This window comes from Calidris pugnax, unplaced genomic scaffold (assembly GCF_001431845.1).
Source record: "Calidris pugnax isolate Ruff unplaced genomic scaffold, ASM143184v1 scaffold51, whole genome shotgun sequence".
Taxonomy (NCBI): Eukaryota; Metazoa; Chordata; class Aves; order Charadriiformes; family Scolopacidae; genus Calidris; species Calidris pugnax.
In genome coordinates, this window is record NW_015090797.1 from 5,163,037 (window position 1) to 5,451,394 (window position 288,358).

The 288,358-nt window shown below is 41.1% G+C and overlaps 4 protein-coding genes and 5 non-coding genes across 12 annotated transcripts; 5 read left to right on the plus strand and 4 right to left on the minus strand.

Moving 5' to 3' along the window:
* Window positions 1–7,429: 7,429 nt before the first annotated feature.
* On the minus strand, window positions 7,430–92,878 carry PRKDC (protein kinase, DNA-activated, catalytic polypeptide). Its single transcript, XM_014936999.1, has 85 exons — window positions 92,848–92,878; window positions 92,646–92,738; window positions 91,665–91,739; window positions 90,563–90,671; window positions 90,032–90,144; window positions 89,274–89,373; window positions 88,143–88,198; window positions 88,021–88,051; window positions 86,843–87,000; window positions 86,403–86,549; window positions 85,069–85,233; window positions 84,046–84,214; window positions 82,920–82,969; window positions 82,178–82,315; window positions 81,743–81,892; window positions 81,194–81,309; window positions 80,366–80,525; window positions 79,117–79,206; window positions 78,636–78,755; window positions 78,111–78,270; window positions 77,529–77,635; window positions 76,393–76,483; window positions 74,811–74,974; window positions 73,552–73,704; window positions 72,913–73,020; window positions 71,245–71,471; window positions 70,727–70,821; window positions 69,804–69,903; window positions 68,147–68,280; window positions 67,017–67,271; window positions 65,793–66,019; window positions 64,722–64,930; window positions 64,453–64,585; window positions 63,237–63,395; window positions 62,648–62,851; window positions 61,204–61,389; window positions 60,798–60,902; window positions 59,680–59,847; window positions 59,268–59,395; window positions 58,035–58,242; window positions 56,746–56,924; window positions 55,498–55,666; window positions 54,916–54,981; window positions 54,427–54,499; window positions 54,059–54,204; window positions 52,150–52,287; window positions 51,779–51,898; window positions 50,699–50,842; window positions 50,233–50,384; window positions 49,494–49,625; window positions 48,944–49,055; window positions 47,468–47,592; window positions 47,225–47,374; window positions 46,673–46,846; window positions 45,669–45,767; window positions 44,812–45,022; window positions 44,047–44,236; window positions 43,454–43,669; window positions 42,068–42,180; window positions 39,883–40,014; window positions 37,901–38,080; window positions 35,158–35,366; window positions 34,566–34,704; window positions 33,785–33,973; window positions 33,108–33,332; window positions 32,359–32,467; window positions 31,537–31,648; window positions 29,772–29,961; window positions 28,092–28,266; window positions 27,811–28,001; window positions 26,004–26,184; window positions 25,326–25,486; window positions 23,169–23,380; window positions 21,947–22,034; window positions 21,122–21,265; window positions 17,126–17,330; window positions 16,298–16,365; window positions 15,815–16,035; window positions 15,417–15,509; window positions 13,422–13,511; window positions 12,175–12,246; window positions 11,887–12,088; window positions 10,688–10,876; window positions 9,963–10,102; window positions 7,430–8,954 (listed from the first exon to the last, which is right to left on the minus strand). Exons 2-85 carry the CDS (start codon window positions 92,691–92,693, stop codon window positions 8,750–8,752), a joined length of 12,147 nt encoding a protein of 4,048 aa, XP_014792485.1. The 5' UTR covers window positions 92,694–92,738; window positions 92,848–92,878; the 3' UTR covers window positions 7,430–8,749.
* A 2,253-nt stretch (window positions 92,879–95,131) lies between these two features.
* On the plus strand, window positions 95,132–109,145 carry MCM4 (minichromosome maintenance complex component 4). The gene is made up of 17 exons (XM_014936881.1): window positions 95,132–95,184; window positions 95,356–95,456; window positions 95,623–95,781; window positions 97,918–98,081; window positions 98,172–98,270; window positions 98,427–98,522; window positions 98,609–98,704; window positions 99,159–99,297; window positions 99,744–99,964; window positions 100,427–100,547; window positions 102,588–102,847; window positions 104,649–105,014; window positions 105,634–105,761; window positions 106,998–107,205; window positions 107,759–107,987; window positions 108,103–108,236; window positions 108,583–109,145. Exons 2-17 carry the CDS (start codon window positions 95,387–95,389, stop codon window positions 108,673–108,675), a joined length of 2,583 nt encoding a protein of 860 aa, XP_014792367.1. The 5' UTR covers window positions 95,132–95,184; window positions 95,356–95,386; the 3' UTR covers window positions 108,676–109,145.
* Window positions 109,146–116,003: 6,858 nt separating this feature from the next.
* Window positions 116,004–116,076, minus strand: TRNAA-AGC. The gene has a single exon. It is a non-coding gene; the product is annotated as a tRNA-Ala (tRNA).
* A 511-nt stretch (window positions 116,077–116,587) lies between these two features.
* On the minus strand, window positions 116,588–116,660 carry TRNAA-AGC. The gene has a single exon. It is a non-coding gene; the product is annotated as a tRNA-Ala (tRNA).
* Window positions 116,661–118,027: 1,367 nt separating this feature from the next.
* TRNAA-AGC lies at window positions 118,028–118,100 on the plus strand. The gene has a single exon. It is a non-coding gene; the product is annotated as a tRNA-Ala (tRNA).
* A 926-nt stretch (window positions 118,101–119,026) lies between these two features.
* Window positions 119,027–119,099, minus strand: TRNAA-AGC. Its single transcript has one exon. It is a non-coding gene; the product is annotated as a tRNA-Ala (tRNA).
* A 7,536-nt stretch (window positions 119,100–126,635) lies between these two features.
* On the plus strand, window positions 126,636–126,708 carry TRNAA-AGC. Its single transcript has one exon. It is a non-coding gene; the product is annotated as a tRNA-Ala (tRNA).
* A 432-nt stretch (window positions 126,709–127,140) lies between these two features.
* UBE2V2 (ubiquitin conjugating enzyme E2 variant 2) lies at window positions 127,141–157,397 on the plus strand. Of its 4 annotated transcripts, none has more exons than XM_014936968.1 (4): window positions 127,240–127,315; window positions 146,168–146,313; window positions 149,614–149,739; window positions 156,513–157,397. In XM_014936968.1, the coding sequence occupies exons 1-4, from the start codon at window positions 127,255–127,257 to the stop codon at window positions 156,657–156,659; spliced, it is 480 nt and encodes a 159-aa protein (XP_014792454.1). In that variant the 5' UTR covers window positions 127,240–127,254; the 3' UTR covers window positions 156,660–157,397. The 4 variants fall into 4 exon arrangements, with proteins under 4 accessions (XP_014792456.1, XP_014792454.1, XP_014792455.1 ...); XM_014936969.1 differs by lacking the exon at window positions 127,240–127,315 and adding an exon at window positions 129,870–129,984 and having other exon boundaries at window positions 156,513–157,381; XM_014936970.1 differs by lacking the exon at window positions 149,614–149,739 and having other exon boundaries at window positions 127,141–127,315.
* Window positions 157,398–167,827: 10,430 nt separating this feature from the next.
* On the plus strand, window positions 167,828–248,696 carry LOC106885075 (chloride channel protein C-like). The gene is made up of 16 exons (XM_014936905.1): window positions 167,828–168,078; window positions 168,997–169,126; window positions 173,363–173,443; window positions 174,434–174,609; window positions 177,035–177,127; window positions 179,691–179,934; window positions 182,819–183,013; window positions 188,730–188,827; window positions 192,459–192,559; window positions 193,051–193,222; window positions 194,821–194,992; window positions 212,121–212,287; window positions 230,122–230,301; window positions 243,743–243,839; window positions 244,859–244,954; window positions 247,355–248,696. The coding sequence occupies exons 1-16, from the start codon at window positions 167,828–167,830 to the stop codon at window positions 247,604–247,606; spliced, it is 2,505 nt and encodes an 834-aa protein (XP_014792391.1). The 3' UTR covers window positions 247,607–248,696.
* Window positions 248,697–288,358: the final 39,662 nt, after the last annotated feature.

Here is a 288,358-nt window from a genome sequence, read left to right on the forward strand (position 1 = left end):
CCTGGCAGGGGAGGTTTTGCTGCTGCCGAGGGGAGGGTTGAGGTTTTGCGTGGAGGGGCTTGGCTTCGGTGCTGAACTCCAGCACTGTGGTTCACACCCCCCGAGATGTGGTGTTTAAATGAACTTGGTTTGATTTGCTCATCAGAGGCTCGATCACGCAACCTTTATCCACAGGAGCCTGTAGCACTGAACTTGACAATGACTCAAGAAGTGGTTGCCTTTGTGGGTTTTTGTTTTAGTGCAAACAGTTTTCCTTTTACACATTGCCCAAAAATTATATCCCCGACATAAAATCCCCCTTATTATACCATGCCAGTTCTGCGTCGTTACTCTCTGCCCTCCATCCCTGGGGTACACTCATGTCGTGTCACTCTGGGCCACCTGCCCTTGACCTGGGTCTCTGGCGGGGAACTACAACCATCCTGTGGTCCTCCTGGACCTTTTCTCTCCGCAGGAAGCGTGGGGAGGTGGGTGCACGGGGCATGGGAAGGTGGTTCAGACACACGAGGCAGTGCCACCTGCTCTCTCTCCCCCTCCTCCGCCACAGGGTCTGCTGATTGCTGGAAGGCGGTAACATCTCACCTGTTGTAGCCATAAAATTATAATTTGTCTTGGAAAGCATCTCATTTAGCTGTTTGTACATGGAACTATGTTCTGCTTTCAGCTCTCTGAAGTCCTCAGCCCCAGAGGGTGGCTGCTCATCAGATGCTGCTGTGTGACTGCTCCAGCCCCAACACTCGCGTTTGATGCCCATCACGTGTTGCCCCAAAAAAGAGAGGAAATTTCCAGCCAGGTCGTTTGACCAACACTGGGCACGCTGCTGGATGGCAATCAGCTTCTCAGACCCTTCGGTAAGCAGTGACCTGCTGGGCATGGAAGCCCAATATCTGCCACCCGTGTCACACCTACGCCCCAGTGTGGAGGGTGCAACTTGGCTCATGGTGTCATCAGGACTTGGAGGCACGTTCAGAGCTCATGGTCAGACCCATCACCACCTGGCCCCCAAAACAAGCTGCAAGAGATGTCTGTCCCCTGGAAGGTGAGTTGGTTGCCGTTGCTGCTGAGCCTGAGGTATGTGATTCTGGGGGGTCCCCCCAGGTGCCAGGGAGGGTGTGAAGCCCTGGGGTGGTACCCCACCTGCCGCCAAGCAGCCGGGAGCAGGCGAGCAAGGGATACTCGTTGCTGAGCAAAGTGCTGGGGTGAAGGCAGGACTATATCCACGCCGTACTGTTTCCCAGCACCTCGGCAGCTGCATCTGTTCCCATTTGCATAAATAATTTCATGGAGGGCGAAGCAGAGACAAACCCTCGATTCCCTCACCCGCCCTGCTGAGTACCCGAGCTACCGAATCGTGGCTTCTCACTGGGCTCCAGTGGGTTTTGAACAGCTGAGAGAAATATTTGAGCACCTGAATTGCAGAATATTTTCTTGAAATGTTTTCTTGAACCTTGAGGTTCCTGCTCCAAATCAAGCAAAGAGGAGTATTTACACCTAGAGAGAGGGGACAGGAAATTTTTCTTTAAGAAACCTTTGCAGAGAAAAGACAAAACTTTAAATTATTCTGGAGTGTCAGCTGTGAATCAGAGAATGGTTTGGGGTGGAAGGGACCTTAAAGGTCACCCAGTTCCAACCCCCCTGCCATGGGCAGGGACACCTCCCACTAGAGCAGGTTGCCCAAAGCCCCATCCAGCCTGGCCTTGGACACTTCCAGGGATGGGGCATCCACAGCTTCTCTGGGCAACCTGTTCCAGTGTCTCACCACCCTCACAGCAAAGAATTTTTTCCTAAGATCTGATCAAAATCTCCCCTCTTTTCGTTTAAAATCATTACCCCTGGTCCTATCGCTACACTCCCTGATAAAGAGTCCCTTCCCACTAATCCAGAGAAGCACCAGGACCTCGAGCCCCCCAGGGACAGGAATTAAATCACACTCTATTTCTGCCTAGTTTTTTTTTCTGATAACTGAAGGCCAGGCCACCCAGGGACGGTGAGGAAATGGGGCGATGCTTCAGCCTGGCTTTAATCCTCTTCCCTGCGTGCCTGTCTCTGCCAACCCAGCCAGAAGTGCAGGGCTCTTGGGAGCAGTGGGGCTGGGAGCCCGGTGAGGCTGGGCTGGTCCTGCCCAGCCCACGGAGCCCTTCTCTGCTTTTGGGGTGCAATGGGGCCAAGGCAGCACCAGCAGGACACCAGGTCCTGGGGGAGACCTGGGCTGGGGCAAGGCAGCTGCAGAGCAGGACTGCCAGAGGGACACCTTGTCTAGGAGAAGCATCTCACAGCACCAGGTTTCAGAGGGAAAGGGAAAGGGAGACAAAGATCCAGCTGACAAGGGGGAAAAAGATGGAGGGGTGGGTTGCCTGGGTTTTCCCTTCCCCTATCAAGAAGCAGGAGTGCAGTGACTGTCACATTCAACAGCTAGAAGCCAGGAGCAGCATATGGGGGCTGATGGGGAAAACGACATACAGGTGAGGAGCTGCAGGTTGTCTGGGGAGAGTTAAATACCTGCCCAACACACTGCTAAGGAGGGGCAGAACCTCACAATCACAGAATGATACGGGGTTGGAAGGGACCTCTGGAGATCATCTAGTCCATCCCCTCCCCACCAGAGTGGGTCCACCCAGAGCAGGGGGCACAGGAATGCGTCCAGGTGAGTTTTGAATGTCTCCAGAGATGGAGACTCCACCACCTCCCTGGGCAGCCTGTTCCAGGGCTCTGCCACCCTCAAAATGAAGAAGTTCCTCCTCATGTTTAGGTGGAACTTCTTATATTCAAATTTGTGTCCATTTCCTTTTGTCCTATCCCTGGGCACCACTGCAAAAAGACCGGCCCCATCTTCTTGACACCCACCCTTTAAGTATTTGTAAGCATTGATCATTGATTGTAAGTCTGATGAGGAGAGTCTGAGGGAGCTGGGGTTGTTCAGTCTGGGGAAGAGGAGACTGAGGGGAGACCTTATTGCTCTGTACAACTCCCTGAAAGGAGGGTGTAGAGAGGCAGGGGTTGGTCTCTTCTCCCAAGTTACAGATGATAGGACAATGGGGGGAATGGGTTCAAGTTGTGCCAGGGTAGGTTTAGACTGGACATTAGGAAACAATTCTTCACAGAGAGAGTGGTCGGGCATTGGAATAGGCTGCCCAGGGAGGTGGTTGAGTCACCATCCCTGGATGTGTTTAAGAACCGTTTAGATGTGGTGTTGGGGGACATGGTGTAGGGGAGAACTTTAGAGTAGGGTGGATGGCTGGACTCGATGATCCCGAGGGTCTCTTCCAGCCTAGATAATTCTGTGATTCTGTGAGTTTGATGGACAGGCAGAGCGGGTGTTACCCTCCCCTGTCCCATCAAAAAGGAAAAAAAAAAAACCTGAAGCAAACCAAAAAGCAAACCAAAACCCCCTGTAAATAATGTGGAAACTGCAACCAAATCCTTCCCAATCCCTTATGGCCACTCCTTCCCAAAACTTTTTGCAACAAAAAACCCCAAAACCCCACCCCCCTAAACACCCTATTCTGGACGCTGTTGGTGTAAGACAAGATGTAGCTCTTTGGTCGGTTTGCTACAGGACTATTGACACCCTGTGGTGCCCCAGGTGGCTGCTGGGGAGCCACCTTTCTGTCCAGGTGCCATTTCTTACAAGCAGCACAGCTTAAAATTGACATTTTTTTTAACCCCAGGTCATTTCCAAACAAGACCCTCAGGCGCTCGGTGAAGCGGCAGCAGCAGCGGCAATGAGGAGACCTAGCTCTCGTGTTGATAGCACAAAAGTTGGAGACCAGGGTGACAAGGTCCCTCCCACTGTAAGTGAAGACAAGGTACGAGATCAACTCAGGAGCCTGAAGATATACAAGTCCATGGGACCTGATGAGATACATCCCAGAGTCCTGAAGGAACTAGCTGATGTAGTTGCCAAACCACTTCCCATGATATTTGAAAAATCATGGCAGTCAGGTGAAGTCCCTGCAGACTGGAAGAAGGGGAACATCACACCCATTTTTAAAAAGGGTAGAAAGGAGGACCCTGGGAACTACTGACCCGTCAGTCTCACCTCTGTGCCTGGGAAGATCTTGGAACAGATCCTCCTAGATGCCATGCTTGGGCACATGAAGGACAGGGAGGTAATCCAGGACACCCAACATGGCTTTACTAGGGGCAGGTCCTGCCTGACGAACCTTCTATGATAAAGTGACTAGGTCAGTAGACAAGGGACAACCTATGGATGTGATCTATCTGGATTTCTGTAAGGCCTTTGACGCGGTCCCCCACAACATCCTGCTTGCCAAATGGGAGGGGTACGGATTTGATGGGTGGACCGTTCAGTGGATAAGGAACTGGCTGGATGGTCGCATCCAGAGGGTGGTACTCAATGGCTCAAAGTCCAGATGGAGACCAGTCACAAGTGGTGTTCCTCAAGGGTCCGTGCTGGGACCGGTGCTGTTTAACATTTTTATCAACGATATAGACAGGGGGATTAAAGGCACTATCAGCAAGTCTGCGGACGATACCAAGCTGTGTAAGCGGCGGCAGCAGCAGCGGCGGCAACGAGGAGCCCCGAGGTGAGCCCGGGCAGAGGGTTGGATCCCGCTGTACAGAGGGGTCTCCGAGCTCAGGGACCCCCAGCTCACAGCCCCAGCCCCAGCGGGAACACGGAAGCCCGCAACAACCAATCAGGCGCGGAGGGGGCGTGGCCAGGAGTCACGCGGAGATTTAAACGCGGCAGGAGCAGGCCCTCAGGCGCGTGGCGAAGCGGCGGCAGCAACGGAAGCGGCGGCGGCGGCGGCAACGGCGGCAACGGCGAGACCCGAGGTGAGCCCGGGGAGAGGGTCGGATCGCGCTGTACAGGGGGGTTTCCGAGCTCAGGGACCCCCGGCGGCGGCAGCAGCAGCCTCACCAAAGCACAGTGTGCAACAGGTGAGGAGGAGTTCAGGGAGGAGGCAGTGACCGGAGAGGCCCGGCCTTCTCAATAAGGAGAGCTGAGCAGCGCGTGCAGCCTCGGGCAGCAAAGAGATCAAACCATGGTTACAACTCGGCCGAAGGCTGTTAAAAACACTGAGGGTGCCCAAACAGAGGCCCCACACAAACATGCAGGCACCCAGGCAACGGGCTGCAGTGAGTGCTGGGGCCTGGCACTTGCACTGGAAGGCTGTGGAGTCAACACCTGCGTGAGGTGTGAGCAGATCAATGATCTGCTGAGTCTAGTGGCCGAACTGAAGGAAGAGGTGGAAAGACTAAGGTCTACAAGGGAATGTGAAAGGGAGTTGGATTTGTTGTGTGAGGCTCTGCAGATCCGCTCAGGAGAGGGAGGTGACCCAATGAGCAGAGGGGAATGGACACAGGTGCCTGGTAGGAGAGGCAAGGAAAACCCCTCACAGCCCCCCTCACCCTTCCAGTTGCCCTTGCACAACAAGTATGGTGCACTGGAGGTTTGAGGGAGAGGCAAATGAGAAAGTAGAAGAAACATCATCTGGGGAGTTGCCTAAAGCAAACCAGCCCCCCCCTCATATCAGTACTTGTACCTTAAAAAAAAAAGAGGAGGGTAGTTGTTATTGGGGATTCCCTTCTGAAGGGAACAGAGGGCCCCGTATGTCAGCCAGATCCTTCCCACAGGGAAGTGTGCTGCCTCCCTGGGGCCCGGGTCAGAGATGTCACTAGAAGGCTGCCTAGTCTGGTACAGCCCTCTGATTACTATCCATTACTAGTTATGCAGGTGGGAAATGATGAGGTTGAAACCAGAAGTTTAAAAGCAATCAAAAGGGACTTCAAGGCACTGGGAAAACTAGTTGAGGGATCAGGGGCACAGACAATTTTTTCATCAATACCCTTGGTTGCAGGTTGGAATACTGAAAGGGATAGGAAGTCATGCATGATTAACAACTGGCTCAGCAGACCCTCATCCTCAGCACTCATGAGAGCAAAAAAGGGCATTTTAAAGCAGTGGTAATACATTATTTTTTTAACACCCCAAATTTTGAAAAAGGTGAAACCTGGGGGGGGAGATAACATTTAAATTGGGGGGGAAGGGGAAGGGAGATATGGACGGACACCAGGAAAAATCCTGAGCATGAGCAGGATGCAGGAACCTCTGTCAGCTGGGAAAGGAGGCTGCAGGTGCTGAGCTCTCCTCTGTGTTTAGCGCTATTATTATCCTTCATTAGAGAGAAACCATGATGTGGAGGGTGATGACTAGTTTGAGCGTGAATTTTATGCTATATGCTAAGAAAAACCTATTGAGGTTGTATGCTAGTGGTTGACACTGCTTTTGAGATACAACTAGTGAATTTCCAGAGGTAGTGCACATCTGGGCATTGCACCTGAGAAGGCAATGTTCTGTGGTACCTGTGGGCAGACACTGAGGTTTGTTTTGCATCGTGAGACCTGCAGCAGCCTCTGACTGAGCCGCTCGCTGTCTGACTTCTCTAGAAGCCGAACAATCCTACCCCGTGAAGCACCCAGCCCAGGGACTTGAGGTTTTCATTGCATCAGGGCCTCCCTCGCGGCCTCTCAGGCCAGCTCCAGCCCTTCCAATTAACAGCTTCCAATTAGCTCATCGGGATCGGGGAGAGCAGCCACCATTCACATGTTGGGGGTTATTTTCAGGCTCATTCAGCTGCTCAGGGAACGTGCCGTTTGGGCAACTCCACTTGACCAATACATCACCGGTAGGACTGGTGTAGCTGGGGCTTCTGATTATAGCACTTATTTTAGGGCTAAAACTGAGCTTTTAGCTATTTTCAGTGTCATGGACGTGTTCTAAGCTCTTTTGCACCGTCAGGGCTACTTTCTCCTGTCTCAAAGGCTTTCACCCCTGGCCTGGGGGGCTTTGGCTATGGACTAAAGGGAGAGGAGGGCACGGGTTGGGGTCCACCACAGTCCTCTTCCCCTGGAAGAGCCAGGCTCCACTCCTGCTCCAGCCCCTTCTGAAAGGCGCAGGAAGCCTGGGCTGTCCCTGGAGGAGGCCTGGGGCACACTAACGGCTATTGTTGCTGAAGGTATCAAAAGTCCTACGAGAAGAGCCTTGTTAAACTATAAACCTAAACTTTGTCCTCCACAGCGCAGGTCAAAGTACCCAGTAAATATCTGAGATATGTGCCAAAAGTGCAATTAAACACCTCGTACGACTGGGCCACTTGATTTCCAGATGTCCCCTCACCTTTTCATGTAGCTTTTTATGGTGCTTTAACTTTCTTATATTTGTGGAGTGACGAGGCGAAAGCTGAGTGTCTCCTCTCACCCAGCGTTAGTCATAGTGCCGGCCTCTTTATTGACACCAGAGACTGAAAGAACAAAATACACCCAGACACGGCCTGTATATAAATAGAATGTATCACCCACTCCTATGAAAAAAAAAAAATGTTGCCAATAGTTATCCTCTGTAAAAATGGGCAAATGGGGATGTTTTCTGTGAGTGAAGCGCCCTAAATTAACTTTTGAAATGAAGTAGACATCCAAAAGTTTATTTTTATTTTTAAATAGATGCTTCCTCTACAAAAATACAGCCAAACAATATTTTTAATCATTAAAATCTGATGCAAAGATTCTCAGTGGCTCAATTCATAACATAAAGAATTGAACACATTTATAAAGAAGGTAACAAACAATAATTGTTGCTGGGAAGTATTTGAGATAAAAAAAGCTCCTTCCCTATTCGCAGGGGAATAGAGAAGCAAACACTCTTCCCCATCCCAAGTTTTCCATGGAGTTGTATCCAGGAGGCAGGTTCCTCAGCTCTCCAGCTGAAAGACTCAGTTGAGGCTGGTGCCAGGGGCAGCGGTGGCCCTCAGTGAGCCCAGGGCTGCCCCGTGGCCAGGGAGGCAGCAGGGGAAGCTTGCAGGCAGCCAAAGGGCAAAGACTCATTTTTATTGCTCCCTTTATGATAATTATTAAAAGCCTCAATGGAAATTATCTCCTATAACGAATTGTGGGTAATAAACACCCATAATATCTTCGAGAGGTTTCTTTCCCCCCCTGCCACTTTGTGCTGCGCTGAACTTGCCACCAAGGCCACCGAAGCAGGGGATTCCCCGCCAGGCAGGAGCCTCCTGGGGCTCAGCAGCAGCTTCTGGCTTTGGCCAAAGAGATGGATAAAACGTGAGGAGCGGAGACTTCTAAAGGACAGAGACAACAGAGTAAAAATTCCCATTGTTAAAAAACCCATCAGCTGGAACAAACTGGCAGGGTCTCATCGCTGCTGTTCATTATCCAGTAATGAAATAACCACCCAGGTAGTTTAGGTGGTACCCAGAGCTAAAAGCTGTTTCCTGTTTAATTTTACCATGGGCTTCACTGTTTCAATTGACAGGAAAATCTTCTAGTCTTAATTGCAAATAAGGAATGTCAGCAGAATGGCTTCAGTTGATCGTCATCAAGGTGTCTGTAGGGGACAGAAGCACAGACTCACACTGGAAGGATGCCTGCAGGTTCACAGAGTGTGAATTTGTGCTTTCCTCTGAGTGATCTCTGTGCCTTTCAAATGAGTCCTGAACCCCCCCAGCCTCTCCACTTCTTTCTACATTGATTTTAACACAAAGACAGTAAGGCTGCTTTGCTGCAGAATCACATAAAAAAAAGATAAAACCGCTGCCTTAATACAGCTTTTGACACAAAAAAATTATTTTCCATTTTAGTGAAGTTAACTGATGGCGATAAAAGTGGTTAAGAGCTTTTTTTTTTTCATTTTTGGCCTTAAAATTCCGCTCTGGTTGCAGGTGTGCGTTGGGGGACGCTCCCCCTGGCAGACTGGGCTTTAGAGAGAGGTCCCTCACATCCAGGGTTCCCAGCCTTCCCAGACCCTGCCCAGAACGTTGGGGTCTGTGGCCTGATCGATGAGGCATCGCACTTGGGTCTCCTCCGAGAGTCCCTCCTCCGGCTCCCTGGCTCTGACGTTGTGGTCGGGGTTGCCACGAGCCACAGCTGCAAAATCATTATAAGGCGGCGACTTCTCGTGGCCCAGGCGTAGCTCGTCACTAGGATTGGGAACACAAAACAATAAGCTCTTAGTAAAAGAGACAAGTGAAAAACCTGAGATGGATTTTAGAACACGAAACAGGACTTGAACCCGGTGCACCCAGCTTTGTTTTTCAAGATGTGGAGACTGCTCAATAGCTGCAGAAAGCTTGGCCAGTGAAGGCTGGTGATTTCAGATGTCCTTAACTGGTGGAAATATTCATGGTAAATATTCATCTTGTCAAAGGTCTCTAGCGGAGGGAAGGATGCAGCAGTTCACATCCAAGCTGTTTTATCTCCTTACCTGCCCTGCTCCTTTGTGTCTGCAAGGGGTGTTTTGCTGCCTGTTCCAGTTCAGCCTCGGCTGCAAAAGGGACTCCTCCCAAGTCCTGCACTTTTCAGTATTTGTATGGTTTTAAAACAGACTTGCTTTCTTTGCATTTTTTTTTTTTCTTGATTAATCCAAAATGTCTTTTTAGAAGAGGATGGAAGGGATTAATTGTACTTTAACTGAACTTCAAAGACAGTCTGGCTTGAGCCAGACTTGACTGGACTGACATAAATAACCTGAGAATGCCATCAGATTTGAATTGGATGGTTTTGGGAAGCAGCTTACCTCCATGCCTCCCATCCAGCTGCTGAAGCAACAGCAGAAGCATATAGACTTAAACACTACCCCTAACCTAAACGCTGCAGGGATGAACATAAAGAACATCAGTCTGAGGGGCGAGAAGTTAAGCAGGGTCGGGGTGGGGATGCGTGTGCTGCCAGGAGCAGTAAAAGAGCTCAGGAGGCCTGGGCTGGAGCAAGAGCACTGGCAGGGAGCTATCTATGTCTGGGCTGGCAGGGTGACACAGAGAGCTCGTACAGGGACCAGAAGGATTCTGACAGGAGGTTTGCTGAAACGTTGCCCTGCCTGCTTCTGCTCTCTCCCTCGCTGCCTCTCTATCTAAAGGAAGCAAACTCCGAGGAGGAGACTGCCAAAGCTCTGAGTCCAAGCAGTTTAAAGCAAAAGGAGAGCATCTCACCAAGTGATTCTTGCCGGATTGGCACCCGTGAGCTTTCTTTTGACGTAGCTGACTTTTTGCAAAGGGTACCAGTTCACTTCAGATGTGTTTATTTCCTTAATCCACGTGCCTCCTTTTTTCAGCTGTCTTTGTTCAAAGTTCTAAAGAGAAAGAAAATTTGCCCTCTTTATCATAAATCACATACTTAAAAAGACCTTTAAGCCGCCACATCACAGCAAGTCAAGCCAGTAACTCTTAACTGCAGACGCAAGGGAGGACAAAGCAGGGAGATGAAATCTAGCCTGCGACTTCAAATTTAATTTACAACTGGAGTTACTGACGTGCAATTAGTTTCAGATTTTTTCCTCTGTAACTTTTAGTTTGATATATATACAGTGTTGCTATGTCAACTTAAGAAGGTCAATGCAAAAAGTTGAAAATATTTATGCTGCTGCCATAAGTGACATAATGTGATCAAGAGATACCCACATTTTTAGGATTATCATGCAGATAAAGAACAGTACACTGATAACTCAGACATGTGCTGCTAGTCTTTGTCCATCAATACAGAATTCTGTCATTTTAAATCCTTTAAGTTCATTTCTCTGAAAACTCAATAAAAAAAGAAAGATAAAAAGAGCACTGGGAGTGAGCATCAAGAAATACATTCTTTTTGATCAGATTTGTATCCTCGTTACAGTGTAAGAATTTTCAGATGAAGAAAAAGGAAAGAGGAAAAATCCCACCTTCCAGTCCAAAGAAGGCTCTTTTACAAAGACATCCATGGTGCTGATGAGGAGATCTGGATCTGCACGATAAGCCCTCAGGGCATGAACCATCACGCTGTAAATGAGACCCCACTCTTTCACCGGCATCATCAGATTAACGAACTGGCGAGTCAGGCGAAAGGGCATCAGCTCTGGCACACCCAAAAACTAGCCAAGGGGAAGGAGAGTCAAAAGAAAACAAGAATTAAGAAACCTTGAAACAGAAGGGTTAGAAATAAATATTTCGTTCTTTTTAAGCTTTGAAACTCTCTTTGTCACTTCACTGAAAATCATAGAATGGTTTTTGTTGGAAGAGACCTTAAAGATCATCAAGTTCGTTTTTTGTTGGAAGGGACCTTAAAGATCATCGAGTTCCAACCCTCCTGCCCTGGGCACCTCCCACCAGACCAGGTTGCTCAAAGCCCCATCCAGCCTGGCCTTGAACACCTCCAGGGATGGGGCAGCCACAGCTTCTCTGGGCAACCTGTTCCAGGGTCTCACCACCTCACAGTAAAGAATTTCTTCCAAATATCTAATCTAAATCTCCCCTCTTTCAGTTTAAAACCGTTACCCCTTGTCCTGTCACTACACCCCCTGATAAAGAGTCCCTCCCCATCTCTCCTGTAGCCCCCTTTAGGTACTGGAAGGCCGCTATAAGGTTTCTTTCAGATACTGGAAGGCTGCTATAAGGTCTCCCCGGAGCCTTCTCCTCTCCAGGCTGAACAACCCCAACTCTGTCAGCCTATCTTCACAGGAGAGGTGCTCCAGCCCTCTCATAATTTCTGTGGCCCTCCGCTGGATCCATTCCAACAGGTAGAAAAATCCTGTGGCACACTGTAAAACAGGAGCAAGTTATGACACCAAGGCTCTAGTCATTAATATTTAGTGATAGTGGCTGAAAGCACGGCTGAATGACACAGAACACCATCATGTAGACTCTGTGAAACTCTGTAGCTCCCTGCTTGTCTGAGAGTATCTGGAAGTATAGCTCCCTGCTTGTCTGAGAGTATCTGGAAACAGAGATTTTATTCGATTAACTAGAAATAACTCATAGAGGTTTATTTTGCATGAGAACAACGGCAAATTAGAAGCATCACATTTAGTACTGAAAATACACGTGTCATTACATGTATATAGCACATGCAAAAGCTGTAACAAATTAATTAGAAAACAAATACCTGTGTAGCCGAGCCAAACGCGTATCCGAAGTCTATCCCCACCATGCCACCCGTCTCCTTGTTAATCATGAAGTTGGAGAGGTGTCTGTCGCCGATACCCAGTACCCAGTGGCTGATGCACATCAGCGCGTGGGAGCTGGCAAAGTGGGAGCGCAGAGCCAGGAAGGCTTCAGGAGACGTGCTCATCCTCATGAAGGCTCTCCTAAACAGAACAGAGCTCACTGCTGGCACAAAGATAACGACGCCAGCCCTCATTTCACACTGTGCAGTCGTTAACGGCGCCCTTACCGCAGCAGGTCCTCTGGAACGCTGCTTTCCCTGCTTCTGAAAGACATCACCACCTCCGTACGGCTGGCGTTCCTGCAAATTCATGGAGGAGTAACATTAGCTCCCGAAATAACAGCCCACTGGAGGTTAAAAGTCAAGATGTGTACACGACATCATTAGCACATTCTGCTTACCCCAGCAAACAGCAGAGCAAGCCGCAGAGTTTGCCCAAAATTTTTTACCCGATACTAAAAATCCTGTCTTTTTTCTCCCAACAGTTATTTCCAAGACAGACATTTCTTAACACAAAAGGGTACATAGTTTTGCCAGTTTCCCCCAAATTCATTAGGTGGGTTAAGTTTTAATACAGAAACACAGTTGTGTTCCTTCTTCCAAGCAGAGAAACCAAGGCCCAAACTGGGTCTCTCAGCAGCGGGCAGGGGCTGTACTGGCACCAGGAAGAAGTGCAGCACCAGAGGAGGTGTCCCAGCTAGGTAGCTGGTGCTGAGGACATCCATGCTGGACACATTTGGGGAGGGAGGGGGACTACTCTGGCCTCGGCCATGGCTGCTCCTGGGAACTGAATGCTCTAGAGAAGGTGGGATGTGCTGGGTGCTCTCCCTTCCAGCCTCTTTTCATCTGAAAGGAGCCAAGCTGTGTCCTAGGGGATAGCTCTGAGATGCAAGCCAACCTGGGGGAGACTGGGATCCCTTCAGAAGCACATTCTGGATCTGAACACAAGTATTGATGCAGATGCACTCGGTTAAACGAGTCAAAATTTTCCTTTAAAAAGCAAGATGCTTCCTTAAGTGGGTTATGACCTCATCAGAGCCCCACTGGAAACCCCACTTTCCCCCCACTACAGTTCCAGATCTAGGCAGGTGTGAAAATTCCTCTGAGAGGATGCTCAAGTCGGGACCCAAACGACCAAATATTCTGAAATTCTCAGTGAATTTCTCTGTCCACCTTCAGCAGGTGCCCTGGCTCTGAGGCAGCCCACCTCATAGCATCATCAAGACACCTAGAAAATAAAGCTGAAGAGGAACATCTGCTTCTAGATGTTTTCTTAAGGAAGTGAGCAAGCTTCTGGAAGAACTCTTCTGCTCTGCTGGGATTTTGGCAGTACTAAACTCCTCCTGCAGAGCACCTCCAGTAAGAAAAAAGCAGCAAAACGGGCAAAAATCTGATCTAGCCAGTATATTATAACACAGATCATATTTTTTCCTGGAATTTCTACAACTCTGTGTGTTTTTACTTTTAAAACTTACCTGTACATAACATGGTATCGAGAGATGCCTTGCGCTTTGCCCCCCACCTTGGACAGCCACTCAGAATAGGTGGCACGAGGTCCTCTTTTGCTAGAGACAAAAGAAAAAAGAAAAAGAGCTGATTTCCCTTCAACTTGACCACCCTGTACTCGAGTACCTGCAGGCTGTGTGCTGCCATGACCTGCACAGGAGTCAGAAAGCCACAGCCTACAGTAACTTTAGCCTTGCTATGGAAATGAAGTTTATGGCGTCGGTGCGTATGCTGAGCCATCCATCTCCTTCCCCCCAGCCTTGAATGCACTTCAGTCATATCTGACAGAAGATTAAGACATCTCAAAGGTGTTAATCTGTGAATAGATACCGTGAAAATTAGATGCTGCCTTGAGAAGAAAGACCCAAAATAAATTCTCCAGGGAGGGAAAGATATTTTTATCACAGTCTCGCATCCAGTTGAGAAGTGTTATGCAGCTTCCCACAGTACATGCTGCCACGTGTCCAGCCAAACCCATAGGGGATACAGAAAGGCAGCCCCTTATCTCCTCAGTGTGTCCAGGAGGGGAGGAATAGGGGTTTGGACTTAAGGTGTTAATCCAGAAGAAGCAGTCTTCATTAGTTGCACTGCTTATAGAATAATTTGGTATTTTTCTCCCATCTTAACTAAATAAACTAGACCTTAAAACTTCTAATCCAGAGAGGCAGTGAGTTAGCAGAGCACCTGCCTTCTCTCTTCATTCCAAAGCACGTTCTCAGATACAGAGATCCTTTCCATTTAAGAGGTATTTAGCATTTACAGACTGCGTAGCCCATCACTTTGAGATAAAGAAAATAATTTCAAAACTTCAGAAAGCTATTCCCCCCCCGCAACCAGAATATTACCAGCAAGGATTTCATCAGAATTTTCCTTTGCTAGTGCTGTTATTCAACCATAGCTCAATGTAAGGTGTCTTAATTGACTTGATTGAAGAACATATGAGAAAATATTTAAAGTCTATATACAATGATAAAATAAAGTTTTGGGTTTTTTTTTTTGATAAATCATTAATTGTTTTCAGAAAACACTAATATTCTACATTTAGGACATCAGAAATCATCTCCTCTCATGAGGCTGTTCCATGTGAGTCCTCCTTCACTTTCCCAGTCAATGAATTGAGACCAACATAATACCATTGCTGCTCACAGAAGTGAACCAGACAGCAGTAGTGCAGGAGCTGTAGCAGTTCCTAAACGGCTCACAAACCAAATAGCTACTGTAGAAATAAAGACTCTTTGGAGTCCAGCTTCCACGCTGGAGACTCCTCCAACCTACCCCACAAACAAGGGAACTAGTGAAAATAAATGGTGATGACACCACTTCGACAAACCCAAGCAGAGATTATGCACGAAGAACAATGTCAGTAAATAAAACCACATTTCTAAGTTCTAGGATAGAAACAGGCCGAGATGCTAGAATTAAACCAATTTTACAAATACTCCTCCCCCAATTACAATCAAGGGGAAGCAAGACCGTTTATTCAAACCCAGCATTTGCACCAAGTCAGAGACGGTTGCTCTTTTGCTGCCTGTTTCCCCCATCACTGACTCACTGGGGAACCCAGGTTCCAAACAGCTCTCCCCCTGCTCTGCCCCCCTCCCCTCTGCTCCCCCCTCTCCCTGACCTACGTCCACTTCCTGCCTGATCAAATCCAGAGATCAAAATCCTTTGCTTGTAAAATCAATTTTCCGATAAGGAAATGGTGATGATAATGACGTCACACATGATTATAAGCCTCTTGTTTAAACAAGCTGGGTGGAGGATATTCCAGGTACAATGGTACTCATTAAACAAACAGTTGCCAATTACTAATTTGGGTCGGGAAGTACAAACTGCCACCTTGCTTAGAGGTGCTTTTATTTCTTTGCTTTAAGAAAAGAAAATGCTGCCACCAGATTGTCAGTGCGTTGAGAAACCCATTAGTAGAGGCCTCTGTTGGAGCAGACAGCCAACCCGAGCATCACCTGTTATAGTTGATGTCTTCCTCTTCAGACATGCTATTCTTAAGGAATTCTTTTAAGGTACAAGTATTTTCCAGCCACTTGATGAGTCCCAGTCTGGAACAAAAGAAATGTGAACAAGTAGCTCAGAGCCGAACTTCACAGGAACACCACAAATAGGAAGCAATGTTCTAGGGCCTGCTAAAAGAAGGTTGAAAGCCACCAATTTAAATACACTCTGAAAAACAGCTTCCAGACAAAGCAATTTCAACATTGTCTAAAAGAAAAAGAAAAAAAAAAAGAAAGAAATAAACCAAGACCCAAAGCACTCGGAGCCAGAATCTGGCACGCAGAAATTTCACTTTCCAACATCTCAACAGTAATAGATGTTAACATTCTGCCCCTTCAAGATAAATGCCCACCTTGTTGTCATGGGGATGACCTGGTAAGTTTTTAACTGCATATTCCTTTGGCTACACGCAGCATCTTGGGAAAGGATGATGTTCATTACATCAAACAGCTGCTCAATACGTTGGTCTTGTCGCAGGTCTTCACCACCTTTGACAAGAAAAGGATACTCCTGCTCATCACTGCCTCGGATCGTTATACGTTTTGGTTTCCTCAAGGACTCCATCACACTTATCTTGGAAAAAGACAGGAAAAAGCAAAATAGTTGTGAAAGAAGACTTGGCCCTACAGAATCATCACTGAAATTAACATTATCTGGCATTCCTAGATGGCATAATCAAATTGCTCAGTTACTACTAGAAGAACAAATGCTTATCTCCTTTATGTGCTGCAAGATGCATACACAAGCAACAACTTTGCTGTTGTCAAATTCTTCAAATGGAATATGGACTCAAGTTTATACCAAACACGACTCTGACTCAAGCTTATAAACATACCCGTTCATCAAATCCAGAGATTTTTGCATGGTACTCTGGCAGTGGTTTCCCTTTTCCATCATACTGCCCTGAAGTGGTAATGGAAAAAAATAAAAGAAGAAAAATGTTATGTAGACTGATTTTATTTTTTTTATAAGTGTGTTTAAGAACAGAACACACTTACTAATATTTTGTCAAACTGGCAGAATGATAACTATGAAGAAAATATTTAAAAATGCATGAAAATCACAGAATCACAGAATGGTATAGGGTTGGAAGGGACCTCTGGAGATCATCTAGTCCACCCCCCTGACAGTGCAGGTCCACCTAGAGCAGGTTGCACAGGAACTCATCCAGGTGGACTTTGAATGTCTCCAGAGAAGGAGACTCCGCCACCTCCCTGGGCAGCCTGTTCCAGGGCTCTGCCACCCTCAAAGTAAAGAAGTTCCTCCTCATGTTTAGGTGGAACTTCATATGTTCAAGTTTTTGCCCGATCATACACATCAATTTTATCTGGGAATTACTAATATTCTTTCCTTCTTAAGCTGTTAGAATTGCAGCTCTTAGTGGTTTAGGAGGACGCATCCTTTTAGAACTAGATTTAAATATATATTATCTTTATATACCAGATTTCCTGGATTCAGGTCTTTTAAATTTTAGATACAATTTTAAAAATCAGGAGTACAGCTTAAGAACAGATTTAAGAGATGATGAACGATTGGCATTATTTCAGATGAAATCTACCTCTGCCAGAGGGAAGGGCCATATAGCCAACATAAGAAGTAGAGCTCAAGAGTAGCAGCTTTCTTCTTAGGGACAGGTCACCATCAACACTGAGGGGGAACTTACCAGGAACCTCTAGTTCGCTCCTCAAGAACTCAGCTTTGAATTCACTCATCCACGGTGAACATTCTTTCAGGTTTCCAGGTTCTTTATAGGTTTTGACCATTTTTGAGTGGAGAGAAGCTGCAATTGCATCGAAGTCGCTCGCCTTCATATCCAACAGTTCTGAACCACCTCTTCCAAAATGATGGTCAAAGTCCTTCCCAAAAGCCTAAGGTTCATTTATAGAAAGGAATCCTGTTAACACAGTGCTAGGAACTCCCCAAGAACACCAAAACGGTACCGTCCCATCCAGAAACACAGCTTCACCTGAGCTCCCAAAATATATCATCTTCCACTCCAGTTGTTTTTTTCTCTGTTATTTCTAGTCTGTGAGAACTTCCTCACTGCCTGTTTGTTAGACCCACCAGCTGTCATCAACAGAAATATCTACACTTCAACAATCCAGTGATATCAAAGATCTGTAGAATTAGATCATCATAAACCTTTTTGCCATATCAAAATCAGAAGCTTTTCCCTCCTTACTTCCTCCAGTTGCAATTCGTTTCTAAGTGAGCGTATCAATAATGCTGCTCATTAAACTGAGTACATGTACTTCATCTGCTTACAAAAATTTAAGAACAGCTAGTAAAATATGAATATTAAATAAAATTATTTAAATTTTTACCTATTAAACAAATGCAAATTCTATTATGAAGGTAAATACAGGATTATTATCAGAACATTTAATTGATGCCCTAGTCTTTAGATGTTATCACACTTTCAAACTGCTGCAACAAAACCCAAAAACCCCTCAACTGTTCAATTTGCAAATGGTAAAAAAATCCCCAACAGATGGATAAATTAGTTAACTTTTTTTTCCCCTTAGAACTTGAATGCTTTGTGCTTTATGGGAGGTCTGGGCTTTTTTTTGGTTTTCCTTTTTGGCTGTTGTTTTGTTGGTTTCTTTTATTTTTTTTTAAACTAGCAGCAACCCTACTACATAGCAGGCAAATACAGACTAGCTAATTTTATATATACCTTTTTTGCTAACCAAAACCTGTACTACATGTATGTGTAATGCATGCCACATAGCTTCATGTATTAAGAGAATTTTTTGCATCATGTTAGCAAATGTCAATTTCAATATTTTATTCACTATTGCATTTATTATTCATGACTTGCTTTGAGATAGTTTGGATGTAAAATATATAAAACAATATTTTAAAAGTATTTTAAATATCCTGATAAAGGAAAACTGCAAAGACATTTCAGACTGATCCATTTAATAAACAAAGTAAGTATTATCTGCAAGCAGTTAACTGCGCTGACTTCTTGTCTTCATAATTCAAGGTTCTAGAAAAAACAGATGTCCCCTCTTGGACCTCACTGGTATTAACAGCTTGGAAAGATACGTAAGCTCACTTGTTTTTTCAATGCCTGATCATTTTTCTCCCAAGCTAAGAAGGACGCAGCTATTTCTCTAAAGTAAATGAAAATACAGAAAATATTATCCTTCTGAAGAAGAGACTGCTACAGTCAACATTTTTATCACTTTAAATCTGTTTCCAGATGATCGTCCAATTGCTTTTTCTGCTCTGTTCTTTGACTCACTTTGAAATTCAAGGCAGAGAATATTTAATAGCCTTAATACTGTATTTTAATTAACACAATCCATCAACGGTGTTTAATTTATGCATTGCTGGAATTTCACGATAAAAATAAAAGCAAGATTGTTATTGTTTAAATTGCAATCGAAACTGTATATACATAATAAATATGAAGATTACGAGCCTGAAGCACTCTGCATATTACAGCAATTTTACGTGTCAGTCAAAAGACATAACTTTTTTTATTTCCCCCCCCAGCAAGGCCACTAGAACCTATAGTTATGCTGACAGCAGACTGGTTTTGTTTCTCCATTAACTAAAGACTGCAGGAAGAAGGCACAGAATTCAGACTTTGTGCACCCTCCTGCCCCCGACCCCCTTCTCCTGCAGCCGCTGGTGTGTGGAAGGAAAACTGCTCTCCCTCCTCCTGCAACAGAGGGGAACGAACCCCACACCCCTCTTCCAGCATCTCCTCCTCTGACTAAAAATCCACCAGCACTACTCGCAGCATCATCTCCTGCTGCCCGTGTTTCAGCTTTTTAGACAGCCATGGATTTTTTTTTACGTGGGGCAAAAGTGGACACAAACTATCCCAGAAACCAAACGCTGATTGCCTCTGTCCTTGTGCCTGCCAGGCCCCTTGCCTGCCTGTACTCAACCTAGAGCTTCTCCTCTCCCTCTACCCCCACCCCTGAAAATTCCTGTCCCTGTACTCTTAAGTTTAAAGTCATTATAACCAGGGACCCAGCTTATCTTGCAGCAACACATTCAAAGGGCGAGTGTGCCCCTAAACTCCCAGTTGCCCTTTCTGCTGCTGTATCATCTCACCTCCTCCCAAACTCACACCTTAGAATCATAGAATGGTTTGGGTTGGAAGGGACCTCAAAGATCATGGAGTTCCAACCCCCCTGCCATGGGCAGGGACACCTCCCACTAGAGCAGGCTGCTCAAGGCCCCATCCAGCCTGGCCTTGAACACTTCCAGGGATGGGGAAGTGTCATCCTCCCCCTTCCCTGCTCATGGGGAAGGAACCTCCCAAAAGACACTCTATGTTCATCTCATACTGATGTGACATACGAATGATCATCCTCCACCTTCCCTGCTCACCGGGAAGGAACCTCCCAAAAGACACTCTACGTTCATCTCATACTGATGTGACATACGAATGGCCACACGGGAGAGACCTGGATCCACCCAGCCCTGGCCAGTGGGCTCCATGCCTAGGGTACAAGCATACAGCTGTGCTTCTACAGGAGCACCTCTGCTGGCCTCCAGCCATTTGCAGCTCAGGGATTTCTGGACTCAGAAGTGTGCATTTGTATGTCAAAGCTCTCCAAGCATTTTCCCCCTCCCCACACTGTTGTCTACTTGCCATTTGAACCGATGAAAGCATCTACAATGCCCTGCAGGAGGGGTTCAGCACTTAAGTGTGTACTGAATGAAGAAACCCTTCTCTCCCTGTTTGCTTTGAACCTGTCATTTCCACCGAATATTTACTCCACGCTTGACACTCCTGATTTTGAGAGCCTTATTGTACCTGCCCTCATTGTGTCTTTTCCAACTGGAGGAATGCTGAAGTTGTTCCTCGTACAGAGATTGCTTTGTAACTCTGGTTGTTCCTGCTGCTCTGAACCTTCTCAGCTTTCATTATGCCTATGTTGAGAACTGCAGACGAGGACTACAGCCCTCAAGATGCAAGAGTCAGAGAAAGCTGCTATGTCAATGTATAAACCCATGTCTCGTTCTCTGTTCTCAATGCTGACTAACAGTCGCCTTGCTTTCCTGACTGCTCTGGAGTATTCACAGCTGATGTTTTCATAGAACTATCACAAATCAAGGTTTTGTTCTTGAATTGCAGCTCAAACACAAAGAATTTATATATGAAACTAGGGCTTTATTTTTGCCATGTGCACCACTTCATTTTTCTACGCTGACTTTCACTATTTTAGATCTCAGCCAGTTTTGTAAAGTCCTTTCTGTAATTCTTCATAGTTGTAGCTCTTCTGAAAAACTTACCCTAAATAACTTTGTATCAGCAGCAAATTTGAATAGCATAATGTAGCAAAACACCCTAAAGTGCTCATACATCCTTGGCAGCAGGGAAAAAAAAACCAAGGCCAGATTCCTGTGCAAGTTCACGGATGGTCAGGGAGGCCCAGGCCCTGAGAACCTGCCAGCGTGCAGGAAAGAGGGGGCAGAAGCTGAGTAAGAGGGAACATTTAGTTCTGCGGGGCAGTCAGAAGCACAAATTGAACTGTAATAAGTCCATGGCTGTTCTGTACTCCTGGCTCAATCCCTCGTCCCATCAAGTCCTGCAGCACCTGTAAAAGCTGCGATCTGGTCCCCTTTTTTGACTTTCTGGTGCCTTCTAGAACAGCACACGCTGCCAGCACTACTCAGTAATCACACATACCTGAATAAACCTTTTCCTCGCCAATCCAAGGCCAGGAGACTCCAAGTTTCCCAGATTCTTGTACATTCCTCCATACATTTCTTTAAGCTTATTTTTATTCCTCTGAGCTTTTACCAACTCATTTTTGACATCCTCAACCCAATCCTGCAAACAGAAATAACCAGATCAGTACTGAGAAGAAGATTACTGACCCTCTGCTCAGATTGCATTTGGGTTACTGTTATTTACTAACAGTGAACTAATGGGTTTTTTGATAACCAAAAGAGCAAACAAGAGGCTGTGGAAATATTTCCCTTTCATTCTGTTGATAAAATGTTTCTACTTTATAGAAAGGTGATTATGGTTACTACAATAGTGTCTTGTGCAAACTAAGAAAGGCTCTATGGGGCCAGGAGTGGTACCAAAGACAAGACATGAATCCTTTGGACAGCAGGATCAGGATGTAGCCAGGGGCGCCCAGCAGAGAGCGGGGAAAGGGCATAAGAACACAAGTAGTTAGAAATTATAGAGATGGCCACAAATAAGAATTCTCTAACACTTTCAGACCAATTAAGGAAGACTGACTGACCACGGGTCAGGACAGACTCTGAAGGAGAAAGCTGAAAAGGGCTAGTGCACAGCAGCCAGCTGGCACAAGGGAGGGAGACCATCACCAGTGAAAGCTGCTGACAGCACCCCAACATCACCAGTTGACTCTGGGTAGAACCGCATCCTGTGGCTGTGGTGTCAGCTGAGCACCACCCTGCACTCTCTTTCCTAAACAGAGAGTGAGGAATGAAAGGACAGTGAAGGGGGGAATAAAAAAAAAGACCCCACACACTTTACCTTGAAAAGCATTATGGGATTAGAGAGCTGTTCCAGGGAGCGAACAAAATCTTGAACTACTCCTCCTCTGTCCAACTTATTCTTGATCCTTTAAAAGGAAAAAAAGTACATCACAACGCAACAGGAACTACCATCGCCACCGAGCCTGCAGATAAGCAGTGATCCAAATTCTGTGCTATATTTAAAAAAATTTGGCAAAACAATCTGGGGGTAGGTAGGACTTCCCTCTCAGAACTCTCTCACAGGCTGCAGGACCGTCCTTGCCACACAGCTCCCAATTTTTTAATTAAGTGTCCCACTATGAAAGTAGGAGCTTGGTGTGGGAGTGGAAAGTGTACTTGCAACAGAAACAGGCATTAGACTATCCTGTCACAGCAGTTAGTCAAGGGTGACAGTTTACGAAGCACAAGACTTCACCTTTTTGTTTTAAGTGAAGAAATCTTTCAAATCTCTGATACGTTTGCTGAAAGGCAAAAGGACACCTAAAATTGTATTAGTGGCTCTACAGCACTGTGTGATACAAGCTGAGTTTTGCCTGGGGATTAACTCAGGTTTGATAGCACGGCAAAACAGCAAGGGACACCTTGCAGAGGAAGGTGCATAATGCACTCTGAATAAGGAGAGAAGAAGACAACTAAGAACTGTCATTCCCCAAAAGATAATGTGCATCCATTTCACTGGCCCTCCCTGAAGTCTGGTAGGAGTATCTACTCTATTTAAATATCTCTGCTTCTGCTTGGTATTGTAATGACTCTAAATGTCCAAGCTAGCTTCATCTTCATCTTTGATGGGCACTGACTCTCACTGCTGTGAGGTCTACTATGGTAAGAGTCTAATCAGGCACCGGATTTCCCTTCACCCTCAGCAGAGTAGGAAAAGGAAAAAGAAACTTTGACTACTGCAGAATTACCAGTAGAAAGGGCTTGCCTCTCTGTGGTCTTCTTGTTTTTCTTCGAAAAAAATTCAAACTTCCCACAGCTTGGGGACTACATGTACCCAACGCTTCAGCAAGTATTCAGGCCACCAACTTGAGTGTGTCTAATACTAAGAAAAGCTCAAGTATCGGGTTTCCCTGTGCCTTTAAATGAGAACACAGTGTGCATGGGACTACCCCTAATGTTTCTCATGAAGAAACCAGTTTCATCAGAAAAAAAAACCCCAATAAGTCTCTCCGCTCCTGAATAATCATCATGCAAAAGAGTTACTCTGATTGCAAATTCACCTTTCTACAAACTCCTTGTTCTTACAACCGGTTGCGGTGTCTTTGAAACAGTAACTTTCACTGCTGATCATGAAGGGGTAGATGATTGCCTGGGGATAGGTATTTGCAATCTCTTCAACAGTGTGTTGCACGGCCACCGCTTCATCCTTGTCAAGTAGTGCCATCATCTGGCTGATCCAACTGATGAACTGCCAGCAGGGAACCGAAGAAAGCTGCAAAAACACAGATCCTGCTTTCAACTTCGGTCCTCCTCAAAATCATCACACACTAACAGAAGTGCTCTGTGGCCCAGCATGACACACAGGAAAAGGAAAAAGAGAACGTCAACTAGGTTGCAAAAAATATCCCCTAATAAAGCAGATTTTATTATTATTACTACTACTACCACCACCACCACTAACTACTGCCACTTAATAGGTTTCCTTTACAAAGATTTGCAGTTTGTTGATTAAGAGGAAGATTTATACTCAAAACTTGTGCTTTTCTGTCTGAGTGCAATATAATAATTTTTGATCACCACACACAAACAATGCAAAAATTTGAAGTGATAGGTCAAACACCATTGGGCTGAAGTCTTTATTTGAGTAAAAAAAGCCAGGAAGTAGAACACTGGAACACCTACCACAGTTTTGTTTCTTCCTTCAACTTTAAAGAGGTTTGGCCGTACTGACAGACACTGATTTCAGGAGAGCATCCCCTGTCAATATACTTCATGCTCACCTCACTCCAAAAGCTGTTACTTTTGAAAGGAATGCTACAATATATGTTCTTGTGATAGCAAGAGACCAGACTCTGACTCCTTTCCTCCCGTCTCACATCTTCCTACCTTTCTAATGGAGCTTAAGATCAGATCATAGAATCATAGAATCATTGAGGTTGGAAGAGACCCTTGGGATCTTCGAGTCCAACCATCTACCCTACTCTACAAAGTCCTCCCCTACACCATATCCCTCAGTACCGCACCTAAACGTCCCTTAAACACATCCAGGGATGGTGACTCCACCACCTCCCTGGGCAGCCTGTTCCAATGCCCGACCACTCTCTCTGTGAAGAATTCCTTCCTAATGTTCAATCTAAACCTACCCTGTTGGAGCTTGAAGCTGTTCCCTCTTGTTCTATTGTTAATTACCTGTGAGAAGAGACCAGCCCCAACCTCTCTACAGTGTCCTTTCAAGTAGTTGTAGAGAGTGATGAGGTCTCCCCTCAGCCTCCTCTTCCTCATACTGAACAGCCCCAGCTCCTTCAGCCACTCTTCATATGATTTGTCTTCTAGGCCCTTCACTAGTTTCGTTGATTGTCAGTGTTTATCTCGCAGAAGGAGAGAGGACAAAGAAATGCCTGGTGAAATTCTTTTCTGGGCGAGGTGTGTTAACTGGACCAGGTGTCAGGTTCTGTTTGAACCATCAGAGCTCCAACTGTGGCCACACCTTGTGCACCTCGGCTGTTTTTGCTAAGTTATCCCAAGAAACTGAGAACAAAGCTGTGTTTTCAGTCTCTCTTGAGTTCTTCCTCTGACAGGGCCTGGCGCCCCGTGAGCACCAGCACAATGGGCTGGAGAACATGGGGCAGGCCAAGGCAGGAACAGGCGTGAGTCACAGAGGAGCTCTCAGCTCATCTGTCCCGGGACAGCAGGGAAGGCAGCCTGGCTCAGAGTATCCTGCTGTGGCACAGCCACGGAGGGACAGGTCGTGGAAGGGAGGAAGAAGCTGTAGTGACCTCTGAAGTAAAGCAGGACAGGGAGAGGTGGGAGAAGTGGAAAATGAACCTGGAAAAGCTGTTGGCTTCCTGCATATAGCAAACTCAGCTCACAGAAATAAGATACATTCCTCACCCTAATCCTACGCACCTCTATCAGCCCACTTAAATTGTTCAGAAGGAAGAAAAACGCCAACGTGCTTTTTTCCAGCAGCTCTCAAACTAACATTTTGAACCACAATAATGATACAAATTTAAACTTTTGAGAACAGAGTTTCTGTCCATACAAATTAGACACAGCGAGTTAGAGAAAAGACAAGGAGCAATGACGGGATAAAATTTATCTGATTTACCTGAAGCAAAACTTACCAGTCTAACCTCTCTGTCCATCCAACCTCCACCCCCACCTTTTAAATTCAATTTATAGCAGCATTTGTTGCCAGGAAAATGGAAGCAACTAACCTCTCGTGTCACTAGACCCAATGTCTCTGCTGGATATCGTTCAATTATTTGCAGCAGTCTAGGAAATCTCAGCCTGGCTTCTCTGGAGTTCAGTTTTAAAGCTTTTATCATTTTCTCCACCACAATAGCTGGGAATAACTGTAGATCTGCAGTGTTAATTTCTGCCAAGAGACATTAAAACAAGAATTATCAGAAACACCATCACTTGTTCCACGTCTTTGATCATCTGTAACATTCATCTTTACAATTCAGAATTTTTTTTTTCCCTGGTATATTTTGTATTTTTACTTTGTTCTCCTTCCCATCTGTTCCAACCGCACACATCAGCAACACATGTACTTGGGGACTGTAAGGATTAGCTTTATCAGGAAGCTGCATCACTGCTGGTATCTCCCCTGCTTTAAACACAGGGCTGCTGTGGTCTGGGAAGGAACAAGGGAAGCATCTGCTGGATGTGACAGATACCTCACGAGCCAGAGGGAGACTAGGAGTGATTCACTAGTACCAGAGCTAGCAGTTAGAGGGTGGGGAAAAAAGGGAATATAAATACTGTTGAACTGGAGGACAAACTGTTTCATTTTCATTCCAGCTGTGCTGCTCAGGGAGACCTGGGTATCACAAAAGCTCACGTATCACAGGTAAATCCACTTCACATGCTTAGGAGGACTCCTGACTAACCAAGCAGGCCTTCTTCTTCCCTTCGCAGATGCTGGTCACAGAAACTGACCAAAGTCATGTAGGCATCGACAACTCCCATCACATCCACGTGTTCCACGGAGTGGGACTGCACCTCCTCTTCAGCCTTCCTCGCAGCGCTGCTGAAATATTGAAAAGCCCTCCTGTTCAGACCTGCCAAGACCTGGAATTCAACCAGAAGAGAAAAAAAAAAAGACCCGTTAGCAAGCAGCATTCAACAATCCTTTCTGAAACTGGAGCTTGGTTGCAAGTCTTGAGTAGATAAAACTTTAAGTGTATTAGATGTTTTGAGCAGCTGATACAAAGGAAAAAAAATTGGGATGTTATTTCTACAGTTGTGGAAAATACTGCTAATTTCCACAATTTTCAATGGAAAAATATAAAACACACTTTTAACTTAAATTAGTCTCTGGAGATGTTACATGGATTTTTTTATAACTGCAAAAAAAAGTTAATGTTACTAGAGTTTTTGCAAACAGTTAACAGACAACACAATTAAAAAAATGTTATTTTTCATATTAAATTATCTGCAACATCTGCATTACAGCTATACTTAAAATTTATTGCCAACAAGCTTACCAACCTGAGACACTGTACCTATTGTAGTTACTAAACAGAATAAAAAATTGTTGTAGAACAAGTTGGAACAACTAAAAAATGCTGTGAATGAAACTAAATAGTTTGAATTTCAGGTAGGTAGAGGGAAACTACCGGGGTCATAGTACTAAATAAGTAATACTAATACTTAATAAGTATTAGTACTACTAAACTAAAATAAAGCTAAGGTCCTTAATTTTATAGAAATGTCTGGTATAGCAATCTGACTCATCTGACACAGAGCTTTTATACTCTTTTATGCTCATCTTTTAGATTTCCCTAAGAAGAACACTCTTAATAATTAGCTAATAAATGAAGCTTAAGCTTTTGCTCAAGTTCCTACAGACCTTAAAATTTAACTTCTTTTTTTTTTCAGGAATCTCTTCTTTATCTGCTTTTCTTTAACAACCATAAAACCACAAATTAAGGACCACTTTGTTGCTGTTTTATACTGATATGGTTCATATCTAGGAGTCTTTATAGTGGCTTCACAAATTAACAGAAATAAGTCAGAAATATGAACTTCACATTCTTAATCAATTTGATAGACAAGAAGTCATTGTCGCAGCATCTGGGACAACTGACAACATAAATGATTTCAGATGCAGCACCATCCATCACTGTATTCTTCAAATGTGCACCTCCCCAAAAAAGGCAAATATCACCTCTGTGTGGCCGTGGTCTGCCTTAGAGCCCCTCCCCTCTCTATCACTAAAATTATTTAGATAAAATAAGCGCATTAGTATCATCATCAGTATTATAAAGATCTCTTGATGAAATAGCATAGTCTGACAGCATGAAGCAGCTCGGAAATGGCCAGCTGAAATAAAGGCATTCTTTGAGGATCACGTTCCCAAGCTTTGTCTTGCCATCAGGGATGCAGGTGCTATGACTGCCTTTCCCCTCCCCACAAAATGCAGGAACATGGAAACACAAGAACAAGAATACTCTCCCAATTAAAAAAGGCTACAGCGGTGCAGAACTCCAGGAGCACAAAAAAACAGACAAAATAGCAACCACATCAGGTTTTGCTTGATGATTTTTTTCTTCCCCCTAGCTGGTTTTCCTGGACAAATCACTGCTAATAGCAGATGGGTTTCGCATTCTCTGTATCTATCCATATCCATCACTACCTGTTGAAATAGTGACTCCAATACTGAAATGCCTAAATGCTTTTCCCCCTCTCATTTACCTTTTCTGGACTCTCAAGGCTTTCTCCTGATAGTGCTGATATTTTTCCAGCTTTTTCTTCCTCGATTTGCTCAAGGCACCTTGGATCCTGACTAAGAGCATTGGCCATGATGTTGTACGTAGTACCCAGAAGGAGGTTCTGGTTTCGGAAGGCCGTTATGTTCTTGCTAAGATAGTCAGATTTGGGGTCTTCTGTTGGAATGCAAAAACAAAGTTGGTAATTTGACAACAAAGCCGCTTCGTATAATAAAAAAAAAAATGAAGCAGAGAGAAGGCTGTTACCAAGCAGGGAGATGGTTTTCAACACTGTGAGCACACGGTCAGGACAACTCTGGTTGCGGCTGCAGCTGTGCGTGAAGCGGCAATAGGCGTAACTCCACCTCACCAGCCAGTCTTCCCTGGCTTTGGCATCTTTGCGCAGGTCTTTCAGAAGCTTCTTGGCAACTGAGAAACTGTTCTATATTCAGATTAAGACAGAATTTTCAGATAATGTATCCAAAGAGGAAATAAAACCCCTTTCTCCAACCAAATTATCAGGTAACACAAGTAAAGCTTTAATAAAACGAAGAGAGGTCCTCTGCTTGTTGGGTCTCATATTCAAAACCAGATTTATGTTAATGGGGAAATTTGAAAAGAAAAAGAGAAGAACAGAGGTTTGACAAACTGAGGAAATGAAAATAATACTATCTGCATGATTAAACAGGCATTGACTGTTCTGCAATACAAATACATATGGGCACTGTAACTTGGGTTATAACACCATTAAGCAAATGACTTGTGTTTGTGTTCTGATGAAAAGTTTTATGTAAGTAACATTCAAGTAAATTTTATTTTTTATTTACCTCTTTAAGACTGTATAGTCTACACAGCACTACTGTTATATTTGGTTATTACAGTGCTTAAGAGAAACTTTGTCACCGATTGCAAATTTCTGCAGCATCTCAGAAGACGAGGGAGACTTCAACTTAAATATTATTTGTCTTGTCTCAAGCTTTAAACACTAAAGGCCCATTATGAAAGATGGCTATGTTTCAGTCATTTCTTATCACATCCAAACCAAAAATTCTATCACTTAGCTTTAGTTCGTTACAGAAGTGTTAACCTAACAGCATTAATGAAAACTGTAAAAAAATTTAAAGAAATCATAAAATGTTCCATCATTGCTGATTCAATCTGAATTTGATTTGCTTTCATGTACAGAAGAGATTATTTGTAAATGAGCAAGCGTAATGTTTCGTTGCAAGCATCCCTTCCACTAAAGGCTGAAGCATTTCAGATACTTTATTTATTTGCCCTTTAAAGTGTCAGAAACCATCTGTGGATCAAAGGGACCTTCAGGCACATTTCCAGTAATGGCAAATTATCGTCAAATTTCTAATTAACATTTATCCATTTGTTTTCTTTCTCTGTATAAGTGACTTTCTTGAGCTTTCTAAATGTCCTGGACAGCAAGGTCCAAGACAGACAAGGTCTACCCTGGCAAAAAGATGCCCAAGACTACCTATGAGGCTTTTCCAGCTGTAGTTTATATATAATTTTCTCACAAAACTGGAAGCTCTCTGTCAGTACTGACTGAATTTCACTGAATTTTTAGAGTTGGAAGGGACCATAGAGATCATCTAGTCCAACTCCCCTGCTGAAGCAGGATTGCCCAGAGCTTGTCAGAGCATGTTACTCAGGACTGCATCCAGGTGGGGCTTGAAAATCTCCAAAGAAGGGGACTCCACACCCTCCCTGGGCAGCCTGTTCCAGGGCTCCGTCACCCTCACCGTGAAAAAGTTCTTCCTCATATTCAAGTGGAACCCTTTATGTTCCAACTTATGCCTGTTACCCCTCGTTCTCTCACTGGCAACCGCTGAAAAGAGTCTGGCTCCCTCCTCCTTCAAACCACCCTTTAGGTACTTATAGGCATTGATAAGGTCTCCCCTCAGCCTTCTCTTCTCCAGACTAAAGTTCAGTCACCTGTTTTCTGGCACTTTCTATCATCTTCATTTTCATGTTAAATTTGCAGCTTTTAATCATTGAGTAAATGTCTTCATCCTGTTGATCCACTTCCATTTGGTCACCAGCACCATATTCTTCATCCACCTCCATACTATCATTGGACTGATCACAAATAAGTTTCTCCTGCAGTTTGTCAAGAAAAAAGCACCTGCACAATGACAAGAGAAATACAAATCACTCCGGTACGCGTGCAAGGGAATGGACATTCCAAAGTGTTGATCTATCCAACAGTAAACAAAGCTAATTAAAATGTCAATCTATAGCAATCAGGCATAGCAAGGGCTAAACGTAGTCCTCCCAGTCTGGAAAGTCCCAATAGGGACATGTTGACCACAAAAGCATTCTAGAATCTTGAATCAATGAGATTAATTATTAAAAAAAATGTCCACAATAGAGTAGGATTTTTTCTTAGTTTGTTCTTTTTACAATCGTAACTACAACCTCAAAGTTCACCGAGCTATAATTTGTAGTCCAACTTGACACAAGTGCAAACAAACAGGAGTCTTGTTTAAATAGTGCATGTGGCTGTATTTTATGTCAACCTGCAATTCAAATATATATGACACCAACATATGCAAACATTGAAATTTGTGTCGTAAAAAAAGAGCGGTGACCATAATCAACTTTTGAAAGGGAATTGCCATGAATCAATGCTAATCCTTTCTGTTCTACAACTAGTCCTATCTAATTTAATAGCATCTCTCATTACATAGACTCTTATTCAATGCAGGGGAAAGAACTGCAGTCTGGAACAGGGGTAGGTGCTAAATAAAGTCCTTTGTCACTGATTTAAGATGAGATAAACATTTTCTACAAGCACATAAAAGTGTTTGAGACACTGAAAATCTTTCAAGTCATAAATTTTTTTGAGATTTTGTAAAGAAGTAAGCCACAGAAAGCATTCTGCCTAATATTTAATTGCAATAAGCTCTTCTGTAGCCATACTTTCCTGACACCCAGAGATACTAAAATAAATTACAGAGCTCAGTGGGTATCAGCAGAGCTGCTGAAGCAGCTGTCCCCCAGAAAAGGAGGACAAATCTAGAGATGCACTGGAAGAAAGGATTGGGATGGAGATAGATATCACAGGGAGAACAGGTAACTTCCAAATTCAAAAAAACATTTCAGCTTCTTCACAGCTAATCCAAAGTAGTCTCCGGAGAGCCTTTGTTCTTTCTAGCAACAATCACACAGCAGAAGTCTCTAATTACAGCACCAGCCATTAACTTTCCTATAAACATGTGAAGCACTGATAGTGACAGGACTGGGCTTATTTTCTATGCTCCCTATCTTTGGAACAGGTAAGTATTTTCATTCATAACAGACCGGCCTTTTGGGTGTTGTTTTGTTGAGCTAAATGGAGCCAATTTACTCCATTACAAGTGGATGAGTTTAAGGGCTGCTGAAATGGGCCAGCTTGTACAACCCATGTAGTCACCCATGCTAGAAAACGCCTAAACTAACATTTCAGTTTCCATATAAAAATGTCATTTATTCCTTGTCCACTTCACAACCTCCTTTTGCTTGTCATTCGAAGTTAGTCATACAAAAACCAGTTATACTGGTAAAGCTACTACAACGGTTAAAAAAAAAAAAAGAAAAAAAAAAAGTAATTTACTGGATCAACAACCTCCTCATATGAAAACAAGCAGTATTAGAAAAAGCATCTCTCAGAACTCAAGAAGCAGACAGAACCAAAGCTAACTCAGGAATGTAATTTTACCGATTTGTAATGATATCATCCCAGATGTTCATAGGATCCATTTTAGCATCTGGATATCTGCTTGTCCAAATTCTGAGAAGTCTCTTAAGGGAAGCCTGTGATGCTAAGTTACCTAGAAATCAATTAAGAGTACTTTAAATGCATCTAAATCCAAACAGCACGAAAAAACTCTAAACCAAACATAGTCTAACATTTAAACCATAACACTGCAATGAAACAACCCACTTGCATTTCTGGGTTTGCATTAAATACACTATTTGGTGATCATATTGCTTCTGTTTATTGCTGAAGCACAGGAGGTTTAATCAGGACATCCATATGAACTGTCACTGGGAATCACCACTGGGGAGGTACTTTTCCATACAGGAATATGCTGGAATATAGTGGAACTATTAACCAAATTTAACACATAGTTCAGTTTACGCACATAAATTTGTATTTCATGCCTACCTCAGTAGCTATAAAATTATATACCATATCCATCTTTTATCTCTGCTTACCACTATTTGCTACCAAAAGTGAATCCAACAAAAATCTTTCTTTCAAACTATTACTTACACTTTTAAAAGAGATACTCAATTCCTATCACAATAGCTACAGGCTAATAAAACTTTGCCATAGAACACAGAATTACTTTCAAGCCTATCTTGTACAACTGCAATAGTTCTTACTGTCAAGAAGACAGTCAGAAGTAATTCCAGACATATGCTCCTTCAAACAGGATGTCAGTCTTTTAAGTGTGGAAACAGAAATGCGAAGTTCAGGGAATCATGGTTATTCAACACAGTGAATGCAAAATCACTTAAAAAAATATATCTTTACTTCTCTTGGTCATAAAATTGATGAAATCCTGTATTTCTGTCAAAGCTTGTACAGACTGCAGTTTGGTCATTCGACTTTGATATAACAATGTATCAATACTGGAATAGCTCTGAAAAGAAAAGAAGAGAATGGAATATTTCATATACAGAATTTACAACATGATTCTATTCAGTGCTCTACATACTATTTATCTGATGCTGCCATATACTAGGCTCTAAAATGGAACCTTTTACAAGTAGTTTAGTAACCTGTAATCTTAGAGCAACTCTGTTTTGGACAAGCACAGAGGCATATTTTAGCTGCAATTCCTACCCTAGGTTTTAGGATAGTCCTACGTGCTAATTAAAACTTGGTAACGGATGGAACTTGTAGCCTCTCAATGTAATATTCTCTTTTAAAGTTCGTTCTGGGGACAGGAGGCTTCTGAAAAGATGAATGAAATAAAACTGCTATTAATCTGCACAAAGAATTACTCTGAAACAGTAACTCTGAAAAATTTCCAATAAATGAAATCAGCAAAATAAAACGAAAACGGAAGGAAGCACTCCACTGGCTGGCTCAACTCTCATCATTGCGAGCAGTGAATTCAAAGGAAGCTTTGTCATATGATTGGGAAGCACCTAGATTTCATTGTATTTGGTCAAGTGTTCCTCTCAAGAGTATAATCTAGCATTCGTAACAGGAAAAACAGTTTAATCATTCTGAGTTTATACAGAAAAAATCGTACTAGAGATAGCAGAGATTGTTACCTGCATGAAGATCTGCATGCCATTGCTAATGTAATACTTGGCTCTGTCAAAATCATCTTGCAGGATGTAAAGGAGACTTAGCTCTTGGCTGTAATGCATTTCTATAATGGCTTTCTTCTGTTCTGTCTTCATTGCCTCGTCGATAAAAGTCAGCAAAGTCTGATCATTTTCCCCACTGAGCAGTAACTTCAACTTACTGCGTATTATATAGGGCAAATATGTCTCCTACAAGGTGAAAATATAGTCTTTATTTCTAGGCATGGAATATTAGATGATCAACTTTTTGTTATCGGAGAAAATCAAATATGTAAAAATTTTTTGAATTATTTTCTTAAATGTTTTCCCTTTAGCCAGATTCCAATTTGCAAATAAATCACAGCAGCCTTTTCTCATAGGCTCAAAAAATTGTCAGGAAATTCCACCAAACAACAAAAACACTGCAAGAAGAAGAGGATAAAGCTGGTGCTGTACCATCAGTCATAGATCCAAGGTACAAATTAAACAGCCTACAAAACCAGCAGAAGTAATTGCTTCAATTATATATCAGACTCTCTGCTAATTCCCAAAATAAAAGTAACCCAAATAATGCAGTTTCTTTCCACCCACAATCACATTACTGTAGGACATCCCTGCAGAGACAAAAATTGCACAGTATTAACAAATTGATTTCTAAAAACCTGAAAAAATGGATCATTCCACGTTTTGCTTAGGTCTGGGGGTTTTCCACTATCGATATTAATGGTAGCACAGTACTCCAGTGGCTTCCACTCAGTGAGGTGGTCATAGCATTCCAGAGATGCAAGTTCCCAGAAGTCCTTCTCCGCTTCTGTTGGCTCCCCATCCTGCCAGTCTTCTTTAGAGAGTGCCTAGGGAACGAATTTAGAGGGGAGGAAGGTTTTCAGCTGGAATCCACCACTAGATTCAATTCCAAGTCACCAGGAACTTAAGAATAATTCATTGTCTCATAAAAATATCTATCCATTTACCAAAATGTGAAAGCAACACTACATGCAGAAAACTGAAGCTTGTCAGTATCTACATATACATTCATTTCAGCTAGCCATCTTCAGTAACCTGCATTTTTAAACAGCCAAGACTTTAAAAGAAGGTTAAAAAGAGATTCTTCTTCATTTTAACCCACTGTAACACTAATTTCCTTTGCCATGAACACATGCAGTTTGGGGCAGTACTGTGCCCATGGTGTTTTTCACTTCTCTGCTCAGGTGATGGCACGTGTGAAGCTTTGCTGCAAGCCCTAAGATGTATCACACTTACTGCTGTGTTGTGACTGCTCATCTGTTCCCAAGTCTTTACAGACTGAGCCATCAACCAAACGAGGCACAAGGACATTTTTAAACAATATCCTGTTTCTCAAAATGTTTAATTTTAGTTTATTAGTTTTAAGCCATGAGAGATTTATGAAACGTAAAAAAAATAATAATCTTGTTGTCAGTTTACCTCATCATAATATTTAGCTGCTTCAGCATAATCACTCCTTGCTTCTGCCAACAACGCCTTCTGTGTAATTTCCTTAGTCCCAATCTTGCCACTGAAAATGCCACGAAGGACATCATAGTCCCCAAGAGAGCGGTACAGCCTAGTAAAATTGAAAGGGGAAACCTTTTAATTAGTTGAACAGAAGGATATCAACACAAAAATAAGCTATTTAAAAAATAGTAATTCAATAAGCAGTAATATTCGGGCTTGTAATAGTAAGGAAAAAAAAAAAGGTATTTCTTATATAAGATCATAAATGTATATTTAACTACAAAAACTTCATCTTGTAAGGTAATACCTGAGCTGTGGAAACTCCTGCAGTTGAAAAGCTATGGAAAAGGTGTTTTTCAGCAGTCTGACAGCATCATCAGGGTGCACAGCTGTTAAGTCTAACTGCTCTAACTGCAAAATAGTAATTAACTGACAAGAAATTAAAAGCATATCTAGTTCTAAAAGAGGGAAAGACTGAAAAAGAAATCCCCTAAGCCATAAAGGCGGAGTTCTTCACAAGAGAAACCTGAAGGGGAGTAAATTGTGTCAAACAAGCATTTACTTAGCAAGTTCAATCCATCTGATGACGTCTGGGGGAAGCTCTGTCCTTCCGCGCATCCGCTTGGACGGGGGCTGTTCCGGGGGGGACAGGGCCACCAGGGCACGCTCCAGAAGGAGGATGCCCACGGGCTGCTGTAAACTTGCAAGGCAGCTCGTGCTCACGTTCGCCGAGTCCAGTTCCAGTAGCTCTCTGTGCTGGTAACTCATTTCCTATAAAATAAACCAACAGCTGTCTACTTGGTCTAAAACTACACTGCTAATTGCCTTTTACAGATGACCTAGGTGATATCTCTTTCCTTTGGAAAACAAGCTTTGGAAACAAGCCGTGAATCTCCAGAATTTCCCAACTCTAGGAAAACTGGAATGCTGCGTTTCACTTCACCTGCTGAGCGGTGCACTCCTGCCAGAAGCCAAAGGCACCATTAACCTCCATGTCTTCTCTGAGCTGGAGGCTTTCTAGCCACACACTTACCCAGTTTCAGCACACCACAGCTTCCTGTCAGACTCCTTTAGCACTGCACTCATCTAGACCTGACTTGAAGACGTGACAATATTTTAAGCAGATCTTTATCCTGTTTAACATCAGTCCAACTACAGAACAACCTCTTTTTCGAGGATCAACATTTGCTGAGGTAAGACCAAAAGCCCTTTCCCAAGGATACCAGGAAAAAGTGCAAGAACTGTGCAAATATAATGGTACATTCAGAGAACGAGTACCCTCCCAAACTCAACATTTACAGACATCGTCCCACATCAAAGGAGATACCTTCCTATTTAGTGCATTTTGGTGTCTACTTGATAACTTATCTTCTGAAAGCAGAGGGAGTGTTCCTTGCTTTGCACGCAATGCGTTCTCTGCCTTTACTTGTACCACACGTTCAAAGATCAGGACAAATGGCATCCAAGCTGGCCTGGCAGCTATAATATTTATAGACAATTTCATGTTCTTCAGAGGTCAGGTATCTCTACATAAACTTTTGTTGTGGGGTTAACTTCTTTCTTAGTATTTCTGCTGATTTTTTTAATCTGTCCTGAAAGCCAATTCCAGAGCCTCATGGTCAATTTTAAGATTATACCTGCATATGAAGCCAGCTCCTTTTATTACCAAGTTACTTTCCTGATGACACTTGAACCTGTAGAAGACTAAAAAGTCAAACAACCTGAAGGAAATGGCAGGGAAGTAGGAAGGCATTCTGAAACAAGCCAGTATTTATTATATTGTTGGTATATAGGAAGCAGAAGTTGTATTTCCAAATGGCCAAGCCATTAGGACAGCCTTTGTGAGCCAAATGACAGCCTCAGCACTGTGTGCTGTCCCTCTCCCAACTCTCTCTCCTGATCAATATGAATTCTGTTCCCTGCTGGGGAAAAGATTTCCTTTCGCTGTTACGCAGGATGCTCCAACACACAGGCTGAGGCTTGCCTTCGTGCTGCTCTTCTTTTGCTATTGAATGGGGATAGCAATGAGATGCTCTTACAAACTCCCTATTTTTGACTAATTATAACTTGTCTGTTTTTCAAGTCATTTTATGTCTATTCAGAAAAAAAAAAAAAAAAAAAAAAATAGCCTAACAGAACCGTGATATTAATAGGGTCTAACAGACAGCATAATTCAACACAAATAATAATATCAGGACAGAAAACCAAATGCAATGTCAAGAGGGAATATTAACAGATAGCTATTGTAAAATGCTGGCTCAAAAAATACCAAGGCAGCCCAGAAAAATCCCCATAGCATTTGACCTTTTATGCAGCTGCACAGAAAAAAGTAAACAAGAAATTACATTTTTTCAGATGTGTAAAATACAAGTACTATGAAGCAAAACTCATCACTGTTTAAAAAGCTAGTCCAAACTAGACATTTCTCCTGTGTTACTAATGACACCTACTGTCACAGAGTATTTAAATTTCCGTAACAGAAAGAAAGTACCATTCAAAATAGATTATTTTGAGAGCTACAAATCAGACACAACATTAAAATCAACAAGTAACATTAAATACAGTGACAATGAGTACGTAACAGGTCCTTGGACAAGTGGTTTTTTTTTTTTTTATTTCCCTGGAAACTGAGCTAAAAGATGAAGTTCACAATCTGTTCCAGGTCAGTATATCCTCATAGCAGAAAGGCTTGTGTTTCCTTTCCAGTGAAACGGCTGTGGTGCACCCACTCACCCTGAGGTGGGAAAGGGTCCTTCCCTCATTCCTGAAAATGCCCTGACAACTACTTCAGGGGGCTAATTTGAAAAAGTAACCAAGAGATGTTAACAACAAACAGTCTGACAGCTACTGATATCCTCAAGACATCAAAGTATTCCTCAGTAAGCACTTCCCAGAAACAGGAAGATAAGCACATGACACCCACATAACCCTTTCAATTGTTCTTGTGGCTTTCCTTTAAAATCATGTCTCTTCTTGTTACTGAGTCTTTATTAAGACTTTAAAAGGTGACTCAAAACTCTACAGATCAGAAATTGTAGAAACCTTTCTATTAAGACTTTAAAAGGTGACTCAAACTCTACAGATCAGAAATTGTAGAAACCTTGAAAAATCAGTTCAGAGGCATGAACAATTATCTTGTCCACCTTAACAAGAGTAATTTGAAATATCCATTTGGTTAATAATTCTCTTTCCATCTCTATCTAAATTTCAGTAACAGTGTATAACCTTCACTACCACTGGGTTTATCACACATCCAGACAAAGACATTATATTCAGTTACTTTCATGCTATACAGCAGGATTTACCTGGATGCACGCAATGAATGGTGGGAAGTAAGACAGGCTCGTACTCAGGAAATTATTGAAGTCGTTCAGCAGTTTCTGGATAATGGCTTTTTTCTCAGAAGGACTTTTAGATTTTTCTACCTCATGAAAAATTCCATCAAACAAACTGCTGAAAAGCTGCTTGGCAAACGTTGGATCTTTCTGTAAATGACAACAAAAGCAATAAAACTTCTGAATTTTGCTATGACACAATAAACTAATAAAAAAAATTAAGAGATTCGACCCACCCTGTACTTAATCCCTATGTGGACACTCTTTGGGAGTGGAATAATTAGTCTGGCATGCATCAGTAATTACTGTACTACCCATTCAAACCCCATCTTAATCCTTCTACATAAAGAAACTCCAAGATAATATAGGTTTCAGGCCAGAGTGTTGGCTGAGAGGATGGAATTTACAACTTTTACATATTTGCAATTCCCACTACAGAAACCAGACACCCAATATCATCTTATGGACACCACTGCCCGTAGGTTTCAGGCCAGTGTTGGCTGAGGGGATGGAATTTACAACTTTTACATATTCACAATTCCCACTACAGAAACCAGATACCCAATATCATCTTATGGACACCACTGCCAGTGAAGAGGGCTTCAGGAAAAGGCAGAAGACATCAATGTGTGAGGAGACCCGGATCTAACACTGAAGGAGGAACAGGCTGCCTTCACAGACAAACAGTTCCATCTGAGATATATAGGCATTTTTTAAGCCAGAAATACATTTATATGAGTAACATAATCCTCTGTATCCTGGTCTATCATGGGACTGGATTTTGGTCTCTAGTGAAGAGGGCTTCAGGAAAAGGCAGAAGACATCAATGTGTGAGGAGACCCGGATCTAACACTGAAGGAGGAACAGGCTGCCTTCACAGACAAACAGTTCCATCTGAGATATATAGGCATTTTTTAAGCCAGAAATACATTTATATGAGTAACATAATCCTCTGTATCCTGGTCTATCATGGGACTGGATTTTGGTCTCTTGATCTAATGTTATTCAGATAACTTACGATTTTGCTATTTCCTCCCTTTACAAAGAGATAAGAGACCACCAAAAGAAATCAAATACAAAGGTAGTCAGGAAGGCTGTGACTTCCCAAACACTGTAAAACAGGTTAAGTTCAGCCTACAGTTTCTACTGCTCTCAGAGAGGAAAAGGAATATTGGATCAGCTTTACTGAGTAGTCTGAGTTCAGTCTTAGACACAGTAATCTCATTTGTATTTTCACAACTCCACTATAGTCATATAAAAGAATAAAAACAAATGTTTTGTTGCTGTATAGCGAAATGCCCTTTGCACTAACATCTGTAAAGACCACGAAACTCTTGATCTAATGTTATTCAGATAACTTACGATTTTGCTATTTCCTCCCTTTACAAAGAGATAAGAGACCACCAAAAGAAATCAAATACAAAGGTAGTCAGGAAGGCTGTGACTTCCCAAACACTGTAAAACAGGTTAAGTTCAGCCTACAGTTTCTACTGCTCTCAGAGAGGAAAAGGAATATTGGATCAGCTTTACTGAGTAGTCTGAGTTCAGTCTTAGACACAGTAATCTCATTTGTATTTTCACAACTCCACTATAGTCATATAAAAGAATAAAAACAAATGTTTTGTTGCTGTATAGCGAAATGCCCTTTGCACTAACATCTGTAAAGACCACGATCTTTTTCTCAAGCAGAGGAACCCAGAGGCAATGGACAACAGCTGACCTTAGTGTTCAACTCAACTGCTCAGGCAAAGCAAGGTACAAGGCATCCTTGCTCATGACTGCACCAGCCCAGGGGCAGGGGAAATATTCCCTCAAAACAAACACTTTAAATGCGTATCACAGTGGTTGACTACTAAACAACAAATCCATTTTGAAAGCAGCTGCCCAACTACACGTTATTTTCCCCACAAGAACAGAAAACTTCACAAACGACCTTTGAAAAGCAGACAGACCTGGGCAAGGCCCTGCAGAGGGGCGATGAGACTGCAGTATTCAATCTGGATGTCTGGAAGGTCTCCCACTCGGTAACTTCTGTACAAAGTAACCTGGGCATCATACTTCATCTTCAGCTCAGATTTCATCTCCTGAAAAGCATTGCTCATGTTAAAAAAAATAATAATAAAAATCATATTACTTTGAAAGAGCTGTACCTAGAAAAGAAAATAAAATCATATTACTTTGAAAGAGCTGTACCTAGAAAAGACAAAATAAGTAAGAGCATTCCTGAAGCGTTTTATAAACTTAACAAAATAAGAGCATTCCTGAAGCGTTTTATAAACTTTTGCCATGCTTATTAAGCAAATACACTTTCTATAAAGCTGCAATATTGTTAAACCCAAAATTATCTTAGTCAATTAAAAACTCTGAAGTCTTGTTCGTAAACTTACTTCGGCCATTAACTGTTAACATTAATGCCTTGTGGTTCCTACTGCCACAGAGGTAGTATTTAAGTCACTTTTAAGACAAGGATTATGACTGACAGGTAGTGAGCTGCTCTGGTTTAATAAGTCACTGCCTGGCAGCTGAGCCACAGGAGCCCATAATACAATGCCTGGCCCAGGTGCCAAGTAAAATGAGGTTACTACAGCCAGTGTGTTTTATTTCACACAGCAGGACAGCAAGAGGAAGGAAGAAGGATGAACCTGCTGGAATTGATTCCTAGTAAAACTTAAACTAAACTGTAATAAAACTGTTGTAAACTGCAGTTGTTAAATAGCTGCCCTGCCTTTTGCTGAGGCTTAAAGGAATGCATTTAAAGTGAACAAGAGCTACTACCACAAATAGGCAACACCTATCTCTTCCTCTGCCTTTCTTCCTTTTCATAGCACTGATAGACTATAAGGAAATCAGCAGTAAGTTTAGAGGCTGGGATTTTATTTTGAACTACTGACATAACCAGTTAAACCAGCAGACGATGAGTAGATATATACACATTGGTAGAATGGAAACAGGAAATAGAAGAAAGCTTGAAGATTTTTTTTTTCTCTTCTGTAAACCCTTCATAATTTTTCCTCTAGGCAACTTCAAAGGAATTATTTAAAAAAAAAAAAAAATTCTGGAGAAATATGCTGGGAGAATTAGGACTTTGCTGAAGCTATTTCCAAATCATTCCTTGCTCAGGACCTAGCACAATTCTAGCTGTTTTTCCCCATCAGGTATGGTATTAAAGCAAGACACCAAGTTCAATGTTTACTTATGTGTAACAAATCTCTTGAAAAGTTTAAGGGGTCCTGACAGAACTCATAGTCTCCTCTGGTCTTTTATTGGGGAATGTCACAGGGTGATTTGGTGGTTGCATTTTGGACTGTTACACAGAACACGTTACAGGTTCTGTTTTTCAGGGTGGGAGGAAATGGTAGTTTTAGCCTGCAAATAAATATAGATGGCTAAAATAGACGTTTGTGTGGTTCTTCCAGACATAAGTTCTGTTTACACAGTTGTCTGCAGCTACAAAGAATTATAGAAGTGTCTCCAAATGGTAGCTCTCCTGCTAGCTGGGGTCCTTTGCTCTTGGTCTAAACTGCTATCATTTTTGGATGATAATGTATGTTATTTTAGTAAGGTGAACCTCTGAAAAACTATTACAGAGCTTAAAAATACTTAAACTAATTGTAAGGATGTAGCATAACCAGGAAACCCACATAGTACTAAGTTTCTAGCCTTGATAAACAGTCAGCAAATTATCATCATAAACATCCCTTCAGGCTAAAATACGCAACAGTTCTGGTTAGTCCATCAGCTGTATCACATTTCTGAGTTCACCTTCAGACACTGGATAACGTTCTCCAACTATTTCTGTAGAGTTCTGCTGCTTTAAGCCTCCTAGTTTCCAGGAAGGCAACCGTAAAGAGCTTCCCTTAGCTATTGAGGACTCCATCACATAAAATCCCTTCATACACACAAAGTGACAGACTGAAAGTGTTATCATCCAGCTCTTTTCTCACTCACGACAAGTAACATCATTTAGCTTTAAGCACAAAAATAGCATGATTTGCAGATTAAACCTTCTAAAACTCTTAAAGCAGCAACCGGTATCTTCCACCTACCCTTCCTTCACAAAGTTACTTCTAGAGATGAAGTACAAGACTGCAAATGGCATTGGCACTTAAGGCTTTGAATTTATTTGGATTGACAAACCTTTTCTCTTCTCTGTTCAGCCACACCTTTTCTAGCATAAATCAAACTGAGTTTATCTTGGTCCTTCAAGAAACGTCTCCGCAGTCTCAGAATTTCTGCTCGTTCTTCTATACCTGGGGAACACACAATCATGTCCACAGCTTTTCCTTTCTCAAGCAAACTTCAGATTTAAGGCAAGAACATCATATAATAACAAACATAATCTTTGTATTTACCAGCTTAACAGCTAGTCTCCTAAGTTTTGTATCCAACAACCCAATGCAAGGCCTTTCAACAAGACAGCAAATTACAACGAATTAAGTTGTTCTCAGGACAAGAGGTAATAAGCATTTGTATAAAAACTTTAAGAGCATGGATGAGGTATAAGGGTCAAACTATTGTACTGGGAAAGGCACTACAAAATTGCCCCGTATGATAAATATATTTTAAGCTCTCAAAGGCAAATATGGTGTTTGCACCATATTCCATAAAGTATATAAAAGAGGTGCTAAATATATCCAAGATTGGGCAATAATAACACAGTGTTGTATTTTTTAACTTAGTATTACAGAACTGTCACTGGATCAACTCCTGCTCAAGACAGTCATGGAGAAAGGCAACTTTACAGACTGCTCAGTCTGTTGTCTAGGAAAGAACAGTGAGCAAACTAAAACATAGCTGGCATTTTCCTGGTAGAAGACCAGGGACTGGCTGGAAGATACTCTGACCTCTCTCTTTCTGCAGTTCAGCAAGGTCCATTCAGAACTGCCCTAAAACACCTCCCTGGTATTGAAAAGGTCAATCTCTGCCTGAACCTGAATCTCTTGTCCTTCCAGTCAAAACTTTAACAACAAGATAGGCAAAGGTGAAATGGGGAGGAAATGGGGAAAAGGAGCCTAAGCCATTCCAGAACAGTAATGGTGTTTTTCAGTTATTGACTGGGCAGCTGAAGGAGCATTCTCAGAAAACAGCAGGTAATTCTAATGCCAGATTGCAATATGTTGTAGATCGTGTCAGCACAGCCGAAATGATCTGGAAAAAAATGCATTTGAAGAGATTTCTTCTTTAAAGAGATAAGCAGTTAAATTTAAAACAGAAGGGATGGAACTATCTGACAGTCATGCTACAATTCTCTGAGGGACAGGTAGGAAAGCATAGATGATACCAACTGGTTTCTATCCAGTCAGTTCTTTTGTCTAGCAACATATAGTTTTGCAATTCCTAGCACAATTCTAGCTTTTTTGCCACACATTAGGTATCACCACACATTCCTGGAAACACACATCACTCAAGTTGAACCACCATTAGAATGTCTTAAAGATAACGGACTGCCAGCCAAATAACTGACAATGATGGTCTATAAAAATGTAATATTTCTATATAAATTGCATCATAAGGCTCACGGACCTTTAGTTTTGCTGTCCACCTCATCTCCAGGCAAACCCAACCTTTTTTTCCCAAAATCTGGCCCCACTGGTTTAAAGGTTCCTTGTTTAAGTTTTTCACTCGGTTTATTCACCAACAGCATGGAGGAAGACAAGGATTCAGAGAATGAAGGAACTGTATACTCTGCCAATGTGTCAATGCTACTTCCAGTTAGCCAATTAAATGAGCTTCTACCACCTGTAAAAAAAAAAAAATAATAATTGTAAAAAGCTGTAATATATCCACATATAAATCAAGTGAAAACATCTAGGAAGCATGTCATTTTCCTGCCCCCCCAAAAATAATTCCCACTGTTTATGGGCAGAAGAGATTTCAAGCTGTTAGGTAAGAAATAAACTTTTATGTAAGGCAGAACATTAAACATATATGAGACTACTAAGATGTGACTGGATGATGTTTTTTCTCGTAATGAAAAAAAAAAAGTGCCCTTAAAACCAAAACATTAAATGCATTTACACGTTCACATTAAAAATTCATATTCAACAGGAATGAAGAGAATGAAATCACTCCTATAGCAGACAAGATAAATTCAGAAGACACTGATCTGTACTTACTGCCATGCTGTGTGGGTGTAAATTCATATTGCCGTTGGGTAGCCCTCACTCGACCACCGACTGACCCAGAAGCAGAAAGGGATCTTTCTTGTGATGAATTCCTGTGGACACTCTGAGAAGCTTGAGTCTCCACAAACATAGGTGTGAGCACGGTACTTCGATAACGCCAGCTGGAATCAATTACAAAGTCCTACAAACACAAAAAGATTTTAGTAAGAAAAATAAGAATGAGGCATTTTGCCTGCCTTCCTTGAGACAGGATAGCAGAAATTAATGTACAGAATAAAACATTATCCCAGGAGTAAGGGCAGAACTTGATTATAAAAAAACCCCACCAAACACAGAAGTTCTCCGTAGCTGAGCAGAAAAAGCTCACTAGTTTGGACTGGTCAGTTGAGGACTGATTCACAATTTCTTGTACCAGGATTCCTGTTTCTTCACAATTTTTCTCCAGCTTATGGTGCTTCTCTCCACCACCCTCCTTTTTAGGTATTTCAGTACTCTACACACCAGCAATACTTGGTATATAATATTATTTTAATTAAACTTTTTTTTTTAAAAAAGAAAGCAAAATTATCGCCCCCACAAAATCATCAGACTTCTGCTACTATGCATAACCCATGAGTGTTGCAGCTGTTAACTATGGAGAACAAAACACACTTTCAAAAAATCTCCTTCACTATGCTATTCTTGCCCAAGTGGTAACTACATTAAGGAACAGCATTTGTCACATGGTTGCACACAGGATAACACATGACAATTCACCTGAAATTTGCATTCAGACAGTGGATGCTCAAATATTTTTCTGGAATAATCCGGACTCTTGCTAGTCATTTCAAGCAGAAAATTTGTGATTAGACTCAAGTACTGCGTTTCAATCTTGGTGGAATATAAAGAATTTAACAACGCCAGCATGCGATCAAGAATATTTGCAGGTAACCTTGTCTCATCGCTCCAAAAATTCCTAACAATTAATCTGTAAAGGCAAGGAATAAAGTTATTCTTGGTTATCTGCAAACAAAAAACAGAACACTCACAAAAAAACTCAAGAAAAGAAAACACAGTAAGATGATAAAGCCTTCAACTAAGTCTTGCATGCCATGGATCTTCCACTGAATTACACCAAATTCCTCATTTATTTATCATGCTCTATGCCATTCGACTGATACTAAAGGTTTACTCTGAAAAAAAGTATTTCTATTGAGATGTTTTCCTCTTGAGAAGTGCTAGGGGTGGATAAGCACAGAGATCTCATATTCTATCCTTTGCTTCACTGAAAAATTAAAAAAAATCCAACATCCGCCAACATTTAATCTATTTTTGTGTGTTTGTGTATAGTCAGGGCCTTCTTGTTCTTCAAAAACTCTGGAACATTAATGCAGAATTAGGTCTAATGTGCTGAAACAACTTCTCCATTGCTTAGAAGTTTGTTCAAAAACTCTGTGCTTCACTTAAATTTAGTGTAACACTTTTGGAAGATAAGGAAACAGTGTTACTTCACTGTTATTATTTTATATTAAAATACTTCAAAAACCTCTATGGATCAACTCTTCCATTATACACAGAAAGAGTAATTCAGGGATTTGTTACTTCAAACAGCCACCACAACACTGTTTACTCACTGCAGTTCAGCATTCTCATCAATTAGTCCTTGAAGCAGGATTTCTTTTGCCAGTTTGAGTACTTCCTGAGAATCACCATCTGCTTGACTTTCTGGATCACTGATGGTAGGAGAAAAATGTCTCTCAATGACTCATCTCAAACAGTCCATAGTAAAATAAGAGGGTGGGGACGGTAGGAGAAAAGGAAGAACATGCCCTTCTCATAAAATTCTCAACTTGGCATGACAATATAGCATGTTTTTCACAACGTGAAGTCTTCATTGCCAAACATGTCTTGACTATCTACTACTTAGAAAAGAAAAAAATCAGGAAGCTAACTAATACATGTTAGGTATTTATTATAACGGCCAAACAGAAATAACTGGGAGTTTGCAAGGTTAAAACCAAGAAAAAGGCAGAGAATTAGCTTTTCCCAAGTAATGCTGGAGTAAAAATTACCTGTACTTTTTCTTCACAACAACTATCCATCCAAATAGTCATCTTGAGAAAAAGCATATAATAGAACCCAACTAAGTTCATTGATTCAATAGCAACCCACCTGTCAAACCGAGTACGTGCTTCTTCTCTACTTTAAAGGGGTCAGACAGAAAGAACATCTTTAGACAAACAGATTAAAGGACTCCAGATCATTCATGCCAAAGTACCTTAATACACCTTCAACCTATAAGCAAATTTCTGTAGTGTAGAATTCTTTCTAGTTACCAATTTCAGCAACAAGACAAAAAGTGGGAGAGTCACAGCTAAGACCTCTTATGCCATCGTGCCGTGGCAATGCAACATCCCAGTTCTGGGCTAAAGTTCAGGTCTATGTCTTTGTCCCTTAGTGGAAATTCTACCTCTGGCCACCAAAGGCCAGAGCTACTGAGACAAACCACAGGCTTTATTCTTCTGAGACCTGGAAAAATTCTGCACCAAGGGACATGAAGCTGGAAGACAACGTTACAAGCACTTTCACTCTGCCCGTGACAAACCACTGAAAGACAACATCTGCAGTGAATACACACCTGTAATTATCATAAATCCACATCAGAATATCATACATGCGCTGTCGACATATTACCGAAGGGTGAGAAATGAACCCTGTCACTCCAGGAAGAAGTTCTTTAAGTTCTAGTGGCTTTAATTTAGGCAGCATCTTGTACACTATATCCAAACAAACCCTTTGCCTTTCATCATCCCTAAAAGGAGAGGGGAGAAAAAGAATAGTCACATTGCTTTTCTTTTCACTGCTACACACAGAACCAGAAGATCAGTTTAGATTTCTGCAGTAATATTTATTTTTGCATAAAGGGCTTAAAGAGTAAGAATACAACTAACCCTAATGCATACTACAGAAATTCACATCCCAGTGGTGTTTCACCTTAATGCTATTTAGGGTTTTTTTGTTTGTTTTTCAGTATGAGTTAACCATCTTAACTCCCAGATTCCATTAGCTCATACTAGGAGAGCAGTGACCAGAAGGTGAACATGAATTCTAAATGCTTCTGAAGGTAAAAGTGAAGGTTATCAAGAAATTTCGACTATGCATTCGTGTTTGTAATCACATGACCACTCACCTGTGACTCATGATCTGGATAAAGTCTTTACTCTTTAATTGCAAGTGGAGATCAGGTATTTCTTCTGCCCGGCACATTATTACTTCCAGACAGTACGTTTTCATCACACCATGAAGTTTGGGTATCAGAAAGAACACAGCATTCACAAACCTTAACATAACCAGAAGCACAGAGAGAAAAACACAGTATTTTCTATTATTCCTCTAGATCTACAATGAACATACCATGTAAATTATGACATACCTGTCAGCAAGAGGCGGAAAATTCTTAACGACTTTATTCAAGCATTGAATAAACTTATCCTGTTGGGTGTTCTGATGATGTTTTAATTGCCTTATGACACAATCATAAACTGGATCTTCAAGTACCTGAAAACGGGAAAGACAGTGAGACAAGCATAGCCATGAAACTCATAACCATTTTAATGACACACAGTTGTGCTGCTGCACTGTGGTCCTAGCGCACTTCGCTATGGAAGATCCATCCACCTCATCTTGACATTTATGGTGCTTCATGGCTGCTGTACAGCTATGCCTGGCTGAAACGCGATTGCCTGCTTAAACAATACATCTCTGAGCTTGGTTTGATTGATTTGGAACCAACGCCTTGATTTTGAAATTTAAGTTGCTTAGTATACTTACATAAATAATGAGTAGCTTCTCATTCAGCATGGCAGATTTCCAATTAACGAATGTAAAAAACCAGACATTTTTACTTAAAAGGTGAAAAGTAATCAGCAACCTTCACTTAACGTCAAAGAAATAAGCTTTGTATAGGATAAAATATTTGCAACATCTTTGCTTATTTATTCAAAATACTGCTTATAATGGTACTTGGAAGACTGTGAAAGAGAAGACTGTAGGAATTAAATTTAGGAAATATGTTCTACAAACTGTAAAAGAACAGCCAGAATGCAATTAAACAGAGAAAAAAGTAAGAATAATCTACAAGATCAGTCTAATAATCCACCTAGCCAATATCTTGGTGTTTTTGTCTCCAACAGCAGCTGCAGAATGATATTTAGGGGGAGCACATGAGACTGACTGCATTTTGTCCTCCTTTTCTCTTCTACAACACAACACGCATTTGTCATTAGATCAGGGAACTCAGAGTGTACATTGTTGTCTATTGTTTTTAGAACCCGTTAATGGATTTTTTTTGTCCATGACTTTGCCTAATTTCTCTTTGAACCTGATGATGCTCTTTACCCCTTGTATCTCTTCTGGCAATAAATTCAAGAAGTTCCCTAACTGATGTGTAAAGAAGTACTTCTAGCATCTGTCTCAAACTGATTTCTGTGATCATCAAGCACTGTCACCTAGTTCCAGTACAATACCTTTGAATTTTACATCAAAACTTACAAGGTATTAAACATCCTCAGATAGTTATTCAAAAGGTAGCGCCAAATCTCCCAACTTGCTTTTTTTTTTTTTTTTTTTAAAAATAAAATCAACTTTAAATCTACCATGTCAGCATTGCTGGCTGGTAAAAGCTGAACAAAGCCTTAGAAAGAGATCATTCATTGTCAGCTCCAAAATAGCAGGGCAAAAACTCTGCAGTTACTCTGCTCTCAAACTCTTTCCCTCTTGAATTTAAGCCTTTAACTCGATCTGTTGGATAAAGACTGTTGAGTTTTTTGCAGCGGAATTGAGTAGTCATACAGAAGATGTATATAGAATTAGGACAGGAATGGTCAAACACACAATGCAGTTCACTTACATTTTCACTCTTAGCAATGTATTGAAGAGCAAGTCCCAACACTTCTGCTGCAGCTGCATAAACTTCTTTATACTTTAAGAAGCCCATGTTGCTGGTCAAAGCTTGGAAATACCTAATACAAAAGGTAGACCTGCTGTAAGCCACTACTCCAGCACCCAATTTTTAACTCAAAAGAACTCACCCGAGCTGCTTAGAGCAACAGTGACTGCTTTTAGAAGAGTTGAATACAGCACAACATGGAGTTCTACCTGCAGTGTCACAAATTCCCTGACTTGGCAATTCCCAATTCTGTTAATTCCCGTGAAACTGCAACCCTGGGGCCCACTGTAAAAAAGCTTACAACCTTCTAGATATTTTCCAAAATAAACATGGTCTGCAGTTTGCAGCTAGCAAAGCATTTCATCTGACAGACAATAGCAGAGGGATGATGGGACAAACAATTCCAATAAATGAACAATCCAGCTCCCATACTTCATGTTGACAAGTCAGACTTGCTCTCTTTGTCTTAAGCTTTTATCAAGCTCATTCTCCAAAAAGCTGCATTTCTCACCTGGCACGATCTATTTCACACTTCGGGTCAAAGGGAGGTAAATTGTTAGCAAGAACAATTCCCAGCAGCTGAATTCCCACTGAGTTGTCCTTTGTATCAGAGTCTCCACTAGAAAACTTTTCAAATATTAAACTGTTGGATAAAAACATAAAAGTAATGATTGACATGAAAAATCCAAAATATACACACCATAAATCACTCTCTCAGTGTATATACAGATATAGACACACACACGACCCCACCAAAACCAGCAGAAAGTACCTATATGTGCATATACACTCCTATCAAAACCAGTAAAAAGCATATATTCAGAAAGAAGTAAGTATTTAGCTTCAATGAAGAAGTCTTTGCCAAAAAAAACCAAACACAAAACCTAAGAAGAGATTGCAAGTCCACAGAAATTCTCTGCAACAAGTTCAGGAGCACAGCAGATCACAGAAGTCTTAGTAACAGTGCACCAATAGTCAATGCTAATATCCAAAATTTCAAATAAAATGTAAATCTTTGCAGAGATTACTCCTGCTTTTATTGTTGCTTTGTTGCAATCCTCTATATGTTTTCCCTGTCTCCTTCTTGTTTTGCAAATTAAGTAACAACCTTTGGAGAGTTTAGTTCTGAAGTTCTACTGTCAACACTAGGGCAAAAAGTTTACTGTTTCAGCTGAATTTCATCTCCTTTGGTAATGTTCACTTACAGTCTTGAAATATTGATAAATGAAAGCAATTGTCTAAACGCTTACCTGTAAGGTATGGAGAGACAGTTCTTCCAACACTCTATAACTGTCTTTATGATTTCCAGATTGTGTCTGAACACAGCTCTTTTTTGGTGAAAGGCATTCTTCATTAAGAATTCAAGCAATCTGTTAGCTAAAATCTCATCCTTAATATTCCCCTAAAATGAACAGGAGCAAAAATAAACATAGTGACTCCAACATGAAGACATCTATTGTTTTATGAAAGCAAGCAAGCAAATAAGCTATTTTTGAAGTTAATACATAAAAGAAAAAGTGGACTGATGTAGGAAATTATTAAAAGTGCATAATAATAAACTCACTCATTCCTTACCAAATAGTTATTTTTGAAGTTAATATATAAAAGAAACAGTGGACTGATGTAGAAAATTATTAAAAGCACATAATAACAAACTCACTCATTCCTTACCAAATAGTTACAATAACCATAAAAATGAATTTAACATTTCCTTACTTTGGGAGTGCTCACACTTGTCCAGGAAAGGATAGTAACTACTATTTCCACTACCATGTAATGAATCCCTTCACCTCCGTTATTCCCAGAAACAACAAGCTGCAGCAATGGACCAAGCCATTGCTTTGCATAAGGTCGGAAAACCTAAGGAAAGCAGGAGAATCAGTGATCAAGTACAAACTATCCAACTGTTCAATAACCTGTTGTTAAATAATCATTAGAGGTAAGATAGCTAAATCAACCTCTTATCACTTCGCTTAACCTCTGAAGCAATAACCACAAAAATTTTAGAATAAAAAGGATCCATAACTACATTCCTCACTTCGTAGAAACCTTTAACCAAGAATTCCCATAAAGTTAATTATTTCACTGGAGCCCACATTAATACTGCTCTCACTCAAAAAACCTGTCTCTAAATGATTTGAAAGAGCATGCCATTCATCTAGTCTCCCATTTCAGACAGCTTTACTAAGAAGGTATCATTAAGCAAGTGTTACAGCTTTCTGAATTAGTTCTGAAATTCAGACTTCTTGTATTTTCTATTTGTAATATTTCAGGCAAAACCACTATGATTTAAAATCACTATATGAAATAGGATGAGAATATTTTACCCAAGAATGAGCGTTAGAAAACATTTCTTCTCAGGCAAAGACATGTTATGCTATCTTAATATCTTTCTGCAACCAGAAGATCATTTAGCTCTAAGGTTTTCCATAAGATTCATCTGTGACCATTAAACATTATATCTGCTCCTGCAAAGATGGCAAATGTAATCAGCCGTTTCTCTTACTCAGTATCAACGAATCAATTACTTATACTTTACAGAAGACACATATCGTGGACACCGTCTACGTACAGAAGTAGAGTTTGGGAGAAAAAGTACTTATATTACATTCAAAATACTGGCACTATCTGGAATTTTGGGCAATGAATGCACTCCTTTTTATCACAGCAAACTGCTCAATTTGAATGCCCCAAAACTCTCAGCTGATGTGATTTTACCCCACAAGAGCTACAGAGTTGGTATTATAATACAAGCTCTTACATTAACAGAAAAAATATGACCAAAAAATTACTCACATCCTCAGTATTAACAATAAGTTTTGCTATGAAGAGGCGAATATTTAGCGGTACTGATGGATTTCCTAATTTGCCATGCAGAAATTTCATCCAAAGAGGGAGATCTACTGGAATTGTCCCCTGAAATTTAGAAGAGAGGAGCAAAAATCAACTCACTTCTTGGACCAAACAGGCTTATCTAGCCCAAAAGCCCCCAGCTCAAGCCACACAGATCTCATTAAAACATAGCCAAGAAAATTAACAAATGAAGGGATTTAATCATGACTCCCTTTTCCTGGCATAATTAGTGAAAAAAATACCAAATTTTTGCATGACTCCCTTTTCTTGCCATAATTAGTGAAAAAAATACCAAATTTTTGGTCAATACTGGCCTCCTCCACTTTGGGTGTGATCTGGTTCCTCTGCATATGTTTAATGAGAGTGGTCATAGAAGCCATACACTCATGTTGGTTGAGTTCATCCATTTCCAGTTCCATCTCATCATTTAGAACCTTGTATTCTGTGGGCTCCTGAAAAAAAAATTGTTACTAGGATTAATAACACCACTGTATTTTCTTTTAAATCATGACAATGCCATGAGTCATTCTGATCCTACCTGTGTTTACAGATTTGACTATACACTCAGGGTGTGCAAGAGGGAATACATCAAATGTGCTGTTCAGACACTTCCCAAATACATGTATGAGCTGTGGACATCTTTTACATTCTGTGCCAACAGATGTCAGGGGGCCTGGAGCATCTCTCTAACGAGGAGAGGCTGAGGGACTTAGGTCTTTTCATAAAGAGAAGGCTGAGAGGGGATCTGATCAATGCTCATAAAGAGAAGGCTGAGAGGGGCTCTGATCAATGTTCATAAATACTTAAAGGATGGGTGTCAAGAAGATGGGGCCAGGCTTTTTTCAGTGGTGCCCAGTGACAAGACAAGAGGAAATGGGCACAAACTTCAGTATAAGAAGTTCCACCTAAACATGAGGAGAAACTTCTTTACTTTGAGGGTGGCAGAGCCCTGGAACAGGCTGCCCAGGGAGATGGTGGAGTCTCCTTCTCTGGAGACATTCAAAACCTGCCTGGACAAGTTCCTGTGCAACCTGCTCTAGGTGGACCTGCTCTGGCAGGGGGGTTGGACTAGATGATCTCCAGAGGTCCCTTCCAACCCCATGTGATTCTGTGATTCTGTGTCAGCTTCGTGTTACTCTGACTTTACTACCTGCTAGGATAGGTGTGGCAGCTGCTGGAAGCAGGAGTTAGCTGAACCTCACAGAAATGATTTCATTTCACAGAAGTTATTTCACTTCACAGCTGAAAGAATGTGTTAACACTTTCCACAGGTGGGAAAGCCCTATTTTTATGGATTTGTTGTTTCACACTGACTAGCAACCACAGCAGCTCTCTCTTGCTACACAGAGTAAATCACAAAGGACAATTGTTTGTAGTTAGAAACTGCACCATAACTACACAAAGCAGATTGAAAGTATATTTCTGCTTAACCTCATTGCAGCTAAAACACCTCCTTCCTCCAAAACATAAAAACAGTTCATCTTTTCCAATGTTAACAGTTACTTTGACAGATTATATCTTCAATGTCGATGACACTTTTACAAGCTTTCTTTCTGTTTTATAGCAAATATCTACCCTATCATCATTATTGTTGATGAGACATCTTTTGACTGCAGAAGGAACCCAACTTAAAGTCATAAAAGATATCAAATGCTGTTCTTCCAAGAGCCACAGTTAAATACAAGGCACCAAAACAGCAACACAAAAATAAGTAGAAGATCAAATGCTGTTCTTCCCAGAGCCACAGTTAAACACAAGGCACCAAAACAGCAACACAAAAATAATAAAGTGTTTGATCACTTATTCCATACATATGATACGTTCAGCTTGGTCAAGTGCCTTCAAACACCTAAAGAGGAGGGAACTGAAGAAACTGGGTGCCTAACAGAAATACAGCCACCACAGGATAATCCTGAGAGTGCTCAAAGTCAAAAGCCACATTTTTACAATTCAGGCTGGACTTCACCCACATTACTCAACTTTAGAAATCCAAGGTAGAGTATTGCTTTTCTGCCACCTGTAGACAGTGGAGAGAGCGAAGAAGAAAAATGACCAACAGAACACAGCTCAAGTTCCCTTCCTTCATTTTCCAGAGAAACCCATTCTCAGGTAAGTAGAACAAATCTGGAGACTGGAAATTTCTCTCTCAACTCCAATAAATGTATGCAATTGCTAGAAAGTATAAAACTTTTCTTCCTCGTAGCACATAAGTCAGTAGATTACCTTTCTCCTGAAACGAGCACTGCTAGCTGTATCTTGGGAGCTGTAAGAAAAACCTTGGACTCCAGTAGAAAAATCAAACTGACTCATTTCCTCACTCAAACTGCTATCCATCATGTATGATGCAGAAGCTAAATACTTGGGTTCATCTAAATAGGAAAAAGAATAAACCATTAATGAAGGAAATGACAAGAAACAAACTTTTATTGGCCACTAAAACTTGAGGGTGGGTGGGAATTGCTTGTTAGATTAAGTACATTGAATCCTTTTATTTGTTCCTGATACTGTAGAAGCCAGTTAGCAACACATCAATGAACACTGTCTGAAAAGTAAGAAGGCATTTTTTTCATAGTCATAAATGACTTTCATACCCTGATCACTACTCCCTGCATCCCTGGCCTCCTTTCTAATAGCAATGTACCGCTTCTTCCTTTCCAGAGGCACCTAAACAGCAAGAAATAAAGTTTGAAAATTAATTTTTTTCTAAATTTACAGTTTATTTACAATTATTTATTTACAGAACTGCCAAAAAAAATCAAAGCCATTTAACATTAATGGAAATCCCATGTTATAAATTATCATAATTAATGCTACAGAACAACATCTAAATTACTTATTCCTACAGCTGTTCATTATTAGAGTCAATGTGTTAAAAAGTGTATTACAGTTACATGCACTGCAAGTGTGTGCTAAATCTCAAGTGTGTATTTCCCTCAGAAAAATGTATTTTAAAACATTAAAGGAGTACTCTACTTTTTATTCACCACAGAATTTTCTTTCTCTGTATGTGAATTGAACAGTGACACTGTTAAAGCAATGATTTTTACTTAGGAACACTAAAGCCCAGAAACTCCACTCACCTCAATTTCTACAGGAAACGTATATTCACGCTTCAGGTCTATCAAATTTTCAAAAATCAGCAAGTTCTGCAAACCGAAGCATGTTTGGAAATACCAAAATTATAATTCTGCACACGATAACAATTGCTTTGAACGTATTTCTTCTTAAAAAAAACCCAGATCAATGTACAATATAGAAAATATGGTGTGTTTACTCTTCCAGACCAATACTTTTAAGGAAATCTTGCTATTCCACTACTCAAGAATTCACAGCACAGGCAATGTGCTCTGTAAAGCTGAATATACTTAATCAAATATACTGGAAAACTTAAACAATAGGGTCTTTTCTCGTATTTTAGAAAATTGATTGAGAGTGGAGGGAAAACTGGATAAATGTATCACTACTTTATTCATTCCCAAACAGATGGTAAAACTTTCATCAACAATTGATATTGCATGAAGGATGCAAGAAAGTCATCTATGACTCCTTCTAAGTGCCTCACTGGGTGGTTTGTTAATATAATTGCACATCATGCAGGTTTGATTCTTGGATTTATTGTAATCAAGTAAAATCGCTTTGTGGTTCATGCTCATGCTTCTCACCTTTTCTGTTTTTTCTGTGAAAAGAAAACCTTGATAAAATTTACTTTCAGTGAAGACACAACTGATAACAGCAATAGCACAATTATATGCTGCACAGTGATACTGTCTCCTCTTCTCCAACAGCTGACTCTCTCCTGCCATGTTCTCTGTAAAGGCATCGTAGCATGACCTTAAAATAGAAACAGGCAAGAAAACACCATCAGAAGTCTATTTTTTTTTTAAAAGCAGCACAGGAAAGGCCCCAATCAGAGACCAGTAAAGAGAATTTCAAGTAATCTTTATTATTGTAGCAGTATCAGCATTAAGCCACGTCAGACTTGCTCAAGTTCTCTGCAGGCATATTGTGCTGAAATAGAACCATTCAGCAATGACAAAGTCAACTTCCCCAATTATTTACACAGCAGTCCTCAATGTCAGGAATACAATGACAGGCCACTTTCAGATAAGATGGAGATATGTTCCAATACACACATTAATCTCTCTTGGTTCTTTCCTAAGAAATTATGAATAGACAGGCACGCCAAGCTATGCTATAGGTTAGCCAGAGAAAACCAGTTTAGATGCAATTTTTATAGGTCTTTTCCCCATAACCATTTATAGATCTTCTGCAAAACATAGCCAAGAAATTCTTTTAAAGTCCTCATAGAAAATGGCATTGTAAAATAAAATAAAAACAAAAAAAGCCCCCGAAAACCAGCAATTCAGACATCTGATTTTTTTCCCCAGAATATTAAACTAGCTAAATAATATTCATTAGTATATATATTCAGTATTAATCTCTTGTAACCCTCTGCAGTGTTGATTAAAATTACACCTACTGGGTGTGCTGCTATATTATGAAATGTAAATGAAAATCCATCCCATTTTCTCTATCAATCATATAAACACCAATCTTACAACACAGAACCATACTCTACGTGAAAGTGTTAAGTATACTGAAACTGAAATTGTGAAAACACAAAGGCCAAGAACCATATTGAAAAGCAAAAATAAAGGCACAAGCTTAACCAAGAGAAATGGCAAAAAGAGAAGGCAAAAGTTATCCTGATAAGATTGTAGTCTACATTAAAGATCATTCTATCAATCTAAATTCAATATTCTGTATTTCATGCACAATTGAAAGCTACATCACAGATAACATTTACTCTTGAGCAAATCAATCTTCTCCTTTACATGGCATACTTTAAAAGTGTATCTGCCCAAAACCTAATTAGAAATTAGGAGGAATAAAAGAAACAGTAGTCTTACTTTATTAGTGTTTTGGTAAGTTCATTTCCTTCTACGCTCACAGAGCCACGATAAGCTTGATTAATTTTAGAGTCCTTGGAGTAAACATCCTCTTTTGAAAGACGCACATACATCACTTCCAGCAGCTTGTAATACCCCATTTTCTTGGTGACTTGTGTATCAAAAGTATATTCATTGGACTGGAAACAAATAAGAAAGAACTCAGAAAGAGATTTCCTAGACCCTGCCCTTCCTTAGTAGAAATCAGAGTAACCGCACAGCCTTCAGCTCACCTCTACCTTCTAAAACAGAGAAAAGAGCTGCTGATAATAAAAGACTGACAGATTCCAAGTTCCTGTCTAATACAGTTACTAAAACTATTTTGACCTGCTCTTTATCAGGTGAGTTATCTTAACTACAGTTGGCTTAAATTATTATAATGATATTGAGTGAAATAAGCAGAATACGGCTCAGACTCATGACAACTGTAGGCAAAACATACCTGTCACCATCCTGGGTATCATTCATGAGTTTCTGTAAGCACCTCACTTTGGTGCCATCATCTACAGCAACAGAAACGTGCTGGGGGCGACTCTACATAAGTCTTGGTTTTAGCATTTTGTTTTTAATAACTGTTAGTAAATTTGGATAATTTCAGCATCTTGTTTGCCCTGCTGCCTTTAAACAGCTGCATCAGCAAAACCACGGGAGTGAAGAACTACAGCAAGAGCAGACGCCTCCACTGACAACAAAATTATTGCCTGTAACTATACTTTAAGATAGAGGATAGGCTGTAAATAGAGAAAGGATCATCTGTGCTCCTAATCCCTTGCTGAAGGATCTTTGCAGTGATTAGATGTATTTCTTTCTCTAGAAGTAAGGCACCTAATTTAAGAGCTTTCATTACGGAGGTTGAATACTTCTCTTACAACCTAGCACCAGGCTAAAATTTTATCCAGCTTTTATATTTCAAAGTTAGAACGGGGTTTGCTTTTGACAGAACTTCAGACCCCTTTAGATATCTATATAGATAACATTAAAACTTCAATTTTTATACACAGCAGATATGCAAACATACATTAACTTCAAAGCAACAGTGGGTTGGGGAATAAAGAAATGTTTCTCACTAATAACCAAACTATGTAATTGGCACAAACATCTTCTCCAAGACATAGGAAACTGAAAGCAAATGGCTTTGATTAGTGCCTCACTCCAAGTTAAGCAAAATGTACATACCAACACCAGCATATTATTAGACCTTCCCCCATCTTAAAAAAAAAAAAAAAAAAAAAGAAAGAAGTAATTCATACCTTTGTAAACCTGGAATTAAGTGTATCCATAGCCTGTACTATAATCTTGCCAAAGAATTCTCTCAGTGCATCCAAGCTGCAGTGCCACAAGAGAGTAAGGAGGGAGCGATCCATAAACGCTTGACGGGTAGTATTTGAAATAAGGTCTTCCCTCTGGAACATTTTGTGAACAGTGTCCAAGAGTATCACTTGTTTGTCAGTGGTGCTCCTAAACAAGATGGAAATATCAAGATGAAAACTCTTTTACCAGACTCCATTTACGTTTCAAAACCCCCCAACATGTAAAATCTTTACTGTCTGCGTTCATACCCTCTTGGTTTATCATCCTGTAAGACATGCAAGATCAGGCTGAATCGCCCACTTACTGTGGAGCTCTCTAAAGAAAATCTCAGCTTCTTACTCTGCAACAGATGGTAAACTGGTTTGTGTATTTTTCTTAGTTTAATTCAAAATCAATCATTAGCTTTTTCAGTCCCTTTTTTGGTGAACAATTAAAAAAAATATTGATTTGGTACAGGTAAAGGTTGGTGGCAAACAAGAAGGTAGAAAAGGAGGAGACTACACTGTTATCAGGTCTTTTTGTGGCCTATCAAGTGTTCCACTACTAGATGAATTACTTTTCTCAATAATTTTATAAAAAGTAAAACTCAATAATGGGATTTGTGCCTAAGGTAAATGACTTTGTCCAGGAAAATACATGCTCCAATAGTCACTACTTAATAGCTTATCATGAATTGGAATATTTGGGTTTGGAAGAGATTGAAGACCTCTTCTGTGGACAAAGAATGTTTATGTCTACCATTTATCGCCCGCGAAACTTTCAATTAAATAAATGTGCTGTTCTATTTTCAAAGGAGTTGAACAAAGCAATTCACTGTCGGTTTAAGTGCTATCTGCTTAAGTGACTGTGTGGTTACGCAGGGACAGTAAATACAGGAATCACACACAAATTACTATCTTTAACTGAATTCTTCCAGAACAAGCTAATTTACAGAAGGCTGTACAAAATTTGCCCAGGCATTGGAAGGGTCCTATGGAGGTTGGTGTCACTTGTTCTGGCTTCAGAAATATTTTGGAGATGTGAAAACAAAAGCAAAATCTGAAATAAAACCATTCTGTAAAACTTTATGGTATAAATCATCACTATTAGAAGGACAACGTAGTAGAGAAAACAAACTTGCTTCAGCAAAAATTCAGTGAGAACAAGAGCAAAATCCAGTAGACTAAACTCACCTTCTGGAAATTCTTTTGAAGCTGGCTTGAAATAAGTCCTCCATGAAATGCCTGTGGTCCCTACAGAGGACTTCTGTCATAAGCTGCAACAGCATTGGACTCTGGGACAATTCTAACGCATCTAATAACTGAAAAAGAAGTAATACATAAGGAGCCACACTAGATCACATCAATTCCATCCAATTACGTAATTATTTTTCAGTACTGATCAGAAGCAGATGCACAGAAGGACATGCTTATTTAATGTGTATCTGTACATTAAACTTCTGGATAAAGATATAACTCAGAAACAGAAAAACTGAATTCCTTATGTGAACTGAGAGTCTCTCTTTTAATTCCAGATCTTGTGAAACATTGTCTTTAGAGACAGTTCACTTAGGCTTCCAACCACATATTTGTTAAAAATACTGACCTTCTTAGTGCAGTCCACATAGTTATTGTGCCTCAACGTTCCTTTGGGAAACTCATCTGACCTCATGGGAAAATTGAAAGCAACAAATTGATCAAGAGCATTCTTAAGGTCATCAAGTTTTTCTCCAGTCAAATTAGTGAAGAACGGAAGAATTATCACAGCTTGGCCCTGAAGAAAAGAAATGCAGTTTCACACTTAAAAAATGATCCTCTATGAAGCATTTTGAATAGGACCACAAAATAGCCAGCAGTGGCTGTGCTTACTGACTCAACGGCTCAGTGTGCCGACAAAGGCATGTTATGCAGCTGCTCTTCTTTAAGGTGCTAGTTCAAAAAACAGCTTTGGTCACTGCTGATGGGAGTTAAAAGCTAATTAATATCTCATGGCTGACATGGCTATCAATAAGACTTAATGGATGCTTGCTTAAAAGAACAATAATCACACAAGTCCCTCATTTAACACACCCCCTGGCAGACGAAGGAAGATCCCAAACTTTATTTATTTTGAATCCACAGGGAAGTACAAAACTCTGTCTGGCTAACGGCAGACTGACTGAGCAGCAACCACGCAAAGCTGTTTTGTAAGTACAAAATTTTTAGTCTTCTAGTCCAAAGCCTGCAATCCAGCACCCTTTAGGACTTCCACTTCCAGTATGCAGTACTTTATCGCCCCCTCCTGACCAACCCACATAAAACAATTAAGTCATTATTACATTAAAATCATGGCAGATATTTGTGATTTGACATGTAGGAAATGCCACTTCTTTTTAATGCCTGATTATCTGTCATTTCTCAACTGAACACTTCAGAGTTCTAAACTACTTGCAACGTACAGCAAGGTTTTCTCTAAAAATTACATGGCTTTCATTAGGGCAAGAAAAAAAAAAAAACCAGGAGCACTTAAAACCAAAGCAGATCTGTGATACTGCCCACTGTCCATAGAACAAAAAGGATCCTGTACAATTTTTAGGATGTTGAACAGGAGAATAAAAAAATGGAAATGACGTCCATGTTACTGTGCAAACTAAGGTAAAATTTAAGCCAAATAACATGGAATTTCATGAACCACTAACATTTTTATCTGGGGAGAGTGGGTATGCCATGAATTGAGCAATTTACCTTAAGATTTAAGCCTAAGTTCTGATCAGTAAGTATGCTGGTGTAAGTATTAAAAACGGCTGCAAATGCTTCATGATTGGTATTGAAAGAAACTGAAGAGTCTATCTGGAACAACAGAAGAAATAAAAAGAATAAGGATTTTTTTTTTTTAAACTAGACAAAGAGATCATTGCATTAATAAACAATAAAAACATGAGCTATAGAATTGTTAATTTCCAAAAATACACCAAATTAACAGAAAGCATATACAGAGTGGTTTTGTTTTTAAAAGAACTATCAAAAAGAATTCTAAAAGCTACACAGTACAAACAAACATAATGTTGGGTATTTTCAGTTCAAAAAAATACTAAGATACAATTCCTACACAATTAGAGAAGTTACCTGGATTTCATAAAGCAGTGCATACCTGGAGAACTTTTGCCAGCAGGGTCAAGACTGCCATTTTGCTCTCGGGAGCTGAACCTTTGGCCCACCAGCTGTCCAGTTTCTTCCAGTTCCTTAGTACAGCTGTGACCAATTTCACTCCTTGCTGCTTGCGTATGGTACGCTCCCTAAAACTCTGATCCAACATCCCATTCAAAATGCTGCCAACCTGGAAGGAAAACCAACAGGCAGATTCCTGAATTCTAAACAAAATGATGACAGCATCTCTTCACTGCTATGGGCAACCACAGAAAAAACATCACAGACTCAGGAGAACCCAACACCTGACTGAAAGGTTGATGTTAAAGGAAAAAGAAGAAAATCCCTTTAATTTGTCTGACATACTCTCTGTCCTAAAAGCACCTAAATTAGAAGCACCTTTCTCCTCTTTGACTGTGTCAGAAAGCTAATATAAGGATCTAAAATTAGAAGATCTTAATTCTATCCCACATCCTTAAACGTAACTGTATTTAATGGAAAGTAAATGCCTAATTAAGGAACTATGAAAATCCTGCCCTGACATATCAGCAGACTGAAGTTTAATTTATTAAATCACATAGTAATGCTTGACTTAAATCTCAGATACAAGGGAAGTTTCTCTGAAGAAATTGAAAAGCACACACTTCTCAAAAAAGACTTCTATCCAATTTACTCCTGTTTCATTCAGAGTACAAAGCAGCAATTCCTTCCCATACTTTTTATGTCAATATGGAGAAATAAATGATAATCCAGAATGACACAGAAGATCAACAAAAGATCAATACTTAAAAATTTAATTGGTGTGAGATGAAAAATAGGAGAAATAGCCCATGTGGACCAGCAGGAGAAAAATCTGTTCAGCAAAACAAGTGGTGCGGAGACTGAATACATGACTCTACCTTGTATTTATTTCAGGTCACAGGGAGTTGTTTGTGTATGTGTTTGCTTCTCTTTTTACTACTTTGATCTAGCTCTACGGACTACATGCCCATTACTAGTTGGAGTTCACTTTCCAGTTTAGTTCTATCCAAACCAAATCCAGTCCACACGCCCTGGGACCACTCTATAATGAAAATTAAAGTACAGTAAATGGGAACAATCAGACTTGCTTTGAAAGGACATTCTCCATCTGAAGTACTGTGCAAAACAGTCCTGAAATCAATAGATTTCAGGATAGGTAATAGGTAAGCACTTTCCACTCAGTTTGCTGTGATATGTCAGACAGCCTAAGTTATGTCAGGTTGCCAGCAATCATGAAGGTAGCACCAGTAGGCAATGACAAAAAAATAATAAAAAAAAACACCTATCAGTGCAATGCTATCCAAAGTGCAACCAACTGCACTTTTTCCCCACTACACACTCAGTTTACATCCACCTATAACTACAAAAAATGTGTTACTTCTTCTTTTAAAGGACAAAGTCAAATGCGAATGTTAAAAGTAGGGTACCATTTGGGGATTGCTGACAGCTGATTCCATAAGCTGGACTACGATCACATCCAGGTTTTTCAGCAGCTGTTGATTAATGGTTTCTGAGAACAGGCTGTAGAAATACTGTCCATGAGAGAAATTGATCAGGTTCTTCTGGGATGCTCCTGATAATGGCACAGATAACACCACTGTGTTCAACAGCAGACTTACTAGCTCCTCACACTGTGAAAATTAAGGTATAGAGACAGAGTTATCTCAAGCCCATGTTTATGTGCTCCACTCATTTCTTATAAAAGCCCACGAGTTTTTTAAAGCTTCCATTCCAAACTCTTGCTCCACTCATTTCTTATAAAAGCCCATGAGTTTTTTAAAGCTTCCATTCCAAACTCTTTTATGTTACCAGAAAGCACAAAAATAAAGCACAAACAGAATACCGAAATGCTTGCTGTCTACAATCATCACTCAATTAAGCCAACAAATCCTTACAGTTCCTACGCAGGATTATGAATATAACACCAACCTCCTCTACTCAAAATATGGATAGAAGAGTACTGATGATGAGTATTAAATGATGATTCAGTATAAAGATTGGAGAACTGTATCCTACCTGGTCATCAAGAGCAAAGGCCAACTGCAGGAGTCTATCAGCTAATCGCTTGCTGCTGATGTCTAATGATGGAAGAGACATCCTTTCACCCCCAGGTGCAATACCTTTATAAACAACTGAAAGAAGCTTAGAGCCAACTGAGAAATGAGGCCTTTCATCCTATGGGAATAAAAAAAACAGGTGACAATTAATATAAGATGAAAAAAATAACAAAGGCCTTCCAATCCACCTGAATAGCAAATAAAAACTCTTGAACTCCAGGTCGTTTTCATATAAAGCGATGCAAACACACCATGAGGAGACACCTTTCTAACTGAGGAACATGATTTTTAACCAGACAACCCTGTTGCGTGCAAAGTTCAGAATAAACTAATAGTCATTTGAAAATCTTCAAAAGGTTCTGATCCTCCTCCAGATTGTTTTCAGATAACACTACTACAGAAATAAAATGAACAGCTTAGTCAGAATGGGTGGGCCACAAAAGGTAAACCATGCAGGTCCTTGAATATCACCATCCTACAATCATAGCTCTAGCTTTTGTTTAGACTTAGAGGATAAATGGCAAACACCCCACAGAAATTAAGTATTTTATTACTTGCTAAATATAGCCTGGATCGCTAGTAGACAAATTCTCTCACTGCTTGGGGTTGTTGCATGGCCTGTTTTCCTTCAATTGCCCAAAGTAAAATAATTAACTAATCGGAAATTTAGCAGAAAGAATTCTTGAGTAAGATAGCCTTGCCCCCCACCCCCCAACTGCTCTCCATCCCGTTTTCCTGCAGCTCAGACCCACTATATTGCTCCTGATCAACCAGAATGTATTCCTTTTTCAAATTCCCCCATCACTTGGAATGTTCTCTGCTTAAAATTTTTGAAAAATGCTTCCTTTATAGGATAGTGATTTTTTCCTGATTTGTTGAGTTTTCAGTATTGTGAAGCTCACTAAGAGAAGTTTTAGGTAGATTCTAGTTGCCTCCTGGCCCTGGAAATTGGAGAAAAACAGACATAATTATGAAGATCATTCAAACCTCAGTATTGTGCTACTCAAATTTGTAGAGTAAACACAAAACATTTATTTCTGACCCTATTCAACACCAGCTCTTCACTGAGATCTAATTTTACACAATTTCTTCATCTGATCTGTTCTCTGTTTTACACAGAAAAAGCTCTTTATGGTATAAAAATATTCACCATTATTTTCTGGGTAAACAGTTACCTGATCATGAAGAACAGAATGAAGCAGGCCAGATTTCTGGAGTTGCTTGCAGGCAGAAAGGACAGCACTAAACCTAACTTGATCAAAACGTGCCTCTGAATTAAACAGATCGACAGAACAAAGGTCCTCAAGGCTAATGAGAAAAGAGAAGCAATAACATTACATTGGTGGGAAGCTTCATGTACAACCTTACACATTATCTGCTTTCTGTTTCTCACATTGAGTGGCATTTGCTCTGGATTCATGCTCACCAGAAAGCCCCTACTTACCTCTGCAGCGTGATTTTTTTCTTTATGCACAGTTTCAAAGACTCCTTATAGGGAGATTTCATCAATGCTTTCATGAGTCTTACTGAGATATCTGGGAGATTTTTCACAACTTGCACATCAGCAGTGTTAAAGCCTACGTGTGATGGATCGCACACTGTCATCACCAGAAGCTCTATAAGGCTTGCATTAAGCAATTCCTTCTCAAGTAGCTAGAAAGAATAAAACATTAAATAAAAGCTTGATTTAAAAATCCATTTAGATTTTCTTATTTTATTCTTCATAACTTACCATTAGTCCTTGTATTTAAAATGAAACAAAACATGGAATGGTAACTATTCTGACTAAGTGACACTCCCTTTCTCTACAAAATGTGTGACTTTCAACCAATTGTGCTAATATGCAGAAATTATCTATAAAAATATACATAGGATATATGCTATCTCATCAAACTGCTCATAAGATCTTTTATGTCCACCTAGGCCTGTTTCAGTCCTGATTACACACCTGTAAGCACCTTGATTTCCAGATATACTCCTCTATTACAGATTAGTTTAAAACAAGAGACAGTCAGTCTCAGAACTAAACCTGGCAGTGTAGATTTCCTAAGAGATTCAAAAGTACTATACTGCATATAGTAAAATATAGTTCATATTGCACCAAAGCAATTCAAGGAAGAATTGCCATAATCTCCCTTTCTGCCTTTTAAGCAGCTATCACCTCCACACATTTAAGGCCATCAGAAGTCATGCAAAACATATTCATTGCAAGTATTCCGTATAGAATGACAATCTACCATAGTCAATATACAACTGGAATAGAGACAAAATATTAATTTCTCTTATCAAAACTACATGAATCACAAAAATCTAATTGGGCAATATAATTTTCTTTGATACATGTGAAGATCATAACAGTTTGTGACACTTAGTCATCAGTTTCAATTAAAGCACCCACTAAAGATGACGTTCGCCAGCAAACTAACCTCACAATGGAAACACAAATCTTTAACTACATATAAAATTTGTATCTTTTATCCACCACAGACAGGATACAGGATACAAACAGGCCTACCTTCCAGAAATCCTGCTGGCAGGTTTCCAGGATCATGGTGACAAACTCCATGATTCGGACTATGATTGTACACTTGCTGTAATTATACACATCTCTCTCTTGTGGACTGAACATGGTGCCTTTTGAACTGCAACCGAAGCACCGCTCTGCTGCGTGGATATCGTGCAGAGCAATGGTCTCAAGGAAGAACTGCACAGCTTCCAAGAACGAGGATCTTGCATTTACTCCTAAGAAGAATCATAGTAAATTGAAACGATACAGTACCTCTCAACCTCTAAATACATTGTTTTGTGTTTGGAAGAAAACAGTCAAACTGAGATAACACACAGAAATCCAGCACATCTCGCACTAGTATTTTCGAAAAGTCCTATGCCAGTTCCAAATATTAAAATTCTGGGCAGTGAAGGGTAGCTTCCTAGTTACTGATCATTACAAGCACATATTAATGATGATGACTTAGGCATGTGTAATAAAAAGGATAAAAATTTAAAATTCCTAGTTTTGAATAATTTAGCCCTATGCTAACTGCGTCCAATGATCTTACAGTACTGTCTTAAACCAAGACAGAGATGACACTGACAGATGGACTACCTAGAACTTGTACAAGATTTCATATATGAAGTAACTATGCAACACTATTATCAGTGATAAAAAGCATTTTGTTTAGTCCTGCACAAACAGTTTAATTTAAGAGACCCAATGGCTACACAGGGTATTATTATGCACTCGATCAAAATTCAAATACGAGGCTTTTGGACCTGATGCAGTTGAAGCATCAGGAACTCAAGAAAGGTAACATGTACAGGCCTCAAACTGAACAGGGGACTGCTTTCATTGCTTTCTGATAGTTGCCTCCAGACATTAACAAAGAGCAGGTAAACAGCTTTGGAAGGATTTAAAAAAAAATAAATCACAAATCAAACAAAAAATTAAAAATCTATCTCTTAGTAAAAGAAGTTGCTGGTGACTTGATGATAGAGATAGAAATTTAAAGGTATATTTCTAGGACTGAAAGGAAACATTTTAAGATACACTATTAACAATGTACTACTTCAAAAAACATCCAGTACAACAACTGTCATTTAAACCTTTGGGAGAGTTTGTAAAATTCATCAACTCCACATTTAAGAAAAAAGCTTGAAGTCCCTAAAGTTAGGAATTTTTCTGGGATGGGCTTTCTGTAAAACACATGAATGAACATTAATGCAACAGTTAATCACTCACCCAGTATTTCATGAGGTTTGATCATTCGCAGCTCAAAGAATGTATTGTAGCAGTCCAGGGCTGCTAAGAACATATCCATCCACCGCATGACAGCCTGTAAACTGAAGGGCTCCTGCATACCACGGAGAGTGGGCTGAGAAAGGATCCCAGATGGACTATTGCCATCGCTGCCACCTCCTTCAAATTTGTTAATGAGGAAAGAAACATCTCTGTTTTTTAGAACATCAGCCAGCCAAGAAGATGGAGACATGTTTCCTGATAGAAATGAAAACAGAAATATAAATTATCTACGAAAAAAACCCCATTTCCTCTAAGGAATTAGATGCAAATGGACTGGTATGCCCAAACTTTGTGTTTTAAACTGGATCTTCTAGCAGAGAAGGTATTGGTTCTGGTCTAGCTTTGGTCATACTACTTAAATTACCCACAAGGAAGAAGTCAATTTGTGAGATGCTCCCACTGATTTCTAGTCAGCAAATACTGCCTTCATAGTTGGATACAGCAGCAGTTCTGGACCTGTAAGCTCTCCTTCCTGAGCAGAATAGAAGTCCACAATAAAGCCCTCTTCTATATCCACAAACTCCAAGGTTCTCACAGTATTTGATTTCCAATATGAGCAACTACTCAGTTTCTGTTTAGCAGCACTGAGTGAGCAGATATTTACCTCAAAAATAATTTTTCTTGCAATTAATCGTTTGCTCAGCAAACAGAGGGAAGGCATGCACAGTATTTAGAAAGCAAAGAAGTTTGCTCAGCACACAGAGGGAAGGAAGGCATGCACAGTATTTAGAAAGCAAAGCTAATAGTGCATTCTGACTTACAATACCTGGTAATAAAGGAACAAATTCATAGAAAAGCTCCATGGCTTTATGTCGGCACTCTGCCTGAGGTCGTCCACACTGCACTAAGAGCCACATGACAACGTCCAGAAGACACACTGACTTAGTAGGTGGAAATCCTCTGCAACAAAAATAATAGGGATTAACAGTCCTCATGAAATCTACCAAGACAACACAGTCTTCCAGTTGAAAAAAAAATCAAAATGTTTCATGAGCATTATAAATCTATTATTTATCTATCTAGCCACAAACCACTGGCACTAGCTAATAGTGCATTCTGACTTACAATACCTGGTAATAAAGGAACAAATTCATAGAAAAGCTCCATGGCTTTATGTCGGCACTCTGCCTGAGGTCGTCCACACTGCACTAAGAGCCACATGACAACGTCCAGAAGACACACTGACTTAGTAGGTGGAAATCCTCTGCAACAAAAATAATAGGGATTAACAGTCCTCATGAAATCTACCAAGACAACACAGTCTTCCAGTTGAAAAAAAAATCAAAATGTTTCATGAGCATTATAAATCTATTATTTATCTATCTAGCCACAAACCACTGGCACTACAAGGAAGAGCTCTTCTACAAGCACATCCTGCACTGCTTTCCTTCTCCCTACTCTACTATGGATCCCCAGAGCATGGTCTTTGCTGTAAAATTTTAAAAAGCAGAATCAGGTCTCTTTCTTTCTAACACTCAGAGACAAAAACGGAGATTAAAGTTTAAATAAGCCCCCATAGTTTTCCCCTGTCCCTAATTATCCAATTTCCTAACTTACCACATGCCACAGCAGCAAGCTAACTCCCAGGCTCCACTTGCCTGTTTCTTTAGGATGACAGGACAATTCAGGTCAGAAGTAAGCTCATGTCTCTAGTCCAACCTCCTGCTCAAAGCAGGGTCCTTTTATCTATCTAGCCACAAACCACTGGCACTACAAGGAAGAGCTCTTCTACAAGCACATCCTGCACTGCTTTCCTTCTCCCTACTCTACTATGGATCCCCAGAGCATGGTCTTTGCTGTAAAATTTTAAAAAGCAGAATCAGGTCTCTTTCTTTCTAACACTCAGAGACAAAAACGGAGATTAAAGTTTAAATAAGCCCCCATAGTTTTCCCCTGTCCCTAATTATCCAATTTCCTAACTTACCACATGCCACAGCAGCAAGCTAACTCCCAGGCTCCACTTGCCTGTTTCTTTAGGATGACAGGACAATTCAGGTCAGAAGTAAGCTCATGTCTCTAGTCCAACCTCCTGCTCAAAGCAGGGTCAGCTATGCCATCAGGCGACTCAGAGCTTCATCCATAATCACAGAATGGTGGGGTTGGAAGGGACCTCTAGAGATCACCTAGTCCAACCCCTCTGCTAAAGCAGGTTCACTTAGAGCAGGATGCACAGGACTGTGTCCAGGCAGATTTTGATTAACTCCAGAGAAGGAGACTGAATACCGAATCCATTCTTCCATATCCAGCCTGACACTGAATCCATCCTTTTTCCACCTTTTTCACCACCCCTCTTTAATCACTGATCATCCTACTGCAGCTTGTCCTAACAGTACAGCAATAATTAAAAATACCACCACCACCACCCCGTTCCCCCCCAAAAAAAACAAACTTGGGAGGAGTTTCCTCCAAATGCTTTGTAACACCAGTGCCAATGTTTTTATAAACACTGCTGTGAGGGGCACATGCTTTTATTTCCCTTCTGTCCTTGCCAAACTAGAGCAAGCTCTCTGTTCTCAGCTCACCAGGCTGGAATAAAGAATGACCATCATGACCCTTTTTTATCATATCCAGCACTTCTCACCAGTGGTTCAACAAACTTATCAGGAGATCTCTGTCAGCAACAGTGACAGGATGAACTCCCCATTCAGTCTTATGTATTAATGGAACTACATACATTGTTAACCAAAATGTGATGTTAAAAAAGCAAAAGAATGGCAAATTGCTGACTGTGGTACTCGCCGCTTTCCTTCCTTGTTCAGAGAAGGTGCTTTATGCTTGATTATGCGCTTCAGGTGATTAATAGCATCACAACATTGTTGGGTGGTACCTGTTAGAAAGAGAGAAATGGCATGTATAATTAAATGCTAATAACTTGGTTAAACGAATCAAGGTATTATCACTATAGAAATGGTGCAAGAGACTTACACACTGGATAATGTCTATTAACTCCACTACTCTCTGCTTCTACAGTAAATTTTTCAAGTAAACTTTTTCAATAAAATAGCAGACAGGTCAACATGGCCAGAGCCAACTGTGAGGCCTCTGCTGTAAAACTGTGTATTCTATTTTCCATGCTCATGCTTAGAGAAACTAAATTCTTTCCATGAAATATTTCCTCTGGGGCCACTTCTATCATATCCCGAACTGTTTCTCTGAAAGAAATATCAGTTTGTAATATCAGTTTTTGCTTTTATGTTCTAATACTATTAATTGATGGAAGTCAGAGCATGGAAAAAAAAGAGAAAAGCAAGTTTACTAAAGAATCATTAGTATTGTGGAAGAGGTCACAGAAACTTCACACAGCTACATACTATTGTAGAGAAGAATGAAAACGCAAACAGGAAAGGATATTACAAAATTATGGAAATCTTCCACTAAATATAAAGAAATACCAATTTTCCAAGCAAAGGTTCTTTCTCTTGAGCACAAAATCTTCCACCTTTATATGCTGCAAGGAGTTGATTCAAAGAGTTCCTAACTAGATATCAAAACTAGATGCCTCTATCAGTAATGAAAAATAAATCTTCCTTTGTTGCAAAAGTAAGCACATTTACTTTTCCTCCGGTTATAGATTCAAGGTTTGGTTTATTTATTTTTTTTTTAAATTCATTGCTGCTTCTTCATTCCATAGTTAATTAATTATAGCTCACCTAATGATTTTTCATCTGTATGGGTTAAGGTTAGACTTTCCAGAAACACAACCAATGCTTCAAACACAAACTGCTCCACCAGAGAATTTTCTTCCCTTTAAAATTCAGGAATAAATATGATAAGAAACATAGTAGAAGAAGGACTCAGCGTGAAAATGTAATTAAAAAAAACCAAATTGAAACACTGTAAACATAAACTGCACACGATTTTTATATAAAAATAAATACATCTAAACCACTCTAAAAGAATACCAATGAAGATTCACTGACCACCTTTAAAAGGCATAAGTAACTTACCATAAAATTGTGACAGAAATTTAAACTTCTAGTCTCCACATGCAGAAAGTCTGAACTACCAAATTATAATTAAAATTTCATAATTGGACTCAATTTTACAGCTATTACATTCATTAATAGAATGAGTGCCAATGGATGAGTATTTGAGTTCTACATGCAATTTTTTATATCCTCGAACCTCTAGTCCAAGTTAGCTACTGTTGAGAGCTCCGTTTGCTCACCTGAATTCTCTGTAGATGTTGTTAAAAGCAAGTGCTGCACCCAGTCTCTTGAAAGCACTGGGATGAAGAGCAAGACTATACAACCGTTTAAAAAGAGACTTGGTGTTTGCTGGGCTTTTCTCCTGCTGTCTCGGTGTTGTCTGCTTGATAGACCACTTCAAAAATTCACGTACACATTGACCACAGAAATCTCTCAAAGTGCTGTCAACTGGATCCACTATGCCACTCTGAAATTACACAACATTGTTTATTGCAAGACTGAAAAAAACCCCAATGCATTGTCTCAGTGTAGTTATTAGAGCAATTTATTCACACAGTTGTTGCTTCTAAGTTAAAAAAATGTAATTGCACTTTCCCAGAAATAATAAAGCCTCAAAATTATTACTGTCCAAGGGAAGGGGCAGCATTTCTAACCCTCATAGCACTGGATTAGGCCTCAAAGATCTGGATTTCTATTCCCATCTCAGCTACTGAACAGTTTAGAAGCTTTGTGTAACTCACTTCATTTTCTGATGACCCAGTTTCCTCTGCTTTAGAGGTGGTAGGGCAACACTGATTTTAATTTACAAGAAGTACTGCAAAACCTCCTGATCTATCTTGCCTCCAGCCACTTTAGGTCAGTGCAAAACCCAATTTTAAATGTAAAGCTTTTGTGCCTGGTGAAAGGGAAGAAGCTTAGAGGAAAACTACGCACACATCAAAAGCAACTTTCCTTCAGAGTAGGAGTAAAAATATTATGCATTTTGGTAGTTCCTTGTTGTCCTGGGTTGAGCAACATAGGACTAATTTTTCTTCTAATGCTGGGGAAAACTGCACTTTTAGAAGGCTCTAGTGCCTGGATTAATGAAAATATTTACTTTATTGCTAGCCAGGCTCTGTGGGATTCAAGGTCTTAGTGTTTTCAAGCATTGCCAGGTGCAGGGATGAGGAGCAGCAAGGCCTGGCTGTTTGACCCAGGCTGGCCAACAGGATTGTATCATACCATGAACATCACATTCAATACAAATCAGAAAAGTTTGCTGCACAGTGCTCTCTCCCTTGACGGCAGGGGTCCAGACAACTCCTTGCCCGGGTGCTGGACCCCTGAGGCCTTTCCTCCCAGAGCTGTTATGCTCGCAGTGTCCAACATTTGCTGTCCACTGCTGGGAGTGCACAGCTTTCTACTGATATAATTGCCTAATTCTTGTATACCTTATATCAGTATCAGGATTAATACAGGTTCTTTAGTATTACTGTTAATTATTTAGTCTTATTCTATTAAATCTATTTATATTTCAACCCTTGTGTCTCTTTGTGTTCCCTGATTTCTCTTTCTGGGTGGGGAGGGGTCATCGGGTGATAGAATAATTGTCTAAACAACAATAAATTGTTACTGGTTTTCTCAAATGGTAACACTTGTATACATTGATGACAAAAATAGTGTTTCATTAATCTTACAAACACCCTAAAGACCTGCATTTTCGGAATGTCAGAGAGAAATCCATCATCAAAACCTCAGTTAAGAGACATTAAAAGATCACAAAATTGATAACCTGCTTTCTTTTTTTCAGATAAATAAGGAGGCATTGTATCTGTTTACGTGCTCCCGGTTCTTTCAGTAGTAAAAGGATGCTAGTTAAAAATAAAGTCATATGGCATAGAAAAAAGAAGAGAAGAATTATGACCTACCAAGATAGCTTCCAGGAGCACCACTGTATCTTGACTCTCAAATTTTCTGTTGTTCGTAAACCAGTGGATGAGTTGCATGACTAAAGGCTCATACAACTGCCTTGTTACCTGAAGAAAATAAAAGCCAACTACGTTTCTAGGATTAATATATTTCTATGCTATTTTGCTATTCAAAATATGTAATAACAACAACAAAAAAATATTCTTCGAAAAAGGGTCTACAAAATGAAAAATCAGTTTCGTATTACATTCCCATATTGAGGATTAAAAAAAATAAATGTATATATATGAAAAATCTGGTTAGCTGCTTTCTATTCAACTGGTCTGAAAAGATCTCCAAGCTAACTTTCAGTAAGATCCTCTGAGACAGACAAAAAGCATTGCATGCCACAGACTTGAATCATGAAATCCTCACGTATTTGTACACTCCTCTGAATAACGTGCCACTCAAAAGGCTTACATCCCCCCTTACCCCCAAAATCCTGAAAAACTATCCCCAAAATACAATTTCAGCTTACAAAAAAGTCACCATGTCAGGGTAACTTCTAACAGAATAACTTTCACATAAAATTATAAATTCATTCCCAAATTTAAGGGTATTTTAAACAAGCTAAACCGCTTATAAATGAATCTGTTTACCTGGTCCACATCACAAGCCAGACGAAGCAGCACTGGAAATACTCGTTTATGTAACTGATACATGGGTGGGGGACCCTGACGTCCTTCTGGCATCTGAGATGCTTTCCCCAACATATAGGTGACTATGCTATGTAGCAGCTCACATGCTGCAACCTGGAATTTAAAAGTCCCTTTGGTTATGCATCTATTACTTTAACAGAGAAGACAAAATTGTGGGCAGAACAGAATGAGTCAGAAGATGTACTTGAGAAATCATTCCCAATCTAGGCTAAAGCACTTCTCCAGGAACAGATTACGTCCACGGAAATAATTTACACACATTCCAACTGGCCTTTTTCCTTATGTTTTAGTCTCTACCTTGGGCAGTCACTTTTCAGCTGGAGAAAACTCATCACTGCGTAAGTTAGGGCAACTAAGATGATTAAGGGATTGGAGCACCTCCCTTACGAGGAAAGGCTCAAAGAGCTGGGGCTCTTTAGCCTGGGGAAGAGGAGGCTGAGGGGAGACCTTATCTATGTTTACAAGTTCCTAAAGGGTTGAAGGATGATGGAGCTGGACTCTTTTCAGTGGCTTCCAGCAATAGGACGAGGGGCAACGGGCAGAAGCTGGAACATAGGAAGTTCCAGTCAAATATGAGGAAAAACTACTTTATGGTGAGAGTGACAGAGCCCTGGAACAGGCTGCCCAGGGAGGTTGTGGAGTCCCCTTCTCTGGAGATCTTCAAGACCCGCCTGGATGCAGTCCTGAGTGATGTGCTCTGGGCAACCCTGCTTTAGCAGGGGAGTTGGACCAGATGATCTCTAGAGGTCCCTTCTAACTCTGACAATTCCGTGATTCCATGACAAGCCACCCATTATCGTGTGTTCAAGGATACCTCCCTTCTGGACTGTCTTTGGATAACAACATCCCAACACAGCAAAGTAGCAAAATATTTCCTTAAGTGCTCTGCTGGACTGGGCCCACAGGCTGATAGGCTAGGCATGAGAAGGAGCTCAAACAACACTGAAGATCAACTAGCTTAAAATTTTCATTTTTACATTAAGTGTAACTCTAAAAGCAGAATGGTGTCTGATAGAGCTTATAGCAACTTCTGCTCTTCAGTATTTAACACTCAGAATAAAGTCATGAAAGAGCACCAAAAAAGCACATTGCTACCTATGAATTAATTAAAACACATCTTTCTTAACAAAGAAGACATTATTTTATGCAGTATTTATCAGTTAGCATAAAAAAAAAAGATGCAGAAAAGACTTCAATACTTTTGTTTGTCTGTCACTTGCAGAAAGAGCCAGTTCAGTCACACGAGGCAAGAATAAATCCAAGTAGATGACAGGCTTCATATCTGCGAATGGTACAGCAAAGCTCAGACGCTTCTCAGTGTCCCAGGATACACATTTCTTCATCATCTCTTCTGCAGAGGTAGCTAATGCATTCAGAAAAGATCAAAACAAAACACAAGCTTTCTATAATAAACATAGAGGGAGTATTTCCATAGCTCAGCCAAAAAATCTGTAACCTTCCAACAGCAGTTACATTGCCATAAAATTTTAATGCTTTATAAATCACTGGATGTTACAAATACCAGAAGTATGTTAGAAGGCTGGCTTTATTTGCACATCCAAACAGTTGTTTAGCCACCACATGGGAGAAAATAATTGGAGCCAACATTTCAGGAGACAGTTGCAGCAGCCTCCAGTTTCAATACAGGTAAGTTTGGAGACAGTTGTAAACCCAGAAGACATTGAATCACACTTGATTTAAAATACTTCTTTAAGATGTCCAATAAGATAACCAATAAGACAACATTTGTCTTCTACTGTTATAAACAGTTCTTGAAGATGAGATCAGACAAGAAGATCCAACACACAGACTCCTGCAGTTGCACAGGAAATGACTACATTTATGGCCATGTCCTCCAAGGAAAACTCCCTTCTCTCCCTGTATTCCCATATTTGTTAATTTAGTGAACAAAGTCTGACAACACTGTGTGTTCAGTTTCCAGAGAACAATGCTACCTTCCCACACTATTTCTGAATAAGCAACAGAGAAGTACTTGGCAGAAAGAAAATTGATTGTAAAGGTGGAAAAAACAAATGTAAGCACTAAAAGAAAGTAACAAAACTTCTAAACAACTGGACTAGTTTTCAGACTGACTAAATTTTGTGCTGAATTTATCCCTTAAATCTCATGGCCAGGTACTTACACTATACTTTTCCATTTTTTTTTTATTAGATTATATTTAATAATTAAATTATAAAGCTTATTCACAGACTGAAGAAAACTATTTTTTTTAGAAGGAGGAGGAGGCACTCAAATAGAGCTGTACTACCTGGACATACTAACGGCATGGTGCACCTTCAACCCTAAACGCACAAATGAAGAAGTAACCTTACTGTGGCTTGCACAATTCACAGGCTGCAGTTCTGCAAAACTGGATTAAGTGAGAATTGTAGTAAAAGGTGGAAAATTGTAGTAAAAAGCCTGAAACAAGCACTCAAGAGTTACAAACTGGGGCAAAGTTTTAAAATGGCTTTGTGGCCAGAGGGCGAAGGAGGCAGGAATAAATAAAACCATATACACAGATGCATATAATTTTTTGCCTTAAACAGAAGTTTTCTACACATTTCTTGCATTCCATAATGTTAGTGAACACTTTGCTCTCCTTAACTCCAGAAATGAGTAAAAGCAATTTTCATTGAAACAAGAGCAACAAAAAAATAGCTTTCCTTTAAAAGCTCATGCATTCTCATAAAGTGACATTGAGACCTCACTGTAAATCAACTTTCAAGAGGGACAGCAGAGGCATGTAAATATTTCTATTTACACTGACAGGACACTCACCTGTAATTAAGCTGTGGTTGATCTGCCCTCCCAAAGATCCCAGAAGGCGTGCCACTCTGGTCCTTACTGCTTCCAAGGAAGGACTGTCATCCTAAATAATTCGACAGATTTCTATTAGTGAAGGAAGAGTTACTTCTATATAGAAGTAACTTGGTTTACATAGTAAATGAAGGCTTTATGGCTCTTATTAACATGTGAATGAAGAAGGTAAAACGAAGAAACTGTGTGGAAGAACCGCATCAAACAAGAGAACAGTTTTGGTTCGATGTACAAAAGAGGGGAAGACTTGAAAGCATTTTCATCACATTTTAAGGACTTTCAATAGCCGTTTCTCAAGTAAAGGTCAAAATTTTATCACTGCAGGTAACACATACCTATAGAATAACATAATAGTCTGAAAACTTGAGAGAAATCTGAAGTAAAAATTACTCTTTTCATTTGCTTTGATCCCAGAACTTAAAGTCTAGATCCTGTATCTATATGTAAGCAGCCAACCAATTTTCATAAGCAGTCTGAATGGGATGTAAAATTTACTCATTTTGTTCAAAGACCACTAGGTTGGAAAGAGTTTTATACATACATAGATACAGATATATATGAGTAACCATTAGTTTCACACCTGAAAAAGATTTATTCCAAGTCATTTTGCACACTGGAATATACAAATAAAACTGCACTTATTTTGAGCTACTTGAGAAACCACTAGGCCAAAATAATCAGTATGTTTGACTTCTAGGACTATGAACTTAACCACAAGATAATTTAAAAAAACCCCAAAAAGTTACACTTTCACAAAATGGTATTTGCACACTGCACCACTGCTAAGCCGGGACCTGATTTTAGGTGTAGGAGTTAAATTTTTGTTTCCATAAAGTATCAGTCTAGCAGTGATGCTGACTTGCAGGATTTCTTCAGTTCCTTTTCCCTGCTTCTCACCCTATTCTCACCCTAGAATATGAGATCTTTCCAGCTGTGCTGATTTAACACCTTCTTGAGCCACGTTGCAGAATGGGATTAATTGAAATACTCTCAAGTAGAAATAACTCTCAGGAAAAAAGTATGTACACAAGAAAGGAAGAGAAACAGTGAGAAGTGATTAACTCACATTTAACTCTAAAAAGAAACAGTGTTCTTACCAATGAAAAAGTCTTTGCTTTTCTTAAACGCTGTATGACAACTTTATTATATCCCTTCTGGGCTGCTCGAGAAAGCTTCCTTACTTCCCAATTATTCTGGGATTCAGCTGATGAACAAAAAAAAAAATTGCATATTAATATTAGTACATGCACTTCATGAACCACTCATACTTTCCTTAAAAGGAAAGTTTTTGCCCGTTTTTATTTTTAAGATGTGACAAAACCCACCCTGGTTTTGCCCGTTTTTATTTTTAAGATGTGACAATTATTCTTTCACTTAAAAATCGTAATTAAGGAAACTAAGTCTCTATTAGTGAAAACTAAGCTGATTTACGGATACAAAGGACTAATCACAGAGAAGTGGCACATGAAATGGCTACAACTACTGATTGTTCAGCAGCACCCAACAAATCAAAGTTTAAGAAAAAGGTAAATTTTGGGGTGTAAGAGAAGTTATAGTGTTCCAACCACAGGAAGCACACAATATAGACAAAAAGTATGTTACATTCATATCTCTAGATGTAACTATATAAAACTTATTTTCCTCTCCCTCAAGACTAACAATTTTTTGCCTGTATGTACCTGTAGATGTAGAGCTTTTCAAATAACCATCAAGAAGAGGCAGAACATCCTTGTAGTAAGGTTGCATTATATGTCTGGGGATGTGAGCTGACCAGTCTTCCAAAGCATCCAGTCCCATATCAGCCATTGGGGTACAGCTAAGGCCCAGCTTAAATGCATTCTACGTGTCAAATATAAAACTATCAGTCTTTCATTTTTATTGACTACTGTTATTTAAAGGTAAAAAAAAACCCCATATTTGAAAGCTTTCAACATACAATATATCTTCATTCTTAATAGCTTGTCTGCTTAACATCTCACTCAAGATCAGCACAGAAGATATGTATTACATTACAACACAGGCACTAACAGAGTCAGCTTAGTACAAAAGCAAATTCTAACAATTTATTCGTTTATCCAAAATGCCAAATCATTTGCATTTTATCTCACTGAAGGCTTGCTCAACAGTGTGCTAACTTTGCTCAGAATTCTTGTATGTGTTTTAAAAAACAAGAGAAGCGTTAGCTGTACATCACTTTGACCCACCTGCAATGCAGGAATATAAGCTTTGATATCAAGCATGATGATGTCATGTGGTAAAGAGAGCAAAAAATTCAGACAGGATGCCAACAACTCATCCTTATACTGCTTCATTTTTGCTGCAACCTGAAATTCAGATAAATGGGTCAAGAACAATAAACCTTTTAAGATCTTGATAGCTATATCAATATCCATGTAAAATAAACAACTCAAAACTGGAATCTCAATCATCTGCAGACAGTTACCAGAAATTATTTAATGCGCAATTAAATAGTTATTTCTCAATAGTACATGAATAGGTGACCAATATACCTCTTCTGACATTAAGTAAAAAACAGACAGTAAAAGATCTTAAACCCCCACTATGTTGCAAAATAAAAAGAGCTGGAATGCTTCTATCATATATGGGAGATTTCTCAGAAGATGAAACTTTGAGTCATGTATATTTATATTCAAATTAGGAAAGACAGCCAGCAAAATCACTTACCTCTTTTCCAAACTTTACAAACAGGGCAAAACAAGACCTCTTTTCTGGGTCTTCAGGACATTTTCTAAGACTACTCATTGGACTGACACCCTACCAAACAGAAAACACAAGTCAACAGCATTAAAAAACATAACACACAGTATGAACATGAAGCAGAAGGTTAACTCAGAATATATACAACACTGCTTCCCATCAGCAGGTTGGTGTTGAGCCGTCCCCAGGAAAGCAGGGCTCCACCACGTGTAATAGTTACTTGGGAAGACAAGCACCGTAACTCCGAATGTTCCCTCTTTCCTCCTTCTTACCCCCAGCTTTACATACTGAGCATGACGTCATATGGCATGGAAAAGCCCTTTGGTCAGTTGGGGTCAGCTGTAGCAGTTTTGTCCCCTCCCAGCTTCTTGCTCCCTCCCAGCCTGCTCACTGGCAGGGCGGTATAAGAAGCAGAAAAGACCTTGATTTCTTAGCAACAACCCCAAACATCAGTGTTTTACCAACACTATTTTCATTCCAAATCCAAAACGTAGCACTCTCTCAGCTGCTAGTAAGAAAGTCAACTTCATCTCAGCTGAAACCACACCTCCCATCTAGCAAACTATGAAAGAAAAATAAAGTCCCTAACAGTGGATATCTATGTGGCAAGAATGCTGGTGGAGTAACAAAAGGGCAATTCACAACAGCATCTACAGTGCAAGCATCTACACCAATGAGTTCCCAAATTTTCTTCATTTGGTGCCATCAACAGCAGTGGCGGGGACCGTTCTGGGCTCTGTGGTGGGCTATACACACGATGGGATGAAGCACCACCACTTTACAACAGCTTTCATACTGCAGATGGTGCATCCACCAACACAGCATCCTACTTCCTGTGGAAATCAGGGACTAGAATACAATATACCCCAGAAGTTGAGTAATTAACCCATATATGTCTCTGCTGTTCTGGCTAGACTGTTTCTGATACCCAGGCTACCTTCTGTACCCTCTGCACTGCAAAGATTCCCATCCCTCTGTTGGGATCTCGGAAAGAGCATTACACATGGACAGTGCCTCTTCAGAAACTCGGCTTCTAGTCTAAAAGTTGACTTTTCTATGTGCTTGTAACTACAGAGGCATAGGATGCTACAAACATTTGAAACAACTTGGTAACAGTTTCAATGATCTATTTTCCACAGTGCATAAAATACTATATATAAAGAACTGCATCATTAATGCAATATGTTACCCCTCCATTGGAAAAAAGAGATCTCACCTCAAAGTATTTTATTTTCTTGGCAATTTTCATTGTAACAGAAAGCAGCTTGTAGAATCCACTAATAAGAGGCAGTCTCGTTGAATGTATAACAAGCTCATAACCAAAGGAATATACCCAAGGGCTAAAGTATTCAACGTGCTTCTCTGGAAGTATCTCTCTAAAACATAAAGGGGGGTGGGAATTAAAAAAAAGAAAAAAAGAAACGGAATAATTTTTTTTTTCCTTCAAATTTTCACGTCAGTACAAGAAAAAGTATTCCTGTAACAGAGCAGCTCCACAGAAAATGAGGGAATAATTACATGATGCCTTCTGAGACAAGCATGGGAAGATTCTGATTTTGCTTTACAGTGCAAAGCCATTTCTCTTCCTCACTACATACCATTATTAAATTTATCCAAACACACATACTCACTTAATTACTGAGACTGCAGTGCTGCTAGAGAAAATCAGCTGGAGCTCCACAGGCAAACAGTGCTGTACCTTTCACTTAATGCCCCATGGTACTTTATGAAGACTGTATTTCTGGTCTCTGAGGTATTTTGTACATATGGCCAGTATAATACTAAAAGTTACAACATATACCAAAAGACAATTACACCCAAATTGCTTGCTTTCTGTGAACTTTAAAAAGAACTGAGCTGATGGGCTAAGATGCTTTTGCCTATAACCCAGATGTCTGAGACACTGTCTCCGTGCCAATTACCTTGTGCATTTTGAAATATGGTATATCATCATAAGTCAGAAACAGGCACCTTAAGTAAATCTCACTTTAAATTTCTTCTAACCGTCTTGTAACTTCCAAACTATGTAAAAATATATTCATACCTGCAGAATTCCACTAGATTTATAAAGGCAATAAAGTCTGTTGGCTTTGTTGGCTGAAGGTTTGAAGCAGGGTCAGAAGTAGGACCAACCAAAACACTGTCAGTTTCATTCTCATCCTGAAAATAAATATTGAAGCAAGAACACCGGGTCTGTGACAACACAGAAAGCATTTAGACCTTCTTTCCAGATAAACAGAGCCACCTCCTCTTTTTCTAGCTGCTATTAGCTAGTCTGACACAGACAAATGACTCATTGACACATCAGTACTTCAAAGAAATAATACGGGATGCTTGGTCATAAGGGAAAAGCAACTAGAAAAATGAAAATCACTAGATACCAGAGTCTATGAACTACTTCTGTTTCTGATGTTCCCATCTCCTAACACTGCAATGCAATATTCAGAAATATGCAGTAAAACATTTTGACTAGTATGGAGGTTACTTCAAGAATACCACAAGGAGGTATATTAGCATAATGAAAGCAAAACATGGAACGCTGTTTTGTTCCCCTACAACAGCAGAAACTAATGGACAAGTCATCAGGTCTCACCTGTTCATTAACATCCAGTTTCTGAACAGTCAGGTCCAACTTCTCAATAATCTTCAAAATAGATTTTATAAATTCATCGTACAGCAAGCGATTCAGGGACTGCAGTGGTGAATTTGCAGTAAGAAAGTTTTCATCTTCAAAGCCACATTCCTTTGTAGGAGGAAAAAGTTCACATTTCAAAATTTCAATGATAATTATTTCTTGAATTTACAAACCAAATTAGAATGATTCAGAGAATTCAGTTTTAGATGTTACTGAGATATGGAAGCCTAAATTCACCCATGTTTAATTAATTTATTAGCCACAAATTCCAACTAAATCCAGGAAACAGTTGTTCTACAGCATGACTTTTTGAAAAAGTCTAGGATTACAGAAGCAGCGATAAGACTCAGAAATACTATTCCTTCTGTATTTCCATATTAACTATACTTTTACCTTCATTGTGTCACAGTTCAGTAGAGTTCTAAAGAGATACAGGTAGTCCTTATATGTTGGTACTTTCCATCTCCCTGCCCCAACCTCTTCAGCTTCACGTGAGTCTTCCGATCCAGAGGCTTCTTTTCCAAAAAAATCCTGAAAGGACACAATATTTTTCAGAAACACTGCATATGTACCACCTGGCTCAAGACAAAACACAATATAAAATTTCTTCTCCAGATAGCTAAATATTTCCGGTGTCTTTCTCATTTAACCAATCCAAAAAGGGCATGAAACAAACAGGTCCTTTCAAAAATCTCTAAAGTTCTTCTCCTTCCAGCGGTCAGTTATTTGAGAAACTCTATAGTTATCCTGCTGCACAGGATTAAAAGGCTTTAAAATCCTCCCTTAACACAAACATTCAGGAAAATTTTTAAAGTGTCCAAAATTTGTTAACCTGTAAGAAAGCTAGCTAACCTTAAGTACAACCTACTTTGTTACAGACAACTTGAGCAAAGAACTGCAGAGAACAAAATTCTATTTCCTGTTATTTTTTTCATTCAGTAAAAGAGGCATGTCCTCATTATGTTGAGCAGATGCAGGGATCAGAGACTAATCACAACTGAGCCACGATTCAAAATGGATGGCACTGGTTTTGCTTCTTTGGGTCTTCCTCTGTTTACTGGGCTAGATCTTCAAGAACTGGAATGTACACTCTAGGAATCTAAATGAAATAAATACACTTAAACAGTTATTTTACCTTTGAAAATGTGATTGGCTTGGAGAAGACTCTGATTAATCCCTGATGCACTGAAATGAAAAAAAAAATAAATAAATTATTGAACAGACTTAAAAAGGCACAGCATCCATATCACCTTAGCAATTAATTAAATGAGTCTTCTATTTTCTACATTCTGTCATGATGAGGGAGAGGCAAAAGGACACTTGTTCCTTAAGGACACGTATAGCCAAAACCAGAGCCATAACTAGGATGTTTCACAGGGAACCAATTTTGAACTTGCTTCTTAATCCTGTTTTTCAGTACTGCTTTGATTTTTTCCTGAGTCTGAATGCAGTGATGACCAAGGCATGGCCCATATTGAAAAAAGCAACAACTCCCAGTGACTCTCACAGACAGGGAGTTAGGCTCTCCATTCCAGCATGGTGCTTGGCTGCACCACATCCCAAATCAAGAACGTGGAAAACAATGAAAATGCCACAGCAACGGAGAAAAGTCACTGCAAATCATGAAAATAAATTAAAAATTATTATCATTATAATAATTTTTTACAATAGTAATAAAAATTATTATAATTATAATAATTATAATGAAATTACAGCATGCTGGAAGCTACTACATTCGTCAGCTACCAATGCTGACATATTCATTATTACACTCGCGGGACTGTATCTGACTAACCACATAGTAAAAATGAAAATTCCAAATATGCACAAGTTCCAGAGCATAAAAGACTGCCTTTCTGATAGAGATGACACTCACCTTACTTTCTGTGAATATTTCGTAGGGGTAGCTGAACAGATTTTTATACAGTTTTCCATAAAACTCCATTCTCCCCACAATCCTTCAGAGCATGAATACAAGTCTTATGTTTAAACAGATTATCACAAAATATATTCTCCTGCCCTTGATCATAGCCACTTTGTCATCCAAAACATTTGTTAAATGTTTTCCTTAAGTGTTTTAACAGTGGATATTGAAAAATCACACAGTGAGATCCTAAACCTTCATTATTAGAGGATAGAAAATGCTTCATTTTTTATCCCAAATGGCTACCCCACAAATCTCTCTTAGAGCCAGTTAATAAATCTAAGAAAAAAAAAATCCAAACCAAAAAACCACAACAAAGTTAGTATCACAGACTCACCCACAGTGCTAATAAAACTCCATAGAACTGGACCTTTTCCTGAGAGGGCTAGAAATATCTTTACTATAGATTTGCAACAGACTAACTGCATTTTTTCACTGTATTGTGGAAAGCTATTGATCTGCAACACAACTAGACGTTCAAGAACCGGAGTGTAAACTTCAGGAATCTAGAAGAAATAAAAACAACACACCCATTATGCAAGGACAATGATTACAACTCAGCATCAATGTGAAGAATTATGCTAAATTATTTCAGCAAGTACTTTGCTGGTACATCATGACCTGCTCTGAAAACAATAAAAGACTTAACAAGTAAATTCATCATAGATGTCAAAAAAAAAAAACCAAACCCAAAAAAACCCAAACCAAATCAAACAAACAGAATAAGAAAGCTTCCTGGAACGCATTATGGAAAGCAGCTCCTGAATAGATTGGTGCTTCAGTGGAACCTCTCTTAAGCTTACTAGTAAAGTACCAATTTAATTAAACAATAATAATACAGCAGTATAATTTGTTCATCCTCAAAAATCTGAACACAGAACATAAGTGAAAGTCCCTTCTCTGCCCCAAACTTACTTCTTAGCTCCAGTTAGGATCCAGAATGCCCTCATTACAGATAGCATAGAGGAAAATCAAAGCATCAGCCTGAGAGAATATACTAAGTCTCAGTATCGAAAGAAAAAACAGCAATAGAGTGGTATAAATCACATAAAGGGAAGGGTAAAGCTAGATCCAAATAGCTTCACCTAAAATAATTTTTATTCACATTTGGCTATCATGATTTTCATTACAATGCACTGAAGTATTTTATTTAGTACATTCTGTACATTTTCTTTATTCAAATCAAATCCAATAAAGTATTCTCCTGGTATTCTTCCCATTCCCTAGGAGATAAATGTCACCATATTTCAAATAAAGAAACACCTTCTTTCATAGGTAAGTTCAGAGCTACTACCTCCTTATGTATCTATAGCTGCATTAAAAAAAAGGACAAGACTGGTACTTTAAGTACTCCACTTACTGTATCTATATGGAATATCACGCTTGCGATGGACTGGAGGAAACTTGGTAGCTGGTACAGATGGTCATCTATTGTTTCTGCTTCTGTGAGGTACATTTGCTTACAACGCTGAAGGAGCTCAACATACATGTCGTCAACATCCTTAGAATGTATAGCTTTACAGGGCTTACAGAGAAAAAGAAACAATACTGATTTAGCAACTCTGTACAGTCAAGCAAACGCGTGCTGTAGCACTAAAACCCAGCAAAGTCTTCACTGAATCACAATAAGAATAATATTTTACAATCTTTTAAATCTCGACAGGAGCTCAATACATCTTAATAAACTGACTAAACTAAGAATTCTATTTGCTACGTATATGAGAAACATAGTACCTGCAATGAACTAAAATAATAGTAGTGTACTGGTGCAGTATAATTTACTGTAAGAATACCTGAACTTTCAGTAACACGATTTCAAATCCAGTCTGAAAAGCATGGAGTTTGGCTATAAATATCTTAAATATGTCATTGTGGTTGCTAATATTCACTTATGTTTTGACCTAGCTGCATTAAGGTAGTAAGTGGCTTACTTAATGTGGTTTATCTAATTACCATTCACAGGCTACTGCTATTTAATATTTAACCCAGCAGCCCAAATTCTGAACTTTTTTTGTGCTGGGATCTGTAGAAACATACATAAGCATGGTTTTGTTGCGTTTGTTGGTTTGTTTTTTTTTAAATTTGCACTTCTTTCACAATTTACCTCCAAGTGTCCTGCCGTGAGCAGTGCATTTTGGCTGTTCTGCTTGAGATTCCTGCTCTGTAGGAAACACACCTGAACTGCTTCCAGAGCAGAGGTGGCCTGGATTCTACCATCTAAATTCAGACAGAGCTAATGACGTATTGCTTGCACCTAAGCAATTAAGCACAACCTTAAGCTTTGTGACAGCTGTACATGAAGCCCCTGGTTTTCCACTTCAGAACTAGTGCACAAGCAGAAGTAACCAAACCCCTCAATTCTGCAAGCGCTCCCACACAAATCCAGAAACAGGAGCATTCCCTACATAACAAGCTATGTAAATTCATAAAGTGAATGGTATACAAATCCTTAGCTGTAAATCCATTCAGCATACAATTCTGCAAGTGCTCCCACTACATTCGTTACGTGTTTTAATAATTTTCAACCACAACATATTTTACTCTGTAGCTAATTAAGTTCAACACACAAATCCAGAAACAGGAGCATTCCCTACATAACAAGCTATGTAAATTCATAAAGTGAATGGTATACAAATCCTTAGCTGTAAATCCATTCAGCATGCTGTTTTATCAGAATAAGTTTCCTGCACGTACTGCTGCAAAAAGCCCATATCCCCGAATGGCAATGGACAACTCTTTGCTGCTCGAATCCATTCTTCTGATGATTCCATAGAATTGCTCCATGAAGAACTGCAACTTGCTCTTGTGCAGCTCTGCATCTTTAGCTACCATTAAAGAAATCTGTGAAGAAGATACAGAAATTTCAGTGTTTCCAGAAACATGAAAAAAGCCACAAAAAATTGCAGTAAGTCTTAAAATGGTAATATGGTAATATGGTAATATGAAGCACTTCAGACAAAGTAATTATTTCTGCAGTAAGTCTTAAAAAATACCTAGCTGGTGATATGAAGCACTTCAGACAAAGTAATTATTTATTAAACAAATTTACTGAACTTCTAAGCACCAAATATTCCCACTATTTCAAGAAATTTGACTTTGCTTTAGTCTCAGATATCCCAGGGAAGTCACAATACCTGCTTAAGGAATGAATCCAGTGCAGAATGACTGGCCTTCTTCAGCTCCTGATTTGCGTGGCCACACCATTTACACATTGCTTCAAAAAGGGAGACATAGTTGTCCAGGAGCAAGGAACCAAACTGAGCAGCGTGCCAGCTGAACAACTGTAAGCCAGCTACAATTTAAAACCAATTCTCATTAAAAACCAGACTCTCATTCCACTTTCCAAAAACAGACCAGGCTATAAAAGCACACATTAGGACTTTAGGTAAGTCTACATACCATGACTGGAGGGTATAAAATGTTTTCTTCTAGCCATTACAGTATCAGTTTAGAAATATTAAGAACTTCAGCATAAAAACAACCCTCCAAAATTACCTTTTTAAATGTACACCATCATGGAAAACAAAGCTGTGTTCTGAAGTAATTTATATTAACAGTGAAAATGAAAGGGACACTACTGGTTACTAACAGTAATACTCAATCACACAGTTCACCAGAATTTGTTTTCTGTGGTCAGGTCATATGCCCAAATCCCCTCCTCTGCCCAACTGCAATGCAGACAAATTAAAAATACAGACCATAGGTAATTTCACAAACCAAAATATAAGCATAAATGAGAGTAAAGAGTGAGTCAAGATCCATAATGACTATTTTTTTTTGGCAGACTATCTTTAAAGAGGGTTTTACCCTTCACAGTTGCCACGGGCCTAGTACCCAAACCTTGAGCATTTTTGCAATCTGTGCATAAGCCACTCATGTTTCACAGGCCAATTTCTCATTCTCTTCATGAGCTTAATTAGTTCAAAATTTTCTCCTCCTCCTTCCAGTGAAATTCCCCTTCTCTATTTTTTTCCTTTAACCCAATCCACCATCTTCTCTTTTTTCCTAATTTGCTACATTCCTCTTATTTCAACTCCTACCACAATTCCCTACTGATACCAGGGTTTTGTACTACTGCAGAGGAGCAAATGGCATGAAGTGTAATGCTGCTGTTCATAACCTGATTAGACCTTGGCGATTTTAACCAAATACATGCTTAATTCTTTAGATTCCAACTTAAAGTACACCAGTTTTGCCCAATCAGCTTAGAAGACAGAAGACAGCCAGTAGAGAATAAACAACTACAGACAGAAGACACCATTGTATGTATGGTATCCACCTCAGCAAAAATTGAAATAATTTACAATCTTACCTAGATGTACTGCATATCGCTTCTGATCAACCTGTAACATCAGAAAAGGTTTGTCATATGTGATTTATTCTTCATCAGGGCTAATTCATTTATGTGGAACAATTAACATGTGGCAGATTTACCTGTGGGTTGATTGCCTTCATTGCAAAATCAAAAATCTCCTTTGCAGTCTGAGGATCTGTGAAACAATCCAATAATGAGTATTTCACTATTGACACACAAGGGATAGAGTGAAGACAAAGATACTTTTTATCCAAAGCTTGCTATGAAGAAGCAATATAGGAAAGCCTTATAGGTCTCATTTTAAGAGATGCTTTTTCCTGAAATACTTTTAAATTTGAAAAAAAAAATATGTACATTCATTGATTTTTCTTAACACTCATGTTTTAACAGATATGTCTCTTATACGGGAAACACATCTCTGTATAGACCATATTCCAGCTTCATTGTGGCTTCAGAGCTGCCCAATCTCTGGTTTGAAAACAGCACTTCAAACATTTACATACAGAAACACACTGATGAAGCCACTCCACACAAGGACAGACTGTGAGGACCATGTAATTGGACAGGCCTTGCTTTTGCATAAACCATCTACCAGTGGGGAAATTTTCATTCTAAGTTCACAGCAAGGAATGGTGCTGCTTGCTGGCTGTGTAATGATTAAAATATAGAATCACAGAATTGTCTAGGTTGGAAGGAACCTTTAAGATCATCTACTCCAACCATCAACCTAACTCATTAAAAAAAGACCCACTAGACCATGTCACTAATCACTATGTCAACCCATCTTCTGAACACCTCCAGGGATGGTGCCGCAACCACTTCCCTGGGCAGCCCATTCTAATGCTTAATAACCCTTTCAGTGTAAAAATTTTTCCTAATATCCAACCTGAACCTCCCCTGGTGCAACTTGAGGCCATTTCCTCTAGTCCTATCGCCCATGACTTGGGAGAAGAGACCGACCCCCACCTCTCTACAACCTTCTTTCAGGTAGTTGCAGAGAACGGTAAGATCTCCTTTCAGCCTCCTTTTCTCCAGATGAACCCCCCCAGCTCCCTCAGCCGCTCCTCATTAGACCTACTCTCCAGACCCCTCACCAGCTTCGCTGCCCTTCTCTGGACCCACTCCAGCACCTCAATGTCTTTTTTGTGGTAAAGGGCCCAAAACTGGACACAGTACTCAAGGTGGGGCCTCACCAGTGCCGAGTTTATATCAAACTGTGTAACTGCCTTTCACGTAGGAAAGGAACATACCTTCCTCCACAGACTTGGTGAAGTTGTACATGAGAGCAGTCAGTCCCCTCAGACATCCTGCTACAATCGGCAGCTTGGGTACCCTTGTAGCAGATGTCATCTAAAAAAGTTGGAATTGAAAAAAATATTAGGCTCAAGCTAAGATAAATTCACAGCGAGGCTTCCCAGTTCCTAGAAGTGTAGATAAAAATCACATATTCCAACTTAATACAATTATGTCAGCACCCACCTCTGTGAACACAAGTCCACAGAAACATCTACTACTCAGAAGTTACATATCACTTGGGAGGGATTTTAACTACAGAAACGTACAAAATCCTTTGAAAATCATGAAATACATTCCACCAAGACCAACCATAGCAAAATTTATATAGCACACACTGTCTTAAAAGTGCAGAATACAGGAAAGCAAAGTTCAGCAGAACTGTTATCTGAAGTGGAAGGATCTTGCAGCTAGTAGAGACCAAAACAGAAACTCCCAGTGCACTGCAATGATCATAACGTGCCATCTTTTTTCACAGTAGATTGGTTAATTTGCTGTTACTGATGGCCTTGGATTTTTACTTTGAAAGCTTCTCAGAACCAGAGAACACAAACTTTACCAGTCCTTAAGGAAGCATTTATGATTGTCCAGTTAGATCCCTACAAATTGCACTAGTTAAAACAGTATTCCAACATACAGTGCTACACACAAAGGAAAAAAAAAAAAAGAAAACAACAAAGCAATCAAAGAGTCAGAAAAGAAATTCCAATCATACCTGTGTTTTAAGCTCTCCCAAATAAGCTCGGAAGAGTTTTTCAGAGTTGTTAATCATGTCACTAGGCTGGACCTCTCCCAAAACTCCCAAAAGCTCATAAATCTTCTCCAGTACTAGAAAGCAATTTAATATTATTATTATTATTAGTTACTGAAATAATTACTTTGACATTTCCATTGCAATTCCTATGTAACTTGCAACCATGAGAACCCATCCCTGATGGTTTAATTTTAATTGGTGATTAACATGTGGGAAAGACAGCCCTTTATGATGTACATAGAGATGGAGAGGGAGGTGTTGACCTCTTCTCCCTGGGATCCAGGGACAGGATCGTAGAATCCTAGAAAGGTTAGAGTTGGAAGGGACCTTAAAGATCATTGAGTTCCAACCCCCTGCCATGGGCAGGGACACCTCCCACTAGAGCAGGTTGCTCAAAGCCCCATCCAGCCCGGCCTTGAATGCTTCCATAATCTAATAAAAACTGAGTGTAAATAAAACAAAGAACATTGACAGAAAAAAAATAAAGCCTACCTGTATCGGAAATTTTACTTTTTGTGGCAAGCTCCCCATAAAATTTATTAAATATCTCCCCAACTTTCATTTCTTCCATCAGACAGGAACGTCGTAAACTTTGGAGCAACTAAGACAGATTTAAAAAAATTAAAACTTAGGAAAATCATTAATATCACCACTACAAACATGTTTGGTCTAAATAAAAACCATAGTTCATATATGTAATTTCAGCTGAAGTATACTATTCAATTAAAGAGATTTAAGGTGACTGGTCCAGGAAAGAGTAGTGGCATGAAATCTACTTTAACAACAAACTACCTTCCTATATATGTCATATTTGTTATTTTAAATTTATGTATTAATATTAAACATAAAATATTAGACATTATATATAGATCATCTACATGAAAATTATATGTAGTACAGTTTATATATATATATATATATATACACACACACGTACGTAAAAACACCACAAGAGCACAGGCTTAGCAAGTCTGCAGTAGTCTTTATCATGTTGTATTTCTCTCCCTGCTGTAATAAAGTCTATCCAATTCACAGATGAACAGACTCAGAATAACTCAGAAGGGAGTTTTGCTTCTCGTAAGCAAAATTAAGTAGGCGTAAAAGCATATGCAAAACAAGGGTCTAATGCATTCTAAGGAAGCATCTTATGAAATTACTGCCTCATACAGTAACACAACTTCTGAAAAAAAGCCCTTCTCTACACCTTTAACCTACTGCGTCTAATATACAATATTATAATATTATTACTAGTACATGATATTTTTAAGGTAGAATAAGTTCTACAATAGAACTGCAAAAATTCTTCTTAAAGAACCATAATAAACTGGGAGAGAGAAGATCTGCAACTACCCCCAAAACATCTGCTCTAGCAGATGAAGGAATGACATGCCCACATCTAAGCAACCTACTGGAGAAATATCAAAGACAATCTATTGTTAAGACATACCTTTTACTAACACCTAAATAATACACAATTATTATTCTCTTGCTACTGCAGACTACAGATTTTCTGCATGATGTAGCACAACTATAGTAATACAACAGTTTTTCTACTTTTTCTAGAAACAAGAGAGATTTATAAAATGCATTTTACCTTAATCAGAAGTTCCAGAGCTGGGATTTTACATTTTGCTGCTCTCTCTTTTGTATAAACAACAATACAAGTTTGCTAGATAGGAAAGCAAATGGAGATAATAATACTCATAAGCAGAGCAGGGAATTCAAAGCTAACATTGATTTACCTCTTTAAAGTATCTGTTCCTAACAAGTTTCAGGTTTTTAATAAGAATAGAAATATTCAGTTATGCAAGTGATTTCACTGACAACACCGCAGCACTATCTACATAACAAATCCCAGCTCAAGCAAATAAAGTGCAGTTTCTGGGGAAAAAAAGGCACACTGTAAATTTTCCACTTGTGTACTATCATCCCTTAAAATTCGTTGCTACTAATTTGAGATCAGAAAGTGCAGTGGTGCAGTCAAGCATTTCTATGCAAAGCAGCATTATTCAGCCATCTAGACTCAAGAAACCTCATGTTTAGAGGTAGTTTTCACCAATTTCTGTGTACACTGCAAAACTCACAACTTTGCAGGAAAAAAAAATTAAAAATCTGTATTTAAAATTAACCATCACCTATAGAAACATTTAAAGTATTACACTTAAACTATGAATTTAGTCTGTATAAATTTAAAGTTATAACTATTATTTCAATATATTCCATATATTTCAATATATTATTTTGGGGGGCTGGAATAGATTATCTCCAACCGCACATCATATCATTCTGTAAAATCAATAACTAATTTTCAATAAAAATCAATACCTATTTCATTCTATAAAGAGAAGTTAATAAAATTAAGTCTATAGTTGAAAAACAATTCCACTCTTCTCTGTTGTATTATTTATACTTTATATCAATCAAGTTATTTCAGCTCTAACAGGAACACAAGACACAGGTAAGGCAGAGCTGGCGGGTGTGAAGGATAGTTATGAACCTGTTCCGGTATGAGACCCACCAGAATTGTTTCAACCATTCAGCAAAGACCTTTAGGAAATAATTTTCCTTTACCCACCTTAATATTACAGGCATAAGGATGAACTTTGTCACCAACTTTTTCCATAAAGACACAAAGAAACTTGAGTGCTTCTTCCCTGCAATCTCGAAACTAAGGTTAAAAAAAAAGTAAAAAATTAGTTTCAGTGAATATAACATAAGATGCTGTTCATACAGCACTATCCCAACAATTCTTTAAAAATTAAAGTTTACCAACTCACCTCCTCGATGCCGAGGGATTTGTGGATAAAGACGAGTAAGCCATGGTTTTGGGAGAACACCAGGGACAGGTGCAGTGCTGCGGGGAAGGGAATATACCATCAGGGGGTTGGTTTCCTTTCTCGAGCAGGCAGGGCTGGGCAGTATTCCGCCCGACACCTTGTGCAAAGAATTCTTGACACCTTGGACAGGATGGACCCTCCCCACCAGAAAAACCCACACCTCCATGTGGGTGCTTCTGACCTCCCCGTGGACTTGGGCTCTGCGCCTCTGACATTGTGCAGGGACCTGCCCCTGCTCGGGACTCAGGGAAAGACAACCTGGGGGCAGTCTGGCAAGAAGGGGCACACACTGAAGAATTTTTGTTGAGGGAAATGGTTATTCAGGGCAACAGGCCATCTCTCCCCCAACATCAGCTTCTGTCACGCCAGCAGCCCTCAGCTGTTGTGTTCAGAACCAAGGGCGGGCAGAGCTGTCCCGCTGGACCAGAGATTTGGTGTGTGCCCCCCCCACCTTAACAAGCCCTCCCCAAGCTGAGCAGGTCATAAAATAGTTTGGGTTGGAAGGGACCTTTAAAGGTCATCCAGATGAGCAGGGACATCTTCAGCTAGGTCAGGCTGCTCACAGCCCCATCCAACCTGACCTTGAAGGCTTCCAGGGATGGGGCATCTACTACTTCTCTGAGCAACCTGTGACAGTGTTTCACCACCCTCACAGGAAAGAATTTCTTCCTAAGATCTAATATAAAACTCCCCTCTTACAGTTTAAAACCATTAGCACTTGTCCTACCGCTACACTCCCTGATAAAGAGTCCCTCCCCATCTCTCCCATAGGTCCCCTTCAGGTACTGGAAGGCTGCTATAAGGTCTCCCTGGAGTCTTCTCCAGGCTGAACAACCCCAATTCTCTCAGCCTGTCTTCATAGGAGAGGTGCTCCGGCCCTCTGATCATAGAATCATAGAATGGTTTGGGTTGGAAGGGACCTTAAGGATCACCCAGTTCCAACCCCCCTGCCATGGGCAGGGACACCTCCCACCACACTAGGTTGCTCAAAGCCCCATCCAGCCTGGCCTTGAACACTTCCAGGGATGGGGCATCCACAGCTTCTCTGGGCAACCTGTTCCAGTGTCTCACCACCCTCACTGGAAAGAATTTCTTCCTGAGATCTAATCTAAATCTCTCCTCTTCTAATTTAAAACCGTTACCCCTTGTCCTGTCACTACACTTCCTGACAAAGAGTCCCTCCCCATCTCTCCTGTAGCTCCCTTCAGGTACTGGAAAGGGCTATAATGTCTCCCTGGAGCCTTCTCTTCTCCAGGCTGAACAGCCCCAGCTCCCTCAGCCTGTCCCCACAACAGAGGTGCCCCATCCCTCTCATCATCTTCGTGACCCTCTCTACAACACGTTTGGAGCAGTTTTAAAGACACCAGCGCTGCAACGCCCGCCCCAGGCCTCGTTCGGAGCCCCTGAGGCGCCCCCCCCCATCGTCCCTGTCACCCCCCGTCCCCGCGGCCGGGCCCGAGGGCGCACCCTGCGCTCCGCCCGCCGGGCTGGTGAGGCAGGTCTCCCCCAGGCCGCGGAGGAGGCTGTAGCCGTGCAGGGCGGCGCCGGCGGCATCGCCGGACTGGAGGCAGCGGTGCAGCTGCAGCAGGCACTCCTGGACGCCGGCCATGGTGCGGCGGACCGGCACGGCAGCCGGCGGCACCCTGAGGGGAGGCGGAAGCGGGCGGGAAGGGTCCTCCCCGGGCCGCATCCAACACGGGCAGCCGGGGGAGGGGGGACACGGTGTGGGACCGCTGCGAGAAACAGGAGTACACCTCGGCCAGAGCGTTCCGAGCGCAGCGGAGCGGCACTGCGGTCCCGGTGGCGGTGGGAGGGAAGGGGGTTCGGGGGCGTTTGTGTGTCTCCCGCCGCCGGACGGGCTCAGGACGGGCAGGGAGTTTCTCCCCCCTCGGTGGGGAATGGGCTGCTCCGCCTCCCCACGCCTCCCTGCCCCACCGCGGGACTAGTTTTGCCGCGAAATTCGGTCGGGTGCGGGCTGTTCCACTCTGGGCTGGGGGGGAGGAACGTGCCATTGACGGGGGCAGCCTCCGTCCCGCGGCACAGGGAGCGCCCGCGCTGTACCGCTGTTCGTGTTCCGACAGCTCCAGCAGCCCACGACCCTCACCTCGGGGGACCGAGGGGGTTTATCCTCCTTCCTTTCTCCGTTCCCTCACCCTCCCCTCCCTTCCTACATGACTTGGGCGCTGCCGTTGCGATCCCCTCTTCCCATTGGCCAGAAAGCCCGCGAGAGCGCGCGCACGCCGCTCGCTTGGCGCGGAGTGTCCCGGGGTGGCAGAGGTGCGGGGTCTGGGGGGGGACACACGGGGGGCTGGGGCCGGCTCCCGCCGCTCCTCTGCCCCGGCGGGGTGTGCGGGGAGAGGGAGGGGGAGCCGCCGCTTGGGGCTTGGAGCTTGGGCGATGGCGGAGCTGCCCGCAGCCCCCGTTCTTATTGCCGCCTCCCCGCCATAGGTAGGACCGCCGCGGGAACCGGAGCAGCGCCATGTCGTCGCCCGCCTCCACCCCCAGCCGCCGCCGTGGGAAGCGCGGCCGGAGCAGCAACCCCCCGACCCGTAAGTGCTTTGGGGACGAGGGGAGAGGCGGCCTGCTGCTCCCCGGCCGCGCCGAGGTGGGGGCCGGGGGGCGCTCTGCCCGTCCCTGCGCCCCGGGGGGGAATGTCCCGTCCCCCCGGCCGATCCGCGACGGTTTCCAGCGCCGCCTCCGCTTTGTGTCTCGCAGCGCAAGATGCTCGGTCTCCTCCGTCGCAGAAGCGCAGGGCGGACGACTCCACCTCCACCGGCGAGCTGCAGCCCATGCCCACCTCCCCGCCCGTCGGCACGCAGAGCCCCGCCGCCCCTGACGCCCTCTTCTCCAGCCCCCCGCAGTTCCGCCACTCCGGTACGGGAAGGGGAAGGGGGGTGGGTTCGGTGGCCGGGGCCGGCCTTGTCCTCGGCTCCGGTCCGCGGCGGTGACCCCCGGGTGGGGGGTGTGGGTGGAGCGGCCGGGAGAATGGATCCGACTGGAAATTAGGGGGGAAAAAACTGGGTTTTGCCTCCAGTTTCTGGTTTGAGTTTGGTGCAGGAGCGTAGTGGGTGTGGGGGGTGCGGATCTGCTGCTGCAGCTTCAAACTGCCGTAGGAGCACCTATCGGGGGTATACCGTGCTCTTGTATGGGTTTCTAGAAAGAATAAAATCAGTAACATTATTAACGAGGAAATAATTTGTTTTGAACTGCCGTAGGAGCACCTATTGGGGTCATACCGTGCTCTTGTATGGGTTTCGAGAAAATAATGTTACTGACTTTATTCTAACGCGGAAAGAATTTGTTTTATTGCCATAAAGAGCCTTTCTTGCTTTTATAAGGAGACTTGTTTTTAATTGTGGTAGCTGGTAATTGTCCCGTCACTTGTACTGCCCCCCAAATATACTGGAAAGTGTTTAGTTTGAGGAAGAGGAGGCTGAGGGGAGACCTCATCACTCTCTACAACTACTTGAAAGGACACTGTAGAGAGGTTGGTGCTGGTCTCTTCTCACAGGTAATTAACAATAGAACGAGAGGGAACGGCTTCAAGCTCCAACAGGGCAGGTTTAGACTGAACATTAGGAAGGAATTTTTCACAGAAAGAGTGATAGGGCATTGGAACAGGCTGCCCAGGGAGGTGGCGGTAGCTGGTAATTGTCACGTCACTTGTACTGCCCCCTAAATATACTGGAAAGCGTGTCATCTGAAATGCCACATTCTGATGTTTAATAAACTGCCGTAGGAGCACCTATCGGGGGTATACCGTGCTCTTGTATGGGTTTCTAGAAAGAATAAAATCAGTAACATTATTAACGAGGAAATAATTTGTTTTATTGCCATAAAGAGCCTTTCTTGCTTTTATAAGGAGACTTGTTTTTAATTGTGGTAGCTGGTAATTGTCCCGTCACTTGTACTGCCCCCCAAATATACTGGAAAGTGTTTAGTTTGAGGAAGAGGAGGCTGAGGGGAGACCTCATCACTCTCTACAACTACTTGAAAGGACACTGTAGAGAGGTTGGTGCTGGTCTCTTCTCACAGGTAATGCGTAGTGGGTGTGGGGGGTGCGGATCTGCTGCTGCAGCTTCAAACTGCCGTAGGAGCACCTATCGGGGGTATACCGTGCTCTTGTATGGGTTTCTAGAAAGAATAAAATCAGTAACATTATTAACGAGGAAATAATTTGTTTTATTGCCATAAAGAGCCTTTCTTGCTTTTATAAGGAGACTTGTTTTTAATTGCGGTAGCTGGTAATTGTCACGTCACTTGTACTGCCCCCTAAATATACTGGAAAGCGTGTCATCTGAAATGCCACATTCTGATGTTTAATGCTTGAACACCGACGTGGTTTTTAAACGCAGCACCGCTTTAAAGTTTTCTAGCAAAGCTTTGCTGGAGCTTGGCATCTCTCAGACTTGCTTTTATAAGGAGACTTGTTTTTAATTGCGGTAGCTGGTAATTGTCACGTCACTTGTACTGCCCCCTAAATATACTGGAAAGCGTGTCATCTGAAATGCCACATTCTGATGTTTAATGCTTGAACACCGACGTGGTTTTTAAACGCAGCACCGCTTTAAAGTTTTCTAGCAAAGCTTTGCTGGAGCTTGGCATCTCAGAAGGGATGCTAATGCAGAGAGAAGCTCTAGGTAAACTTGCAACGTCTTTATTGGTTTTGTTTTAACGAAACACCGGAACTGACTGGTGCTACTCGTTTTATGACAGTAGAGTTAAAAGAATGATGATACAAACGCAGAAGCTGAATTTTAGTCTGCTCTAAAATTAAGATGTCTTCATAATCATATTTTATTTTATTTTTTATAGCTATTCCTCTTGACTTCGACATCAGCTCCCCGCTGACGTACGGCACGCCCAGCTCCAGGGTAGAGGGGACTCCGCGCAGCGGCGTGCGGGGGACGCCCGTCAGGCAGAGGCCGGCGAGACAAACGCAGAGGCTGAGTTTTAGTCTGCTCTAAAATTAAGATGTCTTTATAATTCTATTTATTTATTTTTTAATAGCTATTCCTCTTGACTTCGATATCAGCTCCCCCCTGACGTACGGCACGCCCAGCTCCAGGGTAGAGGGGACTCCACGCAGCGGCGTGCGGGGGACGCCCGTCAGGCAGAGGCCGGATCTCGGCTCCGTCCGTAAAGCCAGACAAGTCGATCTGCACTCGGATGGGGTAGGCAGACCTCTCACCATTCTGTATCTGACAACTCCTTTTTAAACAATTCAAGGCATATTTGCCTACGCTTCATTTGTTTCCCCGCAGCCGGCTGAGGATGCAGTAGCAACCGAGCAATCTCTTGGACAAAAGCTTGTTATTTGGGGAACGGATGTTAATGTAGCCTCGTGCAAAGAAAAATTCCAGGTAAAAAAACCAAACTTACCTGTTTTTTTCCTTTTTTAAATGAAAAGCTAGTTTGAGCTAAACAAATACTAGCTTAATCTAAGACAAACAAGGTGTTTGTACTACTGAATTCTGCTCCTCTTTGCCTTTTGTCTCCCTGGTACCTCTGACACGCAGAGATTTCTTCAGCGCTTCATTGATCCGCTGTCAAAAGAGGATGAGGACATTGGCTTGGACCTTAACGAGCCACGCTACATGCAACGGCTTGAAGAGGTACTTGCAACGCGGAGAAATCCAACTTTCCTTTTTTGAACCTTGCGTGCCATTGAGCTAAAGATTTCTTTTCAAATATCCTGCAGATTAATATGGTGGGGGAGCCATTCCTGAATGTAAATTGTGACCATCTAAGATCCTTTGATGAAAATCTTTACAGGCAACTGATCTGCTACCCTCAGGTGAAGTAGTGCACTTGTTTTCTGGCTTTCATATTTCTAGCTTTTAAGATGTTTGTTTAAAATGCAACGTGTACTTTGTTGTACATTCAGTGTAATCTCTGCCTTATTTTACTTAATACAAAAAGTCTTGTTTGTTTCATAGTAGTTGGTTGTAGGTATTACCTTGGGTACCTCATGCGTGCAAAATGAGCTGGTAAACTGCAAATTCTGGAGTCTTGTACTTTTTTTAATCCTCCCCCCCATTCCCTTTGCAATTCTCAAATGAATAAATCTGATCTAAACAGCAAGTTTCCTGTTCTGTAGTAAAATGCTCAGCTGGCGTAACTTTTAGTCATTCCTGGCTGATCAGCAGCATGTAATATGCTTTACACTTGAAAAACAAATCACAGAATGAAATATTTTTAACTTCTAAGCTTAACTGCTTCTAACAATTTAATCTAACAATTCTATACAGGAAGTTATCCCAACATTTGACATGGCTGCCAATGAGATCTTTTTTGATCGTTACCCTGATTCAATATTAGAACATCAAATTCAAGTAAGGCCATATAATGCACTGAAGACTAGGAATATGAGAAGTCTAAACCCTGAAGGTAAACTTTTTATTATCCTGTTAGAAAAGAATCTTAAGGATTTATATAAACTTACTGAATGTTAACATGGAATGACAAGAAGACTCTAAAACTGTACTTGTGGTCTATGCAGACCAATGTCTTTTGTTTATGTAACTCATTTCAGAAGTAAATGCTTGGGAGCCCAAATGCAAAATAATCTATCCATGAAGAAAATCTTTCCTGGCATCAGCTACTCATGTTCTTAGTTTTGCAAGTGCAAAGGATTCTTTCTTTTGAATAAATAGTTCTGTAAATTAGAATATTTGTACTACAGATTTATGATTCTTTTTGTGTTGTCTCAGACAAAATACTAGTATCTAACCAAACATCTACCTTCTGCCTAAATACTAACATTACATGAAATTTTAAGGTTATTTTAAAATTTAAGAGTATGCAGTGATGACACAAGTCTCTATATTTTGTAGATATTGATCAGCTTATCACCATCAGTGGTATGGTCATCAGAAGCTCCCAGTTAATTCCCGAGATGCAGGAAGCATTCTTTAAATGCCAGGTTTGCTCTTTCACCACCAGAGTAGAGATCGATCGTGGCAGGATTGCTGAACCATCAGTGTGCAAGAACTGTAACACCACGCACAGTATGGCACTGATCCACAATCGATCCATGTTCTCCGACAAGCAGATGGTACGTTGCCCTTAAGTAGTGGCTAAAATGAAACAGTTTCTATAGAGTTTTTTTGCCATCCCACCCTTCCTAATATCACCAGTAGCATCAATGCCTCTATCTTGAGGCTGAAGGGTTTGAAAAGAGGAATGCCTGTTGGAACGTGAAAAATGGGTGAAACAACTTAGCAAAAGGGTAAGACTGCTTTGGAGAAGAAATGCATTATGAGGAGGAAATGAAGTATGTATGCATCTTAATGTGTCCATATGGAAGCCCCTGTAAGAGCATTTTAGCCATACCAGCAGAATTCTCATCGTATGTTTTTACTAGCAACCAACGTTGCTGTTTGGGTGGGGGTTATTTTCCTCTTGAGCAAGGTTACCAATTCAAAATGCTGCTGAAGACTGCCAATACAAGAGTCTGTTGATGCTCTGTGGAAAAGCTTTGCTTTTCTGAAACTAAAACTTGAGTGTTTTTTGCCAGATCAAACTGCAGGAGTCTCCTGAAGACATGCCAGCTGGACAGACCCCGCATACAGTTGTGCTGTTTGCTCACAATGACCTTGTTGATAAAGTTCAGCCGGGTGATAGAGTTAACGTCACAGGTAAAATTTGGTTTGAGTTATTTGCATCCTCCTTTCTCACTGATCTTAACTGTCTATAAAGGGACCTGCAGGTGCTGAGGGAGCTGGCCACTGTCTTTGCCAGGCTACTCAGTTATCTTTGAAAAGTCAGGCTGACTGGCAAAGATACTGGAAGAAAGCCAGTGTCACTCCTAGGGCAAGGGACCTGGGGAACTACAGGCCAGTCAACTTCATCTTGACCTCTGGGAAGAAGGTGATACAGCAAATAAGCCTGAAAACTATTTCTAACCATATGAAGGACAAGAAGGTGATTGGGTGTAGTCAGCATGGATTTACAGTGGGTGATGACCTTCTACAATGAGATGACTGGAGCAGTAGATGGTTTTTCTTGACCTTAGCAAGTCTTTCATCACTGTCTCCTCTAACATCCTCATAGGCAAACTGATGGTGTATGGGTTAGGTAAGTGGACAGTGAGATGGATTTAAAACTGAGCAGAACTGCTGGGCTCAAAGTGTTATGATCAGTGCTACAAAGCCCAGCTGGAGGTTGGTCACAAATGGTGGTATCTTCCCCTGGATGATGGGACAGAGTGCACCCTCGGCAAACTTGCAGACAAACAAAACTGGAAGGAAGCAGTGCTTGAGAGACTAGATGACTGTGGTACAAACAGCCTCCTGGGCTGAGCTGGGAGGAGTGTTGCCTGCAGGTGGAGGGAGGTGGTCCTTCCCCTCAATTCAGCACTGGTGAGGCCATGCCTGGACTACTGTGTCAAATTTTGGGCCTTCTAGTACAAGGGAGGCATAAATATACTGGAGTGAATTCAGCAAAGGGCTGTGATGATAACTGGAGCCTCTGTCACATAGGGAAAGACTGAGAATGCTGGGACTGCTCAGCCTGGAGAAGGCTTAGGGGAATCTTACCAGTGTGTTTATTAATGCCTGATTTTTTCTGTGTGTGTGTGGGGTGGTGGTGTCAAGAAGACAGATCCAGGCTCTTCTCGGGGTGCTCAGTGGCAGGCAGAGGGTACAAGCTGAAATATAGGAAATTGTGGTTAAACATAAGAATTGGGCAGTCAAGCCCTCGCAAAAGTTGTCTGGAGAGGCAGCGTGGAGTCTCCATCCTTAGAGATACTCAAAACATGACTGTACATGGCCTTTAGCAACCTGTTCTAGTTGACTCCAGTAAGAGCCCATGATTGGACTGGCCAATCTCCAGAGGTCCCTTCTGAACTTGACGATTCAGTCATTCTGAGAATTTAGGTGAGGAAAAGGCAGTATCTTAAATAGCGTCAGGTTGGTGGTAACATAGAGTAAGTCTTGTGATACTGCAACCATTTTATTTTATAAACTGCTTTGCTTTAAAACAACTGCTGTACTGCTAGCTGTTAGAGATGCATTAGAAATCTGTTATGAAATTTTGCACTTTAAAAAAGGAGGAAATGCTGACTTTAGACAACAGGACTTTCAAAAGCACCAAGATTTAATTTTTTTTCAAAAATGCTTCAGCATTTACCTTGTTGAGGACACTTGTGATAGACATGCTAAACATGTATGTCCCTGCAAAACCAGGATGTAGATACTATTAAATTTTGCACTTTAAAAAAGGAAATGCTGACCTTAGACAACAGGACTTTCAAAAGCACCAAGCTTTAAGTTGTTTTTTTTTTTTTTTTAGCTGTTAGAGATGCATTAGAAATCTGTTATGAAATTTTGCACTTTAAAAAAGGAGGAAATGCTGACTTTAGACAACAGGACTTTCAAAAGCACCAAGCTTTAAGTTGTTTTTTTTTTTTTTTTTCAAAAATGCTTCAGCATTTACCCATTTAATTTTTTTTCAAAAATGCTTCAGCATTTACCTTGTTGAGGACACTTGTGATAGACATGCTAAACATGTATGTCCCTGCAAAACCAGGATGTAGATGACTTAAATATGTTCTACTGAGTTCTACATGACTTATTGGTACTGGGAAATAAACTGGTTAAAGTATTTAGGCTGTTTTGAAAAGCTTTTCAAGGGAAAATGTAAACTTCTCAAGTTTTGAAATTCTCATGTTTCTTCAGGTATCTACAGGGCAGTCCCAATTCGAGTTAATCCAAGGGTCAGCAACGTAAAATCTGTCTATAAGACCCACATTGATGTCATACACTATCGCAAGACAGACGCAAAACGCCTGCATGGTGTTGATGAGGAAACGGAGCAAAAAATATTTGCAGAGGAACGTGTGGAAATTCTAAAAGAGCTTTCTAAAAAAGCAGACATATACGAGAGACTTTCTTCAGCACTGGCCCCAAGTATCTATGAGCATGAAGATATCAAAAAGGTGAATCAAATTCTGTATTTCTCTTGAAAGAAATGTATTTATATGCAAGTAATTTGTTAGTGTTTGCTATAAAAATGACTTGATGCTTCAAAATTAAAAAAAAATAGCTCGAGCAATCTTAAAACTCTATGGTCTTGTCTGGATGGAGTTGGTTCTAAGTGTATCATAGCAGTTTTCCTGGTATTGAGGGGTGTTAATTAGAGGGAAGATATTAAAAAGGCAAGGAAGCAGCAGAACTGGGAAAACTTAATTGCAGGATGCATCTTGGACACTTCTTGAATGTTCAGATTACTGGTGATCAAAGAAAAGTAAGTAGCTATAATGTAGTGATTGCTGAAAAGAGGCATCCACAGTAACTTTGAAATGACATGTGGTTGACCCTGACCCATGGGATGTTAAAACAATTAACTTCAATGTATCCAAGAACAGACTGTTCCAATAAATGTTCAACTAAGGTACTACAACTTCATCAACTGCAAAAACTACAGTCAGTAGTGGGTCCTGAGGTAATGTCAGACACCAAATAATCCTCTTCAAGTATATTCCTTTGTTGTTTTGTTTTTTTAAAATAGATTTATACATTATCATAGATCACAAGTTTCTGAAATGGCTAGAAGCTGAGTTCAAAACCATATCATGATTTCCTGCTGACATGGAAATACAATAGTGACATTACCTCCTCACCACACTAATAAGGCGCATCAGGTGTAGTGGGTGGAGTTGAGGAAACCTGGGACCCTTCAACAAGGGAGATCTTCAGATTCTGACCTAAATTTATTCACAACAACATACAAAATTGAAAGTGCTTGAAACCCACATGTATTGGAACACCAATACTCGGGGACCTCAAACAGGTTTTACTGACCTCCGCACGTTTTTCTACATGACTGAGAACAGAACCAATACAAATAGCTCATTCCATGCCTTTGCAAGGTTTCTGTGCTGTAAGAAATTGTGCCAAGGCTTTATGTGAAGTAGCATACAGTCTTCCTCACTCTTTTCCTTGCTGTTTCCAGCTGTCATTGTCACTGACTATTATTTTTTTTTAATTGACTATCTAGCATATATATGCTGCTAGAGGGGGAAAAATACTGGAAAATGGTGAATTTTTAAAGTAGTAAATTTGAAAACAACCTTCCTGATAATTCTAGCTAGCTGATAAAATAAAAAGCAAAAAAAATTTATAATTTATTTATAATTCCAGTACTTTCAAAATACTGGAAGTTAGCTACTTTTATTTCTTTACTAATAGGCAAGCATATGTTTTTTTTGGTTGTTTGTTGTTTTTTTTTTTATAGAAAGTATAAAGCGTTGGTAAATTCCAATGAAATAAAGACCTTAAACACCTTTAAACTTTATGGGCAAGTAAAGAGCTTTTATTGAAGTTATAAATATTAAAACACAGTAATTTTCCTGAAAAGGATACTTGATTAGTCTTGACTAAAAAGCTGATAAAAATGGCACTTTCTAATGATACGAAAGAGGCAATACTACTTTGGTCCTAGATTAAATATTGCCTTAGGGAAAACAATAGTCTATTCTGGCTTTCCTGTTCTCAGCAGAATTTGCATCAAGATTTTGATAACATGAGTTTTGGAATAGTTTAATTATGTGTTTGTAATTAACTGGAATTGAGGATATCCCTAAAGAATGAACCCTTTTAAAGACTTCTAAAACCAGTTTAAAGTGGTCTGAGTTAATTTAACAATGTTTCGGTTGATGTTTCAGTTCAGCAATTGGATTTGCTCTGTTAGCTACACAAGAGGTGATGCTTTGATTCTTAAAGAGAGTATTTTTGTAGGGTATCCTGCTTCAGCTCTTTGGGGGATCAAGAAAGGATTTTACTCACACGGGAAGAGGCAATTTTCGCGCCGAGATCAACATTCTTCTCTGTGGTGATCCTGGTACTAGTAAATCCCAGTTGCTCCAGTATGTGTACAACCTGGTTCCTCGAGGCCAGTATACATCTGGCAAAGGCTCAAGCGCAGTTGGTCTCACTGCCTATGTGATGAAGGATCCAGAAACACGGCAACTGGTTCTTCAGACAGGTGCTCTAGTACTTAGTGACAACGGCATTTGCTGCATCGACGAGTTCGATAAAATGAATGAAAGCACAAGGTCAGTGCTACATGAAGTCATGGAACAGCAGACTCTCTCCATCGCAAAGGTAAGGCTCTGTTTAATTCCAGGTTCTCTGCACTAAGCACGGTATTGACTATGCAGCTGAAACCAAAAAGTTACCAGAACAACAAAGGATTACACTTTTCCATTGTTTTTATAATTAGTCCATAATCTAGGATTAGTCCTAGATTACGTAAAAACTCATTTACAAAAGAATCCAGCTTTTACAGGAACCTGTAGTATTTCCTTATATTTTTGTTCTTGCTTTGCTCCAACAGGTTTTTGCAATGCAGTTTTTTACTGCAGACCCCTTTTAATTCAGGCTGGATATTAAGAAAAATTTTTTCACTGAAAGGGTTATCAGGCATTGGAATGGGCTGCCCAGGGATGTGGTTGAGGCACCATCCCTGGAGGTGTTCAAAAGACGGGTTGATGTAGTGCTGGGAGGTATGGTTTAGTGATGATGCTCCTTGTTTGTTGTGTGGGTGTCTATTTTTGTCAGTTAGGTTGACGGTTGGACAAGATGATCTTTAAGGTCCCTTCCAACCTAGAAGATTCTGTGATTTTGTAATAACACTGGTGGTCTCATGAAGTTGGGGTGTGGGGGGAGAGCTTTGGTGGCACGTAGTTGCAGCTGGTTTCATAAATGTTTTTCATTTTGACAGGCGGGAATTATTTGCCAACTGAATGCTCGTGCATCTATCCTCGCAGCAGCTAACCCTATAGAATCACAGTGGAATCCCAAAAAGACCACTATTGAAAATATCCAGCTTCCTCATACACTGTTGTCAAGGTACTCACTCCCACTTGCATGTCTCGTTTTGATAAGATGTTATACTTCCTCTTGTGAAAATTATTAAATAGAGTAGAAAGAACAATTGTGTTCTTTGTAGCATAGTGGAAAACTTGTGTGGCATTTATTTTAAATGCTGTTCTTAAAACTTCTACGTGAGCAGAGAACTGCCTTTTCACATAGTGACCCTGAACAAAAGATCTATTTTTTTTTCCTGTTGTTTCATGATCATCTCCTAGAAGAGTTATACTGAAACTTAAAACATTGATAATTTCAACAAAAACTCAGGATGTTTTTCTTAATTCCATAAAAGTTGGAAAGTGAAACTGATGATTAAAGGAACTCGCAGTAGAGGTGGTAGAATCTGCAGATCCATGCCTGCCTGCTTCATGGTGTTTTGTAAAATTCAGTTGCGGGGCGTGGCAGTGCCAGCCTTTTGGGTGATAGCTGTAAGAGCAACATTTAGCATCTGGGGATCTGAAATGGAACTATTTATGTGCTGCAGTTGCATCTTTGGAAGAACTCCCACAGTAGCTTGAGATTTGAAGTGCACTGGATATTCTGAGGGCACCTACAGCTTAGATTCCAATAAATACCTGCTTAATTTTGCCATTTAGTGACAAGTGGTACCTTAGTATCTTGAGCAGCATCTCAGTTCCATCACTTACTGGATTTAAGCTTAGAAAAATACACGCTGGGATGGCTAAAATGTCTGCCTATAGTTAAGCATAGCTGAATATATTGTTTGTAAAACTATAAATAATTTTCTTTTCAGGATTAAACTGCAAGTGCTTTTTTATTTATACATATATTTAATTGGGGTTCCTAAATGCATAAAATAACTATATGGGTATGTGCTGTTGCCTTTCAGGGCAGTTTCTTTAGCGGCAAGTTTGTTCCTACGTATTTGGTATACGTGTGGAGATTTTTTTGTTTGTGTGGTGGGGTTTTTTGTTTTAGAAAACAGAAACTGTCAGCCTTGAGTATGGGATCTGAGTTTTGCAGAATGAATCTCGCTTTCAAAGTTTTAAGTCCATAGGATAAAAGCAAATCCACTGTGTTGTCTGTACTTTCAGAATTCTAGAAGAAATATCTTTCCAGTTTAATAGAGCAAATTCTACTTAGAGTAGGACATAACAGTCAAATAACTCTTCTACTTGTTAAGTCAAAACCCCTCAAACTACTTTAAATGGCGGAGAAGTATATGTACTAATACTGGATTCTTATTCTGGTCAGATTTGACTTGATCTTCTTAATGTTGGATCCACGTGATGAAGCTTATGACAGACGTCTTGCTCGCCATTTGGTTTCACTGTACTACAAAAGTGAAGAAAAGATGGAGGAGGAATACATGGACATGGCAGTATTGAGGGACTACATTGCATATGCTCGTAGTTACATAAATCCTAGGCTAGGTGAAGAAGCAAGCCAAGCCCTTATTGAGGTAAGGGAGTTGCTGGTAATAATGTTCTGAGTCCATACTAACTTGTCAAAAATGGCAAAATCCTCTCATATGTATGCTTCCTATTTATATATAACTCTATAAGACTCTTCAAACATCTCTAAAAATCACCAATATTTATAAAGGAAAGAGGGATCAGTATAAAAGTCATTCTGTGCTCTGCCTGTCAGCTTTCAGATGTGTTGGGTTTGGTTCTCTTATATTAATAAAAGCACAAAATTCTATTGAAATGGAATGTGTCAGTACAGACACAAGTACTATTATGTAAGACTAGTCCTAAGGTTTTTTGTAAGTGATTTAAAAACTTGACTCGTTATCATGGCTTAATTGCTTTGTAAGGGAGATGTGTCTATGTGATGTGGTTATCCTTCATTGCAGAAGAATCGTGAAGGTGTATGAGCATCAATAGTGTCTGGGGCAGCTTGCCAGAATCGCTGATATTCTGAAATAAGAGGTGGGGGATGAAGGGGAACTCTGAAAAACATTAGAAATAATAGGGTTTTACTGAAATATTTAATGAGTCTCTTCTTTTCAGGCATATGTGGACATGAGGAAGATTGGTAGTGGCAGGGGAATGGTTTCAGCCTACCCTCGACAGCTCGAGTCTCTGATCCGGCTGGCAGAAGCACACGCTAAAGTTCGCTTCTCTCCAAAAGTTGAAACAATCGATGTAGAAGAAGCGAAACGCCTCCATCGGGAAGCACTGAAACAGTCTGCTACTGACCCAAGGACTGGAATTGTGGACATTTCCATTCTCACTACAGGTTTGTGCTTCCATAGTGATACAGCTGGGATGCTGTTGGGCTTTTGTAATTTTGAAACTAACTTAACCTGGCCTCCTTAGTTTATTTCTAAAAGGTGTTTTCTTTCTTTTATAAGGAATGAGCGCAACAGCTCGTAAACGGAAAGAGGAGTTGGCTCAAGCCTTAAAGAAGCTCATCCAGTCAAAGGGTAAAACACCAGCTTTGAAATACCAACAGCTTTTTGATGATCTCCGAGCACAGTCAGATACAGTAAGTTTCCTGCTTGGTTTTTACGTTTTCATTAACTTTAAAAGCATGATGTTTTTCCCAGTCAATGTTACCTTGTTCTCTAATCGCACTATGGAGAGGAAAGGGAGACACTAACTTTTTCAGCTGACATGACCAGAAAGCCAAATCTGCTGTACGTTAGTTTACTCTGGCTTCTGAAATAACAAACTCAGCTTTGGGATTCCAGGCCACATTTCAAATTGCGAGGAGGACAGACTAAAGCTTAAAAAATAAAACCAAGTAAATGCAAGTAAAGCATTTCTAGAATCTTTTAAGTATTTCCCCTCTTCACTGCCTATCTTTACTTCATTTACTTATTTTCTTTAAGGCTGTCACTAAAGAAATGTTCGAAGAAGCGCTTCGTGCCTTGGCTGATGATGACTTCTTGACTGTGACTGGAAAGACTGTTAGACTGCTGTAAGTCAGCCTTTCCTTGCAAGCCAGCTGTCATGGCTGTACTTTGCCTTACTTAAGATAACGTCAGCCTGCAAGATCTTCAAGATTTGGGACTATCATTTGCTATGACAAGCACAGCTTTTCCTTGCAAGCCAACTGTCAGGGCTTTAACTTTGCCTTACTATATTGCCAGTCTGCACAATTTTTAAGATTTGGGATCATTTGCTATGACAAGTGTAGTGGCACTTCTGTCAGCACAAGAGATTACAAAGGACCTAAAAAATCCGTAGCTGAATAATGCTATTTACATTTTAGCCAAATGTAATTACTAATGTGCTAAGTGCCACATATTTTAATGAGGTTTTGTAGAACATGCTAACAATGTTGTATGTGTTTCAAATTGAATTGTAAAAATTCATCTTAAATGACTTTTTAGTAAATGCAGTTTGACTATTAGTACTGCTATAATCTGAAATAAAGTTTTTTGATTTAAAAGGACTCTTTAGCATTCATTTCAAGTGAAAACAAACATATCCTGTGCTGGACACTTTTCAGTCTAATCTAGAATTCTGCAATTTTTAAGAAGCGCTGTGAGAGCAGAAAAGAGCCTCTTGCCTTTTTTTTATATATACTTGAGTGTACTTTGGCAGTATCCTCAATGTAAAAAAAGGCAGAATAGATTCTACTTGAAACCGAATTTTCTTACTACACATTTAAACATGACTGGATAAATTAAGTTACTCACCTTTGGTGTAATCTCATATAATCAGTTCTGAAAGAACACGGTCCTGTAGCGCCTAACTGGAGAATCTTCCCTCCTTCAAGGCAGGGTAGATGCTCTCAGCCATTGCATGTCAATAGCTGCTACTGTTGGCACACCGAGTTCCCTAATTCACTTCAGTGCAGACAGCACCAGGCTGTCTCAGCTACTCACTTAGCCCTTGTAAGCTGAAGTTAAGTACTCCTACTGTTTGTGTATAACATGGATTTCAGCTGCCTTCCACTTCAAGACACCATCTTCTAGATTTTGGGGGAGTTGTTTTTTGTTTTTTAAAGTAAAACCAACCAGGCCAAGTGCAAGGTCTTGCACGTGGGTCACAGCAATCCCAAGCACAAATACAGGCTGGGGACAGACTGGATTGAGAGCAGCCCTGAGGAGGAGGACTTGGGGGCAACGTGTGACGGCAGCCCAGAAAGCCAATCATTTCCTGGGCTGCATCAAAAGAAGTGTGGCCAGACTGGATTGAGAGCAGCCCTGAGGAGGAGGACTTGGGGGCAACGTGTGACGGCAGCCCAGAAAGCCAATCATTTCCTGGGCTGCATCAAAAGAAGTGTGGCCAGCAGGTCAAGGGAGGTGGTTTGCCCCCTCTACTCTCTTGAGATCCCAGCTGGAGTACTGCGTCTAGCTTTGGACCCCTCAGCCCAGGAAGTAGCTGGACCTGTTGAAAGGGTCCAGAGGAGGGCCACAAAGATGATGAGAGGGCTGGAGCACCTCTCCTATGAAGACAGGCTGAGAGAGTTGGGGCTGTTCAGCTTGGAGAAGAAAAGGCTCTGGGGAGACCTTATAGCAGCCTTCCAGTACCTAGAGGACCAACAAAAGAGATGGGGCGGGACCCTTTATCAGGCAGTGTAGTGATAGAACAAGGGGTAACAGTTTTAAATTGGAAGAGGGGAGATTTAGATTAGATATTAGGAAGAAGTTCTTTCCTGTGAGGGTGGTGAGACACTGGAACAGGTTGCCCAGAGAAGCTGTGGCTGCCCCATCCCTGGAAGTGTTCAAGGCCAGGCTGGATGGGGCTTTGAGCAACTTGGTCTGGGGGGCAGTGTCCCTGCCCATGGCAGGGGGGTTGGAACTTGATGATTTTTAAGTCCCCTCCAACTCTAACCATTCTATGATTCTAAAATGCTTATTAGGAATTACTGTATTTAGTGTCTACAAGGCTACTTGCAGAATAATCCCACTAGGTGGCTCTTAAAGTCTGTATGTAGTAGTTGATAGAGATGACTTGTTTTCAGTCTGTAGTGTTTTTTAGATAAGCAAGGACTGCCCATGCCACTCTAATTAGGTAGATATAGAATGGAAATGCTTCTAAACAGTCTTTTCATTTAAACAAAAAAAATTAAAATATCTTAACCATCCCTATGCTAATTTGAAATGTACATAAAGCAAAAGGAGGATGAAAGTAATTTCCTTAGACTGAGAATATATTCTTTAATCTATGCAATAATCTCAAATACCATAATTTACTGCTGTATTTACACTATGCTTTTAGTTACGATTAGGCTCATTTAAAAAACAAGTCGCTTTAAGACTGGAATATGCAACCAGGTGAAAGCACTGCTGCCAGAAACTTGATGTTTTTAATGTCAGAAATGACACAGAAGGCATTAAAGTCTATACATTCTACAAAAGGCATAAAAAAAAAGAAGTTATAGGCTTACTGGCAGAACTTATTTGTAATAAGTCACTTTAACAGACCATAGTTGAAGTAATCTGCCATCTTGTCTAACACCATAAAGAGAAGCTGTTGATGAAGTAAAATTGAATAGTACTCTTCCGTTTTCCTGCAATCATTGGTTACTTGGGGTGGGCAGGGAATCAGCACAAGATCAACCGAAAAATGTCACTTGCTGCCACTGTTACTCCTTTCAAAGCTGGTAGGTCATTTTTCTCCAAGCACAGATACAGATTTGATTAGAAAGTGACTCAACCGTAGCCATCCCCAGCTACGTTAGGTGCTTCAGTAGGTACAGATGCAAACTCCTAAGTGAGAAATATCTATCAAGATTACCCCCTGCCCACCATAACTGAGATAATGTACTCCTTAAGACTCTGTTCTTGCTGGTCTCACCAAACTTCAGCCTTATTTTTGGCAGTCATTCTGGAATCAGTTTTATCTTCCTGAAAGACCCTATGACTTCCCGGATTATCTCTGGGAAAGAAGAAAGTGCACTGAAGATCGCATGTCAAGTAGCTGACCAGGGAGGTGATTCTATCCCGCTTTTGCAGTGTATTTATCTAATTTCATAATTAGAGCTGCTATGTAACCTGCTGTCTGGATACAGCAGTACAGACTGAAGAAAGGAAGCATTTTGTATTTTCTTTTTTCTGACTTGGCAAGACCACATGTAGTCTTGTAAAAATAAATACGTAATTTACTTAAAAAACATGGGATTCATCATCTGTGAGGTAAATTCACAGTCAATATGGAGGCTGTCATCCAACTTTTAGTTTGCATGGCCCCTTTAGAACAATGTTTACAGACAGCCTGGCACCAGCTTGTATTATTTAATGCTCAAAACCAAAAAGCTAGTTAATTGTGGGTTGTAAGGTTTTGAGAGTACAGCTTGCCTATACTATAAGCACTACCTGACTCCCCTTGTGACTGGCATCTCTGGACTCCAAACTGATAAGGAAAACAAAAGCATTTTATTTGCTACTAGGAAAAAAATTTTAGAAGTCACTTCCTTCTCAAAGTGGTAGAGGAGTTAACAAAGAGAGCTTGTTCTCACCAACAAGGAGGGTCTGGTGGGGACTGTGAAGCTCAAGGGCAGTCTTGGCCACAGTGGAGTTCATGATCCCCAGCGTGGCAAGGAGGACGCACAGAAAGCTCACTATCCTGGACTTAAGGACAGCAGACTTTGGCCTCTTCAGGGATCTGCTTGGTTGAGTACTGTAGATAAAGCCCTGGAGGGAAGGGGGGCTGAAAAAAGTTGGTTAGTATTCAAGGATCACCTACTCCAAGCTCAGGAGCGATGTGTTCCAATGAAGAACAACTCAGGCAAAAATGCCAGGAGGCCTGCATGAACAAGTAGCTCCTGGAGAAACTCAAAAAGGAAGCCTACGAGTGTGGAAGCAAGGACAGGTAGCCTGCTAAGGCACATGGAAAATAAGGAGGTGATGGTTCACTAAGAGCAAATTGTGCTTGAGAAATTTGGTGGCCTTCTATGATGGCATTAGTGTTGGTGGATAAGGGAAGAGCAACTAACATCACCCAGCTGGATTCGTGCAAAGCATTTGACACTCTAACGTGACATCCTTGTCTCTACATTGGAGACACATAGATTTGATGGATAGATCACTTGGTGGATAAGGAATTGGCTGGATGGTCACACTCAAAGGGTTGCAGTCAATGGCTCAACGTCCATGTGACAAGTAGTGACAAGTGACATTCCTCAGGGGTTGGTACTGGAACCCATGCTTTTTAACATCTGTATTGGTGACATGGACAGCCATATTGAATGCACCCTAAGCAAATCTGATGATAACACCAAGCTGTGTGGTGTGGTTGACACCCTGGAGGGAAGGGATGCCATCCGGAGTGACCTGGACAGGCTTGGGAGGTAGGCCGGGGTAAACATCATGAAGTTCAACCAGGCCAAGTGCAAGGTCCTGCACCTGGGTCACAGCAATCCCAAGCACAAATACAGTAGAGTGGACAATGGATTGAGAGTAGCCCCACACAGGACCTGGAGTTGTTGGTGGGTCAGAAGCTCAACATGAGCCAGCAGCACGCATTCAAAACCCAGAAGGCCAACTGCATCCTGGGCTGCATCAAAAGAAGTGTGGCCAGCAGGTCAAGGGAGGTAAGGCCCTGGCCATAGCAGAGGGATTGGAACAAGAGGGTTCACGGTCTTTAAGGTCCCTTCCAACTCTAAGCATCCTATGATAAAAGCTGAGCAGGAGACCTACTAATTATATTTATAGAATTTCTTTGTAGATCCCTAAAGCATTCTCTCTCGTCCTACATTTTGATACATTCACTCGGTTTGTTCCGTGAATCCTGATCATGTCCCACCTCTCAAACTGGACAGGACAAAAGTAGGTTTGGATTGCTTTTGCCTAAATTTGGGCCCCTTTTTAAAAGAAGCATGGAACTTCCAATTACCCTATTTTGTGAGTGGAAATCTTACCAGGGAACGACTATTTGTTTTTAGTATCTTGATACATCTTCAGGTTAATTTTTTTCTTTTATAAATGTTATTAAAAACTTAGTATTTTTAATGTGGTTTTGTGGTTCAACTATCTCTTAACTGTTATCATATAAAACTGAGCCTAAGTATCCAGGCACATAATGTTAATCGAATGAACTGAGCTTCCAACCTTCAACAATATAGTAAGAGCATACAGGCTCTTCCTATATATCCATATAGCATATAGGCTGGCTTCCTGCATTGGTATTTATGGCCTTATCTCAGTAACAATGAGGCTTTAAGGACATTCTATAGACAGATTTTTCTTTTTCATTAATCAGGCATCTCCTTACAATATCTTTCTAGGTAAGCAGTCTTGGCAACATCTGGTTGGTTGACAGGCCCACTCATGTTCCATCACTGTATAACTGCTACATACCAAGATCACACAGTTCCTGTCACTTTCAAAAACTAACTGCCTCTGTGAGCCTTACTAGAAGAGTCCCTCATGGAATCTACATGATACATAAACACTCCAACCAAAATGAAATCAATATAAACAAATGAGTACAAAGTAAACATTATGGGCCTGATCCAACTTCTCAGCAATACCAGGTGCTAGCTGTAGAATTCCATCTAAATAATTCCTTATTGTTCTCAGCTTCCTCTCAATAATTGGAAAGAGCAGCCCCAGGCTGATCAGGAAGCTAAAGCAGGCTTAACAGTGTTTTAATTGCAAATGTGGGAATGACCCTAATAGGTAAGCTATTTCCCCTGGGATAAGCAATAATGCTCCCAAGTGTCTGGTACTGGTGATTTTTTTATAGCAACATATAATGCTATGTAGATCTCCCTGAGCTGTACAAAGCAGCACAACTGCTTTATATGGTCTATTTTATCTAAGTGCAACAAGCAGGTTAGAATCCTTGCCTAACCCGTTTGGCAAAACTTGAAGATGGATGTTACCAAGGAACATTCCAAACTGTGTACTCTGCATTCACTTCATGAAGAGTAAGAGGAAAAAAATAAAAATCAGTCTATTCAGTTATTTGAAGAGATCTTGGAATACTCAGTGGTCATCCTAAAAGACGGAAAAATAGTCTTTCTCTGAAAAGACTTCTCATTGGGTATCCCTGGGAGACAAGATGTGTTGTCTTTGTCCATGGTTCTTTCAACAGCTGATAAGAAAGCACACATCGAAGATAACGATCAGGAATCATTTTTATGGGGCAGGTTTAGTAAAGGATGTTGGTGGAACAAGAACCCAGTGTCAACACAGTGTGCACTGAGAACAACCCTGCTGAAAATAAGCGTGTGTACAGTAGGTGTAAGTATATCCCAGACTGTTGTCTGAAGGATGACTGTCCTAGGCATCTTCTGTCTACTGGTAACATTGGAAATAGTCACTAAGACTGGTAAACACTTTTTTAGGCATGCTTAAGAGTTCAAGGGGAAGGTTTCAGCCTCCAAAGTATAAGGAGACACACCAAGAAGCGGAATACCAGCGTTTTGCTAGCTCCATGCACGTTTTCTTCCTCAGCCAGGAACAGACAGAAGATGTGAGGAAATCAGTAGGCCTTTTCGCACACTGTAAGGTGCTTAGCTAACACTCAAGATACAGCAGATTTAGCAGAACTGCTAACTAAGATCTAAAAAGCTACACTTGCTGTGCAGCTGCTTCTAGAAGGGCCAGGGGGAAGTGCACCATAAAAAAACCACACAACACCTGGAGAAGGATCAGAAGAAACCAGTAAGATAATAGGGGAAGTCAGTGAATCAATTAGATGGTCAAGGTTATCTCTGAAGCTTTAACACAAGCGTGGCAGGTATTAGCTTCTTAAAAGCAGCTTTGTGAAAACAGAAGTAGGAAAGAAGGCTAAGGAGCTCAATTATAACCTGCATGCAGGCCGTAGCTAAAAGACACAGCAGCTTTCTAGGATACAGACTTGGGGGGAAAGAAATGACAACTTTCACCCTTAGACTTGAATTGGCTGATTCAGCTCACACAATGGCTTCACAAAAATCATAAATGTAAAGAAAATCCTGTATTTCTGGACAGGGACCAGTAAGGGCAGTTGGGGAAGAACAAGCATTCATAATTTTCCTATTTTCCACTGCCTGATCAAACTATATCCTAGTTGGACAAGTGAAACAAAGACATGCTGATTCAGGTCTCTAATTTCATTCATCCATTGTTTTTCATAAAGCCTGATAAAACTTGACTGAAACTGGCCAATTTCATTCAACAGTTATGACAGAGGATTGACGTATACAGTTATATAAGCCTGATTTTGGGAGGGAGGGAGGGAGGGAGGAAGGAAGGAAAGAAATGGGTTTTGCTCTGATTAAAACCAAAACTGACATTTTACCAAAACAGTAACATATTTTGGTTTGGTAGTTTCTACTTCTAGGTATAACAATTCCTGTTGAACAAAACACTGGAGAATGCGGGCATCGATCCCGCTACCTCTCGCATGCTAAGCGAGCGCTCTACCATTTGAGCTAATTCCCCCTCCTCTTTGTGCTAATGGGGATCACAAAAGTCTGATCTTCAAGGTGGATTTAAAATCTGCAGTTCCATAGATGTAATACAATTTTCTGCCTTGTACTGGTCTGTCTATTCACAAATGAAAACACATTAAACTGCAATTCCAAAACAGGTGTCAAATAATAAAATTTTATTATTTAATTTAGCATTTCCAAATGAAGTAGTAAGAAACGAGACAAACCCGAAAAGACACATATAAAATTTTAAAAAAGTGTTTGTTACTTGCAATTCCTGAGAGGAAGTACCTTGCAGCATTTGATTTTCTCCCCATAGGGGTCAGTTTCTATTTATTTTTTTTTTAAACATGAATAATTATTTTAATTTATTCTAGACAAACATATGGCAGCAGTTAAGAAGTGAACTACGTACATCTAGAAAATAAGAGCTTGTTTCACTTCAAAATTTCAGTTCAACACATGAAAACATCTGTAGCAGTTAATCGTTTTTTCTGCCACCACAAATGAAAATATGACAGTGGAGAATGCGGGCATCGATCCCGCTACCTCTCGCATGCTAAGCGAGCGCTCTACCATTTGAGCTAATTCCCCCCATGATACACTTTATTTTTCCTCTAACCATAGAGTTTAACAACCACAAAGGCAAACTGCCTTCCCTTCACTGACTGCTCCTTTACCACGGGTAATAACCCCAGGGCAGCTGTTCAGAATACTTACCAGCATTTGACCTTGAGCCCGTCTATTTTTTTTGGTCCAAGACGACAAACTCCGCAAGTAACGTGATAGTAACTCCGCAAGTAACTTGCACGACAAACTCACGGCCTCCAGCCTTTCAGTGCCACCCTACTCGTTCTAGATTTATCCTTCTTTGCAGAGGGCAGCTGCTTTTTCTGTGTCGAGGCAAGTCACATCACAGACAAGGCAGTGGAGCAACTTGAAGATAATACAAAACTCGCGTTTGCCCTGATGTCCCCTGAGAAGACCAGCTAGAAAGCAAAAATAAAACCTGATTAAATTACCTCATATGAGTTTACATTAGTGTTGCCAGAGACATGCATCAATGACCCATGTTAAATGAAAATATGTGGACAGAAAGGCTTCACAGCTGAAATACCCTAGAGAAGTGAAAAAACTGAATTAAGGAGGTCAGGTTATTTTCAGCCATGTAGGTAAGGAAGTTACCATTTTAATTGCCTTTGTTATTTAATAGTACATCAGTGCAACCACTCTCACTGTAAACTATATTTTTGTTGTTCAAATCCAGAAAACATTCCCTGATTCAATAACCTGCAAGTAGAACTTTGCCAGTGTGCTTCTTACAGCAAAGTCAGTTAGTATGACTACACTTGAATTTTTATATTTCTGAAATGTTTTTAGTAACCCCATTTAAGATGCAACAATTTTAACTGAATCAAAGTCAATACAAAAAGGTAGACGTACCTAGAAGATAACTGCAGAAGATATAAATGAATGCTTTCTCTTCACAAACTATGATAAACGTGAACTTTTAAACCATTATATTTATCATTTACATACAGGTAAGTAGAAAATAAAGTTGAAAAAGAAAATTAAAAGGACTGAAAAACATGGTGAAAAAATAATTTTATTGTCCTTCAGTGACTTCTAACAGTATACTTTAGAGATTTACAAGTCTTTTGGTATCTGCATTGTAGGAGAGGTAAAAAAAAAAAAAAGTTCTTGAATAAACACTAGAGGAGGCTTTGTTCAGGAAAGTAAGTATTGTTGTATCAAAGTAACGTAGCAGAATATGCATCAGTACTACCGCTTCTCCTATGTCAAGTGAGCATTCTGACTTTTATGCTAACAGGCTTTCCACATAAATACAGTGATGATTCAGTGTTATTAAATAAGCAGACTGACTCAACAAAATAATTATATTGAAAGCAGCCAAGCTATGATTCAGCAGAAGTAAATCCGCCTTTCTCATGATACAGCAAGGGGAATTAGCTCAAATGGTAGAGCGCTCGCTTAGCATGCGAGAGGTAGCGGGATCGATGCCCGCATTCTCCAGTGTTTTGAGCGACTGAATATCTATGGTAGTGTAAGATTTTCTTCCAGAAATTGTGCAGGTTTGTGAAAGAAAATCTATATAGCTAGTAATATTTCATACAGCAAATAAAACAAGAAAAAAATCCTCAATTAGCAGACTACACTTGTGAACTCTCTGAAAAATGATTTCTACACACAATCATCTAATGCCGATGTTGCTATTCTGCAATACAGGAAATAAAACTCCTGTCCCTCACAAGTGCACTGAATTTTAATGTGAACATTTTTTATATCTTTTTAGTTTTTAATTACATGAAAAGCTAGAGAAATTGACTATAAGAAGATGTAAAAGTATATATTTGTCTATATAATCATCAGCTCACTGTAGAATTACTGTTTTTCCATCTACCTTGCACTTCTTGTAGCTAGGATGGGCATGACAGACTCGCTCCTAACCTGAGTTTCACCTGACATTCAATCTCTCACAATTTCACTCAATTTCTTTCTCAATCCCATATAAATATGCACTATAAAAGAAAAACAACTGCTCATCTTTGATTAACACTAACAACTGAAATAATTCTATTTCTATGCACTATTGAGCATTAAAATTGATTAATTTTAATCCTTACAAAACTGCTACAGAAAAATGCATCTAAATTTTAAAAAGCCCCACAACATAAGGTAGTATATACAGACCAATAAAACTGTATCACAGCCAACAATAGAAAAAAAACAGTGGTGTCTGTCAGCGTGCTGTTGTTTCATTCTCTAAAACCCATCAACCGGAATTTCTTTTTTGTGAAGGCAGTTACCCTAATTTTAGACAAAACAGAAGTTTACAAGCCGTTTTTTTTCCAAAACAGCAAAAAAAATTACAACTGGTAACCAGATAAATGAAGTGCAGTTCACAGTGGCGAGAAAAAGTGACACGTCTAAGTAGAAAATGGAGAATGCGGGCATCGATCCCGCTACCTCTCGCATGCTAAGCGAGCGCTCTACCATTTGAGCTAATTCCCCCTGTGGCTCACCCCCTCTGCTCACTGTCCCTTCCTACTTCAGCGTTTCTCACTCACACAGTAACTCCACAAACTGTATTGAAATTCAGTCTGCTGTCTCAAGTACAAACAAAAATTTCTACCAAAAATCCAATTGTTTTTTACCCAAATATCACACAGGCAGCTGGACAGTCAAAGTCCACTGCTCAAGTTCTAATCCCCTACTGAAGTTTCTGCTAGGCAATAACAGAACACAACTTTCCAGTGAAACGCAGAAACAATTAGGTCTTTCTTAAAGTACACTGCTTTTGACAGCCTTAGTGGGAATTTTGCCTAACATGAAATCTGGACTCCTTGATGTAACAGCATGTGTTTTATTCAGCTGAGCTGCATCTGGACAACAGAAGGTCTGTGTTTCCAAGCAACTGTAGATTTATGTTTGCACCAAACAATTATGACTGTTTAGAGAAATCTGGTTATAAAGATTATGTTTTTCTAAAACAGATTTTTCCTATTTATAATCCCTCAGTGGAAGAGATTCAGCTAAATGACTTTACCCATTTCCACATTTTACAATATAATAGATGTGACTGAATAGGTAGAGTTCTTCCAGTTCTTTCTCTTGATCTGGGCTCAAGTTATAGAAAGGAGAAAAAAAAAAAAAGCACCCAGGCAAATGAAACAATGGGAAACAAAGAAACAAAGTAATAGTTCACATTATCTACCTATATCTCAGGAATTTTTAAGGTCTGTATATATCACTAGATCACAGAATGGTTTAGGTTGAAAGAGACCTTAAAGATCATGTAGTTCCAAACGCCCTGCCATGGGCTGGGACACCTTCTGCTAGACCCATAGACACACAGACTCACACATACATATAAAAATCAAGAATACATGATTAAAATGTAAAAAAAATATATCCCAGCTATAATGAAACAGAAGTGAAAATTCTGTTCTGTGCCTCAGTCTCAGCTCTGCAAGATCAGAGCCAGAAAACACAAAGAATGTAGGGTCTCCAATGTTTCCTGTTGCTTGAAGTTATGTATTAGTCTTCTTTCTTTGAAAGTGACATTTAGAGAAAAAAAAAAAAGTAACTCCTTATGATATCACACTACCTTAAAATAGAAATAAAGCCAGCAAAAGTCTTAAAAACACCTATATTGTAAATCAAACAATTGTAATTTTAATTGCATTAGGCTTGTACAAACACATCCTAGGCAGGAACAGGGTTTCATCATGCCAGCTTCTGAACAGCAAAGCACATCTACAGGGTTTAATTAAGGGAAGTCCCAAGCAGGCTTACAACTGCACACAAACCAGCAAGTAATGCTGCCTAAATTTTTTAATTTGTTACTAAACACTGGTAGTCTTAAGGCTTTAACACAGCCAATAGGGGAAAATTTACTTAAAAAACAAACAAACCCCAGAACTAACTATAAATTAAGCACCGACAAAACAACCTACAGGCAGCTACAGTATGTTTAATTCATTCTTTTAAATAGCCTAGCCTTCCAGTTGATAGATTTATCATTAAACAAATAAATAACCTCCAGTTCTGTATCCAAATCTGTATTTAAAGCATCAAAGGAAATATGTTCTGGATCTCAGAAGGAATTTTATGGAAAATCAGTATCAAAATATGGAATTAGGCAACAAAATCAACACCCTCCTTTGGGCAAAACAAAACAAAAAATGGTACTGTAAATCACACAAAAAGCCAGTCATTCAGAAACCTCCTCGCAGAACTATTTTGGTTCTTAATGGCCACAATAAGAATAAAACTTTAGTTGCTGATGTAGATTTAATTGATTGTTCACAAAATTTTCCCTCTGTTTTACCACCATTCATCATTTTGTACCCAAACCACAAGAAAAAAACATGCTAAAAAAACCCCAAACCAATTAACCAACCAAAGCCCAAGAAAACCTAACCAAACCCTAGTAAGACTTGCTACTTTTAGAAATATTTGTCACTGCTATTACCTTGTTCAAAGAAAATCAGTGCAGTCCACCTAGAAGTACAAAATCAGTACAAAATGCTGGAATATTGATCAAAGAATCAACGGTGGAAACGGCTTTGCCAGGCAACCTAGGTAACTTCAGTTAGCATTAGCAGCTACAACAGAAGCTTGCAAGGGCCCAAAATAATTCGTATTAAACATGCTGCTTTTGTAAGAAGTAGAAAAACATAACATTATTTGTTTTGACATTTAAGTTAACCTAGTGCTAAGGGGACAGCGAGCTCAGATGCTCAGATCTCAGCTCAGATGGAGATCACACCATCCTTTTATGCTACTCTTTGGGATCTCTACCTGGACCACACAAAAATCACCATCATGATTTCAATCCGTAACATCCTGAACTTGAGAGGAAAGTTGAAGTACTGAGCAAGACGTCAAGAGTTATTTTCTTTCCCTAAAAGTATCAATGGGCTTTAAATTTCTGTCCGGATAATCAAAAGGCTCCAGATTGGCAAATATTTCATTCTGTTTCCAAATGGGAAAACAGTAAGTAATGTATTAATACAATTACACATTTTGGTTTGTTTTTTTAGGAAAATGGCTACATTCAGAACTTCCTTCTCTGAATTTTTTTGGAAGACCTGATATATCTACCAACTTCATGATGGTTTCAAAAAAGTTTCAGTATCATAGGGCTCATATACAATGCCCTCCTTGAACTAATCAAGATGTCAATATAGAAAAACTGCATTATTCATTTTATATACAATCTAGCTTCAGATACCCCTTCCAAACAGTTTAATAATAAATAGTAAAAATAGTAAATAGTAAAAATAAAAATTGTTAGAAAAGCAGTGAGATCGGCTATGCCTGAATTCAAATGGGTTTGCAACCTTTGTCTTCTAAGTCACTACTGTAACAATCCCAATTTACTCCACATTCCCTGTAACTCCAGAAGAGACAGAATGTTTGCTAGTTATGCCTTAAGCTCTGCGCAGGCCACCTGGCTAACAGGCTATCAGTAAACAGCACTTTTACAGCATTTTTACTTCGGTCCATACAAAAATTTGAGAGCTTTTCTTTTTTTTTTTTTTAAATTTATACAGCACCATACTATGCAGTCATTTTAGAATTAGAACAGGGAAACCAGAACACAGGTACATCCACTGATGAAGCTACCTGCTTACAGTATACTCAAAACACAGGTATAGCACAAAAACATCACAAGCCAGCTGAATTAAAAGCACAGAAAGTTTAACTTAAGACTCACTTCAACAAGTTAATCAAGCCATGTTATCCTCCAATTTGAATCTTCCACTTCTTTCTTGGGCTCAATGATACACTCAGTGAACTCTGTCTGAAGAATATGAGAAGAGAAAACAAACGACAGCTATTAAATTTTTACTACGGCAGTGTAAGACTGGTGGTGTAGCAGGTGCTGAGAGGGATCAAAGAAGAGCTGGTGCCAGGGTCATGGCAGAGCCGCAGAAAGGCCCACAAAACCATCCCCTCTCCTGAGGGGCAGCACCACCCGCTCCACCTCCTCCTTCAGGCGAGCACCCACCCAGGCCTCAAAGCTGGATTTCGCCAGACCCACTAAAACGACCACCACGACCAGAAAAACACCGAATAAAAGGCTACAAACCAAACCTCCTCCGCCAGCTTTGCCTTCCGACGGCCTCAGCCCGGGCTCCCTCAGGTAAACATCCCCCCCGCCGCCGCGCTCCCCCGCGGCCGGCAGCTTCCCGCCTTCCCGCCCCCTCAGGGCCCGGCCTCACCTCGGCCCCGCCCCCTGCCAGAACCTTCTGCGGCGGCGCGTGCCCTGCCCCAACGGCCGGGCTCCCCTCAGGGGCAGCGGGCACTCCTCTTCCGCCTTTTCTTTTCTTCATTAAATATAGGTGGCGCGGCGAAGAGGCTATGGTGTCCTGTGAGCGGGGAAGTGCTGTAGCTCGGTCTTCACCTACTCCTTGAGGCCGTCGTTGGGTAAGTCCTCGAAAGAAAAGCCTCGCCGTGTGGTGGGCCTGCCCGGTGGCTGGCTCTGGTGTTCCCTCCCGAGCCACCCGCTGCGAAAATAATCCCTTCTTTTTGGAGGAGAAGATGGTGTTGGAAAGAGAGGATTTTTGTCCTAGATTTCCCAAATGCAGTGTCTGCAAGTTACAGGACTAACAGCTGAGTGTATGTGCCTTTAAATTAACCTAAATAGTTTTTTTACTATGTAAATTCATAATTAGGTTTATGCATTTTCCTAGGTATTGCTTTGAAGGTGGATGTTGGAAAAGGTAATTAAAAATATGTGTATTGATCTCTGTTTAAGGAGGACAGAATTCATAAGTTAAACTGCATTCCTAGTTTGAGAGCATGACTCTTAAATAACTTTGATATACAGTATATCTTTCTCTGTTATTTTCCTTATGTTTCCTTATATATTTCTTTTCCTTTTAAGGGGGGGGAAACCCACTTTTATTCTGCCCTGCTAGTAGGTTTGGTGAAATTATGTAGGATAAGCTGCTCCAGCTTGCTCCCTTCTTCCTCAGTTCCTTGGAGCATCTGAGAGTTTTGGGAATAACTTTTTGTTATTCCCATTTGTAACTCTGTTACCTTTGCATGTTGCTAAATATTCTTCCTGAAAAATAAGTAGAAGAAGGAAAAACAGGAATTAAAAAATTTCGCTTTAGGCAAGAGTTGAGCTGGTTTTCTGATGGCAAAGCTAATGCCTTTCTGTAGCTCACACGTGCTTTCCCTTCATGTTAGTAAAATTACAGCTCCTTTAACACTTCTCAGATAAATAAAAGACTATGAAAAGATGTTAAAGGTATTAGATAATCTGAAACAAGATAGTGCAGACTTTGAATTGTTTATCACTTGTTTAAGATTATAGCAGCATTTGAATTGATAGTAGCTATCTTTAAACAACTTTCTGTGAGGAAAGCTTTGTCTTTTTGACAATAAAGACAAAGATGAATTATTTTTTTTTTAGATCCCTTTACTTTAGAATAACAATACCCAACCAGGAAGTTACTCAGGAATGCCGGGTCTAAATATGTGCTTTGACATCACTGCTAAAAATAATTGACCCTAACCAGGGAATAATTAGTGTTGATTAACTGCCTCACTCTAAATTCCTACAGATCAAGTGAGCAGGTGCTATGAGGCCCAGATGAGACTCCAAAGGTGGTTGATTCTGCATAAATAAAACCACACAAAAAACACGTGTGCCTTACTCAAGTTGGGTTTTGTATCACAATTTCTACTACAAATGAAATGCTTGTGATAAGAAAGCTTCCCCAAGTAAGAAGTAGGGTTGCAGTTTTTTAGCTTTCCTTGTAACTATCCAAAGACTTCACTTTTGGGTTGATTTTTTTTTTTCATTTAAGTCTGATTTGACAGTTATGTGCAGCTGATGATGCCTTTCAAGGGGTCTCCTTAAGCTTTGTGTTACCAATAGTTGATCAGTTGATTTAGTTAACTTTCAGAAAGGAGTTTTTGAGTTACAGAAGGTTATAATGTTTTCCACTCAGTGTTTGCAACACAGAAAACAGGCTGAGTCTTCTGTGCATGTTCTAGCAACTGCCATAGAAAAATGCAATAATTATGTGGCAAAGATCTCCCCTTATTGACAAGTGTTACAAATACATAAATTTCATGCTGGTTTTAATCTTTAAAACAGTCTACAAACATTAAACAAGCTGTACACAATCATTCACTCATCCTAAAAAAAAAAGTCTTTTTTTAACTCTGGCAGCTTTAGTATTGAAAAAAAAAGGCATCTAACATAGCTTAGCCTTACAGATGGCCATAAATCCACAGCAGCTTTATTTCTGATTATTACTCTCACTTGCACTGTTCATGCTTTTAGAGAACTGACAACTAAATATGTTTTTTGCTGAATGCCATTATTTTTTCTTCTTATTATTTTCTTGTGGCTGGCACCATCAGGAAATCTGTAGCAAATCTACACTGAAGCGTGTCAAGCACAGAGTGGATACTGCCACGCAGAACTGAGACAGTGGGTTACTTTCAAGTTTTCCTACTTTGTGTTGCCACCTGCCAAAGCAGCCGGCTCCAGGAACAACTGAATGTGTGTGTATGATTCCCTGGAAGTGTTCAAGGCCAGGCTGGATGGGGCTTTGAGCAACCTCCTCTAGTGGGAGGTGTCCCTGCCCATGGCAGGGGCGTTGGAACTCGATGATCTTTAAGGTCCCTTCCAACCCAAAGCATTCTATGCACAATAGCTCCAAGCCACCCATCACATGTCAGGGCTCATGTATATAAACCAGCAGCTTTAGCGTCACTAAAAGCCAGTAAAACTATGTGAAAACAAGCCAGGCCAGTTAGAAACCAGTCAGGTGGCAATCTTGCCTCCAGTCACACTCCGGTTTGTCCCCTGAGCCTGACTGAAGCGTGATGGATGAGTAACACCTCCTGTTCTGCTGTCCCGCTCCTGGGGCGTGAGAAATGTGGCTTAACTTAGCAAAGAGTCACTGTCGGGTGCAGTGCTGACACAGCACAGGAGAATCCACTCTGTAAATGAAGAAGTTTAAGCAATGGAGGCGCCCTGCTGGGTGAAGCCCCGTGGCTCCCCGGGCCGGGCAGGGGGGGAACAGGTCGGCCCTGCACGTGTGCTGTCTCCTGCCGCGGTGGTGGACACTGGCAGGATGGTGGGCCGGGCCCGGGGTACGGGTGGGCCTGTTAATTAAGTTGCTGTAATTGTTCCAGCTTTCTGAGAAATATCGAGAGGAAGGCTTGTGCAGTCAGGAGCTTTTTCCAAATACACAAATTGAGCTAGTAATACTAGATCTCTCGAGCTGCGTTTTGAGTTAAATACTTGCCTGCAGCAAGTAAAGGGGACAATTAAAATGTTAAAGATAGCCTATTACCATACATCATTGTGTTACTTCTGTGTAATCTAGATTTTAACCTCTGTGTCAAGTCATGCAAGCATTTGTCATGCTTGTGTGTGTTAATTTCTAAAAAATTCAGTGTTTTAAGGCTAAGTAATGTGTTAATTATATAGGGAGGTGCGTTTGGTGAGGTAAGAAATAAGGAAAATACAGGTATGTTTTAATTTCACTTGACTGTCATCCCAGAGACACCTTCCAAAAGGATGTGAATGTGTATTTATATACACATTTATATGTATAAGTTTTGACTACAAAACTCTTGTTTCAGTCAGGCATATAATGTTTAACGAGTGAAAAATATTTCCTAAACCAGGTTTTTCACGTGTATGCCCTGAAAATTGGAAAGAATATAGTTTTCCTTGTTGAATTTGGAACAGTTTAATAAAAGCTGGGGGGTTTTTTTTCAGTAGGACGTTTGGTTTCTTGTAAATAACTTGATCTTTTGGAGAGCTTCTTGTATGAAAACAGCTAAATAATGAAGACTTGTATTGCCAAAGAGATGAATAGGGTTATTCTGGTAGCGTACATGCTGAAAGATGTATCGCATGATTCCAGCTGTAAGTTGCAGTCAGTTACTGGCAAGTGGAAGGAGTGACTCAGCAAGAAACAATGAATTTACAATTGAAAGTGGTTGTAGTTCTCAGTAAGCGTGGGGTGTGTAACTGTAAGTTTCGATATTTTTTTTTTTTCAGATGGGGAATTAGCTCAAATGGTAGAGCGCTCGCTTAGCATGCGAGAGGTAGCGGGATCGATGCCCGCATTCTCCAGTATATGTTTTCATCATTTATTTCAGTATAAACCAAACAGCAGCTTTAAAAAAACTATTTTTTCTCTACATTAAATCTAAAAAACATTAACACATTCTTTTGAATATTGCATTTTTACCGTTCCAAAACCATATGTTTGTTCTTTTGCATACAGGGAGGGGAAAAAATACAATCTTTGCATGAAATAACAAAACTTACATTTTAATACAATAATAAATGACACGAACAAATTATAGAGAAAAATGAGGGGTTTTTTTAATGTGCCCTTAAACCTTTGATTTGTGATTTTGTTAAATTTATATTTGAGTGCATAAAGAATAAAATTTTGTATTTCTGCTGTGAGTAATGCTCATTTTTGTTCTATTTTGTTCTAATTTGTCACTCCTGGCATCCTTGTGAATTTTCACATCTGTGAAATATCAGGAAGTTTTCTTTATAACTCTGTGTTTGCACATTTTAAGTCTTCATGAGATTTATTTTTTTAATTTGATTTTTTTTCTCGGTCATTCAGGTATTTAACTGCTTGTACTTCCAGGTTGAGGCAGCATGGGGAAACGAGCAAAGTGGACTCCCTATAAATACAGTGAATTTGTGCAACCACGATCTTGTGAGTACATATTAAAACAAATAGAAAGCAGGAAACAAAAACTATGAATTGGGTTTCAAGTTAAGGAAAGAGGAGATACAAGTAGTACCTGTGAAGAAAGTAAGGGGGCTTGGAGATCCTCCCATGGTGTGACAAGAAGGGAGTTAATCTCTGGGTGGATGGGATGGAAATTGAATTTGCTTATTTCTCTTGTATGTACTGGAGAGAAAAGAGGTAACTTTAAGGCTGCTCGATGCTTGTCATTAAAATGAAGCTGTGTTACGGTCTTGAGGAGTCCTCTCTGGGCTCAGGTAATGATTTAAATGTCTGTTTGCTTGGCATGAAACTCTGTAGTAGTTTTCTATGTCGTTATTATTGCTTTTATGTTTTTCTGTGTATTTCTGCTGATGCTTAATACCTATCATTTTCTCCATTTTTAAAGAGGGTGACTAACGCTGCTCTTCTTGGCTAATCAGACCCAAGTTGTGCACTGCTGAAATGAGAGAAATCTGTGGGGCAGGTGCAGTCTGCAGTCACTTGCAGAACTGCAGCTTCTGACTCTAAGCTCTCTAGACTAATGACTGTTCATTACATTTATGCCCAGCTTCCTATAACAGGCCACTTCTGTCTGTTAGGGCTTGTAAATGCACCATGATATGAGTAGCAGTAAGAGCTCTTTCTCATCCCATGTGGTGTTTTATGTCCCTACTCACGCAGGCAGAGTTACGTCCTCTCTAATACTCTGCTTAAATGAGTTACACAAATCTGTTACTCTCTCTGTGAAAAATAACTTGTTTGTACTAAACTTGCTGGAAGATACTATTATCCTATGTCTGTGTTTGTTGTAGTCCGAGAAAGGGGAATAATTATTCCTTACTTGTCTTTTATCAATACTTTATTCCAAATAATACTTAAAGGATGGGATGGAGCTTGAGCTTGGGAGCCATTCGCTCTGGCAACTTCAGAGACAGTGTTTTACCGCAAGAGGGTTGTCCGTAGAATCTGTACTCAAAAATCTCAACTCTGTGTAACACTACTTTTGAATAAATTTATCCCACAACATGCTTGTCTTACGTGGATTTTCTGAGCTGAGCGTACTGCAGTTCAAAGTTTTCTTACAGGGGATGCCGTGTGATGTTTGATAATAAAGTTTATGTAAGTTTTTTTTTTTCTTGTAGTGATTACCGTTACTCTATTTTGACCAAGTTGTGAAGCAGAAGTTCTATTTCAAAAAACTCTTTCTTTTTGAAGAGTGAGAGGTGACTTCATTACCTTGTGTAAACTCTTGAGAGCTTGGGGTGGGGGGGGGGAAGGAACTTAAACTTTGAATTTGTTCAGCTTCTAGTTGTCAGGTATCTGTCCTCAAGTTCAGTGTTGCAGAAAAATACATTTTATTACAGGAAATTTCCCACAGCAAAATAGCTGTTGGAGTCACTCACCATGGGGTTCCTCACCTAGGCCAGGTGACCTGGTGCTTTTTTTGCCTTTTTGGCCCATTTTATCTCTATTTCCTGTGGCTGCTGCTGCCCATAGGATGAGACCTACATCTAGTAGGTGAGTGGAGATATAGATGGAGTGTGGAGCCTGCTGTGTGCTGTCAGTTTGATAATGCTACAGCCACCTCTGTACCTTGTCTCAGAAGACTGGCAGGTGTGCTCGCCAGCGTTAGCCTAGGGGCACCTAAAAAAAGATGGATTAATCCTCCTGGAAAGAGAAAAGCCCCCAGGCATTGGGTAGCTGTAGTGCTCCTTTCTGGTGCGTGATCACAAATAGGAAGAAATTGTGGTGTTTTACTTCTGTTCAAGGACACACTATTTTCTATTAAAATAGTTGGGAGAAAAATGTTTAAATACCATGCCTTTTTTTCTTTCAGTATCCTTACTGTTTCTGCTAAAAGAAACACTGACACAGGCTACAGAAGGGAATCTGTATGATCAGTTCATCATGACAACAGAAAGCTCCACTGATCACTAAACTATAGCTTAAGAAACAGTTTTGCTGTACTTGAAAAGCTGACTGCTGGTCCTGCTGGTGTTACTGTTGAAACTCCTGCCTATTCCTGTTACAGAAATCTGGTCAAAACTAGTAATTATAAAAGGAAATAGAAATCAATGGAAGAATTAAAAGCTGTGATAGCAGCCAGTGTTTGGGAGCAAAGGGAAAGTGATGCGGGCAGGGACTCCTCCTGGGTGAGCTGGAGGAAAAGGGTTCTGTATCCTTGCTTCTTGGTCGCTACCAGGGGAATCTGCAAGTCTCGCTGTGTGCGGGGCAGTCACTCGTGAGGAGCTGCTGCTGCCACCAGCCCCGCGCTCGGAACGCCCTCGGGGATCCCGCAGCAGCGGCGGCCCCGACCCTCCTTGCACGGCCATCGGCGCGGGTTCCGCATCCTCTGCCTCACGGCCGTCGGGCGCCGCTCTTACCGCCCCCGCAGCCCCTCGCGGGCCTCGCTCCGCCGCCTTCCTGCTTTCTCGGTGGCCGCCGAGGCTCCCCCGCCAGGCTGCTGTCCCCCCCGCCCCGCTCCCGGGCTCCGCCCCCTCCCCTCGGTCCCGCCCCCCGGTGCCTTTCCCCCGCGCTCCGGAGCTGCGGGTGCTCTGTGGGAAGTGACGCGCTGCGTCTAGCGGAAGTGACGCGCGTGGCGTGCAGGCCCGGAGCGGTGGGGGGGGTTTTGGACAAGATGGCCGGATCCACAGGTCTGTGAGGGGGCTCGGTGGGCCTGGGGCCGGCGCGGGAGAGCGGGGCGCTGGGCTGGCGTTGGGGAGGCGGCCCCGCAGGGCCCGGAGGGGTCTCCTTTCACGGGGAGGAGGGCGAGCTACCTCCGGCGGGAGCGACCGGAGCGGGGAGGAGGTGTCTCCTGACGGGGGGAAAAGGGAAGCCACAGGGGCGCCGGGCCAGGTTGTGCGCCAGGCACCGACCCCGCTGTCTCTAGGGCAGCGACAGCCCTGTGAGAGCCTGGCCTGACGGGTGAGTGGTGGGAGAAGGGGCTCCGGCTTCTGCAATGAGTGGTAGAGAAGAATGTAGAATGTAGAAGAGAAGACTTACCTGCTGAGAGACTGGAATGGATAGATGTGTGCGTGTATAGGGAAGGGAGGAGAGGTCACTAGCCTGATAAAAATGTTGGAGGAGAAAGATTTGTACTAAAGATTTGTACCAGCGTACCATCTGGTGAGTATAGAGGTTGTGGCATAGCAGTATCTAAAATAAATGATTGTCTCTTTCCCGTCTTGATGCAGAGGAAAAAGGATCAGGCCTGTGTTGTGTTTTGGGGCAAAGGTATAGCTCAGCTTGGTGGTGACTGCAGCATGGTAGGGAAGAGGAGTGAAGCATCTTGCTTTCTTTCACTAGTCAGGCATTGGAGCCAAAGGGTCTGTCTTACAGTCAAATGGAAGGGCAGAGGGCTGCAAGTCATCCCAGGAATCCCACATCAGTAAGCAGTATAGTATACGTTGAGCATTTGCATGGCAGAATATTGTGGAAGGTGGTGGCAAAGAAGGGACAAGGATACTGCGTCAAGTACTAAATGCAAAACTTTAGGAAGCACAATTATAATGTCTCAGTTTTGTTTCATGAGGGACTTGAAATATAGAAAGACCTTTTCCCAGTACAAAAAGCTGAAATTTTCAAGGCCTTATTTCCCCTTCTCTCACCCCTGAGACTTGGATTGACAGAACACAGGACAGAGGAATGAATTGACCTCCGTGGTCAGTTTAGGGTGAACGCTGGTCACTACTTTATTTCTACTCCCAATCCACTGGATCATTGAGTGATTCAGACTGTAACAAAGCAGAAGAAACTTCTTTGTATTGAAACTTTTCTTGGTACCTTAGTGTTGATTCTGTGAGGAGAGCTTGGGCAGTTTTTTTGGGGTAGGAGAGTCCTCTCTACTTGTTAATGTGACTTTGGGAATGTGGGATTTACAGAGTGGAATTTGATAGGGCTACAACAAATTGGGGAATAGAGCAACTCTTGCAACTCTGTGAAAGAGCATTCCAAAAAGATACATTATTGCTATGGTAAACTGAGCTAGAATGGATATATTAGAGAAACTTAAGTATTTACTCAGCTGTGGATGGCTGCATTTTATTTTGATAAAATTTATTGACTTACTTCTTGGTATCTAAGTTTAAAATGATTTTATTATTAGTTTTATTATGGAGCAGCTCCCAAAGACTTCAGTTTATGTCTGGCCTGGGATATCCTTTAATGCCCAGGAAGTAAAGATGGTTTAGGTCATGTGTGTTGAGTATTGGCGTTTGGCATCACTGTCCATTCAGGCTGGCTGGTGCAGAATATCAATTACTATAAATTTGTATAGTAAAAAAAGCTACTTTCTTCCTACAGAACATTCAAGTCTATAAGAAGAAATATTTTTTGACTAAACTTTCTTAATTTTACTGCTATAAATGCTCTCCACAGTCTTACATGTGATATTTTAAAACCTCCTGTGTATATTTACCCCGTGTAGTTGTGTTTGTCTCAGAAATATAGCCACAACTAGAGTTCAAAAAAAATGAGAGATGTAGAAAGCTACTTATACATGTGTCTGCTTCAAGCAATGTAAAGTGCTAGTGCTGCATGTATGCATTGTTCAGGAAATGAAATCATTTTAGTAAAATGAAGCAAGCAGACAGAATCATCAACAGATCTGCTGGGAAAATCAGTCAGGGCTTCTAAAGCAACATACTTATTCCTATGGACAAAATACTGTTGGCTTTTCATTGGTATAAGCATAGGGTTTAGGGGTGGGGCTGGTATTTGTTTTGTTCTTTCCACATAGTATGCAGAAATTTAGATTTTTAAGACTTCACCCAGAAGAACTGCTCTTGCCAGCAAGCTGCATTATACTCATTTGTGGAGGAGGGAAGGGAATGATTTGCTATAGACATAAGATTTAACTCTTACTAGCTCTGTGAATTTAATCTCCTCTTGCTATAACGTTCAACTTAATCCTTATTTATTTCAGAAAAAATGAATGTTTTGGTTGCATGAAGTCCAGGAATGAAATTCTAGCCCCAAGGAAGTCAACAGCAAAAATTTTACTATGGTCAACTGTCTTAGTTTTGTCCCAGAAATTCCTTTACTGGGCTCACTAGTACTTCGAACAATCACATAAAAAATTACATGCCTTTAATAAGAGATAATTTAGTTTGAAAATAGCTGTTCTTTAGTGTGTGCTAAAGAAACTGTGTATGTCAGCATTATATTGTTGTCGAGTATCTTACCTGCTTTCTGAAACCACCTGTATTGACTAATTTTACATGTAGATGTTGCATGTCCTAGAAATGGACATTTGTAAGCTACAGTTTGTTTGATCTTCTGATATTCCATCTCCTGCTTGAAGCTGGACCTAGGTGCTTTATGTGGGTACTGCTCAAAGCCTGGGGAAAACCAAGTTAATTTTGTAAAGAAGAGAAGAGAACAGCTATTGTTAATATAATTTGACAATTTCATACTGGTTAGCTGGCAATTCAGAGCTATTCAGATGTAATTAAACATAGTTTCAGGTTAAAATAAATAATTTATCAAAGCATGCCATTTAACGTGTCTTGTGTAAGTTGAGAAAAAGAAACAGATCGATAACGTCATTAAAAGGAGTTAATTTCTGCATTTCCACAATTTGGATTTTACTTAAAATTACTTTATGCGTATAGATTATAAGTATACTATCTAAAATGTGAATGTTACCTAAAAGCAGTGATCATGTCACTAAGTGGTTAGAACTCAGGTGTGAAAAGATGAGAATTAAGGCAGTGATGTCTAATACTGTGCTCTAACTATGGGCTGCTAAAGCTTTTGTCTCTTCTTCAACCAAGGGCTTCAGTAGCTTGGGGGTGGGCGAATAGAGCTAAGTTCAGGAAAATTCCCCGTGGTTTGCTGAAGTTGTGCACTCGGGGGGAGGAATCAACTGATTTACGGTCAGCAATTATATGTGAGATTCCTGATTTACTTCTGGTAGGAAGTCATAAGCTACCTTTCTTGAAAGTGTGCCTAATGTCTTTGAAGGAGAAACAAATATTTTTTTCTGCAAAATACATACTTCTCATTTCCAGATATTCTGATCATTAAGGATAATCTGCTTCTTTGTGTGACTTATATTGCCCGTGCAAAAATATCTTTCCCTTTGAATTTATATATTATTGATTCTTTGGCTCAATGCTCAATTTCTGTGCCTTGTTTTCTTAACTTTGATTTTTTGGCTTCTAGTTGCAAACGTTTCATGGTGGTGAAAGCAGTTCTAAGAGTGCGTGACTGCAGCTCTGAGTAAGCTGATATTAAAAAATCAAGGGCTGCAAGTGGTCTTGAGTGCATTCAGTTAACTCCCTCAGCTGTGAAGCAAGGACTAACTGTTACCTTTGCTGGCGATTGGGGTTTTTGTTGCTGTTTTTGTTTTGGTTTTAAAGTTTGGGTTTGTTTGGGTTGTTTGTTTTTTCCCCCCTAGAATTCTCCATTGAAAAAGATTCCCTAATGTGAGATAGGGTGTTGTAATGCTTTCCCTTAAATCCTTTGAAACTCTTACCCATTCAAAATCAAGCTGATGTCTATCTGTTCTGTGCTTAGTGGGATAGATTGATGGATCACCATAGCCTGTGCAGAGACCTCTAGATATTAAGAGCTATTCAGAGGACTAATAAAGGAATTTATTCGTAAGTGGGATGTAGAAGTAATGTTTTAAACACTATTTTTTTCCATGTAGAAGATAGTATAATTTAAGCTTTGTATATAGAAAACGTGTGTTAAATTCGGCACAAATAGGCTTCTGTTTCCCCTCTGACTTGCTGGATGCCTGTTTCCTCCCTCTTTTTGTTGTGGTGGTTTTTCTCCCTCCCCCCTCGTGGAGGAAATAGTTGTCTGTTTCATATCTAAGTACGTATTTACCTTCAAAGATGTATTACTCCCTCCCCTTTCCTCTATTATGCTCTCATCACATTGTTCGCTTATCCAGAACCTGTCTGAGACGTCAGTTTAAAAGCTCTTTAGAATTTTACAGTCCTCAAAGTTTGCTCTGTGTATTTATAATGTTAGCTCTGTAAGCACAGACTTCTTGAAGCTGCAAGTAATCAGACAAAACAAAAGAAGTAAAATACTGTATTCTGGGAGGCAGCAAGCACTGTGTGGGGCATTTTTCCATCCTTTCCTATGCACAAGGAATTGCAACTGGGATTGTTCTGCCTGCTTAAAAACATTTTGACAAGCCACAAATAATTTAGAAGTGCTTCAGCTGGGTTAAGAACAATCTAGCTTATAAATGACTTTTAAACTATATATAGCCCATCAGTTCTTTCCAACTTTTTGGCATATATAGGCAAGATACTCTGTTACTTCTCGGACTTTGTGCGTACTGTTTTCCTGTCTCTCTCACTGGTATTTCACAACTGCCTTAAAATACTAGCCTCAACTTAAGTCTTTCTGCCTGTGTAAGAGTATGCTCACAGACTCAACACCTTAAGCCTCAACTTAAGTCTTTCTGCCACAGTAGCTTTGTAAGAGTATGCTCACAGACTCAACACCTTACTTCTGAGATAAAAAAAGTGGCCTACTTTGTAATCTTCTGTTTGTTTAAGAGTTTGAAATTTAAGGATGTCACCAGGCATATTATTAAAGCCCGTTATCTAAACGATTCCATACCATTCTGGAAAATTTTAGCCTGGATGAGATGCAACACACACAGTTTCAGGAAGATGCGCCTTTCAGCATTTGGAGGCAGATGGTCCATACTATAAATCTAAGCACAGATGAGAAAGCTTCTCATGTGTGAGAATTAGATTTCCAAGTTTTATGAGTAGTTGGTGGAGTTGAATTACATACATATTTGTTTGTGTTTTGCCTTATGGAAGATTTCTCCAACGGCAATGTTAAGTACATGCTGTGAGACTGCTCAGCCTCATTTTGTTGACAGACTCTTCCTCCTATCTCTCCCTACTCTTACATGTTTTTTCCTAGGCTATAACTTGTACTTTATCCTGACTAAAACTTTATATGTAGAGTACTAGATCAGCTTCAGCTACTCGTATCACTTAGGTTTTGTTGCCTTGCTGTCTCAAGTAGCCCATGGGAATCTCAGTGTGGACTACAGAAAGACAAGAAGGTGCTATGCGAGAAAAGTGTTGAAAATAATCTTGATTTAAGCTGTACTCAGAAGGGTTCTGCTATATGCTATCCTGCCCAAAACAGTGTTTTTCTTTGTATTTGTCATTTGGAAGACACTAATGAGATATTATTCAAACAATATTTTGAATAAAATCAGTACATCAGTGCAAAAATTTATGACTGTGAAGCTGTCAGACTGGTTCTGAATAACATGAGCTTCTGTTTTAGAGCCTTTTCAAAAATGTGTGGTGCTTTAAGTACGTGACTCTAAATCATTCCCAGTTAGCATTTTGGAACAAATGGAAACTTCAACACTTATATCTTCAGAGCTCTAAATGAATCCTTTATTTCAGAAGGTTGAGAACTAGGATCAACTAGATTTAAAAAAAAAATTGTCAGAAAAATTATGTCTAACATCTAGATAGATGTTGCATTAGACATATTTAAACCGCACAAAAAAACTCCCACCTCCTTTCATTGCATTTTTAACTATTCATAACTGGAGAGATAAGTGTGTTTGCAATTTGCTTGAGTAAATAAAAAACATTTTTCCCAGTACATGTAAAAATAGTGTCCTTTACTCAGGATACCACTATAGTCTTAGTAAAATGTCCAGGTTTATTCATATAAACTAGAGCTTTTTCAAGAAAGAAACTGTAAGCTTTCTTTCTTCTCGCTGAAATGGAATATGTGATCATGTAAATATCAAGTAATTTGAACTTTTGAGTACCATGGCATGTAGAAAAAAGCAGGCTGAAATGTGAGTGTTGCAAAAATAATGTAGGAAAATAGTTTAATGGCAGTTCTTGTGACTAAATATGTGGCAGTTGGTACATTTGCTGATTATATCCATAAGTGTATGTTTATCATAGAATCATAGAATTTCCCAGGCCGGAAGGGACCTCCAAGGGTCATCTAGTCCGACCTCCCCGCAGTCAGCAGGGACACCCCCAACTAGACCAGGTTGCCCAGGGCCTCGTCGAGCCTCTCCTTGAATATCTCCAGGGATGGGGCCTCAACCACCTCCCTGGGCAACCTGTTCCAGTGCTCCACTACCCTCACAGTAAAGAACCCCCTTCTAATCTCCAATCTAAATCTGTTCCCCTCCAGCTTGAAGCCATTTCCCCTCGTCCTGTCACTACAGGCCTTTCTAAACAGGTTCTCCCCAGCCTTCCTGTAGGCTCCCTTCAGGTACTGGAAGGCTGCTATTAGGTCTCCCCGGAGCCTCCTCTTCTCCAGGCTGAACAACCCCAGCTCCTTCAGCCTGTCCTTGTAGCAGAGGTGCTCCATCCCCTTGATCATCCTTGTGGCCCTCCTCTGGACCCTCTCCATCAGGTCCATGTCCTTCTTGTATTGAGGGCTCCAGACCTGCACACAATACTCCAGGTGAGGTCTCACCAGAGCAGAGTAAAGTGGCAGAATCACCTCTCTGGACCTGCTGGCAACGCTTCTTTTGATGCAGCCCAGGATGCGATTGGCCTTCTGGGCTGCAGCTGCACACTGCCTGCTCATGTCCAGCTTCTCGTCCACCAGAACCCCCAAGTCCCTTTCCTCAGGGCTGCTACGTGTATAACTGAAAGAATAACAATGGATCACGTTATTTATTTCACCACAGATAAAGGATCTTTATGTTTTGGAGGGAGGGTGGGTGCTGAGTCATGTTGGAAAGGACCTTCCTGCAAGTCTCAGAAGAACTGTTTGCTAATCAATGGCTTGTAACCCGTTTTAGACAGCTTTAACAGCTTTGCTAAACTAAATCCTTGATGCTACTGGCCTTATCTGGGTCACACATCGTAGTCTTACTATTAAAGCAGACCCTGTGAAAGCTATTTCATGATGGGAGATACTGGCCTCTGCTGGGTTCCTCTAGGCTCCCACTTCTCCTGTCCCTTTATCTGAAAAGAAATAAAAATAAATTACATCACACTTTAAAAGATAGCTTTAAAAGTATGTATTTGAAACCCTTTTTCATCTCTGCTAGCACAATTTCAGGTTTGAAATTGAAAAGTTGAGCATTCAATTAAAAAATTGAGCCTATCTGCCACTATACCTTTCCTTTAGGGCTTTTTACCTTTATATAGCTTTATGTTTGTAATAGTGGGGTTAATTTGTACTTAAAAAGTTTGGGTTTGGTGGTTATTTTTTTTTTTTTTTCTGAGGAGAGAAATTGGAAAGATGTCTTTGATAAAATCTTGACTCTTTGAACTATTAAATCACAATTAATATTGCTGGTAGTTTTTGAAGTGACAGATATCTTTTCTAAACTCTGTTTGCTGGCTTCCTGCCTTATGTTGTTTTGTACAAAATTGAAATAGTAATAAAATTCTGAATTTGATAAGCATCACAATGTGTCATTTTTCATCTTATCACTTCATATACTAAAACATATGGAAAGACAGTTGAATCATTTAATATCTCATCAGTGTTTCATTCAGTGTTTTTCTATAAAGAGCTAACATTTAAACCCTGTTTGGCCTATACATTTCCACCCTTCACCCCCCAAATTAAATAAACTTTATTATTGTTCATATATTGAAAGCTTTATTATGATTTTCTGGTGTTTAAATACGCTTTTCTTTTTTTTTTTTTTTTTTTTGATTAAATGTAAGCTGGGGCCCTGTAAAGCAAACTGGTATTACCTTATCTCCTTCCTTGTGGGACTGTCCATCATTATATACTACATTCTCTGTATTGTGAGTGCAGCTGGTAAGAGGTATCTGAAATGTAAATGAGAGAATTGGATACTACCAAATGCTGCTGAGGTGGGCTCAGCCTTGAAAGTGGTTGCTGGCAGGCAGTGGACTGTACTTGTGCTCACAGCCTTTCCTTTCCCAGTTAGTCTGCCTACCTCTAAATGTGCAAATATAAAATAAGTTCTGTTTTCCTTTGAAGACCTGTTGTGTTGTATTTGGCAGCTGAACCCAAAGTATGAGATGGAGAACTTTGAAATTTGCATTTAATACGACTTAACACAGTACTACTAGTGAAAAAACAGGTCAACATGCAAATACCATTCTGTTTAGTATTTATCATTTTAGATTATGATTGCTAGTAAAAAACTGATGGTGTCTTAATATTAGGAATGTGCATAATGAAATTGAATGTAAGGGTGAAAAAAATCTGCTTCTGTAAACCTGTGTTCTGTCTTCAGTAAAATTACTGGTTTTGTTTTTTTTTTTTAAATACTAGTGTTTGTGCCCTACCCTAAAGATAGAAATACCCTTACACCCCTCCAGACCTTTTCCCCTCAGCCAAAATTTATGTGCTGGGTTGCCATAAATGATGGAGGCTTCTGTTGTATTAACATGGTTTCTCATTAGCTGCCTTCCTAATATAAGCTATATATAGAAAGCTTATGGCAGTGGTTAGACTCAAATACAAAGGAAATTCCTGTAGAAGTTGTTTTCATACAGCCTAACTTTAGTTCTGAACTGTGTCTGTTAAGATACCAATATCAGATACCAAGTACCATCCATGGAGGTATTGAAAAGATGGGTTGACATAGAGCTTAGTGACATGGTTTAGTGATGGTTTTTATCAGAGTTAGGTTGGACTGCATGATCTTATAGGTCCCTTCCAACCTAGACAATTCTATGAAATGTAAGATTTCACTTAAGTGGAATAAGTAGAAATTATCACCAGTAATTCTGAAAAAGAATATTGCTTTAGTTAGCTTTAACCAAAAGGTAGGTTTCAAGATGAAGGTTTATAACTTTCACAGTGCTGTGACTGTTCCTTGCTTCCTGTTTGGAAATGTTCCTTGCCAACTGGTGTACCTTCATAAGAAATAAAAACCAAAACCCCAGAACTGATGAAATACATACTTAAACTTCCATGTAGTTCCTAGAATTGCACCTCCTACTTGAAGTCTTCCAGCCTGTGTCCTTTCAATTTTTATTTTTTTTTAAATTTTAGATATTGTAAAGGGCAGAAGGAATTAACCAGTTACAGAACTCCTACATAGTGAAATATATCATGTTTTATATCCATATATATATATAGTGATAGCTTTAGTTCTGCAAAGAAGTGGAATAGCTGATTCAGTTCTTACCAGCTCTGCTGAGCACAGGCAATTTCTTTAATTCTTGTGAGATGGCAGTTTTCTAATGTTTAGGCTTGCAGTAAAGCTGGCTCTAAATTATGATAAATGTTGAAAACATGGAATAAATCGCTATTTGTTCTATACGTGTCCATTGTTGTCCATCTATTTACTTGAGCTGTTAAAACTTACCTATTCCTAATCTCTTTTCTTGTTAATTCCTAAAATGAGTTGTCTCGTTTGTTTGTTTCTTTTGGGATGAATAATTTCATTTCATGTGAAAATATATTTTTACCTGATTATGTCAGACTTGTTTTTCTTTTTGAACTTCTATTCCTAGAAGTTTTCCACACGTAAGCTTAGTTAGGTTAGCTGTCACGAGGCTGCAGATCTAAACTGCTGTTGCTTCCAGCTTTGCCGATTGCAGACAGTTATGACAAGACACTGTTCAATGAATCTGACACAACGCGTACTTCAGACACTAGCAAAATGGAGAAGGTGGCATTCAGGATTGTTTTCGAGGAGTTGCCCATGATTAATTTTGAAAGCACAGAGTGCTTACTGGGTCTCTTTTCCCTCTTTTCTTTTTGTGATCTGTCTGTACTGAGTGGCTTTATTGAAGTCCTTCTGTATTGTGTTACCATTGATAGAAATGCATTTGTTTTTATGTGACTAAATCAGTGATGACTGGAGTGTTCCTGTAGAAAATATTATACTTGCATTATATGGATGTCTCATCCATACATGCTGGGATTGCTTACTGCTTTACTCACCACCCTGATCAATGTATATGGGCCACAAGTTGCTGCTAAGTATCTTCATTTCACCATTTAAGATGATGTAGTACTTTCCCAATTTAAACTCAAAACTGTTAATGCAGAATATTCTGTTGCCCGAGTTTCATTGCTTTGGGACATACTTGCTGAAGGAATGTAGAGAGAAATAGTGTATAGTAAATGTAGTTTTATGAATACTACTGATACACAGAATTATGAATTTGAATTTTACTGAAGTATATCAAAACTCAGTTGGAAAGCAGTTTAAAGAAGTGAGATGTACCTGTAATTCTAAGAAAGCAGAAGTTTCGATTACCAGAAATATGAAGATGTATCAGAACCATTTAATGAAGGTATAGTTTTCTCACTGCAGACTTGATGTATGTTCAGTATGACATGATTGGGTTGATTCACCGATTGAGTTCCACAGCAGCAATTGGATGCTTTCATAGTTACTGGAAAAAAAAAAGTATTGTTTTTCACTGAAAATGTCTATTTGCCTTTAACAAGAATCATGTTGTTTTCTTGGTTATTGGAACAGAGCTTTTACTATGTGTGTAGTAACTTTCTTGACAAACAAAACAAACAAAACCCCCCATGTTCACTGCGGAATTGCTGCATTCCACTACTAATAGTAACAATGGAGTTCTTTTGTAGACAGATTCCCATGTCCAACTTCATTAATAGGCAATTTATTAGAAATACTCTGGTTTTTGGTGCCAGGTTACTGTGATCAACCTCAGGTAATTACAGTGAACTTGGTAATTCTTCTTTATAGTAGGTTCCTGGTAGTAGGTCAGCCACTTTATTCCTGAGTATTCCCAGAATATTTTACTAGGCAAAAGAGTATGTGAGCAGAGTAACTGGCAAACAAAAATATACATTTATGTTTTTTAAAAAAATATTTTTTTCAGAGAAGAGTGTCTTCCGAAAATTTAATTCCACAGGAATTTTATTTTCCAGCCAGAATAGAATATGTTAGCATTTTGCATTTCCCTTTCCTTTCCTTTTTGTGCATCATCCATTTCAGGGCCTATTTAAGGCCTTGGTTGTTTTATGTTCTTTTTGTGGATGTGTGGTGGTGGTGTTAGTAGAGTATTTCAGTTTCTTGCTTTATTTTGTCCAGAGCAAGATGAATTCTGAGTTTTTCAGGCTGAAAGGAACCTGTTATTTTCTGTGTGTTTCTCTTTGGAATTTTGTATTTCTTCCCCTCCCTGCCCCAGGAGAAATTGTGTTATGGCTTAGAATTTGCATCCCTCCCCTCTTCCCTGTCATCAAAAAATACTTATTTTTCTGCCACTCTGAAGCTGTTAAATGGGGTTTGAGAGTTTTTTCTTTTTGTTACCCAACTATACATACTTTTTCAGTTTCTGTTAGGTGGAAGTCAATGGACAAAACTCATACATTCAAAATTGTTTGTTCTACAGACTTTTCCTGACATAGCTATCTCAGACAGGAAGAATAGCTTCCCTGACAGTATCCTAGCTGTGTTAGCATGTAGTTTACTGATAGAACTTGTTCTTGGGTCCATGTTAAGATTTGGTTTTATAGCCAGTTCAAGGACAGGCAACTGCTGGAGAGCATACAGCAGAGGGCTATGAAGATGATGAGGGGCCTGGAGCATCTTTCTTACGAGGAGAGGCTGAGGGACTTGGGTCTTTTTAGTCTAGAGAAGAGAAGACTGAGGGGGGATCTGATCAATGCATACATATACTTAAAGGGTGGGTTTCAAGAGGATGGGGACAGTCTTTTTTCAGTGGTGCCCAGTGACAGGACAAGAGGAAATGGGTACAAACTTGAATATAAGAAGTTCCACCTAAACATGAGGAGGAACTTCTTTCTGGCTGCCAGGTCAGAACTTCTGGCTGCCAGGAACTTCTCCCAGGCTGCCCAGGGAGGTGGTGGAGTCTCCTTCTCTGGAGACATTCAAAACCCGCAAGGACGTGTTCCTGTGCCACCTGCTCTAGGTGGACCTGCTTTGGCAGGGAGGTTGGACTAGATGGTCTCCAGAGGTCCCTTCCAACCCTGTGTGATTCTGTCCGTGCTTTCCTGAAGGCAGTTAGTGGTCCCATCAGCAAGTGGAGTTGGAGTGGACAGTATTTGGCAGGTCCGTGGTGGTGAAAAGCTAGGGGCCTTTCTCTCTTCGATTGCCACTACTTGTTCCAGAAGGTACACCTGAGGTCTGGTAGCCAACTGAAGGACAGGAGTTTCTGTAATTTCCTATTGCTGATAAGCTGCAAACTAGTACAGAAGGATGTTGCTTCACTGTCCAACTTCTGTAAATTAAATACTCTTGTGCAGATTCCGTAAAGGAGTATTTCAAAATCTTTGGCAAATATTTGGTGAATTGTTTTGTCTGGATTAGAGTCAAATGTTGTAGGACTATGTAACTTTCTGAAACAGATCCTATTTGAACATAACTTTGGTCCAGTTTTATTTGAGAACTAATATATTTTTTTTTTTTCTGGGAGGTTTTTTATGGATTGGAATCTTAGTAGGGTGGTGTGAGGTTTGTTTGTTTGTTTGGTGGGTTTTTTTTAAAACACTAAGTGTTTTGACTCTTATTTTTAATTGGAATCTTAGTAGGGTGGTGTGAGGTTTGTTTGTTTGTTTGGTGGGTTTTTTTTAAAACACTAAGTGTTTTGACTCTTATTTTTAACTTCAGACCAATGTTTTGCTACATAGTTCTAGCACTGATAGGAAAGTTAGTGTGGGGAGCCTGGCACTTGCTGTCAGATGTTTTTGTCTCTTTTCAGAGCGTATCTAAATTATTTTCTGGAGATGTTCTGGAGGTTTCCCAAGTCCTTCACTGTTCCCTCTGGGCTGTTAGGGGACTAGTGTGCACAGGCAACGTAGTGGAAAAAATGTGATGAACACACGACAGTTAGTCATAAGGGGTTGTTCTTTTCTAATAACTGTCAGGTCATACAATTTTATGATACAACTGAGCCAGTCCAAGGGCTTTTTGCCACAAAGTGCTCCCTTGTCTCCACACCCCTGGCTTGCAAAGAAAGGCACTGAAAGACACAGCAGTCAGCTCTGGTATTTGTTGATCTTTCTTCCTGAGTCAATTTGGTTGATTAACTGGTTGGATTTGATTTTTGCCTAAAGGAAAAACAGCTTTTTGCTAAATTAGTGTGCCAGTTTGGCTAATAGAAGAGCCTGGTTAGTGCAAGAGCAACAGAGTTTTGGGAGAAGGCATGGAACCTCTTGTCTTGACAATGAGCAGTTTGGTCATCTCAGCTGCACTGCAAGGTGATAACAGGTGATCAGAAATAAACATAGAGCCTGTTTGCTGCTCTCTTTTATGTCCTTTTTAAAGAGGTAACTAGAAATCTGAAGTTCTGCAGTCAGAACAAGAATTCTGAGAAATGGTGGATTTAAGCCACTGGGATAGGCTAAAATAATCACTGGATGCTGAAGTACATGGGGTTTGGGGATGGGGCCTGATTTCAGGGTTTTTTTGTTTGTATGGGGCTCCATGTACCAATCAAAAGCTATTCAGTCATACAGTGCAAAACAAGAAGTTTAGTAGAAGTTTATCCTGCTGCTTTTGATTGTTTGTTTGCTTATTTTAAAAGGTTAGCATTAATCAGAGTCTGAAGCAAAAGTAAAAACCTTGTCCTCTGTAATGTGAAAGAACTGTGATTGTCAGTTATTATCCCTAGTCTGAATTAGATATGTAAATGTGCGGTTTTAATTATAATAACAAGCCAGGATGGGACCAGTGAAATGGGCAAATGAATGTCAGTGAAACTTTTAAAAAGGATCTACGCTAAAGTATGGAGAAATTATCTTCTCCTTGATGTACTGTGTTAGTACTTTCAGGTAATCATATGTGCGCTCTTATCTGTAAAAACAAGCTTCCACAGTAGTCTAACTCCATTAAAATATATTTTTACATGGAGGTTATCTGAGTTTTTGCTGCTATGGCTGCACTTTCATGCTAGTACTTGTCAGATCTCTTTGTGAGCTGGGCTGGTTTGTTAAGCTGTCAGGAGACTAACCAAAATGTATAATTTTCTGCTCAGTTAGCAAGCTGAAGTAGCTCATTATGTGCTGAGATAAGTGGCAATACCAAAGCAGGAAGGAAGGTGAGGCCATAGATGAGTGATATAATTTCCTTGTGCTGTCCTGATATTATATTCTTTATGTTTTTCCCTGGGAATTTGGAGAACTTGGAGACAATTGTTTCTGCAATTTTTAGGAGCCTTTCCCTCGTCTGTGTTACTTAAAAAAAAAAAAGAAAAAAGAGACTGCTTGGAATACAGACTAGGATAATGTAAAACCTGAAATCCCAGTGATATGGAAAACATCCCAATGATATGGAAAACAGTTTTCATAGAATCATAGAACGGTTTGGGTTGGTAAAACCTGAAATCCCAGTGATATGGAAAACATCCCAATGATATAGAAAACAGTTTTCATAGAATCATGGAACGGTTTGGGTTGGAAGGGACCTTAAAGATCATGGACTTCGATCCCCCCTGCCCTGGGCAGGGACACCTTCCACCAGACCAGGTTGCTCAAAACCCCATCCAGCCTGGCCTTGAACACTTCCAGGGATGGGGAATCCACAGCTTCTCTGGGCAACCTGTTCCAGTGCCTCACCACCCTCACTGGAAAGAATTTCTACCAAATATCTAATCTAATCTAAGTCTCCCCTCTTTCCTTTTAAAATCATTGCCTCTTGTCCTATCACTACGCTCCTTGATGGAGTCCCTTCTCACCTTTCCTGTAGGCCCCCTTAAGGTACTGGAAAGCTGTCATTACCCCTTGTCCTGGATTCTTCCAGTACAAGAAAGGGGCTCTAGTAAAAATAACGGAAAACACTATAGCTGTAAGTAGCTGTAAGAAAAAAACAGCTATAAGCAGCTATAAGAAAATCTTTGACCTCCACCTCTTTCAAACTTGCATAGTATGTATTCTTTGCTCACAACTTTGTATATACCCAGTCTTAGAGTTTTAGAGTACCTGGATTCTTCCAGTACAAGAAAGGGGCTCTAGTAAAAATAACGGAAAACACTATAGCTGTAAGTAGCTGTAAGAAAAAAACAGCTATAAGCAGCTATAAGAAAACTGAAGTTTTATTGTGTTGTAATATTGCTACTACATCATTGTGCATTTTTTGTTTGAAAATAAAAGCATACCAAGATTGCACAAGTGTTAATTAGCTTTGTTCTCTACATCAGTGCTGAAATACTATTTTAGCTTGTGATGTAAAGAAATGAAGCATCCATTTGTTTAATACCTATCAGTATCTGTCTGTTTTCATGTATAATAATCAAAATCCAGTAATTATAGCTCAGTAAGTGAATATTACTTGGCTCTTTTTAGAGGCAGTACATCTTCATATTCTGTTGTGAATATGTCATTATCTCTCTTTAATAAGTTAATCAATGTTTCTGGGCTTTGTATTTTTTTCTCTGTTAAGTGGGAATAATAATTACTACATTAAAAAAGACTTGATTTTTGATTTGTTTTCAGATACTAAGCTGCTTTTTTAATCAGATGAAATCAAGTGAAAATATTTTGTTCTTTCTCTTGTAGTTAGCCTTTATTAAGATAATTGCTGTTAAATGTTGCTTTCTTTATTTTTGGAGGGAATTTGCCACATCAATTTCATATTGATTGTAGTTGAGTAGAACTTGACAGACAGTGAATTGATTTTTTAAATGTACTGGCTGTAAACAGTGCTATGCTTGGGAAAGAGAGTCTGAATTAAGCCATCTCAAACTGAAGAGAGCTTTCTTATTTTCTGTTTTATAGTTTGCATTGCTGTCATTTGGTAGTAACTAGCTGCTAGTGAAGTGGTTAGTTGCTTCTAAACAATTTGAGTGTGAAATAAATTCACACAGGAAATACTTGTTTGGCTTTGAAAGTATATTCAGCAGTTGCTAGTGCATTACATATAAAAGCAATGAAATTTCCTCGATGTCAGCAGTATTGATTACATTGTTCCCTTTTCTCTAGTTAAAGTACCTCGTAATTTTCGCTTGTTGGAAGAACTTGAAGAAGGGCAGAAAGGAGTAGGTGATGGTACAGTAAGCTGGGGCCTTGAAGATGATGAAGATATGACACTCACCAGGTGGACAGGAATGATTATTGGGCCACCGAGGGTAAGTGTGATGAATTCAAAGTGGGGTTTTTTAAGTTTGTAGGCAATACAAATTGCAAAAAATAAAAAAATAATTAAAAAAATTCCTTTGCTACAGTGTTAAGGAATTAGTTAAAAATCTATGCATTAAGTTGTAGAAACACTGTATATTCATGTTGGAATTCATCACTTCCTGGCATTTTAGTGTTTTTAGTCTGGCCTTCCCTGGTACATGGTTCTGCAGCTGTCTCTCTATACGCCAGTTGTGATTTGAAATTTATTACTGAGTTAGGAGTATATTCAGTCTGTATTTCCACTCTTACTGCACGTAAGTGTACAGTGATAGTATAGTAAGCAGGGTAACTGTCTTTCCATGTTTCATCATATGTGCCTAGTAATTTCAGTTCTGTAGTAAACTGGCAATGTATTTTCAACTTTCACAAATTTTATCAAGTAGTCTTTCAGTATAGCAGTTTATGCTTTTCAGTTGAATCATGCCTAAAGACCAAGCAATTTTATACTGCCTCTAATAAGATAAAATACATACACAAAGGTCAGATCCTTCTGACCTTTTAAATGCTGTAGAATGTCATCTAGGCTGATAAAACCTGCAAGAGAAGTAATTGTCTCTGGTGCCTGAGTATCAGCCTCATCAGATATGAGTGGACACACCTTTACTTGACTTCTGTGCAGGCTTTCTCATGAGAAGTTACAATATGATACAAAAGATCACTGTGTAAATGAGAACTTTAAATGAGTGCACTTCAAGTAGCTCAAAGTTAAGCATATGTCTTTCACTGCTAACATGAGGTTACTATTTTGTGTGTCCTTCAGTAGTAGGGCTTATTGGAAGAACTATCTAAGACATGAACTGACATCAGAATTTGGCCTCAGTGAAGATAACGTCTTCCAGAGTTAGATTTGGTGTGATTCAAACTGCTCTTGGCAGTCAGAGTTAGTTGCAATTTGTGGCAGACTGTCTTGGACATCTGCATAATTGTGCTGAGCTCTAAAGACTTGGGTACGTTTGAGAGAGAACGAATTCAACGACAGTATGCTATGAAAACTAGCTTCTGTGCAATCACAGTGTTTAAATACATTTTGAAGAAAGTTTGTAGTCTTCTGGGTTTTCAAAAGAACTTGTAAACTAATTAAAGTAGTGGCTCCCTGGCTCTCCAAACAGACTCCAGAACTTTCTGACTAGTTTCTGGTTCAACCTAAGGTAGAATCCTAACACATCTTTGAAGGGAATGATTGTTATGTAGGGACCTATGTGTTTTAAAAAAACCCACAAAACCAAAGCAAGCTGGGAAGCACTTCAAATTTACCTGAATTTATATTGCTGTCACTTTATTTTCTTTATGAAGGAGTGCACACAAGTAATAATTTGGGCCATTTCAGGGACATGAAGTCTTGCTGACAGAATGACTTGTGGTGATTGTAGATAGTGAAAGCCACCAACTCCCAAGCCCTCTGGAGACACCTTAAAAAGTATTGCATATCCAGTTTCAGGGTTTATAGAAGATGGGTGGTTTTGGAATTGGCTCGGTTGTGTAGGCAGTGTGCAGTTAGGCAGAACACAGAGAAAGTAGCTAACGCTGTCCACAGCATGAAGTTCTTCACCTATGTGGCTTCTCTAGAGCTGTGCAAAAATTGCTTATCAGTTGTTGGGTTTTTGATTTATTTTTTTTCTTGCTTCATTTGAAAGCTTCTTGCTTTATCAGTGACCAAGATGGAAGGAGAAGGGGAAGGTTTGTTTTGGATTAAGGGAGATATTTTTCTGACCCACAAAAGAAGGGGTGTTTAGGCTTTTGGGGGAACTGGCCAGGGATGCTTGGATTGCGGTAAAACTGACTTGAAAAACTGAGCAGAATTGAGAAGCCACCTGGATAGGAATAAAGGAATGAGAATGAGTGCTGTTCTTTTGATTTTTCAGAGTAGTGAGCAGTGTATATACATTTTGGTCTATTTCCACTATAACTGACAGCATCCCTCTCAGGGGAAGGAAACTGTTCTGAGTGAATAATGAGAATTTTTGTTACTGTGTTTTCTGGCTGTGGTAGCTGCTATGTTACCTGTAGCAGGACAAGGTCACTTTTATTGGGCCTTTAGCTTTTAATGGGAAAAAAATAACAGAAAACCTTTTTTCTAACAAAAGATGTCCTGCTTTGCCTTGTTTTCTTTCTGACCCACTTGCTGCTTGGTCTCTGTGGCTTCTCCAAATCAGAGGACATGGTCAGGGTGCTTCAGTAGTCTGCTTTCTGCTCTGCCTTTTAATTGATCGCAGAGTGGACTGTCTTTTGATAACTTCACTGTGTGGTTGACACTTCTAGTTGGAGAGAATGACACCTGGGATGCAGAACAGCTTTAAAGTATCATTACTTATGGCAATGTAGTATTACTGAAAAAGCAGAAGTGCTGTTACTTCTGGAAAGTTGAGAGGCATGTTACTGGTTTTAGTTCGTGTTATCTGTATCTGTTGTGCCAAGGGAAAGACAGGTCTAGAAACTGGTTTGTCTGACTTGTGGAGCACAGAGGCATGTGCATCAGTGACCAGCAAAGCCATGGATACTTCTTCTTGTGCATGGCCTACTCGAAAAAATGAAAAAAAAAAAAAGGTAGAACCACATTTGTTTCTAATTGGACTTTCTCAAAATATATTTGCACTTAGAGTGACCTGTTCCATGGTCAATTTGTAGTGTCTTCTACAAACTAGCTGTCAATTTGGACATTAAAATTCATAAATCATTTAGTAAACCAAGTAATCCTCAGCTATGAAAGTCTTAAATATCTTCTGGAGTGTTAATTACTTACAGATACGTTTTTTGCAAATACTATTTTCATCTTGTTCTTGGTTGTCTCTTAACTTTTGGGTTATTGGTATCCTTGTCTTTCTCCATTTCCAATTTTTATGCAGTGTTAGATTTTTTTTTTTTTTTAATGGGGGAAAGCGGTAATTTTCCTAAAGATTCTTGATTTTAATCTCAACCCCCTACTGTTCCAAAGTTGTTTTGGGAATGCAGGGGGGAAAGAAGGATAACAGTAAATGTGAATTAAAAAGATAATTGTATTCTATTAAAACTTTGGTATGATGTAGTCAGTAAGTAGTGTAATTCATACATATTCATCAAGTAATCAATATACAGAAGCAGTGGAATATCAATCAATAATCCAAGACCATCAGTTTATACATAATATTAACAGATTTATCACTAGTTCATATTTCTTAATCTTTATTCCTCTTGCAGTTGCTTTGTTTTTTTTTTTTTAATTAATATTCAGCTTTCAGTAAGATGCATTAGTCTATCTCTTTGCTTTCTAGACAAACTATGAAAACAGAATATACAGTCTGAAAGTAGAGTGTGGACCTAAATATCCAGAAGCACCTCCTACAGTTAGATTTGTAACTAAAATTAATATGAATGGAATAAATAATTCCAATGGAATGGTAAGTTGAAATGGTAAGATCAACCATGTTGTTAATCTGTACTATAAATTATTTCTGTGAAAAACCCAGGTGAGGAATATGCATGCTGGACAGAGCTTTCATATTTAAATGTTACAATATAAGTGCTTGGTTTAAATCAAATTTTGGGTGCCTACTGCTTCAGATCTGTAGGTATTTAAAATGTTAGTCGTTCTTAGTGGCTTATCAATGAGATTAGCATTATTTATAGTATTGGAACAGTTGTTTCTTTAAAATGAAGTTGAAGATTATAGTTTTGAACAGAAAAAAATAACAAATAATAAAAAAATAATTTAAACAGTGTGTACGTTTTTCCCTTGTAATACTCCTATAAAAGGGGATTAGATAAATATTGTAACAGGAATATTACAGACTTTATCTGATGTTTCCATTAATTAAAAATGGAGGTTATTCCTGATGAGTCTCACTCTGGATGTAGTAACTCATCTGTAATGAACTGATGTATTTAAGCTTTTATTTTCTTTATACTGAGTTTATTCAAATCCAAGGTGATTCTGAGCTTCAGTCTTAGGATATTTTGATATAGATGGTAATCACTTTCATTTTAAGATCAATTTGCGATAAGTTACTTCCCCTGATCCTGCATTTAGGGTGGGGGGAGCTCACGTACATGAGCAATGGCAGCAGCTCAAGCAAGTTTGTTACTCCATTATTCACTGGGTACTTTAATCCTGTGATTCAGTCAGAAGTACCTCATGTGAAAAGAGGGACGAGCTGTCTTGCATTTACAATGGTATATGTGTGTATCAGCAGGACATACAATAATATATCACACTTGTCTGTGTGTATGTTTGTCTTTAGTGAATGCAAAATAATTGGGTTAAGGTGATACTTAAAGGTGAGTCAGAGAGCATCTTCAGATTTTAAATAATTTGCAGGATTTAAAAGAAAAACGGAGTTGCATTTGTGTAATTAACAGTACTGAAATGTGAAGCTTAAGTATTTCAATGATGATAGCAGAGGGAGAGTTTCTCAGGGATTTGTTTGAGCCGCGGTAGGTGGTATTGTAGTGTACTGGTTGGTCATCCCAAGCCAGTGCACTAACACTTAAGAGATAATCTAAAATTAATTTGAAAATAATTCTTGGATAGGCAACAATGTTACTGTACCTGAAGATCTTACTGAAATGGCTGTCGACAATCCAGCTGTTGCCCTTCATCACAACTGTGCCTTGTTTATAACTATATGTTTATTAAGAGGTGGTGACTAGCAAAAGCCGCAAATCTGGAATGCAGAAGAGCTTTTTTGGTGTGTTTGTAATATTATTTTCATACCTCTCCCTAATAACATGTATTATTGTGGATCAGAAAGGAATTATGCTCTCATTGCTTCACCTGTGCGTGCCTGAGAGCGTAGGTCTTGGTTTCCAGAAGCAGAGTCTCAGACCTGCAGAGCCCAAAGGCAGGTATTTCCCAAACCAATCTGTTTGGAGAAGTCTACACTTCTTTGGCTTGTTGAGGAACAGGGTTAATACTGTGACAAGAAATCCACCTGCTGGTTTTAGAAGCACCCTTAAAATCCAATCATCGCAACAGGAAAATTTGATTTTAATAAGTTTATGAGCTTAGAGAGAACCTTCATTCAATTTTCCCCCAAGAGTTCTATAAACTGGTATATCTTATGGAGGATTTGCTATGTAAATGCATAACTTTTTTTTTAGTGGATTTATATAGGACTAGATAGGATTTGTAACAGAAACAGACTTTTTTTTTTTTTTTAGTGGATTTAAATAGGACTAGATAGGATTTGTAACAGAAACAGTTTTCATAACTAATGAATTTACAACTCATTTATTGTGTAATTTTTAATGCGCCCAGTTTCCTGGTATCTTGCATTTTAGCTTATTTCACCATTATTCCCACTAGAGTTGTGCCAAATGTTTCAGATAAACTGGAGGCACCTTCAGCATCCCTGGAACGGTTCACGTTGCTCCTTCCTATTTTAGTTCCTTGGTGTTTCTTCCAAGCTGCTGTCTCGCTTTCTGATCATCTTTCATATAATAGATCACAAGCAGTTTGCTGCATAGTGAACGACAGGGTATTACCTTCAGACAAGCCCTATTACCCATGCTTCTGAGTCCTGTTTTTTGACACGTGGCCAGCTTTTAATCACGCTTCTTAAAGTTGAAAAAGTTGGTGACCTGCGGAAAAGATAAACAGCAACCAAAATTGTGTGTCATAGGATTATCAGACTACTCAAAACATTTGTAACGTTCTTAAAGAACACTTTACAGGCGGTGTGTGCCAGTTGACACCTGAGGAAAAGTAGAACCCCCAGTGTGAATGGTGGAGGGGGAAGAGGAGTACGTGCTAGAGTTAATTGTGGTCTAAGGCAGCGAGTCTCAAACTGCTTCCTTGGCAGTGGTTCTCAACCTTCTTGACTTACAAGTCCCTTTATACTTTGCATAACAAGTGCACGTGTGTGTGATGATATTATCTCTCCTGACAGTTACAAGTTTACTGACCTTTTGTTTGATTATTCTGAGAGAGGCCTTCTGCTTGCAAGTAACTTCTCCATCAGCAGCGTATCTTCAGGGATCCCAGACACTGCTGTTCGATAATTCAGTGCAGGGAAGGATAGGGCTACTTCAGGAGTTTGTTATCTCAAAAGACTAAACTTAAGTGCTCTGAGTCACTCCGTTAAATTGCCTGCCTTTTCTTATCTGCATGTTTGTTTTTGTGGTTTTCTGCTTTTCAGTTTGGCTATGGAGCTACTTCGTTTGTGTGCAGAATTAGGGTACTAAGTTTAGAAAAGCTAGTCCAAGTATTTAGGAAGGGCTGGACAGAATGTCTTTATGTGCTAATGGCATCACTGCTGTAAAATTGTTTTTAAATTATCATTCTTGATGCTCCTGGGACTTTTCTCTTGGAGACTTGTGTATCCTGTATTGATAAAACACAGGTTGCATTCTGACTTGCTATTTATTTTCCCATGGTCTTTTGAGGATGCTAATTTTTGCATCTGTGAGAGAGCTCTTCAGCAGTCTGTCTTGCAGGATTTTTAATCACTTCTGTTTGTTTAAATACAATTTGCAGCTGGAAATACTTGTTTCCTTTAAACTCACTTGGGACTCTGTCAGCTATAAATCTGTAAACTGTTGTCCAGTTACTGCTTTGAGTATGTTTATTGCGGACTAAGCAGTTTGCTACTCCTTAAAGATATTGGGAACATATGAACACTGAATACTTTGCAACATTGTGTAAAATTATTTTTTTTCTAAACAATTGGAATTAAAACAGTTATGCATTACATATATTGCTTCTCTTGCTATTGTTTAAAGATTTACAGTGGTGTATCCCCAGAATAAAATAGTCTTCAGCAGTTTTACTAGCTTTTATGTGACTTTGAAATTTCTTCCTCTGTGACCCAGGTTATGTACTTAAGTGTTACCTAATGCTTTTGTGTGATTTGAACCTAGTTTGTGTCATTCTTCCAAATATCTTATAATTGTTATTCATAAAATGAATTTATGGTGCACTGACTTGGAAATAAATTCTGCGACACCAAAACCAGAACCTGAGCCAAAATCTTTACTGCTGCAAGATGTCATGAAAAAGGTTGGTGACTTGCAGAAAAGACATTTGAGATAAACAGCAACAAAAATGTCATGTTTAGCAGTCTTTACTCAGAAAGCATTAACATTGTTAAAGTGGAGTTTACAGTCTGTGAATTTTTTGCTACAAATTCCCAACCAAGAAAGAAAGCTGTAGGAGCTTACTTCTAAGTGCCTGGGTCTCATATTCCAGTACAGCCAGCATATGTAGAATTGCATTGTTTGAACAGCACTGGTGATTGACTGCCATGTGCTGTAATTGAGGCACGTCTCCAGACTTGAGAGAGATGACAAAGGCACAGTTGAGGAGAAGCGAGGAAAAGGAAGATGGTATGAAAACAGAATTTCCAGGCTGAAGATACTCATTTGTGGAGTCCCTGAGCAACTGCCTTTCCGGCCATTTTTTGCTAACCCTTTCTTTATTTGAACAGATAATTATATTCATTTTCTTTCTCAAACCTACCAAAATCTAAAACTACCTCTTTCTTCTTATCCATGTTGGTTTACCAGTGGTCTTCTAAAACAGTTTATTATCACGTGGGTTGCCACAAATAAGTGCACATCTTGGGAATGGTTGGGAATCTTCTGTTGCAACCATTACCTGATGCTGTGGCTTTTTTCTCCCCTGTTTTTCTCAGGGCGATTATTGGGAGTTTTTTGTTTTGGTTTGGGTTGTTGGTTTGGTTTTTTTTGGCAGGCCAGTGAAATATAATATGAACACTTCTCAGCTACTTTAGGTAGGAAGTATTGTAATTCAGACTGACATGGAGATTTTTTTAAACTACCGGTCTGCCAAAGGACTTCCACCAAAGCATTCAGGGAGAACTCTCACATTTTTTTCCATCTTGCTAAGTTGAAGAGGATGTCAGGTTAGATGCAGTGAAGTATTAACAAATGTTAATAAGAGTGTCTGTGTGAGAGACAGGGGAAATAAGCTCTTAAACGTCTGCAGCTATATGCTAGGTGAACGTAAGAACTGAGCCCTTGTTTCTTACCGTGATGCTTATGCACCCTGAAGTTTTTCTTCTTTCTGTAGGACTCCAGGAGGAAAAACGGTGGTTTTGTGCATTTCTCGTGGCATTTTCTATATGGAGAACAGTTTTGAGTAGTGTGATATTTACTGTTTTAACTTCTGAAATGAATCCATGTTGTTCCTAGTTTATTGAGTCAAGCTTGTTGGATAGAAACTCTGGAGTGTCCTCCTTTAATCTTATCTAGAAGGATTGGAGAGGAACGGATCTGTAAGAGCTTGTACCTCAGAACAAAGATTCAGGCTAAATGATGCCTTACTTAAGCTGCTACTTGATAACACTGGTGATCTCTTATCAGAATTTCCCTTTTTACTCACTGGTGGTTTTATCTAATAGTCTGCTCTTTAAGAAAAGAGAACCCATTTTCCTGTTGCAAGGTTGTTCTGCTCTGATATTGCCTCTTATCTGCCACATTAAACCAAATATCCCCTTAAAAAAGAAATAGTAGTAGTCCAGGAATTGCAGTGATGGTCTGACCAGTATTACTTTCAAAACCTTTCTGTATTACTCATACTCATGCTTGTTTTAAACTGGCATGGTCTTGCTGCATAACGGAGCTTTCCTTTTGACGCTCCTTTTCTTCCTATTAATGTTTGCAATAGCTGTTAGGTAATATGACTGTCTTTTTTACTGTGGTTTGATTATATGCTGTCTTTGGCAGCTCTACTGACTTTAAAGGGGTTCTCAACTCTGAGCAGAACACGATTTGTGTGAAGAGAAATGCTCATAGTGCTGAGCTGTGAATTGGATTAAGGGTCCTGTTAGGGATTTCTTTCCAAGGTGGTTTTTTTTTCAAACTGGGTGGGTTCTATCAGTTCAGGTCAGAAAGCAGCTCCACGTAGATTTCGTGGTTCACCTCAGCTGACAGGCAGTAGCACTGCTAAAGGAACAAGTGCTTTTAGTGAGAGGGAGCAGAAGTTTCTTGGGTTGGTGTAGCTGCCCGAGCCAGCATACAAACCTCAAGTTCCTCCTACAAAAAGGTTCAGCCTCATCTGGTGCTCTGAAAATAGCCAGCCTCGCTTCGAACGATCTAGAAATAAAGTGTCTGTGTTAACGTTCTTATTTCTGACTCCAGTGTTGTTTTTTCTTTCAGTTTGCCCTAATTAAGATGGGATAAGAAACTTCTTGATGTTTTATGCTGCCTAAATCATAAAGCAGGGGTTTCCAGCACTTTTATAGCCGTGTGAACTGCCTGTGCTACTCTGCCAATGGAATTCAGTAGCGTGCAATAGCCCTGTTCCTGCCCATGGGCCTGCTTTGCAGTTGCACAGCTGTAGGCCCCTCTGTCTTATTAAGTTCCTCCTTGCAGGGCCAGGACTTACCTGCTGCCAAAACAATTCCCAAGCTGACTTTCAATTGCTGACTTTCCTATGGAAACCTCCCTGTTATAATATAATTGTGTAAATTGTCCCACAGGTTTTATAAACGCATAGGAGAAGTCCCATGTCCTTTCCTTTCAGTTCATATACAAATTGGTAAGTGATGTACAGTAATATTCACGGCTCCGTAAGATGACTTACTCTAAGAAGGATGCAAAGAACTAAGAAATGTCCAAACATTATGAATCGGTTATTTCAATATTTCAAGCACTTTATTAGTTTCCTTAGTAACTCTCAATATATCAGAAGCATCATGTAATATTGATGTGAAATAAATCACTAAAGATACTTGTAGCAAGGGAAAAACAAAGGAAGCTTTCCTTTAGAAAGGTATTCTACGGACTCTTGTGTTGCAGGTTCTTTTAAAGAACTGAGGAAAACCCAAGTGTATATACTGGCATAATGAAGGTGATTACTTTTTTCTTTTTTGGGGGTAATTTGAAATAAATTAATAAATTTTACAAGATACGGCTCCAGTTTTGCAGTGAATGCTTTGCTGATCTCCTCTTCCCCCCCACCCCTTCTCACTAATATTAGTAGCAGCACAGATGGAAGGGTCTGCCTGCATGGATTTTATTGCAGAATCTGTATCTGTGTGTAAGTATGTGATTGTTTTCCTTAAAGTATTTTATGAACACAGGGACCTTATGCAACAGAGAAAGTGTCAGGGAACGCTTAGGCCCTTTCTTAAAAAAATTAGGTCAAAGCAGTTTTTTATGTAGAGTTTTTGTGTATTTCCTCATAACTTACAACTCTCTCTTCTTTTTCCAGGTGGATGCACGGAGCATACCAGTGTTAGCAAAATGGCAAAATTCTTATAGCATTAAAGTTGTACTTCAAGAGCTAAGACGTCTAATGATGTCCAAAGAAAATATGAAGCTTCCACAACCTCCAGAGGGACAAACTTACAACAATTAATTTTAGCTGATTCTCAAACTTCTGTCTTAAAACAACAACCTTCTACTCATGTTAATGTCTTGATTAAATCTCACGATGCAAACACCCACACATTAAAAGAATTTCAGCTGGTATACATGACCTGGACATTTGTAAGAATATATATAATATATGTATGCCCAATATGTTTTCAGGCACTATGGGAGAAAAAGGCAGCACAATTATTTTTTTCTCTTATTGAGGCACTGTCATTTAAGTATAAGCCTGAAATAGCCTAAAATTGGAATTCAGGTTTTACAAGATGAAAGCATGACAGAAAGTGTCAGATTGCTGTGGAATAATATATGTTTCTGAAAATAATCTCTTGAGAAGGCAAAATATAAATGGCATGCTTTATCCATCTTGCTTAGTAAAAGAGCTGCAGTTAAATTTGTTTTAAAGTAGCAGGTACAGTGAATACCGTTGCTCATCTTGTTTAATTTTGCAAGGGTGTGGGTGCCGACTACTAGTAGTGTCACAAAGTATGTTCAAGATTGTTTTGATACCTGTATTTATAAAATGGGGGGATTAATTTCTGTTAAGCAGCTCCTGTGTGTTACATGTATCGGACATGGCAAATATTTGTTTACAGTCTTTGTTCTAATAAACCATGCATTTAAGTTTTAGTGAAACAAAGGAAATGTATGGATATGTGATTGAGATTAAAGTTAGTCTTAAAATGTAAATAAAATGTGGAAAGTGTCTGAGGCTGTGCCATTTCTATAATAGTGATGTAATATATGTACAGTAACTTGCAGAAGTAGTGGAAAGCCAAACATAATATTGCTGCTGGTTTTACATGCACCTTTTATTCTTACACTTTTGTATGCTTAGTTTACTTGAGAGGTCAAGGTGTTCCGTTTGTTGCAGGGGAGTAAGTTCTGTGGTCTGTAGTACAACTTCTCTAGACAAGCTTGCACTGTGTATGTATGTATTACTTTTAAAAAAAACAACACTGACCCCAAAATAAAAACAAAAAAAACCCTCTTCTACCCACCTCCCCTTCAGCTCCCCTCCAGATTCTTTTGAGAAATGAGCATAACTTTGACTTTCCCTACTTGACCTCTGAGCAGTTTTCAGACCACATTGCTGAAGTCTGTCCTACTTCTCAGTCCTTTGTCTTGCTTTTGCAGTTACTGTCTTAATTCTTGCTTTCTTGCGTTTTTTTCCTCTTTTGTGTTTCTTACCTTTTTTCATGTCTGTTCCACTTTTGCCTTTTCTGAAACATACACACACACACAAAAAAAAGAAACTTCAGGAAGCTTTAATAAAAATTACACCCACGGTACAGATCATCGTATTTCCATTTCCATCTGCATTCCATGTATCATATGCCGTGACACGGCTGTCTTCGTAGCTCGAATGCTTTCCTGCCTCTCCTGCAATTCTTGGTCTGTTTTTTCAATGTATTCTCTCTGGTGGGAACACTGGTTTTAGTTCCGTACTGATTTCTCATAAGAAAGTAGTTAATGCTATCCTTTTGGAAATTATACCTTCTTTCCCTCTTGGAAAGCACAAGCCTTAGTTCATTTGGGTGAGAACATGTAACGTTGGGAGCCGGTCAGCTGTTTGCATTCAAAATTTTATTTAGTGGTTCTTTTGAAAAAGTGAATATAATCAAAAGCCATCAACAACCAGGTAACTTTCTTTGATATGCCTTTGCCTGTTTCTGATGTAAAGAATGAACCTTTAAAAGCAATAAACTAGGTGTTTTTTGGTTTGGTTTTTTTTTTTAATGGAAAGGTTTAATTAGTATTTGTCAGTTTATGCTTTTTAGAGAAATTGGACACTTCCAGAATTGGTGGATTTGTAGCTGCCAGATACCTCCTGTCTGTATTTATATAACATATCATTTGTGACGGTTTGGCTGAAGTGCATTGCAACGTTTTCTTACTTGATTTAATTTGAATGATTTTGGTGCCATTAAATTTTTTTTCTTACACTAACACTGCTAATCTATATTTAATCAATTAAAGTAATGGAACTGTGCAGTTCTGAGATGTGAATTTTTGGGAAAATTTCAGCGTAAACCATTGAGAGAATGAGAAATACTTGTAGACTATTATGTGGGTGTTAACGTAATTTAAGAGACCGATTTATTCGCAGAGCATGAAAAAGGGTTGGTTGGTTGCTTGGTTGTACGTGGCGCAAGTTGATCCCTCAACAGTTATTCCTCCTTGTCTGTACTCTGACCACTTGTATTTCTGAAAATCTGCATATCCAGCTGTAAGTAGGGTCTTTTTGCAGAAGGAAAATAGAAAACCACCTGGTGGAGGGAGTTGACCTGATCTCTGACACCAGGGTATGTAATATAAAGGATGACTAAAAATATTCCTGCAGTGATTTTAAGTGTGTTGGGTTTCCATTTTGCTCATGCTGGAACAAGTCTAAGTGTAATTGATTATGAACTTTTGAAACGTCTTTGACTACTGCATAAAGTCGAGATTCTCCTCAAAACTGTTTTTAATGTCTGAAGAAGATTTTGAAGCACTGCTGCTTACTCTCCTCCAGAAAGGTTACGTTGTTTTACAGGTAACCGTGTCTGATCAGTATTTACTTGGTAATTTGTTTCCTCATGTTCTTGTGGTTTCTTTTAGGTAACCTGCTTAGATGCCAGAATTTTAATTTTCCCCTTACAAGTATTTAAGTTGTCTTATGTTCTTTTGGCAAGATTTGAATTTGCTGCGGTTAACAAATGTGTATTCTTTTTCTTCTCAAAACTGCATTTGTACATCTTGCAAAGCAGAGCACCATTTTAAGCCAGTTGTATGAGGGTTGAAGTGTGAAATTGCTAAATATATAATGGGTTTTTTTCAAATTGCATTTGAAAATCCATGTTATGTTGGTGGCCATCAACTGGGATCTAAACCAGCTTTGTGCTCTGAAGCGTTGCCAAAGCTCTTGTGTTTTGGTTGGTTGAGGGAGGGAGAAGTTTACTATGAAACAAAGGAGAAAAAAAAAACCCCAAAACTCAAAGATGGTATGATTCCTGCTTCGTACAGCTGAAGCTATTAATGAACAAGCCTGTGGAAATATCTGTGTCACAAACAATGTGCCTTACTCATTGGTAATAAAGTCTGGGACGTGTCGCGAGGTGTGCTCCTACCAACGGCCTCCATTGCGCTCCCCTTCCTGAAGGCAAGTTGGGGATGCTGGACACCCGGCCAGCCAGAGGCAGGAGGGAACCCCTCAACCATTATGTGCATTCCTTCTAAATGTTTGCTGTTGTATAGGGGACACCTAAAGGAAAGTTTTAGTGCATCCTATGACACTTGATCAATAATAATAAACTGTGTAATTTGGACAAGTATTTGTGTTTTACATGGTTACTTACATGGTGAGTTGGCTGAAATGTATTTCCTATTTAATAGCTTTCAGGACAATAATTCAGGGCCTAAAAATATTTACTGTGCTTCCCTTACGCTATGGGCAGGCCCCCTGGTAGTCATCCTACGACAGGCAGGGTGTCTGACTACTACTTGTTTTTAGTTTGACCTCTAGTTTTTTGGAAATGGCCAGATTGCCCCTGGTGTGGCTTGTCTCAACTGCTGGAGGAGGAGGAATAAACTGCTATTAAGCAAGCCTGAATACATGCTACTGTCACAAAAAAAAAAGGTGACTTTAAACTCCTGTTGGTCTTTTTTGCAAGTAAAGTTCCAGATAGAAGTGAAGCAGTGGGACAAAATATGTTTCTCCTAATTTTTTTCAACTAATGTGTTCAGAACTCTCTTGTGAAGCTAGGAAGGTGGGGAGCTATTGGAGGAACATGATGAATCCCTGGGGTTTTTAATAATAAAAATCATAATTTAAAACCAAAAGCTTTAAAGCTTCTTAATGCATCTGTGTTAAGTCTATGTAATGAAACAGTTGTGGGAGAGGTTTTTCTTCTTTTACCTGTTCTGGTGATTGCGTTATTCCCTGAAACAGTGCATTATACCAATTCTGCTGCAAACCCACTGCTCGTGGGCTAAAATAACATGAAGGATGCGTTGCCTATAATGCTGGAAGTATGAAAGTGAATGACTTACGCTGCTTTAAGAAACGTGTTTCGGTAGCTGAGCTCAGCTTCCATAGGAAGGTGTACTCCATTCAGTGGTTAAAATGTCACCTTTAATGTGGTTTGTAATGTCAGTTGGTTTTTTTGGTTTTGTTTGGGTTGTTTTTTGGGGTTTTTTTGGAACTAAATGGCTGTCTACCTTCAGCTCAATTGATAAACAGTTGTAAGTGAACGTGCAGTTAATTCCATTCTATAAAATACATGTCACGTACCAGCTCTCAAGTAACATTCCCATATTCAAACAGTTCCATGAAGATTTTCAGTCTTTACCGTTTTAAAATAGCGATAAATATAAAAAGCCTTTTATTATTTATACTAGTGCCAAACTATATAAACGGGTAACTTAATGGATGATGTTGAGATTATGCACAAATATCCAGTGCTTGAGGTCTCTTGATATAATGCATGTTTTCTATACTAATTTAGGACTTTTCACCATTTCTTAGTGAAAGCATCCCAACCTTCTGCTTTTAGTATATGCAGTATGGATAAAAGGTAAACATGGTTTTATAATGTATAAACTGTGCAGCTTGGGTTTAAAAAAAATATACTGAATATTTATTAGCTCAGAAATACTGAAGGAATGGCTGTGCAGACATAAACAGGGAAGGTTTTTATCAGCTGCTTTGTGCTTATTTCCACTCTGCTCCCTGGTGATGATCACAGACACGTAGGTATGCTCATCTGACACATTGGCTGTTTTCATTTTGAATTTTGATTTTTATATTTTTAAGCCTGCAGGAATGAGAAAAGGAAAGGGGAAGGGTTTGATTTCCTGCAATTTCTACTGATTAAAAATTATCAAGAAGAAACCTAGTAGAGGTAAACACATCTGCTAATGACTTAAATTGATAATAGAGCATTAAAAATTGGCTATTTTTTTTCCAGTTGTCACAGGAATAAAAGCTGTTACAATTAGAATGAGAGCAGCTCAGACAGTAGAGAGGTGAATTTATCATGAAGAGAGTGTTTCAAGCAGATCTTTCCAGTGTCATGAAAATTGGGTTAACATCAGAGCGAGGGTTGATCCTTGCAGAATGGCTTCTGCTGGAACCAGAAGACCAGGCTGGATGGGGCTTTGAGTAACCTGCTCTAGTGGGAGGTGTCTCTGCCCGTGGCAGGGGGGTTGGAACTTGATGATCTTTAAGGTCCCTTCCAACTTGATAATTATTCTATGATTCGATTCTATGACTTTTGGGAGATGAACTAGCACTTGAAACTCCTTAAATCCAGCCTGAGAGGACTTAACCCAGTTCTATCAATCTCTTTCACTTTTTTGAGATAGCAGTTTTAAATGCAGGAATATTCTAAGCATTGTGGTGAAGTACAGCAGGTTGGGATGACTCCGTTTCTTTTAGGTTTTCATATGCAAAACTTGCCACCCTGAGGAGCTGTGTAAACCAAAAGCATGGAGGTACCTGATGCTGCAGCTGGCTCCTTAGTTCCCAGGTTAATCTCAGCGATTAGTTATCAACCCTTCTAAGTTTAAATGTATGCATGTAGTTAACAGAGTCAATAGTATTAATGAGAAAAGTCTACACTAAAAACTCTTTGCTTTTGTCATGATACCAGGTGAATTGCCAGCAACCCTGACCCCTGATATTTCTGGCCGACAGTTTCTTCCACTGTTCATTGTTTGCTGGCCAGGAGTTTCAGGAGAGAGCGTTGTTTCTCATCTCTGGGTGGTGTGTCACACTTTGACCTATGGGACCGTCCACTTCTGAGAAGTCTCCAAAGTAACTCCTTGCCACAACATCATGGTTTCAGGATTCATGGAGACAGTCATAGTCATCTTGGTTTGTGTTTTCTGAAACCTTTTCCTATTGTATGTATATTCTTTTTTCTGTATGATGATTCACAGATTAAATTCACTATCTCGTATGGTACTGCTATCCTGTAACAATAGATTTGATTTATTACAGCCTTATCAGAATGTTTAAACCATCTGTGTCCTTTTAGTCGGCATCAATTGTACGAGTCGTTGCATTTATAGTGAAATTCTTATGCTAAGTTAGTACTTCACTTCCATTCCTTAAATGCTGTGACTTTGAAGTACTGAAATAATGTAAAATGAAAATTTATAGCCATAATGTTTCTAGTTAGCCATGGTTTTATGTCATTATTCAATCGCAATGAAAATTATTTGCTTCCTTGAGCTGTCATTCAGATTGCACATTAAACACTCATTATTTAAAATCTTAAGAGTGTCACCTCAATTAGTAGTGTAATGGTTTTGATCTTCAGAGTGGGATGCCATGAACAGAGTACTGCTTCGGAAGCTCTTCGTTCTACCACCCTGCTTTCAATCTGTTGAAAAAGATTAATATTCTGAACTGCTCGTGTTCCTTAGGGTAGTAACTATTTCTTTCAAATACTCTTCACTTTTACCTTCAGACTTGTTTGGAATTGTTGTGTTTATTCTTTCAGTGTAACAACGTTCACTTTCAACCTCTTGTTTTCTGTAGGAAGATTTTTTTTATGGTGTTTTTGTGATTTTTAGGATTCTATTATATCTGTACCATAATTGGTATCGAAACAGAAGCCGTTAAAACAGTGCACTGCTTTACTTGACAGATGCACAAATCACACACCCTGCACCAGCAAGTCTGGAGCTGAAGACAAGGAGACAGTGGAGAGGGAAGGAATTAATGTAATTTAAGTGTGTACAACTCCTGACACCATTCAAAAAAGAGGCTGTTCTCTGTCTGTGTAAAACTGAGGTGCCACCTGAGTAGTTGCTTGGTGTTTACATGCCTGCTACTGCACAGCTGAACTTACATGATACAGCCATCTAGGTACACAGGTGACCAGTAATTTGTCTCCAGACAGGAGTGGTTTAGTACAACCATAGCAAGAACTACAGTCCTGTCGTAGGTGCTTTTTTAGCATTTGGTGGACAGCCAGCTGAACGTGAACCAGCAGTGTGCCCAGGTGGCCAAGAAGGCCAACAGCATCCTGGCCTGTATCAGGAATAGTGTGGCCAGCAGGACCAGGGAAGCGATTGTCTCCCTGTACTGGGCACTGGTGAGACCCCACCTCAAGTCCTGTTGTTCAGTTCTACAGGAAAGACATTGAGGTCCTGGATTGCATACAAAGAAGAGCAAAAAAGCTGGTGAGGGGTCTGGAGGACCCCACAAGTCTTATGAGGAGCAGCTGGGGGAGCTGGGATTGTTCAACCTGGAGAAAAGGAGGCTGAGGGGAGACCTTATCGCTCTCTACAACCACCTGAAAGGAGGGTGTAGAGAGGTGGAGGTTGGTCTCTCCTCCCAAATAACAGGCAATAGGACAAGAGAAAATGGCCTCAAGTTGCACCAGGGGAGGTTTAGACTGGATACTAGGAAAAATTTTTACACTGAGAGGTTTATTAAGCATTGAAAGAGGCTCCCCAGGGAAGTGGTGGAATTGTCTTCCCTGGAGGCGTTTAAAATGTGTGTGGATGTGGTGCTAAAGGATGTGGTTTAGTGATGGTTTTTGTCAGTGTTAGGTTGATGGTTGGACTCAATGATCTGAAAGGTCCCTTCCAACCTAGACAATTCCGTGATTGTATGTGTAATAGCTGGAATCTGATTTATGTCTGTACTATTTAAAGATGAGTGGCAAAATGTTTTAGTATTAAAATCCTGCTGTATCACAAATGTTGTTTGGTGGATAGTTCCTACTTGCTGTGGCTTGTAGTTTAGCAGTATTTACTGTATTTTCACAGTATTAGTTGGGATTATTCTACCCTGGTCTTCTAAAGGATAAAGAACACGTGCATGTGCATGCGTGCACATACTCTCACACTTACAAAACATGTAGACAAACAAAGTTGTGTTGCTTCTTCTCCCCAGTCGTTTGGGAGAGGAGTTAGATGAAGTAGCTCAAAACATTGTGTTGGAATGGCCAGCTAGCCATAATTGTGTGGTAGCCGTGTTTCTTCTGTTCACCACACCTCGCCTGTAATCCAGTAGCAGTGGGCCAATCCTTTACTGATCTTTCCAATTTCAAGGGATCTACTTTCCACGTCCTTGCTGGAGGCACCTAGCTCAGCCTGCTTCTGCTTACCCAGGAGGAGAGCCCCATGCTGATGTCTGCCCACCCTCCTTACTCTGCTCTCGCCCTTCTGCGAGGAGTCCCCATGGTCTCCATGGAAGCTGCTTGGCAACGGGACAAGGAGCTCTGTGCCTGCCATGGCAGCCTGAAAGCACGCTTTCCCCCAAAGTTAATATTTCACAACTCTCCCTCAACTAAGTAAAATTCAATTTATAACTTGAATCCTTGAAGCATTTACTCAAAGAAGTGCGTGGCTACTAGCTTTCTGTGGTGATGGCCACAGAACGTAGACTCCTCCTTTCCCTCCCTGTCTCCAAAGCAGCAGTTCCCCACGGGGCTGTGATCCCTCTGAGGTAAGAGCACTTATAAGTAAGGTAGCAAGCCTTGCACAGGCAGGTATCTAAGTCAGAAATGAGTGGAAAACCTGGGAACTGGTCACAGCCTAGATTCTATGCTCTCCTTGAATTGAGGGTGAATTTTATGTTCTGGTATTGAGAAGATGCTCTTTCATCATTGCCTCTGGTTGCCTTTATCCATGGCAAAATTTGAGTTGCAGAAGCTCTTGGATAAGCAGAGAGATCCTTTTGTGATGTTTGGAGATGAAAACTTATCACAGAAAGTAGGACGGTCTTTATGCAGACTTCACAGGACTCCAAAATACACCCTCCAAAATACGTTGCAGAAGAAAGATGAAAACTCATGTTTGGCACTGGGAGGGTTGTGTGGGAGCATATTTAGCAATGACAGCCAAAATGCATAGGTTTTGGGTCAAGTTCTGACAGGGCAATTAAACAGTATGTATTTCTAGCAGAGGAATTTCTGGTACGGAATGCTTTTACAACCCCAATCTGCATTTACCTTCATCTGAGTATTCTGAAAATAATTATTTTTGTGTCTAGGAGGGAAAGTGTCTTCAGGTGTCCTTGTAAAATAATGAGTGAATGCCCTGGTGGTGTACATATTTCATAATGCCTCGTTTGTCCTCGGTGGAGTTGTCTCAGCTCCCGCATCTCTGGGAGGCAGCTGTGCCCTCCTGCAATCTCCAGTATCTCTCTGCATTTTGCCTTCTAGCTTTTGGACCCTGGCCCTTTGTGCACTGCTGCTCAGAGGTTCACGAAGTGGATTTCAGATAAGTGAGTGTACGGGTGGGTACACATAAAGGAGTCTGTGGAAAAAAAAAAAAAAAATTAGGGGTCAAAGTTTGAAACCCCATTCTTACTCCTTTTTTTTTTTTTTTTTTTATATGCACTGCTGCTCAGAGGTTCACAAAATGGATTTCAGATAAGTGAGTGTATGGGTGGGTTTAACAGCTATAAAGGAGTCTGTGGAAAAAAAAAAAAATTAGGGGTCAAAGTTTGAAACCCCATTCTTACTCCTTTTTTTTTTTTTTTTTTTTTAAGAGTTGAATGCACAAGTGGGTGCCTCTGAGGATATGCAGTACAGCCGAGCTGCTGCTGCAGAGACTGGGTTGGATCCACGTCTGATGGGAGAGGAGGTGTCAGCTTCGGTCTTCTGGCAACTAAGGGACAGCAAAGGCAAATGCTTGCCTGTGCTTCTATGGGTGGTGATGGTATTCCTGTCTGAGGAAAAACAGCCGTCCTGTTTGCATAACAGATCATGGTGATGTGGAATGAGATGTATCTGTGTTGTCTGTGAGCAGTGTGACTTGACCTCATCCTTTCCCCCTGGAAAAGCAGCTTTAATTGCAGGGATGATGGTTTTGTTTTGTTTTTTTTTCTCTTTTGTATGTTGTTCAGTGGATTTTGGATTTCTGTTCATGCTGCAATCTCTGTAATACTCAAATCTATTCTCATATACCAGCTTGATCTAACACAACTAGAAAACGACATCATACAAGTTCCCATGTTCCAGAAATAAGGACATGGGCTAAATGGAGACCTCGTGGTAGCCAGACTGGGCATCCCTGAAGGAAGCACCAGCGGGGTCCCAGCCAGGAGCTCTGCTCAGGTGTCGGCTTTTCTCATCCGGGCTCTGCTTTCCTTTGCTCCATTTTAAACTTGGAACAGGACTAGTTAAACCCCACTTTTGTGCAAGCGGAAATCAGCAGTCTAATCTCAAAACATTTTTGTGCTTAAACCCCAAACTAAGGTGTGAGCTACTGTGTTTAATATAGCACTTCCCTTTTTTTAGATAAGAACAGGTTAAAATCAGAGTCAGAAACTGGCTATTCCTCCTCAATTCACCTTTGATTGACTGGAGAGATTTAATTGGTCGCCCAACATATGTTTGTTGTCAGATAACTGCTCTATGGATGTATTGGGGGCAAAGATAAATTTTTTTCCTCCATCTGTAAGGAAAGTACTGTTAAATTTTCTAATGCATTAACTGTTTTCCACATTTTCCAGCAACAATTATTTTCTAAATTCTTTGGTTTCCACCTAGACCACTTTTCTTCTCTAACTCTTTCTCTTTTTTCTCAGGCTGAGAGTTGCCAGGTCTGGAATTTGCATAGTACTTTTGAAATCTCCAGAATGAAATGCCTGATTGAACTGGCAAAAAACCACAGGTATAAGAAACTGGACGTAGGTCATTGCTACATCCTGGTCTGCAGGTGCCCCCCTGCCCTGGGCAGTAATGCCTCGACGATTTGTTTTGTTACCTTTGAGAGGTGTGAGTAGTGGACCACAAGGAAACCTTCAGCATTGCAAAAACCATGGGTCCAAAAAGCTTAGTTTCAGGTAATTTGCGTGTGGCTTGTGTAAAGATCTTTTTTTCCTCTCTTGCCATTTAGTACTCACTGACAACCAGGAACTATCTCTGTTTCCTCATTATTTGAGACGAGACCTTTCCAAATTGGAAATTCCACGTGCCAGTAAATGGAGAGCAGCAGAAATCTTTCCCTACTCTGTCTTCGGTAACCAAAAACATACCTGGAGGTGGCAAACACACAGCATGTTACTGATTTTTCTTTACAGTAAATAGTAGACATGCATCAAGTCTTTTCCTGCTTTCCATTCCTCCCTCTTTCACTCTCAGGGAGACTGATCTTGGGCTCACATCGTTCTTGTTGGCATCCCAAAGATTCCTGGAGGCCACTGTAATGTCATCGCTTTTTTCTCACAGGGCACACATGGAAAATGGTGAAGAGGAGATGTTAATGGCAGAAGATCACGGGCCTGATTTGATTCATTCTCAGGGGTTTAGGAGGCAGTGCAGCATCAGCAGAAGCAGTTTAGCGTATTATCGCTGCAAGGAGGAGGAGAGAGAACACCTGATAGCCCATGAGAGCTTGGATTATTTGCCTTCACACAGTACAGTTTATAAGAAGTGGCTCCAAGAAAAAACATACAGGTAAACTTACCTTAAGTACTCTTAAATTGCCTCTAAATGATGGGTAATTTGGATAATTTAGGGAGATGCCTGATAGCAGAAGGAATTAAGAAAACATTATTTATTGTTTCTGTACATAGGAAAACACTTTAATAGAATGTAGAAAGGGGCCAAATAGCAAGCAACTTTGTTTAAAAGCATTTTTGAAAGTGCTTATGTCTTTACTCTTGCAAAATAATTGAATATGCAAAAAAAGTGTTATCAACTACTCAATGTATACAACTTAAAAGGTAGAGATACTTTGCAGAGGTCTGGGGGAATGTTCTCTTACTGAGACTTTCCATGAAATTCACTGCCTCTTAGTGTAATCTGCAGGAAGTGTGGTGGTTGGATCTCAGTAGGGGTGCTCTTGCCTTGGATGATACAATAAATAAATCAGAAATTATTATTGGTGCATAATTGTTATTAGAAATATAAGTTTAGGAAAGACAGAAACTAGAGGTAAAGGTTTGCACATTTATATGGCAGGTGCTCAGTGCTTTAGTTGCAGTAGAAGAAAACAGGAATTACTTTGAAATGAGGTCTGAGTGTTCGACTGAATGCTTAGTTACCCAGTCACGTAATTGAATTTTGAGATGGCATCAAACAATCAGCATCTGAAAGGAGATTGCACTGCTACTTATATATAAAAAGAACAAAACCAAAAGAAAAAAGTCCAACCATGTTCTGTACCCAAATGGAAATGGCTTTCACCTGAAGGTAGAGTTTTTTTGATTAAACACTTTTTGAAGAGATATTGACAAAAGCAGCCTCTTCCTCATGCAGCTGCTTTTAATAATCAAAATGTTCTAAAAATGGGACTTGCATGTTTGTGAGAGGAAGCGTGGCAAATAGTCCTGTGCTCCAGGCTGAGAGGTTACTGTGTTTTCCTGTTTCTAGAAAAGAGTGGGATCGATGGCTGCTGATGGGGCTAATCGGAACAGCAGTTGGGATGCTGGGGTTTTTGATTCATCAGATAATTGACTCTCTCGTCAAATTGAAATGGGACCTGGTGGAAAATTACCTGCAGGTAAGGAAGAGAAAGTCAGAGCGACCTCTTCGGTGTTTGTTTATGAGAAAATCCACACTGTAAATTTTTAACTGACTAGAGGTGCTGCCTGTCTGAGTGGGTGTGGATGGCAGATACCCTGGGGTGCTTTGTGTAGGGATGCTTTGGTGTCCTTCACTACAGCTTAGGCTATATAGTACGGTACAGTAATAATATCTGATGGTGTTCTTGGCATGAGATTGATGAAGGCAGTCTTTACAATACTGTGGCCTTCCTCTTCTTCCTTGTACATGAGGGGTTCCTGCTGCTGTAGGTATCGTTCATGTCCAAGGGAAGGGATTGGGTTTCTCTGAAGGTACTTAGTGAATCTGGACCTGTTATAAGATATGTTATTTCTTTCCTTGACTGGGGCAGTTATCTTTTGCTAGTGCTGTAATCGATTATCGTGGAATGATTAATTTGTCCTTGGTGGGTGTCATAATCTCTGTGATAACTGGGATGCTGGTGGTAAAAGTCGCTGAATGGCTAAAACCAATGTAAACGTTAGGGCATCTCTGATGCTGGCTGCTTGTTTTTCTCCACCTGTAGAGAGAAGCAGGTGGTAAAATTTTCACCTGGTTTGTGATATCTATGGCAGATAGTATGAACACTGAAGATCATCTTCTGAGAAAGGGGCTTTGAGCTGTAGTTCCTGCAGAGTCCTGCCCAGGGATCCCGTCAGGCACGTTGTGCAGCACAGACACAGCAATTGGTGCTGAAGGGGACCAGGGTCTGGGTGGACGGTGCTTTTGTGCTCAGCAGTGGTGGCAAGGAGCTGCTGGGGATGGTCCCCAGCACACGGGGGGAGACATTACACATGACTTGGAAGAAGCCACAACCCAGAGCAAGCTCCCTAGGGAGGGTGCAGCTCTGCAGGATTGGGGCTGCCTGGGGTCTCACTGTGAATAGAACGTGGCAAATGAGCTCCTTGTCCCCACAGATACGGTGGGATAGCTGATGCTGCTGGAGCACTGCAGTGGCTGGATACAGGCACTCTAGGAAGAACAGACCAGAGTGGTTTGGAGGGGCTGTTGCTCTTTATTGCAAGAAAGCTGTGGGAATGGATGGAGCTCTGCCTTGGGACAGATGAGAATCAGCTGAGAGCTTGTGGATCGGAGTTAGAGGGCACACCAACATGTGTGATGTTGTGTGTGTCTGCTATAGGCCACCAGCTCAGGAAGAACTGGTCAAAGCTGTCTTCAGAAAATTGGAAGAAATCTCATGGTCACTGGCCCAGATCCTCATGGAGTTCTTTAGCCAAACACCCCAGTATCTGCTGGAAGGACAACACAGCAGGGCACAAGCAATTCTTGAGATTTCTGGAGTGTGTTGATAGCAACTTCCTGATAGATGATCGAGAAGCTGATGAAGGGACGTGACCTGCTGGACCTTGTACTTACAGACAAGGAAAGACTGGTCAGGGATGTGAAGGTTGGAGGCAGCAGTGACCATGAGATGGTGGCATGCAGGATCCCATGATGAGAGGGACAAAGCGAAAAGCATGGTCACAATTCTGAACTTCAAGAGAGCACCTTAGTCACTTCAGGGATCTTCTTGGAAGAATCCCAGAGGAGACCATCCTGGAAAGAATAGGGGTCCAAGAGGGCTGATGTTTTTTAGGGATTATTGCTTCCATGGTGAAGAATACTCCATTCCAGTGAGCAGGATATCAAGCAAATGATGGCAGAAAGCTCCTCACAAAACTCAAACATAAAAAGGAAGCACGCAAGAGGTGGAAGCAGGGACAGGTGACCCAGGAGGAATACAGAGACACTAACTGAGCATGCAGGGATGGGGTTAGGAAAGCTAAAGTGCACCAAGAGTTGAATCTGATAAGGAATGTTGAATGGCAACAAGAAAGGAAGGAGGTGTCTACAGGTACATCAGCAGCAAAACAAAGACTAATAAAACATGGCTTGTTATTGAACTGGGTAGGGGACTTGGTGACAAAGGACTTAAAAAAGACCAAGGTACTCCATACCCTCTCTGAGGGAGCTGGCTGAAGTAATTGTGAGGCCACTCTCAATTATCTTTGAAAGGTCATGGGAACTGAGGAGATGTTCCTCCCGAGGACTGGAGGAAGCTAGTGTCACTCCTATCTTAAGAAAGATAACAAGAAGGATCCAGGGAACTACAGGCCAGTCAGCCTCATCTTTACCCTGGGAAGGTGGTACATCAAATAATCCTGGAAACCATTTCTAACCATCTGAATGACAAGAAGGTGATTTGGCATAGTCAGTGTGGATTTACAGTGGATAACAACCTTCTACAATGAGATGACTGGAGGAGTGGATGTTGTTTATCTTCACTTTAAGCAAGGCTTTCATCACTGTCTCCCATAACATCCTCATAGGCAAACTGATGGTGTATAGGTTAGGTAAGTGAACAGTGAGATGGATTTAACTGGAAGAACTGGTGGGCTCAAAGCATTATGATCAGTGCTACAAAGTCCAGCTGGAGGCTGGTCACTTAGGGTCTACCCTAGGGGTCAATAGTGGGACCAAACGCTGATATCTTCACTAATGACCTGGATGATGGGACAGAGTGCACCCTCAGCAAACGTGCAGACAGAAGCAAAACTGGAAGGAAGCAGTGCTTGAGAGACCAGCTGATTATGTTCCCATTCAGCCAACAGCCTCCTGGGCTGCGCTGGGAGGAGTGTTGCCCACAGGTGGAGAGAGGTGGTCCTTCCCCTCTATTCAGCACTGATGAGGCCATGTCTGGAATACTGTGTCCAGTTCTGGGTCCTCCCAGTACAAGGAAGAACTGGATGTGTCCTCAGCTCTTCTGTGAAATCAAGATAATGGCAAAATTCTGCCAACTGCCGTAAGGACAGATCCCAGTCACTTCACTGAAATGTAAGGGAAGACTTATTCTGTGGAACAGATGGAGGCTGAATATATCGGAGGGAATATCCAAGAGATGAACAAGTTTAGGTTTTCCGTGAGGAAAACATCTATAATTCTCTTGGAATGTTATTTCTCTGGGGTTTCTTATATACAAGCTATGTGGAAGTTTATAAAATACATAAACAGTGGATTAATGCACACGCATACATATATATATGCATTTGTATGTGTATACACGCATGCGTGTATATACACACACACACTAAAGTGTAAATAAAGAATATATAGAAGGAAACCACAGTTTGACTCCAGGACATCACAACTGTTACACATGCTGTTGGTCCTGTGGCATTATAAAATTTGTCTTACTGTATTAAACTAATAGAGAGGGACAGGAGGTAAGCTCTCACGGGCTCTGACACCAGTTCAAGCATGTCATTCCTGCCCTGGCAGACATTCCTGTCTCAATACCTCCTTCAGCTGCAGATGGAGCAAAACCCGTTTCCATGTACTTTGCTTTGCTGTTTGGCTGCACGAGGCGCTCACAAAGGCCTTGATGGGACGGGACGTGCTGCCGGGAAGGCTGTGGTGGCCGCCCGTAACGCCGTGACCTCAGAAATGCAAGGGAGGTGTTTGACCTGCTGGCACGATGAATCATGGCTCAGCGCGGCCGAGCGTGTGGGAGCTGAGGAGCTCTGGAGACAGCACGGCTGCGGTCAGCCCAAGCACAAACAAACAAGCCCAAAACCCAGGGAGACTGAAACAGGGTTGGTTTTTTTTTTTTTAAGTGTGAGAAGGTCTAGTATGAGAGATGTCCTTTTGGTTAAAATAAAGCAGGAAAGAGCCTGCTCGTATATATTCTGTCCACTAATAATAGCTGCAAATTCATAAAGGCAATTACTGATGTAAGACTTTGAAGCCTCCATTCAGGTAAAATATCTCCAGAAGACACCATTTAGTGTTTTTTTTTTTTTTTTTTTTTTTTTTGTGGTTGTACTCAAATGATCTCAGAGCTCCCTTCCAACCATGATGATTCTGTGATTCTGTGTTTCTTGTCCATGTCCTTAGGGTCCTTTAACTATACTTCTGACCCAAAAAGGGCCTTGATGAGTAACAACATGTCCTTTACAGTGTTTTTAGAGGTGGGCAGGAAGTCCTGGGAAAAAGACAAGACTGGACTCCGAAAGTCACCATTCACCTTACCGTTGCTCACTCCCATCCTTCTGAGGGCTGAGCCTGCACTGCTTGTTTTGGTTTTTCCCTATGGTACACCTTCTGCCTGCAGAAATCTGTGGGCTAAAAGATCGTTGTAAAGAAGGACCGGGTGCGTGGGTGCCAGTGCAGTAATCTGTATTTGTCCCTTGGACAGGATGGCAACATCCACATGGCCTGGCTGTGTGCGCTTGGGTTGGGGCTGGCCATGGTGGTTCTCTCTTCAGCCTCAGTGCTGGTAAGTGTTACGTCTCCTCCACAACAAGCCTATAGCACTGCCATAAACCACATCTCTTGCCCTTCCAAATACTGCTTAATTCAGTGTTTTATTTAAAAGACCCTGTCTATTACACAACCCAATTGGAGAGGTCTTTCTTGGCCTTCAGCCTAAAACTGGATTCCACCGCCTGTAACTTGTATAAAAGTGTCTGGGGTGAAATCAGTGGTGGTGGCGATGCAATTTACACTTAGCATGTGGTGTTTATAAAATAAATACAAGTGGCAGCTGGTGTAACTTGTGAAAACTTGCTGTTTGGAAGGGGCCTGAGCCAAAGACCATCGGTCCATATAAAAGTTACTGTTGGCTTTAGATTGATCTTTTAGCTGTGCTGTATGGGTCTTGCTTGTAGCCTAGATCAGTACTTTTATGAGGCAGCAAGGCTAAAACATTGAGCCTTTCTGTCATTTACTGTCCTGCTGTGTTCAATTTAATTATAGACAGGCAATTAACAGCCTAGGTGAGAGGAAAAGTGAACGTTTTACTGAACTTCAAAATCCTGCAACAGCAGGAAAAGGGAGTTTGCTGTTATACGGGTACTAACTAACCAGTTTTGAGCTATCTAAAGTCTGAACTGGCTGGACAAATCACAGTTTCACACACACACCCTGCCCTGCAAACAGCCTGTGCAAAGACAAGAGGCTGGTGGGCTTCAGGCATCGGGGGGGATGGGGCAGGGGCCCTCGTCAGTCATTTTCTTCTCTCTCATTACCCCCAGTACGCATATAGCAACACTGTTTGGAGCTTGGATTTTTGTGCACAGCCAGAAGTTAATGTTTATTTACGTTGTCTGTTAATTCTGGGAAAGTTTGTTCATGAACAGAGCAAGGTGGGGGCTGGACTTAAAAACTGTCCGTAGACATATCTAACACATCAATGTCTAATGATTGTTCGCTCTTCTTTTCCTTTTTTTTTTCTTTTTTTTTTCTTCCCTTTTTTCTTCCTTTGCAGTTCATTTGCCCAGCAGGTTCACCGTCTGGCTTGCCAGAAATCATTGGGTATTTGAATGGCACTTCCATTCAACATCTTTTCAACATCAAGACCTTTTTAGGGACATTTATCTCGTGCGTGCTGGCTGTAGCCTCTGGGCTCTTCTGCGGGCCAGAAGGTCCCATGATTCATTTGGGGTAAGACTCATAGAATCATAGAATGGTTAGGGGTGGAAGGGACCTTAAAGATCACCCAGTTCCAACCCTCCTGCCATGAGCAGGGACACCTCCCACCAGACCAGGTTGCTCAAAGCCCCATCCAGCCTGGCCTTGAGCACTTCCAGGGATGGGGCATCCACAGCTTCTCTGGGCAGCCTGTTCCAGTGCCTCACCACCCTCACAGTAAAGAATTTCTTTCTAGTATCTAATCTAAATCTCCCCTCTTCCAGTTTAAAACTATTACCCCTTGTCCTGTCACTACACTTCCTGACAAAGAGTCCCTCCCCAGCTCTCCTGTAGGCTCCCTGCAGATATTGAAATGGCAGACAAAAGGTAAAGCTGACAGGCTGAGGGGATGGGTTTGCAATGTCTGTCTTGTGGCAGCGCTGGCTTTCAAGAATACCCTGCGCTGGGAGCTCTTTTCCCCTGTGCTGTCCCCTCCTTTGCGTTAGCACAACTCTTCATGCCATGAATTAAAAAAAGCTTTTTCACTGCGTGTTTTAAATACTGGTTTGGTTCCCTGGTACCATTCCCCACAAGGCTCAACAAGCAATTTTCTGGAAACTGTAGTTTTGTTTCTGGAGAGCACCCTGTCCCACAGCTATGGCCAGACGGCGCTGTGCGTCGCCTGTAACCGCTTTTTCCCTATGACAAAGCCTGCATGAAAATAAAGCCAGTCTCAAGGGGCTGCGCAGGAAAAGGGCGACAGTTTTACAGCCACCTGCAGAAAGTGCTGTGGTACCCAGAGATGGACAGCCAGGCCCTTGGGGGGTTCCCTGTTTACAGCTGGTGCCAGCTGAGAGCGACCGCAGAGACCAGGCGCTGCTTTGTGGGCTCTGCAGGTGATGGCAAGGCAGGCTGGAGCTGCTTGTTGTTCATGCAGCAGTGAAATACTGTGTTTCCAGGCAGGCAAAAAGACTTCACAGTCTTTTTGAAGGATAATGTTTTTATTCCCCCTTGGTCTACACAAAGAAAGAGAATCCCCGTCACCCCGTGGTGGTCCAGGGCCCTGTGAGAAGGGAGAGGAGGGTTTTCCCCTCCTGCTCTGTAGGTCAGAGCTGTTCTTAAAATTTACTATGCTGCAATACAGCCAAACTTAGTAACTGCAGGCCAGATTTTGGGCTTTTCTGTTTTAGTAAGTGACATAATTTCCTTTATTCACTGTTTAGAGGAGAATCCTGCTGCACTTTATTACCATTATTAAACTGTGTCTTGAGTAGAGATAGTAAAATTGGTCTCTGCTAATATCACACAGATCATTTGTTGGTTGGTTTGCTGTTTTATTTCTGAACTTTCTGTAGTTGATTATTTCTGTGGCTTTTTCCCTTCCTCTTCACTGCCCTGACCAAACCTATCTTCCTCCTCCCCACCACCCTGTCACATTTTCTGCTACTCCGTGGGTGTATATTTATTTATTTATTTGTACAGAGGTGCAGTGCCCTCTGGGATGACTCAGATGTTCAAAAATAGGAGTGCATCGTTAGTCAGAAGCAGCCACAAACCTTCCAGACAATGATTACCAAGGTTTAACTCTCCCGTTAGGTTTCCTTTTTTTTCCTTTGCTTTCAGACATTTGTCTCCGGGAGCTCAGAGACTACAGCTGTGATTTTTTTTTTTTTTTTCAACCCTTTGTGTTGGGTTGGTAACAGTGATGTGCGAGCCAAAGAATTGAATCATATTTCCACGAAGAAAGTCAGCACGGTATTAGCATGATGCCTTTTCAAAACATAGGAATTAAGAGCTAGTTTAATTTAATTTAGCTGGAACCCTCCACCATTTTTATTAAACATAAACACACCCGTAAGTTACTAAAAGCCTCTGAGAGATTCATTAAGGCTCCTAATTTAAGTCTTGTAGAAAAGTCTTCCAAGATTATACAATGAATAGATTTTTCATTTCACTAAGGGTTTGGATTCTTTTTTTTCTTCTTCTCCATTTAAGTGTAGTTTGAAGTGCTGCCTGGGAACACACTGTAATAATTTAAATCATTACACGTCTTCTGTTAGAAGTACGGCTGTTCTGGCTGCCACGGCCATTAACCTGGGAGCAGATGATTGAAATGATGGGCTATAGTCTGACGTGTCACCGCACTTGGGCAGACATTAACGTGCAGTTCTTCAAAAGGCATTTCATGGTCTATCATCACAACGCTCCTCACAAAGGAGACATTTAAATGGCTCAGTCAAGACGCTGTAAGTCTTTAGTAGCCTCCTGCTTTATGTCAACGGGACTTTGCATATTCAAAAGCCGTCTTCAACATTTTCCACGTTTAAATCTGTTGAAACCAATCTAGCTTTGCTGCTGCGTGCCGGCTAAGCCTCTGTCCTCCCCTGCCTTTAAACCCTGGCTGATTTATGAATAATTTACCAAAAGTGCGCTCTCAATTATACAACATCACTTTTAGTGCTCTCCTGGGTTGTGGTCTGAGCCAGCTGCAGTCGGACACCCTTGGCATCCGCCTCCCGATCTTCGCCAGGTTTCGGAATTCAGCTGATAAGTAAGTGATGGGCAGAGCTGTGGGGCTCTGGTGGGGGGATGGAGGGGGGCACCCTGCCACCTGCCCTCGGTGCCCCAGGGGTGTCCAGCAAGTTGCCCCCGAGCCCATTCCATCTGGAAGGCAAACAAAGATGGTGCTCCAGCAATCTTTCATCCTTTCTGCTGCTTGTGGCTTTGGAATGGGGAAAAAGCCACTCACTCTAATTAAAAGGAAGTTGTTTAATTAAGCAACTTTTAAGTTCTTTAATTGAAAGAAGGCTCACAAGTTGTTTTATTGAATGCTTGTGAAATAACACATTAATACTGAAGAGCTTTTCCCGTTGCCTTCTGGTTTGTATAAGGAGGGACAAAAAAAGCAGAATTTTTACACATGGGCTTTATCCTCAAATTAATGATGCTGGCCCAGGAAAAAAGAGATGATGGGGATTGCACAATGTGTGCAGGGGCCCTTGCTTTATTTTGCTAGTTTTGAAAAAGGAAATTTTTTGTGACACGTTTTTAATTTGGCTCTTCTCTGTTTGTGCATGTCTGTGAGATAACTTTGGTAAGCACTCTCTTGTGAACACTTCTATGGAAATTAACGAGATTAGTTTCAAGGAAAAGAAATTACAAACCAGTTTATGTCTTCTGGATGGTATTTATTGTTACGTTGATATGCAAAACTCTATACAATACGGTTTTTTTCTAAAGCAAGGGAAAAAAGAAAGACTCCCATGTGTTAATTTCCTAAAGAAATACAAAGAATTAAAGTGAACAGCCACTGTGAACTATCTGTAGCTTAAAGGAAAATCAAAAAGCACCAGAGGGAAGATACAGGATCTCCTTTGCCTTTAGCCTTTTAAGATCATTCATTTAAATAAATCTGAGATGTGCTGGTTAAACAAAATGTTAGTCATGGAAGAAATCAGCAATTGTGGTAAGAGAACCAGAGAGTACTTTTGTTTTTCTCTGCGGGATCCAGTCGTAGTATAATTAGAAAGAGGCATTAGCCTTGCAGTCAAGACAGAGGCTGTGTGGAAGTCCTCTTCACAAAGAGGGTTGTCGGTAAGCGGCAGAGACAAATTTCAGTCTAAGTGAGACCTTGCATCTTTACAAAGAGCAGGATGAAAGATTCCCACTCCTCCAGTATCAAGAGATGTTCCCTCTCCAGGCACAGCCACAAGCAGAGCAGTAACTCAGCAGGCATTAGGGTGCTGAAGGATCTTAAGGTGTCCCTCCATCAGGCAGCTGTAACAGATGTGTAGGAAGGGTCCAGCTTAAATGTTGATACTACTAGTGGGACATGTAGTGCATACAACTGACTGGAGCAAGAAGGTGGAGACGTCCAAGCAAAGCTTGCCCAGCTTTTACTGCAGCGCTGCAGTACCTTTTGTGTTCCTTGCTGCTGGACAGAGTGTCACTGTGAAGATACAACGAGTAAGTAAAAATCCATGCACAAGAGTGTCTAACTCGGCATTTGTGATTTGGGAAATATCCAACACAAAGTTGCTTATGTAGCTTTACTGGTGGGCTCTGTTAAGGGCTTTGACACATGAACTTTCTTATCTTCTCCCTTATGTCCATTATCCTCGTTGCCACCCGTCTTTGTACTGATAAAATTTGTGGATGCCACAGAGAAGACAAAAGGGCCCCCTAATGTTTGGAGATGACTCTGGTCACTCTTAATACTAAAAATACTCAAGACATTTGCCTACCAGTTGACTTCAGCTAGTACTGAGTGCTCAGCATTTCTGTAAATTATCCCTGAAGTCTCTGGTAGCACATCCAGAGGATGCAAGTTTTATAGGCTGGTGAGCACTAGTGATTAGTGCATTGTATGTATCAGCATCACCTCAGAATCCCCTGGGGTAGAATCTAATTTTCCAAGAATTTGAGCATAATTTTATTTCCTCTTTCTATATCCTTCCCTCTTTTTGCACACTGTGGCCTTCCTTAAAAATGTAACATTTGTCTGATGCAGGATGTTGTTTTCATATAATGCAATGGGTCCTTTGGAAAGAAAATTATGTTTCGTGTGGGAAAATGAATAATAATAAACGTATAAAGGAAGACTGTCCATTATTGACTTTCTTCATAGCACTATAATAATTCTTTTTTTCTTTTTTCTTTACTGGAACTTGCTTACAGTGCAGATCTCTGCCACTTGAGCTCGTAGTGCAGCTAACAGCAACAGAATTCTGTTGCTTTTCAGGGTGTATGTGAGGTCCATGCCTTTACAGGGAAGGAGTTATATGTTCCCCAGGGATTTCTCAATAGACTGAGGCAGCATATTGAACCTGCAGGCTCTGAATCCCAAACTTTCTTATTGTTTTTTTTTTTTTTTTCCTTCAGTATTTCACCCCTGTGCCTGTACTGCTTGTTCTGCTTTGTCAAGGCCAGAGGTCAAGATGGATCTGAACTCGAATCCTAGAGATGCAAGAGACTAGAACCACCCCAAAATAGGCCAGCAGGTCTTTAAATTCAGCCCCATAAACCCAGCTTTGACAGGAGATGATGTTTATGGTGGTTTTTTGTTTTTGTTTTTTTCCCCATTACCCAAATTTTGACTCTTCTGCCTGTTGCAGGCGCAGTTTCATTACGGCTGGAGCAGGAGCAGGAATAGCTTCGGTATTTCGTGCCCCCATCGGCGGGCTCTTGTTCACGTTAGAAGAAGTGTCTTCATTCTGGGACATCAGGCTGGCCTGGCAAACCTTCTTCTGCTGCTTGATGGCCACCTTCACCACGGATTTACTGTCTTCTTCTCTCTATGGGTTCGTTTACAGAGGTCATTTTGGATTTTTTGAAGCAGAGAAAAGAATTTTATTTTGGGTATGTACTGTGTGTGTGGAAATAGATGCAGGGTTTTGTGCTTGTCTCAGTGTTGTTGCTGGGGGAGAAGAGAGGGAGGGGGACTGAGAAGGGGAAAGGATGGTACAGGTGCAATTATCAGATCAGTGGATATGGAAGCCCTCCCACTTTACATCCACTAATGACTTGGATACAACACAGAGTTGTTTTGTTCTAAATTAAAATGAACAAATAGAGAAAGCATCTACTGTCTGCTTACATATGTTATTAAAGTAACTTTCTGGTTTGGTGCTGGATAGGATAGGAATACTCAGAAGTAAAGGAAAAAGCAGAGCAGCTCTTAAATAGGGAGTCCTCTCCTCCTGTAGCTGGCCCAAGGACTCTGTTGTTGCTGCAGGCATTGCTGTGCTGTGTCCCTGTTCCTCGGTGCTTACAGATTAAACATTTGAAAAAATATAATCACTGTTTGTTCCTGCTTGCACAATGGAGGTGACCTTCAGCCTCAGCTACCTTTACTTTATTCCTTCCAGCGCAACGCAACCTCGATCTTTGGATTTTACCTTGTGTCCACCTAAAAATAGTTCCTTTGATTATCATGTTTTTTGTTCATTTTTATTGGAAGATGATTCAATAGCAATGTGCAGGTACCATGATCTTCACCTCTTGACTAAATATCTTTGTATTTAACTTGAGGATCAATTAGAAAGCTTGAAATAAGACCCTGATCTTCTGAATCCCAGTCCACTTTTTTGCTACTGAGTACATTTTTCCTAAGGTAAATCCCTGATCACCTTCATTGACCTCTGAATTTCTTCTGGCTTGTATCTCTCTAGTGATGCAGAAACCAGAGATTATGGTGTTTCCCACACGTAGGCGTACCTTGGCTGGGAAAATGGGCAACATTTTTTTGTGTGCGTGCTGCCTGATATAATGATTTTGCATGTGCTATGCAAAAGTATTCGGGGTATATTTGCTTTACCACAAATTTGCCAGTGGCAAACAGAGAAGGCATTGGTTTTCAAGCCAAATCCCTTTTGTGGGCCAACGCATAGTGCAGTCCCCCAAAGAGTTGCAGTGACGCAACCGAGAAGATAAAAATCTGTGGCAGAAAGGTGAGAGTACACGGGCAGGGAGGAGGTCAGGCCTTCTGAAGCCAGATCCATTGCTGACACCAAAGCATTGTGTAATGAACAGCTGCGTGCACAGGGGAGAGAGGGTTCACTTCAATGGCTATTTTACAATAAGCATTGCTCTTTTAACACTCCTTTCAGGATGTTTTCTGAAAAGAGCAGTAGATTCTGTCTCCTCCTCTCTCCTCCTAATGTCAGTAGAGGGAAAACTACCTAAAATTATTATCAACATGACTTCTGGCAGGGTTCAATAGTTTTTTGGCTCTCAGTGTGGTACAGATAACCAGAAACATTTTCATTTCACTGAACACAGGGCTCAGGGGAAATTTTGCTCCTTTCATGTTTTGTGGCATTAACCAACACAGTTTAGAGTGGATAAACAGAGTTGAAAGCTTGTGGGTTGTGTTTCTCAAGAAAACTATTTGTTTTCTTTAGTTTCATGCCACCTAACATAATGTCACGAGGGAAATTTATTGTACTCCAGTGCATGAGATTTTCAGGAAGCTTCACTTTGTTTTTACATAGCCCATTGGATTATTTGTAAAGGTGAAACTTGCTCTGTAGGTTACAGATTTTTCTTGATGACTGGCCAAAGCCTGTGGCTGATATTACAACAAAAACAAACGTTACACTGTGCCACCTTTCATTCCTACCCTGTGGAGTGCTCCCTTGACTTTACCTTTATTGCCACACACATGCAGTGTAATGTGCATAAATGACTTTAAAACAAACATCCCAGTATATCTTTCCCTTAGGAAACACGGAGGTAGGGAGAGAAAACAATAAAACCAGGTATGTCTATTTTTAGTTTTAATGCAGGATTGGAATTAAGTAGAATATTACACAAGGTATTTGGAACAGTAAGAGGATGTGTGCACTTGCTCAAGCAATTTAAGGAAGGCTGACAGTTTCTTCAGTCTGCTACCCCCAAGATTATAGCAGTTCAGGTTTTTTTTTTGTGGGCAACCTTTGATGTGTGCCCATACTGCTTCTTGCCAGGTAGCTTTTTGAGCATTTTGTGATCTCTTACTCTGTCCAGATCCTAATCTTGAGAAAAAGCTGTGTAACACTACAGGGCTAAGGAAATAATATTCTCACAGCTTTTAATAGATTGCCACTGATCTGTTGACCCCTTTTTATTGGCTGGAAGATAAAATTAAAGCATTATATTGCTCTCATCCTTGCTGCCTGTTGAGGAATCAAGCAGAAAATTCAATTAGTATTCCAGCTGCCAGGCTATATTCTGTGTTTGTGATTTGTTGTTCTGCTAGTTGTTCCAGATCAGCATCAATTTTCACAGGTTTAATGAAATAAACTTACTTATAAATGTTCTCGATGCACATGGATGCAGGTTGACACTTAATAAATGGACTTTCCCAAATTGTGATGTAGATATAGATGGAATGAGCAAAGCTCTGGTTCAGCAGAGTCTTTTGAAGTGATCGTTAAGGCGAATATGTCATGTTATTTGGATGTAACCCGAAGTGCTTGGTCCTTGTGGTAACTGCAGTGCATCATAGAGGTTTCTGCCATGGGTGTCAACATCAGTGTCTACCTGCTGGTTCCGCTCCTGTGAGGTGTGCAAGAAGGTGTACACCATCTCTCATGAGATCAGCTTTAAATTAATTGGCCGAGCTCCCTAAACCACAGGGAAGATTTATTTCCTGTATGGAAATTACTTTGTGGTATCAGGTTTTGTAAGAGAGGGTGCAATATTTCATGTCACTGACAGGATGCTTAGTACATTAGTTTTTTTTCTCTTTTCTTTGACTCAGGTTAAGAACTTGCTGGACGTGAACGTCTTGGCCTTCATTCCGACCATCCTTCTTGGAATGCTTGGAGGTCTTCTGGGAGCTCTCTTTGTTTCCCTAAATACAAAAATTAATAAATTACGTATGCGGTTCTTTAATTCTATTCCAAAATTATCCCTTAGAAAAACAAGCAAGCTGTTGGAAACTGTGCTCATCCTTGTAAGTAAATAATGCAGTTCTTTTGATTATATAATATTTACAGTGGCTAATGAGGGAAGGTCATAAATTGGCTGGATGGAAAAGTGGATCTCATCTGCTGGTACTTGATAAAATGCAACAGAGCACAACAAACATGGATTTCTGAAGTACATATAGATATTTAATGTTGGTGGGTATATAAGAATGGAGAAGACATGTTTTGAGATTTTTAGTTTTATTTTTTAATACTTAAAGCATTTTACCTGTAGAGTTGCTCTCCCACTGCTGCTCTATCCTGATGATGCTTCAACTTAGTGACACGTAGAAGTTATGTTGGTGTGCTTTCGCACTCCAGTCTATGGAGGACTGCCAAAAGTAGATTTCATCCATTTTCCTCTATTTTTCCGTGCCAGTGATTGATCTTCTCACTACCCCACATTAGCTTGCTCATGTAGCAGAACCAGGCAGACATCCTCCTCTGTACCTGGGCATTTTTTCAGCTGTTACATGGGAAAGAACAATTAGGAGACTATTACCATAACCATATGTATTTTTGCCTTGAGATAACAAAGGAGATCTCTGCCTGTTGTGAGAAGAATAGATACATGAAGAAGAAATATGTAGAGAGTTAAAAAGTTATGGATAGGTTAAAAAAAACTTTCTGGAGCTAACTGTGTATCTGGAGTCGGTTATCCCTAGTTGTTGCTGATGGAGGTCAGCCTGGAGCCTCAGATGTCCTGATAAGGCATGATGGGGCCATTTTACATCTAGGCTTTGGAGTTTCCACTTGGCATTGTATGGCTTTGGGGAGGGTCATGCCATTGGAATGAAAAGTGTATGGACAAAAGGTTCCTATATTTTGAACATTTTCATAATTTTCAATTTTATGCTTTGGTTATAAGTTAAGTATGTTCTTAAATATGGAGAAAAAAAAACCTTCAGAGCTTTTCTACTGCACTTTTAGTAAATTGTGCAAATTTGGGTTTCTCTACAAGTTTGTCTAGGGAATACTTGTTTGTCATAATTTTTCTTTTTTTCCACCATTCTTGAGAAAGTCTTTCTGAGGAGCTTTCAGACCTTTTTAAGTGTTCAGATGACATTTCTTTAGGGAAACCAGTGCATACTGAAACCTCTTTCTTCTGCCCTCTCTTAGGCAGACTTGCTAGTATGTTTTATGTATGCTATATATATATTTTATCTATATTGTTGTATACTTTATCTTCCATCACTGCTGCAGAGAGGGTTGCTCAACTGTAGACCAGTGGGTTGGCCAAATAGATGCCATCCTTCCACCAACCCAGATGTGCCTTTGGCAGCCTCTACTCCAAAAACAACAAAAGGACATAAGCTTCAGGAGAAAGCAATCAGCCTGGCTCGCATCAGCAAGCTGGATGATACTGGGAGGAAAGTAATTAGTATTTTAAAGACAAAAAAGGAAACTTTTGGAGCTAAAAATATGAATAACCACAGGTTGAGGCACATGGTCAATTCTCTGCAAGCTCTGCACAGATTGGTACAGAGGTGTGCACGTTTCCCATAGGTTGCACTGTTTTTCCTCTCTGAGGAGTCAGAAAGAGGGCATTTTATTTAGTCCTTGAAAGCTGTGTGTCTATGGCAGTCCAGCTCCTCCTCTGCCTAGTCCCGCTTGGAGCAGCATCCTGCTTGTTGGGTTCTCTGTTGGTACATCAGAGGTGAAATCCCACCTCTGGTGGGAGGTGGAGGAGAAGGAATGCCAGTGAGGGGGCTGTGCCGGAGGAGGACCTTGCCATCGATGACAACTGGATTTTAGCTCCTCTTAGCGGCAGGATGTCGGCTTTTCGGTTTGCAGCCGCCTTTGTTCAGCATCTCGCTGAGGGGAGACACCTTGAGGAAGCTCACTTGAAGCTCTTAGCTCTTGAAGGAGTGGGTAAGGTAGGTGGGGAACACGGGTTTTGTCAGCTCAAGGGAGAGTCTTGCCACTGCCAAACCTTCTCTCGTTGTCCTACAAATTTGCTCCCGGGTCTTGCAACGGATTCGGCGCTTTGTGCTGCCGAACACTGCGACGAGACATCTGAACAAAAACCCAGTGTTCAAACCAGCAGAATGAGGTGTAGAGTTCCCATGTGTGACTCCCATTTTTCCTGGGTAAACTCCATGGTTTCCAAAGGACCTTTGTTTGTGAGAGGACGGGTTTGTAACAATTATTACTATTAAACAATTTGGAGCCGGAGCTTTGTGTTTGACAGCTGCTTCCCGCGCTGTTGGGAAAGGTTTGGCTTTCTTATAGTACATTACAAAAACCTTGCATAAGCTACTTAAACACATAAAAACCCCAGAGTTCCTCATTACCTTTCAGAAAAAAACCCTAAACAAGCCACAACATAAGCCAGCAAGACTAAATATGTTAGATGATACTATAGAGTTAAACTTTTAAGATCAGCTAGGAAAGATTTAGTGTCAGATGTAAAGAAAATACCTCATAAGAGTGATTTCACGCTGTTTAGGAGTGGTGCCTTACTGACTCCAGAAATTCATGGAGCAGTTAGCACTTTGCCAGATCATACCTGAAACTGGGAGAACAGCATGTGTTTTGTAGGGCTGTAGTGCTTACAAGACCTTGCCTGTTTGTATATTTTTGTCTTCATCCTTTAACTCTTTTTAAAAAATCCTGGTTTCTTACCTTAACTTTGTAGCATGAACTCTTATTCAGACCATTTTTCCTTTTTATTAGCTCTAGGAGATCCTGCTCAGGTCACAGTCCTTATTTTATTATAACTTGGCAAAAAAAAAATGGCAGGAAAGAAACTGTTTGATCTGAGAGAGAACCATACAATTATTATTTTTTCATATATACATAAACTCACATAATCAGGCAACTGAATGAAACTGTGTCACAGTGACTTTAACCAAAAATAATCTTGTATAAACCAGTCTGCATTTAAACTTGGAAAGAACCCACCACGGTATCTTCCACACCCACAACATAACCCGGAGTACCATTCCTTTGACTGGAATTGAATATCTAATCTTCAGCCCATAGATTAGGTGAAGCCGTCTTCCTAAGTGCCCTTCTGCCCCTTGGCCTGCATTTGCTTCTCCTCAATTCATCACCTTTCTCTCTGTGAGGAAATCACAATGTAGATAATGTTTTGCCAAGAATCTGGCAGAACTATCTTTCTTTTTCTAATTTTTTTTTTATCATGTTGACTAATGCTTCTGTTCCAAAAGCTCAGTGTTTCCATGGGAAGGGTGAGCAATTTAAGGATACATGCTTATACACTTATATATTAAACTGTCAAAGCTTTAAAAGGTTACTTGAAAGGATTATTTTTTTTTCCTACCTATCTGTGAAGATAGGCTACTGCTTTAAATGTGTAGCCGCTGGCTGCCGGCTAGGTGTCCTTCCAGCTCCCTTTGGACTTTGGAAAAACTTGACCTGGGTTTGAACTGTCCCAGAGTTAAGTTTTCAGAAACAAAACCTGACCTGAGCTTTGTGAAGACTGAACTACTCCCAGTTTCATCTATCTCTTGTAGACGCGCTCTGCCCATAAGCTTATAATCTTTGAGATACAGGGAAACAAAGCCTTGAGATATGATTGTCTGACAAATTGTCACAACTGCATACAGCTGAATTTCAGCTTGAGGGTCTCTACAAATGTGCTACCTGAGCTGTTTTATAACAATCCACAGAGAGCACGAAATCTTGTGCTGGGAAAATATATTATTATGGCTGGGTATTCCAGTAATTTCTCTCCAGATGTCTACTGAAATATACTGAAATATTTTCTAAATGTTTTTTGGGTTTGGTTTTTTTTTGTGTGTGGCATGTATCTTCATTTATTTAGAAAAGTAAGTTGATCCCAACTAAGATAAAAAACCCTTTAACATTAGTTTTGCATGAAATATAACCATATTATGTTAAAAATATGCATAACTGAAATACAGACATGTCATGTAAAAACTTCCTTTGCTTTTGACAAATGCAAAGCAGCCAGTGAAATTACCTTCTGCTATGCTCTATTTCAAACATTTTTTATTTCACTCATGTTTACTTCAAAATGGGTATATGGAAAACTAGCAGAAGGACTGGAAAATGTCCCTTCATCCATTTGGATTGCAATGTCTGTGTCTCTGTGGTATAGCGTGTACTCTGCTTTGGGCATTATAGCTGTCCAGTATTGATAGAATGTCTAGAAACTTCTTTCTGTTGATTACCTGAATAGTAGTCCTTTCATAACATCCTCCTTAAAAGGGAAGCACCAAGTTCTCAAGTTCACAGAATCACAGAATGATATGCAATTGGAAGGGACCTCTGAAGATCATCTAGTCCAACCCCCCTGCCAGAGCAGGTCCATCTAGAGCAGGTTGCACAGGAACTTATCCAGGTGGGTTTTGAATGTCTCCAGAGAAGGAGACTCCACCACCTCCCTGAGCAACCTGTTCCAGTGCTCTGCCACCCTCAAAGTAAAGAAGTTCCTTCTCACTGAACAGGACTGGACCCAGTACTGACCTCTGTGGAACACCACTTGTTACAGACCTCCAACTACATTCTGTGCCACTAATCATGACCATCTGAGCTCTGTTTTTCCGCCAGTTTTCAATCCACCTCACTGTCAGTTCATTTAATCCATACTTCCAAAGCTTACCTATGAGGATGCTCTGGGAGACTGTGTCAAAAGCCTTGCTGAAGTCAAGGTAGGCAACATCCACTGCCCTCCCCTCATGTTATCCATCCAGTCATGCCATCGTAAAAGGCTATCATGGTACTCAGACATGATTTCCCCATGGTGAATCTATGTTGACTACTTCTGATAGCTTTCTTTTCCTCCATATATTTTGAGATGACACCCAGAACAAGCTGTTCCATCATCTTTCCAGAGATGGAGGTGAGGCTGACTGGCCTGTAGTTTCCCGGGCCTGCCTTCTTGCTCTTTTTGAAGACTGGAGTGACACTGGCTTTCCTCCAGTCCCCGGGTACCTTGGCTGTTCTCCAGGAACTTTGAAAGATGATGGGGAGTGGCTCAGCAATGACTTCTGCCAGCTCCCTCAGCACTCGTGTGTGCATCTGTACATCCCATCAGGACCCATGGACTTGGGGATATGTAGTTTACTTAAGTGTTCTCTAACTTGATCTTCCTCAACCAGGGGGAAGTCTTCCTTTGTTTGGACTTTCTCTGTTACCTCCAAAGTCTGGGAAAAGTTAGAAACAATTCTTTAGCTGTTCATACTGACCAAGGACTTCATATTTGGATAAATCAGGAAGTAATTTAAGTTGAAGCAGTGGATTGTTTTTGACACATGGCATCATTTTAAGTACCAACGGAAAAGCTAGGTCCTTAACACATAGATCCTGAGTCCTTGTGGTTCATGAGTTGCAATCTCAGGCCAGTAGCCCGCAAGGAGCTGTGGCCAGCCACATGTCCACTGACTGCCACAGCGCATGGTGGGGAGGCTGGGCATCTGTGGAGCGTCCCACATGCTGCAAGTCTTTCTGGAGGTAGTGGTAGTCTGTGGTGGCTACAGAGTTAGAGGCCAGTCACCTAGTTGTAACAGTTGAGTCCCTGAAGTTAGATGGGGTGAATCTGGGCTTTACTCATTGCTTGTGAGCAAAGGCTGATCATCTGGGGTATGTGGACAAGACAAAAGGACAATTTCCTTACAGCAAACTGCTGGCAACTAGTGATTTTAGACACTTTTTTCTGTTTTTGTCCATTTCTACATCTCATGATAGTCCGTTTACTTATTTTAATGCCTGCAGGTGTGTACGACGACTGTCACAGTCTACTTACCATATTTCTTTCCTTGTACTCCAGTCATGAGCGTGAGAAACTACCAGCTGAGAAACAACTCAGAAATGTAAGTGGGAAGAGTCACCAGGAGCATATTGTTGTAAATACAATTATTAACCGTTTCTCCCAGTTAGTTGTTACGAGGATTTGGGATGGAAAAATTCAAAAGGGCATCAGAGCCGAATGTTTAAAATTAATTCATGTAGAGACAAGAATCACACTTAATCTTTTAATCCTTGAAATTTACTCACACTTAAACTTTTCCAGTGAGATCGATTTGTCATCATGTCAAATTAAAGAAGAAAACAAGGAAGGAGAAAGGAAGAAATGAAAGGGAATTTAAAAATGAAAAGAGCCTGAAACATGGCTTGCATCACGTAAATGTTTTTTCAACTTAGAATCTTAATTTTGCTTTAAAAGTTGTATAGGCCTTATAGGTAGGTCTGAAAGCCTATAGGAGGCAGACTGTGCTTTAGCTGGAAAGCTGGAACTGGAAAATGATGAAGAACCTTTGATATTCTCAGCTTCAGTCAGCTACTAGTGGCTGAGGGACACGATCTGATCAGTCCTCTATACAATAACACCAACAGGTAACACATCAGAGGCACGTGCCACTACAGCACAAACTGTGATCCAGGGACTTAAAATGACAAATATTGTGTCAAGAAACAGGCAGGGAATATGTGGCTGAGTGACCAGGGGTTTTATGGGTGATACAGTTGAAGAGGTCCTTGAGTCTGATGCAGGTTTTGCAGTCCAAGTGTTTTTGTTGAAAAATACCTTTGGGAATCCAGAGGAGGTAGAAAAAGAATTGCTCAGATTGTCATTTCAACTCAATTTCATTTCACAGTCATTGTAAGTGGTCACTATTAATTTGTAGTTTTACAAATTCATAAATTTGTAAAATTTATTAATTCTTCCTTCCAAGTGCAGCATCATATATGTTGCATAATACGTACTGTAAATACTGAATAACTGGCCACTGGTGACTGGACTCTGAACAGCTTACTTAAGTATATAGAAAGCAGAGATACTTTCCCATTCTTGCCACCAATTTTAGAGTGTCATTTGACTTGCAACACGTGGTTCAGTATTGTTTGCTATAATATATATTTACATACTGTTTATAAAAGCAAACTTTGTCACTTAGTACCAGGACTTGGTGACTATGGCTATTTGGATTGCTACAGGAAAAGCCTTTTTTCTCAGCCCAACATCCTTTTTTTATTTTAAGGACTAAATGCTTGCAAAATGTTATTTTTCAAAACAAAACTATTTTTGCTCTAAAGGAAAAACATCTGAAGCCACGATAATTTCATGGCTTTTTTTTTTGTCTGTCTCTGAATCAAAAATAGTCAGGCTCATCCAGCCTAGAGGCTAAACGGTCCTAGTGCCAATTTTTCATTTGATGTGGCTAAAAGTTATAAAGAGTACATCCTGTTGAAAATGGATAGATCTGAAGGGAATTAAGCACCAAATTGTCCTGGATTTTGCAAGGCCATGCATATGCTGAAGGTAATGATGATGTCTCTGGTAAGCTTGTAATAAGGTACAAGACTAAACGTGGAAAAGCAGCTTGTTCACTGTTCTGTTCGTAGAAATTTGAAAAGGGAATTATGATTGCAGTTGTGAGACTTTAGAGAGGATCATTTAGATCTGGCTCATCTCATTATAATCTGAGATTCTTAGTCAGTTCTCCAGAGGCAGGTAAGTATCATTAATCTTTGGAGATGCAAGAGGTTAGTAATAGGCACCCTTGCCACTTAAAGATATCCAGTACGAACTCTATAACAACAACAAAAAAAGATGCTTAATTTTGTCTTCTATACTGATCCAACTTGATGAAGTGTGTGTTTTTTCTTTTAAACCACGACAGGACAAGAGCTGCAGCTCCAGTTGGGGCTGTATGTGGCTATGCCGGTATGCCAGCGCTTCCTTCTAGCGTAGCTCATCCTCATAAATTTATGCTGCAACAGCACTTTCAGTAGCCTTTTGTAACACTTCCGGCAGGCCTTGGTATTCCTAGGAGAAGGAGGAGTAGGAGGTCGTGGGGAGGCAGGAGAAGGAGGTAAAGAAGCGATGGTCTTCCATTGGCAGGTCTCGGTATTCCTGTATTCCTGCAGCACCCGACGGGGCAGCACAGTCCTCCCCTGGGCACCAGGGAGGAACCTCTCTCTACTAAATATACTCATTTCAAAGGGGAAGAGTTAATGGTACAACCCCCCCGTGTGAAAACAAGTCCTGCATCTCCATTCTCTCTGCTTCGTTCTTCTTGCTCAATCACGTATTTCAGTTGTAAAAAACCTTTCTTCTGTTGTTTCTCCCTCTGTTATTTTGGCATTGCTGCAAACTTCAAATCACCTCTCAGACGTGCTGTTTTTCGTGTGCGCGCTCCTTTGCTGCTAGTAAAGACATTTGTGTAGAACTCGAGGCTTTGCTATAAGTGGATTACACAATCATATGACTTCTAAAGCAGGATGGAGTAAATAATTTTTTTTAAAATTTTTTATTGGCCATTATGAATTTGGAATATATTCTTTTTTTGGGTTGGATTAATGTAAAAAGCAAATACAAGATTGGGAAGTATCTTGTGTTCCTTTGGTTGCCAATCCGGGGTCTGGAAGAAATTTTCTTGCACTAGATGTTGGCTGCATTTTCAGTTTCCCTCGTAGTTCTGAGTGGAGATCAGGTGGGTCAAATACCACGGATCTGCTCTTTGTTCCAGAAACAAGAGTTCATACTGTTACTGTTTAGGTTGTGGTGATGTCCAAAACATGCTGGATGCTTTCCCAATTGGAAGAAGGAAGTCATACCTGCTTGGAGAGTGCAATCGTTCCGGATGACAGAAGTTGTGAAAGTGTCCGGGAATAGCAGTGTCGTACAGAAAGACTGGTCATAGTCAGCATCTAAGTTGCAAGATGTTGAAATAACTAGTGCCAGTGTGTACAGAATCACAGAATCACATGGGGTTGGAAGGGACCTCTAGAGATCATCTAGTCCAAACCCCCTGCCAGAGCAGGTCCACCTAGAGCAGGCTGCACAGGAACGTGTCCAGGTGGGTTTTGAATGTACCAAAGTACATGTACAAAGAATGTACCATCTAACCAAAGAAGAGCTTTAAGAACGTGTTGGAAAAACATCTTTTAGGTTTGGTTTGGGTATAGACTGTGCTGCTGTGGAAGAGAAAAACCTCTTACATCCTTCCTGCTCTCCATGGCCCTCTCCTGTGCAAAGCTTTCTAACTGCATCTGTCACTTCGGGATGCTGTGCTCGCCCACTGGAAGTGTTTGTCAGGAATGATAAATTTTTGGTCTGCTAATCCTGTTTTATAGAGTTACGGTGGCACGTGCAGACAAGGAGATCAAGGGCAGGCTGGGCATTTTTAATCAGATTTTTTTTTTCTGCTTTTTAGGCAGTGTAATGTGATTCCTGGTTTTGGAAAATCTGGGTTTCAGCAGCAGGAGGTTTATGCAGAGGAATATGAGCATTAATAAAGCATATTTATTAGTTTAGTAGAATAATTAATAAACTGATCTAGTAAACTAGATTTATTAGTTAATAAAAAAACATAATTGAGAGATGTAAGGGGAAGTAGGCTTTTTGTATAAAATTTATATCTAATAGACACATTCTGTACAGGCACTGAAATAAGTTATATTAATCCATTTACTACTTCTGTTTTGTTTTTAATATTTAAGCATAAATCAGTTCAAGAGGAAAATTTCAGAATATACCTGTTCATCAAGCACATGGATTGGTCCAGATGGAGTCAGATATTCTAATCAAACCTTCAATCAAGGTAAGGGGAGCTAAGTGATTGATACCTGGGAGCAAACTGAATTTATGTCTCTTGAAGTGATACCCAAGTATATTTACTCACAAAGTAGGTTTTCTTCAAAGTAATGTAGTGCTCCCTTTCGAGGGATATATCAGAATGAAATTCTGTATTTGGCCCGTGAAGTTCCTGAGTTATTACCTCTGAAAAGAATGGGGAAAGAGCCCGGCTGAAGTAGTATCGTTGCCCTTCTTTGGCTTAAATAGCTGCATTTTCTCCTTGTTTAGATCAAGATTAGGATCACACAGACAGGACAGAAACTTTGGGACTGTTCCTTGTTTTCTTGAAAGTGCCCTAGATGCTGAAGCTGACATGGAAACTCCAATTAACTGATCTATGTACTTTGCTAATTTTTTAACAGGTTTAGGCAAATGAGAACTACTACTACAAACTGTATTTTTGTAAAGGACCCTTTTAATGTTTTGTTTCTCTCCACGTCTCTTCCTCTGTTGCAGCTGCTGCGCTTCTCATTGAAAATGGGAATCAAGGGATCACGTATCTTTTCAAACGTGGGACTCATGAAGAATTTGGATACGCAGCCCTCTGCACTGCTTTGGCACTTTATTTCATCCTCAGCTGTTGGACGGCAGGTTCTGCTGTTGCCAGTGGCTTGGTTATTCCTATGCTGTAAGCTTCACCCCTCTTGGTTTGAGCTTCCTATACAAAAGGGCTGCGTTGAGTAGCAACAATCTGAATTGTAAGCTGAAATCTTGGCAATAGCAAAACTCTAATTGCTTGGAGGAGGTTATATAGGTGGAACAGGATGGTTTGCTTGGAAAGAGATGCTAAAATTGTGGAAGAGAATGAAGAAAAATCATCTGAGAATAGCTATGGAAGGACCATAGCCAAAACCGTGTACTTTCCAAGTATAGATCATTTGAATCCTTTGGGGACCCAGAGAGAGTCCCGGCTCCTGGCTCTGTCTCTGTAACTGTAGAAATACGGGTTCAGGTCCAGACTTCTCATCTGTTTCTTATGCACATAATAGCCTGAATCTTAATCTTGGACATCAACACCCTCGACTTTGGAGAAAACTGCAGTTAGGTCTTTTATTGTAATTTTAGAAAGCTGTGGTAGACTAGAGCAAAGTTCTTACAGTAATGTTGAGAGGTTTAATGTTCTGCAAGCAAGGAATCATGGCTGGGGTGTGGGGTATCCAGCATAATGCATTTCAAATACCAAAAAAATTCTAAAAAGAAATCATTGTGTGTATGACCTTCTGCCTTTGCCCTACCCCTGAGTATTCACCTCTTCCCTTCCCCAAACTGTTGTCTAAATCAGTGTTTAATATGCAGTGTTTGCTGAAACATGTCATACTTGGCTGAATAGATATTGATAGTGAAATCTGTCAGCCAGCTCCCATGTTTCTGACCCGATAACCTAAATTTTATAACCATTCTAGAACCTAGAACCACATCCATCAATAAAATGAATCAATTGCATGAATAAATGGGGAAAAGGTTGTGTAATGGTGCAAGATGATGCTCCCCAAATCAGATAATACATGTCATATATATGGCCATTGTATAAATAATAATAATTCACCATTTCTGTAAGGTGAATGTCTGTACAAATACAGTTCATTGGCTGACACTTGGATCTGTATATTTTATTCTGTGCATATGGAATGAAATCCTGTGTCTCATGCCAGCAATTACATGCTGAACTGTGCTAAATTTTGGTTTTGCTCTTCAGTGTAGCATATGGTTGGTTTGAGGACTCCCGGCTTCTCTTCACAGCTTCATTCCTGGTTAGCTTTGGGCAGGTCATTAATACCTGTTAGTCCATTGTTTTCCCATTTACTATATGGGTGTAATACTTTACTTGCCAGGTTTATGGGATGCAGGTCGCCTGAATTTTAAGAGATTATATAAGGCTGGAGCTCTAGAAGTGTGGGCTTTTTGTGCGAAATATCCCAGTGTGTATGTCTGCAACCTGTACTTTTGACTGTATTCCTGTGAGGTTCATTCTCATTTGGCTTTGAAGAACATTAAAAAAGACATCCCGATAGTCCTTTTTCTTCCAAGTATGATACATCTGGCAGTTTTGTGCTAGTGACTGGCACTAAGTATATGCTCATGCTAAGGAAGGGTGCTATAGCTTTTCTTGGGAAGGGAGTTGCTATAGAAGCTGACAAAATTATCTGGGATCAGGAGAATATTAGGAGGAGCTTGAGAAAACACTATCCTTGGCAAAAATAGTGCTCTTTTTCTTCTTGCATACAGGTACACAGGAGCTTTGTACGGCCGGATAATCGGATTGATCCTTGTTTCCATTTTTGGTGTTCAAACAAATGAATATGGAGCATGGATTGATCCAGGTCTCTTTGCTGCCATTGGAGCTGCCTCCTTTTTCAGCGGTGTGTCAAGACTAACCATCTCCCTCACTGTGGTAATGGTAAGTGCGTTAAGTGTTTAGGTGTTTGTGCGGCCAATGTTGAGTTGAGCTTTTGCTGCTGCAGCTAAATGAACCACAGAATCACAGGTGGTGTCCCATGCACATAGAGCCACAGAGAAATAAATTATTGGCCTGGCCATCTCTAGCTTGCCTGAAGAAGTTGTTTACTTTGGTTTGGTTTTTTGTTTGTGTGTTTTTGTTTTTTTTCCTGAGACCTTGCATTTGTGAAGTGTAAGTTTGGAAATAACACCTGGAGAAATCTGACGATCTCTTTTTCTATTATTTCAATTTTGGGGGGGTTACAGAAATTATGGCATCAGTGGTTCACAAACAAGAAAGCAGAACGCACAATGTTTTGTTTATTCTGGATTACAAACAAAAATAGTAGGTCACACCGCTTGGCTTGGGAATTGACTTCTAGGGGTGCTGAGGGCCTTGTACAATGCACCTTTTTATGTTAGGGCTGAATACAGCCTTCTGGATGGAGTAAGTGAAGGATTTGCAATAGTATAGGCAAGTGATGCAATGGGAAGCCTCCCCAGGTCTATCTGGTAAATTTATACCTTATAGATTTCAAAATTTTGAGATTTCCTTGGAACACTGTTCATATTTCTGTTTCCTGCCCCTGTCCTTTTATAACAGAAAATTTTGAGTCTGTGCTACAACGTTTTCCAGGCAAACCTCTGAAAGCGAAAGGATTTGCATGTAATAGTCTTACAATTCGAGAGGATGTTCTTTGCTCTCCCCGGTTGCAACACCTGGGCACGGTGGGTGAAATTCGTCATAGTCAACAGAGAAGTGACATTGAGTTCACAAGGGGGAAGCTTTCACCCTTCCAGGGCAGGACATTCAAGCCCTGTGAGTGTTACTGTGTGTGGAAATTTCACCCATGACTAAACCCACTCTTGGCTGCCCAGCTGGCTTTGCCCAAAAGGCTCTCACTAAAATCTTTGCAGATGTCCGAATTCACCCCGAGTGACCAAGCCAGGATTTTCCCTCCTAGTACGCTGTTGCGCAGTGTTTGATAAAGCAGCTGTTTATCGGCACTCGCTCCGAATTGGGTTCATTTTAGTCATAGGTTGTGTAAATTGTGTAGGAAGCATTTTTTTTTTTGATGTTTTAGCTTGGAAGGCGTTGGATGTGCATAAAAACTTCTCCGTTGTGAGATAATAATTAGATTGATTATGGGAACACTCCTCCTTCGGTGTCCTCTTGGAACTTTAGCACTTACTTATCCATTAAGTAAATAGGCACTCTCTTATTTTTGCTTCTATTATTGCTGTTATGCATCTTTTAGAAGTTACTGTGTGATTTGTTGGCCAACTACTAAGTCTGTAAGACTTGAAGGGGAGAAAGTTGGTACCTGAATGCTGGGTGCAATTTTTTTGAGAGCCCCAATTACCACGAAATGTAATGTCTTTTCCAAAGTAGGCCTGAATTTTCTTGCGATGGCTCAATACATCTTAATTTAAGTATCATTTGTAAACCATTACTTTATGGTGTTGCTGCGGAATGTAAGTCCTCAGTGGCAAAAGCAGTTGATTGACATCTTCCTCAGCTTTGTGCTCATGAGGCTGTGCTTCATTGCAGGGAAGTGAGAGGTGATTATGTGCCAGAACACTTGCTGGTCTTGGATGACAGAGCTGCATTTCATTCGGCTCTAGCAGAGAGAAAAAGCCTACATTTTATTTGCTTCAATTTCTCTCTGCCTTCCCCATTACCTGCACTTGCTCTTTTTTTTTTTTTTTTCTTTTTTTTTTTTTTTTTAAAAGCATGAAAACTACCTCCAGATATGGCATAATGGGACCTGGTTACCTTAAAATAGCCAACTGATTCCTCCTCCCAACTCCTTCAGAGAAGGGGTGTTATTATCTCCAGTAATAAATGGAGGGGCAGGAGGAGCAAGGTGCGATTCAATACATCTTAATTTAAGTATCATTTGTAAACCATTACTTTATGGTGTTGCTGCGGAATGTAAGTCCTCAGTGGCAAAAGCAGTTGATTGACATCTTCCTCAGCTTTGTGCTCATGAGGCTGTGCTTCATTGCAGGGAAGTGAGAGGTGATTATGTGCCAGAACACTTGCTGGTCTTGGATGACAGAGCTGCATTTCATTCGGCTCTAGCAGAGAGAAAAAGCCTACATTTTATTTGCTTCAATTTCTCTCTGCCTTCCCCATTACCTGCACTTGCTCTTTTTTTTTTTTCTTTTTTTTTTTTTTTTTTTTCCAAGTGCCTCTGTGAGCATGCATGTATGGCACATGCGAAACAATAGCTGGAAACTGTTAAGAAAGCTGTAGGAAACTCAGTTGGAAAGGCAGTAGAAAAATTATGAGTATTGCATTGCAGTGCGTTCTGAATTCCCCTAGGTGTCATGTTATAGCTCTTCTGCGCCTCTCTCTGCGGAGGCAGATTGTGTTTCAATTCATGTTCATCCAAGATAAATAGCTGCATCGCTTGAGGAAATATTAATTTTTGAGGAGAAAAAAGGTCTTGGACATGACAATGCAAAAACATAATTAAAAGGTTGTGCCCTCAAACCATAAAATGCACATATTTTTCCTATATTGTCTGATGGGTTCAAAAAGAATTGAGAATGTTTGCTTTGGCTTTTCACGCAGCCTTCCATTTGGAAACAGTTATGAATGTGGGACTTGTAGTGAACAGGTTTGTAAGATACTTTTTTTTTTTTTTTTCTCAGGGCAGACCCCACAGGCATCTGCCCACCTCTTCTTTCTTGGCTGCCTCTTTCTACCCCCCATGCTGACACTTGACCCTCCTCCTCAGCTCTTTGCGGCAGATGGTAGATGTGGTGACATTTTCCTTGGCAAGTAGAAGGACCAGCCTCATGACTTGCCTTCCCACAGCCTTCTGTCTCCCACGTCTTTTTAAGTGTCATATGTCCTGAGCTTGCTGGCCTCAGGGTGCACTAGACGTGGGAAGAGGAATAGCATCCTCCTACAGTGTGTTTTGTCTCTGGGTAATTCTGTATTTTCATTGTTCCTTTTGTACTTTTACCTCTCAATAACGCTGCCTGGCAGGGGTTAAAGAGGAAAGGTGGCACTGGGTTAGCATAGGATTAGTGTTCTTGTCCGGTACTGGTGGTGCCCCTGTGTGCAAGCTGAGAGAAGCTTGATTTACACTGATTTGGATCCTTTGTCCCCTGAGTTGTCTGTCTTTCTGTTACACAAGATGGAAAATAGCCCTGACTCTCTCCCCTTTCTCACCTGTTCTGTTCAAACAGAATTAAAGCAGTGTATCAGTTTATTGGCCTAGTTTATTTCTCCAAAAAAATCTCTTCTGATGGATATGGGGAATAAAATTAATTCTGAGAAGGTTCAGTCTGAAAACCCTCCTCTGAGTGTGAAACACTGAAATACCAGGCTTTTGACAGATGTAGACTAAAGGAGAAAATAGAGTATTCCTTAGGATTTGGAAGGGGAAGTGCAATGTCGTTATATAAACCAAAGGAAAATCTCCGTAGGGGATTAAATCCCCAAAAGTCTGTCCTCAAGTCTTTTGCTAATGGCGAGTGTGGTTGCTGTGAATGAGTGGCTTGTGCAAATGGCCACGGTGTTGGTACTGAATGAAATAAAATGACCACCTGGATGGGGGTTCAGAGCGTTATTAAAATTTGCGTGTTGATGTCTGTCGGAGTCTGCAAAGCCACAGAAACAACAAGCTGTATGTAAAGTCACCTGGTTAATGAGACGTATTGAAGGCTCAGAGGTGAGGTTTGCTGGGGCTTTCTGCTCTCTGGTGCCTCAATTGAGACAGGCCCTCTGGCAGGGCACTGGATGTAGTAAACTACAGTGCTGTTAAGTCACCACTCACCTATAGTTAGGTAATTAGGTGTATCTGTTACTCACAGTCCATTAAGAAATGAAAACGAACATTTATTTTTTGCATAGTTTAGATATCTCAGTGGTAATGTATACTTCTGACACGCTTCACAGCAGTGCTACAGGTTGTCTTGAATAAGTGCAATAAAATAACTGTGCCAGCAGGTAGTAACAATTAAACCCTAATCTCTACCCTCTCCGTATTTCTTCAGCACTTTTAATTTAGGCAGAATGTGCCTACCTCAAATTATAGGCAGGATGTATTATTCCAAATGCTGCAGCTGCCCTCCTCACTTCCTCTGAGAAAGTGACTCTCAAGAAGCTTAAGTCCTTGCACAAGAAATTTAAGTAGAGTGTCAACTGTGGGCGCTTACCATAGATGACAGACACATTTTGTTTTACAGACGTGATGTGAGAATACAGCACAGCCAACCACCCAATCCAACTAACTGGAGGGAAGTTGTAAGAGGAGCAGAATGATGATATGAGATGTTAGAAAAATATGCACAAGACTTCTACAATACATGTAAAATCTGCCTGGTATCGAGTGCAGCGTTTTCACAGGAGAGCTGTGTTGCTCAGTGGTTGTAGGATACAAAATGCTGCATTTTCAGCCATTTACAGTCATGATGGTGCAAGCAGGAAGGGTGGTTTTGACAATGCTAAAACAAATATAAATTCTGAACCTCTCCTTGTTGGAGTGGAGGTGTCAGATAGTCTCTCATAGCTGGTGCTTGGGGACCAAACTGTGAAAACAATCCTGGCTGCCCTGCTGCTAAGGAAATCATCAGGGAGCCAAGAATTCTCATTGATTTAAATCAAATTTCTCCTAATTGAGGCCTGCTCTAATGTGTAATAGCTCTGTTCTCCAGGTGAAGATGGATAAACTGAACACTAACTGGGCAAGAAAACTGTGATATCTATCACACTTGCATTAAATGTAAATGTTAATAGGTGTAAATTCTGGGATTTCTTCCTGTCTAGTGAGATGCCAGAAAAAGTCTGTATAGCTTTGCCTTTCAGCGTGCTGGGATTAATTGGATTTTGTTATTTTCAACTTCAGCTTCCTCTGTGGTGCTGGAGAGCATATTTTGCAAGATGTGAAATAAAATGATTTAATCAGTCCTTCTGGTCTTAAAAGAAACCAGTCTTGTTTCCAGCACACAAAATGGGGTGTAACATCTGACTCGTTGAAGAGAAAGGGGTTCCTTTCCAAACTTGTAATGCCATCCAAAATGTGATCCTCACCTTGGTAAGGACTGTAGTATGCTGAGGTGTGAGGAGAAAACTTCTCCAAGTGTTGAGTACGCTTTTGGTGTACCAGCAAGCAGGAGAACAGGCTGATTTGAAATGCATGGATTTCTTGTCCATGTGAAAAATCTTATTGTCAAATAAGATCAACATGATTTTATGGTCTAATACAGCAAAAAGTTCTTCAGTGCCTAACTTTGTGGTGGGAGTAACTATAAGCATGGAAGTCTGCAATAGCTTATTTTTCAGCACCACCCTGGTTAGAATGATTTCAAAAAATTCCCTTCTACTTTATTTTTGACTGAAAATGAGACCTTCAGATTTGTTTTTACAAAAAACTTGGACACTTCATCAAAAAGTTGAAATCTGAAAAACAGAAATAAAGAAAAAATATTTAAAATGTCTTTCCGTGAGCTTTGTTGTTTCATACTAGCATTTTTCTGTAAGGAATGAAATATTTCCCATGAAATACCAAAGATACTTTCTTGGTGTATTTGAGAAAGGAGTGGGCAATGCACAATGCATCGTGGGAGATGTAGTTGAATCTGAGAGGCCAAATCAAATCCAAATTTAAAATTCTCAAGAGATGCCACAAGAGCATTCCAAATGAAAGCTTTTTGGGTTTTAACCTAAAAAATACTGCTCTATAGGGATAATAAACAATTTGTCATGTCACTGGAACGTTCTCTAAAAAATGTATGCTTTTGGGGAAAAATGAAAGAAACCCCTTTTTTTTTCTGGATGGTAGTTCTTGTGAACTCAGCCCAAGAAAGTCAGAACAAGTCCCCTCTGATTCATTCATTCGTCATTTGTAAAGAAGAACTGCAACTGTGGGAGTTCGTTAGTCTGTAGGTAATTCACAAATTAGAAGGTAATCTAGCTTTATCTCTAATACATCTTTCAGTTTTGGCACCAGGTTTTTATCAGTAAAATAAACAGACATGACTGAATTGTACATGGCATTGAACTTTTAGAAAGTTCAGTTGTGCATCTGAAATTCTGAAATTGAGACTGGATTTCTGTTTTAAATACACACATTGGAAATTAAGTTGTAACATGAGAAGATAACATTTTTATATAGTCATTTTTCTGGCTCTAGCTTTCAGTAGCTTTAAAGGTATTTTATAAATAAAGTGATCTAGTGTATTACAACATGCAATTGTACATTTGGGACATGTAAGACAAACCTTAATGAAAGTTAATGAGAATTTAATGTGCATAAGTTATTTTTAATTCACAGTATCTTATCTGTTTTTAATTTTTTTCAAATTACAAAATGCAGTTGGGCTGTCTTATGTACTAATTCTTTGCCAACTTTAATTTGTTTCCAAATTAAAGACATTTTTCAGTTACACTGTCATGAAAAGCATCTGAAACCATTAAGTTTTGTTATATTTTTAACTTTAAAACCTTCAGAATGTTGCCAACAGTGTTTTTCCCAAATTTTGAGAAAATGATTTATCTCTGGGACAAAAGCGACCACAATAAGCCTATCTCTTTTCCAGCCCGAGAAGTTTATTATCATCTTGAATTAAAAGCCCCATGTAACCGGGTGCTCTAATAAATGGGGGCTCGGGGCCAGAAGTCCCTGTTTGATTCTTGGACCCAGCTGAAACAGAAGCAGTTGGTTACACAGCCCGGCAGCTGCTGGGTTGAACACGGTCTGTTGGTGGAAAGGAGGCTCCTGCTGTAGGTCCTGAGGGAGGCAGATCCCTCGGGAAGAGCATGACCTCCTCCTCTGCTCAAGATGGGCAGAACAGCATGTTTTGTTGTTGAAGTTTGGGTGTTTTCCCGGTGTTTTTTGGAAGAGGAGTGAGACTGGGTCCAGGACACGCAGGCAGTGGTGGTGGTGAGCACTGGTGGAAGGTGTGTTGCTGTTGTAAGCATGACTGGGTGGAGGCAGGCACTGAGGAGAAGACATGAATGCATGTGGAAAAGTAGAAGCGTTGCAGAAAAGAGGAGCATAGATGGGCTAGCCAGTAGGACTTGTCCTAATGACGACTCTTCTCTCATTTTGAAATATGAAGGAGTGATGGTGGAAAAGCTCTCATGCGCCTGGTGGCTGTGTCTGAGGGAAGCTTGCAGAGCCAGACCTGAGCTGATTCCTTGCATCTCTAAAAGAAAACAACCCACCCCAAACTGGCAGTGGCCACCCAGGTTGTCCACTGGTGAGTTATGCAGCAGCAGGTGACTTCTGCGGTTGCTGGTGCAACTTGTGAACCAGCAGCGCCTGGCTTTAGGAAGGATGAAGTTGTACAGGTGTGGAGGTAGCTGGAGTTGGAGTTGGCTAGTGCTTCAGAGTATATAGCATGAAGACTGACCTCAGGTCACTCTGGTTAAACTTGCTCCCATCTCACACTCTTCCTCAGCCTGACCCTTGTTCAAAGGAGAGAGAGTGTTTTGGGAGGCTCGAGTCATACATTTTCCTTTGTAAGTGCAATACAAACAGGTTGCCCAGAGAAGCTGTGGATGCCCCATCCCTGGAGGTGTTCAAGGCCAGGCTGGATGGGGCTTTGAGCAACCTGGTCTGGTGGGAGGTGTCCCTGCCTATGGCAGGAGGTTGGAACTTGATGATCTTTAAGGTGCCTTCCAACTCTAACCGTTCTATGATTCTATGAAAGAACTGACTGTAAAAAATTAATACATCCTCACAGTGCACTTTGGCAGCACAGACCTTGGGACATCTCTGATCATGCCTTCCTCTGACTCCAAGATGGAAGGGCATGAAAGGGACATTGGGCTCCTGGGGCAAACACAGCCCAGTGCTCTGGAGAGAAAATTATAAGGAGCACACAGCTGTCAGAAGAGCCATTCCTGTGTGAGAAAGTAATAGAGGCTCATGACAAGTCATGTCAGCATCTGTCGTGCTGCATTGGTGTAGAGAAGAAAATATTTTGACCCTCACTTTAGAATGAGTACTCATCTGTGTGGTGTGGATCAGGGAGTGTTTTTTTGCACTGCTGGTTAATAAGGCATATGGAGGAGGAGGAGGAGGAGTATGGAGTCCTTACCATATGGGCAGGAAGGTGTCTGTGCCCACTCAACAGTCAGGTTCGAAGTCTTCTCTCCTTACATGCTTAAAAATAGTTCAGTAGAGTTACTCCAGCAGGGTTACTCAGCACTGAGTTCAGCTTTGGTCAGGATTCTCCTCACAGCCAGAGTCTTCATTTTAACTCCCCAGGAGAGACTGCCACGTGGTTGATTTTCCACCTGATTTTGGTGGGGAAAGGAAAATCTTTCGCAGAAGCTGGGACAAATGTGTAGTATTGAAGATTTTTCACATCATGTTTCCTTTGAAAGCAGGCAGAGGAAGTGCTTAATTATTTGGAAACTCATCTGGCAGGTTCTTCCCAGTGGTAGGCTGTTTAATGCATCAGCCCGTCATACTTAAATACTTTAGGGCTCACTTAACGTTTTTGATTACACCTGAGATGGTTCACAGAAGTTGTTTTGACAGGGCCTAATTTTCTGTTACTAAGCTGCCTGTTTTTTTTCTCTAATGAAGAGTTTAAACTCTAGTCAAAACATTTTTTCAGAATCTCCAAGCCTACAGTTATGCCTACCAGGGTAAGCATTCACTCCGCTTACACTGCCTGTCAGGAGCAGCCCGGTGTGTTTGAATGGTATATTTAAAGTTATTTCCGAACCTGATTGCAAGTGATGTCACCTTTTCACAGAGAAGGGGAGACGCAGAGTAGTGTTGTACTGATCCTATTCTTACTCAATCCCAAAATAATTGGAGTAACAATGCATAATCGGCAAGCTGTTAAATACATTAAATCCTACTATTTTCTGTTGAATTTGCCCCAACTAGGGGGAGAGAACTGTGTGGTTTTTGGCAGTAGCTTGTCTGGAAAATGAAATAAGTGAAACTGTACTCTCAGGGAGAAGGATGGGGAATGGTTTCAGGACTTCAGATTTCATAATGCACTTCTTTAAGAAACTGGAGGCTCAGGGAATGAGTACCTATGCTCATTTTGAGAACAACAGGCTTTTGTAAGTTTTCTATTCTGATATTTAAGGTTTAATCTCTTACTGAAGTTAAAGCTGAAGTTTGCAGCCCATGGTGTAGAGCGTTTATCACATAGCATCGGCAAATCCACTGTCCGGTCTGCGGCTGTCTGTAGCCACGGGGCTCTTTCTTCTCCAGCCTTTTCTAGACGTCAGGACCTGAGGCCATAAGAATCATGGCATTCTGGAGATGCTGGTTTTGGCATTGTTTAAATATGTCAGAGATTCGTTGCAGTTGTCTATCTTATTAAAAAATCCTCATGAATCACAACTGAAAGAATTCTGTGATGCTGTGAGTTAAAAAACTACAGGGTTGCTTAGCTGGGTAATTATACAGTGCAGTGCTTGTTTTGAAAAGATTTAATACGTGAGGCTGCTGAATGTTTAGGCATATTCAGCAACAGGCATACACAGTCCTGCTATTTTTATTAGTGGAAGGTTCACTTGACACAACATGCACCAGTGTTACCTTCCTGAGACACAGATTTAGGTAGCTTTGAAACCTCCTTTCAGGGTTTGGTGTCTGCTATGTATGTAAGATGAAGAGCCAGATTACAAAAAAAAAAGAAATCACTGAGAGATATCTTTCCAGGGGATCTTGGCAAGAGTCGCTGCTATCGCCTATACTGTTTCCGATATCACTTGCATCCATTGCCACAACCTGTCAAAACAGATGTATTTATAGGCCTTGAGGGACTGAAACAAGAAATCAAACATTTGCGTAGCATCTTCCATCCAAGTTCCCAAGGACTGAGGCTCAAAGGATTTTGATATGTTTCCAGGGATTACTTAGCTGCATTGGGTATTTCTACATTCTCTTTAGCAGTCTCCTGCTGCCGTACTGGGTCTTGGAATTAGAAAAAATTGTTCTCTCTTTTAACAAGGAAATCATCAACAAAATGCTGGTTGGCTTCAGAAGAACTCACACAAATATTTAAATCCACATCAGAGAAAACAGGGATGAGATCTCACCGAACATTATGAATTAAGGTAAATTAAGAAGCAGTGTGCAAGTGCGATTAATTAGAACTACTTAAGAGAGAAACTACTTAAAGAGAAAAAGTACGCACACTCTTCTAAGGTATTTTTTCGTGCTCTGTCTTGGCATTAATTAAGTTCTAGGATGCTAGGGGCTGCCTGCTCCTTGTAATGGCCTGGAATAGTTAATGGGGTTGAGCTCTGGAAGAGGAAAAATCCCACTAATTGTGCAACCCTCCTGGCACTGGGGTTTGGCAGGACGTCCTCACAGTGAACCTACGCTGGGTGTGCCTCCCTTTGTAGAGTGTGATGCACGGCTTTGTGTGCCTGAGGCTGCAAGAAATAATCATTTTCAGCAGTGTGAGGGAACTTGAATGCATAACTTTTCGGGGCCAGCATGACAATCGTGTCTTCTTAGGAGATTTATGTTTACTGTATTGCAGCATCCCACTTTTCCAAAAAATTCCAGCAATGATGATAAGGAGATACAGTAAAGAGATCTGAGTTAATGGATGTAGTCCTAGGACTATAAAGGATTTCTTTATAGGTGAAGTGCACAGGAAAGGAATGTTTTTCACTCGGTTTTAAAGAGAGAGATTAATGGAAGTTCAGGGAGGGAGTATTCAGCTGGATCGATACATGAAGAAGGTGCCTCTTTTGGCATAATCCCAGATGAAAATAGAGGACAGTGATAACGGCATTTCAAGTCATAGTTTGTCAGGACATTATTAAGTGGGAAGTAAAGTGACTTAAGTGTTCAATGCACAGGTTGCTAAGGGTCAGCAAATCATAATCCAGAGATTAAAGAAATTTAAATGCAGATCTGTGTTGTTTATGAAATGGCTGTGACAATATAAATAACTTAATCCTGGAGATGTAAATTCCATAAACTCCTATTTTCAAGAAAGCTGCATGAACAGCTCTTTTACTGCTGTGAATAGGGAATTGTTCTCTCCTTCCCTTCTTTCTGTCAAGCGATCAGCTTGCAACCTTATTGGCATTTGCTCCAAGAAAAAAATGATCAAAAGTTTTCTTGCTACAAGCCCTCCACCCTTTGGAAATGTTCTGTTGACTGTGAATGATTTTTTCCTTGGTGTCTTTAATCAAAGTAGCAAAAATTTTAAATGAGAGAAGCTCTGGTTGTATGTGAAAGAAATGAAAGGTGCTTTCCTTGGGGACTCTTTCACAAAATCTGGTGGCATAGAGACGAGGAAACTATGGCCAGAACTGGTGTTTTGTGCCAGTTGCAGCCTCAACTCCAAACCTATTGGACTTGGCTGGTAGTACCAAGACTTCATGTCCCTTTCCATCTACTCCCTTTTAAAACTCGCTCTCAGACATATTGTCTTGCACCTTTGTCCAGCAGCTGCTTGTTTTTTCCCAAATATTTTCCAAGTTCCAGGCCTTTCAGCTAAGTATGTGTAGCTTTGCAAAGAATGACAAAAATATTTCTTTTGGAGAGTTTGGTTCTACCAAGGATGATGGTCTTTATATCATGGGAAGGAAGAAGATTCTGTCTTTGTTCAGTTTGCCAGGCACCTCTTCTATTCAAGCAAATCTTGAAAAATGAATTTCACTACAAAACACATCTTTCTGGGTTTGGTTTTTTTTCTTTTTTTGATGGGTCCTCTCTTCTGCATTTATCATTGGAGGCTGTAAGTAGCAAGGGAGCTCTCTTGCTAAATGGTTTTTCAGTAGAAGAAAGAAAATTGATTTGTACTATGTAGCTGGCTGAAGATCTTTTCTTTGACATTATTGGAAATGCCAAGGGTTCAGGGAATACTCACTGTATCAGCAGCCTTGCGTCTAATTAGGTTGTTTGGACTCTGTTCTCTGAGTTGGGGTGAAACCTTTGAAACATGTTAACCACAATTTGATTGAAAAGTGGAGGAGGGTTTTTAACAGTGAGCTTTAAGTAAACTGCATCTTTTTGAATTTCCTGGGCAGCTGCCTCTCTCCCTTTGATGTACCGTGCCTGGTGATGCTGTTAATGAAATGCATAATTATGTGTTATATAATAAAACAGAGCTAACATGAAGGTGCCTAATAGATTATAATGATGTGGAGGCCTGAGAAACTCAGGACCATGGGGGTTGTTGAAAAGTGCCTCCGGTGACAATGAAGATATTTAAAGAGGTTTGAATAACTGTGCTAATAAATTAATTGTGGTCTGTGTGCATATGTGTGTAAACGACATTTTTCAAGATTTTGTATATAGAGAGAATATTGAAAAAAAATAATAAATAGGTGCAATTTACTCGGCTGCTGATGTATGAAGTGTCAGCGCCGAGTGCTTCCAGCGCCTATAAACGCTGCTGGCTTTGCACAGACGGGTGCCCTAGGCAAAGACATTTTTGGCACAGCCTGCTCACCCGTAGGATCAAAAGGAAAAAAAAAAAATAAAAATCTGGCAATATGCACAGAGAGTAAATTGCATCCTAAAGGGCAGCCCCTAAAATGCAGGCTTGGAATGAGTATCCATAAATGAAACGTCACGTTTAATGGCTGAGGAGTCGTAGGCGTTTGGTGGTGGCTGCCCCCAACTTCCCCCCTTCCTTTCTCTGCTTTTGTCACCTTTGTTTTATCTCTCCCTCTGTAATACTCTGCGCAATGTGTTCCTTTCTTAGAGTCTTTAAGGAACTGGTTTGAACAGGTAGGTATTTTTAAAGGAGAGGCTGCATAACCTTCCAGCCCCTGGGCTCTTAATGGTGCTGGGCTTACTTGGCTGCTGTTCTGGGCTTACAAGAGCCTGTCTGCTGGGAGCACTGGTACGCAGGGGGCTCCAGCATGAATTTACACCCTGCTGGTTACTTGGCACTAATTCCCTGGGTAGATGCTTCTAGTACGTACTGCGAGTGCTTTTTGCGGGGGTTAGCTGTAAAAGAGTGCTTTCCCGTGAGTTAGGCGGGCTCCTTTTGGAAGGTGAAGTATGTTGTGTTTCACTTCCCAAGCACCAAGGGTTCCCCGGGGCGGGCGGTTGGTGGGGAGTAGCAAATACCCAGTAAATTCACACCCAGGCTCTCCCGGCCCTGGCTTCCTCATGCAGCCACGTCCCGGGGCTCTGCACTTTGTCTCGCTCGGCAGGGAGCAGATGGCCCTTCTCTAAAGAGGGAATACTAGTAAAGCCTTACAAAGAGCACATACATGTGCGTGTGCGCCTTTGTGTGTGTCCCTATGTTTATACAAGACGACTTGAGGCTGTCACAGTTCTTGGATTAACTTGTGCTTCCTTGATTTTTGTCGAGATACCCCAAGGAGAGCATTGGCGCTGCGTTGCCACCATCCTTGTCATTAGTGGACGATTTAGGTTTTAGCTACAGGTTTTGGCCAGGTTTTGAAGAATTCTTCCATTTTCTTCTGCACTAAGAGCATCATGCTTTTTCTTATGTGAGTGACTTTTGTGCGAGAAAAGCACTTCTGCTTTTTCTTATGTGAGTGACTTTTGTGCGTGAATCTTTCTTTGTTGCAGTTCCCTTCCCAGCATTTCTTATTTCACTGAATTACACTGAATTTCACTGAATTTTTAGAGTTGGAAGGGACCATAGAGATCACCTAGTCCAACTCCCCTGCTAAAGCAGGGCCACCCAGGGCTTGTCAGAGCACGTTACTCAGGACTGCATCCAGGCGGGTCTTGAAAATCTCCAAAGAAGGGGACTCCACACCCTCCCTGGGCAGCCTGTTCCAGGGCTCCGTCACCCTCACTGTGAAAAAGTTCTTCCTCATATTCAAGTGGAACCCTTCATGTTCCAACTTGTGCCCATTGCCCCTTGTCCTCTCACTGGCAACTACTGAAAAGAGTCTGGTTCCCTCCTCCCTCAGCCCGCCCTTGAGATTTGAGATTTGATCTCTGAAGTTTATTTTTTGTATTTGATATACTTTTATTGCTAATAAATATTCTCCCACAACTTGAGGACCCCCAGTAAGAAGGAAATAAGTTTTTCTCTAGTTCTCCAAATACTTGGATGTGAAATCATGTCAATTTTTTAATAAAACTTTTTGATTTAGGCTGGGCTTCGTGAATAAATTGATCTGTAATTAGTGTACGGCTTCACCTTATCTTAAGGTCACATAATGGGTTAAATTTTCATGCAAAGTTTTCCTGAAATTTTATAAATTATTTTGTCAGTTTTTCATGTTTGTGCTTCGCACGTATTGTTGATTTCTAAGTCATCTGCAGATTTACTGTTAATGGTTCTTGCTCTAGCGTTGCCTATTTCCAAGAAAATTTCATATCGCAAAAATTGCCTCCCCAGTCTCCCTCTGTAGTGAGAGTTCAGGAGAACTCCACCAGCTCTCTTTTGGCCAAAGTTTCAATTTACTTACATACAAAAGGTATTGCTCAAAATGCTTTTAAGATGTCTTGCTTTAATGACCTCAGCCATACTAGCCTGCCAAAGATAAACAGCGTTTCTGCTCGCCAGGCGTTAACTCCTGGAGGAAGTGAGGTCCCACGCTGAACCCAGAGGCACTTGCTCCAAGCCTTCAATGTGCTGTTGTAGAGAGGAGCCATCACCCTCTGCCCCCCCTCCAGACCCCAGCACTCAGGAGGGTGCTGCAGGGCCTGAGGAAAATCAGCACAAGCCCCAGAGTTTCTCAATAGCAGATGTAAAATGCCGCTGAACGTTTGCGACAATAAAGGATGAGGGTCTGGGTCAGGCCAGCTTGACTGTTCCTGCTAGAGGGTGGGAGGGCAGGAGGAAGGGATAAAATGGAATGAAAAACAAGGAGAGGAGCCTGGAAAGCCAGGCTCTGGTTCTTGCTGTTCTGGAGATATTCTCTATAGGTTAAAGCAATCACTTGAGAGTATTTCTTAGAGTTTGAGTTTCAAGAGTATTTTAAATTTAGAGTTTTCGAGTGCTTTTATAGCTTTTAAGAGCGTTTTTATATTGATTTTTAATGCTTGTTTTATTCCAGAAGAGTTCCCCATAGCAAGAGACTTTAAAAAAAAAAAGCCCTCAAAAAGGAATCCACAATAAAGGAGTCTCCATCTGTGTGAATGAGTCGCAGCAGATATGATGAAGCAATTCTTAAAATCCCACAGTTGCTCTTTTCCTTTCAACTGACATGTTCCTGGTGTTTTTAAATAAAACAGTTGAATCCTAGGTTTAAAGAGACATCCAAAGAATGCCGTGGTGTTATTAGAAATCCCTGGCTATGTCCAAGCAGACAGGACAGTTGCAGGACCCTGTCGTACGCGGCTGACCGTGCCGTGTGAGTCCCTTGTTGGGATAGACTGTAAATCATCCTGGATGTTATCTTTCCAAACTCAGAACAGAGACAGAAGGATGGTGAAAGTATCGGCCTGGATAAATTTGCTACAGCTTATCAGGCAGAAATGTGTTTATTGGCATTCTTTGAATGTAGATTCTTGGAGTACTTGACAATCTCCGGCTAATGAGGTCTATTAAATGGCAGTGTGCTGCAATTCAATTTGTCCAAATTGCAGAGAAGTTTCTGGGCAAAAAGTCTTTTAGTGTTTTGAGAAAAGTTTGCATATTTAATCCTGGGGTAATTGCTGAGAGATATACCTTTTTAATAGGATGCAATGGCAGGGGAAACAGTGGGAAGTAAAAGGAGGTAGCAGTTTTTACTAAAAAGTCTTATTAAGGTAGTGTAAAGAGAACATTTCACAGATTCACAGATTCGGCAGAGTTGGAAGGGACCTCTAGAGATCATCTAGTCCAACTCCCCTGCTAAGCAGGATTGCCCAGAGCACATCACTCAGGACTGCATCCAGGTGGGTCTTGAAGATCTCCAGAGAAGGGGACTCCACGACCTCCCTGTGTCATGGGCAGCCTGTTCCAGGGCTCTGTCACCCTCACCATAAAGTAGTTCTTCCTCATTTTTGAGTGGAATTTCCTATGTTCCAGCTTGTGCCCGTTGTCCCTCGTCCTATCACTGGAAACCACTGAAAAGAGTCCGGCTCCAACATCCTTCAACCCACCCTTTAGATACTTATAAACATAAATAAGGTCTCCCCTCAAGTGCAGTCTGTGCAGTCGTTTTCACCACAAAGAATATTTGGCTTTATTGTGAGTTGGGCATAAAGAGCATTAAGTGCATTCACATTACTCTTTAGTTTGTGTACAAGGATTGGCTCCAAATCCTTTATTCAAAGGCAGTTGTATGGTGTGCTTTGTGAAGTCACTGCCACCACAGCTGTCGCACATCTGCAGTCAAGAGAACAAGATCATCCTACCTTTGTGCAGTTCCCAGTGCGGAGGCAGACCCAATAGCTGGAGGGGGATAAAGTATTAAAGCATGCTACGTATTTTGCCACTCATCTGACCATACCCTCACGACAGAGGGAAAAAGTGCAAGTATACACTTAGGAAAGGTGTTTTAGCTGAGATACCACACCTTGTGTGTCTGTTTCTCTACAAGCAGTGCTGCAGTGCCACATTTATAGGATTGTGATCGTGGGGACAGGGGTGCCTGCACCGTGCCTTGTACTGCCACACATTGCTCGGCACGGTAACTGTGTGGTGTTCCTGCTGCTTGATCTCCTGAGCTGGACTTCTGCTGAAAGCTTCTTGTTCCCTTTTCTGGCATCCTTCAAGGCAATGTTTGTACAAGGAGTTTGCTCTGTCAGGAAGCAGCAGTATGGGAAAACAATTTTATATCTCCTGAGCTCAGCAAGAAAGAAAAAATATTTGGATTTGTTTGCATTTTTTAACATTTGTCACAATGCCAAGCTATTTTAAGCAATCTGGCTACTCAATCTCTACTTACCCTCCTCTGATACTTCAAAATTATCACAAGCCACCTGAAATATGGGAATCAGATGTGAGTTTTAATGTAAGTGCAGTGCTTCAAGCTGATAGGAACGGGAGGGGGAGCTGTCACTGCATCAGCCAAGACTCTCTGGTGGAAGTATTGATTGATTATCCATCCCTGGGAAAGGAGGGGGAGAGCCCTTCCACTTTTAGCAAACTGAATTGCTTCCTGTTCCATTGTGAAAGAAGTAGGTAGTCCATTGTCTGGACCATTGTCAGTGTCTCCAGGTGTAAGGAAAGATGGAAAGTCCTTTGTTCTCTTTTCTCCTTAGGTAGAGATCACAAATGATGTCCAGTCCTTGCTACTGATAATGCTGGCTGTCATGGTGGCCAAGATGGTTGGTGACTTGTTCAACACATCCCTGTACAGTTCCCTCCTGAAGCTGAAACTCATTCCCTACTTGGACGTGGAGCCTTTTGTTCATCACAGGAGAAAATGGTGAGGTCTCTTATGCTGCTGATCTGTAAGTTTTCTGTGTTAAGTTCTGCACAGAGACTGTGTGGCTTCTCTGAGACATGGAGCTTGGAGGGACAAAGGAGTAAAAGGAGACCCCGATCCTGACCAACATCCCCATGGCACAATGTGCTGTACAACTGCAACAAAAGAGACTGCCTTTCTCTTTAGTTTATGGTAGGATCTGAATTGCTAGTGTCACCAGAGTCCTGAGATCAGTAAGTGCTCTATAGTGCCTAATTAGATGCTGTTTATTAGTGGTCCATTTAGTCCAATGGAGAGTCTACTAGAGGTTTTCAGAGACAGTTGTGACTGTTTCTTGAGAGCAAATGCCATAGAGCAAAGGGGCAACAACAGAATATACAGAGTCCCTTATGTTGGAGTTTGACTGACCCAGCTTCTAGGTTACTAGTCAAGGCTTCCTGTGTGTTTGGTACCATAAGATGTACATTTTCAGGCAACAATTCCTGCCATCCAAGGATAGCAATTAAAGGCAGGTGGGATTAATTGTCTTCTGGAAGTGCCTGCACTGACTATAGATTAAATGAATAGCTTGGAAAAATGCTTATTTTTTAACTTACATTAATCCAACCTGTCCTGTGTATCTTCCAGTGTGTGAGCCAGTATCAAAAACGTAAATCTGTTCATGGGGATTTATAACCAGTAATAAGAACCATTTTCTCTCCGAAGTGCAAGTGCTGGGTCTACATTTATCTGTAGATAGTGAGAACTCTTTACTATTGTCTTCTATAAAATAATTAGAAGAAATGCCGATTCTTTAATACATTATCTGGGAATTAATTAGATAATGTAGTGAAGAAATAGAAGGAAAACATTATTTATTTATTTACTATAGACTTTTTGGTTTTCTTTAGGCATATTTGGGTACTATATATCCACAACCAAAGCTATTTGCAGGACATTGGCTGACGTTTCTCCCAGTATTAAGGTCTACTGGACAATCTCTGAGTTTCAAATGACCCTGTAGAAGAATAAAATATTGGTGACTTGTTCTGTCCACACTTTATAACTTTCTTCCAAATGTAGCCATATCTGAAAGTTTTAGCAGGCACATTGAATGCTGGGTATAATCTAACTGCATTTGACATGAGAGGAAAAAGAGCCAGCACTGTGGTAGGAGGAAATAAAAACAATCTGTGACATTATGGATGACTTCTATATGTACCATGGCAGATAAAACAGAGGGGAAGAAGTCATAAAGTTTCCCATGGTATTCCACTTAGACGACAAGTCCATGGTAAGAATTATAGCTACTTTCCTGGTTCAGAGTGAGGTCCTATTCACTCAAAGGACAAATATATATATTTATATATATAAAATTTCATTTCCCTCCCACTCCTTTCCCTTTCCTCTCCAGGAACATTAAAGAAAGTTTCTGGATAAATTGGTCACAGAATATAGCGATACTCTAAAGCAAAATACATAGTGTCATAAGTTGGTAAAGATTTTATAGCTAGACACTTCACAGTCTGCCAAGTTTTAGTCTAAATCCTCTTAGACATAGTCTGAATAGGCTGATACACATCTGAACTGGCAGATGGAGTTGCTAAGCTGCTCTCCATCATATTTGGGAAGTCTTGGCAGTCAGGTTAAGTCCCTAGTGACTGGAAAAAAGGGAAGCATCACACCCGTTTTTAAAAAAGGGTAAAAAGGAGGACTCTGGAAACTACCAACCAGTCAACCTCACCTCTCTGCCTGGTAAGATCATAAAACAGATCCTCCTGGAAGCTACATTAAGGTATATGGAAGACCTAGTGGCCTTCTACTATAGAGTGACTGAATCAGTAGACAAGGGAAGAGCTTTGGATGTCATCTACTTGGGCTTCTGGAAGTCCTTTGATATAGTTAGGCACAATGCAATTGTTGCTAAATTGGAAGGAAATATGGATTTGATGGATGGACTATTCCATGGGTAAGGAATTAGCTGGATGCCCACATCCAAAGCGTTGCAGTCAATGGCTTAGTGTCCTAATAGAAATCAATAACAAGTGGTGTCTCTCAGGGGTCCATGTTGGGACTGGTACTCCAAATACCAGTACCAATTAATGTCTGACAGTGGGATTGCACCCTCAACAAGTTTGCAGATGACACCAAGCTGAGTAGTGCAGTTGAGGGAAAGGACACCATCCAGAGGGACCTTTGACAGGCTTGAGGAGTGGGCCGTTGGGAATCTCATGAAGTTCAAGCCAGTTGCACCTGGGTTGGGACGATCACAAGTATCAGTACAGACAGTGTAATGAATGGATTGAGAGAAGCCCTGTGGAGAAAGTCTTGGAGATCTTGGTAGATGAAAAATTATAAATGAGCTGGCAATGTATAATGGCAACCCAAAAAGCCAATTGTATCCTGGGCTACATAAAAAGAAGCATAACCAGCAGGTTGAGGAAGGTGATTCTCCTCCTCTGCTGTGTTCTCTCTCATGAGACCGCGCTTGGAGTACTACATCCAGCTCTGGGGTCCCCAGTACAAGAAAGACATAGACCTTTTAGAGCAGGTCCAGAGGAGGGCCACGAAAATGATTAGAGGGCTGGAGCACCTCCTGTGAAGAAAGGCTGACAGAGTTAGGGTTGTTCAGCTTCCCCATTCAGCCACCTCAGACCTCCAGGATTTGGACTGATCCCTAGATCTGTCTTACAGCTTAGGCATCCCAAAATCTGAATATTGACTCAAGGGAACTCTGGATTTATAATCTGCCTCTTAAAGTCAAAGATGTCATAATTGAGACAAATTATGAAGCCCAACATGCAATCTTTATAAGAATTCTAAACCCAAGATGCTATTACTTTACCTAGCATGAGAAATACACACATTAAGGCAAGACAGTTAAAAAAAAAATTAGTCTCTGTACACTCTGTACATATTTCCTTATCTCTGCTTCCTTATCATTTTGGAGAATCCTTGAAATTTGAGTCAAAATTCTACAGAAAAGTTCCTGGCCATGACTTTTCTCTACTTCTGTTTTCCCTGTGGACCAAGATTTCTCTCTGACTGGCCGTGCAGCTAACGAGATGCTGTGGGAGCCTGCCTATCTGCCTCTCTGGTCTTTCTTTTATCTCAGAGTGACCACCCAGAGTATGTGAGGCTCTGCTGTTTTTACGTTCCACTTATTTGCTGCACTTTGGGACTATTCTTTATCTTCAGATGCCTATACCCAGATGTCTTTTTGTACAGGCTATCCTCTTTCTCTGGTTGTGTCAGATGGGTTGAGGGTTTGCAACCGCATTATTGCTGCTCTGGGAAAGTGTGGGTGGCACAGTTACATGTGTGGCAGGTTCTGCATCCTCTTTGTTCAATATTAATTATTCTGTAAGATCACAAAATGTTTAAACTGTGCATTTCTGGATTCCCCAAATCATAACAGGGACAGAGGTTGGCTGTGTAGGAACTGGTAGCTAGCGTGTGTTTATAAACAGGTGATAAATTGTATTTGTGTATGCAGAGTGAAAGACTTGGATAACTAACAGCTTGCTTAAGCCACATAAATTGGGATCCTTCTTCAACTGAAACTGAAAAACCTTTGGAAAACAGTGCCTGGTTGGTAGCAGGGAGGAAAAAGGAGAAACTCAAGAGAACATGTTTTTAGGTCCCTGGCACTCATGCTGCTAGAGAGACAGTGCACATCTTCTCTTTCCCAGTTCTTCATCAACGTTAAGGATGAAAAGACCTCCTGTATTCGACCATTTGTTGATTCCTCTTCCAGGGCTGGATGGCATCCCCAGGGGGAAGATATGTTAGACACTGAACTGAGAAAATAGCCTTTATGTGAACAAGGCGGGAGGCGGTGTTAAGGCCCAGATCCGCAAAAGAATTTAACTCCTAACTGCTGCAGAAATGAGTGGGTACATTAAGAAGCTAAATTATGTACATGCTCACTATGAAGACATCTCTGTAAATACTGTTATATGTGAAACTGGTGGAAGTGAGACCTAGATCCTGAGTGATATTTCACTACTTAATTCTTACTTAAACCCTGGCATCTCTGAATGTTTTTCTTCCTATGGAGCACAGAGTCTTGAGATTTTTTTTTCTTAATGCTCATTATTTTTTTGGAACCTCGTTGATCACCCTGCCTGTTGTATTCTGTGCACTGGTTGATAATGCTCCAAACACAGCTGTATCTAGTACAGGGCTGCTATGGTGCACTGTGATTTCCAGCTACATTGCACACCACTGTAAACACCCCCCCTTATAAAATCTGGTTCACTGGAGCACTCAAAGCTGCTGGCTGCCAGGGAATGTTCTTTAATGAGGGTAAGGAGTACTTGAACACATCTACGACTTGGCAACCCTTCCTGCTTTTTATAAGCTACTATACACTTCAGAGAGAAAATATCTTAGAGGCTACTTTTTAATGGGACAAGTTTACTTAAGAGTTGAGTGGAGCTGGTGCCAGTAGTTCTGTTTTGTTCTAGCTTAATATTAGCCTTGTCAAAGTTCTTATAGCGTCTCCTGGGTGTTTCTGTATTGCATACCATATAAAGCTGTTTTGGGGAGCAAAGAATTTTGGCTGGAATATATATTATAGTGGTCTCATTATATTTTTTTAAAGCGTATCAGAGGTGGCCCTATATTAAAGATCCATGCAGCAAGGTTGATTTTTTTTCTTTCTCCCTTCTGGTTTTGCCTTAGCCCACACCACAGACATTGGATCCAGAATTTGAGCCAACCCAAGTTTGAGGGTTATTTGGGATCCAAGGTCCTGGTTTGGCCTGTTATAAAATTTAGGGTAATTAGCAAAATTTTAGATGAGGCTTTGGATTTTGAAAATCACCAGACTTTGCGGGGGGAGGAGGGTGTTTTTGGTTTGGGCCTAGACTAGCAACTACTACACTGAAAGATTCCTTACCCGTCTTGCTGACACAAGTGTTCATTCAAAGACAACTTACCAAGATGCATGTGGTGCATCCTGTCTCACCTCTTTGAGAAAGAAGCCGGTGTGTTTCATGGCTGTTTGGAGCTTTCATCCTGAGAGGCATCATTAGGGGGTGGACTTGGCAATGTTTTCTCATCAGAGGGCATCCCGCCCATCTTTTGTAGAGTGTTTGTGGTGGAAGCTGGATCCCGTTCTGGCTGCACAAAGGAAAAAGGGAGCTGCTGTAACAAGGCCATGCTTTGTCTGGGGAGAACCCTGGCTGCTACAGAAAAGATGGAGGGAAGGTGTTGAGATGTGGGTGAGATTTATTAAAATTACATTTGGGCTTTGAATTGCCTCTATGTCAGGCTTAAGAAAACATGGCAAAGAACTGTTTTCAGTCCCCCTTTTTTGCCTGTTCTCCTGCGCTGGGTTTTGAGTCTACCTGAGCAGCAACTGTAAGGAGCCATAAGCAACTGTAAGGAGCCATATTGACCCCCTGACAAAAATGCTGTGGCAGAGCCAGGTGTTGCTTTATGCACGTTGCATAAAGATGTTGCAGCATGGCTTTGCCTTGTTTTTAATGTGCGGTTGGTGGTCCCCATGTGGGATGGGTGAAAGGACTTACTGCTCCCTCCTTCCCCTGCACCAGGTCATAGAATCACAGAATCGTCTAGGTTGGAAGAGACCCTTGGGATCATCAAGTCCAACCATCTACCCTATTCTACAAAGTTCTCCCCTATACCATATCCCCTAACACCACATCTAAACGGCTCTTAAACACATCCAGGGATGGTGACTCAACCACCTCCCTGGGCAGATCTCTATTGTGTTGTCCAGCCTGTCTGTCTTTGCAATCTTTTTAGCCTGGGAAGAGGCCTCTCTTGCTTCACTCTGTCAGGCCTTCATACCATGCTTGGCTCCAAATTATCCAGGACTGCACCTAAAAAAAAAATAAAGAAGAAAAAAAAAAGAGGTGGAGACTTGGTGCATGTGAATCTGTGTGGAAAAAGGTTGTCTTAATCCAAACGTGAAGCATGGTGAACTTCCAGCTGGGCAGAACTGGGCAGAACATTAACCCCTATACTTACATTATTGATGCATTTTTTTGCCTATCACAGGTGGTGATTAACTTAGCTTTGTAGTTTTCAGGAGATCTATTTATCTCTCTCTATAGGATTTTGGGGAAAAACAGGTCTCAGTAGCACTGAGCAATTTACAGAAATGGTCTTAATCAGGCTTAATCTGGCCTTTCAGCCTTAATCTTGAGAGACAGAGTTTTCTGAGAAAATTTTAATGTTAAATGTCACCAAAATTTCAAAATTCAGTATGAAGTAATTTCAATGTCAAAATTTGAATGATGTCTCTTAGGAAAAAAGTCCATGCAAACAGTGTAATTGTATTGATATAAATCTTCATGTGATATATGAAGGGGATGGCTATATGGAGGGAAGCAGGAAACTGAGAGGGAATGACTGTTCTGGTTTTGGGTCTGCCCCATTTCCTTATGTTGCTTTGGCCAAACCAATTTCAATCTTCTGTTACAGAATGAAAATAGTGCCTATATACCTTCTGTGGCTTTTGGCATCTGTTGTCTTTGCCAAGTATTGTCAACTTCTTAAACAAAAGGCCTTATGTAAAGGCAAAATGTATTGTAAACTCTAAAATATCATTTTCAGGTATAACCCTTCCTCCAACCTAAAATAAACCTTTCCCACCCTTAGCTGCAGTTCCCTTTCCTAAAACGTCCAGGATGAGAGCTGGGGCTGGTGCTGTGCCCTCAAGGTTAGGAGCTGTGGGCTCACACAGAGCAGTGGATGAGGAGCAAGCCTGGAGCTGGTGGAGGGAAGGGCTCCCAGGGACCCCACCAGCAGCACCCTCCTTTGACAGAAAGGGCTGGAGGCTGAGTAATCGCTCACTGCTGACCTACTGCACTTGGAAGGGTATTGCTAGTTAACTGCAGGCCTCATAACCAAGCATATACAATAGAAGCATGAATACAGCAAAATAATGACAAGGATAGTGAAGACGAGCCAACAAGCTGTCCGACTGAAATCCTTGGAGGAGCCTGTAAATACTTTAATGTTTACACAGGGCCTGTATATTTGCACAATTACCTTTCCATGAGCCCAAAATGTTTTACGCCGGAATGTTTTCAGGCCCTAAGAAATTATATTTTCTGATATGTCTGAAAATTGCAGGCTCAGCCCCATTTTTTTTTCATGAACAGTTGAAGCTGGACTCTCCCTGCCCCCAAATATGCAAAATGTAAATGGCAAGTTCTACCAAGATTATATATTGATTGTGATCACAGCATATGAAGAAGAAAATGTTTAGAACTTACAAGTGACTGTTATACTGTAAATTATCAGAGAGATGCAGCTACATGCTTTTATTATAATCCAGAAGTGGTGAGAAAAATGGCTTTCCATTTTTTAAGGAGAGAGATATTTTTTTAAGAGACAGACTTATAGGAAGTTTGAAAGACTGGCTTGGTGCAGTTGGTCAAAACCTCATGGAGAAAGTTTGAAAGCATGAACAGGTGGACCATAACTAGTGAGTTTTGCAGCAGCCATCCTGTTCCTCTGGTTTCTGCCACAAGGCACGTCTCTTACCTGTCCAAAGCAAGGTCCCTGTTACAATGGGAATGGGACTGTCTTGGGGTTGGCAAACCCACTGCAAGTGTTGGGCATGCCGTGACAATGGACAGGAACTGAACCGGAGGTTCTGAAGGTCCATTGTGAATCGGCTATAAGGTCCATAGAGACCCTTCGCTCACAGAGAAGTCCTTCCACAGATGGCTTAGCTGCCGCTGCAGCCAGCCTGATTTTGAGGGAGGGATAACAAATCCGCGCTGACTTTTGGGTGTGTTTTCCATTTCTGGGGAGTCCCATGAAACCAAAAGGAGTGACTTCTGCACACTTTCTGCAGAAGGAAAGTCGCTGGAGCAGCATCTGGAACCGATCACCTGTGTTTCGCAGCTCACTGGTGGGCAGCGAGCGAGGGAGGCCCTTACGTAAAACACGCACGCAGCCACTTCCAGCTGCCTCAAACTTGAAACGGCTTCTGGTGGCCCAGCCAGGAGGAGGGTGACTCCCTTTTTGTCTCACCTGGCAGGACAGGCTGCCACCGCCGCCCTCAGAGGTGGCAGCACGCAGGTGGAGGGTGCGCACCCACACAGGGCGAGGAACGGCATCCCACTGTCGGATGGAGGGTATTCCACTAATTGGTTAAGTCTGCTCTGGTGTCTGGCCACCATTTGGCAGACACTGACAGTTTCCACTTAAAGCCAGCCAACCCCACCGGAAAGCCAGCTGTGCCGGCGGAGCGGTCGATCTCATGAAGATGTCATTGAACCCCCGTTTGAACTCATTCAAGGAACGGTGGGTTTGACTCGAAGCGGGCTGAGACCCCCCTGGGGGTCTGTGCTGAGTATGGGAATACAGACATCCACTGATGTGAGGGTTATGCCTCGGTGTTCCCCAGCTGCACATGAGGATACCATCTTCATTCTGGCGCTGGGGACTGCTTCTAAGTTCACCTCAAGCTGAAAGGGATTCTCTTTGCTGTTCGCTTGTCTGTCACTCCTTCTGTTCCTGTGGGTGTTGCTACAGCCTCACAAACACTAGTAGCTTGTCATAGGGGCTGTCATGATGGAAGGAGTAATTTATTTACAAAGAGGAAACAGATGGCATAAAATACTTTAATGAATTTCAGCATGTTTGAGAAACAAAATACTCTTTAAAAAAATAATATCACTTTCGCAAAGCAGTTAGATGCTATTTCACACAATCACAAGGGACATTTGTTCTTCAATACACTGGGTGTACACAGAGCCACAGCAGAAATGAGGCAAAATAAGGCACAGAATGGAGTAGTTTTATGAAAGGCTATAAAGCCATGAGAATAGTTTTATTAGCTGCTGCCATTCAATGCATGGAGTTGTGACAGCAGGTGAATGGGAGATGAAAGCGACAGCAAACGGAAAGAGCCTGAAGAAGCTGAATCTTGGTGTTGGGGATAAGGAAGGAGAGGAAAAAAGCAAGTCAGACAAACAAAATCCCTTCCCAGAATTCTGGGTGCATATCTTGACTGCGTTCCATTATAAATATACTGTCAGGTACAGAGAGATCACCACTAATTTTCTGGAAGAGCAGATAAGTGATACCAGAATTCATGGTCTTATGTTTAACTGGAATGTAAGTACAAGCATATTCTCTGCTTGTAGTGGTGGGTCCTTGCTATAAACTCACAACCAAGGAAAAAAACCTATCCTGGACACGAATGGTACTCAGAGGGCAGGGGGTTCAGTTAAAGAAATATTTTTTTAAAACGATGAATATACACAGTTGTAGCTTATAGTTTTTAAATGAAAAATTAATGATGGTTCCCAGTGTGCTTGTGGTGTAAGAAATCACCTAGCTTTGGATTAGAAATGGGAATGCTGAAGTTTGAGGGGTTAAATGCCTTCCCCAAGGAGGTTGATTGTACAGCTGTAAGGAGAAGCGCCTTTGCTTGAAATCCTGGTTGTAAGTGTCAAAAACTTCTATTTACTAGACTGGGAACAGGATATAATCTGTATCTCCAGATACTCAACATTATGTTTTAATAACCTGACTACATTTTTCCACTAGAAAGTCCCTGATTCTCAGAGGGACTGAGCAATTTGAAATCTTTTCCTATTTTTTTTTCCCATCCATATTGCTTTAGTTTACTCATTTTGTAATCTGTCAGACCTAAATCTTTGTACCTCATTTTGACTAAAAGGCCATCTGATAATCCATGTCCGATTATTAAAACATATATTGCTGTCACTGTCCATTCCCAAACATTCTAAAGCCAGCATTTTTAATATGCTGGTCGGTGCTTTCTTGGACCAGGCAGAGTGGAAAAGCTAAGGCGGCTGGTACAGTACATGAGGGTGGAGGCCCTGAATGAAGCTTTTATAAAAACTGTCTCATAGGAGCTTTCCTCTCTTCTCTCCAGTTTGGATTAGGTTTTTTTGGCATATGTTTGCGAGAAACTCATCATGTCATTGCATTCAGACTGCGAGAGCCAGCTTAGTATTTTGTGAATTTCCCTTGGAAATTGCTCTGCAATGATCTGTCCAGAGAACATGCATTTCCCTGTTTGTTTGGTTATATAGTGCTCAATTTACTTGGTTCTCTCACTTTATTCCTGTAGAAGTTTGTTTGAAACACTTCTTTGAATTTAAATAGTTTGTCCTGGTGTCATTTTGAGAAATTACTTTCTTTGCCTCTGGTTGGTTCTGATGCCAGGGCAGATGGATTTAACACAAGCTTAACACTTTTTTTCTTCTTCCCTCCCCCCCTCCCCAACCCCTGGAAAAGATTCCTACAGGCTCAGATAATAATTTGGAAAATACAAGGATAGCTGAATCATTCCCATTCTCTATACAGTAATAATAAGCAGTATGTCCACCAGGGTTAACCCATTAGACATCAAGATAGCTAATCTGTCTTTGGATCTTTCTCTCTGTGTGTGTTTATACATATTCATATGTGTTCTCTCTGGAGCTGGGTAGGTGTTGCTTGCGGGGGTCCTCCTTTCCTGACCATTCAGCTGAGCAGCTTTGGTGGGAGGGTGTTTGATCCCAGCCTCCTGAGATCCTGGGTGCTGCAGCATCCCCCACGTCTTGGGGTGAGGCTTCAGATCACCCATGGCTGAGGTAAGAACCCATTTTGGATCTCCCACGTTCCCACCAAAGGTAGTCTTCTACACGTCACGTCAGTTGGATGCCACTCTTCCATGGCCACAGACTCACCGTGCCGTCGGTACACGTGTAAGGGCTGAGAGCAGGTGCTTGCCAGGCAGATGCTTGTTTGGATGGAGACATTTCCACGCACACTACTAACCACCTGGGGAAATGCACAGTTCTGAATAGAAACATCAAGTGAGCTTAGATGCCTTCAGGTTTGGGTGGAAGTAGTGGTACTGTCAATAGCTCTGCATGTTGAGATGCCTGGGCTCCCCTTAGTGCTGACATGGCTAAAGTAGGCCGCTAGGTACAATTTGTAAATTTGTTTTTGGACTTTCATGGTGAAAACTAAGTCAAGGGCTATGACCTTTACGTTTTTACTTACGGTTCTGCCTATGGTGTGCTGAAGCCATGGTTTTTAAGCTGCTGTTTGAGTAATTCCAGCATGTGGATCCGCTCACGCGGTGTGTTACCTGCTTACCCCCAGGGCTCACGCACAACCTAATTCATTTTGTTTTAAAAGCCAAATGCCCATGTAATAAACAGCTACATCTATGCAAAGCGGGTAGGAGCGGTTATTTTTCTAACGTAGTAGTTTTTTTATACTGACAGAGCTGGTGGGAAAAACTTCATAAAGGATAAAGGAACAGAGAAGCCAGCTCTTGGCAGAACCCCCCCAAACATTCAATGCACATCTGCCCCTCTCCCCCCCGCCCCAGCCCATCTCTTTTCTGAAACACAAAGGCTTTCTTATCTGTTTCCTTTGTTTCTTTTTTCTTTTGTTCTGCAATTTTTCAAGCATTAGAGAGAGACAGTTTCCCAGCAGATTATGAGACCATGTGGAAATCCATTTGTCTTTAGCATACAGTAGTTTCTAAACATATATAACTTTCAAATCCTCTCTGGGAAAGAAGTGGCAGAGACATTCAACTAACCCAAACAACACATTTCACAGTAAGTGCTGCACTATCAAAGGGCCTTTAAGCTGAATAGCTAAATGTCCCCTCATTTAAGGATATTGAGGGTGCCAGGACCGGGGGGTGCTGGGAAGCTTGTCATCTTACAGTCAATATAAATATTTGTAGATGTATTGAAAGGAGACTGAACTGTGCCAAACTTTTGGCTCCTGGTTCAACTAGAAGAATTTCTCACTTAGTTTAGGGTTCAACTAAAACAGAGCCAGCAAGGAGTCATAGGCCTTGTCTGCCGTGCAAAGTTCCACTGAAAACTGATTTTAAATAGGTCTAATTAAATGAAAGCACACCATTGGCATGCATGTGCTTACTTCAATGCACATGGTGATTTTATTGGTCTAATTTAACTTTAAAACAGTTTAAATGTGTCTGTTTCGGGGGTTAGCACTGAGTGGAGCAAATCAATTTTAAAATTAATTTAATTTAAGTTGTGTCCTTTTCCAGTGTAAGGAGGTTTTATAGAGCTTTTTGTTTCCTTTTATTGATCTCAGTGGTATTCTGTGAGCATACTTAGAGAACCATTTTCTTCATGGAATTCACTTGCAAAACTACCGAGTTCAGTCATCTGTACATGATTAACATTTCTGTAGTGTATATATATACACTATTCTATTATATAGTGAGATCAATATTGGCATGTAACTTTTGGATAAGCTTTTTCATGTTTGGCTTTTACCAAATGTCTTGTTGAAAAGAAAATTAGTGGGCCCGTGACAAGTATGTAGAAATCTTTTTTAATAGCTTTATAAGAAAAAAAAAATTTGGATTTAAATGTAAGCAATTTCCTGCAGTGTTGTCAGTTTATTCACAATGGATTTTCTTTAAAAATGATAGAGCAAAAGAAAGCTAATATGAATAAACTGTATTAATAATGTAGTAGCAGCTATAAAGGCTTCATAGCAGTGTGGCTGGTTCTGTACTAAAATGAAAATTATGAAACAGACCTGTTCAGTTTTTCTGGCCAGATGAAGTGTACTTAAAACAAAAGAACACCCCATCTCAGAAAATGCACGAATTGTAGAAACTGTAACTGAATAGCTCTAATGCTTGGGAATGTTTATAACACAGGTAAGTAATTTTAATGACCTCCAACCTGATAATGTTCCCTTAAGCTAACCAGCCCGCCCTCTCAATTGTTTAGAGTCCTGACTATGCTCAGACTAAAAATCACCACGAGCATTAAGCAAACCCCAAAACAACCTCCTGAGAAGTATTTATACAAGATGCGGTGGCCAATCAGGGCAATAAAACAATGGTTTACAAGAAGCCCAAATAAAACCTAGAGCTGTCCTGAGCAGGACGGCCTGTGGCGAGTCGGTGGGTAAACATTCTCAGCGCAGGAGGAGGAGGACGGGAGCTATGGCTAAAAAAGAGGAGGGCAAGCCTGTGAATAAATCCAAGCAAGCTGCACTGCCTGTGCTCCCATGCACCTTGGTCCTTGGAGCGTGTTTGAGTTAGGATTACTTTCTCTCCCGCCCCCCTTTAAGACCTTTTAATCATTTGAAACTTGCATAAAATATAGAGTAAACCCCATCTGAAGAAAAGTCCTCTTGTACTGTGTGTTGTCTAAGGAAACCTCCATGTTATGATTAGATCTGTTATGGTTAGATCCTTAACAATTTATTTCAGTGGGAAAACTTCCATTTGATTTAATAGCAACAGGGCCCGGACTGCATTTCCATGAATCATTTCAAGACAGTTTACCATTCAGGGATATTGGCTTCTTACCAAATGACCGTCTCATTTAGGTCATAAGGCAGATTGTCTTCGTTCCATGTTATATGCAGTCTCATGGATGTGCTCTTGAAAGGAACCTGAAACTTGGATATCATAACTTTGGTGAAATAGCCTTAATACTCTAACAAGTTAAGCTAATATAGTGAATTACATTTTGGTAGAAAATGTTTTCACATGTCCTATAAAAGAAAAATTTATGCTATAGCTATTTTAGTAGTGTGGCTATGGCTCTGTGTCTCTTCTTGAGGTAAATCTAATCATGTAAGAAAGATCTACTTGATAAAATCCAAATGCAAGTAACTCTCGTTATTCCATACAAAAAGGCATTTTCAAAATGGTAAATGAAATGTCCTTACTTGAAATTGCATTGTGAAAACGAGGGCGTTGTTGCGTAAACACAAGTGTGCAGTGGAATGGCACTCACTAGCTAAGCAAAGCACCCTTGGGAGACATTTGGGCAGGCTCTTAGTTGTGCAGACGGGACCCACCAATGGGGGGGGGGACTCTGCCTGCAGGGGCTGATGCCTGGGCATGGCATACATTTGCTGTCTAACTGGCCCGTGGGCAGCACTGCTACCTGAAGGGCTGTGAGCATGGCCTGGGCAGCTGGCATGGCTGTTGGTGGACTAGTGCACACGTAGGTGCCTGGGATGGTTTTTAGGCTCTTGTTCACTGTTTGTACTCTCCTTCTGGCTCTTCCGTAAGTTTCCATTGCCACCTTTCGATCTAGGATGCTGCTGGGAAGGCTGATCCTGGTAAAGGTGTGTTATGCATCCATTTAACAACAGCCTGAAGCCCCAGCTGCACAGATGGATGGGCCTCATGAACATGGTAGGTTGTGGGTGGCAAATGAAGACTGCCATGATGGGGAAGGCTGGAGACCTGGGACTCCTGGCAGTAAGAAAATTGTTCCTTCTCCGCTTTCAGGTCTGCAACTGCAGAATAGATTTAGTGCTCTGGTAGCACATGGACGGGGACACATGATTTAGTGACAGCAGCCATAGGTAAGACACTCAATGCCTTATTTGCTTCACTGTCTAGCAACAAGGACTCCCAGGTCTCTGAATTTAGTTTACGGATTGAAGGAGAGCTGCCAGCAATAGCTAAGGAACAAGTGAAGGAATAGTTGTGAGAACTTGAGCCATAGAACCCCATGAGACCAGATAGGCTGTATCCAAGGATGCTGAGAATGCTGCTTTTATCTTTGAAAGGTTGTAGAGACTGGGGGAGATTCCCAATGATGGCAGAATGGCAAGTATTGTGCCTGTGTTCCAAAAAGACCAAAAATTCAGCCTGGAAAACTACAGGTCAGTCAGCCTCACTTTGGTCACTAGGAGGGAAAATCAATAACCTGTTCCTCTTGGAACAGGTTTCTGGGCACATGAAGGAGAAGGTGGTTATTTGGAACAGTCAGCATGGATTGACCAAAGGTAAACAATGCCTGACCGACCTGATTACCTTCTAAGCAGAAATTTGCTTTGTGGATGAGAGGAGAGCAGTGGATATTGTTTACCTTGACTTTAGCAAGGCTTTTGACACTGTCTTGCATCATGTTCTTGTGTCCAAGATAAGGTGTTACAGTTCAGAGGCCGAACAACCAGGTGGTAAAATAACTGGTTGGGTGGTTGGTCTTAGATGGTGGTGGATAAAGGATTATACACTGCCTGGAGGCCTAACAAATGGAGCACTGCAGAGTCTATCCCTGGACCTGGCCTGTATAACATTTTCATAAATGGTGTGGAGGAGACAGTGGAGTGCACTTTCATCAGACTTGCAGATGTATCCGAACTGGGATGGTGAGGGCTGGACCACTTGCCCTGTGAGGCTGCAGAATTGGGGCCTGTTCAGCTTGGAGGTGAGGAGGCTTTGGAGGCACCTGTGTGCCCTCTTCCCCAGCCCTTGCCCCATAACTACTGGAGATTATTGAGAAGATGGAGCCATGGTCTTCAAAATGGTGCATGGTGGGAGGACAAGAAAGAGCAGGTCCAAGTTGAAACAAGAGATGCTTATACTGGGTATGAGGAAACACCTTTTCACCACTGAGGCTGCCCAGGGTGCTTGCGCAGCCTCCATCCTTGGAAGTTTTTAAGATCTGACTGGAGAAGGGCCCAGCACATGGTTTGAGCTCACGGCTGAGTTGAGCAGGAGGTTGGACTAAAGAGCTCTGAGATCCCTTCTGACTTGAACAATCCTTGATTCTTATGATCCTATAGATACAACTGCAGTTTGGCTTGGTGTTTTTCTGAGACGCAGTATATTGGTAAAGGCTTTCTTTAGCCAATTATTAAAGATGCCTTGGCCTTGTAACAGTCTTTCATAAAACAACTCTTTTGTCTGTATTTCTTCTCCACCCCCAAAGCAAGGTTATTCTTTACAGCAACAGACAGAAGACTAATTGAAAGAAATATCCCTGACAATGAACAGTGAATCAGCGCCAGTTCTTAGTGTGTTCTTACATCTGAAAAAGCTGACTGATGATAACTCAAGGTCTATAGTTACTGTAGACAATACAGATGCTTTATAAATCCCAGACAAAGCCAAGATCACAGAACCGTATAATGCACTATCCCTCGCTTTTATACAAATGACTGATTTGACAAAACCTAAGGATGTTTCATGGACTTCTGCAACAATTTGGAACATTTGCTTTCTGTGCAACAGAGCAAAACTGTAAAGCTGTGAAGATGGAAAACCTACGTACTGCTGTAAGAAATACACTCTAGAAACTGCTGGAATGTAACCGTATTTGCATTGCTCCTATTTAAAAACCATTCAAGCTTTGTACGTATTTCATGCAATTCAGGAAGTAGCTATTATCATTAATCATGTTTTCACATTGTGTCCACTGTGCTAGGTACTAGCTTTTAATAGTAATACAGTGTACAATATTTCTAGACAAAGCTTAAGGCAGGCAAATACAGATTTTATCTGGCCTATGGAAATGGAAAAGAGGCAGAGGATGAACAGGCATCTACTCATTTAGGAAAAATAAAATTCCTCTGGGGGAGTATTTTACCTAACAAACAGCCACAGTGGCACAGTTCTGACAGAAACCCATCCTGAGCAGCATCTATGGTTCCCACCGAGTTCCATCACTTTTACCGCATCAACTGGCAGCACTCAGAGAGATTAAGAATGAAGAAATCCATCTCCAGGATTTTTAGGTTTTGTTTTCACTAGTTGATACTAAATTCTGCACTCAGTCATTTTGATTTACAAGATAAACTACTGCTTATTTTAACTAAGAAACAAAATGTGGTTCAGAGTGGTTCATTCTTCCATAAATTGGTGGGTGTTCTGGTCCCTTGAAATGTGGATCCGTAATAAGATGGTGTTCCAAATTTTCATTGCCTGCAGTCTGTTTCATATAACTGGGGATGGGTATGACGTGATTCGACGCATATAAGACTGTTCTTTTTCAGGATTTGTTTAAATCCATCCCAGTTTAGAAGAAGAGGAGACTTGTTTCACAGCTGTGTAGGTGCCATGTATGAAGTGCATTGTCATCTCCATTCAGTTACTCGTAGGCAGATGGTCACATCACAAACCATCGGAGTAACTGGCTTGAAAAAATAACCTTGTGTCCCTCTCAGGAGGGAGGACAGTAATTAACAACATATGGAAAGAGTTGGTTTTACCACAGGGATGAAAGGTACATTGGTAAAACAGGATGTGGGCAAATTTATGCTCCAGTTGTCTCTGTCTGTGGTTTGTGTCAGTCTCTGTCTGAACAGGAGATTCTGGCTTATGGTGTATCCAGATGATAGTCAGAATAATGAATGTATTTTTTTTTTTTAAAACTAGACTATATAAAACAAGATTTAAGCTAGAGCAGTTCATTTACTTCAGTTATAAGAATCTGGCCTACTGTAATTCCATAGCAGTTACTCCTGAATTTTGCAGAAAGTATATTTTTCATTTCACCCTACTGTCAGAAATAGTGGGTACACACATTTTAAAATTTTGTATGTTTGTATTTCCTGAAACTTTGCCTAGAATCTGAAAACGGTTAGAAAATACTGGAAAATACATATATGATTTGTAAGCTATCTTTGAAGAGGCTATCTTTCTAGCTGCTACTGCTGCAAAAAAAACCCTATTGCCATGATAAGCATAAGCCCGAATTTTTCCAAAGTGCTTAACTTTAAACTATTTGATATCAGTCAGAATTCCAGAGGATTTCAGCTCAGATTAAAAATCTTTTTTTAATTTGAAAAGTCATGAAAATTGATAAATGAGTCTTGCGATTTCCTGCCTAAGATGACCATGTCATGCATATGGTTGAATTTATCAAGTATCTCACACAAAGAGAGGCAATGCTTGATAAGCAGTTTTATCGGGTAATTACATTTATTATTATTTTTTTTTTTTTTACATTTGCAAGTGAAGCAGATTGATTTCCATCTTGAAGTAATTTACTAACACATTATAAACTCGTCAAACGCTAATGTGGTACAGTGCGCCTCATTTCCTGTTTACCAAATAATCCGTTGGCTCTCTGCTTTGTGTCTTTCAGGTTGAACCTGGAATTGTTCTCTGCCAGGGACGTCATGGAGCCTGGCGTCAGAGTCCTTCACCTGAAGGAAAACATTGCCTCCTTGGCTCGGCTTCTTGCAAGTACAAGCCATGGCGGATTCCCAGTGGTTTGCAGGCCCAAGCCAGACCACGCAGAGGTGTTCCAGGGAACTATTAAAAGGTAAAAATGCTATCAGATTGTTGTCATGTGATGTTTCTGGCCGTTTATCAGATTATTTTTTTCTTTAAGCATCTGTTTGTGAAGGTCATTTGGAATGGATATGGAACTTGTTCCTACTTTCTTTAGCATGAACAGCAGGTGTCCTTTAAAGAAAGGACCTAGGTCTTTTCTAGTACAATGTTATCTATTGCATCAGGGTTTTATTGAAACAGCCCCAATGAAACGATCTTATGGGAACTGTAGAAAAAGGGAAAATTGCCTTTCAGACCCTTAAAGATTCAGTGGAACAGTAATTTAAAAGGATTTGAATCTAGTTACTCATGAAATGTCCCATGCCAATTCAAAACTGGCCCGCTCTTTCTTCCCAATTTTTTTCATTTTATTAGTGTATGCTTTTACAGGAAATGAGTTAACATAAATCATATCACAGACGAGATAAGCAACGAAGTCACTGGAAGTAACATGCTAGGGTAAACAAGAATTAGGCTAAAGGAATCCTTGCCATACAGAGGACTCTCAAAAGGCATATAAAATCTCCTGATAAATGAAGTATTTATGATACTGTATTTCATACGACTGCAAGAGTGAATTCATCCTTTCAGGAAGGTATCTTAAGACCGCCCTTTGAATCGTGGGTCATGAGTGGGAGAGACAGTGACTTAATTTCCACCTTGAGTATCCTAGAGGAAAGGAGAAGATGCATATGCAGTTCCTACCGCACTGGAGTTCACTCAGCAAGGCCCCATGAATTACGCTTCCAATAACTGTAATGCAAAGACATGGCCAGCTCAGCATTGTAATATCATCATCTTTCATAATTTGCATGGTGTCTCTTGTCCTGAATGACCATAGCATTCTTACATCTTTTCTTGTAGAGAATTTTTTCATCCACTAGTGGATTAATGCCCTAACTGTGTGGCAGTTGGAACATATCAGTAAGCAAACAAGGATAAAAGTATTTTCTTCTGTTGATCTGGGGTGGAGAAAAATGTTATCCGTGCATCATCAGTGGAAATTTGGTTAGGACTTGTCTGCTTTATAACAAATTTTCAAGCTGGCAGCTGGATCACAAGAACTTACCTCATAGTGATGTGGTCAGCTGCCCTTTTGGAGCACGACGACAGGAAGGGAGTGAATGTTTAATAAAAATTGTGAAATTGCTTCATTGACAAATGAAACAGTTTGTATGAGCCTTTTAGGAAGAGAAATATCTGCTTGGAATGAGAATCGTACAGTGGAAATCGTTAGGGTCACAGTGACCTGCAGGACTAATGACATCAGTAAGTGCAGTATCATATACTTCATATGCTATCAGATACATATACTATCATATATGATACATACACTTGTTTGCTCATGGTGATGCTATCAGAAACGTTATTAATAAGAAGTGCGCTAAGGCACTAAAACCTAAATTTCTGAGTGATATTCTGCAGTGTGCACCACTCTGAAAATATTATATAGCATAAGCTACTGTGCTTTTAGCTCTCAGCTATCCAAGGCAATAAAAGTAGAAAGCATCCTAACAACTGATACAGTCAAAGTTCCTTTTAAATTCAATTTCCTTTTCCTTATTAATTCACCAAATGAATCATTTCCTTATTAATTCACCAAATCACCTTGCAGTGAGCATCCTGGGCTGCTGAGTTTATGCAAATATCGTTGTGCTTTGTAATGCAGAGCAAAGCAAAAAGCGGGGACAGAAGGCTGATCATTAGCACATCCCCAAAAGAGGCATCTTTAGAGAAAAGCTGCTGCTCCCTGACAATTTTGGTAGGTTTGTGCTTTGCTTAATCCCCAGAGCTCTTTTATGATACATTCTGTTAGAGCCTTAACAGGGATGAATGGAGAAGTTTGTTTCCCTGTCACTTTCAGCATAAATGAGCTGTTGTTAGACTGTTTTGAGTAAAAGCGAGATAACGTTTTAAATGGTTTACAAAGCAGCAGCAAATTGCTCTTTTTGGCCAGTGGGTCACTCACTCCAGCAAAACCCATACAGAGGGGTTGTCTGGGAGCAAGCGTTGTGTTCTGGGGTGCTCTGACAACAACCCTTCTTGCCCCAGTGCGTGCCCAGCAGCCTGAGTACTTGCCTGATGAGTTCTGTGTGCCTCGTCCCCAGTGGGGACCACAGGTGGCTTGGCCGTTCAGCCTTTCTCACCAACAGCAGGAAAGGAATGCTCTGCAGCCATCCTCTGAAACAGGCCTCCAAAAATGTGATGTGTCATGGAATTAGTGTATTCATAACCATAAGTAGTTGGGATTCAGGTTTTCCGTCTCACTCGTAAAATTACAGCTCTCACAGCACTTAACTGTTAAGACCAGGATGAGAGATGCTGTGAACTCCTTAAAGGAGAAGGGTGCTGTTCAGCCTCTTATGGGTTCCCTTGTGAGAACCCTATGAGTTCCAATGCAATCCCACGTGGAGGTGACATGGCCACAGGCAGAAAAATGATAAGTTGCTTTTCCATCTTGTACATCAACAATGTTAAAGTGGCGGAAATGTAGCCTGCCTGGCATGTTTTTAAAAAATGGTGGATTGGGGAAGATGTAAGAATCATTGCCACGATGTTTTTCCTGAGAGCGGCCTTGGGCATTATTATTCGTTCTTGATTATTATTTTCTTTTCCTAGTACAAAAATGTTTAAAAAAAGGGGAAAACAAGCTAAGGAAAGGAAAGAAGCAAACTGTCTACTAAGCTTGCATGAAGGCAGCAGCAGCTCATACTTTTTTAATAATGTTTCTCATCTATACGTGTTTCTGTACCGTTTCTTCTCATGAAATAAACATGGATGAAACACCGTAAATTTGGACTGAATGTTAAAGTTATTCAGTACCTGCCCACACTTGGAAACTGTAGTGATGACAATTGCTGTACAAGGACACAGTGTTTTTATATTTTGTAATACATACGAATGATTCTGACCCTTTGAAGAGAAAAGGTCAATGTTAGCTCTTACAAAAGCAAGGACTGTGGCCAACCAGTGTTGGCTGGGACTTGCATGGGCCTACAAATGCACCTCAGTGCTGGCCTGGAGCAAAGACCCAGATATCCCAATTTTGTTTAAAAAAACCCCTCAAACTAAAAAAGCTAAACTCCAAAATCTTCCAGATCAGCTTGATGGGGCCAGATTTCTCTCCTAATCTTTGTGATCTGGATGGTTACCCACTGGGGATCGAGGTAGGATTGCCAAACACTTTTTTTACATGGGTGACCTAAATCTGGAGCTGTTATCTTCTCCGGCTGAGCGAGCAGTACAGACTAACACAAAAGCAACTACTAAAGAAAGCTCCTTGGCTTTAAAATTGTTAAAGAGGAAGCAAACTGTAGCTGAGAAGCAAGTTTCCAAAACAAAGATCTCCTTAGAGTAATACTTTTGACACTTTGCCATAGGCAGTGCTCCGTGCATGCCTGGGAAACCCTCGCAGAGTTCGGCTTGAGGAGCGAGCGGCTGGCGGCCTCCATGCTTTGCATTGAAGGGGATCATCGACTTATTGTGTGCAACGCAGAGGGTTGAGGGACATTTCTCCCACAGTAATGATGATACTTGCACATTGGAATAAAACAAGCTATTCTTCTGCGCTGCAGCTGAAATGCCTCCCCCGTCTGCCCCCAGCGGCTGCAGGAAGGGAGCTGGGCTGTTATTTATGTGTTAGCCCAGAGTCTGCTGAGAGCTATAAATGTCATGCCCTAAATGGCATGCCCTCCTGGCTAGGTGGAATTCATTCTTCAGAGAGACCTGAGGATAGGACCACTGCCTGCCTTCCCAGGAAGTTTCTGCCAGAGACACTGCGTGAGGCAGTAAATGCATATTGAGGAGTTGTTGGGAGGTCCCCTGGCTCTCCCTTGCCTTGGCTGCTCTAGGCTGTGGCTCCAGATCCTTCTCCAGTGGGAAAAGATAGAGTTATGCTTCTGCCTAATTTCTGTGAGACCAAAACTGAAAAAAGAGCTCTTTTTTCCGCTTCCACATATGTTACGATGTACTGGTGTAGGGCCATTGTGGGGCAATGAAGTGGTTCTTTGACATGATGAAGAGATTAGACACATCATCACTTGTGTTTTGCTGCTCCATCTTCTTTGCCAGAGGTTACTTTATAATGTAAACCACAGCACAAACAGAAGACATGGAGGATTTGAGGAGGAAAGCTGTAGGTAACGCGTTTCTTTTCCCTGGCTGTGGACTTGGCCAGGATACGACATGGAGGATGATGCTACCTCATGGTCATCAGGGACATCTTACTTGCCACGCTGTGCATCCTCCCATGCGTGATCGCTTCCCTCCACACGCGTGTGCGACACGCACGTACTCTCTGATTTCATCCGCCAAAACAGATGACAAAGTGCTCTCTACCTAGGTGCTTTTTTTTTTTTTTTGAGACACTGTTTATCCCGTATTATAAGTAGGTTTCCTGCATATTTGTGACTGACGAATACCATGACGAACAGTTCCTCCCAGGGACTGTTCTGATGTTGGTGGCTTTTCTTGCCTTTACTTCACTTTTGCCAAGGAAAACGAAGGAGCAAAGTTTCTGTACTGCAGTTAAATCCTCCCGGTGCTCACTGAGGAAAAGCAGGTGGATGCTGGTGTCTCGTTAGGTCGGGATCTGTCCCCTCCATCTCCTTTGAGCAGAAGTGGTGCAGAGAGGCAGAAGCTGGAGCGCTGCCCGGCAATCTTCATTTCTGCCTTGGACACAGCTATGAGACAATTTTCCTGGAGAAACTACCGGGCTGACGAATACCACCGAGTAGCCTGTTTGGGAATTTTACCATAACAAATATCCCATTTTGTTGATGTCTGAACCTCTCAGATCTGAACCCTACATAGCTCTCCTGTCGTAAGGCTGAAGGCTGGATTCCCTGTTTTTGCCTTTGCACTCTTACCTACACAGCTGTTAGCCATTACTTTGCATTTTGTTTGTCTATCTTTTAGCTGAAGTAAAATTTTTTTTTCTTTGATTTAATTTGATTGGGAGAAAGTAATTATGCAGAAACCACAATATCTCAGACTGTAAGCAGACTGTAGAGAATATATCTGTCTAAGCAGAAATGGGTAAAACTTGGTTTTCTGCTACTTCTGTACAGGATGTGACATTCCTGGAATTGTGCCTGCATTTTTGTGTGTATTTTTTCACCTAGGAAACCCCGTTTCTTCCCACCCATCAAGTTTACTAAAACGTCAGCATTTGTGGTTGATGGAAATTCTTATTTTTGGGCCAAAAAGAAATTTCAACAAAAATATTGTCGGTAAAGTTGTCAAAAATCCCTGTAGTTTACCATGTTTGTTTGAACTGTTTTATTGCACATTTTGATATGCTATATGAGAGTGTAATGACTATTTTTGAGCCTTACTCAAACTAAGTTTGTATGATACAAGTGAAGCGTTCAGAGTGCCTAATTCCTGTTTCCAGAAAAAAGTTGGGAATCTAAGATCCTTTCAAAACATGGAACTTTGTGCCCTAAATCAGAAAAGAAATATAGTCAAAAGCTGTGGTCTTTGTGTAGTTGAAAAGTTACTTTTTCAGAACATTTCAGAAATGTATAGTGACTGAAAGCACGGCTTTCCACCTGAAGACATTTCAAAAGGTGTAATATTCTGGAAAACAGATTTTATCCCTTTTAAAACAAAGCTTGATTACTTCTGAAGGTGTCGTTCCGGAAGGTGAGCTAGAGTCTGCTCCTCTGTGCAATCACACCAATAGCTCTGAGTTTTGTGAGCTTTCCTTACCAACGTGGGGCCAGCAGAGCATGGCATCGCCGCTGCCCTTCTCCCGGTGAACCCCGTGGGACTCCATCATCGCTGGATGTGGAAACTTACTTCAGTGGGGCTGGGAGTGGTGGCGAGAACACTGGAGGTTCCACCTTTCCACTTCCAGAAACTCAGGGGAGATATTAAAGCAGCCACTGGATTCAGCAGTGACCTCCCTGCTCTAATTCTTGCCCAAAGGATGCCCATGACTAATGGAGCCCAACTGCCGGAGAGCTGCACCTGAGGAGGAGGAGGAGGATTTCTGCCTCAGGTTAGTCCTCGGGCCAGAGTCAGGAGAACTGCCGGTGGAGGGAGCCAAACTACATTTCTCTTGGCCAGATTGATTTTGTTGCTGCTCCTGCGGCGCCGCGCTCTCTGCTTCCTCGGTGGCAGGGCCGGCAGGTAGAGCACAGCCTGTACTCACAGGCCTCCTACTCCATGGTCCTGCTGTCATCGCCCAGCTTCTGAACTGGTACGGGCAGGGAGACACTCTGCTTTCCCCAGTCAGACGACATGGCAGAGCAGCTGTTCCCAGTAACAGTAATGACACTATTGCTGAGACAAACATTTTCACGATGATGCATGGGAACACTAAATCCAAACCACATTGTTTAGCTAACGCATGCTTTCGCTCCGCTAAAGGGGAATGTCACATAACTGAAAGTAAATTGAAGGGATCAGAGTTTAGAAAATATGACAAAGTTGAAAGCTTAAAGCTGTATTACACAGTAACATCCTTTAGCAGAGAAATCATTGATCCAAAGTGGCGTGTGTGTGTGTGTTTTATGGCAGTTTATGAGGTCTGACTCGCCCCTGGTCAGTCCAGTGAGCAGAGCCCGTTGTGAGTCAGGAATGCTTTCTGCCAAGGGCTTCAGTAAAACCCAGCACAACATATTGATACGTGCCATGGGAAAGGAGATCTATCAACGTATCATAGAGATGTCAGGCTGTAGGTATGGCTTCTGGCGTTTTTCTTTAAACTGCCCTCCCAGTCGGGACTAATGGAACGCTGCTCCCAAGGCGTGTGCATGCAGAGAGTCCACACACGTTTGTTTAAGAAGGCAATACCTTTATTTTCCATAGCAAGTGGAGAAGTTCTTGCCTTCAGTCAGCAATGCGGTGCAACAGCTTAGGGGCAAACGGAAAGTTAAAGACAAACTGAGACCCGAAACGTTTAATTCATAAATTAATGACTGAGCTTAGCGATATCTACCTTGATATTGCGACAGCCTTTGCTGCTGGCACTCTTGAAATAACTGATATGGATTTGAAAGCTTCTTGGAGAGCCTTTTCCTTCTGGCACTGTTGTGGAGAGGTTGCTAAGTTTAGATCACAGGAATGCAAAGTTACTCAATCAAACACAGGAGTCTGCAAAGTTCATGCAATGCATGGAGATAAAAACCGAGGTTTTGTTCCTGACTGGTGGATCACGGACAGCTTTCCCCCTTCCTCCTCCCTGTGGCTTTGCTGTAAGTTCTGAGCAATGGTGATTCTACCAGGCCTGATCAAAGCTAGAAGCGCCGCTGGCAGTGGTTTGAAGGCTGCACCTAAACCCGGCCAGCAAAGAGGAGAAAAAAGGGGAGGGGGAGCACGTTACTGACTTGAACACTATTTTTAGGTGTGCAGACTAGGGAGCTGATGGCAATATCAAAGTGCTTTTTGTGATTACTTGGTTTTCATGTGAGAGGGTAGACCCTGGCAGCACATTGTTTGTTTTTACTGTCCGGACTTCTGCTTTTGAAAAGCTGATCCAGTTAATTTCAATGATACACTATGCTGTAATCTTGCCTATTAAAATAAATGGAATCCAGCGCTTGCAACAGAAGCCTTTGACGTTATGATCCTCCCATGTATTGTCAGGGTCCTGGGGCACTGCAGCTCATGAATAACACAGATGGAGGAAGGTTTATAGAGTCTGTGGCAGTGGTTTTATTCCGTATCCAAAGTGCGAGCCTTTTCTTCCACTGAACATTATATGATACTTTTAAAATTAGTAGGCCTGCTTGGCCATAGGAATAGGTGTGCAGGTGCTGTAGGGCTTTGTGACGAAGTCCTTTGACGAAGTCCAACTGGAGTGCTGCAGAGGCTGTGTGCTAACTCAAAAAGCTAAATTGAAAACGTATGCAGCCGCGCTGCAGCATGTGGGTGGCTTTTAGGCAAGTGCAGAGTGTTGTTAAATGTCGAAATCGAATATAGGCATGGGGAAAACTGGTGTGTGAATGGAAAGACTGATCACATACTTGTCCTGTCGTTTAAATGTGTGTTAGGTTCCTCTGAAATTGGAAATCTGCCTGGTAATAAGCCAGCTTGTAGGGAAATACAAATCTGATCCTAAGTCTTCATCCTTTTCTAAAATCTATCCTTTCTTTAGGTTTGAAAGGCTAAGTTTGCATTTACAATTTATTTACAGTTGCCTTTGTATTTTCACATTGAGGCTGTGGACTTACTGTCTGCTTATTCACCCTGATGATGGTACCCATAAAACCAGACCTCTGGCAACTCAAGTAATGAATATTAACCTCAAAACACAGCTCTGAGGTGGAAGAAATCAGTGTTTTGTGGATCTGAAAACTGAGGTACAGAGACTAAATATTTATTCAGCATCCTTTGAAAGGCTGTGGCATGGACAGGATTTGATCTTTGTTCTGGAAAACCTCAGTCCAGTACTTGATAATGACCTTTTTATCATCTTGTAGGTAAAATGCCAAAAATTTCTGCAAAGATTCGTCTTGGTTTGAAGAACAAAATATTAAGTAAACAGTAATGATTTAGGCTGCCTAACCTGAAACAACCCTGTGACCCTGAGATGTTGCTGTGAAAGACGAAGATGTGGTGGACTTTAAAACAGTTCCCAGTATGTGATGATCTAGTCCTTATCTACTGTCTAGGTCACCATATGCAGAATACTCCTTTTTAGCAGTTAAAAAAAGGCACAATGCTATTTGAAGTCAAGGAAAATGCATTTAGTATACTAGCAGTTACCTTACCACAAGCATAAATTAACAACTACTCTTAAATAGAATTTGCATTTTACAGTAAGAAGTTTCTCTCCTTGTGCCCTTTTGGAAGCATTGCATATTTCTGTTAGAACTTCTGCTGAGAGCAGAGCAATGATCAATCCCTGCAAAATCCGCTAAACACTCATTTCGACTGCTGTGAAAGTTGAAGGTGCAAGATGCTAAGTCTTAGCTGGGGCAAGTTTTCAAAACCTTGTTGATATTGTAGAATAATTTACACCAGCCAGGTATCATGAGGAGGAAGGACCACAAAGGGCTTCAGGATACTATATTTGCTTATTTTCGTTTGCAATTTATTGTTCCTGTTACTGTTCTTATGTTATCATTTTTTCAAACTGACTAACATCAATCGAAATTTAACAATTGATGTCATTGGGTTTTAAACATGTCTGAGAGAAGCCCTGAGATGATAGATTTTTAATGCATGGAAGGGACATTCGTTTTATTCTGCTCAGAATACAGTAATCACTGGTCCCCACTGAGTTGGATATTGGCCAAAATATCAGATATAATCAGCTGAAGATTAAAATGAATCTTCAGGAGAAATAAGGCTAAAACTTTCTGAAGCAAGCTAAAAATGATGCTCCAGGTTCTCTAATCCTCTCTCTTCCCCCCAGCCCACTGTGTAGCTATTTTATCCATTCAATTTGGAAAGAATCCTGCCCTCCGTGCTTTTGCCAGTGACATCACCTTTTAATCTTCCTTCTGTTCATTTGCAGCTACTTTGGAGCTGCAGTTTCTTTCATGTCACTCCCCCAGTATTTAGAATTTGTAGTTTCCTCAGATAATTGGCCATTTTGACAAGACGAGTGACACAATCAGCTGTCAGATACTTTTCATTCCTGACTCCCATGCCAAATCTGACATGTGGGTATTGGGATAATAATGTGTTATCTTAATTAGGTGTATCTTCATGATGCATGTTTTATAACAGATAGAGCATATGAAACTACTGCAATGCCTTGCCAGGGTATCTTTGAAATGAGATTCCCTACTTAAGGGTTTTCTTCCTTCTTAAATAAATAAAAAGTAAACGAACAATTGCAGAGTCCAAGTCTGAATCCTAGCACTTCCTGTTAAACCTCACAAAATAGTGCAAGAAACATGTTTGGTCTGCTTTCTAAGGCTTGATGATGTGATAGGAAGGATGTTGTATGTAACATCAAAGAGTGGTGTTGTTATACCTCTGAAGCATGACTTCTGGAAGTCCAAGTGAAATAATGTATGTTCATTTTTCTCCTGAATATGGCAGTTTTTAATAGGCTTGGATTCTTATCAGAAATGTTCATTGTGTTTGCATGTGCTTTTTTTTTGACTAGCCAAATTTCTCTCACACTTCCCAAAGCCCCGTTAAGTGACTCCCTGCTGGGTTTAGTTAAGAGTGGTGCCGAGCAAGCTGCAAGCTGCCAAAACTGGCCAACAAACCACTGGTGATGAGCAAATGTTTCTGCTCTGTCAGCTCATGGTCAACGTTGCTGTTTTTTTAATTCTAGGCCATGATGTTCAAGTGGAAAATAGTGAAGTCTGGACTACGGACAGGCCTGAATGGTGTTTTGGATCTGAGCATGCAGAGTCTGGCAAAGGATCAGGCTGGATCATAACTTTTGCACTTGATGTCTATATATTCATGTTAGGATTAAAGTCTTGAGAGTTTTCCTGGCCCAGTGATCATCCTTGAAATTGATTTCCTGGAGCTGTGTGTGATGATTTCGGAGTGGAATTTAGATCTGTGTATTTATATCTCACATAGAACGGTTACAGACCTGTTTGGGAAAGACCATAAAGTGTGAACCTTTAGAGCGCCCTGCAGAACAAAGTGTGTAATGCATCAAACGTAATTTACAGGGCATGACTGGATTAATTTCTTCTCTATGTCCTCTGCTGTAGTGAATATGTTATGAGTATTTTGTGTTTTCCCTCCTTTCCTCCCCAAAATGTAGCCCCAGGGGAATAGATCCTGCCTGTTATAGCATGCCTATGATGTTCTTTTTAGTGTGTTCTCACGATTGTCCTCAAACCCAAGTCCATTAATTGTCTATGTGACATGTCCATATGCTGGCATGCACATGGCAAGAGGCTGAGGGCAAGCCAGTGACTTTCCCAGGAAGGGAGGTGTGAACTTGGGGCAAAGTACTTCCTCGGTGGAGTTTTCTCAGCAGTTAGTTCTGCTGCAGCGTTGCGCTCTCCTTACTAATCCAAAAGAGATTTCATGAAAACCAGTCAGATATTAAATGGAGAGAAATAAAGTTTCAATATTTATGAAGGATACTGAATTCCTTGTTCATCCTGTGAATGGGATGCGTTTTAAATGTGGGAGATGACAGACTCCTACTATTCCCAGCTGTGCCAGTGATTTTCTTCAGAACTTTTTTTTTTCCACAAGTTCTTTTCACTCAGGTCTTCACCTGTAAAAGGATGATACCTATATCCCAGCCATGGGCATACTTATAAATCCCATTGAGAATCATAGAATAGTAAGGAGTTGGAAGGGACCTTAAAGATCATAGAGTTCCAACCCCCCTGCCATGGGCAGGGACACCTCCCACTAGAGCAGGTTGCTCAAAGCCCCATCCAGCCTGGCCTCGAACACTTCCAGGGATGGGGCATCCACAACCTCCCTGGGCAACCTGTTCCAGTGCCTCACCACCCTCACAGTAAGGAATTTCTTCCTAATATCTAATCTAAACCTCTCCTCTTTCAGTTTAAAACCATTACCCCTTGTCCTATCACTACACTTCCTGACAAAGAGTCCCTCCCCATCTTTCCTGTAGGCCCCTTTCAGATATTGGAAGGCTGTTATAAGGTCTCCCCGGAGCCTCCTCTTCTCCAGGCTGAACAACTCGAGCTCTCTCAGCCTGTCTTCATAGGAGAGGTGCTCCATCCCTCTCACCATCTTCGTGGCCCTAGAATCTTAGACGAGAGATCAAGGCTGTGTCCACATTAACAAAATACGGATTTCGAGACTGGATCTACAAAGCTGACTGTTTCAGGAGAAAGGGGACTGCTCTGCAATGCTAACCAACTCATGGGAGGTAGAGGTGGTGGGATAGTTTCCTTCAAAAGTTTGCTCCTGATCTGAACTGAAATGTGCAGATAGATGCTCCCAAAGTATCTTGTTATTAAGTTGGAGAACAGGTGGACTATATTAAAGATCTGAAATGTGTGAAACTCCAGACATTGTAATACGTCATACTGGAAACTAGATTAATGTTACGTCTTCATTTGTGAGAGCTCAATGACATTTCAGAATAAGTTTACTTTTTTTCCCCCAGTTTTTGTAGTTTTGATCCAGCTTCATGAAATGCAGGACAAAGAAGTACAGAATGGTGAAGGGGAGACTGTTTGGAAAGGAAATAATAGAACGGCAAACAGCCTGCTGGTCAGGGCAGCCAGCGGGAACGGGGGCACCTGGTTGTACAGATCCTTGTTTGTTCAGCATGGAACCCCTCCAACAGGAGAAATTAAGACATGCCATGTGTAGTCACTAATGTGCTCATTATGAAGGAGAGTGTGGAGAAAGGGCTTGAACCCAGTTCTTCCGTATCCTGTCCTTAGGGAGGGGCACTAACCAGCAGCTTTTGGAGCTGGCAGGCAAGTCGTGTTAGTGTAAGTCCTCTGCTGGGGAGTGCTAATCCCACTTTGAAGCAGACTAATCTTTCCCAGGAGACATTATGTTAAAACTTTGGTTTGAACAAATCAATATTTTTTAATACAGACATATTTATTTGATATATTCCCAGCTTAAGCTTGGTGTTCCAGTCACAAAAGCCACTTTGTGCCTCGTTAGTATTTCTCTGACGCCCTCACGAAGGTTGTGTCTGCTCTTCTCTGGGTCCCTCAAGCACATAATCTAGCAGTGTGTTGCACATCTTTGTAGTACTGTAGTAGCTCCTAGTTGAAATCGCACACCAGGGCTAACATGATACCAAGTGCGTTGGAAAACAAAAAGCTTTGTGGTGGTCCCCAAGGTGTTTGTTATCTAAATACAAGTTAAAAGACTGGAAGTAGATAGTGTAGATGGAGTGTGTGTGTGTGTGTAAGCAATGAAACACTAAGATATAAATGATAATTTGTAATATATTGCTTGTCAAGGCTTTTTATGTGTGGTGCAGAAGGGGAGAACAAAGGGAAGTTTTGAAACGATGTAATAATTGAGAAAGATATCCATTTTCACATCACTAAGCAAGAATATTAAATGCCTTAATGAACTCTAGAGTGCCGTACTGTGACAGAAGATTTCACTGATGATTTAAAATATGACATGGAGTTTTGGCAGATCTTGTGTTTGAATGTAAATGTTACTTAAGAAGGATGTGGGAAGAAGCAACAGTCTATCTACTTATATTCAGATAATTGTATTTGCTTATTAGTTGCATTGTCTTGTTGGGTGCAAACTCGACAGTGAATGAGCTGTTCCTGCCAAGCAGGTTGATCCAGGTCAGGAAGAACATGTAGGATGTCCTATGATCTAATTAGCCAAACCTAAACCAGAAAACACCTGTGTGATGCTGCTATTGCTGGTGGAAATATAGGAAGGAGAAATATGTGGTCAGCCCATTAATGCTCTGCCCATCATACATCTGATGGTAAAGCATTGTGTGATTGCTTTTTAAAATTTGGCCCTCATAATGAACGTAGTCCTCTTCTCTCTTTTGCATCTTATTTCTTTGTTAACCTTAGGTTAGAGCTGTGCATGCTGCTGGAGAATGAGCACATCTTTAAACCAGAGACAAATGATGACACTTTTTCCTCTTCTCATCCTCTCTCCTATGAGAAGGTAACCTCTTCTAATTCAGTTCTGTCCTTGTTTAATAAGCATCTGTATTTGGTGGTTTAGGATGAGCTCTCCATGAACAAAGAGGTGATACAATCATAGAATCATAGAATTGTCTAGATTGGAAGGGACCTAATATATGCAGTTGAGATAAACAAGTGGTCAGGTATGATTTAAATTAAAGGATGACCAGAGACCTTCCAGGGATAGCAGAGTTGGAAGGTTGTGCAAGACTGCTGGCAAAGAATTTCCTTGCTTTGATAGGCTGTTCCAATCTTCTCTCTCTCAACTTCTCCTTGGCTAGCAGAATTATTATAATATTTAATTCTGTATGGGGATAGCACCTCTCTGAATGACGAGTGTTTATAAAAACTTTCAAACTTGAAAAGCATGTAGCATTCTTCCCTTTGACAGATGACTAAAGGATTTTTAGGAATAGTAAACATTAAGTGTGGCAGAAGAAAATCACGTGTTACCAAGGCAAGACTAGCAATGGAGGTTTGAGCAATTTATAGAGTCACAACTGGAAAGTCAATGTATATTAATGAAGCTCGGTCTGCACATGGACATCTGGCTGGCAAACCAATGTTGGGAAGGAGCAGGAAAATTACGTGTGGGATGAGGTGCCAGGATACAAACAGGTACTCCTATGGAAGAGGGATGAAGCTCAGATGCCAGTTTTGTTGTGTTTTTCTGCACTGTGCTGTCATGTAATTACCACTAAGCGTGTGAATTTTCACAGCGTGAAAAACCTCACTCCTAAGCCAATCTAACTTACATCGTCTTCATAGAGATACTGTTACACTAAAGGAAAAAAAAATCCTTTTGTAAGTAAAGAATGTTTTATTTTAAATAGCTAATTGACGCCTTACTGGCAAAATAATTTGTAAAGTTTGGACAAGCTCTGCCAGTGTAGCTCTGCTAGAAAACTTTCTCTTAAGAGCCAAACTGGAAAGCTTTTGAACCCTGGGTTCTAACGTGCAGCGCAGAAGAAAAGAAAAATGGATTCTTGCCTATTCCAGATAACAGTGGAGAAGCTGCCCAATCTGTCGCGCCTAACCATGCTGCTGAATCGCTACGCTACAGATCCCCAGTATCAGCAACTCTTCATCAATCTGGTAAGACTGAAGCCAACTCTAAAAACAAACATTTCCTCCATGAACAATGTGTTTGTTATATTTTCTCATTTGTTTATGATGGCTGTGTCAGCCGCACTGATTTACATAAACACTGCCAATCCTGGGACGTTACATTCTCAACAAAAGTAGCTGAGTACAAACAGCATTCCGAAGTTTTAATTCATATTGTATAAACATAACAGATGTTGATAAAATGAGCCAAAAAGAAAATACAACAAAGGAGACCATTTCAAGGGGACTTTTGATTAAAATACATTCCAGATTGACAAAATGATACAATGTTAATGGAATAGATCATTTAAATGTCATTATTTGGCTCTTATAGTCCTATAAAGCAAATATAAAGCAACACTTTTGAGATGTTAGGCTCCATTACGGTACAGTGCCTATACATCAACTTATAAATAAAGCTATATTTCTTTCCCCTTTCCTTTTTTTTTTTTTTTTTTTAATCCCTGGTATGACACTGCCACATTTATTTCCTAAATACTGTACTGAAATACTGGGTCCAAAAGCAATAATGTGTTTGGTATACTGAATAAGGCCTAAAATAAATACATTATAAACATAATAAATGTACTTTCTGCCTTGGTGAATTTCCAGTCTACAGCATTGAACCTGAGTTGGGGGGACACAGGGAAATCCAAGCCAGAGAGCCAAATTCAGATGGGTTTTATTTAAAAAGATATAAAATCTGCTTCTGTTTACTCATGTGTAAAGAAAACAGGACTAAGTTTGAGATCCACCTAGTCTGGATTCCTTGCTTTAGGAATAGCTAGAAAAAGTGAAAAGTTTAAAAAACCCACAATGCTCCTAATATCCTGTTACCTAGGTTGGTTTAAGGGTTTCCTTTTAATAGATGGGAGAAACTGAGGTGGAGAGGGGATGCATGGCATTCCAAAGTTCAAGAGGAGGTCATACATGGCAGTAGAAGCCAGCTCAGCTGAGACCCAGTCTAGTGCTTGCGCCACGCAACTTTTTTGTTATGGGAAACTTATAGTACTCAATTAGGTTCCACATTGATACCTAACTTTTTAGTACCTGACGTGATATGTGAAGCACAAAGTTTCGTATTTCTTCTTACAACTTGTTATTATCACTCATGAAAGCTTGTTTCTGATATCCACAGAAATATCCATCGTGAAGTTCTTGGGTTTAATGACTTCCTGTTCCACAGCAAAATTATATGTGGTACAGAAAGAGGAAACCTTTCTACCTTTATTTTTTTTTCCTCCTTATGTGTTTGAATGCCTTGTCAGTCCTGTAAATGAAAGAGGGAGGAGAGACTTGTCGCTTTATACTGTGCATTTATTTGTATTATTTTATCATGGTTTTGTTTCATTTTTCCTCTGTCCTGGAGGACAAGAGGGAATGGCCTCAAGTTGCGCCAGGGGAGGTTCAGACTGGATATGAGGAAAAATTATTACACATAAAGGTTTATTAAGCATTGGAATGGGCTGCCCAGGGAAGTGGTTGAGGTACCATCCCTGGAGGTATTCAAAAGAGGGTTTGATATAGGGCTTAGTGACATGGTTTAGTGACGTGTTTTTTTGTTTTTGTCAGAGTTCGGTTGATGGTTGGACTAGATGGTCTTAAAGGTCCCTTCCAACCTAGACAATTCTGTGATTCTGTGATTTTGTCTGGGGAACCATACACTTGGGAAGTGTAATACACCTCCTTTGACAGAAGGAGTCATAAGAAGGATAGTGTAGAAGTGTGTGAAAAGTAAAAACTTAGTGAACACCTATGTAAGCTATAAAGGCCAGTTCGGTTAACGATAAAACAGCCTTTAGCTCTGTTCCTATCCGGAAACAGTTACAGCCCTCGTAGTTTTCAGTGAGCAGAGTTTAGCACTCACAAGCTCTCTTCTTCTCAGAGCCATATGATTGTTTTCTTTGTCTTCTTCCTCTCAGACTATGTTTCTATGTGAATTGACTTTTATAAGCATTTACTGCAAAATATTACAGGATGTCATAAATGGCTGTGTAATGAGATAGCAGCTATTAAAAAATCTTAAGACTTAGTAAATATTGGGGTCACCGACTATTTCCAAGTAAAAACTCAGACCATATCAGTGGGGCTTAATTTGCTTTTCTAGCCTGTGAGATTTGGGTACATTCCAGTCATAATACCTTATTTAGAGTGAACCTGATGGTTTACCAAAAAAGAAAGTGGTTTTTTACTATGGTATTTCCTGATGTTTTAGGTATAATTGGGGAAGAGGAAGAGAATAACTAATGTTCTTACTGGCTTCCGTCCCTCAAGCCTCCTACCTCTTTCTCCCTGGCCTCCTTCCTCTGCCTCTCCTTCCCACCCCTGTGGCTAGGGATACACTCATGCTTTTGTGTTTTCTCTATGTCTTCTCTCTTTGCCTTACAGGAGCCATACATAAATAAATCAGCAATGTCAGTCCAAGCTCATTTCTCCCTGCAACGCACCTATATCATCTTCCGCACCCTGGGGCTGCGCCACCTCACCGTTGTTGACCAGCAGAACCGAGTGGTTGGGGTGATCACCAGGAAGGACCTGATGCCTTTCCCACTGGAGGAGAAGCTCAGGCTCCAGCTGGCACCACAGAGCCCTGATGCAGGTGAGCAGCCCCTGGATTCAAGGCCATGGATGCGTTCTTAGGCTTTGTGGCTTCTTTTTGAGCCCACGTTCTTCAGGAAAAAAAATATCAGAACTTTTCCACTTGATTCCTTCTGGAGAAGAGATGCTTAAAAGCTGTTGTAACTAGACATGTGGGATTGTAGCCCAGATCTTTGTCTCTTCAGCTGTTTGGTGATTGCAAAATTCATTAATTTAAATGCTTGTGAGACAAAATAAGAATTCATGTATTTATGGATGATGTGCATAAAATCAGATGTGAAGGACAGATGTCAAGAACGCTGTGTCTATGCCTCCCAATGAAAAAATGTCATGAACCTTAGTAGCAAAGTTGTGTCTTTCAGTAAGGACTAAATGTTCAACCTTTGAGTATCTGCCTGTTAGGAAGGAGAATGTTTCCATATCGGTGTTTTTATGTTGAATTATGTATGTTTAACTGAGAGGAAATGCCACCTTGAGAGTGGTGGGCAACTGAAAGGAACAAGGGATTGACCTTTCTTATTGGCCTGCGTGTATTGGAAATTGAAAGGGAGAATTGTATGCAAGAGAGGTATCGACTGTGGGGCTCCTGCCAAACTCCCATCGCAATTCTCAGTGGGAGAAATTCTACATGCTTTTCTGTTGCCTACATTTCTTTAATTTTCTGCAACTCCTAGAATAGGCTCTCATTCTCTTCTTCCACTTGACACGCTAACATTTTTAGTTAAGTTCACGGGCAGTAAGGTATGGGGCAAACTCTAACAATGGGGAAGCAACATGATAAATTGTGGGAGCAGTTTTTGTGTATATAGCAGCATATTTACAAACTGAGCACAAATGAAATAATTCTTCGTGATTTTAGAGTCATACAATGTTTGAAGCCTTGGAAAGTGTTGTTTGTTAATAAATTAATGTGAACCACTTTTTTGGATAAAGACGCTTTTAGATTTCCTTCTGTGACTTTGTAATTGATGTTTAATTTTGTTTTGTTAAATACCAGAGGGATTCCCACAGATTTGGATATTAAAATCAAACATGTACGAAGGAATCCACCACTATTACTGTTGTTATAATGAATACCAAGGAAAACTAGTAATAATTTATTAGTTATAAAAACTTGCCAAAATTCCTGAAAGTGAATTTCTGGTATTTGAATCATGCAGCTTTGAGTCTCCTATGAATCAAAGATTTGTTGGTTTTTCTCCTGTTTTCCCTGTCGGATCTTGTCTTTATTATCAGTAATGTTGCTTTTGTAGCACCACAGAGAATGCACAGCACTTTAAAACTGTCAATGCAAATAGCTGGCAGCCCAGGAACTTATGAAGGTACATGAGAAAGGCTCTTTAAATGGTCACTTAAAGTATGTCGTATGCAGGAGGAGAAATGCTTTGCAAATCATCCATCCAAGAGACATGGAGGTGGATGTTTATTTAGATCCTGTTACAGTTAGTAATCTCTTGTTCGTTAGTTCACTAGTAAGGTCATTGTCACTATTGGTCTATGCCTTACCTGAGAAATGCAAAAGTTTTCTTGAAGGAATTGGGGTTTGTGTGCGAGCAGAACAAGAGATCTAATCTAGAAACCCCTAGTGATTTCCCCTTAAGGCAGTGAGAATCTCTTCTCCTCTTGATAACTAAATCTGAATAACCTTGCCATGAATTTGCATTTTTGGTTCAAAGCCCGTTGCTGATTTCCTTTTCCTTGATTTATTGAGTACACAAAGTATCACCCTTCTAAGACCCGAGTAATTTAATTTCTTCTTTGCTTCCAGTGTCTGTGGCTAAATGACTCAATACAAACTGTAGTTGGGGGGAGACTTTGCAGAGTACGAGGGCTGGAGATAGCCAGGATATCTGTAACTCATTACGCAACTTTGAACTAGTCCCTTAAATGTTTGGCATATCTTTTACCCTGCCACCATAGTTACTGTGAAAAGTAAACGTCTGAAAAGTATTATAGGAATATAAATTATTTATAATAATATTTTGTGCAGGCCAGTTATAAAAAGCAATGCAGGATTGCGGTTTTTTCCCCTTGTGAGTAACAAGTGTAATTTCTAAGGAAAAGTTCACACAATTTACATGGAACTTCTTGTAACTGTGTTGTGAGCTGGGTGGGGATGGAAGCTGCATTTTTCTACACTTTATTGTCTAGTTCCAGAGCCAGATGAGGGCTTTTTTTTGTAATAGATATGAATTCATGAAGACACACCAAACAAGCGGCTCCCTTATATTCTGGACTCTAGTGTCAAATCTGTCTCATCACAAACCATAATAACATAACACATATAGGAAAGTGCAAACAGATGAAATTTATAGGAAGCTTTTCATCAATATGTGACTCTCATAATCCTTATATAGGACAGATCTCTAAGGAGTGGCAGTAACAAGCGGACACATTCTTTGACTCTTTGGCACAAGATACTTCTGTTTTTCTTCTCCTCTTCTTAAAGTGAGTGGTAAATGTTCTGCTATTTCTTCATATATTTAAAATAAAGTCTATGTAATTAGAGCAAAGATGCTGGGTTCATATGAAATACAGTTTGTTTATGAATTTTCACAATTGCTGAATACAAATCTCTGTGATAAAGAGCTTCACAACAAAATTCAAGACACTGGCATTATTTTTGGTTTATTCTATACATCTATGCCTCTTTCATCTCACCCTCCTTTATGATGGTGTTTCCCTAACACCACTTTCTCTCTTAAACAGAAATATGGCTTAAAACACGGGCAGACTGAACTTTAGATTTAGGTTTCAACTTCAGTGATGCAAGATTCCCCCCACTCAGTTAGAAGAAAATGCTTTCACATTAGAAACATTACACCATCTGTCCATTACACATCCCTATGAATGAGCACAAACTATTGCGAGAAGGTTTTTGTGGTATGCAGCTTTAATGTATGGTTTTAGAGGCACCCTGTAATGTGCATGTTCTTGTGCTAATGTATGTAACATTGGTGGTGTTTTTCCGGTCATGTGATACTGAAATACTTTAGAGTTAATTGCCTAGTGATTTTAAACTGCCTGGTTTATCCCGCTGTGGAACCTTTTAACATTTTCCTGTTTTCCAATTATTCTTGCTTACATTTTTTAAATGGGATGTTGTCCTTTAATCACATTTACTGGCTGACCACGAACAGAAAAGCCTGAAGGAGGGAAGACAGATGAAGAAATTGCCAGTATATACTTCATACAAAAATGATGACTTTAAGGGCGCAGGGACCTTGCTAAAGGTACTAGTAATGGGATATGGTCTATTTTACCTTAAGGCCTTGAGTCAAAAAGCTAAATGGGAAGAGGAATGTAACTAGCTGTACTCTGTAAGAGTAGTGCCTGGAAAATCACTGACGAGGAAGTGCTGCAAAATGTTATGTTGTCTCTGCTGCCCCTTTTCACATAGCTTCAGCTAACAGAGCTGTCAGTGTACCTCTGGAGATCATGAAATCACTTAATGAAATGAAGTGTAACCAGCTCTTTACTTAACTAGTGGTTAATTAAGTGTGACCATCAAGTGATGGGAACCATAGTAGTATACAAGGGAATGCTTGTTCATTCCTGAAAGGCCTATTAAAGCAAAAGGAAATATGTGATCAGCACAGTTGTCTGAATGTCTAACGCGGTACGGCGTGGGAATGCCAGCATCAGAGTTCAAACACATGAGGAGTTACTGCTGCTTACTTGAGGTACCGAACAAACCAGAATAACCTACACTATGTGATTGTAATCAATGCCTGGCACACTTCTGAGGGGCCACAGCGACGGAATGGTTGACTAGCTTGCAGTATCTCATTAAACTGGTGAATCTTGCTTGTCTGAGATCATAGATTGTGCGCAAGGACTCCATTGAGCCCATTCCTTACTCCACGCCAGAGAGAAACTGTGAGGAATTACCAGTTTCTGCACATTTTATTTTGAAGGGATTACAAAACAGAATTTATATTTGTGTACAGTTTATATATGCAAAGAGGTCTGTAGGTGTGAAGTCCCACAGCTTCTGCTGTGGTGTTGCTATAGTGGAGCTGAGATGTGGATATGAAATAACCTACTGAGGGTTGGAAAGTGATCCTGTGCCAAATCTAGATGGAGACTCCCTTTCTTCTCAATATCAATCTCTTACTTGTAAAGTGAACACAAAAGCTAGCACTAAGAGAAGGCATGGCAAGTTGTGTGACTTGCACGTCCTCTCACATTTCTCAGCTTTGATAGGCAGAAGAGAAACATTTCTAGTTGATAGGGCTGTCCCTGGTTTACAGAGCAAAGCCACCCATGCAGCGGGAGGACTTACCTATGCAGGACGCACTGTTGTCCCATGTAAGTGCTCTCAAGGAGAACGCAACCTGGAAGCCTTCCTGAGATGCACCAGGTACTGCTGGTCATTGTGGTTATTCACAAAAATGCCATGACATTTCTTTTATCAGCTGGGATGGGTTGGGTCTTTGACAGAAATATTTCTTCTACCATGTCTTTAAAGTGAAGAACATCTAAAAACATCAGCTCTTTGAATCTGGAAAGCTGTTTCACAGAAGAATTTATGTTGGAAGAGTCCTCTGGAGGTCATTTAGTCCATCCCCCTGCTCTGAGGAGGTCTAATTTGATCAGGTTGCTCAGGGCCATACCTAGTCAAGCCCTGGACACCTCCAAAGATGGAGAGCCCACATCCTCTATTCCAGTATTTGACCACCTTGATGGTAAAATATTTTTCTTATATTTAGTTAGAATTTCCCATGCTCCAACTTGTGTCATCGCCTATCATTGTGCACCTACAAGAGTCTGGTTCTGTCTTCTCTGTAGCCTGAGGTCAGGTAGTTCCAGCAGTCAGGTCTCCTCTGAGCTTTGTCTTCTCCAAGCTGAATGGGCTCATTTCTCTAAGCCTCTCCTCATATGCCTGTGCTCCAGCTCCCTGAACAGTTTGGTGGCCTGCTGCTGGACTTACTCCAGTATGTCAGTATTTTTCCCATACTGTGGAACCTTCCCACCACCCCAAAACTGCAGCTTCAGTGCTAATCTTCTCTGTATCATTCAAATTTTAGTATATGTGCTACCAAAGAGAACATGATTTCCTTAGAAGGTAAGTTAGAACAATGAATGAAAGAAGAAACTTGGAGATAATGGAAATGAAAGAGTTTTAACCTATTTCTGCATTTTCCCCTATTACCCACTGTGTCCTTATGTTCTGGTCTTTTTCTCAGCACACACTTTTCAGTGGCTTCCTGCACTGCAAGGAAGTCTTCACAATCCCCCCCTCTCAGCATCCAGGGAGAAGTATTGACCTCAGCTTGGGCCCTTGGTTGTGTATGTATCCTCTGCCTCTCTCAGAGCTTGCCTGTTTCTGCTTGTGCTGCAAGCTCCTCCTCCTTGTGCGTTTCTCCACTCTGTCTGACCTGCTCTGCACTCCAGAAACATTTTCCCCCCCCAAAAAGTTGCTCAATTGCTCTTGGAAAAGCACAATTTCCTCCTCCTTCCAGAAGAAGCCCCCTGACTGAGTGCAGCCGCATTGTTCTCTGCTGTCTCTTGAAAGGAACATACTGCCTATTAGCACGGAGTCACTCCAAATGAAGAAATTAAAATTATGCACTCAACATGTTAACAGAAACATCCACAACATTGTTTTAAAAAATTATTCATTAGGGTCTGGCCGTGATTTTGGAAATTACTCAGGGTGGTTTTGTAACAGTCAAAAAATGTAAGGTGCTGTGTGAGAGGCTTTGGGCTTTGGACATCTTTTTCCACAACCCTCTACATTTCTCAGTGAGAACATGCAGCTCTTTTGACAGTAGGACTTGGGTGGGCTGAGGGTTGCTGGATGCTGTACTAGGAGGTTGGCGGGACACAGAATGATAAACTCACTTGTCAACAGCCTCCCTGGCTTTCTCAGGAGAACAGGCTGAGCTTTGTACCTCTGCCTCTTCTTTCTCATGTAGTCCCTGGTAATTTCTCTGGCATGGGTTAATTGATTCTGTATTTGTTTGCTGCTGTTGTTTTTACATCTGCCCAACATGGAACCCTTCTCGGCTACAGACGCTCAGTTTCTATCTATTATTCCCCGCTTCGTTATGTTGCTTCCTTCAGCCAGAAAGAATTCTCCTTAAATTGTTTGCATATTGGTGGCAATGGAGATGGAAGACCAAAGAAAATAAAGAAGACATCCACAGTAAATGTTGAAAATGGGGTCCTTCCAGTGTGTGGGATGGAAAATGAGGCTGCAGGCATCAAAAGAGGAAGCAGACCTATGGTAGCACTTGCATACAGTAAGGCACTTTCCCTGAAAAACAAACTCCTGGCATAGATGGAGGCCAGGTGAAAGGGCTCTGTAGGGCCCTTTTGGCCTCTGTGCCTGTATTTCCTTCTTGCAAGACAAAATTATTGCATAGGGTTAGTGCTCACTAGTGTTTCCCATGGCACAGAGTTGGGTACATGGACCAGGAACCTAAAGCTATGTTTGGATACTGCAGGCCAGATGCTTTAATGCCCCATCAGTTCACAGTTCATTTGTGTCCACTTTCTCTTTGGTATCATGAGCATTTGGTGTTTCTCTCTCATGCAGCATCTTTTTATTTCCTACTAGTTGTTTATTAGTTACAAGGCAGTTTATTAACAGCATTTTCACAGAATCACAGAATGATATGGGGTTGGAAGGGACCTCTGGAGATCATCTAGTCCAACCCCTCTGCCAAAGCAGGTCCACCTAGAGCAGGTTGCACAGGACCGTGTCCAGGTGGGTTTTGAATGTCTCCAGAGAAGGAGACTCCAGCACCTCTCTGGGCAGCCTGTTCCAGGGCTTTGCCACCCTCAAAGTGAAGAACTTCCTCCTCACGTTTAGATGGAACTTCTTATCTTCAAGTTGGTGCCTGTTACCTCTTGTCCTGTCACTGGGCACCACTGAAATGGGGGCCACTGGCCCCATCCTCTTGACACCCACCCTTTAAGTATTCATAGGTATTGGTATTAACAGCGTTTTTCAACAATGAATTTCACTGTGTTACTTTCTCTCCATATTTCTGCTTTTTTTTTCTTTTCTTTTATAGTTTGTGGGGCATTATTTCTTCATGCTGCCTCTTGCTTATTGCTTTACAAGGGAATTGTTTTGTTTGCAGAAATTCAGGAAATTTTCCTTGCTGAAATTCAGAGCCTGGATGTTAGCATAGAAAATGAATCACTACTGGTCTCTCCTTGCTCTTCCTTGTTACAAAATAGTTTTCTAGACTTGTGCCAGGCTTTGAGTGCTCCTCTTTTTACTTTTGAAAACAGAGGGCTCTGAATTTCCATTGCTTGGCACCGCAGGTGTGGTCAGATGGCTTCCTTCCGAGTCCTTTCGCTTGCTAATGATTACATGGCTCCAGCCGGAGAACACAGAATATACCTCCTTAAAGCTACCCAAGGCAAACCCACAGCCCCACTGGGGTGAGATGTCACCTAAGTGAATTTCACCTATTTCATTAGTGTTTTGTACATGTTTGTGAACCTGAGCGGGGCTGTGTGAAAGGTCTCTGCAGAAATAAATGTAACAGATCAGGGGCTATGTGCAGTTTTCCCGAGTGATTTATGTATTTTAAGATTAGAGCTAGCATTTTGCAAAATGCTGTTTGAAGTTGTTAATTAGGTTTGCCTGAACAGACTAAAACAGACAGAGCTAATTGGTTAAGATTATAGCTAAAAGATCGTGACCTCTCACTGTGAAATGTCTCAGTGCATGTTCTTGTTTAGGTCTGTTCTTCCGTTTTTTTTGGAGGAGGCAGATAAAGAATGCACCGTATCGCTGAGATAGCGAGGAATACGTTTTTATCATTTGGGAGTAGCATCCCTATCTCAAATCCGCTGTTGTTAATGGGCGGGTTTTTTCACTAAATACTTCTGCGTTCATTCTACTTGCATTTTTGACAGGGAGAGCACTATCAGGTGAGCTTTCAACTTTTTATGAATCAAACCTAACAGGAAGCCCTTTCATAGCATCAGAGCATCCACAGATACAAATCAGCTTAATCAGCTCTCAAAATCCATGCAGTTACTGGCAAACCTGAATCATTTTATGAATAATTTTACTTGGATCTCGGTGAGAAAAATGTTCATGTGAACACTATGAGCAACAAGTTTCCAGACAAAAACATGGAGGAGGGGGAGAGTATGTATAGACACAGTCTGTGGGGGCCTGTGACTTCATCGCACTTCACACGATAAGAGGGTTCACTTCAGGAGCTGGTAACGGGGACGGAGACTTGAAAGGCCGGGCTGCAGGAAGCGGGGATGGTGAGTCAGGAAATGGCAGCCTTCCCTCCGAGTCATCCTTGAACCCCTGCCCTGGTGTGCTCACGGCGGGAATCGGATTAGTTGGAGATGCTGTTCCTTCAGATGAGGTTTCAAATTTGGGTCGTGAACCGTTTGATGTCGTTAAGCGTAACATGCCGGTCCCTCTCAAAGAGCATGGGTTTCGGATCCCGGTCTGATCTCCAGCCTGGCTGCCTGTCGTTGTGCAACCGTTCCCTCTCGGCGGCGTCCGTGGATGCACCATGTCCCCTTCCCAGACCCTCTTTCCTTCCCCACTGCCCCGAGCCCTGTTACGTGCCCACCTCGCATCTCGCCAGAGCCACAGCTTAGCCCTCGACCCAGAAGTTCCTTGCACGGTTGCTAAATAGCTGAAATTTCCTGTTTCACGCTTGTTATTTTCTAGAACACTTGACAGACCTGCCGGGAAGAGGGGAGCCCTCAGTCAGGGGGTGACGGGGACTCTCTGGTGGTGGCAGGAGGAGGGTTTGGGGGGGCTGCTAGGCCCTCGCTCAGACTGCAGGTTGGAAAAAGCACCTTAATGCCGCGCTGCATGCGTACCTGCGCCGCTTGTAATTAAAGGCACGGAGTTAACGCTTCGTGGCTAATTATGACCCTAAAGGAGGCAGATGGCAGCGGGGGCCGACAGGGGGACAGGAAGGCGCCACCTGCTCCCCGCCCGACACCCCTTCCCCGCGGCCCGGAGCTGCTGCCGGGCCGGAGGGGCCCCTGCCCTCGGCGGCAGCGGCCGCTAGATGCCGCCCTGCCCAACGGCTTGGCCATGGCGGCGGCGGCGGCGGCTCGGCGGGGCCGCGGCTGCTCCCTCGGCCCCAGCGTGGCCGCCCCGGGAACGGCCTCCCCGCCGAGCCGGGCCGGGCCTGGCGCTGGCGGTGCCGCCTTTCCGCCCCGGGGAACGGCGCAGGGCCCTGTGCTGCCTCGCAGTGTTTTCCGCTTGTCATTTTCGGCTCCTCCGGAGCGGGTCCGGGCTGTGGGGATGGAGCCAGCCCGCGGGTGGGGGTCAGGGTCGGGCCGGGGGAGGGGAGCCGGGGCCAGACGGGATGGCCGGGCCGAGGCCAAGCCGGGCCAGCAAGCCGCACGGGTCGGCGGGGCAGGGCCGTGGCGGGGCTGGAGCTTGTGACAGGGACTGAGGGGGGGGAAACGGGGCTTGTGGGCCACGGGCAGGGTTAGGGATGGCCCCCGGTGAAGTTGGGAAAGGCCACTAAATTCATGCACTTGTGGCCCTGGCAGGGATTCATCAGGCTTCCTCAGGGGGAGGAGAGCTGCCAGGACAGGGGGGGCTCCTCTCATGGTGACAGAGGAGTGACTGAAACCGAGCACTCTGTTCGTTAGAGGGTCTTCTCCTTCTCTGGAGACATCCAAAACCTGCCTGGACAAGTTCCTGTGCAACCTGCTCTGGGTGGACCCCCTTTGGTGGGGGAACTGGACTAGATGATCTCCAGAAGTCCCTTCCGACCCCATATGATTCTCTGATTCCATGATTTTCAAGCAAACAAGACAAACCAGCAACAAGCAGCCCCTCAAATGGATTAGGGCGAGTGGTTTGGATGTTGGATTTCGGTAGCAATTGATTACTGCTGTCCTGTTTCAACCATGTGTATTTTGGTTTTCCCTCATGGAGTGTTCTCCTTAAAAGAACTGCGTGGTCCATTTGACAGCATGCATCGTTTCGGGGGGCAAAATCACCCGAAGAACACAGCCCGGTGCTGTAGCAGCCAGCTGGGTCTGTGCATTCATCAGGGAAAAAGTCAAGAGCAGTTTCCAGGCTTCAAAACTGGCTCTCAAGGAGGCCAAGGCCACTGAGATTTGGGATTATTCATATTTCAAAGCCACTTTGCTATATAAAATTGTTTGGGGGCTAAAGGAATATAAGCAATTGTCACATGTAGTTGTTTTTGTTTTTTGAGGCTTAAAAATTGCCTACTGCTGCTAATTTAGCGTCTGTGTGAAATGCTGTATTGTCTGGAGAAACAGAACAGATAACATAAGTGTAAGCGCTTCCTGCACAGCTTCTTGGCTGCGACCTGGACCGACCCCTGGAACGGCAAGTAGGGGTGAGCAGTATTGGACTTGGAAGCTTTCTTCCATTATCGCTGGTGTCTTAACCTAGCAAAACTGCTTGGCTTCTCTGCTGAGCTTGCCACGTAGTTCCATCTGTCATGTAAACATCCATCTACTAACTGCACTGAAGCCACCGTGCAGTGGTGGCTATCATATGGCAGTAACTTTGGTTATTGCATGTCTTAACCAATATCCTAGATGCAGGAGGTTCTGAGTGCCTTTGTCCTTGCTTGGCTTTCCTGGGTTTGGACAGGATCCTTCTCAGCTATATGTTTTTAATCTCTTACAAGGCTTTTAAATAACCCCCAAGAGTGTGCTGGAAGTTATCCTCCTACAGAGCTCAAGTAGATTAGACAGGAACATTGAGTTCATTGGATTGCTATGGATCCATTCAATTCTTCTTTGCATCTCCTGTCCATTAGTGTCTCATCTCCAAGAGACCTCGTGATATCAGTATTGACAGGATGCATTATGCTGTACAAGGTTATATCTTAAAATCATAAAACTATGAAAAGAGGATTCCCAGGATACTATTACAAGCAACTGTAATGGGAGATGAGCTGATATCTATCAAAAGTTTTTTCTGTCAGCATGGGCATGTGAGTCATTTTCAACATGGTGGTAGGCTATGAGTGAACATACCTGTGCAGGAAAATATACAATAGACTTGGAAATGTTTGGTTTGGAAAAAGAACGCTCTTCATATACATTAGTATGAATTTAGCAAACAAAAGCTGTTTTGGGCACTCACCAGACTTTCTGAAGTCAAATGTGGATTTCAAACCACTTGATCCTGCAGAGCAGGCTGTCCATGTATATGAAAGTTCATTCTGAAGTTAGAGAAACAGCCTTATTGAAGAGACGCTCATACAGGTGGGTAGCCTTCAAGACTTTCAAAATTTGGGATTTATTTGGCTGAATACCCCAGAAGTCATCTTTAAGTTATCTATGACTCATCCAGGCTGTCTGAACTTGGGCTGAAGAGAGGAAGCGATGAGCAGGTTCACTTAAGACAGAGCTTCCTGTTTTGCCCTCAACAGAAGGTGTTTAGAAAGACCTTTCTCATTATGTTCTGCTGATCCGAGTTGAGTTCAGTGACTGGGCAAAAACAGGAGAGAAAATGCTGGTTTTGGGATGGTGACCTTGCCAAACGTTTTCAGCTTCCAAGGAAGGCTTATTTTGGCAGAATGTTAAGTGATACTTTTAGGGTTGCTTTTCCTTTGGGGAGGCTGATGGGAAAGATGCTCCTTCCCCAGGCACTGAACTGTAAATATTTGACTTTTATGCAACCAAAATGCCTCTGAGTAGACACGGAATAAGTGACGAAAAATGAGCTTTTACCAAACCTGTGGAATTCATTTGAACTTTGCCAGGTGTTTGGCTGTAAGACTGTGAGGTCCCATATTTAACAGCTCATATACTTTGCCAATAATATGTGAAGTGTTTCATTATCTTATACGCCGTAGTTGGCACACATCAGTTTGCAGACAAAGAGCAATGTTTTATGATATTTGTGGATTCCATGTGCTGTTGTAGTTCATGAAATGATGTGTGGTGTATGATAAGACAAATATATAAGAATGAAAGAGCTTATATAGCAAATATAAAATACTTTCAAGTGTATGGTAAGTAAAACCATAAATTGTTAAGTAACATCAGTATTTTGATTTTTGTCTCCTCTTATAAATGCCAGGAGTAGAAAACAAATAAGAGGCTTGCCTTCAGCTCACCCAAGATGTTCAAGGAGTGCTTGGGACAGATGAAGAACTAATTTATTTTGAGGCTGCAAAATAACCAGGGGTTTTTGGGGTATTCATCCTAAAGGCCAAATTTTTCATGCATTCAAAGCTTAGTTTAGGTGGACAAGCTTACCGGACCAACTGTGTACTCGCACCAATTTCCAATATCTAGTGAAGTGTTTCAATCAGTATTGAAATAATTACTGCAAGATTCTGTTTGGATGAAAAGGTCTTTGTGTGTATTTTTATGGATTTTTTTGTTCCTTTGGTGTTTTTCTCTGTTTTCTGAGTTTTAACCTTTCCAGAAAAAAAAAAATAAATTAAAATATTGGAAGCTTTAAGCTGCTTCTAAGTAAATCTCTGATTGAACAAGCCTTCGATGTGTTGTTCTGCCACACAGCGATGTGTGTAAACGTGCATTTCTTTACGTATAGATGTTGTGCTGAGGTGGGGTCCTAAGGATGAGAAGCGTCTGCCTGCTTTTCCACCAGCAGCTCCCCAGGCATGGGAATGTTGTGTGTTGCAAGAGTGGCGACGTTTGCTGTGGCAGCGCTTTGCAGCAGCCCCTGTGTGTGGTCTGCCCTCCTGGCCTGAGCAGCCCGTCTGGAGAACTGGCAGGAGCGAGCTGCCCGGGAGACCTCCGTCCCCGGGTGAGCTCTCTGACAGCCCACCAAGGAGTCGCGGGGCTGCCGCCCAGCTGCAGTGAGCGGGGCGGCTCAGGGAGATCTGCTGTCCCTCACCAGTTGTAAGCCCCCCCAAAAAAACCCACCACCAAGACCCAGGTATCAAGAAGAGCAGGGAGGAGAAAGACTATGGTCATTGGAACCAGGAACTTCTTGTTTTCCCATCCTGCAAGGACTTCAGCTGACTCTGGTGCGTTTGTGGTGGTTCTGCTGGTGGTTAGGCTTTCCTGTCTTCCTGCAAGGACATCGTCTGACTCTGCTGCGTTTGTGGTGGTTCTGCTGGTGGTTAGGACTCTGTCAGATGCATTTTCTTTAGAGAGCTAGTGAACCTTTGTGTGTGAACAAGAAAACACGTCATTTTTCTAATGCTAAATTTCAATATTTGTAGTAGTTTTCCCCTTTTTTTTTTGAACAAGAAAACACATCATTTTTCTAATGTTAAATTTCAATATTTGTAGTAGTTTTCCCCTTGATGTGTTTTAGGAGCATAGAAGATGATTTTAATGATTTTTTTCATTATTATTTCTAGTGCATTTTCTGTGCTGTAAATACTGCCTGAATTAAAAGGCCAAAGACGGTCCCATCCTCTGTGGGACTGGAGTCTAGTATTTGCCATCTGACCAAGGAAAGATTAGACCAGTAAGTGGGGAAGACAAGGTCATGAGAGGACATGGTAGAGCAACCTGCTCTAGTGGAGGTGTCCCTGCCCATGGCAGGGGGGTTGGAACTTGATGATCTCTAAGGTCCCTTCCAAATCTAACCATTCTGTGATTCTATGATTCGATGGTAAGAGTAACATTGTGTGGCTTGTCTCAATTAGTAGACTGGAATACCCAGTTAGATGCAGGTGATCATTAGTTCCAAATAGCTATTTCCTTTTCAAGGTATTCTTATTTCTTTGGGGGAAGAAATTGAGAATAGCGGATTTGAAGTTATCTGAATTCAGTGGTTTCCCATTGTCAGAGAAACAGGCATCTGAGAGATGCATGTTTTCCTTTGTGTTTAAAAGAGCAAAACCCAAGAAACTTCCAAAGAGCTCAAATCTTTTGAGGAAAATGATGAAAATAAAGCTTTCCACTGAATCTGTCTTATTATGCTGGTTCTTTCGCGATCATCTCACTTCTAGTGACTGCACAGAGATTGTTTATTCATATTCCTCACATGACTCTTGTGAAGCCATTTCTCTGGCGCTCACGGTGTAGAGAGCAGTAAGACCAGAGGGTTCCTATGTCAACTTTATTTGTGCATTTGCTGCTTAACCTCCTTAACCTCCCCTCTGAAGAAACTACCTTATTTGGAGCAAGGAGCATACGTAGGTCCAGATCCGGCAGTGGTTTTTGGCGGATAGCAATTTGATATGCAGTTTTTATTCTCCTAACTTCCACAGTGGCGTTCATTATTCTCTATTTTATGTTGGTTGTCTGGAGTCTCCATGCACCTGATGGACAGCAACTTTCCACAGATACCAAAAATGACAGGCAGTTTGACAACGGGAATCTCTGTTTAAAACAGGGATGGTTTTAGACAGGACTTAAGTGTCCTAACTATTAGCCTGTCATCTATTTTTTGCTTGTTGGGCAGAAAATAATTCAGTATTGTCTAGCTTTCTTTGACAATGTGTCATGATTAAGATGTTTATGTAGGATAAGGATAGCAGAAGAATCCTGAGAAGGGCTGCTGGTACATATTTGACTGGTCTAACCCCAAATCTGGATCAATTACTGATGCTCTCTGAACAAGGTAGGAAAAACAAACATACCTTTGGGCCATATGAAATATCCTCTAAATAGCCTTTGAAAATGTGAGCATGAGGTAAATGTTAGTTATTACTAATGAGCTGGTGTTTGATTTTGAACTACTGCTTAAATGAGAGAAACATCAGATTATTAGTTTCTGTCAGTAATCATCTAAATGAAATTTCATTAAAATACTTGTGAAAAATTAATAAAAGAAATCACTGATGCTTTAGCAAACCTTTGTCTAAGATCTTAAGATAAATCTTGTGAAAATATGCAGTTTCCATGAATTGAAGTGGAAAAGCCAGAATCCCACCTGCCTAAAACATAAACCTGTACAATGTAGAGAAGGAAGTTACAGTTTAGGATACCAGGAATTTGAGCTATAATTTCAATATTCTTCCCTCTTTGTTCTAAGACATCAGTGCATGTAGAAGTAATAAGGCCCATCTGTATTTCAGTGCACATCATTTTAGGTCTAGGAGTGCCGAGTGTGAAAATAAATTTTTCTTATGTTGCATTTTAATCAGGATCAAATGACAGTTTTAGAGTCACACAGTGCAGGTAACAAGATAAGCACTGCTGCTTCAGCACAACTTGCATGTACTGTTGGAAAGAGGTATATACATAGACAGCAAACGACAGCCCTGAAGTTATGATGATGTTGTAAGGCGTTGGTGTACAATGGTTATCTTTTATGTCATTCTTACAACCTTGGCATGCATGGTTAATGCTCAAGAATTTAATTTCCTTAGTTTTATATTTTTACAGTCCTTCAAATCTGCCATACATCCAAGAATGAATACAGGCAATTAAAGAATTTCATAAAACTTAGTGTCTTAAAGGGGAAAATTATTAGAAAGCTGAACATTTATATGAACATTTTATTTACAATACTGTCTGTTCTCTCAAAATACGCTCACAGATCTCCATTGCTGGTGGTGGGAATTGCATATGCTGAAGTCAAGCAAAATTAAGCTTTCATGAGCAGATAATTAACAGATAAATGTAGTATCTCTGTGCTCTGTAAATTAGATGTTGGTCTTAAAGAGGGTTTTCAGCAGCCTTGGTTATGTGGTTTTGCTTAGCTAAATGTCATGTTCTTACATGTTATTTTTTTATCCAGTTTATGGTTTTTGAAAACAACAATATGCTTTATGGTGACTGGTGATTTTTGTTTAAACTGATTCTACACATTGCCATGAAATATTTTTATATCTCAGTGCGAGTTGGAAATATGATCCATTTCTTTAGGTGTAGCTAATAATGCTCTGGACTCTTACTATTGTAATGGTGTTAATTCTTCCCAGTCTCTGTTATGCTGCTCTGGCTTGTGCTAAGAGTTTAAAAAGGCCAGGAACATAAGACCACCGGCATTGCAGAGAAATAACATCTGAAAAGCTCCCAATCTTACAGTCTGCCCTCCTGCTGCTGAAGAGCAATAGCAGGCTTGATTTGGGTTTATTTGTGGATGGCTATTTTCTGAAAAATAACAAATCAAAGAAATAAACCAGTGCAGATCTTCTATGACACTTTATCTGCTTTGATTTGTTGGTTGCTGTAGCATGACTGATAGAAAAGGGAGTGCACTTTCTATTTTGCTCCTGGGAACATGCTTAAGCATATTTCACTTACTGTGGTACACTTCTGTCCTTTCTCTGTCTTTTGCTTATGCTTCCAAACACTTTCTACCGCTTCTTATTTTTACTTTTTTTTTTCTTTTTTTTTCCCAAATCCACATATTTCATAGTCATCACTTGCTACTTAGTTTAAGTTCATATTATCCTTTTGCACCTTGGGTCAACCACGCGGTTCCTATTTCGTCCTTACTTTGGAGAAAAGCCTTAGTGACTTCAACAGGTGGTCTGCTCTTGGTTGTGCTGTGTTGAGTGCGTGATGTCTGTTAGAGAAATGCCGCTGAAATCACTGCACTTGTTTGTCCCGTCACAGTCTGAATCTGTAAGCCAAAATCTTGACCATCAGTCAGTCCCTCCAGAACTGCTCTTTGAATTTGCTTTATGACTGAAGTTTCATCAGGCTACTTGCACGATGGTCAGAGCCGTAAAGGGAGACTGCAAAGTCAGTGCCCTCCTTTCAGTACCCGAAGGAGGCGGCACAGGAGTGTATTTATGACTCTCCTGACAGGCAGGTTCAAAAAAGTCTACTATTGATTCGTTTGTGTGTTGCTTCAGCAGCTGAAAGGTGCCTTCTTTATTCACGCGATGGACTGTGGGGTGGAGATGTCCTCTTCGCATGTACACGTAATGCATGTGCTGTAGGATTGGGGGAAATGAGATCCTATGTTTGTTTTTGTATCCAGAATCTGCTCTGTTAAGTTGCCAGGTTCCTTACTAGTTTCCTTGAATGCAGAAGCATGTCTGTTTTGCAGGTGTTTTGCTAAAATTATGTTTCATTGTAAAGAACAGGTCATATCCTGTTTGATTTATTTTTTTTTTTTAATGCTACATTCACTTGTGGAATCATATAAGCAATTATTAATAGCCAAACAGTTAACAGTAAAACAAAGATGTCGATGTCTTTGATTTGGATTTACGTCTTCGAATAATCTTTTGCTGAGCCATGCAAAACACCTCTATTGTGTGATCGTTTGAATCATCGCTAATGAAGTTGACACACCCATGATGTTTTTGGCTTTGATACCTGGAGGACTTACTGAAGACGCTGGAGGGTTTGGTTATGTTCCACATCTCACAGCATCATGGGACACTGGGACAGTAGTTGCCTCAGGGAAGCAAGAGAAAATCAACACTGGCATCATCACTGTTAGTCTTCACTCCCACTTTGCTTCTGCTCAGGTTCTTTTTTGCTTCTCACTTGTTTTCCTCAGTGCAACATAGAGTCATAGAGTTGTCCAGGCCAGAAGGGACCTGCAAAGGTCATCTAGTCTGACTTCCCCGCAGTCAGCAGGGACACCCCCAACTAGACCAGGTTGCCCAGGGCCTTGTCGAGCCTCACCTTGAATATCTCCAGGGAAGGGGCCTCAACCACCTCCCTGGGCAACAGCAGAAGAGCATCATAACTCAGGCTGTGCAGAAAAAAAAGGGCTGAAGATGGCTTGATCTCCACTTTTTCAGTGTTTGTCTGAGCAAAAGTAGGTGATACTATCCAGGTCCTGACCTCAGATTTGGGGGCATGCCTTGCTGTGCAGAAACCAAAGACTTCATCCTTTCTCCTCTTGCACTGTGAGTTCAGGAAGCAGGAATAATGGATCTCCTGAATGATGGCAGTGATGTTAGTAGGAGATTTTGCTTGTGAAACCGTTTTCCCTTCCAGATGGGAAGGACCTCATGTCATCCTACCTGGTGCCACGGTGACAGCTGCAGGACTAGACCTAGCTTCTCCCGCTTACATGGAATGTAGGCAGAGCTGGCACACCGGCCCTCATCAGCCACAAGGAAGTGCCTTAAATTTATTCAGCCTTCTGGAAGCATCCTGTTTGTGTTGGGCATACTTATATGAAGCTCAGAAATGATACTAATATAAGTCTGCCAATGGGCAGAAGGAGCAAAATTTTGGATTAGAAAACATACAGGAATAACAGAATTGCTGGTGGAGAAGTGACATGATAAATTAAAGCTCAGGTTCAAAGAAGCTAAATAACTGTTTCAGAGTATGCCTCTGGATTCCAATGAGAAGGAATATTATAATATGATTACAATATTGATCACTTGGGCAACTAACAATGAATGTGATACGCTGAGAGGGTAGAAAAACCACAATAATAATGAAAAACTTTATTTCTATATAGACAGTGTAAACATCCTAAGGACACAGAAGACAGAGCCCCCTTTTTTTTTTTTTTTTTTTTTTTTTTTTTTTTTTTTTTGACACCATGAATTACCTTTTAGAGTAAATGACCAAAGAACAAACAAGAGGAGAAAGAGCTTGTGATTTAGGCCTGAGTTATGTTGCTGGACGTGGCCCAAAAGGTAAATATCAAAGAGTCAGTGCAGTAGTGATCACCGTGTACTGGGTCTCAACATTCTTGTGGGAGGGAAAGAGCCACAGAGGTGTTAGATAAAACTGAGGAAGCCTCTCTGAAAGGGAATTATAATAGCCAAAATTTTTCATTTCTTGAAGTGTCACTTAGTATAAGGGGTGGATTTTGGGTCTTTTTGATAGGTAGCATGCATTTTCTTCCTCAAAATTAGTTTCTAAACAGACTAAAAAAGAAAAGAAAACTAAAAGGACATAATTTAATATGTGGAAGTCATTCCAAGTAAGGAACATATAAGCTTTCACAAGCTGCATGTCAGACTGTAGTGAGGTATGCCAAAATGATTTTGAAGAAAATTGAGAAAGACATAAAGGTAAAAAAATTAACTCTCCTGTTTCAAATACGTTAGAAGTTGAAACTCTACAGGTGCATCTCTAGAATCAGTATAGGAAAGAAATGTGGTAGATATTCACTATGGAGGAGCTTACAGCAGCTCCAGCTTTTTTTGCAGGAGGTGAGGCAAGGAAATGTATTCAAATTGAGGCACAGTAGTTTTGGGCTGACTATCACATAATTTTTCTGAAATTCTACGGACAGATGCTGATTACCCAGGAGTTTAAATGACACAAATATGGAATTGCCAAATTATTAACTGTAGTATGTGTCCTAGATGTCCCTAGTGCAGGGATGGGAAGTGGCTGCTTGTGTTGCCAGTCTAGAGTGCCTGTGGCAGGCAGATTGTTCAAAGCTAAGTAGAATGAAGATTAGGTGATGAGGCACAGGGGTATGTGTCACGAAAGATTGTCATTGTGGTGTTGTAGCCCTGCTACACTATCCTACTGAAGGAGTCAACATAGGGTGCTTGCATGCTGCGTTTTGCCTCTCCAAGAAACATGATCCACCGCCATCACCATTCCTCTTGTAAAATTAAGGTTGTGTTCAGTAAGTGGGGAAGCTCCCTTCTGAGAAGGATGTGAAAATTAAAATTTAAATTTGCAGAGAGATTTTTTCCACTGGGGTCTTAGAAGATTACTCTGTGAACACATGCCCATCAGTGTATCTATGAGAGGATGAAGGACAAGGTTGGCTTACTCATGCAGGAAAGTCCTTTGCTGGGCAGTAGAAAAAGGCCGTAACACTTAGTGACTGAAAGATAAGGTGGCAGATGAAGTTCTATTGTTAATTAATACAAAATAACCCATTTGGAGAGGAAAACCAGCTGGGACTGTATGTTATTCAATGCTAGACTACATTAGCTGTTACTGCTCAGGGAAGAGATCTTGAAACAGTTGCAGGCAGGTCTATGCAAACTTTAGCTCAAAGCTAGTTGAAAAGATAAATAAATTTTAGGAATGAATAGGAAGAGGGCAGACAATTAAAGAGAAACTAACCCTGACTTTGCTTAAATACAGGATAGGTTTCTTGTTATTTGTAACAGGCCCAGTAAATAGATGTTAATTTATTTAAGTATTGACTGATTTCATAGGAAGCCAATCCAATTTAAAAAAAAAAAAAAGCAGGCTCAAGGGGTGATAAGTGCATGAAAACGTCTAAATGAAACTTTTCCCCTCAAAAATTAAGTTTTTCAAAGTCACTTTGCAAATTATTTCTCCAAGCCCTTGCAGCTGTGGGGTTTCACAGCCTCCGTAAGTTGGCTATACTTAAAAAGTGTCATGATTGATGTGTCATACCATAACTACCAAGAAACATCAGGGAAAACAGTCTAGTGAGCAGCCCACAACACTTCTGGAGCCATTTCAGCATCTCTTAGTATGTGAAGTTGTCCATGATCATTGAAAGGGCAAACACCCTTAGGTTTTTTGACATGTAATGGTATGGGGTGATGTTTAATAATGTTTTATGTTGGAGGTTAGAAGCCAGCTCTAAAAATCAGTCTGTAGCGAATAGCACTTCAGGTGCAAATCATTAGTTTAAAGGCAGAGTATTTCGATGTTAATTTTTATTAGGGATGAAAGAGAAAGAAGATACAAGGTGAAAAGCAGAGGTAATGTTTTCTTGTGAGGGCACCAGAGGTGAACAGTCATGCCAATGTCATCCATATTAGCCAGAATTTTATTAACAGTTGCCTTGGCTTTATATTTCTCATTCCCATGCTTTCTGGGGTTTGAAGAGAGGGCCATGTCTCCCCCTCCTTCCTGTGCAATAAATAGTTAACAACACGAGCATTTTCAATGTCCTGGGGCAGTCCTTTGAGTTAACCATTAACACAGGAGACACACATTGTCAGTCATTGTTTCAGCCTCTCTCTCTGCAGACTGACACAAGTATCTGCTTCATGTTTGGCAGTTTCACACTCAGAAGGATTTCTGTTAGACTCTGCTTCATGTTCCGAAGTTTCACACTCAGAAGGATTTCTGTTAGACAAAAGGACTAGGTTATTATTATTATTATTTCCTTAATGTCAGCATAGATTCTATAGGCTCTGGCAGAAATGATGAGGACACTTGGCCTTCCCTGTGCCTGAGATCTGACTGTTGCACAGATTTAATGGTTTCCATCAGTTAAACTAAATAAATATCTATAATATCTGCATATAGATTTAATGAAATCTGTATAATTTGTTTTTTTCTGCCAGACTACCCAAAGTTTTGGAAACACATACTGATGTCCGTTGCCTTAGCAAAAGTTGCAGTAACTCTATTTACTTAGCATTATTTTTTTGGATGGGCATGTTGACTGCTGTAAGTGACATCAAACTCAGGCTGAAAGTTTCCAAACTGAGACAAGCTCTGCCAAAACAGAAAGAATTCTGTTATTGTTGAACTCTAGATGCCTAACATGCAACTCTCAAACAGCAGTGCTGTGTTTTGGGAAATACTGATCAACTGGGACCCAGAAGCAGGCAACAAAAAGACGTTGCTGGCTCCAAATGGCAAATTCCCTTCTCTGAAAGGGCAAACTGAAAGGAGGTAAGGGATGTTTACAGAGTGCTTGTTATTCCTCCTTCCTTATGCACTTCTAAGTACACAGTTTCCTATTTGAAAGGATTTCTCAGCTAGGTAAGATACACATCTTGCAACTGATCAAACTAGAGGAAGATAAAGAGAGGAATAAGATCAGCATGGCTAGTAAGAATGAGAATGATTCTAGAGCACACCATCCAACTTTGATTATATTTTGCAATTTACTGTAAATACCCTTACAATACTTCCATATTTTGGGGGGAATTCTTCAAACTTTTTCTCAACAAACTTCCTTGGGAATTTACATGAATAATGATCTTGGCATTCTTGATGTGGAAATAATTATCCTCCTACTGGATGCTACCTCATCAGCCTGTCTCGTACTACCACAGATTTCTGTGTGTGCTTAGCTGGGCCAAGCCTTGAGAAATGAAGCTGTATCAGGCTGCTTTGCTTTTCCTCCATCCTAAGAGCTGTGTACTTCTAGAAAGTGCAAACTTAATTCCTAGACCTGGGAATCACAGAATCATAGAACCATAGAATGGTTAGAGTTGGAAGGTACTTTAAAGATCATCGAGGTCCAACTCCCCTGCCATGGGCAGGGACACCTCCCACTAGAGCAGGTTGCTCAAGGTCCCACCCAGCCTGGCCTTGAACACTTCCAGGGATGGGTCATCCATAGCTTCTCTGGGCAACCTGTTCCAGTGTCTCACCACCCTGGAATGACCACCCAAATCACTCACCTTTTTTCTTCTTTTTTTTCCCCCCCCTCTCTTTTCTTCTGATGAACATCTTAGATGTGTTGTTCATTCATTCTTTTTGGTGTCTGCTGATGTCACTTCTTGGAATATAAATCTATGAAGAAAAATACCTCCCTGCTTGCATCAAAATGATAATATTTCCAATAAATGCTCATTTGCTTGCTTTGCTCACTGTTAATTTAAGGAATTACTATTTAAGGGTAACCCATAATTGGGAGTCTGGGGATGTACAATGTGACACAATGACGTTGTCCACTCTGAGATATGAACAGTGTAGACTTTGCTGCTGGCATTGTGCTAATTGGTAGGACCACGCTTCTTGTAGTGGGACCTTGATCAAGGCTGGCAAATAGAAAAGGACAAGAAATGACCACTGTGATTCTGGTAATAGCAATGGTTGCAGGTCATCTGTGCTCCTACTCTTGCCTTTGGAGGCATAAAAACTCACATGTAGCTAGTCAAGAAACAGACGTGTATTAATAAAATAAAGCCAGAGTGCAATTAAACAATGAAATATGACAAACAGTGCATTTCTAGGGAATTACAAAATGCCTTGGGTGGAGTTATAAGGCATGAGGCCAAAGGTTGGATGGCTTTAATCACCCAAGACACACAGAAAACCCCTAATGCTGACAGTGCTGGAGAAAGGAAGAGTGGGATGGTGTGGGCAGTCTTCCTGCATGCAGTTTAGAAACCAAGTTTTGATTTTATCTCACTTGGGTACAGAACTGTCTGTATTTTCTTCATGCCTTTTGGTGTGTATGGCTTCAACTGGTTGACCTGCTAGGGCTGTGGAATGATGCTGACACATCCAACCAGCTAGTCACTTGCTCAGCACCCAAGTAGGTCTAATGTGTGGAGCAGAAAGTTTTACTGTGGACTAAGGCAGTTTTTTCCAGCCACTCTGCCTGGGCTGAGATTTCCATAAGCAGAGCTCAAGCACAATGAGAGCAGCTGCTAACTCTGGTATGGGGAACAAGGAACTGGGAAAATGAGAAGATCTCTGGGATGCTGTAAGCTGACCTGCCAGGGGGTCTGTGCTGAGGCTAAGGCTGGGGAGCCTTGAGGTGACATATCTTGGGTAGCAGACATCCTGTGACCATGGACTTGGCCAGAGAGGCCCAGGGGATGAGCTGGAAGCCAGAGTTATATTTGTCCAGTGAGGTGGGACAAATGAGTGAGACCATTTCAAAGCTTTTCAGCGTGCATGATTAAAACATGTTTGTGATACCACAAGGTGGTACTATGCAGTGGTGGCTGCTATTGTTCTTCTGTACTGTCCGTGAGATTTCAAGGAGCTGTGAGTGGGATGGCCAGCTTCTTCCTCTTCATGCTGATCTTCTCCAAGTGACCTTTCTAAGGACCTGAAGCTTCACCCAAGGGGTGGGTATGAGGCAATGCTTGTGGGTGCAGCATTTCTCTTACCCTGTGTTCTTCCTCTCTGTTATCTTCTGGCATTTGGCTGGAGGGATAGAGGACTTCTGTCGAGACAGAAGACTTCTGCTGAGAGCTGCAGCTGGCAGGAGGGGGTCATCTCTCAGTGAGGGGCAGAAGACAAACCTGGTGCACTCACTGCAGTGGCACCTCCCAGGAGAGTGCCAGAGTAACAGGCTCTTGGAGAAGAGGTCTTGTGAGGTGGGAGCCTTTGTGTCACGCTGGTAATAAAGTGTTCAAAGACGGAACATGCTGATTCACAGAAACTGAGACCGTTTGTGGGAAAGGGTTGGCTTTCACAACTATCTTGACTTGAAAACTATTGTGGAAAAATGTTTTGGAACTGTCAGAATGTTTTGGTAGTTTCTAACTGAATGGCTTTCTCATTCAAAATTACTTTTTGTTTTGGAAATTAAATTTAATAGCATATTTAAGAAGTTGCATTGGAAAGATATGTTTTGAAATTGTCAAAGCAAAATGTTGGCCTTGAACTCCATTTTTTTTTTTTTTCTTTGCTCTACGTCTTTAGCTTTGAAAATTTTAATAGTTTAAACCTTTCCTCCCACTTTGAAGTGTGGAAAAAAATATTGATATCTAGAAAACCATTTACCATTTCTCTCTCAGCTTAACATAATGGACTGTGCCACTTTAACGTGGGGCAGCCCCATTTAAAAACAACAAGTTTCTAATAAATTCACTTAAAAAAATAAATAAAACAATTCTATTGCTACATAAGCCACCTTTTACTGCCGCAATTAGTCTCCCACAAGTACAACCAGGTTTTCTGATTTTAGGCTTAAAATGATTACTGATGATTGTAATGCACTCAAAAGAAACCAAATGCAGATGGTTAAGTTTGAACAATGTTTTTCTCACACAGTATTTAACGTTCAAGAAAGTCATAAAACAAAGAAGTCCCAATTCAGTACTGTGCAGCGTGTCCTGCTGATGTGTTTATTTCTGTTGCCTGGATTTTAATCACTGGGATGTGCTCACTTCAAATGTGATGCTAAACATTGCCCGTTATTCTAATGCATTTCCCAGGAAAGTGCATTCTGACTAGCATGCAAAGCGCAGGAGAAAAACATAGGGGGATTATTTTTTATTTTTTATTTTTTTTAAACGTGGCTGTAAGAAAAACAATGGTTCATTCTTTCAAGCCCTGGATGCTGAGTCCTATTTATGCTGTTACCGGTTTGGCAGAGGCCTCCCGAATGAGTGTGAATTGCAGTTGCACCTACGGCCTTGCCGTGCCAACGGGCCATACTCTTGAGTGTGAACTCGGCTCCTCACAGCTCACTCCCATGCTTCCTTGCCCACTACTGTGCCAGGAAGCCTCCTGGCGTGGCTCACAGCCTCACCAGTGTACAGACTCCCAGTCCCCATCAGCTCGGCGCGGACATTAAAGACGTCGCCGTGCTGTTTCCTAAGAGCAGTGGTTTGTTGCGGAGTCCTTGACTGTAATTACGTCCCACAGTAACCGTTGGGCAGCGAGACGTGAGTCAGTTGACTGGTTCCAGGCCAGCAGTGGTTGTGTTTTGGTGGTGATGCAGATTTCTGGAGCAGTGAGTGGGTTATGTAGTGAAGCCTCCTTACTGATGTCCTTAGATCAGCTGTGCTCACTGGTTCAGCCGGTGTGACGGAAGTGATGTTGGGGTGCCACGGTGACATAAGTCATATAGAACAGATATGACTGATTGTTTTTTTCTTTATTTGTAACGTTTCACTGAATTTCACTGAATTTTTAGAGTTGGAAGGGACCATAGAGATCATCTAGTCCAACTCCCCTGCTAAAGCAGGACCACCCAGAGCTTGTCAGAGCACGTTACTCAGGACTGCATCCAGGCAGGTCTTGAAAATCTCCAAGGAAGGGGACTCCACAACCTCCCTGGGCAGCCTGTTCCAGGGCTCCGACACCCTCACCGTGAAAAAGTTCTTCCTCATATTCAAGTGGAACCCTTTATGTTCCAACTTGTGCCCATTGCCCCTTGTCCTCTCACTGGCAACTACTGAAAAGAGTGGTTCCCTCCTCCCTCAGCCCGCCCTTGAGATACCTGTAGGTATTTGAGATACTTGTAGGCATAAGATACGTTGTTGGCATCCTTGTTGTACTAGATACAGGTTCAATCTGTTGCATTAAAATGATGGTGGATGGTGAAGGTGGGTGGAAGGTAAAGCAGAACAGCTACAGCAGAAAGGTGACAGCTTTCCATTTTGCTCATATTATTGCAACTAAGACAATTTATATTTTTTTTCTCTAGGACTGGCCAGAACCTCAGCACCAGCTCTGGCTTGGTCAAGCGTAAAACCGGCTCATTCTGTGACTCTCCCCGCTTTTAGCGCCTTTCAAGTGTTTTTAACCCGGGAGACTTTATGACAGTAATATCTTGCAACGTAAAACATTATTGTCCCACTCGGGGCTTGGTCAGTGGAGCAGAACACCGAAAGCCGAGCGGGTTGGGTGCCTCCATGTCATTAGTCCGTGTTACCCGTGTTACTGGAGCCCAGCGCTCCCCGCTCAGCTCGGAGGTACAGGGAAAGGACAGAGGAACGTTGTTGGCAGGATCAGCAGTTGTTCTTGTCTGCGATTTCATGATGTTTAAGGCACAGCGGAGCTTTTTTCTCATTAGCGAGAGTCGGTATGCAGAAAACAGATCTCGTGGAGTGCTGGTGTACTGTGTCACCCTGCTCCATCTTCATTTCAGCATCACCCACTCCTGCCTTGCCTGAAAAGTTACACACTCTGCAGGATGCCTTGGGAAGACGGATTGTTTTCATTTGCAGGGAGGTTTGCAGCAGAGCACTTTTAAAATGACATTGTAAGAAATTGCTACAGTGCAAGACCTGCTCTGACTTTTATTTATATAAAAAGAGATCAGGCTTAGGATTTCTAGTTGGAAGAAACCCATGATTTTACTAGGACAGGGGGGCTCATTCTTCTCTCTTGGCATGCCATGCTCTCTGCAATCTAGTTGAGAGGCAATAAAGGCAATAATAAAGTGGCAATCAAAAACAATGCTTCAGTAGTCCTGAGCTGCAGTTTGTGGGATGTCATTTGGAACTTATTTACCTAACCCCCTCCCACACAGCTATCTGTCTTGGGCACCTACGTGAGTCTTCTCTTTGGAATACTTAAGCTTAGCTCTTTCTTACAGTGGCCTGGGAGGCTTTATTGTTGGGAAGTGCAGAGAGGTGAGGGTGTCTGGGCACTGCGGGTACGGAGTACAGAGAAGGCAGTAACGACTCTGGAGCTGGAGCAATACATTTGCCTCAGTGCCACATTGTACCAGGTTAACTGACCTTCCTAAGAGAAACCCCATATTTCTCAGTGCTGGATGCGGGGGGCTGTCCTGCCGCCAGATCTGAGTGAGAACTTATCCACGTCTCTGCACCAGGCCGTGCTGCGCTGCAGCCAAATGGTGCCCAGGGGGATCAGGGCTGTCAGTGTTTGGGTGCTGGGTCCAAAGTAGATCACAGAATCATAGAATCATAGAATTGTCCAGGCCAGAAGGGACCTCCAAAGGTCATCTAGTCCGACCTCCTCACAGTCAGCAGGGACACCCCCAACTAGACCAGGTTGCCCAGGGCCTCATCGAGCCTCACCTTGAATTACCTCACAGCTGAACGTACCTCCTGAGGTCCCTTCCAACCTGAATTACTGTGTGATCCTGTCACCCTACCTTTCACCCTTCACCCTGCAGCTGTGGTTGGTTGGCTACACCAACAGTGGGACAGTAGCTGACACAGACAGCAGTGCTTCTTACCTTGTGTACTACAGCTGAGCAAATGGCTCAGAATGAAGTTGATGTATTATCTTTTATTCTCAGACATATTATAAAAGCAATATATGTATGAGCTGGTCATAATTTTTTCACGTTCCGTGAGCATCACCAGGCTTCTTGATTGCTACTTTGCAATTAGGTACCAGGACTTTCAAGGTCTTGCTTCTGACCTAGCTGGGACAACTTCACAGCATTACTGGCTTTTACAGTCTTGAGCGAATAGGTTGGATGCTTTCTCTTATTCTTCAGGATGGCAAGTTTGACGTATACTTCCTGCAGGTTTTCATGCCAGTAGATACTGACCTGGATGTGGTGAAGAAAGGCTGAAAAGAGGATTGAATGATCTTAGAATTCAAAATTATACACACAGAACAGGCTTGTTTCTCATTTTCCTCTGTTTTACATTACTGCTCTGGAAATCCTTTTCCTTTCCCCTCTCTGTATTTTGCACATATCTTCTGTTGGGCAGGAACAAGTTTAAAGGATAGAGCTGACCAGCTAGTGATAGAAATAGGTGCAGGTAGTCTTCTGTCTCTGGAAACTAACAGATTTAAGGCCCTAGGCTAATTGTTATATGCCTAGCTGATAGAAAATTGGGACACAGTTGATCATGATTATGAACTTATGCAGGACATTTCTTTCAGTTGTCACTCTTCCAGCACAAGGGTGGGATTCTGTGTTCCTTGCTCAAGCAAAGTCCTGCTGTGCAGCTGAGTCAAGGTAATGGGCTGTTGCCTGAATGAAGACTGCAGCATTTAGAAATACAGGGCCAAGCAGATTTTCTGCTCTTAACTTACTTTCTTGCTGTGGGATTTGAGCGCATCCTAATCTTTAATATGTTTCTCTTTGTAACATACTTTGGGATGGAGGAAGACGTTAGCTTCCCAAATATGCCTGTAGGGAACTGACATGGGGAGAGGCGAAAAACTTTAAAACATTCAGGTTTCCAGTGGGACAGATGGGACCTTACTCAGGTGCCTCGCTCTCATAGCCGATGGCTAGAAACTTTTAAAAATGCCCCTAGAGATGTCTTGCTGAAAATCAGCGACGTGGCAGAGCAGGGACTTGAACCCACCCTGGTGTGCCGGATGCTCAGCTAGCGCTGCAAATGCTGGTTTATCCTTCCTGTCCTAACACTGTACTTAGTCCTGTCACTGCTGCCTTTGATTTAGAAGGGCCGCTCTGAATAGAAAGACTGTACTCCGGGTGAGTAATGGTGGTGAAATTAGTCTGTCTTTTTAGTAGCTGATTTTTAAGCCTGAAAAATCTGGCATCTTCACAAACTGTGAATCAGTGCATCCAGCTACAGATGTTACGCTCTGCAAATTGAGGATCCCGTACCCAGCCGTACTGCTGTCAAACTCCAGAAATGCTATCCGAACGTGATTCCTATTTCTATGGCATCCAGAAGATACTCGCTTTCTCTTTGTAGAAGGAAAAGATCAGAGAAGGTAAAAAGCAAACTAGAGTAACACAAAGGAAGGGGAAAAAAATGTGTTCAAAAGACCTCTGTCTCTCCCCGGCTTCCTGCTCCCTCCCCCTGCCCCCCTGCCTCCTCTTCCTTCTGTCTCTAAGGGTTAAATATGCAGAGGGAAAAAATTGCTAGACTTTATGTCTGTGCTTGGTGGGAACTATTAAATTACGGCTGGATGTTTTTAATTATGCCACACATAAATGCCTGAACACAACAGCGTTTTAATCCAAATGTGAGCCTCATTTATGTGTGTTCTGTGTTTGCTCTGAAATGCACTGGCTGGCACTTGTTTGTGGTGGCCCCTTTGTGGCATTGTAACAGTGTGGGGTTTCCCCCCCCCCCCCCCTTTTTTTTTTTTTTCCCAAGTGCGAGGATGGGAGCTAGTGCTATGGACATCTCAAAGGAATTTATCTTCAAGATGTTCTTTTGAATCACCCTAATTAACAGATATGCTGCAGTGGGATCACTTTACTTTTTCATTAATTCCTAAACAAAACTACCTGCTTACTGAAATTTCTAAAAGAATGAATATGGTGTTTTGTTAAAAAAAAAAAAAAAAAAAAAAAAAAAAAAAACAGGGGGGGGTTTCCCCCCCCCCCCCTTTTTTTTTTTTTTTCCCAAGTGCGAGGATGGGAGCTAGTGCTGGCGAGGGGGAAAGGAAATGGGTAATAAAACAGAGAGCTAAGCGGCTCACTGGAGCCAGCGATGCTGGGATCTGGTTAATTGCTCCGAAATGAAAAAGATTCGGGGGTTTTCATGAAATCCCATAGGTGCATTTGCCAAGCCTCAAATATTAGATTGAATTACAGTTCCTAATTCCTCCCCCCCTTTACCCACAGCCATGTGTCTTATTTCTTCCTAAGGCTTGTCCACTTTTCAGAGAAATGAATCTAAGAGAGAAGCTGAGTAAGGACTGCCTGCCTGCTTGGTTTACACCTTCCCCACCTACGTCTTTTCCTAATCCTACCTTTTATTAAAAAACAAGAAATCCGCCTCTCTCTCCTCCAGTGTGTCCCCCCGATCTGTTTGTGGATTTGAGGTTGAAATGCTGCCTGTGTATTCTGCCTCACAAGGGGCTGTGGGGAAGGCGTACCGAGGAAGACTGTCTCTGTCCCTCGTTCTCCACACCCACGCACTAGCTAAGCATAATATAATCCCTTTCTGCATAGCCACCAAGGCTTGTGTTTTTTTAAAAGGGGCTTTGACCTGTCCCTCTCATTTTCAGGAGCAATTTTATATTGGCAGCTAGCTGTGCCAGCATTTTTACTCTCCCACAAAGGGATTTCAGCACCTGATTTGTGGGTGTAAGGGGACTTCACCGGGAAATTACGTCAGTGGCGTGGCTCTCAGGAGTAGCTGTCTCGGAGATCAGATCCTTCAATGGCAGGATTGGCACCCACAAAACTGAAGCTGGAGCTGAGGGGCTCCTGTGTATAAATTATAGCCACAAATCAAGACGCAAGCCCCTTTCCTGACAGTTACTGTGTTTTGTTAACCAGGGAACAATGTATATTTTCTCAGCCTGGACGTTTTGAGATTACAAAAAGTGCACCTTGGTTATGAGGCTGGTATCTGATCCAAGTGTTGTTTCTCTTCTTGTGAGGAACTGGAAATCTTTCCTCTTTCTTTCACCCTGGAGCTGGGAAGGCCCTCTGAGTCACCTAGGTCTGTCCCAGCCTTGGAACAGACCTTTCTGCTGGAAGTTTCTCTGGCATGTGTTACTGAGCTGATCGCTCTGGTGCTCTCAGCATCCTCCTCCCCCAGGCAGATGATTCTGATGCACTTCTTCAGGGACTTTTTTTTTTTAGTTCTTTTGCCTTTGTTTCAATCTTTTTTTGTGTGTTTTGGGTAAAGGTGCTCCTGCATGCCAGCCTCACTTGGCTGGCTCAGTCCGTCCGTCCTCCTGGAAGTTGTTGTCTCCTACATTCCTGTGTTATTTCTCACCTTCCTCGTACCATTTATCGGTGGAAGCTCCCCTGGAAATGAGTGTGTGAAATGTTTCTTCAAAATTTGCATGCACATTAGCAATTAAATGTGAGTTCCCACTTTCAGTCTGCTGCGATTATTTTCAGTAATTTAAAATTAAAAGCCCCATTTCCCACTCAAAGGCAAGAAGGATTGAACCACTGTTTAGCTGGCAATGTCTACCCAGCTCCTCACTCAGCCTCTGCCATTAGGCACTAGTCTGGGCTGCCGAGTTTAAGACAGCAGAGCAACTAAGGGCATGCTCCAGTAAAGCATGCTTTGATACTTCTGCTGTTTCCTTGTACGTGATCTCATGATGCATTGCTGTGGGGAGATCTAACTGTTCTGCCAACTCGTTTTCAAGAACTGTTTTCAAAGAGAATGGTTTTAAATTGCTCACTTGGGGGGTCATTTATTGTCTATTTTTTTAGTGCTGGGTCCTCAGGCATTCGAGGGTGAAATCTCTATTGTTCACCCCACCTCCAAAATGATCAGAAATCACGGATTTTTATTTAGCCACCCACTGTCTTTTGACCTGAATACTTCAATTTTTATTTCCCACCCAGTCCCTTCCTAATGTTAGCCACAGTCTTCCCATCTAGCTCTCACCCTGTAGGGTAAGGAAATGTGGTTTCATCCATGAATGACATTAATGCCATTGTGTGAATCATTAGTGGATCCAGCATCGCAAGCCCTAGGGGATCAAATACTTGCAAACCACTAGAGAGAGATTCTAATATCAAATACGTGGCAGGGATCATCCTAGCTCGAAGAAAACAAAACAACCCTATTTAATACCCAGAGATGGTGCTTAGAGAGAGCGGGAGAGCTTGCGTAATGGCCTTGAGGGGCCTGGTGGCAACCATCCTGCTTCTCCATCCTGTCCGCAGCCCCTCTTCCCTCCCCTCCTCCCCCAGCGGCTCCCTTTCCAACCAACTAACCAGTTCCTTCCCACTTGTGGCATGTAATGGCAGTATTTGAAGCCCTGGCGAGGCTGTTGCCTTGTTCTTCCTCAAAACAAACAAACACAAAGTCAAGATGAAGCACGGCTAACTCAGAAAGAAATTAATAAAGACAGAAACTGAGCTTTTGTGGTGGGGTAAGAGAGGAAGAGGCGAACACCTGCTGCTCTGCTGCAGTGCCATCCCCATTGCCCTGGAGGCTGCTGTTAATTCTGCCTTTGCTGGCCTTTGTGTGAGTGTTTCTGCTTTGCCTTGGCCCTGGGGAGAAGAGAGAGCTCGGGGTTGTCTCACAGCCCAAGGAAGGAGCACACGATGCAACCTTGTGATTGCTTGCTGGCATCTCTGATGATCCCAGCACTTCAGTAGGTGTTCAAAAAACTATTTTTTAAAATTTTTTTTTTGGGAGTCTAATGGCAGGTGCTCACATTTGAAAATTTTGGGCAAACATCAGCTGGGATGTAAACACACAAGGCGTATTTGGCTGTTGGCTCCTGCAGTATGCTCTATATGTGTAAGGACAGGAATACTGTGCAAAAGCAGAGAAAGCAGATGGGAGTGCTCTGTTGTGCATAACAGGACACAGGCTTCTCTTAATGACCTCGTCCTGCCTACCTTGAAAAGAAAATTCAAAGGTATTGCAAACTGTCTTTCTGTGGAAAAAATTATTCAAAAATATGAGGCATCAATATTTGACATTCACTGCCAAAATTAGGTGGTTAATAAATATGGACAGTCTGTCCAAGTAATTAACTGGCATAGCTAGATTCTGCTCTGGTGCAAGTAGCACACCTAGACATGTGTAAAACATCTTAAAGTAACTGTTGTAATATTTGTGTAAAATTATATTTTTTTTTCAAGAACTTGCATTTCATTTCTCTTCTGTTGTGCACTATGGATTTAAGTACTGGGATATGGGAATCTCTGGTCCCCGAGGGTGGTGGTGGGAGCAGAACTGAAGGGAGGGATAGTTAATTTTATCAGATATACAGAAAAAGCTTGAAAGAATTTGTAATCAACTAGTTTGGTTTTAATTGTACTCAGGTCTGAAACTCTTTACAAAGTAAACCTGATCATTTGTATTGGAGTTCCTACACTGCACCTCCAGAGCTAACAGAGGTGACAAAGCAATGGGGAGTGTTAAAGTCAGTATTCTGAGAAATATCAGGTAACACTCTGAATTTTCAAACTCTTCGATGCTGTCATCTGTAAACAGAGATTCGGTAAGTTTACTTTTTGAAGCTCATTACCGCAGTGAACTTGTTAGTTCTCTGGTAACTATGAAGGTCTTGCCAGCAATGATGTCAGACTCAGAGTTAGAAGTATGTGTGCAGCAGATAAGATAAAAGGTGCCTTTTTTCTTCTTTGAACGTTGCGAGTTTTCTGGTTGTAGTTTCTTGGACTTGTTGAAGTTAATACATGATAACACAAACTATTTTGGGACAGGAAAAATAATCCTTCAGGCACAACAACAAAAAACCCAAATAAAGAGAAAGCACCTCCTACCCAGATCCTAAATATATAAAAGATTGATTTTCCGTGTGCATGATTAAATGTCTTAATTTATTAAGCAAAAACTTATTGAAAAAAGAGAAAAATACTGTTTAATCCATGCATATGGCTACTACAGAATCTTTTTGAATAGTGGATCTGGTTTTTTTGCACATCAGTGTTACTGCAAAACTGGAAAAGCATCAAAGGAATCTTTTGTTTGCTGTAGGAGCCTCAGGAAGCTAAGTATCGAGATGAGGATAGGTTATATTTTCCCAAACTGTGAAACTTAGATAAAAATGGGGCTGAAAATGGCTGTATAAGGTAATAGATAGGTACAAGACCTCACTGGTAAAATTTCTGATCGGGATCAGCAATGTTCTAATATTTATCAAGGACTTGGAAACCCTATGATGTTTTAAAAATTTAACTAGCTGGATACATCTTCTAAATACTGTATCTTTTGCTATTTCTAGAGTAATTTATATGAACTACAGTGTTAAGTAGTGAAAATATAAACAGTAGCCAAGATAAATGATAATTTCTATTGAGGTACAACATAAACAGACCTTAAGGTCTATGACCATTCCTTATCAAGAAGCAGCTTATATGATAACTAAATAGTTTCATGTTTTTTAGAAACAGGTTTCTAAAAACCTGTTTAACTCAGTGGACTTAAAGCAACTCCTGTCAAAGTCAGAGGGAATTTTACCAGTGGAAACAGAATTAAGCCCAAAGGAGATCATTTTTTCAGCACCTTTGCAACTTTTCATCTGGCACCATTGGAGCCAATGGAAAGAGTTTCATTGACTTTGGTGCATAAAGGGATGTTAGCTGTGTAACCCAAGATGTCTCGTGTGTGCCAAAGAATAAACGAAATTTAGAATGAGACCAGCTTTGCTGTAATGGTGATGATATAATACTCAAGAGCCAACAACTAATAACCTCTTCTTAAAACAAGAATCCATCATGAATGCTCTAAGACCAAAGGGAAAATGTGCCTCTGGCCTCTGGGGTTCCCTGCTGGGCAATGAAAAGAGGAGCTATATCATGCAGAAAATGATGAGGAAAGAGGAAAAGCCCTCAGGAGTAAAAAGCCTCTTTCCTCCCCCCGCTGCCCGCCACCTCCTGGCATGCCTGTCTTTACTGCTTGTGCACAATTCCATTGAGAAAAACCAGTTCATGATAGAACAAACTGAGAAAGTGCTAGTTCAGGCGGCCTCTTCTTTCCTTTCATGGATTAATGGCAACTGAAAATGAAAGGATTATTTAAGGCCACTTGGGCAATATTAAATACTGCCTATTGTGTGAGTCTAGGATCACATGTAGCCTGGAAACCAAAGGCAGCAAACCACATTAAGTTAGTGTAGGTGAACACCCAGGTTATGAAACAGGGGTTCTAGAACTGCCTGTTTCAAAGATGGATATGAAATAAATGGTGGTTTGCAGTCAGGCTTTCTGAAGTCTCGTAGGAATAGCCATGTTACCCAATGCTCCAGAAAATAGTCTCTTAGTGACCGCTCTCAGTCAGCTGTACCTTCAGTGGACCTCTGCTGAAGGTATGAGAAGTCAACGTTAAATCAAGTTAACTTTTTATTCTGTGTCCTGATATGGGGCCAAATTGGGAATTGTAAATTCTTTGAAAGTTGTAGCCTGTGTTTGTTACCCCTTTCAGAACAATGGGAAAGCTTTCTTCACCAAATCTATTCTGCTGTGTTTTCCTGCATGTTCATTAAAGGCTGTGGGTCCAATACAAACAGTTTTCCAGCCTTTGGAGAGCTGCTGGGAAACACATTTCACAGCCTGGCAGGACCTGTCGGAAATAAGAACTTAAGTGAGTGCACCCTGGGGTGCATCCCTGTCTGTGCTGGGACAGGAGCGCCCTTTTGAGTATATCAATTTGGTTTTTGCTCTCTCTGTGTCAGCTAAAGTTTCTAACTGCTCTGTATCTCCAGTTCTGGACCAGTACAGGTGTGCCAATGTCACTTCATCTTTGCTGCAAGCAAAGAATTTGGAGGAACGAGCTTTATATTAACTTGCTGAAATGAGGAACACACTTATTCTGTTACCACGTGGATGTGAGTCACATAGACAGAGGCTTACTGTCAGACAGCTCGATGTTCTTAGATTTATTATCTGACAATTTGATTGTGCCCATGGAGCTTTGCATTTCTGGGCAAGCATGTGTGTAAGAAAGGGCAGGCGTATGAAAGTGCATATCTCTAGTGTAAAGCAGTGGAGACATCCCTGAACCACCATCAGATGAGCTAGCTTGGGATCTGAAGGCTTTAGTGTAGCTCTAGAGCTGAGATAATTAGTCCTCCTGGGGATGGGGGACGGATGCAGGGCTGGTTTGCTTTGGTGCTGTACAGTATTAATATGACTACCTCTTGCAAGGTCTGAGCTAGTGACAGTGCATGATGCTGTGTCAAAAGGGAGGTTGGCAAAAATTTGCTTGGAAATGGATCTGGAAATCTCTTTGCATTAGATGGTGCGTGGTATGAACTGACATTTGTTTGGATTAATTAAGTGGAAGGATTTAATGTAGATCTGAGAACTTCCAATTTTAACATACATGGTTTAATGGGAGGCCACTGGTCTTGTAGTACCCTGCGGAGGAAGATGCTTCACTAATACTGTCTGGGAAACGACTGAAGGAAATTAAACACAGAAATAAGCAGCAGAAAACCACTGCATTTTTCTTTGTACTTGGGAGACCATGTTGGCAGGTGGCCTCCATCCCAAACTGTGCTAACTAATTCTGCAGTCTGTGCACCCCTGTGCTTCAGGAACCCGATTCCTAGTGATCATGTGTAAGAGCTTTCATTAGGGATGGACATTACACGATGTTGGTGTCATATGGGACTAGTGACTCTTCTTGCAAGGCCAGGTATTCTTTACTTGTGCAGAAGATAAGGGCCAAATCACAGATCGTTCCCAAACATACTGGCCACATTACACTGGGTGTTCTCCAGTTACAGCTCTGGGTTCTTGAAAGTTTAGAAGTGAGCTTACAAAAAGTACACAGAAATGATTTAAACAAGCAACAGGGATTGAGAAGAACATACATCTGTCCAGAATACGCCCAGACTACTTTGTCTGTGTCTTCCCACTCACTTCTTTGTCTCTGGTAAACCCCTACTGCTTCTTTCTTCCTTGTTTGTTACAGTTTTGGATGTCTCGCTGCATTTATATTTCCTATTCTGGATATTTTGAGTCTTACTGAGAACAGAAAAAATGGGTGGAATGAGAATTTCTATGATTTCCATGGACAGATGTTGGTGGAGGGTTCCTGATGTTTGGATACTAGTTAAATAAAAAAGGCTCTGAACTCCAGACTAAGGCTTTTCAAATGGGCCCAGGCTCACTTTCCCCTTTTATCTGACCTTTATTCTTTCAGCCTAGGAGACATTCTTTCCCATGTGTTAAGGAGCGATTGGTTTCCTTCCCAGTCTGGATCTACAGCAGTCTCCTGAGTTATTTTGTCTAAGGTCCTTGTAAAAAGAAGCAGGAATTTTTTGTTCCCCCTCTCTCACACAGAAGTGAGGGTCTTGTTCTTGTTGTCTTTGCTTTGAGCAGTGGGGAGGAGAAATTCCTTTTTGACAGTTGAAAGGACAGACAATTCAGAAATATAAATATGTAAAGGAGGGTGTGTGTGGGGGTCATTCTTATATCACACCAGTGTAAATCAGCAGTGGGGTCAGAGTAATATCTGTTGCATCACTTAATGGGAAGTCTACTTGCCCCATGCCCATCTTTTCTCACAGGAGTTCGGCTCAGTTATGTCCCAAATTCTTGTTGGACTGCTCCTTTCATGACAGAGCATTCTTTGGAAGGAAACCCAGGCCAAAACGAAGCAGTGGCAGGCTTCAGTGGTCCCACAGGCAGCAGGAGGCACTGAACGGAGACAAGTGCTGTGGAGAGCTCTACTCCAAGATTTGGGTGCAGGCAACACCAGACCCAAGGCTGTGGCGTCTTTACAAATGGGCATATTGGTAAAGGGATGGCCATTTATCTGGCTGTGCTAAACATCACACAGCTACTGCTAACTGTAATATACTCTGAAAACTGTAATAACAAATTTTGACTGGATTTATGAGATGTAGGACAGGAGCCAAGCTAGCTCTTACTCAAACTTGATGTGTTTGGAGCGATCTCATCTTTATATGTCTGGAACTTTGTTTTTCTGACTTGGTTTCTTTGTATCTTCAATAGTTTTTATCAAACTGTAACAATGATATTCTTTCTCTAACTTGGCTTAGGGTCAGAAAAGGGGCTCTTAATCATACACATTTTGTTTAATGGGCTTTTCTTTTAATTTTCTTATTCAATTAACAAAGATTCTCTAGTCTTTAAAATTTGCAATTACCCTTTTCCTGCCTACTCAGGAAGTGCTTGGATTCCATTTTTCAGAGTGGCTATAACTTTTCCATTAATTTGGTAGCTGTGATAACACCTGCCATCTGTGACACACGCATGCACTCACCCGGCCACCCGCCCACTTACAAACAATGGCATCTTTACAGGGGACCATAGTGTGCCCATAGAGGTAGACCTGATGGCGCTGCCTACAACAGCCACTGGTGTAAGTCACAGTTCTCAGGTTTTTGTCACTTTGCCCATTCCCATTGCAGAAAACTTCTGTCTGTGTCAAGCTGACTTTTACACATGGGAGGTTTCACTGAAGTTAGTTTAACCCTTATCAAGAAGGGGGCAAAGGGTAATAATAAGTAATTTTGGCCTATGACAGTGTTATTTTCTCTCTCTCTGTTCCTTTCTCTGTCTCTGGTTTTCTGTCTCTGTCTCTCTCCCTTTTCCTGAAAGATCTTACATTTTCCTGTCCTGTAAAAGTCTACACAAATCTAACTGATTTATGAGCAAATTATCTTTATACCTGCTCCATGGATCACATCAGATGATGTCTTCTGCAAAATTTCCTGAATATTCTTTGTACAGACCCCGTGGCTGGCTATGGTTCAGTTAAAGCTTACAAAGTTAGCTAAGGATGATCTCCTATATTAAAGGCGCTGGTCTAAAATACTGTTAGAACTCTGATATATCTTTGGATCTACCACAGACTTCATATTGGGTAGATGTCAAAGTGACCTTATGGAATATAGGAAAGGTTACATATAATTTCTATAATTTTAAACCTTACTAAAACATTGTTTCTAGATGTGTGAATATTACTTCCATACTTAATGATGATTTTGTTTGTAATTTTATTTACTAATAACTTCTCTACTAAAAGCAATGATTATGCCCTATGATAAGATTATACACCCATTGAGCATTTTTCTATCTATTGGCTGAGAGAAATGAGATTTATATAGTTTCAGTTACAAATTAAAGGCATAATTAAGGTTTAGATGCTCTGAAGATGTATATCGTCATTGAAACAATACCTTTTTGTATCACATTACTCATTATATATTGTAAGTAATATGATTCAGAATGAGTGCTCATTTCTGGGTTTTGTTTTCTGGAGCATCTTTTATGCTAAGAAATGATAAATGTTCCTTATTGTAGCACCTTACAACAGCGAGTGGCTTTGTTTTGGTTAACATGTGTGCCTGCAGCTGTATCCATAGAGAACGCATGTATATCTAACAAAAGCCAAACCAAACCAAAGTGTGTGATATAAAAATGTATCAACATAGTACATATATATGAAGTATGTCTGATTTATTATAGCATCTAGCTGTATGTGTTGTACCTGGGCAAGGAGGTGAAAGATCCCAGTAATTCCTGGTTCACTGTCGCACTGTGATTGCTTTGCAGTGCTTTGGTCAGGCAAAGTAGTTGTAAACCTGGCCTTACTGGGCAGTTAAAGGGGGTTTACAGATGTCTTGTGTCAGGCAGGGGGGTGAAGCAGGCCATGAATCCAGCACAAGACTCTTGAGTATTTCGGTGTGGTGGAAGCTGCTCACCAGGCAGCCTTTCCGCCGAGCTGTCTCACCAAGAGCAGAGCAGGCTGATAGTTGCAGCCATTTCTGCTTCCACGGCACAATACAATGAGATCATTTGAGACTTTCAGTGAACCTCAGCATGTCAAAATTTGATTGTAGGAGCAGTCCTGCCTGCTTACGAGCCCAATCCTGCTCAGTGGGGGTGAGTACCACCATCCTGTTGGCCTCTGCTGTGCACACAGCGGTGTGGGCTGCGGTGGGTTTATGCGCCTGACTGCTGGGGTGGCTTCCTCACCTTGGTAGCTACAGAATCATGGAATCACAGAATATTCATGGTTGGAAGGGACCTTTGAGATTATCGAGTCCAACCACAAAAACAAAAAAACCCAACCAAACAAAAAAACCTCACGTCCACACCACACCCATCCACAGACAGACACAAACCAACAATCCCAGGCACTAGAGCATGCCCTGAAGTGCCATGGCTACATGTTTCTTAAATACCTCCAGGGATGGCGACCCCACCACCTCCCTGGGCAGGCTGTTCCAGTGCCTGACCACTCTCTCAGTAAAGTAATTCTTCCTAATATCTAATCTAAACCTCCCCTGCCCCAACTTCAGACCATTTCCTCTGGTCCTGTCGTTATTCCCTTGGGAGAAGAGGCCAACACCCACCCCTCTACAACCTCCTTTCAGGTAGTTGTAGAGGGCAATGAGGTCTCCCCTCACCCTCCTCTTCTCCAAACTAAACATGCCCAGTTTCCTCAGCCTCTCCTCATAGGACTTCTTCTCTAGACCCCTCACCAGCTCGGTGGCTCTACTCTGGACATGCTTCAGCACTTCAGTGTCCTTCCTGTAGTGAGGGGCCCAGAACTATACACAGTACTCATGGTGAGTACTGATGATGACTCGTTGATCTCAGAGGTCCCTTCCAACTATGGTGATTCTTTGGTTCTGTGAGGCCTCACCGGCGCTGAGGACAGAGGCACCATCACTTCCCTACTCCTGCTGGCCACGCTATTCCTGATTCAAGCCAGGATGCTGTTGGCTTTCTTGGCCACCTGAGCACACTGCTGGCTCATGTTAATCCAGCTGTCCAGCAACACTACCCAAGTGTCTGCATCATGTTTGCACTACAGGGACCCTTCAAAAGGGAGGGAGAACAAAGCAGGTCAAAATAATCCAGCCCATATTGCTTTTCAGCCTCTATGTCTAAAGAGCAGCACTTTTTCTTCCAAAGGGTAGTGCTGGTGCTTTTGCGCCTGAGGGAGGATGGAGCCGGACTATTTTCAATGGTTTCCAGTGACAGGATGAGGGGCAATGGGCACAAGCTGGAACATAGGAAGTTCCACTCAAATATGAGGAAGAACTTCTTCAGGGTGAGGGTGATAGAGCCCTGGAACAGGCTGCCCAGGGAGGAGATCTCCCCCTTCTCTGGAGATCTTCAAGAGCTGCCTTGATGCAGTCCTGAGTAATGTGCCATAGGCAATCCTGCTTAGCAGGGGAGTTGGACTAGATGATCTCTAGAAGGTCCCTTCCAACTCCAAAAATTCCATGATTTCGTGATTCTTTTGTCCTGCTCAGCTGTTCCTCCAAATAAAGGCTGAGCCGTATCACAGCTTACCCTGGGATGTCCAACCT

Coding starts and splice junctions, on each gene's coding strand:
- MCM4 (XM_014936881.1), top strand. CDS start 95,387: ATGTCGTCGCCCGCCTCCACCCCCAGCCGCCGCCGTGGGAAGCGCGGC. Junction 95,782..97,917: donor CCCGCAGTTCCGCCACTCCG/GTACGGGAAGGG, acceptor ATTTTTTAATAG/CTATTCCTCTTGACTTCGAT. Junction 99,965..100,426: donor TGTTCTCCGACAAGCAGATG/GTACGTTGCCCT, acceptor GTTTTTTGCCAG/ATCAAACTGCAGGAGTCTCC.
- LOC106885075 (XM_014936905.1), top strand. CDS start 167,828: ATGTCATCGCTTTTTTCTCACAGGGCACACATGGAAAATGGTGAAGAG. Junction 177,128..179,690: donor TTTCGGAATTCAGCTGATAA/GTAAGTGATGGG, acceptor TGCCTGTTGCAG/GCGCAGTTTCATTACGGCTG. Junction 212,288..230,121: donor GTTCATCACAGGAGAAAATG/GTGAGGTCTCTT, acceptor TGTGTCTTTCAG/GTTGAACCTGGAATTGTTCT.
- PRKDC (XM_014936999.1), bottom strand. CDS start 92,693: ATGGAAAAAGTTGGTGACAAAGTTCATCCTTATGCCTGTAATATTAAG. Junction 50,843..51,778: donor TTATTGTTAATACTGAGGAT/GTGAGTAATTTT, acceptor TGCTTTCCTTAG/GTTTTCCGACCTTATGCAAA. Junction 26,185..27,810: donor GCCTTGAGAGTCCAGAAAAG/GTAAATGAGAGG, acceptor GTTGAATTCCAG/GTCTTGGCAGGTCTGAACAG.
- UBE2V2 (XM_014936968.1), top strand. CDS start 127,255: ATGGGGAAACGAGCAAAGTGGACTCCCTATAAATACAGTGAATTTGTG. Junction 127,316..146,167: donor ATTTGTGCAACCACGATCTT/GTGAGTACATAT, acceptor CCTTTTCTCTAG/TTAAAGTACCTCGTAATTTT. Junction 149,740..156,512: donor TAAATAATTCCAATGGAATG/GTAAGTTGAAAT, acceptor TTCTTTTTCCAG/GTGGATGCACGGAGCATACC.